This window comes from Rhinoderma darwinii, chromosome 2 (genome assembly GCF_050947455.1).
Source record: "Rhinoderma darwinii isolate aRhiDar2 chromosome 2, aRhiDar2.hap1, whole genome shotgun sequence".
NCBI classification, from domain to species: Eukaryota; Metazoa; Chordata; class Amphibia; order Anura; family Rhinodermatidae; genus Rhinoderma; species Rhinoderma darwinii.
Window position 1 is genome coordinate 337,809,617 of NC_134688.1, and position 246,039 is coordinate 338,055,655.

The following is a 246,039-nucleotide window of genomic DNA, read 5'->3' on the forward strand; positions in this document are numbered from 1 at the left end:
GTTCTGAAGAGAAGAGGATGTTACTTCTCTTCAGAGCGCCCAGCTAGTGAAAGTATTAAAAACGCCCCGATGTACGCACATAATACACGCCCACTTGGACTTTTACTTTTAAACACACCCACTTGGACTTTTGCAAGCCTCATTTGCATAACTACAAAAATGGTCATATCTTGGCCAAAAATGCTCGTTTTTTAAAAATAAAAACGTTACTGTAATCTACATTGCAGCGCCTATCTGCTGCAATAGCAGATAGGGGTTGCAAAATCTGGTGACAGAGCCTCTTTAAGTCCTGATAATGGAGAATCCAGTGCAACAGGCAAAACTTTGAATGTAGTTTTGAATAATCATTGATACACTTTTAGCACACACTGCCATCTTGTAATACTGTGTGTACGGGTCCTTCTGTATGAACCAAAAGCTATACCCCGGCAGTGAGGAGTTTGTAGATGTTTGAAATGAATGTGACCAACTCCTGTTTGATTCAATGGAGGTTTATGAATGTCGATTGTGTTGAAGAATTTGCTCTTGCAATTGTTGATTGGCAGCATTTTGTCTGTTCTTGATGTTCAATACAGTGAGGGATCAGAGGAAAGGGGATCCTACTTCTAGAATGTCTGGAGGAACAACTTTTGATATCGTATTGGTAAGACAGTCTAGGAGATAGACTGGTATGAGATATCTGTCGGCAGACGTGGCCAGTTTGCCTGGAGGTGGGGGATTTACCGGAGATCATCCTACTGCTCTCCGACCATGGGGTCAGGAGGAAGTGAGACAAAAATACGGGACCGCCTTGGGGCACGGGTCCCAGCCATCATTATAGTAGAATGAGCAAAAGGAGCTGGGGCTTTAATTGTAAAGTATCTGAAGGCAAAATAGCACACTGTAAAAAAAATTGTTGAAGCAGCCGTAAGATGGATGTTTGCATGTGATAAATAGAATGGTTTGTGGAAAGTTGAGAAAGTTAAAAGGACAAAGTAAGTGATTACTGGTGGTTACAAGTAAGTTGATGTGAGAAACAACAATTTGAATACAGGTGTAAATGTTCATAGGAAGAGTGAAGAAAACGGAGCAGCCATGTATATTGCAGTGACTAACGTGGGTCAGAACGGGGGGAGTGTATTGTGAAAAGGTGCGATGTGACATCTGTGTGATGTGTGTAATGTAACATGTGTGAAGTTTGAAACTAGTGGCCATAATAAGGGCATGGCCACACGTGGCGGAATTCCTCCGCAACTGTCCGCATCAATGCCGCACCTAATCCGGGTTGCGGATTACGGCTGCGGATCTGCCCAAAATGTGCAGAAAATTGATGCGGACTAGCTGCTGCGGACTGCGGGAAAAGTGCTTCCCTTCTCCCTATCAGTGCAGGATAGAGAGAAGGGACAGCACTTTCCCTAGTGAAAGTAAACGAATTTCATACTTACCGGCCGTTGTCTTGGTGACGCGTCCCTCTTTCGGCATCCAGCTCGACCTCCCTGGATGACGCGCCAGTCCATGTGACCGCTGCAGCCTGTGCTTGGCCTGTGATTGGCTGCAGCCGTCACTTAGACTGAAACGTCATCCTGGGAGGCCGGACTGGAGACAGAAGCAGGGAGTTCTCGGTAAGTATGAACTTATATTTTTTTACAGGTTGCTGTATATTGGGATCGGTAGTCACTGTCCCGGGTGCAGAAACAGTTACTGCCGATCGCTTAACTCTTTCAGCACCCTGGACAGTGACTATTTACAGACGTCTCCTAGCAACGCTCCCGTCATTACGGGAGCCCCATTGACTTCCTCAGTCTGGCTGTAGACCTAGAAATACATAGGTCCAGCCAGAATGAAGAAATGTCAAGTTAAAAAAGCAAGACGCATCCGCAGCACACATAACATGTGCATGACAGCTGCGGACTTCATTGCGGAAATTAGAATCTCCATTGAAGTCAATGGAGAAATTCCGCCATGAGTCCGTCACTGCTCCGCAACAGACAGAGCATGCTGCGGACACCAAATTCCGTTCCGCAGCCTATGCTCCGCAGCGGAATTTTACGCATCGTCTAAACGAACGCTGCTAAATTAAAGTGGAAGTCAATGGACAAACGGCTCCGCTGCGGATTAACGCTGCGGAGTGTCCGCAGCGGAATTTAAGTGAAATTCCGCCACGTGTGAACCCAGCCTAAAGCAGATCTATATTGTATGTTCTTATTTTTAACAGCAGTAATGTCTAAAAAAATTAAAATAAAATTCTTAGTGTTTTGTGTATGGGGTTAAAATCAGTTCCTCTCTGTGTAAAGGAATGTTTCTTATCTTTGCGCATGCGCTGTTGTCTGTAACTACACCAAGCGAGAAAAATATTACAGCCGGCTGGATTTGGCTGCAAAAAGATAAAAGTTACGCTGCATATTTATGTGTTATGATGTGATAAGATTTAATGTTGGAATGTTTTGATGTTAATTCAAATGAATTAAAATACAGATATTGTGAGACACAGGGTTTTGAACGTGTATGTACCCCCACTGTTCCCTATTCTTATATATAGTTAATTGGTTTGCAGTAATTAATATTACCAGATATATTATTTTCTGTTTTATTGAATAACTAATTACAATTGTTTTGTTTTTGTTTTCACACATGAGGCACGTGCTATAGTGCTGCCTAAATGTTATTTTTGAAAATGTGAGATGTTTTACAGGTAAATGGTTGCAAGTCATTTTAAAGATAACATTTATTTTTGTCAGGAGAAAGTCATTTTTGTTCCAGGCTGTTGTGTATTACAGGGGGCCAAACTAGTGCCCCCCAGATAGAGTGTCCGACTTTATTATGTTGAGATATGTAGTTTGAACCCTGCTACATTACTTTCGCAGAGTCCAAATAGGAGGGAATGGTGAAGGGACTGATCAGGTAGTTTTGTTTTGTGTTTTATTTTGTTTTGAATTAATGAATTTGGTTCTAGGAGGTCTATAAAATGTGTATGAGACCCCAATGAGTAATCCAAATTAAATGTGTATGACAGTAACCTACATTTAGAGGTATTTCTGTATAGATAGTTCCAGATCCTTCCAGAACGGTAAATATGGCACTGGGTATGCTGTGCTGTAGTCTCCACCCAATATGAGGTATTGTGTAAGAGACCATCCCCCTCCAGCAAATTTACACAGGAGGCTGAGGTGACGTCACTCACAGATGAGTCTTTACAGATTTAGATGGGGGAGAAGGCAAAGCAAAAAAAAAATTGTCTGAACATTGTTCATTTTATGCCAGATTTCAGTAACATATTTTGTTTGTTTTTGTATTAATCAGGTATTTACAGGACCTGGTGGGTGGGATTTACAAGTGTCCTGGATCATCAGATGAATGTGAAAAAATAAAACTCCATCCTTTTGAAATGTTCTATCTATATGTGACATGGGTTTCCAATATAAATTTGTAATGTAGAGATACTTGATCATATACCGAATATACAAGACAGGATACGAGGTACAAGGTAAATCATCCAGAAACCACTCTCACCTTCTTGTTTATCTCAAGGAGCAGAATTGGAGGTGCTCGCTGAGACTTGTAACCTGGCAAAAGGTAAGACGGCCGACATTTACATTGACTCTAGGTACGCTTTTTGCATCGCCCACAATTATGGGCCCATTGGTAGTAGGAACTTTATTGGATCATCGGGTAAGCCAATTGAGAGAGCAAGAGATGACAGACCTGACAACAAGAGTATGTGCTGCCAGGTATCGGTAAATTGGCTTGTCCCTGGATACAATAATGCCACCACTAGGTTTGTAGCAGCCTGCATGATGTGCGCACAGCATGACATAGGTAAAACAGAAAAGGTACCTATGAAAAGTGAAGCCCAGCCAGATTACCCGTTACAGCGACTGCAGAACATACAATTACCCGAGGTAGAAATGTATGAAAAGGTGCTCGTATGTGTAGACCTGTTCTCAGGGTGGTCTGAAGGCCGGCCAGTACCTTCCCCACTGCAGAAGTTGTGTGTAGTGACAGGGAATCATCTTTATCTCAAGTATTGAACTGGTGTTTGTACAATAAGATATCAGCAGTTCTCCAGATGTTATCCCAAAGTTAGTTTGTTTAATAACTGTATTCAAGAAGTGTTGTGAGAATATTAAATACAGAGGTTAAGTTTTATGTAAAGTTCTAGACCAGCCTTAGCATTGGACTATTGGAGGCGTGTGTCAGATAAAAGGTACAGAAGCGGAATATTCCCATTTGAAAACATTTTTATTTATTTTATTTTGTCTGTTGTTGTTGTGAAAGGAAAATTTTAGAGCAGAAAATTCTGTGCAGTATATATACACAGTATATATATATATATATATATATATATATATATATATATATAAAGAATAAAAATTAGTTTGCATGTATCACTTCTAGTTACTGCTCAATGTGAACATTTAATGTAAAGATGTTATTTGTTAATGTTTTTCTTCAATTGAATTATATGATTAAGATCAATTAATAATTATACAATGAAAAAGATTGTTCTCCACAGGAAGTCTCCAACTGGGAGCGGAAGGCGTGAGAACCAGATTCTAACAGAATGTGGACGGATAAAGGAAGGTAATCCGGTAGCACCCAAGGCACTCTTGATGGCACTTGCATTGATGGTGTGACATTACATATGCCCCAAGACTGCAAGGATCGATGTGGTAAGATCTAATTGGTATGTCCCAGGCTTTACAGCTGTTGCTGCTAAATTCTGTTAGAGCTGTTTGATTTGCCTACAGAACAGTCCTGGCAGACTGGTGCCAACCTTATCATACCCACCTCCCACAAAGAGAACAGACCTTGAGAGGCCTTCCCAGGCAATACAAGTCAGAAAAATTGGTTTGCGACATTTGTCAGATAAACATGTGGAATCTGTGTATATTTTTGTGAGTTGGAGCTGTTCCAGGCAATCAGCTCAGATCAAGGTACAAATCCTGCTGAAAAGTGTAACATCAAGTGCAAATACAATGTACCCAGTAACTACACATTTTCTAGGTGCCCTGTCCATTGTAACAGAGAAGTTTTTCTTATATAAAGGTGTGTTTGATTTAGTTTAAGGGCCTGACATTGTTATTGTATGTACTTAAAACAACTTTTATATTACGTAGATGATGTCACCAGATTAGCATTTATTTTAACAATTGATAAGGTTTGGGGGTCCCCAGCAAGTCCCAGTAAACATGAACTAAAAGACTTTTAAATGATGAACTCCATCACTGAGATGCGGCAGGCGCAGCCGGAGCCAGTACAACGCGTTTGTCATGAAGTGACGGCAGTGTCACAATTCTAAGCAGCCGCCCAGACAAGTAACTTACCAGAAAAAGAGGACAGATGCGGAAGGTTTGTGGTAGTCACAATAAAACTCCACTAATCCGTCTACGTGGGAACTCACCCCAGGCTCACAGTACAGCCCGGTGATGTATACTAAAAGAGACAGTGTCTGACAGATGAGAAGGACCAAGCCAAGTCCTGATGACATCAGCAAAGGTCAAAGTAAAGCAAAGACAACTGAGTGAACCCGTTAGCAGCATGCAAGTGTTTTAATAAGTAAGTGACCGGGAGGGGGTAATAATAAATCCCCCACTGGACACCACCGTACAGTCTGACACCATAAATTGCGTGGGTTACCCTGAGGGTGACAGTCAGTGAAGAGCAGAAGATAGAAGAGGATAGCCTTTTGAACCGGAAACGAACCATGTACAGTACTTGTCAATGTACTGGTGGGACCCCATACCCAAACTGGACATTGGTGATGGCATCATATTAGTTGTGGCCCTATTGATATATTGTTTGCGTTTTATAATCATAATATATAATTTCTGTAATTTAATATGAGAAAATGGGGGGTTTGTGTAGGATGGTTTATTTGCTTATATTCTCTGTATGAAATATTATGAATTATCAAGCAGGATACCGAATTACTAAGATATGTATTATGTAAAAGTGATTATAATAATGTTTAAATGATTTAGTTTCGTGCAGCAGCCATCTTGTCTGGAGTTCCCATCTTGGTTCTTTTGTAGTGAATAAGAAAGACATTGTTCCTTTAACGCAAGTAATGTTGATTTCGTAGGTTTTATCTTTGACCTTGTCTCCCATACGAAGCTTGCAGAGAAGGCACAGGGAGTGAGATGGGAGGGTGGCAAATATGCTTGTGGGAGTTCCTCCCCCATCTTACAGGAACATTCTTGCCAAGAGAGATAAGGCCACCTGCAAACCTGATGTGTGAAGAATTATAATGACGTATCTGCAATGTATCGTATGTCTGTAATTGGCTGAATAAGAATTATTGTCACATTGCCTCTGATTGGTAAACCTCAAGTCTATACCCCATTTGAATTATATTATTATAGTGGAGTTTGGTAATAAACCTCCAGAGGAGCATTTTGAGCATATCAGCTGCGTCTGTTTGTTCTTTTCTTCTCTTTCGATATATATCTGTATGAAATATCCTGATTAGGATGCTGGATAAAGTTCCTGGCGTGAGTGTCTATTGGAACACTCATCTAAATTTCAGTCTAATATATTTTGAGCCATTGACTTCCACAACATATTAATCCCATCCTCTATATCATTAATAAATAAGTTGAATAATAGTGGTTCCAGCACTGAACCCTGGGGTACACCACTTATTACCGGGGACCATTCAGAGTAGGAATCATCAACCACAACTCTCTGGATACGGTCTTTAAGCCAATTCTCAATCCAATTACAAACTATATTTTCTAAACCTATAGTCCTTAATTTACGTATTAGACGTCTCTGAGGGACAGTGTCAAATGCCTTTGCAAAGTCCAAAAACACTATATCCACAGCGGCCCTTCTGTCTAGGCTTCTACTCACCTTTTCATAAAGACAAATCTGGTTGATTTGACAACTTCTGTCTTTTTTGTCACATACTCCTGTATATAGTCCCTCAATAACCCCTCAAACATTTTTCCCACGATTGATGTTAAGCTTACTGGTCTATAATTACCCGGGGTATACCTAGAGCCCTTTTTAAAAATAGTCACCACATTTGCCCTGCGCCAGTCCCTAGAGGCACTATAAGGGCTTATTCAGACGAACGTATAATACGCCTCGCACAGACCTATGTTAGTCAATGGGGCCATTCAGACAGTCCGTGATTTTCACGCAGCGTGTGTCCGCTGCGTAAAACTCACGACATGTCCTATATTTGCCCGTTTTTCGCGCATCACACACCCATTGAAGTCAATGGGTGCGTGAAAATCACGGGCAGCACAAAGAAGCACTTCCGTGTGACGAGCGTGATTCGCGCAACAGCAGTGCTTTTCTGTTTACAAACATACAGAGTGTCATAATGATGGCGGCTGCGCGAAAATCACGCAGCCACGCATCATATGCTGCTGATACACGAAGCTGTTATGTACATTTTGCGCACGCAAAACACACACGCTCGTGTGAATCCGGCCTAACAGTCACTAGAGAATCACTGCATATCATGAAGAGGGGGACAGAAATAACTGAACTATATTACGATATATATATATATATACACCCAGTTCTGGGTGTATGTGCAGCGTAGGTTCCCACCTTACAGAGGTCGCCTTGTCGTGGCAGGTGGGCTAACACTTTTTGATCAAAATGTGCACTAAGAGCCTCCCTATTTGTAGGTAGATTTAGCTTTAGTGCATATTTATTTATATTTAGTGGTTTAGGTGGCATTAGTGTTGCAGGGTGCTGTCGCCATTTTTTATATCTGCTGTATATCTGTTGTCACAGGTGTTCTTGCACCTGCATATTTTGTATCATTTAGTTGGAATGTGCTGTTCAATTTTTGTTGTGTTTATGGTATCCATATATGTGGGGTTAGTGACTGCCTCCACTTGTTGTTCTTGCACTCCTCCCACTCTGCCCTGGGTGATTTTAATCAGTTCAATGCTGGTTCCTACCATCCCCAGGTATATATGTAGGCTTAGTCCCAGTTCTGGGTGTATGTGCAGCGTAGGTTCCCACCTTACAGAGGTCGCCTTGTCGTGGCAGGTGGGCTAACACTTTTTGATCAAAATGTGCACTAAGAACCTCCCTATTTGTAGGTAGATTTAGCTTTAGTGCATATTTATTTATATTTAGTGGTTTAGGTGGCATTAGTGTTGCAGGGTGCTGTCGCCATTTTTTTACATCTGCTATATACATATATATATATATATATATATATATATATATATATATATATATATGTTATATATTGCAGTATAGCTGCAAAAGCACACGAAAAAAAATTCCACTAAAAAAGGCTTCAAATTACTACTTCAAACTGCCGTTTTTTTTTTAAATGCGTTTCACAATGCAACAAAAGAACCCCTGTATGATCCCAGCCGCCTATAAGGAAACCTGGTGATATAAAGACAAAACTCAGGACACCAACATGGGTTAGCCGTGTGTGTCTGATATGAGGAATATTGTTGGGAGGTCAGTATGGGTGTGGTATTTGAGGTAAAGAATGTGAAGGATCCTGAACAGAATTTGAGCTATAACGACTAACTAGAAGTTACTTTTTGGGAATCGCAAGTTCTGGGCTCCACAAATCCCATGACATCAAATACATTTTTATTGTGATCGAGTGGACTTCACTTGGGTAATTTTTACCATGCGTTGCCATCTAGTGATTAATTTTGGATACTACATCCATAATTGAAATCATACAGATGTAGCCGTCTTTACCATAACTTCTAACGCATTAACTAAACAGTGGCTAGATCTTTTTCAATGACTTTTCAATGGCTTTTGTTGTGTGATATCACGCTGCAGCAAGTTATCAGAATCAAGTTAAAGATGGCTACATCCGTAGTTTATTCTTATACAATTTATGATATTTTTTTTACCATGTCAAAGAGGTGTACTGAATAGTATTTAGTATATATTATAAATGTATGCTACTAGTATATGATTGTTGGACTTGTCACCACTTGTTTTTTTTGTGGGCATCCTTTTAATAAATAGTCTAATGTTTTATACTTACTGTATCTGCTGTTAAAATTTTTGAGCTCATTTAGGCTGTTTATATGTCTCAGTGAAAAGCGTTCTATCCAATAAACTGCGGCAAAACAACGCTATTTTGCCACGATTTCAGCAAAACTGTGGCAAAATAGAGCACGATTTCCAGACAAAAATGTATTTTGACCACAATGTGCGCACCCAGCCTTAGTGTATATTCACATCTGGCAGTCTGTTGACTGTCTCATTCTCTTGAATGGGTCTTAGGCATCATTTACACAAGCGTAATATACGCGCGTGCGACGTGCGTGCTTTTCACGTGTGTCGTACGCACCTATATTAGGCTATGGGGCAGTGCAGACAGTGTGTGAGTTTTGCGCAGTGCGAGTGTGTTGCGTAAAACTCACGACGTCCTTTCTTTGTGCACTGTTCGCGCATCACGCACCCATTGAAGTCAATGGGTGCGTGAAAACCACGCAGGTCGCACGGAAGCACTTCCGTGCGAATTGCGTGGTTCGCGCAACAGCTGTCAAACTCTGAATGTAAACAGAAAAGCACCACGTGCTTTTCTGTTTACAAACATTCAAACGGAGTGTCATAATGATGGCGGCTGCGTGAAAATCACGCAGCCGTGCATCATACACTGATGACACACGCAGCTGTTAAGTGCCTTTTGTGTACGCAAAACGCCGTGTTTTTTGCGTGCGCAAAACGCACACGCTCGTGTAAATCAGGCCTTATAGAAACCTATGCGCATGCTGCAGAAACAACCCCATTCAGATGCATGGAATGGATTTTTCGCATGTAAACATATCCTTAGTGCTCTGTATGCAGGTTTTACCATAACTTAAATGAGTTAGAAAAAAAAATGAGCCAGTAGTGGGATAAGCTCTCCATAAAAGAAAATACACAGCTGAGTAAATGAGAGTTTATTATGTTATATCTAGTATAAGAAATAGTCACAGAAATGTCAGCAATGAATCTGCGATGTGTGAAAATATCCCTTGTGCTCTGTACGCAGGCTTTACATTGATATATAATATACGCTTATCATCAGGCAAGTTTACATAATACTGCATAGCTAATGACTACATCAAGGCATCTTAAGGACAGAGTAGCACAGAATGTATTTCTTAGTCTTCTTGGTTTTTTTGTTTTCTGGGTTGAAAACCAACGTCAAGTTGCCTCTTCTTAATTTCAATGTCCAGCTTCAAGTTCTCTATCTGAAGGTAAAGGTACTGCACCTGCAGGTACTTCATCCATTCATCTGGAGCTGAAGTACATTTCCGAGCTTCTTCTTGCAATTCCCAAATTTGATCACACACAAGTTCTATGAAAAAGGAATCTGATTAATTCAATGTTTATTCATGGTTTTCTTAATAGCATAAAAACATTTCATTCAGGGCTTATTTAGACGAACTTGATATACGTCCGTGCAACGCGCGTGATCTTCACGCGCCTCGCACGGACCGATGTTAGTCTATGGGGCCGTGCAGACTGTCTGTGGGTTTCATGCAGCGTGAGTCCGCTGCGTAAAACTCACGACATGTCCGATATTTGTGCGTTGTTCGCGCATCACGCACCCATTGAAGCCAATGGGTGCGTGAAAATCACGCGCAGCACACGGAAGCACTTCCGTGGGACGCGCGTGATTCGCGCAACTGCAGTAAAAACTATGAATGAAAACAGAAAAGCACCACGTGCTTTTCTGTTTACAAACACACAAACAGAGTGTCATAATGACGGCGGCTGCACGAAAATCACGCAGCCACGCATCATATGCTGCTGACACACGCAGCTGTTAAGTACCTTTTTCGTGCGCAAAACGCACACGCTCGTGTAAATCCAGCCTTTAATGAGATTTTAATCTTTAAATTCTTTGCTAAATTAATATTTAAGAATTTTATTTATCATTTCAAAGTGAATCCTCACCCTTAGGCCTTATTCACACGAACGTGTTATACGTCCGTACTACGCGAGTGATTTTCACGCGCGTCGCACGGACCTATGTTAATGAATGGGGCCGTTCAGACTCAGTGAATTTCCCGCAGCGTATGTGCGCTGCGTGAAACTCATGACGTCCTATATTTGCCCGTGTTTCGCGCTGCATGCACACATTAAAGTCAATGGGTGCGTGCAAATCGCGCTCGGCACATGGAAGCACTTTCGTGGGACGCGCGTGATTCGCGTAACAGCAGTATAATAAACTAATGAAAACAGAAAAGCACCACGTGCTTTTCTGTTTGTAAACATAAAATCAGAGTGTCATCATGATGCCGGCTGCGAAAATCACGCGTTTTTTGCGCGAGGAAAACGGACACGTCCGTTTGAATAAGGCCTTAGGGTTGCCCGTTTATGCAGCGGCTCTGTGCTATACCAAAAAAATGCAGAAATTTGTGGTAAAACCATGTGTGGGCAACTTTAACCCCTTAATGACCGCCGATTAGCCTTTTCACGGCGGTCATTAATGGGCTTCATTCTACAGCGCTGCTATTCTACGGCGCTGCTGTAGAATAAAGTAAACAGAGCAGGGAGCTGTCAAATCGCCCTGCTCTCAGCTGCCAGAGGCAGCTGAGGGCTGGGGGCGTCCCTGCTCTGCCGGGTGAGATCGATATAAGTATCAATCTCACCCGTTTAACCCTTCAGATGCGGTTCACAATAGCGTGCACTGCATCTGAGTGGTTTTGGAGAGAGGGAGGGAGCTCCCTCTCATCCCACCGACACCCGGCGATAAAATCGCCGAGTGTCTGTGTCTTCTATGGCAGCCGGGGGTCTAATAAAGGCCCCCAGGTCTGCCTGGAGCGAATGCCTGCTAGATCATGCCGCAGGCATGACCTAGCAGATGCCTGTCCGTTTTAAACGGACAGGCAGTAATACACTGCAATACAGAAGTATTGCAGTGTATTATAATAGCGATCGGAGGATAGTGAAGTCCCCTAGTGGGACTAGTATAAAAGTAAAAATTTTTTAATAAAGTTAATTTTAAAAAAAAGTGAAAAAAAAATAAATGAAAAACCCACTTTTTCTTGTTACAAAATGCTTTACTATTAAAAAAACTACAATAAAGCTAAAAAATTACACATATTTGGTATCGCCGCGTCCGTAACGACCCCGACTATAAAGCTGTTACATTATTTAACCCGCACTGTGAACGCCGTAAAAAATAAAATAAAAAACAATGGAAAAATTGCTGTTTTCTGTTAATCCTGACTTAAAAAAAATGTGATAAAAAGTGATCAAAAAGTCACATCTACTCTCAAATGGTACCAATAAAAACTGCAAGTCGTCCCGCAAAAAACAAGACCTTATACAGCTATGCCGACGCAAAAATAAAAAAGTTATAGCTCTTCGAATGTGACGATGGAAAAATGGAAAAAATGGCTTGGACATTAGGGCCCAGAATGCAAGCAGGGGGAAGGGGTTAAATATCAAATCGTGCAAGAACCTTGAATACAAATTTGGGTAGGCACACTTATTTTTTATTTTTATTGTACTATAGCCGTAGTTATTTTTAACTACGGCTAAAGTTATGCCTCTTGAAATATGCCCTGTTCACACAGAGCTTTTTGACGAGTTTTTTGGCGTGGAAACCGCTCCGCATTGATTTCAATGGGAGGCGGACAAGTTTTTTTACAGCGAGCGGAAAAACTACGTTGTGGCAAAAAGAAGCGACATGACCTATCTTGAGCCGGTTTCCGCCTCCAAAACCCCATTTCAATCAGTCAGAAATGGGAAAAAAACGCCTTGACGAGTGTTTTGACGAGTTTTTGTCAAACCACTGTGCAAAAAACGTCTGGAGCAGTTTTTGCAGGAGGAATTTTCCTCCTGCAAAAAACTCTGTTTGAACACAGCCTTAGGCCTCATGCACACGAACGTATTTTTTCCATCCCGTAAATACTGGCGTAAATACAGGTCCGGTGTCACACGTATTCGACCCGTTTTGCACCAGTATTTACGGGCACGTTTTCGATGCAAAATTGCACTGCACTAATCGGCGCCCCTTCTCTCTATCAGTGCAGGATAGAGAGAAGGGGCAGCCCTTTCCGAGGTAAAAGTAAAAGAAATTCATACTTACCCGGCCGTTGCCTTGGTGACGCGTCCCTCTCTTGACATCCAGCCCGACATCCCTGGTTGACGCGGCAGTCCATGTGACCGCTGCAGCATGTGATTGGCCTGTGATTGGCTGCAGCGGTCACATGGGCTGAAACGTTATCCAGGGATGTCGGGCCGGATGTCGATAGGGACGCGTCACCAAGGCAATGGCCGGGAGACCGGACTGGAGGAAGAAGCAGGAAGTTCTCGGTAAGTATGAACGTCTTTTTTTTTTTTTACAGGTTGCTCTATATTGTGATCGGAATTCACTGTCCAGGGTGCTGAAAGAGTTTCTGCCGATCAGTTAACTCTTTCAGCACCCTGGAGAGTGACTATTTACTGACGTCGCCTAGCAACGCTGCCGTAATGACGGGTGCACACATGTAGCCACCCATCATTACGGGAGCTCCATAGACTTCTATGGGCTGCCCGTGCCGTTATTACGGCCTGAAATAGGACATGTTCTATCTTTTTCAACGACACGGGCACCTTCCCGTAAGAAAACGGGAGGGGAAACCCGTGGCCAATAGAAGTCTATGAGCCCGTTATAACGGGAGTTTTTACGGTCGTGTGCATGAGGCGGACCGTTTTTACGGTCGTGCGCAAAAAAACGTGGCATTTTGCGCGCGCAAAAGGTACTTAACAGCTCCCTGTGTCAGCCCCGTATGATGCACGGCTGCGTGATTTTCGCGCAGCCGCCATCATTATGACACTCCGTTTGCATGTTTGTAAACAGAAAAGCACGTAACTGTCTGCACGGCCCCATAGACTAATATAGGTCCGTGCGACGTGCGTGAAAATCACGCGCGTTGCACGGATGTATATCCGTTCGTCTGAATAAGCCCTTAGGACGTTTTTGGAGCCGTTTTCCATAGACTCTATTGAAAAATGTTCCAAAAACGGCCATAAAAAACACTGCGAAAAACGCTGCGAAAATAGCGAGTGGCACAAAAAACATCTGAAAATCAGGAGCTGTTTTCTCTTGAAAACAGCTCCGTATTTTGGGACTTTTTGACTCTGTGTGTGAACATACCCTGAGGGTATGTTCACACGCAGTGTTTTAAGACGTAATTCGGGCCTTTTACGCCTCGAATTTCGCCTGAAAAAACGGCTCCATTACGCCTGCAAACATTGCTTTCAATGGGTTTTACGATGTTCTGTTCCCACGAGGTGTAATTTTATGCGTCACTGTCAAAATACGCCCGCGAAAAAGAAGTGCATGTCACTTCATGGGACGTTTCTGGAGCCGTTTTTCATTGAAAGACAGCTACAATAACGGCCGTAAAATACGGAGCGAAAAACGCGAGTAGTTACAAAAACGTCTGAAAATCAGGAGCTGTTTTCCCTTGAAAACAGCTCCGTATTTTCAGACGTTTTTGCTCACTGCGTGTGAACATACCCAAAGGCTATGTTCACACGATTAAAAAAAATACGTCTGAAAATACGGAGCTGTTTTCAAGGGAAAACAGCTCCTGATTTTCAGAAGTTTTTTGAGCAACTCACGTTTTTCGTGGCGTTTTCGCTGCATTTTTTACGGACATTTTTGGAGCTGTTTTCAATAGAGTCTATGAGAAAACGGCTCCAAAAACGTCCCAAGCGGTGTCCTGCACTTCTTTTGACGAGCCGTAATTTTCCGCGCCGTATTTTGACAGCGACGCGTAAAATGACAGCTCGTCTGCACAAAACATCGTAAGACCCATTGCTGTTTGCCGACGTATAGGAGCCGTCTTTTGAGGCGTAATTCGAGGCGTAAAACGCCTCCATTACGTCTGAAAAGAGGTCATGTGCTCATACCCTTATGGTTTATTCAGACGAACGGGATATACGTCCGTGCAATGTGCGTGATTTTCACGCGCGTCGCACGGACCTATATTAGTCTATGGGGCCGTGCAGACAGTTGCGTGATTTTTACGCAGCGTGAGTCCGCTGCAAAAATCTCACGACATGTCCGTTCTTTGGGCGTATTTCGCGCATCACGAAAGTCAATGGGTGCGTGAAAATCAGTTCCGTGGGACGCGCGTGATTCGCGCAACAGCTGTAAAACTATGAAAGAAAACAGAAAAGCACCACGTGCTTTTCTGTTTACAAACATCCAAACGGAGTGTCATAATGATGGCGGCTGCGCGAAAATCACGCAGTCGCGCATCATATGGTGATGACACTGAGCTGTTAAGTGCCTTTTGCGCACGCAAAACGCCACAATTTTTTCGTCCGCAAAACGCACACGCTTGTGTGAATCCGGCCTTAGGGCGGATTTACATGAAAGCGATATACGTCCATGCCACTCGCGTGTTTTTCACGCGTGTCGCACAGACCTGTGCAAGTCTATGGGGCAGTGCAGACTGTCCGTGATTTTTGCGCAGCATAAGTCGATGTGTAAAACTCACGACAGTTCCTATGTTTCTGCGTTTTTCGCGCATCACGCACCCATTGAAGTCAAACATCTGCCCATTCATTTGAATGGGTTTGCCGACGTACTGTGCCGACGACCTGTATTTTACGCGTCGTCGTTTGACAGCTGTCAAAAGACGACGCGTAAAATTACCGCCTCGTCAAAAGAAGTGCAGGACACTTCTTGGGACGTTTTTGGAGCTGTTTTCTCATAGACTCTATTGAAAACAGCTCCAAAAACGGCGCGAAAACAGTGCGAAAAACATGAGTTGGTCCCTTGAAAACAGCTCCGTATTTTCAGACGTTTTTGGCTCAGCGTGTGAACATACCCTTAGAGTACATTACACTACGTGTGTAGTGTAATGTATTCCAGCAGCGATCAGAGCTGCAAGTCTCAATGTCCCCTAGTGGGACAAGTAAAAAAAGTTAAAAAAAGTAATAAAAATGTTTTAAAAAAAGTGTAAAAATAAAAGTTATAAGTTCTATAAACACAAAATGCTTTTTTTCCTATAATAAGACTTTTATTATAGAAAAAAAATGAACACATATTTGGTATCACCGCGTTTGTAACGACCCCAGCTATAAAACTGTAATGTTATTTTTCCCGCACGGTGAACACCGCAAAAAAAAAAATCATTAAAAACGAAGACAGAATCGCAATTTTTTTGGTCACCACCGCTCCCTAAATAAAGAATAAAAATTGATCAAAAAGTCGCATGTTCCCAAAAATAGTACCAATAAAAACTTCAATCCGTCCCGCAAAAAACAAGCCCGTACACAGCTTTTTTGACTAAAAAATAAAAAAATTATGGCTCTCAGAATATCGTGACACAGAGAAGTAATTTTATTGTGCAAACGCAAAAAAAAAGGACCAAGCCTATATACATCTGGTATCGCCGTAATCGTATCAACCCGCAGAATAAAGTAAAAATGTCATTTATAGCGTACGGTGAGCGCCGCAAAGAGAAAACCTAAAAAACGGCGTCAGAATTCCTATTTTGCAAAAAAATTGAATAAAAAGTGATCAAAAAAAAAATCGCATGTACCCCAAAATTATACCAATAAAAACTACAGATTGCCCCGCAACAATTGAGCCCTCACACGGCTCCGATGGTGAAAAAATAAAAAAGTTCTGGCTCTCAGAATATGGCGATGCAAAATGTGCAGTGCGTCCCAAAAGCGGATAAGATCGGGCGCCATTTATCAGTGCGACACCGGCCACATATTTATGAATTATTATTTATTTACCCCATTATTATACCCTCTTATTATACCCTGATGTACTCCGCACAGATTACACATACCCCCACATTATAAACTGAAATACTAGTAAAACCCCAAACAGAACAGTTACCAAGCAAAATCTGCGTTCCAAAAGCAAAATGGCGCTCACTCCCTTCTGAGCCCTGCAGCGTGCCCAAGCAGCAGTTTGCGCCCCCACACATATGGCATCGCCAGACCCAAGAGAACCCACTTAACGTTTTATGAGGTATTTGTGTTCTGTGGCACAAACTGGGCACAACATATTATGCACTAAAATGGCATATCAGTGGAAGATTGCAATTTTCACTTTGAACCATCCGCTGTGCATTAAACCCTTTGCGCACGATGACTTAATTGCCCGTCATGGTGCGGCGGTTGATGTATGGAGCCGGCTCACGTGCTGAACCCACTCCATACGCTGCGGGTGTCAGCTGTGTATTACAGCTGACACCCGGGACTAACGGACAGGTACAGTGATCGCTCTGTTACAGAAGCCTGTAAGAATAACAATATACTGCAATACATTAGTATTGCAGTGTATTGGACCAGTGATCCAATGATCGCTGGATCAAGTCCCCTAAGGGGATTGATTGATTAATAAAATGTGTAGAAGAATTCTAGTTATTAGTAGTGAGAATTTTTTTTTTTAAAGTAAAAAAAAAACACCTTTTCCCATTTTTCTTCTAAAGTAATGTAAAAAAATGAACAAAATTGGTATCGCTACGTCCGTAAAAGTCCGAACTATTACAATATACCATTATTTAATTTGCACAGTGAACACCTTAAAAAAATGTAATAATTGAAACCGCCAAAATCGCTATTTTGTTTTTTTTTTTGTCCCCTTGGCTCTAAAAAAAAAATGTAATACAACTTTTTAATCACTTTTTATGTACCAAAAAATGGTACCAATAAAAACTGCAGCTCCTCCCGCAAGAAATAAGCCCTCACACCGCTCTATTGATGGAAAAATAAAAAAGTTATGGCTCTTGGAAGGCAAGGAGTGAAAATCTAAAATAAGAAAGCAAAAAATGGATCAGTCCTGAAAGGGTTAATTCATTTCTAATGAAAAAACGTATGACCACATGTGGGGTATTTACGTACTCGGGAGAAATTGCTTTATAAAAAATGCTTGTTTTTTTCCTCCTTTATCCCTTGTGAAAATGAGAAAATGCAACATTTTAGTGGAAAAAATTTTGACATTAATTTTCACGCCCTAATTCCAATAAACTCTGCAAAAGACCCGTGGGGTGTAAATGCTCACTATACTCTAAATACTAAAAATAGGGTAACTTTTGGTGGGTTTCCACTGTTTTGGTCCCTCCAGTGCATTGCAAATGCGACATTGCACCGAAAACCATTCCAGCAAAATCAGAAATCCAAATGGCGCACCTTCCCTTCTGAGCCCTGCTGTGGGTCCAAACAGCAGTTTATTACCACATATGGGGTATTGTCGTAATCGGGAGACATTGCTTTTTCAAATGTTGGGGTGCATTTTCTTCGTTATTCCTTGTAAATATTAAAAATTTCTATGTTGTTTCAGAAAAAAAGTACATTTTAATTTTTACAGACTAATTCCAATATATTTAGCGAAAAACCTGTGTTGTCAAAATGCTAACTATACCCCTAGATAAATACCTTAAGGGGTCTAGTTTTCGAAATGGGGTCGTTTATGGGGAGTTTCTATCGTTCTGGCAGCTCAAAGCTTCTCCAAATGTCCAGTGGGGCCTAAAACATTTTCAAGCAAAATATGAGTCCTGAAAGCATCCGGGTGCTCCCTTCCTTTGGGGCCCTGCCGTATGTCCAAACAACGCATTAGGGCCACAATGTGGGTATTTTTGAAAACAGGAGAAAGAGGGTGATAGATTTTGGGTGCGTTTCTTCATTTTCATGTTCGCTTTACAAAGAAATCGGTCTTCAAACTAATACTTTTATGAGAAAAGTTAAATAAAAATTTTTTCCACCTGTTATGCATTAAATCTAGCAAAAAACTGTTGGGTCAAAATACTTACTATACCCCTAAATAAATACCTTATGGGGTCTAGTTTTCTAAATGGGGTCGTTTATGGAGAGTTTGTATCATTCTGGCAGCTCAAAGCCTCTCCAAATGTACAGTGGGGCCTAAAACATTTTCAAGCAAAATTTGAGTCCTGAAAGCCTCCGGGTGCTCCCCTCCTTTTGGGCCCTGCCGTGTGTCCAGACAGCGCATTAGGGCCACAATGTGGGTATTTTTGAAAACAGGAGAAACAGGGTGTTAGATTTTGTGGTGTGTTTCTTCATTCTCATGGTCGCTGTACAAAGAAATCGATCTTCAAACTAATACTTTTATGAAAAAAGTGAATTTTTTTATTTTTTTACCTACTATGTATTAAATTTAGCAAAAAACTGTGGAGTCAAAATACTTAATATACCCCTAGATAAATACCTTAAGGGGTCTAGTTTTCTAAATGGGTTCATTTGTGGGGGTCTCCATCACTCTGAGACCTATGAGCCTCTGAAAATCTGGCTTGGTGCAGGAAAACAAAATGTACTTCAAAATTTGTAAAATTATTATTCAATTTGTAAGTCCTCTAAATTGCTGAAAATTTATTTTATTTTTTCAAAAGTGCTGCCAAAATAAAGAGTAAAGAGATGGAAATATATATTTAATTAAAAAAATTGTAGTTTGTGTGTACATATGTGACATATTGCAGTTAAAAATAGGGAAAATGGTAATTTTTACAAAATTTCTTCAATTTTTTAATTTTTTAATTAATTTCCGCAAATTGTATCAGTCTACTTTTACCACTAAAATAAAGTACAACATGTGACGAAAAAACAAGGTTAAAATTACTTAGATATTCAAAACTTTCACAGAGTTATTCTCTGATAAAGTCAGACATACCAGATTTGACAAATCCGGCTTGGTCATTAAGGTACAAACAGGCCCGGTCATTAAGGGGTTAACCAGGATTCGTGGAAAGCCTGTTCCAAGGGCCTGGTTGTTGGAGCTGGTAGAGAAAGAAAGGAAGGCCCCACTCCACTAAGTCAGTTCAGGTTTTGGGCTGTCTTACGAGCCTCATCAGGTGCAAGCTGTGATGACTTCTTAAGAAAGGTGTGATCTGCTCACCACATAGGACTTACAGCCTGGGGAAGATGATTCAAGCCTGGGGGAGAAGCTAACACTCGCTGGTGGTAAAAGACAAACTATATGGACATAGGGTGGTTTGTGGTGCAGGCAGCATGCCTTCACCCTTGCTGTAAGGCTGGGTTCACACGAGCATGTTACGTCCATAATGGACGGATCGTATTTCGGCCGCATGTCCCGGACCGAACACACTGCAGGGAGCCGGGCTCCTAGCGTCATAGTTTTGTACGATGCTAGGAGTCCCTGCCTCTCCGTGGAACTACTGTCCCGTACTGAAAACATGAATACAGTACGGGACAGTTGTCCTGCAGCGAGGCAGGGACTCCTTGCATTGTACATAACTATGATGCTAGGAGCCCAGCTCCCTGCAGTGTGTTCGGTCCAGGACTTGCGGACGAAATACGTTCTGTCCAATACGGACGTAACATGCTCGTGTGAACCCAGCCTTAGAGATACTGCGTGTCAAGTTAAAGCCGAACAGGTATAGACTTTTGTTTACATTTTTCATGTGGGTATTTGCACCATTTCTTAACCCCTTACTGCCACAGCCAGTTTTAGCCTTTCTGACCGAGCCCCATCTTTCAAATCTGATGTGTAACTATTTGTGGAAATAACTTTGTAATGGTTTTACTTCCCTGAGCGATTCAGAGGTTGTTTTGCAGTGACATCTTGCACTTAATTTAAGTGGTAAATTTTTTAAAATGTTTTTTTATTTTTTAGGACTTAAGAAGGCTTCTTATAAATTTAGCAACAATTTTGCAGATTTTCAAGCAAGTTTCCCAAAAAATAAAATGTAAATAATTATATATATATTAACAGAAACGCATCTTCAAATGTATTACCGTGATTCTACAGTTTTTAGAAATATCCCATAAGTGGCCCTAGTGTGCTACATGACAGGTTTCAGAAATGAATAGAGACGCTCTGGCTTTTTCATTAGCATGTTTTCCAGGCAGCATTATAGGTTAACAGAGGCCTTAAGGTGCCGAAACAAACGCCCCCAAAAAGGCGGATTTTGGAAACCACACCCCCCTCAAGGAATTAATCTTGTGGTATAGTAAGCATTTCTACACCACAGGTGTTTCATAGAATTTATTAGAATTGGGCCGTGAAAAAGTTAAATTATTTTTTTCCCAATAATATGTAGTTTTAGCTCATAATTCACAAGGAATATGGGGGAAATAGGACCCCACAAACTGTAAAGCAATTTCTCCCGAGTACGGCAATAACCCATATGTGATCATAAATTGCTGTTTGGGCACACAGCAGTGCTCAGAAGGGAAAAGGCGCCATTATGCTTTTGGAGCGCAGATTTTGCTGGAATGAATTGCGGATGCCATGTTGCATTTGCAAAGCCCCAGAGGTGCCAGTACAGTGGAAACCCCCCTGAAGTGACCCCATTTTGGAAACTATACCCTTCAAGGAATTAATCTAGAGGTGTAATGAGCATTTCGATGCCACAGGTGTGTCAAACATTTGGAAACAGTGGAAACCTCCCCCTGAAGTGACCCTATTTTGAAAATTATACCCCTCAAGTTATTCATCTAGTGCAGCGGTCTCAAACACGCGGCCTGCGGGCCCTGAAGGTTGTCATCTGCGGCCCACGGGACACAGAACAGCTAGTATCGGCTCTGCTCCGGTACTCTGAAATCCCTGACATCGCTGTTCATATATGGACAGTTTTTTGTCAGGGTCTTCCCCAGAGCGGAGTCCCGGGCAGAGCGCTAGCATAGGCTCTGCTCCGTGACTCTGTGGAATCCCCTGACATCGCTGTCCATGAATGGACACACAATGTCTTGGGCTTACCCAAAGCCTGAGTCGCGGGCAGAGCGCTAGTATAGGTTCTGCTCCGGGACTCTGTAGAATCTCCTGACATCGCTCTCCATATATGGACAGTTTTGTCAGGGTCTTCCCCCAGAGCAGAGTCTACGGCAAAGCGCTAGTATCGGCTCTGCTCCGGGACTCTGTAGAATCTCCTGACATGGACGGACACGTGATGTCTGGGGCTTCCCCAGAGCCAGAGTCCCGGGCGGAGCCGCTAGTGTCGGCTCTGCTCCGGTACTCTGAAATCCCTGATATGGCTGTCCATATATGGACGTTGTTTATGTGATCGACAGGCTAGTAAACTGAATTGGAGAATTCATCCATTTTGGCTGTCCCTGATTGGGCCCAATGACCGCATTCCTGACCAGTTAACCCAATTTTTTGACATTCATGGTGAGGAGACGGACAATTTGCTCAAGTGGGACACGTTTAAGGCATATTTGAGGGGGTGTCTGATGTCCACTATTTCTTTCATTAAAAAAACGTCACGGGCGGAGGAAGATAGATTGGCAATGACTTGCAAAGACCTGGAAAGGGCGTCTATTGATGAGCCTTCTGAGGCGAATAGATTACACTGGCAACAGGCAGGTAGATTATATCTGCTACATCTTAGGGTATGTGCACACACACTAATTACGTCCGTAATTGACGGACGTATTTCGGCCGCAAGTAGTGGACCGAACTCAGTGCAGGGAGCCGGGCTCCTAGCATCATACATATGTACGATGCTAGGAGTCCCTGCCTCTCCGTGGAACTACTGTCCCGTACTGAAAACATGATTACAGTACGGGACAGTTCTCCTGCAGAGAGGCAGGGACTCCTAGCATCGTATATAAGTATGATGCTAGGAGCCCGGCTCCCTGCACTGTGTTCGGTCCGGGACTTGCGGCCGAAATACGTCCGTCAATTACGGACGTAAATAGTGTGTGTGCACATACCCTTAAAGAGAAGGGGGATAGGCAGTTGTTTTTTCTCAGGCAAAATGCCTTTGAATTGGGTAACCAGTCTGGTAGATTATTGTCGCATATAGTGCATTCTAATCAGTCATCTCCTGCCATTCTGGATGAGGGACGTCAAAAACTTAGTGATGCTGAACAAATTGGTGATAGGTTCTGCCGATTTCATATTGACTTATATACATCCCAGTGTGAGTACTCACATGAGTCATTGATTGAATATTTGGAAGGGCTTACCTTCCCGCAATTATCGGTGGAACATAGAGACCGCTTGGATGAGGCTGTTACTCTGGAAGAATTACAGAAGGCTGTGAAGGATTTAGCTAGTGGGAAATCGCCTGGGCCTGATGGGATTCCTTTGGAGGTATATTCCAGATATTTGGAGATCATTGGTCCCGAATTGCTTCAGATGTATGCGGCAGCCATTGAATTGGGAGTCTTGCCCACTTCTTTGTACGAGGCTACTATTATAATTTTGCTGAAACCTGACAAAAATCCCATGGAGTGTGGATCATATAGACCTATCTCTTTACTCAATTTAGACTATAAGATTCTGACTAAAATATTGGCAAATCTACTTAATCCTATTATCACCTCGTTAATACATGAGGATCAATCTGGCTTTATTCCTGGGAGATCCACTTCTGGGAATATTCGCAGGGTCCCGGCGGTTTCACAGGTAGGGGGAAATTTAAATAAACAATGGTCGTTGGCATCTCGATGCAGCCAAGGCCTTTGACTCCGTGGAGTGGAGATATGTGCAAGCGGTATTGTCTAAATTTGGATTTGGATCTGGATTTTCCAAATGGATATCCATTTTATATAAACACCCCAGGGCAAATCTATTGGTTAATGGTATGGGTACTGCCTTTTTTGATCTAAGTCGGGGCACTAGACAGGGCTGTCCGTTATCCCCTCTCCTCTTTGCTTTAGCCATAGAACCCCTTGCCATTCACATCCGCGAGGATCATATATTTCAAGGAGTGCTAATTGGTAATAGAGAAAGCAGAATAGGCCTGTATGCGGATGATTTAGTTCTCTACGTGTCCGAGGTTCATGATACTCTTCCACGGGCTATTGATATTGTGAACCGTTTTGGCCGCCATTCTGGTCTTCTGATCAACTGGGCTAAGTCGGCTCTGATGCCTTTATGGGAGGTGGACTGGCCAGATGTGTATTATAATTTTCTAGCTTTAAATATCTAGGCATATATATCACAAAACTTCCTGCGGAGTCTCATGATAAGAATATATACCCCTTGGAGAGTTTTTTTCTTTGAGAAATTTAGAGCATGGAAAACTTTGCCGTTGTCATTGGCGGGACGGGTAAACTTGGTGAAGATGATCCTTTTACCAAAAGGTTTATATTTAATGCAACACGCAAATGGTCCTATCCCGAGATCCTTTTTTGATAGGCTGCACTCTTTGATGGCTAGTTTTATTTGGGGGAAACTTGCTCTGGCCAAGCTACAGCGTCTGAAGGTCAGGGGTGGACTGGCACTGCCTGATTTTTACGTTTACTTTTTGAGTGGTCAACTGCGATATTTGAAGGAATGGATTGATCAGGGCATGGAGTCATTCCCCGACTATGCTTTGGGTCAGGTGCTGGGAGTATCTGTCCTATGGCCTGTGCTGGAGAACCCCACTCTGTTCAGAGGGAAACTGCTTCTATTTCACAGACTAGCACATCAGGTGTGGAAGGCAGCAAAGCTGAGGTGTGGTTTTGGGGATCTGGAGGAGGGGATACCGATGTGGGGAAACCCCATGTTCCCGCACTTACACATGTTGGAGGGGTCAGAGTTTTGGAAGTCCAAGGGAGTTGTGCATTGGGGACATTTATAAAGACAATGTGTTATCATTCATGCAGATGATGGAGGGCTATAATTTACATCGTACCCAGTTCTTCAAGTACTTACAACTACGACATGCGTTGACCTCGCAATTTAGGACGCAGTCCCGGTATCTTTTGAAGTTCCCATTGATTGGAGTTCTGAAGACACAGGGACCCAAGGGTATTATTTCGGCAATATATACTCACCTCCTGAATGCAAAAACTGAGTCGAGTACACTCCATGTGCAATCGGCATGGCAGACAGTTATCCCAGATCTGTCCGAGGAAGATTGGTCAGAGGCCCTGGAATCTCATTTATCGGTATCTCCTTCCGTCAATAATAGACTGACCCAATTGTATATAATACACCAGTGTTATATCACACCAACTAGACTGTAGCGGATGGGTAGGATGCCTCATACAGAATGCCATAGATGTCACTCTTCAGGGGCAAACTTCATACATCTTATATGGGGCTGCCAGTGTATTAGCTCCTTCTGGGATGGGGTACTCGAGGTTCTGAATGGTATTGTATCGGTGCCTATACCCAAGACACCGGAAATTTGTTTGTTGGGACTGTTGCGGGAGGAGGGTTGGCCATTTCACAATCGTGTATTTATTAGGGAAACTTTGTTCCTGGCTAGGAAAGCTATAGCCTGGAGATGGATGGCGGACAGGCCCCCCACGCTTACACAATGGAAATCTCTGGTTAATCAAGTCATCCCGTTTGAGAAAGTGGTTTATAGAAATAGGAAATGTGACCATAAGTTTGGGAAGATTTGGGACAGGTGGCTATCCTCATCTGCGACATTGGACCCGGGAAATAATATGCACGCTCTCTCACACAGACTGTCGAGGGAGGGAGGGGAGTGAGATGTATATATGGATTTAAATTGACTGATGTCATCTGAATAACCTGCCAATGTATGGGTTGGATATAATGCCTGAAATGTATTCTGTGTAGGTCGAAAATGTCCTGACTAACATGTAATCATTTTAAATTCGTTGATGTATGATATGACATAACATTGTAAATTTATTGCAAGCTTGAAGTTCAATAAAACGAGTTTCAAAAAATAAATAAATACTTGTTTGTAAAAGTTTTTGTGTCATCATGTTCTAAGAGCCATAACTTTCTTTTTCTGTAGACCGAGCTGTGCGAGGGCTTGTTTTTCGTGAGACGAGTTGTAGTTTTTATTGGTTCATGCAACTTTTTTATAACTATATATTCCCTTGTTTGGTGGGCGCAGTGATCAAAACACAACAATGCTGGAATTTTTTTCTACAGCGTTCATCAAGCGTGATGAATGAAGTGATCGTTTTATAGTACAGGTAGTTATAGATGCAGCGATACCAATTGTGTATAGTTTTAATACATTTTATAACAAAAAAATATATAAAAATCCAATAACGTTGAGAGAAAAGGTGATTTTTATTTTATTTTTCTAATGTAAATATTATTTTTTTGTCTTACTTGGAGATCTGAAAGTCTGATCACTGGTAGAATACACTGCACTACTTATGGCAGGGCTTTATAGGCTTCCACACGTGGCAGACCAGGAGACACTTGTTAGGCCTCCGGTTGCCATAGCAACCCATCGGCACCACTGATCACTCCTCGGAGGCGATGGAGTACAAACCACTTAGATGCCGCGGACACTGTTGACTGCGCATTCTAAAGGATTAAACTGCCGGAGACCTGAACTAGCTCTGATCCCAGGCCATTACAAAAGAGTGTCAGCTATATTATACAGCTGACAATTGCTGTTGATGGTGCGGGTTCAACTTCTGATTCCACACCATCTGGGTTCTGTACAGCGTTTTGCATGAACCCTTTTCCAACTATGGCATACAGTTACATCAATGTCGGGCAGGGGTTCAAGTTTAATAAAATTAGCTGAGGTCCGTTAAAATAGATACTTTTCTTTCATGGACTGAATTTCCTGATGTGCCTGCTGCTGTGAGCCAGTCTACTCCTAGAGAAGGTGGTCCCATAAACTAATCCTGTTATAATGGCAAAAAGATTAGGCAAGGGGGTGAGGAATTGACTTAAGGGTCATGAAAAGGGAATGATGGGGGAAACACCATACTCTTCTGTACTGGTTGCAAAATGCGGCACCATAATCTAACAGATGACTATCTTAAATGCCACTCATAATTCTCATTAATGCATAATAATAAAAACCTGAAAAATGGCCACCACAACAAAATAGGAAAATGCTTTTATCTCTAGAAAGAATAAATAAAGCTAAATTCTAATTTATCACTATATGCTAGATAGCACTTCAAATACATGAATCTATAAAATGCCTTATTTTTAACTACACTTTTTCTAGGCGTCAGTCTCATGAATTCAGTAATATTTTAAAAACCGTTATCTGTTTACTCAATACACGTCTTTGTTGGTACTTTACCTTTGCATACTGGGGCTTTAGCACTCCAAGTACCATCTGCTTGACATTCTCTGTAATTTCTTTTTGATATCATCGAATATCTTAAATATGAGTAACAAGAGAAAAAGTGATCTTGATGACCTTTAATTTACTTAAAAACCATTTTTATATGTAGAGTAGATGCTGAAGAAAGTTCAGGCTTAAAGCGTGGCTAATTTTTCAGGTGATTTTTCAGAATAAGCTGTCTTATGTGTGTACATCAGGAATAAGACTATTTCTGGCCATTATGTGACTTGTAGCCTGCACTATTTAGCAGTTCTACCCCCTGCAGGCTCTATCCCTAATTCTAAGTTTTTTTCTCAGTCTCCGCCCACTAGCTCAAACAGCTATCATGTCTTCTATACACTGTACACATAGAGGAGAATCCTGCTCTCCAATCTTTATCTATAGTGTGTGTGTGTGTGTGTGTGTGTGTATGTATATATATATATATATATCTCTGCAGCATGGAGGAGATATTACAGCAGTACAGACCAGTGTAGCTGAGAATCCAGCACTGGAGTGACATATAAATCTTACCAACAGCCTGAGCCTGTGTCTCACACTCTGCTCCTGCTCCCTCCTCCCCTCTACATAGACTTGTATGCAGCGTGTCTGTTGATGACTCACTCTCTTCCTCCCCTCTCCATAGACTTGTATACTAGGCAGTGAAGTGATACACTCCCACCTACTGCAGCCCCTCAATGCTGTTCTGTAACGAGGGACAGATTTTGTTTGACAACGGGGTGGATAGCCAATTACAGGAAGGGAGACACCTAGTGGCAGTAACTTCACACAGAATTTGCATGGATAAAACAACATAATTTTAACAGTAAGTAAATTGCAAAGATTAGCATAAGTAGTTTGAAAAGTTAGTGTCCATTTAACATTATTGTAGCAATTTCATAACAGAACACTCTCGGTAAAACTAAGCCTCATTTATCTAAACTGTGTAAAAACTGGCCTTGTTGCTCATAGCAACCAATCACAAGTCAGTTTTAATTTTTTTCAAGAGCAGTTTGAAGAGGAAATCTACCCAAAAGTGGAATGTTTATCTCATAGATGCTTTCAGAATAAGATAGTATTGAAGTCTATGAGCTGGACCTGTGCGGATTTCCAAAATTACACTGGTTTCACCCCCATTCAGTGCTAGTCACCAGAAATCTGACACAATCTTCTAAACAAAGACATTATCAAAGAAAATTAAACTTTACACAAAAAATTGATTTTCTCCCCTAATCTTTTTTTTTTTTTTTTTCTCCTCACTATCTTGTCAGGCCATTTTTTTATTCTGACATAAGATCCCAAATGTTATCCTTAGTGCATGGCCTTATGGGTCTGTGCATGAACACTAAAGTAACAATCCCTGTGTTCCTTTAAAGGAGTATTCCTGACGTAAACATTTAGGGCATATCCAACGGGATATGCCCTAAATGTCTGATAGATGCGGGTCCCAGCTATGGAACCCAATCATCTCCAGAGCACAGCCACAGGGCGGAGAATGAATCCATTATGGAGATAGGTGGGACCTGCATCTATCATCACTTATGGTATAACCCGTGGATAGACCATAAATGTTTAAGTTGGGAATAACCCCTTGAAAAGTTTGTGTTTTCCATAGTCCTTTTTTAGTTTTGGTGTTTTTGATGTGAAATGACAAATCTAAACATGTTGCAAATACTGTGCTTATCAAGAACCTGTGAGACCTTGAGAAAAATACAGTGGTCCCATGTTACAATATTAATTTGTTTTGGGATGACCATCGTAACCTGAAAATATTGTAACTTGATACCATAACTCTATGGGAAACTAGTAATGGTTCTGAAGCCGTAAATGTCAACCAAAAATAAGAAAAAGATTAATAAAATATAGTACAACATACAGAAATCTGAACGAGCTGCTGGAAGTTGGGGAGTCACATTCGATGTGGAGGAAAGAATCATCTTCAGGGTCCTGTTCAGTCCTCAGTGTACAGTAATCTATAGCTTATTGTCCTTATTGCCAAATCTGTAATCGGGCCCCCCACTTACCATGTGCTGTTATAATACTGGTGTTGTCTTTGTGGCAGAAGGCATTTTGGGTGACTGCTACCTCTGCACCCTAAATTTACGCCCCTGGAGTCACACTTACCTGGTGTCCAAATTAGCATTGTGTCCTGCACACGTAGTGAGCAGTAAAGTTCATGTTGTACGGGTAGAGAACAGTACAATGGCCATTGTACTGTACTCAGGGGTGTAGCTAAAGGCTCATTGGCACCAGTGAAAAATTCCTTCTCCTAGCCGATGGCCCGCAGCTTTTAGCTGCATCACTAAATCTCCTAAGTGACCCAACGATGCAGCACTAGCAGCCAGGGGCATCGCTAACGTCTTAAAATGTCAGGGGCAATAGCCCCAATACATATGTCCCACCCCCCAAATAAATGTGTGATATATATATATATATATATATATATATATATATATATATATATATTCAGCATATCTATAGCACTATAACCCCTATAGCTATGGATAGTATTAGATACAGTGGCTCAGCAGACTTTATTACACATGATAGGATTAGATATAGGGCCCAGCTCACTGACATTATGGCTTCAGCGCTGGACCCAGGAAAGGTAAGTATAATAATTGTTTTACTTTTTTTATGTTACAAAACATTTATTTATTTTTTACAGGTACGGTTGTTGGACTATTTCAATGACGGCGTTTTTTTATTATTAAAATGGTTAACGAGGATTGCGCGAGGGTTTTTTATTTCAATAAAATATTTTTTTTAAACTTCATTACTACCACCTTAGTAATGGACGCTGTCAATCAGCCAGTGGAAAGGCTATCACTAACCCCCATTATTATCCTGTACCCACCGCCACTAGGGGTACCAGGAGGAGCCGGGTACAATCCAATACCAGACCATTTGTAGTGATGGATGGTACTAGGGCTGCCGCAGGCTGGTGTTATTAGATTGGGAACGGTCAAACTGTGATCCCTCCCAACCTGGTAATGCTAGCCTGTGCTGCTATGTTGTATCTGGCTGGTTATGAAAAATGGGAGGACCCCACATAGTTTTTTCCAATTATGTATTTTAAAAAAAACAAAAAACTGGGTACCACGTGATGTAAACTAACCAATGACAGCTTAGAGCTGTCAATGCTTAATTTACTGCGGCTTGTTAGGGTATGTGCACACACAAAATAAAAAGCTTCTGAAAATACGGAGCTGTTTTCAAGGGAAAACAGCTCCTGATTGTCAGACTTTTTTAAGCCACTCGCGTTTTTCGCAGTTTTTTTTACGGCTGTTTTTGGAGCGGTTTTTCTATGAAAAACGGCCGCATAAAAAACGCCCCGTCGGAACAGAACGCCGTTTTTCCCATTGAATACAATGGGCAGATGTTTGGAGGCGTTCTGCTTCTGATTTCTCAGCTGTTTTTTTGGGACGTTTACGGCCCGAAAAACGGCTGAAAACACTGCGTGTGAACATACCCTAAGGGGCGCAGGATCAACCTGAGATGTGCCAGAATGTGCCACTACAAAAACCTAGTGCGGGGACTCCTTCAGAAACAAAGGAGTCCCTACGCTAGGAGTTATTAGCGGTCATTCACCTACTTTCCAAAGTAGGTAAATGATCACTAGAAACCAGGTAAGGCCCTGTTCACATTTGCGTTAGAGGGGCAGAACGACAAATATGCAGGAAGGGCAGGAGACAACCGGCACCCAACAGAACTTATTGACTTTAATGGGTTCTGTCAGGGTGTCCGTGGTTTTACTGGAAACCATACAGCAGCATGCTGCGCTATTTCCGGTATTTTTGTTAGAATCTGCGACGGAGGCCCCTAGCAGAGCCTCTAACACAGATGTGAATTAGGCCTGGGTGACGGATGCAACTGTATGGCATCCATCACAGTTATACGTTAAATTTACACCTTGGGCAGCTCCTGACCTCACTGGGCATATATGGACAGTGAAGTCGTCAGCAGTGCTGGAGTCTACATGCAGAGCCCTAGTGCCTAGTGGCAAATATGGGCATGGATACAGGGCCCAGCAGACAGTATCACACCATATGTGACCTTGTCTGCTGGGTCCTGTATCTAAGCCTACCACACGGCAGGCTTAGATACAGGGCCCATGTTTGATACTGTCTGTTGGACCCTGTATCTAAGCCTACCACAAGGTAGGCTTAGATACAGGGCCCAGCAGAAAGGATCACACCGTGTGTCATCTTGTCTGCTAGGCCCTGTAGCTAAGCCTACCATGTGGTAGGCTTAGCTACAGGGCCCCAGCTGACAATCTTACACTTATCCTCCCCTTCGGCTCCAGGCGCAGTGGAGGTCCTGACACCATTCAGCGGCACGACGTTGTGCACGGTGCACAAGGCATCATGACGCGGAGAGACATCAGGACCTCCGCTGCATTTTGGAACGAGGAGAGTAAGTATACTGTTACTATAGTAACCGTTTATTACATAGACCCCAGTTACTGTATACATTTTTGATGGATGTGTTGCGGGGGCCCCCTGGCTTCGGAGCCTGGTCGCAATTGCTGCGACTCCTATAACTACTCAATTGACTGTACTGTATTGTAGCTCAGAGAGGCGATACCAGACAGCCAATCTGCATTTACGTACTGTAAAACACACTGATTGTCGGTACTTGCCCCAAATGTGTTGCGCTAATTCACAGGCGTTTTTCCAGTGATGACCATGCTGTTTGGCTGGATCTTCCTGCTAATCTCATGCGCCACAGAACAGCACATGAATGTGATATCATGTTAAAGGACATCGCTTAATACTGTAACTTAAGGGACCACTGTAAAGATATGCAAGGTTTCTATTTAGTAATTTCGACTCTATTCAAATTTACAGATGTTTATTGTTTTGCCTAATGTGTTTGATGTTCCATTCTTCTACAAGTATTAATAATTCTAGATTGCAGGTTCCTGATACAAAATCTTGAATTTAATTCTGACATGAACAGTTTAAAGAGGCTCTGTCACCAGATTTTGCAACCCCTATCTGCTATTGCAGCAGATCGGCGCTGCAATGGAGATTACAGTAACGTTTTTATTTTTAAAAAACGAGAATTTTTGGCCAAGTTATGACCATTTTTGTATTTATGCAAATGAGGCTTGCAAAAGTACAACTGGGCGTGTTGAAAAGTAAAAGTCCAAGTGGGCGTGTATTATGTTCGTACATCGGGGCGTTTTTACTTCTTTTACTAACTGGGCGTTCTGACAAGAAGTATCATCCACTTCTCTTCAGAACGCCCAGCTTCTGGCAGTGCAGACACACAGCGTGTTCTCGAGAGATCACGCTGTGACGTCACTCACAGGTCCTGCATCGTGTCAGACGAGCGAGTACACATCGGCACCAGAGGCTACAGTTGATTCTGCAGCAGCATCAGCGTTTGCAGGTAAGTAGCTACATCGACTTACCTGCAAACGCCGATGCTGCTGCAGAATCATCTGTAGCCTCTGGTGCCGATGTGTCCTCGCTCGTCTGACACGATGCAGGACCTGTGAGTGACGTCACAGCGTGATTTCTCGAGAACACGCTGTGTGTCTGCACTGCCAGAAGCTGGGCGTTCTGAAGAGAAGTGGATGATACTTCTTGTCAGAACGCCCAGTTAGTAAAAGTAGTAAACACGCCCCGATGTACGCACATAATACACGCCCACTTGGACTTTTACTTTTCAACACGCCCAGTTGTACTTTTGCAAGCCTCATTTGCATAAATACAAAAATGGTCATAACTTGGCCAAAAATGCTCGTTTTTAAAAAATAAAACCGTTACTGTAATCTACATTGCAGCGCCTATCTGCTGCAATAGCAGATAGGGGTTGCAAAATCTGGTGACAGAGCCTCTTTAAAGTTAATTTATTATAAAATCAATGAAAAATTATGATGAAACAATGCCATAAACTTACCCTGGAAAACAAGTGTAGTTGATTCTTGAACCAAATAAGAAATTTTCCGATTGTATCTGTCCATGATCTATATCTCCTGGGTCACCACATGATATGCCTGCATTAATAAAAATAAATATTTATGCTTTGACATAACTTTTTCAGAACACAGAGATGTCACAAAGAAGCAGGAGACATATAATAATATATGGAAAAGTTTGGATTCTGGAGTTTCCTGATTTATATTATAATCTATGCACCTGAAAACGAAAAAGTTTACGTTTCTAGTGGCATCTGACGCTCTATTTTGTTTTTTCCTACTCTGAAATCTAAATATATGAAATGCAGATTAGAGAATACAAAGGTTGCTAGTCTCTACATGTAACTTCCTTCCTCTTTCGCTTGTATGTGAAGTGCACTGAACAAGCCCACTGCATATTGTGTTTTCAGGGTATTTATCAATTTATCTTATAGATATGTACGTACACTCGTGGCAGTTTTGCTGCAGAAATTTCTGAAAAAGGTCATCAGCAGATTTTTCATTCGCAACAATTTCTGCAACAAATATGCGGCTTGTGGACACATCTTTAAGGCTCATACACATAGTAGAGACCGAAATATTGCTCTCAAGTACAGAGACACTTACAGGCTCTGCTGGGTGACTATTCATTGCAATGAGTGAAATCCACTGCTAAATTCTGTACCAAACAACAAAATCCACATACCGAACACATGCAGATATTGGTTCAGATTTTCAGGTCAGTTCCACGGTATAATCTTTATGCGGTGTGTGTATCAAGCCTAAGGGGAGATACAGACGGACGTTGCGTTTTTGCGCGCGCAAACAACGCTGCGTTTTGCGCGCACAAAAAACATTTGACAGCTGCGTGTGTCTTCCGTGTCTGATGCGCGGCTGCGTGATTTTCGCGCAGCCGGCATCATAGAGATGAGGCTAGTCGACGCCCGTCACTGTCCAAGGTGCTGAAAAAGCTAACTCTTTCAGCACCCTCGACAGTGAATGCCGAACACAACATCGAAAAACCTGTTGAAAAAAAAGAAAATGTTCGTACTTACCGAGAACTTCCCGGCCGTTGCCTTGGTGACGCGTCCTTGGTGACGCGTCCTTGGTGACGCGCCTCTCGACATCGGGCCCCACCTCCCTGGATGACGCGCCAGTCCATGTGACCGCTGCAGCCTGTGTTTGGCCTGTGATTGGCTGGAGCTGTCACTTGGACTGAATTGTCATCCCGGGAGGTCAGACTGGAGGAAGATGCCGGGAGTTATCGGTAAGTCAGAACTTCGTTTTTTTTTCTACAGGTTCATGTATATTGGGATCGGAAGTCACTGTCCATGGTGCTGAAACAGTTTAACTCTTTCAGCACCATGGACAGTGACTATCTCCTGACGTCGAGTACCGATAATTTTTTTGCCGGGTTCGGCCAAAACGAGTTCGGCCGAACCCGGTGAAGTTCGGTTCGCTTGTCCGGCTTCGCTCATCGCAAAGACACTCCGTTTGGATGTTCGGAAACAGAAAAGCACGTGGTGCTTTTCTGTTTACATTCATCCTTTTGACAGCTTGTGCGCTGTTTCAGTCGGTTCGCACGGAAGTGCTTCCGTGCAACCTGCGTGGTTTTCACGCACCCATTGACTTCAATGGGTGCGTGATGCGCGAAATACGCAGAGTTATTGAACCTGTCGCGCTTTTTGCGCAGCAGACAAACGCTGCGCAAAAAGCACGGACTGTCTGTACTGCCCCATAGACTTGTATTGGTCCATGCGTGCCGCGTGAAAACCACGCGGCCCGCACGGACCGAATACACGCTCGTGTGAATCCCCCCTAAGGGTGTATTCACAAAGTGCAGTTGTATCATGTTTTTTTTTGTTCTTTTGTACAGACTTCCTGCAGTTAGTATTTTAGCTGCAGAACTGCGGTTTTGCTGTGCAGAGACACAACCGCACTATGTGAATACACTCTAAGGCTATGTTCACACAGGGCGGATACGCTGCGTAAAAGCATGCAGCGTGTCCAGGGAATTCCGGGCGAAAATCCACACCAAACTGTGGTGCAGTTTTTCGCCCGGAATGTCTGCTGCAGAAAATTGCAGCATTTAGCCGGCCTGCTAGAAGGCCAGCCTCCTGGGATGAGTTTTCATCCCAGGAGACTGCTGCAGGCTGTGATTGGCTGCAGCGGCAGTCCCATTTGGGATGAAACGTCATCCAGGCCTGACTCCTGGGATGATCTTTTTTCCCATGTGACCGCCTCTACAGCCTGTGATTGGCTGCAGCAGTCTCCTGGGATGAAACGTCATCCAAAGAGGCCGGTGTGGAGGAAGAAATAAAGACTTCTGGGTAAGTATAAGATATTTTTTTTCTGTGTTGTGTTTTTTTCTTAGGAGGAATCGCAGCGATTCCACCACAAAAAAACGCAACATCTGCTATTTGTTGCATAATTTACCTCCCTATTGAATTCAATGGGGAAAACCCGCAACAAAACAGCAGCGTTTACGTAAATACAATTGACATGATGCAGATCAAAAAACTGCACCACATGTCAATTTCTGAGCGTTTTTTCCGCTCAGTATTTACGCAGCATGTGGATGAGATTTGTTCTATGTCATCCACTTTGCTGCTACTGTATTATGCTGCGGATTTTCCTCGACTAATTCTGTTGCAGAAAATCTGCAGTATTTACGCAACGTGTGAACTGACACCCAGGGTTCTACAAGTGTCATTTTTCAGGACCAAAGTGAGTGCTAAGTGAGTATTCATCAAGGTGACACATCTTCTGCCAACTCTCATAAATTTGCTTGATTAATACGGATGCCAGAGTCACAAATGTTATGAAAGTGCTGATTTGCTATATTATGTCCATTGTTTAAGATTTTAACAAGGGGTTGCATGGGATTAGAAAAAAGGGTCTGCTTTTTTTTCCCAGAAACCATGCCACTTTGGGATTATGGGAAATATGTGGAGGAAAAAGATCTAAGATTGAATAGGATATTCTTTTCATATTTTAATTTGAGTAGACCATTCATTAAGTAGAAATGTGATGACAAATGGAGCAAACCACTAACTAGTATGAGCGTGAGATAATGTGAATAAAGACATAATGCATTATACATTGTCATGAAGTAAAATAAAATAGCCTTACGAGTGCAAAATAACTCGTGCTGTGACCATTTGAGGTCAGTAAGACATGTTATTTTATTACTCTTGCCGGTGACTGGAACAAAACCTGGGTGACATTTGTACTGCACACTTTTGCCACTGTTAAAAAACTTCTGGTGGGCAAACTCTTCCTCTACCACCGCATAGTCAAGTCCAGGAGGAAACGTGCAGACAGCTGTAAAAGACGTTTCAGAATTTAGTTCATTATTGGATTTAAGATTCAGCAGCTTTACCTTGTACAATCACATTTAGTAAACTTAGGCTCTGTTCACATACCGTTTATGAACTACATTCGGTGCATGCATTCACCAATTTATAATCACCCAGCATGTGCCAAAAGGGTGTCCTTTTGGACTACACAGAGCCGATATGCGTCGGCAAACCGATTATTTTCTGTATAGAATACCGTATTACACTATGCTATTCTTTAGAGGCTATACATGGCTCATATAGAGTTTAAAGGTATTTAGAAAAAAGGGTCTGCTTTTTACCAGTAACCATGGGCTGTGTCTACTATTGTAGCTCATTCCCATTTAAGTGAATAGAGCTGAGCTGCAGTAGTATACACAGCCCTTGGACGTGGGAGGCACTATTTCTGGTTAAAAAAAAAATATCTAATCCTGGAAAATTCCAGTAACCCCTAAGGGCCAATCAAATTTTGACCCTAAAGGGGTAGTCCCAGAATCAACTATTATGATCCATCCACACCCAAGCGCTGTACTTGGATATTTTTGCTTTCCCACATTTTCTCCCACTTTTTTTTAAATTACTTTGCATTTGAGGCCTTGTTTTTTGCAGGACGAGATGGCTATCATTTGCAATATAAAAAAGTTTAAGTAAAATTTATATAACTTTTTTTATTATAAAAAAAAATATCAGATCTTCACCTTAATATATAAAAACTTTATTGCAATGGCTGTTAGGATTAAGGGGATATCTATTATGAATACACTTTTTGCTTCACCTGTACAACCCTTGTGGGCTTTGCAAAAATTGAGAAAGCTGCAGTAAAATAGTGTGCGGTTTTTCAAGCAACAATTACTGCAGCTCAGCCGCATCGTGTACGGGCTCCTTAAATTATTTTTATTTTATAAACATTTCTATATTTCAAATTTTTATATATTTTTTTTATTGTATTGAACCCTTTCCCACACATTGGCGTACATGTTACATAAACATTGGCGTACATGTATATCATAAACATTGGTAAATTCTCACATTGTGAAATAAAAATGTATAAAACATGATCTCCTAATATCTTTTAGGTAGATAAACACAATAATACATGATATAGGATGTTTTTCTAATATATAGGTAAGTAAAGTTAAATGTCCAACCTTTACACTCCGGTGCACCAGATGACCATTTTCCTTCTTCTGTACAGGATACAGAAGCTTTTCCAACAAGTTGTAATGTATTACACTTGTATATCACAGATTCATTGTAAATATAGTCCTCTTTCTTAAGGCTATATGATCCATCTTTAAGATCCTCAGGTGGTAAACATTTCTGGACTGAGAAACAAAGAAAATTCACTTGAGTACAACATTTTTTAAATAAAACATATTCCAAATGGAAGGAGGACGTCTAGCATATGTAATATAATGTAAAAGTATACTTATTTGGACATTGAATTCATTCCATATTAAATTTAAGTCTTAATGCACTCAAAACCTGGATATGGACTGGAGCTAAACTTAATATTTCACAACTTTTAATGATAGAGGCTCGACCCCTTGATACATTTTTTTAAAAATATTGTTAATATGACAAAAACATTGGAAAAGTATAAAGGCGCAGTTATGACTTGAGCTGAATACTTGAGTTAATCTGAAAGGTTACTGTCTGACAGCCCTACTGAAAAGACGGTGGTTGTTAGTGTACCCCTAGAAACCAAACTGTCAGACATGACTCCGCTTTTGGCTGGATTTGCACTGTACTCCAAACAATGAAGAGTATAATAAACTTTGCAGCTGGATCACTATGCCATTCCCTACCACATATAAGATATTAGGCCACATTCACATGCCAGAGCCATGTGCGGCTCCAGGATACACAGTATGCTGCCACATGGTGCCTCTGTGTGGTGCTATATTACGAAGATATTCTCCCCTAGAAGCAAAATCCTACAGGAAATATGTCTATGGTTGCTGGTTTGTGACTCTGTACAACTGGGAAATTGTACAGAGCCATATTACGGTCGTTTGCAGGAACTGTCAACTTGATTTTTCTAACAAAGATTTAGGGGGAGAACCACTTTAAAAGGGTTCTCTGGGCATTTTATATTGATGACCTATCCTTAGGTCAGCTGACTAAAGGGGCTGCAGCGACAGTTGGACCCCACACCGATGTGACATTGATGACCTATGCTAAGGATAGGCCATCAATATATAATGCCTGGAGAGACCTATCAGCATCGTCAAGGAGCTGAGATCTTGGGAGCACTTTCCCGGAAATCCTTACACTGGAGAGCTGTTCATTTGACTACAGTGGATAGGAAATCACTAATGACTATAGTTTTTCTCCCTGTGAATATAGGTTTCTGTATATATATATATATACACACCGTAATTTTGTTATACATGAAACCGGTTTCTTTTTCAAGTGGTGTGTAGAGCTGTTACTGAGATGTCAGGATTGACTATCCTTGATTTTAAAATGCATGTACTGAATCTGTTAAGTATGCTAAGAGTAAGAACAGTTTTGTTCGAAATGCGTAAGCTGTAACACGCTTTCCATGTGTCCTCCTTGGATTTTTTTTAAGATGATCAAATAAAGCTCTTTTTATATTTTATGGATGTGCTGAGGAATTTCCTTTTTTCCTACGTTGCAAGGCCTTCTATACCTTGTCTTGAATATTGCCAATAACTATAGAGATAAGTCGTGTACCCTCCCGAAAATACTATATCTATATAGATGTGTGCCCCTAAGCTTTTCAAATTTATTAGAACACTTCAGTCTTTAATATCATATTTTATATGGGGGAGAGAAATGTAAAGTTAGAATTTACCCTTTCACCCCTGGAGACACATTCCATTCACTTGAGAGGAAGCCTGATGATATAAAATTGACACACCTCTACACATACCCAGTCAGGTTTCCTGTCCTCCAGATGGTATGGTCTTGTTGGAAAAGCACTTCTCTCCAGATTGCAGACCCCCTAACAGGTTCTTACCAGGTCTCCCTTTGGCTACCCTGAAGGTGTAAGACTCTTCAGGAGCAACATTAAGCCTACCCTAACTCCCTTCACTCCCCGCCACCACTTCCCTCTAAGTAGGTGTTTTTGATCCTGCCGCTGGTGGGGTCTCCTCTGGATGGAGAGCGGTTCTATCTGGGTCATGCTCAATTACCAGGCAAGCTGGTATGGAAGGCCCGGTGTTAGGCAGCTTCCAGCGCACTCAGTGACCACTACCGATTGGTGTGGTGTGCCAATTCCGGCGGGGTGACGCGCTTACGTCCCAGGAAGTGGTGTTCCGTTAGCCCCAATAGGGAGAAGGGGCTTACAGCGTGCATTGAGCAGAGTGCCTCCCCAGCCAATCCAAGACCTAAAGAAAATGGAGCTCCTTCCTCTGCTAGTGTCCCATGATGGAAACGCCAGGAGAAGCAGCAGGAAGAACTGACCACTCGGACGCCGCAAGATCTTCCAGTCCGGTACTTTAAAGATGGCAGTGCGATCCTCTACATATGGCAGGACAAAATATTTTGCTAATCTTGTCCTTTTTCTGTACACTATGTTTTTGCGTCAGCGAGGGTACTAGAAAGAAATTCTATAAATCCCGTAATAAAGAATATGCTGTATGTAACAAAAAGTTAGCAGCTTCTTACAATAAAAGACTATGCCAATCTTGCCTAGACAAGGTTATTGCTAAGGAATCTACAATCTTTGGATCTAGAATTAAGGATATTGTAAGGGCTGACGTTAGGAATTCCATTAAGTCCTTAATGAAGAAGTGAGAGCTATCTTTTACCTCTACTGTTCGGATGAATATAACAGTTTCTTCTACCGTAGATAATTTTCTGCTAGAGGAAGATGGAGAGCTAGGCTCTTTGGATGATTCCTCTAAAGAGCGACTGAGCGGGAAATCTATTCTTGGCTGAGGATGTGGATCAGCTACTTAAAACAGTGAGAGCCACAAGGAATATTGATGACCCCAATTCGTCCAGGATATAATGTTTGAAGGTTTAGGTCCAAGAAGACAGAGAAGTTTTCCATCCATAAAAATGTGGCAAGCCTCAGTAGACGGGAATGGCAGAACCCTGTCAGAAAGCTTAGTAACCCCAAGATCCTATAAAGGAAATATCCTTTTGAGGAGGAGGTCTGGAAGGATTGGGATAGTATTTCTCGACTAGGCGCTCCAGTAGCCATAATATTGGGGAAAAATGCTCTACCATTTGAGGATCTAGGTTCCCTTTCTGACCCCATTGATAGGAAGGCAGATTATTATTTAAAAAGAACATGGGAAGCATCTATGGGGGCCTTGAAGCCAGGTATTGCTCCAACGTGTGTGGCAAGATCCTTAAAAATCTGGATTTCTCAGTTAGAACTAGAAATTATAGATAAAACCTCCTGAGAACAGATTTTTTTTCCTCCTTCCCAGTTCTGTCCAAAGACTTCTTGGCTGACACCACAGTGGACTCTGTCCACCTCTCTGCTAGATTACTAAAAGGACTATCTGGTTGAAATCTTGGAAGGGGGACATATGCTCAAAGGGGAAGCTGTGCTCCATTCCTTGTTCTGTGGATTTTTTTCTAGATGATCTTTTAGAAAAGGCCACAGATAGGAGAAAGGGGTTCCCTACTCAGAGAAAACAAGAAGGTTTAATAGAAAATTTAAACAAAATGGAACAGAAATAAAGGCCTCAAAATACCCTAGGAATAAAAGGATTCCCTTTCAGGCCCCAGAATTACCCCAAAAATAAAGGTCATCTATCCTTTTTTTTTTAAATCAAAATTGGAAAGAGATCTCTGCAAATCAGTAGATCTTGGGATTATACAATCGGGATATTATCTAGAATTCAAGTCCCTTCCTCCAGAAAGGTTCCTTCTTACGAAGGTTCAAAGAGATCCAGAGAAACAACTAGTTTTAGAGTCAGAAATTGTTTCCCTTATGAGAAAGAAGGCCCTCATTCCATTTCCAAGTCTGGAGATAAGGAAAAGTTTCTATACTCCCCTACTTTTGGTAAGGAAACCAGTGGGGAAATTCAGGGTTAATATAAATCTACAGGAGATAGTCTACAAAAAATTTCAGATGGAAAGTATTCCATCAACTGCGTTCTCTTCAAAGACTGTGTGATGGCATTCATAGACCTGGAGGATGCCTATTATCACGTTCCAATTTGCAGGTCTCATTAGAAATACCTACGAGTCGCAGTGATTATCAACAGCTCCTTAATCCACCTACAGTACAGAGCTCTCCCCTTCGACATTTCTCAAGCTCCAAGGGTATTTAGCAAATTAATCGCAGAGATTACTTCCTACATCAGGAAGAGGGAAATTCTTCTGATTCCTTACTTATATGATTTTCTGATAGTGGCAGACTCAGCTCAGACTCTGACATGGCAGATAGAAATAATTTGTTCTGTCCTAATAAGACTGGGGTGGAACATAAATTTAAAAAAGTCAAATCTGATACCTTCCAGCAAGTGTATTTTTTTGAAGATTCTTCTACACTCTTCGAGACAGATGTCCTTCCTTTCTTCGGGGAAGGTTCAGCCTCTGCTGGACAGGATGTCAGAACCCTTTCTGAACCATACAACATCTTTCAGGAGAGCTTATCGGTCCTGGTCCATCTGACATCGTGTATCCCAGCAGTGATGTGTGCTCAGTTCAGATCCAGGGCTCTTCAACCTGATATTCTGAAAAAGCGGCACAGGAGCAAATTCTCCTTGGATCTTCCCCGGCACCTTTCATCTATAGCCAGGCTGTCTCTCAAATAGTGGATGAACAGAGAAAATCTCAAGAAAGGGGTTTCATCTTTAACCACGCATACAGTCAGCATAGCTATGGATGCAAGCCCCTGGGTTTGTGGAGCCCACTGCGACTCCTTCAGGGTCAGTGGCATATCAAACCTCTCTGAAGTCCTTCAACATCAAGGAGCTAGCTGCAGTATTCAGGCTCTGAACAACGCTGTGCTTACAGTTTCAAGGTAAGAATATAAGAATTTATTCCGACAACATGACAGCAGTGGCGTATATAAACCATCAGGGGTACAAGATTGAACGCTCTGATGGATTTGTCCTTACAAATATTTACTCTGACAGACCTCCACTTATTATCTCTTTCAGCAGTCCACCTAAGGGGAAAGAACAATCAGGTAGCAGACTTCTTAAACAGGAATTGGTTACTCCAGTCAGAGTGGTCTCTAAACTCATATTTCAGATAATAGAATACAGATGGGGAGCTCTCTCAATAGATCTATTTTCTACCAGAGAAAACGGGAAAGTCAGGAGATTCTTTTCCCTAGACCCCACAGACTACCCAGTGGTCGCACTCTCCCAATATTGGAGTCAGGAACAGCATTAAGGGTATTAAAGAAGATCAGGGAGGACTGTGCCTCAGTCATTCTAATTTCTCCCTTCTGGTCGAAGAGACCCTGGTTCACATGGTTGAGGAGAATGTCCTCAGATCAGCAATGGATTCTCCTGACCAGATCATATCTCCTGTTACAGGGCTCGTAATGCACCCAAATATATCAAAGCTTCATCTAATAGCTTGGAAACCGAAAGGATAATTCATAGAAAGAGAGAGGGTTATTTGAGTCAATCATTTCTACATTACTAGCCAGCAGGAAGAAAGTTACATCAAATATTTACTTAAAGAGACTCTGTCACCACATTATAAGTGCCCCTTCTCCTACATAAGGAGATCGGCGCTGTAATGTAGGTGACAGTAATGCTTTTTATTTAAAAAAAAACAATCTTTTTTCACAAAGTTAGGAGCGATTTAAGTTTATGCTAATGAGCTTTCTTAATGCCCAAGTGGGCGTACTTTTACTTTCGACCAAGTGGGCGTTGTACAGAGGAGTGCATGACGCTGACCAATCGGCATCATGCACTCCTCTCCATTAATTTACACTGCACTAGCGATATAGATATATCGCTATGTGCAGCCTCATACACAAACCCTAACATTACTACAGTGTCCTAATAATGAAATCCAGCCTGGACGTCATGTGTACTCAGAATCCTGACATTTCTGAATCTTTTCTGTGAGATTCCAGCAACGGATACGAAATCTCGCGAGATCTCGGAGCTAAACGCGATTTGGTTTCACTTGCCGGAATCTCACAAAAAAAGATTCAGAAGTGTCAGGATTCTGAGTACACATGACGTCCAGGCTGGATGGTCATGTGTATTCATTATCAGGACACTGTAGTAATGTTAGGGCTTGTGTATGTAGCTGCACATAGTGATATATCTATATCGCTAGTGCAGTGTAAATGAATGGAGAGGAGTGCATGATGCCGATTGGTCAGCGTCATGCACTCCTCTGTACAACGCCCACTTGGTCGAAAGTAAAAATACGCCCACTTGGGCATTAAGAAAGTTCATTAGCATAAACTTAAATCGCTCCTAACTTTGTGAAAAAAGATCGTTTTTTTAAATAAAAAGCATTACTGTCACCTACATTACAGCGCCCATCTCCTTATATAGGAGATAGGGCACTTATAATGTGGTGACAGAGTCTCTTTAAGGAGGCTCTGTCACCAGATTATAAGTGCAATATCCCCTACCTAATCTGGTCGTCGCTGTAATGTACGTAACAGCAGTGGTTTTTATTTTGAAAAACAATCATTTTTGAGCAAGTTATGAACAATTTTAGATTTATGCTAATTAGTTTATTAATGCCCAACTGGGTGTTTTTTTAACTTTTGACCAAGTGGGTGTCGTAAAGAGAAGTGTATGACACTTCTCTTTACAACGCCCACTTGGTCAAAAGGTTAAAAAACGCCCAGTTAAGAAACGAACTAACACAAATATAAAATTGCTCATAACTTGCTAAAAAATTATAGTTTTTCAAAATAAAAACCACTGCTGTTATCTACATTACAGCGCCGATAAGAAAAGGTAGGGGATAGGGCACTTATAATTTGGTGACAGAGCCTCCTTAAGGGTTTTGAGAAGATTTATCAATTTTGCAGGTATAGATCTAGATCCAAACCAGATATTCCCTTAATTTTAGATTTTCTCCACAGGCGGAACTGTTCAAGAATCTTAAACCAAACACCTTTTTAAAAGTCCAAAACTCAGCCCTGAGTTCCTTGTTTGCTTTTAGACTGACTGAACACCCCTGGGTCAGGAGGTTCCTGATAGCTTCTTCTAGGCTCAAACTGCAGTTTAGGACTTCAGTCCCTCTGTGGGATCTAAATACTGTCCTCACTACTATGACAATTTCACCATTTGAACCCCTAGTCTCTGTACCTTTTTAAAACACACACTCAAAATGACATTTCTAGCAGCCACTACTATGGCCCGTAGAGTGGGTGAATTACCCTCTCTGCCTTACCTCCATACACTCTGCTGTTAGAAGACAGAGTTATCATGGGAATATACTCCACATTCTATGGAATTGTGCGAAGGTAAAAGGGTTTTGGGAAATGTATTTGATTTGATCTCACGATTGGGCAATATGCGGTGTCCCCCACAGCTGAGATGGCCCTGTTAAACTTGAAAATGCAAACACTACATAAGAAAATTAGATGGCTGGTGGGCCGAATTTTTGGAAGTGGCAGGAAGTACTATTATTGTACATTGGAAATCTAACCACATTCCTCAGATTGCCGTAGTTAAATCCAGACTTAACACTATGCTTCATAATGAGGCCTGCTTGGGGGAACAACTATGTGATAAACAGCCATTTAAGCAAGACTAAAATGCGCTGTTCCTGGCCGTTGAACTAGTTAAATGCCGTGGTCAATAGCGACCGTTGCATTTATAGGGGTTTTCCCATGAAGGACATTTATGACATCTCACAAATATCAGATAGATGGTGTCTCACCTCTGGGACCCGCACCTATCTCTATAAGGTGCCCCTTAATCTCAGTTGTAGCTTTTTGTGCTCACCCAGCCACTTAACAATTACATGGTCGAGTTACAGAAACAGCGTAGCTCAGCGAGCTACACTGTTTCCGTAAATCCCATAGAACTGAATAATAATTACGGAAACAGAATAGCTCGCATGCTACGCTGCTTCTGTAACTGCCATTCACTACTATGGGAGTTACGAAAACAGCGTAGCTCAGCGAGCTACGCTGTTTCCGTAACTCGACCATGTAATCATTAAGTGGCCGGGAGATCACAAAAAGCTTGAACGGGGTTTAGGGGGCCAGTTCTAGAGATAGGTGCACATTCCAGAGGTGGAACCCGCATCTGACATTTATGACATATCCACAGTTATCCTTCATGGGATAACCCGAGGGGCACGACCCCTCCGACAGCCCAACGCCCCCCGGCAAGGTGATTGGGGGGTGCCGATGGTTGCCATGGCAGCCCGGGGGCCTAATGAAGGCCCCAGATCTGCCTTCTGGCATAGTAAAAGTAGCAAAATATGAAATAATTTTTTCCTATTTTCTGTTTAAAACCTGGGTGCGTCTTATAGTCAGGTGCGTCTTATAGTCTGAAAAATACGGTAAGCTATTAGTGGCATACATATGCCTACGATTTTCTTTCCGTACATCTCATGTTCTATTTGCTAACTGTAGTATGCACCACTTTATTTTTATAAGCAAATGGAGTAGACATTGGGCGATGATCCTGAATTGGAGTATAACTATGCTTTGTTTTCACTTTTGTTATTGTTGTATTACATGTTGTTATAGACGAATACAGATATTTAAAAAAAAAAATAATACAAAATAAATAAATGGAATGATCATTTAAAATCTGCATTTTGTGTTTACTAGTTATTTGTTATTTCTTTATGTTTCTATTAAAATTAGTTGGATTATCTGAAACATTTAAATGTGACAAATTAACAAAAATAGAAGAAATCGGGTGAGGGGCAATAACTTTTTCACAGCACTGTACATTTATGTCATAGTCGGTGAGTGTGTGTGTGTGTGGGGGGGGGGAGTATGGAGCGGGCTCACAGGCTGAGCCTACTCTATATGTCGCAGTTGTCAGCCGTCCATACAGCTGACACCCTCTCTAACAGTATAATATAACCAAAAAACTCTGATCCCAGCCATTTAACCACTTAAATGGTGTGGTTAATAGCGACAGCTGAATCTAAGCTGTTATACAGAAAGAGGGACCCCCTCTGTTACTCCAATCCGCCCACCCACCACATGATGCGATCGCAGGGTTTCAACTGTTGTTCTGGTAGCCTGGGGGCCTAATAAAGGCTCCCCATGTCTACCATCTTTGTGTTCCTCTAATAAGCCATGTAAATGTAAAAATAGTTAAATAAAGTTTTTTGGGAATATATATATATATATATATATATATATATATATATATATATATATGTATATATATATATATATAAACAAAGTAAAGCTCCAAAAAAAATCTTTTCCCATTTCTCGACTGCGCTATTGATTCCATCAAAACAACGGAGCCCTGTCACAACGGTGAAAAGCGGAAAACATTAAAAAGTTTCCGTCACCTTTGAGATCAATGGTGATGCAAACGGAAGCTATGGTTTCCATTTGCCTTTCCGTTGAGGGGTTCCCCCGACGGAAAGTTCAGACGGAACCCCTCAACGGAAAGCAACGCTGATGTGAACACAGCCTTAACTAATATTTTACCTTCGCAAACAGGCAAGCTACCATTCCATCTTGTATTTGATCCACATTTCACAGATTGACTTGGGGAAACCATTTTGTATCTAAAATGATATGGACAAATGAAATTTTGTTATAGTCCTTATTGTATAGATTCTTCTGTTCAAAGCTATTACAATGCTTCCTTTAAGGAACTTTACTTTTATAATATTGTTTTTACATCCTTGATCTAACTTCAAGAGTACATATTCACTTTGAACACAATTTTTTTTTAAATTAAAGTTAAATTCTTTGATTTAATTTTTTTTATATATATTTATTGCGGTCAAAGTTTGTTTTCTAATACAGTGCTCCAAGTCCCCTACATAGACATTCTGCCAAAACTAAGGTTGAGTTTAGGAGCTTACTGCATACAGACAGTTACGTTGCCGAGGCTACTCCTAGGGAAGCTCTGGTGATGTAGCCGTAAGGCAGGTAAGCAGTCCGGACTCCGGCTGCCTTTAAGATAAAGGGGATAGTCGGCTGCCTACTTGAGCACTGTGGCGCTTTGAGGGGCAGCACAAGCGACATCATAAAGGGACTATTCCCCCTCTATCATGTCCCCTGGGCTGCCCCTAAAAAGCACCGCTTTGCACAAGCATGATATAAGTATGCAGCCCTTCCGCTCGAGGGTCGCATGGGGAAGCTACTGCACTGGAGCTCCTCTGGGGTAGTCCCAGCTACGTAACTGTCCATTATATGGACAGTTACGTCAATGGGGCTACCCCAGGAACACTGCAGTAAGGTAGCTTCCCCGGATGGCAGATAAGAAGTAGGGGACTCAGGGTAGTTGAGGATAGTCAACAGCCTGCTTGAGCACGGCAGCGACTTGAGTGGTAGCTACAGCGCTGGAGCTTCTCTGGGGAAGCCCCAGTGACGTAGCTGTCCATAAATGGACAGTTACGTTACTAGAACTACCTCAGGGAAGCTCCAGTGACATAGATTCCTCAAGCAGAGATAAGCAGCCGAAAACTAGGGCAGTTTTGAAGATCTTGAAGAGGGGATAGTGGTTTCTGCCTAACTGCACTGGAGGGGCAGCACAGGGGACAGAACAGAGGGAAGGCGGGTGCTGGGATTTTGACACTGCTCCCCAGGATCCCGTCACCCTACTCTTCCCTGCTGCTGCCCCAACCACAGCCACATTGTTCCTCCCTCTGTTCTGTCAGAGCAGTGTCAGGTGATGGGATCCTGGGGAGTGCAGAGAGGGGTGTCAAGCGAGCTTCCTGACGTATACGTTTTACAGAGGCATCACCCGTGAAACGTATACTTTTTTTTTTACTAGATGCCTCAGGACAGAATAGCACAGTCGGCTATGCTAACCTATCCAGCAAAAAAATGGTATGCCCAATGTATACCGCCCGACGGAACCCAAAAGGACACTCTTTTGTCCTCTATCCGTATAATGCTAGCCTATGGGTACGTTTCATGTAAGTGCCGGGAGCTTTCCCAACACGTATGGAAATTGCACAGGGAAAATGCAGCATGAAAAACAAACCTTAAAAGGGCTACTTTAATTTAAAAGTGTATATACAAAATCACAATACTGTACATTAAAAAATTACCATAAGTTAGAAGGCATCAAGGAGTTTTGCAGCTATATTCTATTATACCGGTCATGGAAGTCTGAGGTGAGTACCAATATTTTTAATAATATATTGAGAGGAGGTATACTATTTCTTATAGTAAACACCCGAACTGAAGCAGAACCTCTTTGGTCAAGCATTAAGAATCTTAGTTGTGATCAGTTAGTTGTCAGTATTTGCTTATATTTTTAATTGCCCTGATAGTAACTCTTTTTCTTCTGCATAATCTCCATGTCTCTTCCTAAGTTTTCTCATTGATTGTTATAAGGGTCTTGCTTCCCCTTTTCAAACATATTCTGCAGTAGTAGGGCACCAAGTCCTATACCTTATAATATAACCATAATTTGCTGCATAACCTTGACCAGAGGAATGGGGAGCATTATATGATGAACATGGAAAATCTATAATGTTTTATTAGGAAACATTCACACGCAGCAGATCGGAAACCAAACATTCTGCAACTGTCACATTGATCTGATTGGGGTTTTCAGAAATCCATGCAAATGTTGCAGATTACCCTATTTAGTTGTATGGAAGGAATTTTCAGTCGCAGAAGTTTATGCTACAATTCTTCCACATGTGAACATACCATACGGATGTCTTCAATCATTATCAGCTTATAGAAAAAAAAAATATTTGTACACAAATTTCAGTCACGGTCATCGTAAGGTTGGTGCAGGAAAGCATTCATCTATGTTTCCATTTTGCTTGTTTTGTCCTGGATGCATTTATCAACCCGAAAATATTGTAAAATACCTGGTTATTCAACTCACCCCTTTTCACATTTATAAATTGCCTCAGATTCAAATAAAAAGTTGTTTGCTTCAAATACTGCGTTCGCTACTTTTGCAGGACGTCCACAAGATGTCCCTGTAAGTGACAAAAAGTTTGTTAGTCACTATACGTACATAAAAATACTTGTCTATGTAAACATTTGCAACGTAAAGCATCTTAAAACATAAGGCAGAATCAAAAGTTTCCAAACTGTAGCGTAATTCGAGAAAGTAAGCATTTGGAGAGTGACCGTTTCATTACAGTATGGCTATAAATCCTGTCTATTATGCCCGATGCCTGAAAATTAATAAATTCATAATTACCGATAGCCATGGCGATGCGTCCGTCTACCGTTCTGCAGTTCGGCCTCCTGGGATGACGTTTCATCCCATGTGACCGCGGCAGCTTGTGATTGGCTGCAGCAGTCACATGGGATGAAACTTCAACCCAGTAAAAATTTTAAAAAAAATTATACTTACCCAGAATTACTTACCGTAAGTAATTCTGGGTAAATATAAAAACAAAAATTTTTTTGCAGAGAAATCGCAGCTTTACTACAGCAAAAAATGCAACAGCTCCTATCTGTTGCGGATTTTACCTTCCCAATGAATTGAATGGGGAAAACCCGCAACAAAAAAGCAGCGATTACGCAAATACAATTGATATGCTGCGGATTAAAAAACTGCCCGCAGGTGAATTTCTGAGCGTATTTTGCGCTTATCATTTACGCAGCGTGTTTGATGAGATTTGTTCAGATCTCATCCACTCTGCTGCTATTGTATTAAGCTGCGGATTTCCCGCGACTAAATCCGTTGCAAAAAATCTGCAGTATTTACGCTACGTGTCAACCCGGCCCAACTTTTAATTACATTTTTACCACGGTTTACCATGCAAAAATAAAAACTTGCATATTTGTACTTACGATTACAGAACTCTGTATGTATTTTTGACCATGCTAAGTTTCCCAAACAAGTTATAGTATTTGAGTGGACCATGTTATTCTGAATATATCCAGGTCTGCAGGCGTATTGTACTACATTGCCAACAAAGAAGGTTGTTATGTGTTTAAATCTGAAATCCAGTTGAGCATAATGGAGGTCAGGTGGGTCATCACAAATGCCTGGAGAAAAAATGGCAGATTTTCTTATAAAATCTATTCAAAGCAAATCACTTCTTGAGACTGCATTACTTAAAGGGAATGTGTTGCCAGAAAAACATGTTTTGTTTTTTTTAATTAAACATTTAGTGTGTAGGTGATTAAACATTGTTCTAATTTTTTTTATTTTTTTCACGAGTCAGGAAATATTATAAATTAATTCTAATTTATAATATTTCCCATTGCTGGTCACTAGATGGAGCTATTCCCAAAATTGCAGCATTGCAAAATTGGGTAAAAAGCCCTCGCTCTAGTGAGCTCTCAGCATCCCCCCCCTCCTTTATCCTGGCTAGTGCCGGGATAAACGAGGGGTTTGAACGGTCTAACCTCCTACACTGTGTGTCACCATTTTTTGAGCTAACACACAGTGTAGTAGGTTTACATACAGTAGTAAACGTACACAAACACGAACATACATAGAAATCTCTTACCTGCTCCTGCCGCCGCGGCTCCCTCCGGCCCGTCCGCTCCGTCTGCTGCCGCTGGTCCAAGTGCACAAGTCCGGAAGCCGCGACCGGAAGTAGTAATCTTACTGTCCGGCCGCGACTTCCGGTCCACAGGAAAATGGCGCCGGACGGCGCGCATTTCAAATTGGACTGTGTGGGAGCGGCGCATGCGCAGTTCCCACACAGACGGCGTACATGTTAGTGGATGGAACGGGCCCCGTTCGCAGTCCCTATGGGACTGTGGCTGCCGTATTCCATGTCTGTATGTGTCGTTAATCGACACATACAGAAATGGAAAAAAAAATGGCAGCCCCCATAGGGAAGAAAAAGTGTAAAAATAAGAAAAAGTAAAACACAAACACACAAATAAATATAAAAGTTTTTAATAAAGCACTAACATCTTTAACATATTAAAAAAAAAATTGTGATGACACTGTTCCTTTAAACCTTACACCGTCCATAAGGCAACAAGCTTTTTTTTTTCTTGTGTTTTTACATATCCACATTCTGTGAGCCATAACTTTTTATATGTACTGTATATATGTATATTTTATAGGTTTTACTTCTTTTGCACAATAAGAGCAATTGTTTTTGCGTTGCCACATTGAACACATTTTTTTGTTTTTACTTTGAACAGTATTTTTTTGTATATAGAAATTCATTAAGGCCCCATGCACATGACCGTATTTTCATCTATCCTGAAATACTGTCCGTAAATACGGACCCGTATATATGGAAGGGTGTCCATACATACGGTCCGTATTGCATCCGTATTCCATCCGTATATACGGATCTGTAAAAAAAAAAAGAGGGATAATGCAAATGATGTCATCGGCACATTGTATAACGCTTCCGTAAATACGGACGGTATATGGATGCACAGCCGTATACTGTCCATATTTATGGAAGATCCCATAGACTTCTATGGGAGAGTTCTTGCCGTAATTACTGACAAGAATAGGACAGGTTCTATCATTTTTTCAGCACGGACACCCATTGGTAAAAATAGTTAAAGGTGTCCGTGGCAAATAGAAATGAATGGGTCCGTAATTTCTGCCCGTAATTACTGATGAAGAATACGGTCGTGTGCATGGGGCCTAAATAAGAATGCCCAGTGAAAAACAATTGCTTCTTTAATTTTATTGAAAACCTTCAACTTAGTAATGCCGCCAAGAAAACAAGATTTGGTATTATAGCAACAATAACTTTTTACTCACTACTGCAATAATTAATACACAAGACCTAGAGAGATTGGGGCACCTCCACAAAAAAATGCTCCAAGTCAACATTTTGTGTATATACTGTATATTACATACACATTACACACACAAACACACGCGCACAAACACATATTGTCACAGGGCCTACAGAGGATGGTGTGGATCCATTTTTTTGCCAACATATTTGGCGTGGGACTAAGCTGGGGAGCGTATTTTAAGGGATAAATAGGTTTTCACCCTTTAACTTACGTAGCTGCTAATATTCCCAGGTCGCTATCCCCAGAGTAGTCTCCAATGGCAATGGCTAAGATAGACAAGCGAGGTACAATAACAGCAGGTAAGATGCAGGGTGCGGTTTTAGCGACGTTTACTCAGTATTAGCAAAGCCAGAGGTCAGGGCAGGCAGCAATCGTCACAATAAACTTGTAAAAGGTCAAAAGCAAATAGCAGGCATGCAAGGTCAAATTCAGGCAGGGTTGGTATCAGATAATCCAACTAAAAGTCACATGAAAGTACAACCAGCAAACGCAAAGAGAAATGGGGGAGGGTACGCTAAGTACTCAGGATAGCTGGGTGAATTTGTCGCCTGCTGGCCCTTTGAGTGTCAGCGCGCGCACACTAGTAGCGGACAGCGGAGCCAGAGTCGGTTTTAGGAAAACCTTGGCACTGGGCAAAATGACAAGAGAGTCCCCCAAATTTTAATGTACCAAGAACATAGTTACATTGAGTCAATTCGGTAAATGAAAACAGATATACATTTGGTATCACTATAACCGTATTGACCCACAGAATAAAGTAAAAATGTCATTTTAATGGCTCAGTGAACGCCGTAAAAACAAATGCCCCCCCCCAAAAAAAAATTTGAGGAATCGCTGTTTTTTTCACATTCCACTCCACAAAGAATTTTTTTACAGTTTCCCAGTACTTTATATGGTACAATAAATGTTGCCATGAAAATCTACTTGTCCAGCAAAAAACAAGCCCTCATACGGCTATATCGCTGGACAACAAAAACAGCTATAGCTTTTGGAGTGTGGGGAGGAAATGACAAAAGTCAAAATCTGAAAAATGGCTGCGGAAGGAAGTGATTAATCATGTCCCCTATTCACACTTACTGGTCTACAGAACACCAACCTCTTATCTTCCAATACTTTACTCTGGCTCCATAGTATTATTGCAGCAATATATAGTCAGACCACAGATAATATATGTCACAACAACAACAATGTTTTTAAAAAAAATTCAGACCCCGGACCAGACAACTGCTGCAGGCCATATAGTACTTAAAGGGGTTGGGATCTGACATCCGGACCCCACACCGATCAGCTCTTCCGGCTACCTCCAGGCACCGGATGTTACACACTGTACACAAAGTTCGGAGCCTGAAGCAGGTGGCTCTGTACACTGCATAGCGGGCGTGTTGCAGAACTGCAAATCTGCTCCTATTCACTTAAATACTGCAGCTCGGCCCCTATTCTGTGACTGGAGCCATCTGCCATGCCTGTAGGCCGCCAGAGCAGCTGATCGGTGTTGGGTCCGGGTGTCGGACCCCCACGATCATATACTGATGACCTTTCCTGTGGATAGGTCATCAGTTGTCCGTGCCCGGACAACCCCTTTTAAAGGCTATGTACACCTTTTGAAAGAGATTTATTTATTTTATTAAAAGGCCAATCAGTGTGTTTTTATGAAAAATAATTTTTACTTTTTGAGATACAGCTGCTTTGTATCCTGTATACAGAGCAGCTGTATCGTGAACTAAGACCTGAATTCGTCAGGTCCACGGGACTGACAAGTTCCGTGTCAGCAGGTCCTACGTGACTCGATCACATCAACATGCAGGACCCGCTGACGCTGAACCAGTAAGGTCTTCACGCACGATACCGCTGCTCAATATACAGGATACAAAGCAGCTGCATCTCAAAAAGTACAATTAATTAAAAATAAAGAATTTTTAATAAAAACTAATTAAAAAGTTGCACAAAAGACTGGCCTTTTAATAATAATATTTTTTTTTTTTTACTTTTAATGGTTTACATAGCATTAGGCCTCGTTCACATCAATGTCGGGTTCCATTAGACCTTTCTGTTGGAGGAACCCATGAATGGAATGGCAAACGAAAACCATAGCTTCCATTTGTATTACCATTGATTTTAATGCTAATACTTCCATTTCAAATAACACTATGGTTTTCCGGGGAAAACTGACACCTTACGAAACCATTTGCAACAGAAGCATTACCATTGAAATTAATGGTAATGCAAACGGAAGCTATGATTTTCGTTTGGGTTTCCGTTAATAGGTTTCTCCGACAGAAAGTTCAAATGGAATTCATGAACGGACGCCGATGTGAACGAGGCCTTTAAGAGTATATATGCAGCTCCCATATACAGTCTTTAGCACTATATGGCCTGGTTCATGGTATTATTGTAAAAACATGTATTTAGAAAGTGTATGAATGCACCATACTGCCATAGATTATCGCTAGGGTCTGATTTATTTATTTTATGGTCTAAGTGACTTAAATCTAGGGTTTGTTTCTGAGGAGGTATATATGTGTATATGATATGTGTATGATATACACTATTATATTTACCGTCTCCTTGCTTAGAATCAAACCCCAGAAGTCCCATAGACCATAAAATAAATAAATCAGACCCTAGCGATAATATTCTATGGCAGTGTGCTGCTGCCTACGTATAATTGTGTACCTCCTTCACTCCAGGCTGCTACACACCAACTGGGAGCCAGTTTACTGTGTTCTGACGCTGCACAGCATACACTAAGTCATGATGCTGACAGCGCCAGGAAGACACAGCATGCCGCAGTGCATACGTAGCATAAGATAATGGACTCCTATGCGGCTGAGGAGCAGTAGAGAGTCTTCAACATGGAGTAAGCAGGAGTAGCGCCGGTATTATCAGTGATAATATCGGCAGGGCGGCGCTCCTCCGTGCTGATTCAATGGTAAAGACTCTCTACCCGACTGCTACTGCTTTTCAGCTACCCGCCTGCTTGCTTTCACGGACGGGCAGCTGACTAGCAATGCTGAAGGTGGGGGGCCCCTTTAGGGATAAGGGCCCTGGACAATTGCCCAGTTTGCATCCTCCTAACGCGCGCCCTGAGGGGAGCTGAAGGGGAGCGGCGGCAGGGAAGACTGCCAGCAGTATGGAGGGGAGGAGAGATGCTCTGCCAGCTGGGGAATGTACAATTATAAGCATTTCATACTTTTTTTATAACTTTTATTGACAAATACATCAAGTTTAGGCAAGGACTCAATATTTAAAGTGTTGACCCTTCTTTTTCAAAACTTCTACAATTCGCCCTGGCATGCTAAATTTCAGCTTCTGGGCCAAATCCTGACTGATGGCAACCAGGGCCAGACTGGGACTAAAATTTATCCGCGTCACTTGAAAGCGCACAGCCCCACTTGCTGTGGGTTAATGTGAAATATGTTTGTGCACTTGTAGTTTATGAGACAGTATGGGGAGTGCAGCATGACTATATATATATATATATATATATATATATATATATATATATATATATCTATCATATAGGCTCATATCATATGGCTGTGCCTGGTATTACATCTCAGTCCCGTTCACTTGAGTTGGTCTGAGCTGCTCGGAGATGCAATAACGGGAAAAAAAAAACGCTACTAAAAGTACAGTCTGTGCATGGTATACAATGAAGAGGACGCAGTGCTGATTTAGCCCTCTGTCCCCACAATACTGTAGAAAGTAAGTTCTTAGCAAAGTGGCAAGGCCTCTATGAAGTTGTGGAAAAGGTTGGTGAAGTAATCTCTAAAGTACAACAACCAGCAGAAGAAAGTCTTTTCAAGTGTATCATGTAAATTTGATCAAGTTCTGGAAAAACAGGGAATCCTAGGTGGCCTCAAATACTGTCGGTTGGAATTTGCCACAATCAATCCCGCGGTAAAAATAGATAAGTTTCACCGTCACCACATCGAAAAGCCAAAGAATTCCTGCAGGAAAACAACCTAAGTTTTCTGACCTACTAGGCCGTACACACCTTTATTAAACACCATATAGAAACTGAGCCCAGAACCAAAGTAAGTCTTAAGACATACCGAATTCCAGAGGCACGAAGGGAGGCATAGTAGTCATCTGAGGTTCAACCTATGCTTGACCTGGGTGTAATCGAAGAGTCTAAAAGTGAATGGGCAAGCTCAACTGTCCTGATTCCAAAACCCAATTTTTGTAATGACTTTAGAAAGCTAAATGAGATTTAAAAATGTGATACTTATCCCTTGCCCAGGCTGGATGAATTAAGTGAAAGGTTGGGTAATGCAAACTTTATAACAATGCTTGATCTTACAGAGGGTTACTGGCAAATCCTGTTAACATTTGGGGCGAAAGATAAAGACAACCTTTTCAACCCCCGGTGGGTTGTACGAGTATGCAGTGATGCCATTTGGATTGCAAAGAGCCCCTGCTTCTCTTCAGGGGTCGATGGACCTGATGTTGCGGTCATATCGGGACTATTCAGCTGCCTACCTGGACGATGTGGGAATATAGAACTTGGATTAGAAAAGTCATCTCTGTAAAGTTCAGACTGTACTGGATTCCATAAGTCATGCAGGCCTGACAAATCCTGAGAAATGCACATTGGGGTTAGAGAAAATCAGATAACTTGGGTGCATTATTGGCAGAGTGTTTATCATGCCACGGGTTAACAAAGTTGAGGCAGTACAGAACTGGCCTAGGGCCCTGACTAAGAAACAGGTCAGGGTTTTTCTATGCATCACTGGCTACAATTGTAAGTTTGTGCCAAATTTTTACTCAATTGCAGCTCCATTAACTGACTTGCCAGATGTTGGTTAGTCCGTAAATGTGATGTGGACTCCAGAGAAAGACAAGGCTTTCAAAGATTAAAGTCTGATTTATGCCAACAGTTAGTACTCATTACCGATGATTTTAGGAAGGGGTTTCTCGTCGAGATGGATGCTTCTAATGCAGGTTTGGGCGCGGTACTGTCACAAGTGGTGAATGGGGAGGAACACCTGGTCATTTACTTGACCAGGAAGTTGACTCCTGCTAAAAGAAATTATGCAAATAGGGAGTGTGAATGCTTGGAACTCAAGTGGGCACTTGAATCACTAAGGCCTCATGCACACTACCGTATTTTTTCCCACCCGTAAATACTGGCGTAAATACGGGTCCGGTGTCACACGTATTCCACCCGTTTTGCACCAGTATTTACGAACCCGTGCCCGTAAATATGGGTCCGGTGTATTCCACCCGTATTTATGAGCACGTTTTTGGCGGCAAAATAGCACTGCACTAATCGGCAGCCCCTTCTCTCTATCAGTGCAGGATAGAGAGAAGGGACAGCCTTTTCTGTAATAAAAGTTAAAGAAATTCATACTTACCCGGCCGTTGTCTTGGTGACGCGTCCCTCTCTTCACATCCAGGCCGACATCCCTGGATGACGCGGCAGTCCATGTGACCGCTGCAGCCTGTGATTGACCTGTGATTGGCTGCAGCGGTCACATGGCCTGAAACGTCATCCAGGACGTCGGGCCGGATGTCGAGAGGGACGCGTCACCAAGGCAACGGGCGGGAGACCGGACTGGAGGAAGCAGGAAGTTGTCGGTAAGTATGAAAGTCTTTTATTTTTATTTTTTACAGGTTTATACTGATCGGTAGTCACTGTCCAGGGTGCTGAAAGAGTTACTGCCGATCAGTTAACTCTTTCAGCTCCCTGGACAGTGACTATTTACTGACGTCGCTTAGCAACGCTGCCGTAATGACGGGTGCACACATGTAGCCACCCGTCATTACGAGAGCTCCATAGACTTCTATGGACTGTCCGTGCCGTTATTACGGCCTGAAATAGGACATGTTCTATCTTTTTCAACGGCACGGGCACCTTCCCGTGAGAAAACGGGAAGGCACCCGTCGCCAATAGAAGTCTATGAGCCCGTTATTACGGGTCGTAATTACGACCCGTAATAACGGGAGTTTTTACGGTCGTGTGCATGAGAGTTTAGACTGCTATCAGATCATGCCCCAATTGCATAGATGAAGCAAAACAAGAAGAAAAATTTAATGGTGACTAGATTTAATGGTTCTTGTCGCTACAATTTTTTTTTAAACTAGAAGCTAATGCTTGAGATTGCACTGCTTGATCGCAGTAAGTGCCCAGCCCTGCAGTGGGAAGAAGAGGGGGCAGATATGTAGGCTTGTGGATGGGAAAGTACTGCAGGGGGTGTATTTCTCACCTGGCTGGTTGGGTGAGACAAGGAATCCTGGAACATTGGGTTACTCAGCAAAACTTAGTTTGTTGAGGATTTTTGTTAAGTGTGTTTTCCGGCATGGATTTCTATGGAAACGCAGATAGGATTGGTAAAGGGACTTGCTATTCCCTCCCCGCTCCAGAACAGATGTGCTCACTGGGCTATTTAGGGCTGCACTGAATGTAGTCCAGACCCTGGGAATCCGCTCGTGAATAGTGTGGAAATCTTGATCCAAGGAACACTGTACTAAAGATTTATCATAGGTTAAGAAACTTTTGTTTAGATAGTGCCAAGCCGGGCAAGGTGTTTGTTTTATTTATATGCTGCAAGTCTTATTTGCTGGATAGGCACTTGTTTGTTTTTGAAATGCAACGAAGTCAAGCTTGGACTTTAAGGCTGGATTCACACGAGCACATTAACGTCCGTAATGGACGGAACGTATTTCGGCCGCAAGTCCCGGACCGAACACACTGCAGGGAGCCGGGCTCCTAGCATCATAGTTATGTACGATGCTAGGAGTCCCTGCCTCTCTCCGTGGAACTACTGTCCCGTACTGAAAACATGATTACAGTACGGGACAGCTGTCCGGCAGCGAGGCAGGGACTCCTAGCATCGTACATAGGTATGATGCTATAGGAGCCCGGCTCCCTGCAGTGTGTTCGGTCCGGGACTTGCGGCCGAAATACGTTCCGTCCATTACGGACGTAATATGCTCATGTGAATCCAGCCTAAAACTTAAACAGAATCAACCTTTTCATTGCCATACGCACAGATCTCAACTAAATTGAATGCTTCAAGTATTGTGTTTTGTCCTTTAGAACGAACCCTCTGAAGAAAACTACTGAAGAACACCTCAAAGAATGATACTAAGTACAAAATAATAAGAGTCAATATGTTTGATTTGAATTAATAAACTGTTCGTAATCAGCAATCCAATAGTTGTTCCACCGGACTCCACCATAAACATGCCACCAAGCGGTGGGCTCAACTGATTTTTATTTAATGTGTATGGACACATTTAGGGTTCTTGCACATTTCTATATAATGGCACTGTAAAGGAGATTAATATTTAGAAAAAAGAACAGGATCCCGTCCTGTGCCATCAGGAAAACCTTTTGCAAAGAAAATTTTCCTAAAGCAGATATTTACTAATTTGTCTCACCTCTGCATTCTGGTGCATTAACGTTCCATCTTCCATCATGGAGACAGGTAATTGAAGCTTGACCAGCAAGCTGAAATCCTTCATTACAGTCATATGTAATAGTATCGTTGTGAAGGTACGCTTCCATTTGGGGACTATACCACCCATTTTTTATATTTCCAGGGGTAGGACATCTGTAAACTGGAATATATCAGAAATTGAATCTAAAATAAACACATTTCTTTTTAGATTGAATAAAGTCTCTGTTTATTTTTAACTGTGGCATTGAGAAATGTGGCATTGACTCAGGGAAAGCAAACGTGTGGGTGAGTTCACATTGTATTTGACGACAGCAAATATACTGTACAGAACCTATTCAGACGTATACTATAATGTCCTTATAAACTTCCTTGGGCCAGATGTATCACAAAAGAGTGTTGTTTTGGCATAACTTTACTTGATATAAGCATGGCCGGCCTTAGCCATGTGCGACACGTGCGGTCGCACAGGGCGCCAGCCGCCATGCTGTAAGGGGGGCGCCAGTGGGTACGAGCAGAAGAGAGGAGAAATGTTCCTCCCTCTGCACTGCTGCGTGAAGTGAGCGCTGATTGGAGGAGAAGCAGGTGCTTCTGTCTGCTCCACCAATCGGCACAGCCTGTACTGCAGTGTCACACACACACACTCAGCACCTCACGCAGCTCTTTCCTGCTGTGCTGCTGCCCCAGTGAAGACTCCTCCACGGAGCTCCAGAGTCAGGTAAGAGCAGAGGCTTTAGCTTAATCTATGTTTATTTATGTGCTGTGTGAGGGAGGGGGAGAGAGGGGGCTGTATTTGATGTGTAACAGGATGTTTTTTTTTTAAAAGATCGATTTTGTGGGGGAGGGAAGACTAGGTTAGAGGTACTTTGAGTGTGTATTTTTTACAGATCGATTTTGAGGGTGAGGGGACATTACCCTAAATGCTATAGGAGTGTGGGGGGATTCTTTATAAATGTATTTTGTGGGGAGGGGGACTTCTGTATAGTTTATTTTGTGGTATAGGAGCTTATTATGAATCATGGGGGAGGGGAACTTAGCGTTATGTATGGGGAGAAAGGATTATTTAGGGTACGGCCACACGGAGCGGCCCTCACACTGTCGCAACGCGGCCAACAACCGCGCTGGCACTATGTAGGAGCGGCTGTCCAATACCTCGTTAAGGGGTATTCCGGTTACACTCGCGTGCGCACTGCCGCTCCATTCATTCTCTATGGGAGCGCCGGAGATAGCCGTGTGCAGTGTTCTGCTTTTTCCGGCGCTCCCATAGAGAATGAATAGGAGGTAAGTTGTTGTAATTTGCAAAATCGTGCGGCCATAAAGGGTGTATTAATTCATGGCCGCACATTAACGCGGGTAAACCGTCCCTTTATCTGCAAAATCGTGCGGCCATTGATTAATACACCCTTTATGGCCGCACGATTTTGCAAATGACAACAACTTATCCCTTATTTATTCTCTATGGGAGCGCTGGAAAAAGCAGAACACTGCACTCGCCTATCTCCGGCGCTCCCATAGAGAATGAATGGAGCGGCAGTGCGCATGAGCGTGTAACCGGAATACGTGCGGCCACTAACAGGCTGTTTGACAGCCGCACTGAACATGGTGCCGGCGTGGTTGTTAGCTGCGTTGCGACCGTGTCAGGGCCGCTCTGTGTGGCCTTACTCTTAGGCTGGATTCACACGAGCGTGTGCCTTTTGCGCACGCAAAAAACGCGGCGTTTTGCCTGCGCAAAATGCATTTGCACAGCTGCGTGTGTCAGCCCGTATGATGCGCGTCTGCGTGCTTTTTGCGCAGCCGCAACCATTATGACACTCCATTTGGATGTTTGTAAACAGAAAAGCACGTGGTGCTTTTCTGTTTTCATTCATCCTTTTCACTGCTGTTGCGCGAATCACGCTGTTCGCACGTTAGTGCTTCCATGTGGCATGCGTGGTTTTCACGCACCCATTGACTTCAATGGGTGCGTGATGCGCAAAAAACCCTCAAAGAACGGACATGTCGTGACTTTTACGCAGCGGACTCACGCAGCGTAAAAATCACACACATGTCTGCACGGCCCCATAGACTAATATAGGTCCGTGCCACGCGTGTGAAAATCACGCACGTTGCACGGACGTATATCCCGTTTGTCTAAATAAGCACTTAGAGATAATATATGTGGGGAGAGCAACTGGATTATAAGGGTAGGAACACACAGGGCGGATACGTAAAACGACACAGTGTATACGTCCTGAGAACCGCAGGGAATTTCACCTGAAAAACGGCACCAAATTTTGGTGTCGTTTTTTGGGCGGAAAGACTGCAGAAATAAATTTAAAAAAAAGCTAATACTCCCAGCCGTAGTCCCTCTCTCTGAGCGTAGCCCGGCCTCCTGCGATGACGCTGTAGTCCATGTGACCGCTGCAGCCTTTGATTGGCTGCAGCTGTCACATGGGATGAATTGTCATCCCTGGAGGCCGGGCTACGCTCAGAACAGAATACACATCGCTATGACTACGGCCGGGTGTATTACCTTTTTTTTTCTCATTAGAGATTAACGATAAGCAAAGTTTTTATCATTGATCTTCCCCTTTGTTAACACTGACCAAATATCATTATAATTGGTCAGAAACTGGCGAATCATGATGATAATTGGCTAAACTAAACAGGCCTTTAATGGGGGTATATTCAGGCTTAGTGCCTAGGGCAGCGTGAGTTGTAAATACGGCCCTGCTAAAGACGCAGATACTATTGAACACTATAGCAGGCTGGTGGCACGGTCTACTAGGCTGGTGGTTCCCAACATGAGGTTCCCATGAGAACCCTCCAGGGGTGCCGCGACACTCCTCTGGACAACTGCCAGGACGTGCTTTCTCTCCTCCTCCTCATAGCGCAAAGTGGATGTGAGGAGGAGGAGGAGATTTTTTTGCAGAACCCTGTAGATAGCACCCCCCCCCCCCCCCGACTAAATGGACAGAGACGTCAGGGGCTTCTCCTGGAGTGGAATCCCCGGTCACGGCGTCGGCAACGCTGAGGACAGGGATTCCACTTCAGGAGTTAGTTGCCCCTGATGTCACTGTTCACATATGGACAGAGACATCAAGCACTCCTTGACGGAATCCCCAGCCACAGGGAGCTACAGTGGCGCTATCTACAGGAAGGGAGTGCTACCTACACGGGGGCTGTGTGGCACTACCTACAAGGGGGTGTGTGGCACTACAAGGGATCTGTGTGGCACTACCTACAAGGGGGCTGTGCGGCAAGGGGGGGATTTGTGGCACTACTTACTAGGGATGCACAATGCATCGAAACTTCGATACTGTGCATCCCCAAATGGTTCGAGCCACACAGCTAAGTATAGTAATACATGATGAATGAGAGCGGGGCTGCGGCTGTGTAATACAGCCATTGCCCGGCTCCTGAGTCCTGACAAGAGCGCGCCGCGAGGATGATGCGATGCGGCCAGCGCTGCACTAATGAGCGGCGGCACTGAAGACAGAACATGGCGGCCGCACTGCAAAACACCCCCATGTTCTGTCTTCGGTGTCTGCGCTGCCGCTCATTAGTGCAGCGCCAGCCGCATTACCTCATGCTGATCGCGCACGCACTTCTGTCAGGAGCGGGGCAATGACTGTATTACACAGCCGCAGCCCCGCTCTATGGAGATCCGAGAAACCGCTCATCTCCGCTGCTATTCTCCTGAATGCTGCGATCAAAGCTGACTGCAGCATTCAGGGGAAAGTGAGGAGGGGGGATTACCCTTGGATCGCGTCACAGGGAATTCCTGTGACGCGATTGAGGGCCATACCATATATGGGCAGACAGCTCAGGGTCCATTGAAGGACCCCAGGGCCGTCTTACCATATTTCCTGTTGTTAGGGCATACTTAGGTATGTCCTAACAACTGCCTGTGTGCTATACAAACACCGGCTAATGTACTGGCACATATCTGATATATGCGAGTATATTAAAGTTTAAAAATAAAGTAAAAACATAAAGTAATGTTAAATGTAAAAAAACACACATACACCTTTTTTACAATAAGCATTAAAATAAGTCTCAATACATAAAATATACACATTCAGTATTGACGCGGCTGTAATAATCTGCACAACTATTTTTTTGCGTCATTTATGATGTGTACTCTGTAAAAAAACAATAAAAAAAACAATAAAAAAAAACTACTTTCACTTATTAATGTGAGGCACGAGGTGTGATGAATTTAACCTCCATGTGCCTCAAATTAATAGTAATTAACCCCATCATGTACCTCACACATTAACCCATTATGACTGAGAAACATGATGGGGTTAATTACTATTAATGTGAGGCACATGGAGGTTAAAGAGGCTCTGTCACCAGATTTTGCAACCCCTATCTGCTATTGCAGCAGATAGGCGCTGCAATGTAGATTACAGTAACGTTTTTATTTTTAAAAAACGAGCATTTTTGGCCAAGTTATGACCATTTTTGTAGTTATGCAAATGAGGCTTGCAAAAGTCCAAGTGGGTGTGTTTAAAAGTACAAGTCCAAGTGGGCGTGTATTATGTGCGTACATCGGGGCGTTTTTAATACTTTTACTAGCTGGGCGCTCTGACGAGAAGTATCATCCACTTCTCTTCAGAACGCCCAGCTTCTGGCAGTGCAGATCTGTGACGTCACTTCCCCAGGTCCTGCATCGTGTCGGACACATCGGCACCAGAGGCTTCAGTTGATTCTGCAGCAGCAGCGGCGTTAGCAGGTAAGTCGATGTAGCTACTTACCTGCAAACGCTGATGCTGCTGCAGAATCAACTGTAGCCTCTGGTGCCGATGTGTCCTCGCTCGTCTGACACGATGCAGGACCTGTGAGTGACGTCACAGCGTGATCAGGCAGAAGCTGGGCGTTCTGAAGAGAAGTGGATGATACTTCTCATCAGAACGCCCAGCTAGTAAAAGTATTAAAAACGCCCCGATGTACGCACATAATACACGCCCACTTGGACTTTTACTTTTAAACACACCCACTTGGACTTTTGCAAGCCTCATTTGCATAACTACAAAAATGGTCATAACTTGGCCAAAAATGCTCGTTTTTTAAAAATAAAAACGTTACTGTAATCTACATTGCAGCGCCTATCTGCTGCAATAGCAGATAGGGGTTGCAAAATCTGGTGACAGAGCCTCTTTAAATTCATCATCACACCTCGCGCCCCACATCAGAAAATGGAAGAACTTTTTTTTATTACCGTTGGCAAAGTATCGTTTTGGTATCGAAATTGCAATACTACACAAAGTATCGGTATCGAAGTCCAAATTCAGGTATCGTGACATCCCTACTACCTACAAAGGGGCTGTGTTGCACGACCTACAGGGGGCTGTGTGGCACTACCTACAGGGGGCTGTGTGGCACGACCTACAAGAGGGCTGTGTGGCACTACCTACAGGGGGCTGTGTGGCACGAACTAAAAGAGGGCTGTGTGGCACGACCTACAAGGGGGCTGTGTGGCACGACCTACAAGGGGGCTGTGTGGCACGACCTACAAGGGGGCTGTGTGGCACGACCTACAAGGGGGCTGTGTGGCACGACCTACAAGGGGGCTGTGTGGCACTACCTACAATGGGCTGTGTGGTACTATCTACAGAGGGCATCTGTGAGTGGCGGGCTGATGGTCATTTTACTGTGAGTGGGGGCTGATGGTAGTTTTACTGTGAGTGGGGGGCTGATGGTCATTTTACTGTGAGTGGGGGCTGATGGTAGTTTTACTGTGAGTGGGGGGCTGATGGTAGTTTTACTGTGAGTGGGGGGCTGATGGTAGTTTTACTGTGAGTGGTGGGGCTGATGGTCATTTTACTGTGAGTGGGGGGCTGATGGTCATTTTACTGTGAGTAGGGGGCTAATGGTCGTTTTACTGTGAGTGGGGGGCTAATGGTCGTTTTACTGTGAGTGGACGGGCTGATGGTCATTTTAGGGTATGTTCACACGGCAGCGTCCATTACGGCTGAAATTACGGAGCTGTTTTCAGGAGAAAACTGCTCCGGAATTTCAGACGTAATGGCATGTGCAGGCGCTTTTCGCTGCGTGCATTACGGATGTAATTGGAGCTGTTTTTCCATGGAGTCAAGGGAAAACGGCTCCAATTACGTCTCAAGAAGTGACAGGCTTTTCTTTGACGCGGGCGTCTCTTTTACGCGCCGTCTTTTGACAGCGGCGCGTAAATAAAATGACCGTCGGCACAGAATATCGTAAGACCCATTCAAATGAATGGGCAGATGTTTGCCGACGCTTTTGAGCCGCATTTTCGGACGTAATTCGGGGCTAAAACGCCCGAATTACGTCCGTAAATAGTGTGTGTGAACCCAGCCTTACTGTGAATGGGGGGCTGATGGTAATTTTACTGTGAGTCCCCCACAGGTGGTTTCCACCTCTGACCTCCAATTGAAATTAATAGTAGGAAGAAAATAGCTGTGGCGCTCGTTTGGAGCTTTTTTTGCTGCGTCTTTTGCATTCGCTTCAACGGCTTAAAAGAAAACGCTAAAAAAAACCCATCAAATAACGCTGTCAATTCAAAAGCAGATTTTTTCTGCCTTACAAAAAACGCTGTGTGAACATACCCTAAGAATGTAGTGCTTATTTTTAGCTATTTTCTGTCTTTCTCTAAACAATTTTTGGTAGGGGGGCCCTGAGGATTTTTTTTTTTCCAGGGGTGGCTCAAGTCCGAAAAGGTTGGGAAACTCTGTAGCAGGCTACAGCTGCGCCTGCAGCCTATGAGGCGCAGGGACAGGATCCCTGCGCAGTAGGCGTGATGACATCTCTGGATCAAGCCGGCCTACGCAAGGATCCTGTCAGGTGGAGGTGGGGGGCAGAATGGCACTGTCTACAAGGGGGAGGTGGGGGCTGTATGTCACTTTCTACAATGGGGAGGTGGGTGCTGTATGACACTGTCTACAAGGGGACGGTGGGGGGCACTGTGTACAAGAGGGAGGTGGGGCTGTATGACACTACAAGGGGCAGATGGGGGGCTGTATGGCACTACAAGGGGCAGATGGGGGCTGTATGGCACTGTCTACAAGGAGGAGGTGGGGGATTATGGCACTGTCTACAGGGAGGCTGTACGGCACAATCTACAGGGGGCACTTTCTACTAGGGGGGCTGTGGGTGCATTATACTCTGTGGAGGACATCATTCTGTGTAGGGGCACTACAGGGGGCAATATAATGTGTGTGCCACTTAGGGGGCATAACACTGTGAGGGCACAATTAGAGGACAAAATACTGTGTCCTTGAAGGCGTTATAATATATTACATTATTAAATATTATTATTATACTGTGTGTGGGGCACTAAAGGGGCATTACACTGTGTGGGGCACTAAAGGGGCATTACACTGTGTGGGGGCACTATATAGGGCATTATACTGTGGGGAGGAATTATGCTTTTTTATGGGGATAATTTCGCACAGGGCGCCATCTACCCTAAGGCCGGCCCTGGATATAAGTCTGGATACCCCTTTTTTTAGCGGAATTAAAAAGTAATATTCTTTGCCTTACAGTACAACCAGATAAAAAATGTCCACCTTTTAATACAACTTCAATTATTTAAAATTTGAATAGGTCCTAAATTCTGTGTGGATTAATTTTTTTAATACATCTTTATAGCAGTCGGAGTTCTGTTTTTCAGATACACAGCTTCAAATCCACTGCATAGGAACTTACTTTAATACAAACATTGAACTCCATTATAACATGGTATGCAGTAAGCTCCTAAGCTCCCTCTAGTGGCAGCTACCAGAAGTAAAAATGTGATTACTTAGCTATCTGTCTATGCAGTAGATTTGAAGCTGTGAACCTGAAAAACAGAGCTCTGACTGGTATTAAGTTACATAAAAAAAATTAATCAGTACAGAATATTGAACCTAAAAACTACATAGTGTAAAAAGGTTGACATTCACTTTAAGCTATACATTTTTTTTACAATAGAAGTTAATGGCAGATCTATTCAACTGTTTAGATATTTAATCGAGAGGTGTACACCAATAAGAATATAGCAAGCACTATGGAAAACCAGTTCAGGGGTCCATTACGTGAGTCTATCAGTACAAACCAACTTATTATTATTAGTACATCTAATTAAATAGGTCTCCATCGCAGATTCCTTTAACATTTTCTAGCAAGATTGGTACAAAAGACCAGATGTTTAGAGAGTAGCGCCTGAATGTGGATATCAGGAGAGTGCTCCTTTTATTGATTTCTTTGTAAATAGATCTATCAGAATGGTGACATATTCTAATGAATGGAACTTAGGCCCCTTTGACAGCACGTTTAAGAGATCTACTCCCTTCTTTTTTTTTTTATTGAAAAGGAGGACTACATTTTGACACGTGGTAGTGGGTAAACATTATCTAATGTTTCCTTAGGTAATTTCCCCTTCTCTCTTGTTTTCTGATACAGCCTCGGTTAAAAAAATTTTGGGAAAAAAGAAAGACGTAGCGGAGTGGATCTCCAAAATGTGATATGAAAAGGGCCCAAAAATATTGTCATTCATTTTTTTTTTATTTAGGGTCATATGGGGTTAAATTATATAATGATATTTCTAGCATTATTTTAGGATTTAGGATTAGTTTACAGGCCAGCAGAATCAACATAAAGAAAATATTTGTAATTGGGGCCTTTGAGTATGTAGCATCATTTCTATGGGTCCTCTGCTTATCAAGAACCTGTGTACACACAATGTCCGTTACATTAGTACTTAAGCAGGGCCGTATTTGCCACTAGGCACTGGGGGTGTAGTGCCTAGGGCATCGAGCAGGGGGGGGGATGCGGCTGCAGAATCATGTTTTTTTCTAATTGAACTTGTGACCTGACTGGCCAGCGATCAGATCAGGTCACTCACAGGGCAGGGGGAGGGGGTGCACTTTTTCCAGCGCTCCTCAGACTGTAAGACACGCCCTCTGTTATTGGATTGGCCAGAGCAGTTGTGGCCAATCCGAGAACAGTGGGCGTGTCTTAGAATCATAGTCTAAGAAGCGCTGTGGGGAACGGACAGTAGATCAGGAAGGCGCCGAACAAGGTCCAGGGCAGGTATGTATAAATCATGTATTGTCTAATGCAGTGGTTCTCAACCGGGATGCCGCAACACCCTGGGGTGCCATGGGAACCCTCCAGTGGTGCCGCGACACTCCACTGAACCACTGCCACGGCCATGCTCTCTTTCCTCCTCTAAGTGCATGCGAGGAGGAGATTTTTTGCAGCCACATAGTAGCGCCCCCCCCTTCCTGTACATAACACCACTGTAGCTCACTGAAGGAGACAAAATCTTCCTGTGGCCAGGGATTCAGCTCCTGGTCGTAGCGCTTGATGTCTTTGTCCATATATGGAGGGTGACATCCCCATCCACAGCGTTGCCGGCGCAGTGGCCGGTGATTCGGCTCTAGAAGATGCTCCTGGCGTCACTGTGCAATGGACCAAGACGTCAGGGGCTTCTCCTGGAGTGGACTCTCCAGTTACAGCGTCTGCAATGCTGTGAATGGAGATTCCACTTCAGGAGTTGCCCCATAGCTCACTGTCCATAGATGGGCAGAGACCTTAAGCACTACGACCAGGAGCGGAATCCCCGGCCAGAGGAGGGATTCTACTCCTTCAGGGAGCTAAAGTAGTGCTATATACAGGAAGACACCGTTTTTATTTTCAATAAATTGGTTAATGAGGCTTGTGTGTGGGTTGGTTTATTTCAAATATATATTTCTGTGTTTTTTGTTTAAATTTATTACTACTGCCTTAGTAATGGCGGCTGTCTGATAGACAGCGTCCATTTCTAAGGCGGGGCTTAGTGTTAGCCGGTGAAAGGGCTAACACTAACTCCCTATTATTACCCCGGTACCCACTGCCACCAGGGGTGCCGGAAAGAGCTGAATGCAATCCAGTATCCGACCATCTGAAGTAATGGTCAGGCACTGGGCCGGCCGCAGGCTGGTATTATTAGGCTGGGAACGCCCAAAAACAGTGGGCCTTTCCACCCTGGTAATGCTAGGCTGTGGCTGCTTTATTGTATCTGGCTGGTTATGAAAAGCAGAGGGGACCCTACATAGTTTTAAAAAAGATAAAATAAATAATTGAAAAAAAAACCATTTGTGACACTAATAACTAAAAAAGCAAGATCATTATAAGGGTATGCTCATACAGAGTTTTATGCAGGCAGAAAAATGTGCCTAAAAACAGTAGCAGCAGAGTGAAAAAAAAATCTCATCCACACGCTGCATAAAAAACCCACCGAAAAACCATTCATAAATTGACCTGCGGTGCGTTTGTTTAATCCGCAAGAATGTCAATTTATGCTGTGGGATCGCTGGTTTTCTGTTGCAGGTTTTCTCCATTGAATTCATTAGTGACATTGGAGAGGTAAAACCTGCAACAATTAGCACATGTTGCGATATTTGCGGCGGAAAAGCTGCCTTATCGGGGGCGTCAGCGCTAAAAGTGCCCAGGGCAGCACCAACTTCAAATACGGCCCTGTACTTAAAGAGGCTCTGTCACCAGATTTTGCAACCCCTATCTCCTATTGCAGCAGATCGGCGCTGTAATGTACATAAGAGTAACGTTTTTGTTTTTTTAAAACGAGCATTTTTGGCCAAGTTATGACCATTTTTATATTTATGTAAATGAGGCTTTCTAAAGTACAACTGGGCGTGTTTAAAGTAAAAGTACAACTGGGCGTGTATTGTGTTCGTTACATCGGGGCGTTTTTACTACTTTTACTAGCTGGGCGTTGTGTATAGAAGTATCATCCACTTATCTTCACAACGCCCAGCTTCTGGCAGTGCAGACACACAGCGTGTTCTCGAGAGATCACGCTGTGACGTCACTCACTTCCTGCCCCAGGTCCTGCATCGTGTCGGACCAGCGAGGACACATCGGCACCAGAGGCTACATTTGATTCTGCAGCAGCATCGGCGTTTGCAGGTAAGTAGCTACATCGACTTACCTGCAAACGCTGATGCTGCTGCAGAATCAACTGTAGCCTCTGGTGCCGATGTGTCTTCGCTCGTCCGACACGATGCAGGACCTGGGGCAGGAAGTGAGTGACGTCACAGCGTGATCTCTCGAGAACACGCTGTGTCTTTGCACTGCCAGAAGCTGGGCGTTCTGAAGAGAAGTGGCTGATACTTCTATACACAACGCCCAGCTAGTAAAAGAAGTAAAAACGCCCCGATGTAACGAAAACAATACACGCCCAGTTGTACTTTTACTTTAAACACGCCCAGTTGTACTTTAGAAAGCCTCATTTACATAAATATAAAAATGGTCATAACTTGGTCAAAAATGCTCGTTTTAAATAAAACAAAAAACTTTACTCTTATCTCCATTGCAGCGCCGATCTGCTGCAATAGGAGATAGGGGTTGCAAAATCTGGTGACAGAGCCTCTTTAAGTACTGATCTCATTTATGCTGTGTTTAATTTTAACTTTTTCGCACATTCACCTTTAGTACTAAACTAAAGAATAATTACACATCAGTACTTACTTTTACAGAACTCATTAGATGTTTTTGACCATGTGAAGTTTCCCAAACAAGTTATAGTATTTGTAAAGCTGTAATCCCGATAAAATCCAGGTCTGCAGATGTATTGAACAGTTGTGCCAGCAAGGAATGTTACCATGGCTTGAAATTGAAATGCCAATTGAGCAAAATCCAGGCCAGGTGGAGCATTACAAATGCCTGTTGTCAAAATAGCTAATTATTAGTACACATAAAATAAATTTACTTCTGGAGACTGCATTAATCAAATCATACATGGTCCACAACTCCAGGGCAAACAATCCCCCCCCCCCCCCAACACACACAATTATTATTACCATTATCATTATTGCAAGTACAACAATACCCAGTTCAGTAATGGGTCATTACCAGCATATGCTGTTTTTTCCCCAGTAATCCAGTGGCACATACTGTATCTATGCTGTGATAACACAGTGGTAGTCCGTGCTCTGTTCTAGTAGTTTATTTTGTGGTAGTTAAGCCGAAAAGAAGAATACCAGAAATATAAAGGTCATTACATTAAATCATAAACTCAGACATTTCCACGTCTTGCAATAAACCGATAAGTCTTCCCTGAGTGCTCATAATAAAGACCGATAATCAATATACCAAAAAAATAAAAATTTCTTTATTTAGACACAAACAGTTGCACAAATCATTTTTAAAAGCACCCATAAAAACACATAGTACATGAATTTGTACAAGAACAGGACAGTGTATTAACGTAATACTGGGCATACATGGTGGTGAAATAAATCCAAGTCACTAAATACCATATGTTACCTGTCACATATACATCCAATATAACAACAAATTACATACGTAAAGCCAAGGTAACCAAATATCTATGTCTTTACCATGTCATTCAAAAACAGAAGCCCACCCACCATAAGCCATAGTAGCTGCCTATGCACTGTCCAGCACCCCAATTATTTTGTGGTAGTAACTATGCGAATTTGCAAGGGATCAATTGTAAGACTGCAGTTATGTAGTTATACTGGTTCCTGCATGTTAATATCACTAAGCTGGCAAGAGCTAACTTACTCAAGTCTCAATACTTCATATATGTAGTGTATACAGCTTTTATACATGCACGATTAATGGCAGTACATTTAGGAATGTTGAGTAGAGGGGCACAGGTTTTGCACTGGGGCCCACGAGTTTGAGGTTATATTTCTGGTGAGCCAAAAGAACAGTGGAAAGTCTCTGTTAATCCAGGCCCTTGAAGTTAAGTTGTATAATGCTCAGTGCTTGATGGCCCAGTAATGCAATGTCTAGTTTAGGGAATCTTAGAGTTTTTTTTTTTAATGTTTTAAACATAGGGTTTGACGGGCTTCAAATATAAAAACATTTGCAATATACTGACCTTACAAATTCTTTTTCCACACTGCAGCAATTTGCTGGTACCTGGTCTTAAATATTTAGAAATAAATATGATGACACAATGTCTATTTGATGCAAAATGGTAAGATAAATATTTTTACACATTTTATAATTTTTATATTATAAGCCCATAGGAACCTATTCTTAAGACATAGAAAAGATTTTTGTGCCTCAAACACAGTAGTTAAATGTCCATCCAACTTTGATAGGATCTACAGAAAACTTTAATGCTCCATGCACACGGCCGTGCCCGTAATCACGGCCCGCGATTAAGGGCCGCTCGCATTTACGGGCAGTGTTCCCATACAAAGTATGGGAGCACGGCCCGTAAAACACGAAAAAGTGGACATGCTCCATAATTCCCGGCACACTTCTACGGCACGGACACCCATCCGTAGTGATATGGAAAGGTGTCCGAGGCCAAGTTCTTCGTAATGGTGTACTATCTCTTTAAGGTCTGCCTAATAGTAACTGCAGTTGAAAAAATACCGTAACAGTAATTTGCAATAAAAATGTGATGAATACTTGCAGAATACAATGTTAACTCTTTATAAACTTGTCCCAGTTATTCAGAAGAAGGAAACTGAATCACCTATCAGAATGCCACTAATATAGAAGAGTCTCCTGGTCTCCTCTTTTATTTATCCCTTCTGTCTGTTCTGTAAATGCAAGTGGAGCGATACCTCAAGCTGCTGGAGTCTGCTGGGAGAGAGCGTGCACGTAAACCCGCAACCTCTAATCCGTAACCACTCTGGTCGACAGAGTCTATGGATTCTCTAAGGTATTCGCCAGAGCTGACCGCAAGGTGAGATGAACTTTGCTGCTTAGAACCCAAGTTAACTTAACAGAGTGTAGTTTTGGAAAAGAGGTGCAATGCAGGCAAACTTGAGCTGGAAACCAGACAGCTGGTAGGTTAACTGAAAGTCCAGAAACTGAGTAGAGGTAATCAGACAAGCCACGATCAAAACAAGTCGGAAGAGGATTATCAGAATTGGTAGCCAGAGGGTTAACAAGAGACAAGCCGAGGTCAGTATACACGAGGTCCAGAAATCAGAAATGCAGGAGCAGTCAGAAGCTTGATCAGCAACCTGGAAATAGGAAGATTCACAAGCAAAGACAGGTGGGAAGAGACAGGTATAAAATATGTTGGAGAAACAACTCAAGCATGCCGAGTCCGTTTAAATAAACACAAATCCACTATTAGAACCAAAAGATTGGATTTACCAGTGTCATCACATTTTGTTTCAGCAGGACATGTGGTCAACGATCTAAAATTTTGGATCGTTGACCACATACCTATACACCGGAGGGGTGGAGATCGAGTCTTGAGACTTAAACGTAGGGAGCTTGAATAGATCTTCAAGTTAAACTCCCTATCTCCACAAGGTTTGAACATCGATTTCAAGGTTGGTGCGGCCATGAGGTGTTGACAACACTTCTCCGACTGCTATATTTTCATCTCACGGTACCTTGTTTGATCCATAAGTGTCATTTTTCTTTGTATGTATCAGCTGAACACATTTTTGAGTATATGTTGTATTGCGAAATTATATTTATTCGTAGTATATATTATTTTTATCTTTTATTGTCTTTTCAATATCATTTGCAGATATATCTTGCGGATTGGACCATCTCCCTGAGTATTCGGAAACCTACATACACCTATTCGTGCCACATATATGTATTCCGTTTATCTTATATGTCTATTTTTGCCTTTTAGTGCCAGTGATATATACCGCTTTATTGCTAAAGATTATGCTGTCTTCGTCTTTGTTACACTTGAGAACAATTTGAAAGATGAAGCATTTCAAAATATTGATTGTTATTTTTTGGAAATGTATTTGACTGAGAATATTTCGCCCAGGGGTCTGAGAATACTTTTTTATACCCCTTACCAAAATGATCCACAATTTAGCCTTAATTGGCTAGATCATGCAAAAAGCTGCTCCATGGGTTTTTTGAAATTATTGCTGGCCAAAAGACAGGCCAGTTGTAATTTATTGACTTCGAATATAAACTCAACTCAAGGTTTTTTCTGAACATCCAGATTTTATTAAACTGGAGTTATCTACTAAAAATCGACTAAATGCATTTGAAAAGGATTTAATTATCAGAAAAAGCAAAAAATTGAAAAGGGACAGACAGGATTACCAACTCAATAGATCAGGGGACTGGAGGGTTAGCAAGTCTGGTCAGATCACACAAACACCTTCAGATACCTTAACAAACAAGGTCCATTTTAGTTATGCTGACCCCCATGACAAGTCAGTTACTCAGATTAAAAATAGTACTTTTTATAAAAATAGAGGCCCTACAACTAGAGTGACCAAAACCACACCCATGTCTCTTTCAGTCAAAACTACTAATAGGTTGCCAGCATTGACCCCTACTCTGATTGTTAATCAGGTCATTCCATTTCCTAAACATATACCCACCCTTACTAGTCTCCCTATGGGTTCCATACCAGTGCATGCATTCAAATCTACAGATCTTTTAGCTCATCTTAAACTGCTCAATCTAGCACCTGACACTCCTCCATCGTCACCTATGCAATCTCCTCTTTTTAATGATTCTATTGATTTTTTAGCCCCAACTTATATCCCTCCTACTTTATTAGAATTATCCCTACATGACACACAGTCAATCACTGACAGTCCGGATAAATCATTTTTACAGCCCACCCACATTCTAAATGAACAGTCGCAATTCATGGATAACACTTTATCCACGGTCTCTTTTTTAGGGCTCCCCCCACACATCACGGTACCTCCAGTCACTCCCATTTCACATTCACAGGAAATTCTTCTACCATATCTCAAAAGTCCCAAGTCTCAGGCAATAACATCTTTTTTTCAAAAAATCCAAAAAATTTCAACATAAAGAAAGCTAGAAATAGATTTAGAGGATGTAGAGGTGGGAAAAACAGACATATCAAATCTATCCAAACTTCCAAAGAAACACAGACCAAAACATTAAAACTATTCAATCTTTCCAACTATATTCTCAAGGACAATGAAAATTCACTTCTATCCAAGGGGTTGTCCTTTTGCCCCACTTCTAAGCCTGATGGTTTTAATTTATTTATGGATTTGAATAGATTCATTAGAAAATTGACTTTACTCAGACATTTTTCATTGACACCTAACGCAGCCATCTTGACAGGTCCTCCTAGTGACAACTCCCCTATAGGTGTACCACCACCTGTCCAGGTGGATGTACGTTCCAAATCATCTTTCTATCCCTTACACCACAGAGGTCCTTATTTGGATACATTTTCTACTTTGGTTGGTAATGATCTAAAATCTTTGGAAAAACCTAATATGACAAATGACAATCTTTCTTCTTGCGAAAGAAGGGCAATGAAATCCTTACAGAATAACCATCAGATCGTGATACGTTCAGCCGACAAAGGAGGGGGTATCGTCATTCAGGATCGTTCAGTATACATAAAAGAAGCATATAGAATTTTATCAGATACAACTTTCTATGAGAAACTGGTGAATAACACCATACCATCTGATCTCATTGAATACAATCATCTTATTGGGTCAGCATTCACTAAGGGTCTTTTATCAAAAAAAGAGAAACAGTTCTTATCGGTTTCATTTCCTAATACAACTTTTTTATACCACTTACCGAAAATACACAAATCTGTTTCTTCCCCACCTGGTCGGCCTATCATTTCAGGTATAGGTTCCCTCACGAGTAATTTGTCCCACTTTATAGACTTACACCTCCAGCCATTCGTCCTAGAATTACCCTCCTTCTTGAAGGATTCCTCACAGCTCATCAGAGATCTTAATAATTTTAATGGTAGTTACAATTTCAGTAAAGTGAGTTTTCTCACAGCAGACGTATCTGCATTATATTTGAACATTCCTCATACTTTAGGTATTGAAGCCATGTCCCACTTTTTATCTTCGGAAATTCGTATACCAATTGAACAAAACAACTTCTTATTACAATGTATTGATTTTATCTTACAACACAATACTTTTATGTTCGAAAATAAATATTACCGTCAAATAAAGGGATGCGCAATGGGTTCTAGGTTTGCCCCATCCTATGCAAATCTTTTTATGGGCATGTTTGAGGAAAATTATATCTGGTGTGAGCATCCATTTAGGGAAAATATACTTTTATATAAGCGTTTTATTGACGATTTGTTTTTTGTTTGGAGAGGGGATGAGGCCTCAGCCACTGCTTTTATTGAATTTTTAAACACAAACACTTTTGGTCTTAATTTTACCTATACATATTCGGGAGAAAAAATTTATTTTTTAGATTTAACTAACTGCAAAAATGGTGACACATTCACAACCAAAACACATTTCAAATCAGTGGATGTAAATAGCTATTTGGATTTCACCAGTGCCCATTACCCTCCGTGGCTCCGGAACGTCCCATTCGGGCAATTCCGGAGAATTAGGAAAAATTGCTCGAATTCAATTGATTTTAAAAAGGAATGTTTGATTTTAAGCAAAAGATTCAGAGAGAAGCACTTTCCGACTAGCCTAATTGAAGGAGCACAATTAAAAGCGACAAAAATGACTCAAGAAGAGTGTGTAAAAGTAGCGGAAATAGATCAAGCTGATCATTTTGATTATAAATACAATTTTATTACAACTTTCAATGCTGGGAGTAAATTTATCAGGTCAATCCTTGGCAAACATTGGCATATCCTCTGTAACGATCCAGTCCTAAAGGGGTTACTTCCCCCTTTACCTAAGGTTACATTCAGAAGATCAAGAACCCTTAAAAATCTATTAGCCCCAAGTAAATTGCACAACAAGGGCATTCCTAGTTTTTCGGCACTTCAACCACCATTATTAGGCTCATTTCGTTGCGGGCAACCTAGGTGTATGTGCTGTTCCAGCATCACACACAAGATGACTAATTTCACGTCTACAGTCACATCAGAATCTTTTGACATCAAGAGTTTTTTAACTTGTGTCAGTGAATATGTAATCTACCTCTTGCAATGTACCTGCAAGCTACAATATATAGGACGTACCACCCAAACCCTACGGAAAAGGATTAATAACCATAGGTCAAATGTCAGCAGAGGTTTCGCCAAACAAAGTGTATCCCGACATTGCTTATATAAGCATAATTGCAACTTTGACTGTATAAGCATCACTCCCATTGAGCAAATACCTGCAGATTACACCAATAGATTCTTATGCTTAAAACAGCGTGAGAACTATTGGATATACAAATTGTGTACACTTCACCCTAAAGGCTTGAACGATATTAGTGAATCCTCCTTAGATTAGATCATCATCCAATTATTCAATATTTGGTTCATTTATAAAATTTATAGCGTTTTTAATATCATTCGCCCGTTTTGCCGATTCTTTTGAAAGGTCTGGCTACCCTTCGCATTTTCCATGTGTTTATGATTATTTATTTATTGATTTATCAATACATTGGTTCATATAGTATTATAGTGTTATGGTATAAATTATTCCATCAATTTAACATATTCCCTAGGTACCTATCCTTAGAAAACTATCGTTGCCCAGACTACAAAGACGCCACTTGTTTAGCCGGCCTGGCGTTTCGCTTGTATTTTGTTTTCTTATGAATGAATTCTTGATTTTTTTATCCAGAATAGTCTGACTAAATTATTGAAAGCAATTTTCGTTTTTTATTGATTGAGCAATATTTGGTTCATGCATATATTTTATAGCATTTTTTATATAGTTCTCCCGCTTTGCAGTTTTTTCTATTTTTGATTGCTAATTAGATTTTTCTTTAATAAGAATAAACAGTGGATGCATTATTATCTATATTCCCCATTTTACCCTTAGTTATAAATTACTAGATCAGTACGTTTTGACTGCATGATTTCAGCGATATTGTGTTTTTAATACGGCTCACACTCCAAACACCAATTGAAATTGACTGTTTAGTAGTATCTGTTGTCTTTTTACACAATTGTCTCCTATATTTTAAATCCATTTTAAATTGATCACATATGTCTCTTTTATCAAATTTATATATATTGTATTTATCAAATTTGGTTGTCTTTTTAGCGGGATTTCGTCCGTTTCTCTTTGTAGGAGTTCCCCGTGTCCCCTCCCTGTCTCCTTTCTGTGATTGGTTGATATTTTATTACCTACTTGTATATATATATGATGTTTCTGTTATGTGTTCATGGCCTGATGAAGACGCAATTTCTGCGTCGAAACGCGTAGCCTATCATCAACACTTCAATAAAAACCCACATTGGTTTAGCAGCGCCTTTTATTGGTCCTTTTTTCCTCTTTCCTATCTTTGTTTGTCCTTGGGGGGCAGTGGCGTAACTACCGCCGTAGCAGCAGTAGCGGCTGCTACGGGGCCCGCGGCATGAGGGGGCCCGTGTCGCCCGTCGGCACGGGCCCCCACCATGGCCGGAGGCTCCGCTAGCAGCCGCTATGGCTGCTACAGCGCGACACCACTGAACAGTACGGCAGAGCAGGGAGGTATCTCCCCGCTCTGCCATTAAGCAAAAGACATGTATCCCCTATCCACAGGACAGGGGATACATGTGTGATCGCTGGCAGCGATAGGGAGAACGGGGGACTGAAAGTCCCCTGAAGTTCTCCATCACAAACCTCGGACTTCCGGGGTCTGTGTCGGCAGCTCCGTAGAAATGAATGGAGCGCCGGTCCCGCTTGTGCGCATGCGTGACCAGCGCTCCATTCATTTCTACAGAGCTGCGCAGACGCCGGAAGTCAGAGGTTAGTCATGGAGAACTTGGGGGGACTTTCAGTACCCCGTTCTCCCTATCGCTGCCAGCGATCACACATGTCTCCCCTATCCTGTGGATAGGGGATACATGTCTTTAATTAGGACACACTGTAGGTCGCATTTTTTTGGGAGGGGGGACGCTGTATGGCGTTCTCTACAGGGGGGGAACGCTGTATGGCGTTCCCTACAGGGGGGGGACCCTGTATGGCGTTCCCTACAGGGGGGGGACGCTGTATGGCGTTCCCTACAGGGGGGACGACGCTGTATGGCGTTCACCACAGGGGGGGGACACGCTGTATGGCGTTCCCTACAGGGGGGGACACACGCTGTATGGCGTTCCCTACAGGGGGACGGACGCTGTATGGCGTTCCCTACAGGGGGGGGATGCTGTATGGCGTTCCCTACAGGGGGGGACGCTGTATGGCGTTCCTTACAGGGGGACGGACGCTGTATGGCATTCCCTACAGGGGGGGACGCTGTATGGCGTTCCCTACAGGGGGGACGATGCTGTATGGCGTTCACCACAGGGGACACACACGCTGTATGGCGTTCCCTACATGGGGGGACACGCTGTATGGCGTTCCCTACAAGGGGGGGGGACACGCTGTATGGCGTTCCCTACAGGGGGACGGACGCTGTATGGTGTTCCCTACAGGGGGGGGACGATGTATGGCGTTCCCTACAGGGGGGGACGCTGTATGGCGTTCCTTACAGGGGGACGGACACTGTATGGCGTTCCCTACAGGGGGACGGGACGCTGTATGGCGTTCCCTACAGGGGGGGACGCTGTATGGCGTTCCCTACAGGGGGCGGATGCTGTATGGCGTTCCCTACAGGGGGGGGCTGTATGGCGTTCCCTACAGGGGGGGCTGTATGGCGTTCCCTACAGGGGGGGCTGTATGGCGTTCCCTACAGACCTCCCCTGTAGGGAACGCCATACAGACTCCCTGTAGGTAACGCTAGACAGCCCCCTCTGTAGGGAACGCCATACAGCCCCCCTGTAGATAACGCAATACAGTCCCCCCTCTTGATAACGCCATACAGCCCCCCTGTAGATAGCGCCATACAGTCCCCCTGTAGATAGTGCCATACAGTTCCCCCTGTAGATAGCGCCATACAGCCCCCCTGTAGATAGCGCCATACAGCCCCCCTGTAGATAGTGCCATACAGTTCCCCCTGTAGATAGCGCCATACAGCCCCCCTGTAGATAGTGCCATATACCCCCCTGTAGGGAACGCCATACAGTCCTCCCGTAGATAACGCCATACAGCCCCCCCGTAGATAACGCCATACAGCCCCCCGTAGATAACGCCATACAGCCCCCCGTAGATAACGCCATACAGCCACCCTCTAGATAACGCCATACAGCCCCCCTCTAGATAACGCCATACAGTCCCCCCTCTAGATAACGTCATACAGCCCCCCTGTAGATAGCGCCATACAGTTCCCCCTGTAGATAGCGGCATACAGTCCCCCTGTAGATAGCGCCATACAGCCCCCCTGTAGAAAGCGCCATACAGCCCCCCTGTAGATAGTGCCATACAGTTCCCCCTGTAGATAGCGCCATACAGTCCCCCTGTAGATAGCGCCATACAGCCCCCCTGTAGATAGCGCCATACAGCCCCCCTGTAGATAGTGCCATATACCCCCTGTAGGGAACGCCATACAGTCCTCCCGTAGATAACGCCATACAGCCCCCCCATAGATAACGCCATACAGGCCCCCGTAGATAACGCCATACAGCCCCCCGTAGATAACGCCATACAGCCCCCCTGTAGATAGCGCCATACAGCCCCCCTGTAGATAGCGCCAAACAGCCCCCCTGTAGATAGCGCCATACAGCCCCCCTGTAGATAGCGCCATACAGCCCCCCCTGTAGATAGTGCCATATACCCCACTGTAGGGAACGCCATTCAGTCCCCCTGTAGATAACGCCATACAGCCCCCCGTAGATAACGCCATACAGCCCCCCGTAGATAACGCCATACAGCCCCCTCTGTAGATAGCGCCATACAGCCCCCTCTGTAGATATCTACAAAGGGGGCTGTATGGCGTTATCTACAGCTGGGCTGTATGGCGTTATCAAAAGGGGGGGTTTGTTAAAAAGGCACTATCTACAAGGGGGGTGGGTTGTGTGACACCCAGGGGAGGGGGGGCCCCAGTCAAAAGTTTGCTATGGGGCCCAGTCTTTCCTAGTTACGCCCCTGTTGGGGGGGTATACATACACTGTGATGGTGTCTAATTTTGATATATTAAATTCATGCTAGTGTCCGGACTCTCTATACCTGCTTCAATTTAATGTATTGGATTTCAGGGACATACCATTGTTTCCCTTTTGTTCTTATAGATATCCCATCATTTTATCTTTGTATGGCATGTATGGCCTCGGCAGTCCCCTGTTCTGATGCGGCTTGACGGCCAATCACGGTTTAACAGCTTGCCAGCACTAATTCTAGCCCTTTGCCATCTTTCAAGATGGCCACCGTGCGAGTTTTCGAGTAACTGAGCATGCGCGAGAATTACAATGCGTAATCTCGTGGGATTTCGGCACATATCGTCAGATGTGACTTACTTCCGCATATACACGTGGGATATACCCAGCTGTTGTATTGGGATACCGTAAACACACCAGGAACAGGTCCCTCCGCCCTCTGCAAATGATAGTAGGTAATCTATTTTTTAACATGTACACCTGGGTGACATTTATTATTCATTGATTGTTTACACTTGGACTGTTTTTTATCGCATCAGTCCCTTATTAAACTATATACACAAACACATGTAATTATCACCCCTATCCATGTTTGTATTTTAAAATTGCTTTATATGTTAGTATTTGCATATTTATTTAACACTTTTTACTTGATTACAGTCTTATTGCTTAATGACTCTGTGAGTCCTTAAAGAGGCTCTGTCACCAGATTCTCAAATCCCTATCTCCTATTGCATGTGATCGGCGCTGCAATATAGATAACAGCAACATTTTGTTTTTTTTTAAAAACGTTCATTTTTGGCCAAGTTATGAGCTATTTTATATATATGCAAATGAGCTTTGAAATGGACAACTGGGCGTTTTTTTTTCGTCATGTCCAACTGGGCGTGTATTGTGTTTTTAACTGGGCGTGTTTATGTGTATGACGCTGACCAATCAGTGACCAGTCAGCGTGATACACTCCTCAACATCTGCACGCTCCTCTCCTGAAATATTCTGTGCTGCTGTGAACTCTGCTCTTACCATTACGTAGCTCTCAGTCTGTTACCTCTCCTCCACTCCTGTCCTCAATAACACCTTCACATGATTGGCAAGTCACCACCCCTCACAAGATCCTACTGCACGGCTGACAGCCGTGAGCTTTATAGCTAACAGCACGGTTGTGTTGGAAGCGCGCCCTGCTGTGTCTCACTTAGCAGCTGGGTGTGTTCCCCTCATCTAGCTGCTACGTTCTATCCTGATCGCCGGTGAATTCTCCGTGCGGTCTTCGCAGTGCTGCTACCCCGTTTACCTACGGGGTCAGGATCCTGTTTTTTTTAAATGCTGCTGGGGAACCTGCTCGATCCACTATATAAGGCTGCGCCTCCATCCTCTTCTGCCCCAGTCACTTATTCCCAAGCACTGTAAACTTTCAGATTGGTTGAGCATTTCATTGAATTCAGTCTTCTACTGCTTGTCTGTATGTTCATTACCCTGCACATAAACCAATCACGTTCTCCCAATATTCACAGCGCAACCAATCTGAAAGTTTACAGTGCTTTGGAATAAGTGACTGGGGCAGAAGAGGATGGAGGCGCAGCCTTATATAGTGGATCGAGCGGGTTCCCTAGCAGCATTTAAAAAAAACAGGATCCTGACTTGTCCACAGAGTTTAAGGCAGCACAGAGTATTTCAGGAGCCGCGTTCTGCTCCCGTAGGTAAACGGGGTAGCAGTACTGCGAAGACCGCACGGAGAATTCACCGGCGGTCAGGATAGAACGTAGCAGCTAGATGAGGGGAACACACCCAGCTGCTAAGTGAGACACAGCAGGGCGCGCTTCTAACACAACCGTGCTGTTAGCTATAAAGCTGATGGCTGTCAGCCGTGCAGTAGGCTCTTGTGCGGGGTGGTGACTTGCCAATCATGTGAAGGTGTTATTGAGGACAGCAGTGGAGGAGAGGTAACAGACTGAGAGCTACGTAATGGTAAGAGCAGAGTTCACAGCAGCACAGAATATTTCAGGAGAGGAGCGTGCAGATGTTGAGGAGTGTTGACTTGACACTGATTGGTCAGCGTCATACACATAAACACGCCCAGTTAAAAACACAATACACGCTCAGTTGGACATAACGAAAAAAAAAAACGCCCAGTTGTCCATTTCAAAGCTCATTTGCATATATATAAAATAGCTCATAAATTGGCCAAAAATGAACGTTTTTTTTAAAAAAAACGTTACTGTTCTCTACATTGCAGCGCCGATCACATGCAATAGGAGATAGGGATTTGAGAATCTGGTGACAGAGCCTCTTTAAATACTTGGTTTTTGTATGTGTTTTACTATGCTTGAGAAAGATCCTGAGGGATTGAAATGTTGCATGGGTGATTAAAGGTTTTCACAATTTTGGAAGTGCTGCCTCCTTGTCCATTTTTCTGTCAGGTATAAATACACGCCCACAGCAGATTGGCAGAAGGACAGAGAAGAGAGATAGGCTCAAAGCAAATGAAGAACCACCCAGAAGCTAGACATGTTGTCATAGCAATCTTAAGAGAACAGGAGTTTTCCCAACAATGTCCCCATTCTAACAATAGGTGGTACCCAAGCAGTCGGACGTCCTCCAGTCTAACATTTATCACCTATCCTGTATCCTTTAAATGACCTTTGTTTAAATGTAAACTTCCTAAACCTTATTTCTGAACTTCCAGCTCTATAACGGAAATTGACATGCTTGCCTTACCTCTGCATCCTGGTGACTGATAATTCCATCTTCCATCATGGAGACAGGTAATTGAAGCTTGACCAACAAGCTGAAATCCTTCATTACAGTCATATGTAATAGTATCGTTGTAAATGTATTCTTCCATTTCGGGACCATACCACCCATTTTTTACATATTCTGGGGTAGCGCAAGTTTGAGCTGGAAAAAAAATCAAATGTATGTATACTTTTTAGGCCCAATATAGTTATATAGGACAATTTGTGATATTACAAGCCTAGCTTTTACTTGTAAATTTATGTTTGATTAACCATGTGGAAAAAAAGTCACTTGTGATTTTTAAGCCTGTATGGACCAGATATCACTTACTCAATAATTTAGTTTCAAAAGGCATTTATTGGTATAAAAAATAAAGTAGGAAGCATACAAACAAATTTTTTTTACCAATCCCCGCACAGGGGAATAGAATGGAGATGAGCTATTATTAAAAAGGGGCAATGGTAGGGAGGAAAGGGGGTAGGAGCAATATACAGGAATATTCAAACAATAAAACAAAAACAAGAGCCATGATATCAATATCCACAAGTAGTCACTTGATTACAGAAATAAAAAAGCATCCTTGTATCCATATTGTACAATACACCTATATATAAAGGTATTAAAACAAAATATTTACAAAGTAATGGTATATTGGAAGTCAGGTGCATGAGAGGAGGAGAGCCATGGGTCCTAGACCGTATGATAGAGTTCAAATGAGTCAGTTCTTATAGCCTCTTACTTCTCATATATAGCTATACGATTAATTCTTCTAAAAACAGCAGAAAAATGTAAACCTACAGCATGCCAATGTGAAGCTATGTATATGCGAGCCGCTAGTAATATATATTGGGCAAGCTTAAATTTGGAGTTGGGCATCCGGGGAGGGACAGCCCCCAATAAACATGTAGGTAATAGTTTCGGGACCCTAAACTGACATATGTCGGAGATTAAAGTACAGACTTCTGTCCATAAGGTTGAGACTTGTGGGCAGGACCACCATGTATGATACATAGTACCCTCGGGAGCACAACCTCTAAAACAACCAGCAGAGACCGTAGAATAAATGGCGTAGAGGTGCGCTGGAACATAATATGCTCTATGCAGAAGTTTTGTCGATGTCTCAACCAGGGAGACCTGCCAACTACCCTTGCTTATCGTGACACAGCACTGTCTCCATTGTGCGGTAGAGAGTCTTGTGCTCATGTACTCCTCCCATTTCAGCATATACGGAAGTTAAGCATCAGGAGATGGTGTATTAAGAACACTACAACATAGACAATAAACCTATTCGAAATTGGAGTATTGCAGACCTGAGGGAAACCGCGGAGAGTGACGGGATTGAAGACCTTGTTTAATCCTAACCAGGCGCCAAAAGGAGTAGGGAATGGTATGAGAAGAGAGAGAGATTCTTCAGAGTAGTTGGCAGGGGTGAAGCCATTCACATCAGTGCTCCCAAAGAATATGGAGCAAACTGGGCTAGTTCTAAAGAGACCCAAAGTGGTGCCCTACCTCGTGGAAGATGGGTTAACAATAATTGGGCCACTGTGTCTACTTGTAGTATTTAAACAGATTGGAGACTGAGAGACCACCAGATCTCTTATGGAGAAACATAATATGTGTCGATATTCTGGGGCATTTATTGTTCCATATGAATTTAAAGATGTCCTTTTGCAGGGCCTGCAGATCCCCTTTCGGGAGAGGGATGGAAAGGGTTCTAAATAGATAAAGCAGTCTGGGAAGAGTTACCATTTTTATCGTATTAATTCTACCCAGGAAAGTGGCAATTTTGCCCATTTAACTAGGTTCGCCCAAATGGCCTTAAACAATGGAGGGTATCAAGGGAGGGAGTTAGGGATATATCTAAAGTAGGGGAGGCCATATTTTTGCATGTGAAAACCAAAATGAGCTCCAAGATTTTTTGCAAAGGAGGTGGAACGTTACAGAAAAGGGCCTCTGACTTGGATTAATTTATTCGGAGACCTGAGACCACAGAGAAGGAGTCAAGGACTGCCAACAAATTTGGAAGGGAAGTCCATGGCTTGGTAAGAGAGAGGATCAAGTCATCAGCAAAGAGACTTAGCTTATGTTCCTGGTCCTCAACATGTAGACCAGATATATCCTCTGAGCATATCGGCTAAGGGCTCCATAGCCAGTGCGAACAATGTGGGTGGGAGGGGGCAGACCTGCTTAGTGCCTCTCCGAATATGTATAGGGGAAAAGTTGGTAGTCGGTAACTTAACCCCTTCCCCCTGCTGGCATTCTGGGCCCTAATGTCCAAGCCATTTTTTAGATTTTTCCATTGTCACATTCGAAGAGCTGTAACTTTTTTATTTTTGCGTCGGCATAGCTGTATAAGGCCTTGTTTTTTGCGGGACGACTTGCAGTTTTTATTGGTACCATTTGAGAGTAGATGCGACTTTTTGATCACTTTTTATCACATTTTTTTTAAGTCAGGATTAACAGAAAACAGCAATTTTTCCATTGTTTTTTATTTTATTTTTTACGGCGTTCACAGTGCGGGTTAAATAATGTAACAGCTTTATAGTCGGGGTCGTTACGGACGCGGCGATACCAAATATGTGTAACTTTTTTGCTTTATTGTAGTTTTTTTTAATAGTAAAGCATTTTGTAAGGGGAAAAGCTGGGTTTTTAATTTTTTTTTTTTCACTTTTTTTTTAAATTAACTTTATTAAACTTTTTTTACTTTTTTACTAGTCCCACTAGGGGACTTCACTATCCTCCGATCGCTATTATAATACACTGCAATACTTTTGTATTGCAGTGTATTACTGCCTGTCCGTTTAAAACGGACAGGCATCTGCTAGGTCATGCCTGCGGCATGATCTAGCAGGCATTCGCTGCAGGCAGACCTGGGGGTCTTTATTAGACCCCCGGCTGCCATAGAAGACACAGACACTCGGCGATTTTATCGCCGGGTGTCAGTGAGATGAGAGGGAGCTCCCTCCCTCTCTCCAAAACCATTCAGATGCGGTGCTCGCTATTGTGCACCGCATCTGAAGGGTTAAACGGGTGAGATCGATACTAATATCGATCTCACCCGGCAGAGCAGGGACGCCCCGAGCCCTCAGCTGCTTCTGGCAGCTGAGAGCAGGGAGATTTCACGGCTCCCTGCTCTGTTTACTTTATTCTACAGCAGCGACGTAGTTTGGCGGCGCTCTAGAATAAAGCCCACTAATGACCGCCGTAAAAAGACGTATCGGCGGTCATTAAGGGGTTAAAGAGGCTCTGTCACCACATTATAAGTGCCCTATCTCCTACATAATCTGATTGGCGCTGTAATGTAGATAATAGCAGTGGTTTTTATTTTGAAAAATGATCATTTTTGAGCAAGTTATGAGCTAGTTTAGATTTATGCTAATGAGTTTCTCAATGGACAACTGGGCGTGTTTTTACTTTTTACCAACTGGGCGTTGTACAGAGGAGTGTATGAGGCTAACCAATCAGTGACTAATCAGTGTCATACACTTATTGTTCCAGCCCAGCTTCTTTCACTGCACAATCACACTGTGCTGTGGATCATGCTGGGCTGGAACAATGAGAAGTGTAGGACACTGATTAGTCACTGATTGGTTAGCCTCATACACTCCTCTGTACAATGCCCAGTTGGTAAAAAGTAAAAACAGAATCAGAATCAAGTTAAAGTTTGCTACATTTGTACCCATGCTTTCCAAGACTTTAAAGAGGTATTCCCAAGAAATGCCTCCTGAATATCCAGAGAGAGAAGGACCATTTGGGAGCTAGTGGTATTACTGAATGAATGATGTGAAGTATTTTCCTAACATTATCACGGGCTATTTGTTCCGGGATAAAATCCACTTGGTCTTTATGAACTAGTTGAGAGAGAAACCTATTCAACCGCCGAGCAAGAATCAAAGTAAATATTTTGGTGTCTATGTTGAGAAGGGAGATCAGCCTATAGTTACCTGGTATCAAGGGATCCTTTTTAGGTTTTGGGATAACTGCTATCATAGCGGAGAGGAATTCAGTAGGCATGGGCTGGCCTCTCATTAAATCATTGCAATAGTTCAAGATATGGGGAGCTAACTGTTGAGAACATTTTTTTGTAGTATAGAGTTGTGAACCCATCTGGTTCCGGGGCTTTTCCTAATCAAAATTGTTATTGTGAATTCAATTTCCTTAATAGTAATCTCAGTGTTTAGGGCATCAAGGTCATTTTGGGACAATTGGGGAAGATTAACAGCAGCAAGAAAGTCCCTCACCGCGGTCTTAGAGCTGGGATTAGCATATAGAGATTGGTAAAAAGAGGTAAAAGCGGCATGGATACGATCTGGATTAGAGGTCGTATGACCCGGGCGTGACTATATACGGAAAACCTGGATAAGTCTTTGTCGAGCCTTGTGTTGCTGAGCCATAAGTTTATCAGGTTTATTAGCCCATTTGTAGTATTTTGATTGCGTCCAGCGAAGGGCCTTTTCCGTCCTGTGGGTTAATAACATTTCATTCTGAAGTTTGGTATCTTTAATAGCACAAATAAGATAAAAGGAGGGACACCTTTGGTTGGCAGTCACTAAGCGGGCAAGTTTGGCTTCAAGGGCAGTCTGAGCCTGGGAGCGTTCTTTTTTACACTTAGAAGCTAATGCTATTGTCCTACCCCTTATAAATAATTTATGAACAAGCCATACAGTATGATAATTAACATCAGGAGTAACATTATCTATAAAGAATTGATAGAGTTCGGTCTGTATCTGTGACTGAACAGAAGGATTGGACAACATTAAGTCTCCATTAGAAGGGCATGGTCCCCCTGTTTGAGAAATCAAATTCAGCAAGGACTATGTCATGATCAGACCAGGCAGATATCACATGTCTAGAATAAGCCAGGAAGGGGAGGGAATTAGTGGAAGAGAAAATCATATCTATGCGAGTATATAGGCGATGGGCTGGTGAAAAATAAGTATAACCCCTCCTCTACCAGTTATGTTCTCTCCATGTATCAGCAATAGATAGAGAGCTCATAACTTTAGTGAGCAGAGCAGAGTGATTATTTGGGCGTTGGTAGGGGGTAGTCGAGGAGCGATCCAGTGTGGTATTCAATACAATGTTAAAATCCCCACTCCAAATCAAATGTTGGTACTGTAGTGTGAGTAAAACATCATGTAGGCATTAAAAAAACAAAATAGGGTCATCCTTTGGAGCATATGAATTAACAACACATATTGTAGTATCATACAGTAGACAGATTAAGGTCACAAACCATCCTTTCGGATCAAGTCTAGCTTCAGTTACTTGAAAAGGAAAGGTATTCCTAATAAAAGTGACCACTCCCCGAGACTTCGATGGGAAGGTGGAGGAATAAAAACTGGTATACCTGGCATGAAAATATTTGGGGTGGGAAGTGGGCGTGAAGTGGGATTCCGGTAAACAAATAATATCACGGTTATACTTAACCCCTTAATGACCAGCCTATTTTAAACCTTGATGACCAAGCTATTTTTGAAGTTTTTCCATCGTCACATTCCAAGAGTTATAACTTTTTTATTTTTGCGTCAACATAGCTGTATAAGGACTTGTTTTTTGCGAGACAAGTTGTATTTTTTAATACCACCATTCTGGGGTACATATCATTTAATGATTAACTTTTATTAACTTTTTTTGGGGCGTAAAAAAAAAAAACCCCAGCAATTTCACCACTTTTTTTTTGCGTCTTTAATTTAAACCATTTACCGCGTGGAATAAATAACTTAATAACTTTATTCAGCAGGTCGTTTGATTGCGATGATACCAAATTTATATCGTTTTCTTATGTTTTACTACTTTTACACAGTAAAAACACTTTTTTCCCCCCAAATTATGTGTTTTTGTGTGTCCATATTTGAAGAGCCATAATTTTTGTATTTTTCTGGAGATGCAGCTGTTTTTTTTTTGCGGGACGACTTGTAGTTTATATCAGTACCATTTTGGAGTACATGCGACTTTTTGATCACTTTTTATTACATTTTTTTTAAGGCAGGATGAACAGAAAACAGCAATTCTGGCATTATTTTTTTATTTTATTTTTTACAGCGTTTGCCGAGCGGGTTGAATAACATAATAGCTTTATAGTTGGGGTCGTTACTGACACTGCGATACCAAATATGTGTACGTTTTTAATGTGTTTTTTTTTTCTTAATGAAACATTTTGTAAGGGGAAAATGTGTGTTTTTCATTTTTTTTTCACTTATTTATTAATTACTTTATTAAACTTTTTTTTTACCTTTTAACTAGTCCCACTGGGGGACTTCACTATCGTCTGATTGCTTTTATAATACACTGCAATACTTTGGCATAGCAGTGTTATACTGCCTTTTCATTTTTAAAGTGGCGTTGACTAGCAGGCATACACTAGAGGCAGACCTGGGGGCCTTTATTAGGCCCCCGGCTGCCATAAAAGACACCGACACCCTGTGATCTCATAGCAGGGTGCCAGTGGAGTGAGAGAGGGAACTCCCTCCCTCTCTTCAAAACCACTTAGATGCAGCGATCACTTTTAAGAGCCGCATCTAAGGGGTTAAAAGGGTGGATTTTCCGCCCTCTCGAGTAGCGATGCCCTAAGTTCTTAGCTACCTCCGGTAGCTGAGAATAAGGAGTTTTAACTGCTCCCAGCGGCGCAGCTTTATTCTGATGCAGCATAGTCAAAATGCGTATCCATCAGAATAAAGCCCGTTAGTGGCCGCCGTGAAAAGGCTTATTGGCGGTCACTAACGGGTTAATGTATGAAAGGAATACTTTCCTCCTCTTCTTCCAATTTAAGTTCTAACACCTCCAATTCAGCAGCATGGGAGTCTATGTCCCGGCGGTACGAGTCTACGTCGGCCGCTATGTCATCCGCTCTGGTCTCCATGTCGGAGACTCTTTGTCCTACCTCACGTAGTTGGTGGGAAAATTCTGCCACAGCTTGTGATAGCTCAGTTCAGAACAGTTGTGCAATATTCCGGAATAAATAGTCTGTGTCAGTGTGGGTCGCTGCTGCTGGAGGCGAGGGGGCCGGGGATGACCCCACTAGAGAAGGGCTCTCACTGGTAGAAGCCACAGCCTGGTCGGCCATGATGGATTGCCTCGTGGCGTGGAAGATCTCCGGTATTGTTTGGGAAGGTGCTAGAGTCCCCTTAGCTTAAATCTGTTTGTCCGGGTCATAGTGAGCCTTACTGAACGGTTTGGCTGCAGTGGAGCTGTTGAAAACAGCGTTGAGAAGGCTTTATCTGTGCCGCCGGAGCGGAGCTCACAGCAGGTACGTCCTGTCTCTTGAGTTTCCAGCATGCGCCCCCTTACTCAATGATTTAAAGCTCATTAATGGCCATAGTAAGAGTTAGGTTACACAAAACAAACATCATTGTAAAATAATTGGCTTGCAGTGTCTTATGCCCACTAACATTTTTAAAATATTAAAGAGGACCTATTGGTCCTTACAAAAACACAAAAAGAAACAGAATAAAACTCTTCAACGCTTGTCAATATCTGAGTGTTTATGCAGCGTGTGGATGAGATTTGTTCTATCTAATCCACTTTGCTGCTACTGCATTATGCTGCGGGTTTTCCGCAACAAATTACGTTGCGGAAAATCCGCAGTATTTACGGAACGTGTGAACTGACCCTAAACCCCGAAACACCTCCGCTGGTCCTTGGTCCTTGGTTAAAAAAAGGTTGGGGACCGCTGTGCTAGAGGACGACACCAACTGCTTGTAAAGTGTTAATCTGCAAGAGGAGACAGCTTCTCGTGAAAGGTTAAAGGGGCTATCCAAGCTTATGAAAAATATAGAAAAGTACCTATATGTGTCTGAATGCTTACCAGATGTAATCACCATAGATGCTGGCAGGGGTGGGATGCGGTTGGTTCACCCCGGTTCTCCTGAACCAGTTGTTAAAATTACAGCCGGTTCGAAGACGCGGGAATTCGGAACTGGTCCACTGCAATCAATTGTAACTGTGTCCTTAGGACGCGGATACAATTGATTTGGCTAGCGCTGCCCTGGTGAGGCAGAGGATGCCTTGCCATACGGCGCTGTCGCGATTATACAGATTGCGCGATGACATCATCACACCGCTGCGTCTTTCCACTGTATGAGGCCTGGCATCTTTGGAGGACGGTGCAGGAACGGGGACAGGTAAGCATATAAAAAAAAAAAATATTTTACAGTGTTGAGATCCTATGTACAGGGGACTATATAGGGGGCCCTATCTACATGGGCCTATATAGGGGGGCCTATCTACATAGGACTATATAGGGGGCCCTATCTACAGGGGACTATGTAGGGGCCATATCTACAGCGGATTCTACAGGGGGCCCTATCTACAGGGGGCCCTATCAACAGGGGATCCTACAGGGGGCACTATCTACAGGGAACCATATAGGGGGCCCCTATCTACAGGGGACCATATAGGGGGCCTATCTACAGGGGGCTATATAGGGGGCCCTATCTACAGGGGACTATAGAGAGGGCCCTATCTACAGGGCATTCTACAGGGGGCCCTATCTACAGGGGATCCTACAGGGGGGCCTATCTACAGGGGACTATACAGGGGGCTCTATCTACAGGGGACTGTATAGGGGACTCTATCTAAAGGGGACTATATAGGGAGCCCTATACACAGGGAACTATATAGGAGCCTTATCTACAGGGGGCACTATCTACAGGGGACTCCGTAGGGGGCTCTATATACAGGGGCCCTCTCTACAGGGGATGATACAGGGGGCACTATCTACAGGGCGCTATATAATGGGCCCTATCTACAGGGGACTATATAGGGGGACCTATCTACAGGGGACTACTGGACTACTACTTGTTCATTACCATTACCATTGTTCAGGCTACAATGGGAGCTGTAGTTTTATGCTATACAAACTTATATGGCAGGGGTTAAACTGAATTTGCAAATGATCGCTATACTGAGCTGTATTTGTGCTTGTGTTGTATATATGTACTGAGCTTGATTTTGGTACTGTATATATGTACTGAGCTTGATTTTGGTGCTGTATTTAAGTACTGAGCTTGGAGTTATATACATCATAACAACCAAGCTCAATACATATATACAGCACCAAAGAGAAGCTCACTACATACAGTGAAGGAAATAAGTATTTGATCCCTTGCTGATTTTGTAAGTTTGCCCACTGTCAAAGACATGAACAGTTTAGAATTTTTAGGCTAGGTTAATTTTACCAGTGAGAGATAGATTATATTAAAAAAAACAAAAAAAAACAAAACTGAAAATCACATAGTCAAAATTATATATATGTATTTGCATTGTGCACAGAGAAATAAGTATTTGATCCCCTACCAACCATTAAGAGTTCAGCCTCCTCCAGACCAGTTACACGCTCCAAATTAACTTGGTGCCTGCATTAAAGACAGCTGTCTTAAATGGTCACCTGTATAAAAGACTCCTGTCCACAGACTCAATTAATCAGTCTGACTCTAACCTCTACAACATGGGCAAGACCAAAGAGCTTTCTAAGGATGTCAGGGACAAGATCATAGACTGCACAAGGCTGGAATGGGCTACAAAACCATAAGTAAGACGCTGGGTGAGAAGGAGACAACTGTTGGTGCAATAGTAAGAAAATGGAAGACATACAAAATGACTGTCAATCGACATCGATCTGGGGCTCCATGCAAAATCTCACCTCGTGGGGTATCCTTGATCCTGAGGAAGGTGAGAGCTCAGCCGAAAACTACACAGGGGGAACTTGTTAATGATCTCAAGGCAGCTGGGCCACAGTCACCAAGAAAACCATTCGTAACACATTACGCCGTAATGGATTAAAATCCTGCAGTGCCCGCAAGGTCCCCCTGCTCATGAAGGCACATGTACAGGCACGTCTGAAGTTTGCAAATGAACATCTGGATGATTCTGAGAGTGATTGGGAGAAGGTGCTGTGGTCAAATGAGACTAAAATTTAGCTTTTTGGCATTAATTCAACTCGCCGTGTTTGGAGGAAGAGAAATGCTGCCTATGACCCAAAGAACACCGTCCCCACTGTCAAGCATGGAGGTGGAAACATTAGGTTTTGGGGGTGTTTCTCTGCTAAGGGCACAGGACATTAAAAATGGCTCGTGGCTGGGTCTTCCAGCACGACAATGACCCGAAACATACAGCCAAGGCAACAAAGGAGTGGCTCAAAAAGAAGCACATTAAGGTCATGGAGTGGCCTAGCCAGTCTCCAGATCTTAATCCCATCGAAAACTTATGGAGGGAGCTGAAGATCCGAGTTGCCAAGTGACAGCCTCGAAATCTTAATGATTTACAGATGATCTGCAAAGAGGAGTGGGCCAAAATTCCATCTAACATGTGTGCAAACCTCATCATCAACTACAAAAAACGTCTGACTGCTGTGCTTGCCAACAAGGGTTTTGCCACCAAGTATTAAGTCTTGTTTGCCAAAGGGATCAAATACTTATTTCTCTGTGCACAATGCAAATAAATATATATAATTTTGACAATGTGATTTTCAGTTTTTTTTTAATATAATCTATCTCTCACTGGTAAAATTAACCTAGCCTAAAAATTCTAGACTGTTCATGTCTTTGACAGTGGGCAAACCTACAAAATCAGCAAGGGATCAAATACTTATTTCCTTCACTGTATATACAGCACCAAATAGAAGCTCAGTACATATATGCAACTCTAGAACCAAGCTCAGCATATAAACACAGCACCAGAACCAAGCTCAGTACATAAATACAGCACCAGAACAAAGTTCAGTACATAAATAAAGCACCAAAACCAAACTTAGTACATACATCATAACAACCAAACTCAAAACATATATACATGTTTTGACCTTGGTTTTGGTGCTGTATTTATATGCTGAGCTTGGTTCTGGAGTTGCATTAATGTACTGAGCTTCTCTTTGGTGCTGTATATATGTATTGAGCTTCGTTCTGGTGCTGTATATATGTACTGAGCTTAGTTCTGATGCTGTATATATGTAATGACCTTGGTTCTGGTGCTGTATTTATGTACTGAGCTTTGTTCTGGTGCTGTATTTATGCACTTAGCTTGGTTCTGGTATGGTATGTATGTAGTGAGTCTAGCTCTGGCGCTGTATTTAAGTACTGAGCTTTGTTCTGGCACTATATATATGTACTCAGCTTTGTTCTGGTGCTATATTTAAGCACTGTGCTTTGTTCTGGCACTGTATATATGTACTGAGCTTGGTTTTGGAGCTTTATTTATGTACTGAGCTTGGTACTGGTGTTGTATTTATGTACTGAGCTTTGTTGTGGTGTTGTATTTATGTACTGAGCTTGGTTCTGGCACCGTATCTGTGCATTAACCGGGAGATTTGTCGTGGCTTACTGCGGACGCCGCACTGTCCTCAATCCCTCTCACAATGCACAGCCTAACTAAATGGGCTGAGCACGCTTAGGATATTGAATGTGCGCATATAGGTCTATACGTAATGGGTGAGTTTAATATAATGATTGTGGGTAGGTAGGTATGTACGCTTATGTAATTATATACATAGTGAGGAAATCCACTTAAACATCCTGGACAGGGAATTTCTTTATTTAGTCCACTCCAATGGACCACTTCTAGGGTGTATATGGAATATTGTAATTGTTTTATTTGATTATTACAATAATTTACCATGGCATGATGCACCGCGAAACACCGTGACCCCCCCCCCCCCCGGCGTGTATGTCTTTGTCGGCAAAACAGAGAACCTGTTGTTAAAAATTTGAATCCTACACCTGGATGCTGGCAGGGCTTGCTGTGGGTGGAATTACCACGTAAAAAACTAGAGTTCCTGTGATTCCTCCCCTCTCTTGCGCATATTACCTCTAATTACAGCTGCCTGTTTTCCCCTCTGTTGCAAGGTGTAATGCAGTGCTAATTACTCACTGTCTGCAACTGAGTCACTGTTCTGCTGCCTTCTAGAGAAAGGGAGAAAGTTGGAGAGCAGGGAGCCATGAAGATAGGAGGCATCATCTAGTATTACAGGGAGGGGAGGGAGGGGAGATAATCACGTGTTCAGAATAGAACATGTCACACAACCAGGAGAAAAACACCAGAGGCATGGTCATGTGAGTGCATTTGAGGCTGGCTTACAGTGGTATTTCAGCTACAGACTGTACATTAGTAAGTGACTAGTCTTATTGCAGTTGAACCATATGCACATGATCATAATCAGTTTGAAGAGGATGAGACAGTTGCTTGTGAAGGATTCATCTGAGACTCTCACTACATACACACAGAACCAGTAGCAGTCATACATTGAATAGGAAAGTGGAAGAGAAGCTGTGACAGGATTTACCTTACTTGTACTTCTGCTGCTACTAGTGAGAGACTCTTCAGATTACCCAGACTCCATTTACTTTAAGGTAGCATCAGAGATCTTCACTATGTACATGTTTTCCCCCTCAAAGTGGACTTCTAGGCTCAGAAGCAGGATGTGGACAATTCACTGCTGCATGTGGAGAGATGACGTCAACTAAAGTCGTCTCAGCTCTTAAAGGACCAGAGCCTTTATCACTAAATTATAGAGGCTTTTCTTTCATTTTCCTAACTATATATATTAGGGAATGGTTTTATATTTTGGTTTCCTATAACTGCATTAGGTTTCTCAGGAAGTGAAAGGTTCTTTTTAAGTTTGGCTAGGCGATAAAGCTCATCTTTATGCTGCCCATACACTTATGATAAAAGACAACTATCTCCACAGATTCCACCATAAATATTCACACTTGAATCGGCAAAGTGTACATGTTTGTACACTTTGCCGATTCGCGCATGCGCTGCTTTACCCGTGACGTCCGGGAGCTAAGCATGCGCGATGGTGCCTCATGACTGGGATGTTGTTCCTGCATGACTATGGGTCACGGGCATGCGCCGTAGACAGGGTTTCTTATTGGTCTGGAAACTATCACCTGACACTGCACATTTGGCATTTAAACCTGGCACATGTACACCTTAATAAAGCTACTTAGGCGAAACGCGCGTTGGGGCGCTTTCTAGGCACACCTTCACCACACCAATGAGTAAGGTATTGATTGTATATCTTTATTCTTAGATCTCTTCCTACCTTTCAGGAGTATTAATTGCTCCCTATATACCCTTATAGTCACAGGTGTTTTCACCTTATACCTCTTTTCTATTTGTATTTACCTCTATCCCTTTCTGAATGCAATTACCATTTTGCATTGTTACAAACCCTTTTTGGGACAACACACTGGTTTTACTTGTATGCTGTGCATCTATAATATGTATCCATTGTACTAATATCACATCTGTGATTGCATATCTATGTCTTCAGCAGGTGGTGTTGTTTTAATACTATTTTTGTGTAGCCTACATACAGTTATTTGTGTTTGGATCTCCTGCATATTTTAACTTTTTACCATTTTCTTTCTACTAATAAAATTTAGATTTTCTACAATTAAATAGAGCATGACTCCTTATCCTCTTGTTTATATGTACATGTTTATTGTATATAGAGAAAAGGAGAAGCCGCAACCAGACATTCTGGTGACCAGTGGCGTAACTACCGCCGTAGCAGCCGTACGGGGCCCGCGGCATGAGGGGGCCCGTGTCGCCCGCCGGCACGGGCCCCCACCATGGCCGCAGGCTCCGCTAGCAGCTGCTATGGCTGCTACAGCGGGACGCCACTGAACACTACGGCAGAGCAGGGAGGTATCTCCCCGCTCTGCCATTAAACAAAAGACATGTATCCCCTATCCACAGGATAGGGGATACATGTGTGATCGCTGGCAGCGATAGGGAGAACGGGGGACTGAAAGTCCCCTGAAGTTCTCCATCACAAACCTCGGACTTCCGGGGTCTGTGTCGGCAGCTCCGTAGAAATGAATGGAGCTTGTGCGCATGCGTGACCAGCACTCCTTTCATTTTTATTGAGCTGCCGACACAGACGCCGGAAGTCAGAGGTTAGTCATGGAGAACGTCAGGGGACTTTCAGTCCCCCGTTCTCCCTATCGCTGCCAGCGATCACACATGTATCCCCTATCCTGTGGATAGGGGATGCATGTTATTTGTAGGACACACTGTAGGTCGCATTTTTTTGGGGGGGGCAGTATGGCGTTCCCTACAGGGGGGGCGCTGTATGGTGTTCCCTGCAGGGGGGCGATGTATAGCGTTCCCTGCAGGGGGGGCGCTGTGTGACGTTCCCTGCAGGGGGGGGCACTGTATGGCGTTCCCTGCAGGGGGGGGCGCTGTATTGCGTACCCTGCAGGGGGGGCCGCTGTATGGCGGTCCCTGCAGGGGGGGGGCGCTGTATGGCATTCCCTGCAGGGGGGGCACTGTATGGAGTTCCCTGCAGGGGGGGGCGCTGTATGGCGTTCCCTAAAGGGGGGCGCTGTATGGCGTTCCCTGCGGGGGGGTCGCTGTATGGCGTTCCCTGCAGGGGGAGGCGCTGTATGGCGTTCCCTACAGGGGGGGCGCTGTATGGCGTTCCCTGCAGGTGGGGGGCACTGTATGGCGTTCTCTGCAGGGGGGCGCTGTATGGCATTCCCTGCAGGGGGGGCGCTGTATGGCGTTCCCTACAGGGGGGGGGGCTGTATGGCGTTCCCTACAGGGGGGGCTGTATGGCGTTCCCTACAGGGGGGGCTGTATGGCGTTCTCTACAGGGGGGCTATATGGCGTTAGCGCCATACAGCCCCCTCTGTAGATAACGCCATACAGTCCCCCTGTAGATAACGCCATACAGTCCCCCTGTAGATAACGCCGTACAGTCCCCCTGTAGATAACGCCATACAGTCCCCCCTGTAGATAACGCCACACAGTCCCCCCTGTAAATAACGCCACACAGTCCCCCCTGTAGATAACGCCACACAGTCCCCCCTGTAGATAACGCCACACAGTCCCCCCTGTAAATAACGCCACACAGTCCCCCCTGTAGATAACGCCACACAGTCCCCCCTGTAGATAGCGCCACACAGTCCCCCTGTAGATAACGCCACACAGTCCCCCTCTGTAGATAACGCCACACAGTCCCCCTCTGTAGATAACGCCACACAGTCCCCCCTGTAGATAACGCCACACAGTCCCCCCGTAGATAACACCACACAGTCCCCCTGTAGATAACGCCATACAGTCCCCCTCTGTAGATAACGCCATACAGTCCCCCTCTGTAGATAACGCCATACAGTCCCCCTCTGTAGATAACGCCATACAGTCCCCCTCTGTAGATAACGCCATACAGTCCCCCTCTGTAGATAACGCCACACAGTCCTCCTCTAAAGATAACGCCACACTCTGTAGATAACGCCATACAGTCCCCCTGTAGATAACGCCATACAGTCCCCCTGTAGATAACGCCGTACAGTCCCCCTGTAGATAACGCCATACAGTCCCCCCTGTAGATAACGCCACACAGCCCCACTGTAGATAACGCCACACAATCCCCCCTGTAGATAACGCCACACAGTCCCCCCTGTAAATAACGCCACACAGTCCCCCCTGTAGATAACGCCACACAGTCCCCCCTGTAGATAACGCCACACAGTCCCCCCTGTAAATAACGCCACACAGTCCCCCCTGTAGATAACGCCACACAGTCCCCCCTGTAGATAACGCCACACAGTCCCCCTGTAGATAACGCCACACAGTCCCCCTCTGTAGATAACGACACACAGTCCCCCTCTGTAGATAACGCCATACAGTCCCCCTCTGTAGATAACGCCATACAGTCCCCCTCTGTAGATAACGCCACACAGTCCTCCTCTAAAGATAACGCCACACAGTCCCCCCTGTAGATAACGCCACACAGTCCCCCTGTAGATAACGCCATACAGTCCCCCTCTGTAGATAACGCCATACAGTCCCCCTCTGTAGATAATGCCATACAGTCTACAGGGGGGGCTGTATGGCATTATCTACAGGGGGGGGGAGCAGTAAAAAAGGCACTATCTACAAGGGGGGGGGGGGGGTTGTGTGACACCCAGGGGAGGTGGGGCCCCAGTCAAAAGTTTGCTATGGGGCCCAGTCTTTCCTAGTTACGCCCCTGCTGCTGACGACTAACTTCTCTGGGAATTTGCTCTTTCTTTTGAAACCTTAAAATGCATGCTTTCTTCCACCCATAAATTCAGTGTGCCACACAAAAAAAGTCAATGTCCCTTATCCTATTTCCAAATCTGAGCTAAAAGGCACTGTAAGGGTAATGGACAAGTGGCTTAGGGAAGGTGGTCTATCTTTGTTTCAGCATCTGTCTAGGCTGCCACCCAAATATCCCACAGAGCTTGAAGTCTAAATTTGGCTACTCCAGAAGTGGGAGCCGGGTTGCAGGGCATGAAGAACCTATTGGTCACACACACCCCTAGACACCCAGGAGGGACACCAAAAAGTTACTGCACCCTAGAAAATCCTTGTGACAAACACAAAAACACAGTAAACATAAAATGTAATTAATAAAGATGTGTGCTGTGTCATACTGGCTCGGACATCTGAAGGGAATTATAAAAGTTTCTCAAATAATTAATGTAAAGAGCTCCATTATAAGAGACACAGGCAAGGTCATGGCAGCATGGAGCTCTCTCCCTCTCCTTATACGATATAAAGTGAGATTTATGAACAATAAATTCTAGACCCTCATTCCTGCAAAGTAATTTTATACAGTTGAATAGTGTGAGGTCACTTCATGGAAGCAGGAACTAAAGTTACTTAGACATTCCAATTCTTTTTAAGACTATTGTTTGCATGTGTGTCACACACACCGGTACAGTATAAGTTTTGATTATTAAATTATATTAGTCCTTCCAAGTCCTTCTACTGCACTATTGTTGTTCATATTCAAATCTTTTTGGCATCAGTTATTAACCCCTTAAGGACGCAGCCTAGTTTTGGCCTTAAAGGGAATGTGTTGCCAGAAAAACATGTTTTTTTTTTAAAAATTAAACATTTAGTGTGTGGGTGATTAAACATGGTTCAAATTTTTTTTATTTTTTTCACGAGTCAGGAAATAGTCAGGAAATATTATAAATTAATTCTAATTTATAATACTACCCATTTTTGGTAACTAGATGGAGCTATTCCCAAAATTGCAGCATTGCAACAATGGGTTAAAAGCCCTCGCTCTAGTGAGCTCTCAGCATCCCCCCCTCCTTTATCCTGGCTAGTGCCGGGATAAACGAGGGGTTTGAACGGTGTAACCTCCTACGCTGTGTGTCGCCATTTTTTGAGCTAACACACAGCGTAGTAGGTTTACATACAGTAGTAAACACACACAAACAAGAACATACATTGAAATCTCTTACCTGCTCCTGCCGCCGCGGCTCCCTCCGGCCCGTCCGCTCCGTTTGCTGCCGCTGGTCCAAGTGCACAAATCCGGAAGCCGCGACCGGAAGTAGTAATATTACTGTCCGGCCGCGACTTCCGGTCCACAGGAAAATGGCGCAGGACGGCGCCAATTTCGAATTGGACTGTGTGGGAGCGGCGCATGCGCAGTTCCCACACAGACGCCGTACACTGAAGTCAATGGGACGGGAGCCGTTCGCAGTCCCTATGGGACTGTGGCTGCCGTATTCCATGTCTGTATGTGTCGTTAATCGACACAGACAGAAATGGAACAAAAAATGGCAGCCCCCATAGGGAAGAAAAAGTGTAAAAATAAGAAAAAGTAAAACACAAACACACAAATGAATATAAACGTTTTTAATAAAGCACTAACATCTTTAACATATAAAAAAATAATTTGTGATGACACTGTTCCTTTAAGGCTCAGAGCCCATTTTTCAAATCTGACATATTTCACTTTATGTGGTAATAACGTCGGAATGCTTAAACCTACCCAAGCGATTCTGAGATTGTTTTCTAGAGACACATTGGGCTTCATGTTCGTGGTAAAATTTGGTCGATATATTCAGTGTTTATTGGTGAAAAATTCCAAAATTTAGAGAAAATGTTGAAAAAATTGCATTTTTCAGAATTGAAATGCATCTGCTTGTAAAACAGATGGTTATACCACCCAAAATAGTTACTAGTTCACATTTCCCATATGTCTACTTTAGATTGGCATCGTTTTTTGAACATTATTTTATTTTTCTTGGACGTTACAAGGCTTAGAACCTAAACAGCAATTTCTCATATTTTTAAGAAAATTTCAAAAGCCTTTTTTTTAAGGTACCTCTTGAGTTCTGAAGTGGCTTTGTGGGGCCTATGTATTAGAAACCCTGATAAAACACCCCATTTTAAAAACTAGACCCCTCAAAGTATTCAAAACAGCATTTAGAAAGTTTTTTTTAACCCTTCAGGCATTTCACAGGAATTAAAGCAAAGTGGAGGTGAAATTTGCAAATTTAATTTTTCTTGCTGAATTTCAATTTTATTCATATTTTTTCTGTAACACAGAAGGTTTTACCAGAGAAACACTACTAAATATGTATTGTCCAGATTCTGCAGTTTTTAGAAATGTCCCACATGTGGCCCTACTGCACTCGTGGACTAAAACACCAGCCCTAGAAGCAAAGAAGCACCTAGTGCATTTTAAGTCCTCTTTTTTTATTAGAATATATTTTAGGCAGCATGCCAGGTTTGAAGAGGTGTTGAGGTGCCAAAACAGTAGGAATCCCCCAATAGTGACCCAATTTTGGAAACTACACCCCTCAAGGAATTCATTTATGGTTGTTGTTACCATTTTGACCGCACAGTTTTTTCACAGCACGTATTTGAATTGGGCTGTGAAATGAAAAAAATGTCATTTTTTCCAATAAAATGTCATTTGTGATCAAAATTTCTTATTTTCACAGGGAAAAAAATACCCCATTTTGTTGCCCAATTTGTCCTTAGTGTGGCAATACCCCATTTGTGGTGATAAACTGCCGTTTGGGCCCATGGGAGGGCTCAGAAGGAAAGGAGCACTATATGTTTGTTGGAGTCCAGATTTTGCTGGATTGGTTTTCGGGTGCCATGTCGCATTTGCAGAGCCTCAGAGGTATCAAAGCAATGGAAACCCACCAAAAGTGACCCCATTTTGGAAACTACACCCCTCAAGGAATTCATTTATGGTTGTTGTTAGCATTTTGACCACACAGTTTTTTCACAGCACCTATTTCAATTGGGCTGTGACATTAAAAAAATGACATTTTTTCCAATAAGATGTAATTTTTTATCAAAATGTCTTATTTTCACAGGGAACAAAATACTCAATTTTGTTGCCCAATTTCTCCTGAGTGCAGCAATACCCTATTTGTGGCAATAAACTGCCGTTTGGGCCCATGGGAGGCCTCAGAAGGGAAGTAGCGCTGTGTGTTCTTTGGAGTACAGATTTTGCTGGTTTGGTTTTCGGGTGCCATGTCGCATTTGCAGAGCCCCAGAGGTATCAAAGCAACGGAAACCCATCAGAAGTGACCACATTTTGGAAACTATACCCCTCAAGGAATTCATTTATGGGTAATGTGACCTTTTAGACCCCATAGTTTCTTCACAGAACTTATTTGAATTGGGCTGGGAATGAAAACAAAATTATTTTTTTCAAATAATATATAGTTTTGGCTGAAAATTTCTTATTTTCACAAGAAACAAAATACCCCATTCTGTTGCCCAATTTGTTCTGAGTGCCGCAATACCCCATTTGTTGTGATAAACTGCCGTTTGGGCCCATGGGAGGGCTCAGAAGGAAAGGACCACCATTTGGCCTACTGGGGATTTTCTAGTGCGAAGTCATGTATGCAGAAGCACCTGAGGTACCAGTACAGTTGAAACCCGCAAGAAGTGACCCCATTTTAATAACTACACCCTTAAGGCATTCATCTAGAGGTGTAGTGAGCATTTTGACCAGAGACCTACACCCCATAAACTGTAATGTGGGTTCTCCCGGGTATGGCAATACCCTACATGTGGCTGTTATCAGCTGCCTGGACACACAGCAGGGCTCAGAGGGGAAAGACGAGGGGGGATAAGCTGTGCATCAGGGTAAGTAAAATTGGGGTAAATTATAAACCAAGGGATGTATGATAAATTTTAAAACTGACTTTCATACAGAGCTCGGGTTATTCGGGACACGTGTCACATTGATATATTGTGTCATCCCTTATAGCAGACTTTGCACCTCTTTTGACTTTTTCCCTTCTTGCCAGTTTGGGGAACTTCTCCTGGAAAGTGTTGCCACCTTGGTACGATGCGTGTGGCCCCGCTTCCAGAAGTACTAGGTGCCCCGCCTTCTTGGTCCCTAAAGATTAGTTTCTTGATAATCACCTCTTGAAATTCCAGGAAAGTTCCCGTCTGGCCTGCACATCGACGTAGCACGTACGCATTGTACAATGCCATCTGTATGATGTGCCCGGCCAGCTTCTTATACCACACCGCATGGCGCTGTAGGGCTTCAGGATTTGATCTTACAAGTCCATCCCTCCCATGTACCTATTGTAGTCCAGGATGCAGTCTGGTTTGGGGGTGGCCTTTCCTTCATATAGCCTAAACCTGTAGGTATACCCTGAGGCCCTCTCGCACAGCTTATACATCTTCACGCCATACCTTGCCCTCTTACCCGGCAGGTACTCGCGGAATTGAACCCTCCCTTTAAAATGTACCAGGGACTCATCAATAGAAATACACTTCTCGGGGGTGAATGCTTGGGAAAACCGGGCACTGGAACGGTCTAATAGGGGTCTCCGTTTATACAAACTGTCAAAACTGGGGTCAGCTCGGGGTGGGCACGGCTCATTATCAGTATAATGTAAGAAGCGAAGTATTGCCTCATTTATTTATTTTTTTAGGTTCCAGTTCAGTTCTGAAGTTGCTTTGAGGGGCCCATATATTAGAAACCCCTATCAAATACGCCATTTTAGAAACTAGACCCCTCTAAGTATTCATAACAGCATTTAGAAAGTTTATGAACCCTTTAGGTGTTTCACAGAAATTTAGAGCAAAGTAGAGGTGAAATTTACATATTTTTTTTTGTCAGAAAATCCTCTTTATACCATTTTTTTATAACACAAAAGGATTTATCAGAGAAACACAACTTAATACGTATTGCCCAGATTCTGCCGTTTTGAGAAATATCCCACATGTGGCCCTAGTGCGGTAATGGACTGAAGCACTGGCCTCCGAAGCAAAGGAGCACCTAGTGGATTTTGAAGCCTCTTTTTTATTAGGCACCATGTCCGGTTTGAAGAGGTCTTGTGGTGCCAAAACATCGGGAACCCTCCAAAAGTGACCCCAATTTGGAAACTACACCCCTTGAGGAATGCATTGTAGTTTTCTTGGGGTGCATGCGGCTTTTTGATCAGTTTTTATTCTATTTTTAGGTGGCGTGGTGACTAATAAACAGCAATTCTACCGTGCGCTATAAATGACATATTCACTTTATTCTGCGGGGCGATACGATTACGGCGATACCAGATGTTTATAGTTTTTTTTATGTCTTATGGCGTTTGCACAATAAAATACGTTTTGTAAACAATCATTTACTTTTTGTGTTACCTTATTCTAAGAGCCATAACGTTTTTATTTTTCAATCAATAAAGCCGTGCGAGGACTTATTTTTTGCGTAACGAACTGTAGTTTCGATCAGTACCATTTTTCGGTAAATGCGACTTTTTGATCTCTTTTTATTCCATTTTTTGGGAGGTGAAGTGACCAAACAATTGTGATTGTGTTTCTGTTTATTATTATTTTCCTTTACGGCGTTCACCGTGCGGGATAAATAACGAAATAATTTTGTAGTTCAGGCCGTTACGGACGCAGCGATACCAATTATGTATAGTTTATTTGTTTGTTTATATATTTTTATTAATAATAAAGGACTGATAAGGGAAAAAGGGGGATTTTTACTTTTAATACTTTTAAAACTTTTATTTTCTTATTTTTACACAACTTCTTTTAACTTTTTTTTTACTGTATTACTTTGTCCCACTAGGGGACTTGAGGGCAGGAGGCCCTGATCGCAATTCTAATACACTGCACTACATGCGTAGTGCAGTGTATTAGAACTGTCAGCTACTCACTGACAGCAAGCATAGTGGGTCCTGACGTTGTCAGGACCCACTAGGCTTCCGTCTATGGCATAGCCGGACGCCATTGTTTGGTGTCCGGTTGCCATAGTCACCATGGCAGCTTAATCCCTAAAAAGCTGCGATCTCTATAGAACGCGGCTTTTAAGGGGTTAATCAGCGGGGACACAGCGATCGGTCCCCGCTGTAGGAGCTGTGACAGCTGCTGATCAAGACAGCAGCTGTCACAGCTCCTGTATGTGTCTGGAGGACGGCCGAAACGGCCGTTACTCCCGAGACGTACTATTCCGTCATGGAGCGCGAACGATACAGCTGCCATGACGTAATAGTACGTCCAGGAGCGGGAAGGGGTTAATAAATAAATCATTTGTTAAAATTAGTAAATCACTAGCTTTTTATATATCCCTTTTCCTTAAAATGATTGTCCACCCTTGAACACTATTTTGTTTTTTTAATCTTAATAGGTCAAAAATTCAGAGCTGACCAATTATTTTTATATATCTTCATAAGCATTAGAGGTCCATTTTTCTAATATAGGGTTCCATATACCATTCATAGACATAATAATAACATTCTGGCTACCTGGAGCCACCAATAGTGGGCGCTTATGAACTTACTGCATACATGTTGCTAAACTCCCTTAGCGAAAACTGTCAAACGAAAAAAGGAGAAAAAAAACCAGGATAAAACAGGCGACACCAATGGGTTAAAAAGAGCGGAGGGATCATAAGGTCATAAAAGAGCATTTATTCCACGTACAATGTGTTTCAAAGTCGTTCTGACCTTTTCATCAGGTACATACTGGTGTTATCACAATACCAGAATTTAAACAGTAACCCAACCCATATTCCTGGCGAAATAACGAAAGTGACATGATGATGTCACAGAGAAAACGAATCAAACTAAAAAGACTAAAATTCAACATAGGTTGCATTTGTAACTGTAGGCGAAACCTATTCCAACAAGACTATTCTTAAAAGATAAAAAAATATATATTATATCTAAAATTGGGTTAACCAATTATACACCTGGTTAGCGAATTTTCCTCCCACACAGGTGACAAGTATAATATTGAAAATGTAAAATTTGAAATAAGATCACATCCATTGTTTTAACAGGAAAGTGGGTTGGATTTTTGTTTAAATTCTGGTATTGTGATAACACCTGTTTGTACCTGATGAAAAGGTGAGAACGTCTTTGAAATGCGTTGTACAAGGAATAAATGCTCTTTTATAATATTATGATCCCTCCACTCTTTTTTAACCCTCTGGTGGTGCCCGTTTTATCCTGCTTTTTTCGTTGGATTTTTCAATTTGGTCTCAGACACGCGGTCTGCAGGTGGAGCAGCAACCATGCTAATTGGAGGACTGGCGTTACACAAAACGTGCATCCCAGAGTTGTGCCTGCTCATTGCACGACTCGATTTGGTAAATGCGGCTCCGTCCGTTTAGAGGATCATTGTTATCCATTGTTTTATACACTTTGCACTATGGTGCGCTTTCCATTTTATTTGTTCCAGCCAGAACTGTATCACTTAATTCAGACCTCTAACACTTATAAAATATATATATATATATCAGAATGTTGAACCAAAAAACAACAGTGTTTTAAAAGATGGGCATATTCTTTAAAGGGCCTGTCTGGTTACAGCACATTAATGTTATTTTTTGTATAATTAAAGTTATATACGATTTTCCAATATACTTTTTGTTATTTCTACTAAACAGTTTTCAAGATCACGGCTTGCAGTCATTCAGTAGAAACTTTCATTATTTACTTCCAGTGGATAAGATTATGTCCATAATCATGGGATGAACACACAGGTGCTGGGATCGTTGGAATACACAGCTCTAAAAAAACACATACTGTCACGAGCTGTGCACCTGTGTGTCCATCACATGACCATGGACGTAATTGTATCAACTGGAAGTAAATAATGAATGTACCTACTGAATAACAACAAGGATAGATCTTAAAAACCCTGAGGAATTAATACAGAAAGTATATTGAAAAATGATATAACTTTTAATTATACATAAAATAACATTAATTTGCTGAAACCGGACAACCCCTTTGTGCACGATATTAAAAGATAATGATTTAGAACTGTACCTTCACATTCAGGAATAGGCAAACTCCAAGATCGATCTGACAGACAGGTTCTGAAGTTGAAGCGTTTCATTTTGTACCTAAAAATAATAATAAAGAAACACTCTCCATTTGTAAAGTATTGTTAGAAACAGTTACATTTACTGATGAAAGGCTAAGCTGTTCCCGCGTGATCACCTGCTGGAGGACGGCTGTGATTCCAATATGAGGACGAGGTTATAACTACACTTAACATGGAAGAGAGTAGATTTATCACAAATTCCAAATAAGAGAATAGAGATTAACAGCATAAATCGTTATTAGTAAAGGCCCAAAATAAAAATCTTTTTTAAAATCCTAAATATGTAATGGGTGGTCAGCAAACAATATGTCAGGAAGGAAAGATTCTTCTTTTATCACCTCTTTGTTTTCAAGGGAGAATTATTGCTGATTTGAAGAATATGCTTTTCTTATATTATCAAAAACTGTATGAAACTCAACAGAAATTCACTGGGGGGGTGGTGGGGGGGGGTTGGATAAGACGTTTTCTGGAGGGGGTTGATCTTCCCTGTCTGTCAAGAGAAATTGCCACATTGCTTGAGACCCCAGTCACTTTGGAGAAAATAAGGTCGGTCATTAAAGGTAGAAAGTCTAGAAGGTCTAAAGTCTCTGGGGGTAGATGGACTACCAGCCGAGGTATATAAGTAGTATTTAGATACATTATGTCCTTACCATTCTGCAGGTTTTTAACAACGCATTTGTGAATGGCATTCTACCTGAATCAAAGTATAAGACATCAATTGTAGTTATTTTAAAACAAGGTAAAAATGCTGCTAAAGTTGAGTCTTATAAAATTACTTTGATTAATGTGGATATTAAATTCCTGGCTACACAGATTTTCTAAGGTTAATTTGGAAATTATTATTCAAAAATACCAGGTCTACAACTATGAATTCTTCTAGATTTCTGAACCTTTAAGGGGGCCAGCGGACACTCGATGGGTCAAGAGCATTCGGTTGTATCAAATGGGGTTTCCTCAATCGGGTCTTCGTGAAGTATTGTTTTGGACCAAGCCTTAGGAGGTGGATAGTGCTATTCTACAATAAACCCAGACCCTATGTATCTGTTAGCCTTCATTGACATCTGCATTCTTAATGAAGGCATGGATGCATAAAGACACATTCTACTCCCTTTGAGTTTTTATGTAGCTTTAGTGAAGTCTATTTTGCTCTCAAGCTGCCATATATATCATGCTTATTAGTCCTATTTTTTATTAAATTCCTAAAAATTTAATTCTATAAATTATATCTTTGGGGAAATAATCTGGAATGGAAAGAAAGCCCAGATCAGTATTAAAAAATTACAAGGAGATGTAAGTGACAGGGTTTTGCAGTCCCCGATCCACGTCTGATCCAAGTTAGTTAATTAAAAGGTTGGGGTATTAAAAAAACGACAAATAAAAATATTCAAATGATACAATTTATGACATCAGAAGAGGACATGCTAGCTGCGTTGGAGGCAAATCGGATGTTGGATTCCAATCAACCATCATGCGTTATGATATAGAAAAATCTGGAACTGGTTAGGGGCGGTCATACCACCTGTGCAGCCAGTTCAGCTGCACAGGGGCCCATGGGAGAGTGGAGCCAAGCCAGAGAGCTGCATCTATATTAACCCCTTAAGGACATGGACTAGTTTGCACATTCAGGGCGCAGCCTCAATTTTAAAATCTGACATGTTTCACTTAATGTGGTAATAACTTTGGAATGCTTTTACCTATCCAAGCGATTCTGAGACTGTTTTCTCATGACACATTATACTTTAAGTTAGTGGTAAAATTTTATTGATACATTCGGTATTTTATTATGAAAAAACACCACAATTTAGTGAAAAACTGCAAAAATTTGCATTTTTCTATATTTAAATGTATCTGCTTGTAAAACCGATAGTAATACCACTCAAAATAAATGCTAATTAACATTTCCCACATGTCTTTTTTAGATTGGCATCGATTTTTGTACATCCTTTTATTTTTCTAGGATGTTACAAGGCTTAGAACTTTAGCAGCAATTTCTCACATTTTCAAGAAAATTTCAAAAGGCTATTTTTTCATGGACCAATTCAGTTCTGAAGTGGTTTTGAGATCCCTATATATTACAAATCCCATATAAATCACCCCCATTTGAAAAACTGCACACCTCAAAGTATTCAAAACAGCATTTAGAAAGTTTCTTAACCCTAAGGCGTTTCACAAGAATTAAAGCAAAGTAGTCGAAATTTACATTTTTTTTTGCAGAAATTCATTTTTAATTCCTTTTTTCTGTAACACAAAAGGCTTTACAAGAGAAGCGAAACTCAATATTTATGTCACAAATTCTGCAGTTTTTAGAAATATCCCACTTGTGGCCCTAGTGTGCCAATGGACAGAAGCACAGGTCTCAGAAGCAAAGAAGCACCTAGTGGGTTTTGGGACCTTCTTTTTATGAGATAATGTTTTAGGCACCATGTCACAGGTTTGAAGAAGTCTTGGGGTGCCAAAACAAAAGATACACCCCAAAAATACCCCATTTTGGAAACTACACCCCACTAGGAATTAATCTAGGGATGTAGTGAGCATTTTGAACCCACAGGTGTTTCATAGATTTTATTAGAATTGAGCAGTGAAAATAAAAATATTTTTTTTCCAATAAGACGTAGATTTAGGTAAAATGTTTTCATTTTCTCAACAAATAAAATGAGAAAAAACACGCCAACATTTGTAAAGCAATTTCTCCTGAGTACGGCAATACCCCATATGTGGTCAAAAACTGCTGATTGGGCACACAGTAGGGCTTCTGGCATAGTTTATTTTTATTTTTTATATAGCGTTTACCACGCGTCATAAATTACGTTAACTTTTTTCTGCGGGTCAGTACGATTTCAAATTTATAGCACTTTTTGTGTTTTACAACTTTTTGCACAATAAAATTACTTTTGTAAAAAGAATGTATTTTTTCTGTCGCCATGTTGTGAGAGCCATAACTTTTTATTTTTTTCATCAATGTATGAGGGCTTGTTTTTTTTTGCGAGACTAGCTATTCTTGTAGGCAATGCTTTTTAGGTTTTGTTTTACGGCGTTCACTGCGCGGGATACAGAACATAATATTTTTCCGTTAGTTAGTATAGTTCAGGTCGTTACAGACGCGGCGATACCAAACATGTATGGTTTATTTATTTTCTTCAATAATAAATTACTTGATAAGGGAAAAAGGGCAATTGTGCTTTATTTTATTACTTCAAACTTATTTTAATTTTTACAACTTTTATTTAAACCTTTTTTTTTTTTTACACTTTTTTTAGTCCCACCAGGGGATTTGAAGGTCCAACTGTTTGATTGCTGTTACAATACATTTCACTAACTTTGTAGTGCAATGTATTAGAAGTTCTAATTTAGAACTGTCAGTTGTTTACGGACAGCAAGCCGATGAGGCTCTGCCTCCGGAGTAGCAGTCGGCATAGTAGCAGTCGGCATCGCATGGCAGGGCTGCAAATTTGCTACAAACCACTAAGATGCAGCATATAGCGGACTCCCACTGCTGATGCCGGCTCAGCTTCTGAGTCGGAAGCTGAGCCAGCGCCATCTTGCTATTAGTACCGGAAGCCTTTTAGGCCATGCCTCCTGAGCAGGGCATAAGAGGCTTCCATTGAGGGCAGACCGGGAGGCCAGTATTAGGCCACCGGTTGCCATTGCAAACACCGGCAACCCAGCGATCACTTTGCTGGGATGCCGATGGCTAAAAACCCCTCAGATGCTGCTATCTTTATTGAACGCAGCATCTGAGGGGTTAATTGGCCGGATCAGAGGCCAGGTCCAGTCCTGGCCGTTACGTTAGGGTTTCAGCTGTAATATACAGCTGCCACCCGGCGGTGATGGTGTGGGCTCAGCTCCTGAGCCCGCTCTATAACCGTGAAGTAGTGGTACTGCGCTTTGCGGGTACCCCAGCCCGACAGTTCCGTATATATATATGGAGGATTTCGGGAAAGGGTTAAAATGCTTTTTAAAAAAAAAAAAAAAAAAAAGTAATTCCTGTTTGTCACAAAGTAACGTTAAGGTGGACATGGCTGCTGACAGCATGTCAAAATAATTGCAATCATCAGGTTGTCTGCTTTCAGGAAATATATAGGATTTGGGGTGCACCCCCTTCTTAAGGTGTATAATCTGTACTTCACCTATTTTCAAATAGTTCACGTGTGGGAAGCGACATGTAATAAAGAATGTTTTGAGATTGGTTCAGAGGAATAATTTATAAAATTGTATAAAAGGGGGAAAAGAAAAGGGGTTACTTTGGTGTATAATGAGCTAAGTAGGTTTATGAAGAGAGATCGCCCAGTAGGGGTGGATTTATATGAAAAATTGGAGAAAAATTTGGGGAAGGATTACACAGTCACATGGATGGAGGTGATCAAAGGGCTTAATAGTGTGTCACTAAATTATTCACATTGATTCTCCCAATTTATGTTGGTACACTGCCTGTACTTCACTCCTAAACATCTGTATAGCATGGGATGTAGAGTGAATGACCCTTGTCCTAGTTGTAATATAGATCAGGCTGATCTCATTCTTGTGATGTGGTGATGCACAGAACTGCATCAATACTGTATATCTGTAATTGAAACTATTAAATCTATCTTAGATATGGCCTTGGAGAACTCTGAAGTCTTAATGTTTTTGGGAGATCCCTCACAAGTATTGGGGCTGAAGCAGGGGGATGATTGTGATCTTGTGATTCAGTTGTTATTTTTGGCAAGATTACAGCTCTTGAGGAAGTGGTTTGTAAAAAATCCTCCGGCAGTGATCGAATGGCAAAAGGAAGTATTTAGAGTGCTGCTTCATGAAAGATCATACCATGTCTCAAAAGGGAGGTATACATCTTTTTGTAATAGCTGGAGACGTTGGATTGACCAACTGGATACCAGGGACAAAGTTATTGCCCTAAAGCCTCAGGTTTGATATTTGTATTTTTTTTTCTCTCCTTATCTTCTTTGGCACCAGGAAAGGGATGGGCGGGGGGGGTATTGTATTTTTTTTATGATTGAATCATGTTAATGAAAAATAAAAGAATTAAATAAAAAATATAATTTTATTTTTTGTTTTGTTTTAAAAAGGTGTATAATCCCTGTATTTTATAAATTACTTTAAAAAAAGAATCTTAAGACCAGATTTTTGGTTTCTTCAATTCTAGTGTTTTTATGAAGATGTGCAAGTAGACATAGGCATAAATGGTATGTTTGAACTTATATTGAAATTTTATTTTTGGGATGCGTTGTGAATCAAATTCAATTTGAATACATTTTTTATGAAAAATTGCATAAAGACACAATATTGCCTGAGGTTATAAAGTTCTGAGCAGCATTTTGATCATGTGTCAGGGGTCTATTTTCTAAAAAAAATATAGGTATGGTGGGTTAGTAGGATTTTTTTTTTGTAATTTAGGTTGTATTTGTACATGTCAAAAGTGTGAAAATTGGCCTGGCTTTCAGGGGTGCAGAATGACCAAAACCCCCTCGAAGCAAAAAGGTTAAAAGTCCAGGAGACGTTGACAGAACATATCAGGTGAAGCGGGACAATGAAGAGCATAAGAGACCTTAGTATCTACAGCGTTTGCAGCATTTGTTGCAATTTAAAGGAGCACTCCACTTATTTTTTTTTTATTGCACCCTCCATTTGCACATTGGTGTTTCAGTGGGTTGCTATGTGCAAAAATACTTACCCATCCCCGCATCTTGTCTTTTTCGCGACCAGCGCCGCTCACGTGATCTTCCCTCTGACTTGACTGGAGTCGCTGTGCTTTTGAATAAACCAGAACTCGGGCTCTCAATGCCAGAACGAGGCTCCATAGGAATGCATAGGGATCCTTACTTCCGGTTTTCTGAAAAGCAGCTTTTCCAGACCAGGTCAGAATGAAGATCACGCGAGCGGCGCTGGACCCGAAAAACGAGAAGATGCGAGGATCGGTAAGTATGTATACACACAACACCCCACTGAAACACCAATGTGCAAATGGAGGGTGCAACAAAAAAAATTAAGTGGAGTGCTTCTTTAAGGATTTTTTTGAATTACAGGAAAATATTTTTGTTCAGGTTTACAATAAACCTTGGCAAAAACCATGGCAGAAAATGCAGCAGAAATATACATGATGTAACATATATACAGTTTAGGCATGAAGGCAGACAAGACCAAACTGGGTATCCAAACAGATATCGGGAGAAGAACTTTATTTTATGTTATTTCACTTTTTCACATATTTTGTGTTGATTGGTAGCACTCCGTACTCTTTACAACGCTCAGGCAAAACGGTATTGTACTTTCCTCCTTCACAAGCACCGTTTGGAATAATCAGTAGAAAGGGGGGGGGGGGGGGTTAAAGTGTTTTTCCAATTTTATTTAATTTTTTTGTATTCATTGTATAGTAAAAGTTTGAAGTTTGGAAACATTCTAATATACTTTGTGTAGTAATTTTTCCCCATTTCAAGATTTCTGCTTGCTCTCAGTGAATGTAACCATTCACGTTTACATTCAGGGGCTGGAAACCAGTCCTGATCATTAATCAAAAAACATTAATGTAAAATAATTGATTTTACTCACCCAGTTTCACAAGCATACGTTATACGACTCCCAAACGAGTACAACCCAGAAATAATTCTTCCATGAGGCACAATTTCTGGTTCTACACAAGTTATTACTGAGTAAGAGAAAACAGATTAAAAAAAACTGAACCTAAACCATTTGATTTTACAGTGCAGACATTTATGTAGCAGTATGACATTTCCATACACAAAATAAAACACTGTACCTGGGGTATCTATAAGGGCAGGGAATAAGAGGGAGAGTGGAATAAATCGCTGCCATACCCCTGTGACATCGGCTTATGTCACACGGCTGAATTTCATACAATGTGTATGGTCTGATTAAAGGGGTTTTCCGGTATCGATTTAAAATTTTTATTTTAAGATATTTCTGTTATGTCTGGTTTAACAATGCTGCCCAGCTTGATTTTTCTATTCATTTTACTCATTGTAAGGGGATGTTCACACGCAGCAGCAAAATACGTCTGAAATTACGGAGCTGTTTTCGCCTGAAACCAGCTCCTGATTTTCAGACTTTTTTAACAACTCGCGTTTTCCACAGCGTATTTTACAGACGTTATTGGAGCGAGTCAATGAAAAACAGCTCTAAAAACGTCCCAAGAAGTGACATGCACTTCTTTGACGCGGGCGTCTTTTTACACGCCGTCATTTGACAGCGACGCGTAAAATTACACCTCGTGGGAACAGAACATCGTAAAAAAATGTTTGTAGGCATAATGGAGCCGTTTTTCTCAGGCGTAAATCGAGGCATAAAACGCCCGAATTACATCTGAAAACAGTGCGTGTGAACATACTCTTAGTGCGCTGTGGCTGATCTGTGTTTACATCAGGTACTACCGCTACTCACCCGTTTCCTGTACTCTCATAGCTTACAAATCCCACAATGCCTGGCGCAAAGGGGGAATTCAGCATAGGCTGGGGGACCATAAGCCACGCAGGAGCTGTGAGAGTGGAGGATTGAGCCTGCATGGTAAACACGGTTTGTGTATCAACCACGCATGCCCAGCGACGGAGGAGGTAGGGCATCCGGTCTACCCCTTCCCACAGTGTACAGTGACGTCAGGAATGACGTGTCAGTACACTGAGCCCACCGGAAAAGGGAGGTGATGGCTCAGGTACGGGGCAGCGGCAGAAGTGCAGATTTACTGTGGACGACGCATCACGCATGCGAGATACGGCATTAGGAACAACTATGGAAACGCAAGTATATTACAAACTGCATTGATTTTAGATGTTTAGTTAACTAGGAATTAGTTAATTGGTCCTGGAAAACCCCTTTAAAGTATTCCTCCAATTGTGATCTTCTGCCTGACCCGACATCGGAAATGAAGAGACACTACTGCATGCTGGGCGGCAATGTTGCCTTGGTTACCGTATTACTCCCGGAGTGTGCACAAGGGCTTTTAATTAGCATTAAAGGGTATGTAAACCTTTCAGCTGAATTTTATTTATTTTTTAAATAAAACAATGTTTTAGATGTCTCTGATCCAGCTAATAACCATCACATTTAAGTTCATGAATTTAGATTTGATTGATAACAGGTTGATCCTGCGTGTCAGAGACACACAAGAACCGCTCCAGCCGAGCCGTCAGTCCTGCTGACCCGACAGATTCGGCTATGACTGCAAGATACAGCTTCTATGCATACAGGATACAAAGAAGCTGTATCTCAAAAAGTAAAAACATTTTTTTTAAATAAAAACCTATTGCTTAAAATCATATAATACAGTACACTTTTATTTTTTAAAAAATTTAATTTAATTTCAAAGGTTTTCATAGCCTTTAAAGAGGCTCTGTCACCAGCTTATAACTGCCCTACTACCTAATCTAATAGGCACTTTAATGTAGATAAGTAATGTGTTGTTTTTTTTGTTTTTTTTTTAAACTTTTATTTTTAAGTTATGAGCATTTTAAGTGTTATGCAAATTTGTTCTTAATGCCCAAGTGGGCGTTTTTTTATTTTTCACCAAGTGGGCATTGTAAAGAGAAGAGTATGACGCTGACCAATCAACATCATATACTTCTCTTAACTACCCCAACTTGGTCAAGTGTAAAAAAAACGCCAACTTGGGCATTAAGAACAAATTTGCATAACACTTAAAATGCTCATAAGTTTGTCAAAAAGAAACATTTTTTTTTTTTAAAACAACACATTACCATTGGGTAGAAGATAGGGCAGTTATAAACTGGTGACAGAGCCTTTAAGAATCTAATTTTTTTTTTCAGTGTAAAAGAAATAAATGCCATACATAAAATATCAGAATGTGTGTGTTCTTATTATAGGACAGGTTACAAGACTTCTGCTGCTGATCCTTAAATAATCAGTTTGTCCATTGTTTCTTGCACAGTTTTTGCTTAGGTACACAACAAGATTAGGGTATTAGTTGTATCCTGAAATTTACAGCAGTTTTTCCCCACTTCAGGTTCCATCTCTAACACTATAAGGACGTGGTGGGAAGAGTGCCCAGCTCTGAACTACTCCTATTACCCGACGTAAAGCACTTTTGTGCCATTTGCAGAAAACTGGTGTAGAAAAGTTGATCAATTCCCCCCGTAGTGTTTTCTGCAGCCACCACTAGGGATAGCTCAGTGCTTAGAAATTTTTACAGCTTTCATTGAGTCCAATGGTACCCGTCTAAATTCATATGCACGGAGCTCCCCCTAGTGTTGGCTGCAAGCAAGTTTTAGCATGTTTTATGTAAAAGAAAGGAAGGGATTTAGGGCGGTGTTTGGAAGATTTATCAATGTATACCAGTTGTCTGTGGTGTTCAGCCTGAGCACTATAAATATGAAGCACATGTTCCACTTTTTTTTTTTAACATAAAGATCGTGTAAAGTTTGGCGAGGCTTCAGAGTCTTGTGGAGAGCGACATGTTTATTTTCTGCATATAAAAGTGTTGCTAAAGGTATGACCAGAATTTTTAGCTTAAAGGCTATGTACACATTTGAGGGCATTTTTATTTTTTAATATATAGACTAGTGTTTAGTGTAACTTTGAAATTAGTCTTTATGAAAAAAAAAAACTTTACTTTTTGAGATACAGCTGTTCTGTAGTCTATATACAGAGCAGCTGTATAGTTCGCTTTGCACTGAATCCATCAGTTCTGTGGACCTGACAGGTTCAGTGTCGGCGGGTCCTGAGTGTCTCTCACATGCAGGATCCACCTGTAAACGATCACATCTAAGTTCATAACTTAGATGTGATTGATTATAGGACCTGCCAACACTGAACCCGTCAAGTCTGCGGGACTGACGTATTCAGTGAAAAGCGAGCCATACAGCTGTTCTTTATAGAGAATACTGAACAGCTGTATCTCCAAAAGTAAACACACTGACTAATCTATTTATTAAAAAAAAAAAAAAAATGCCGTCAAAGGTGTACATAGCCTTTGAGGAATTCCTTGAGGAATTAATCTGGGGGTATAGTTGCCATTTTAACCTCACAGTTTTTTTTGGTGGATTGATTAGAATTGGGACGTGAAAATGAAAAAATTAAATTTTGTCCAATAAAATGTAGTTTTAGCTCAAAATTTTTAATTTCCACAAGGAAAAAAGGTATAATAAGGTCCAAACATTTGTAAAGCAATTTCTCCAGAGTAATGCAATACCCCATATGTGGTTATGAACTGCTGATTTGGCACACAACAGGGCTTAGAAGAGAAGGAGCACCATTTGGCTTTTGGAATGCAAATTTTGCTGGATTGTTTTTTTGGGCGCCATGTTGCATTTGCAGAGCCCCTGAGGTACCAGTACAGTGGAAACCCCTGAGATGTAACTCCATTTGGAAAAATATACCCCTTGAGGAATTAATCTAGGGGTATAGTTAGCATTTTGACCCCACAGGTTTTTTGCTGAATTGATTAGAATTGGACCATGAAAATTAAAAATTTAATTTGTTTCCAATAAGATGTTGTTTTTAGCTCCACATTTTTCATTTTCATAAGAAATAAAGGAAAAAAAAATCACGCCAACATTTCAAAAGAAATTTCTCATAAGTACGGCAACACCCCATACGTGATCATAAACTGCTGTTTGGGCACACGATAGGGCTCAGTAGGGAGAGAGCGCCATTTGGCGTTTAGAACGCAGATTTTGCTTGATTGGTTTCAGGATGCCATGTCGCATTTGCAAAGCTCCTTATGTACTTTTTTTATTTGTGGTTCATGGAGCTGTATAAGGGTTTTTTTGTTTTTTTTTTGCGGGACAAGCTGTCATTTTTCATAGTACCATTTTGGGACATATGTGACTTCTTGATCACTATTTATTATATTTTTTGGAAGTGAGATGACCAAAAAACAGCAATTCTGGAATTGTGTATTATTCTTTTTGTTTTTTTCGGGGGTTCACCTTTGCGCCAAATTACATGTCGACTTTATTTTGCGGGTCGATAAGATTACGGTGATAACAAATTTATATAGTTTTTATATATTACAGCCTTTGCACAATAAAATACTTTTTTTTTTAAATCAAGCTGTTTTTTGGGCTTGTTTTTTGCGGGATGGGAAGTAGTTTTTATTGGTACCATTAAGATGGCGCGAACGCTATTGACTGCAGCATCTTGAACGTTAATCAGTCAGGTTTTCTTTTATGGACTTTTATATATACTGCAACAAATAAATCTTTGGATTTTATTCGGATATTTGCTTGGTACTGGATTTGTGTTTTCTTCTGAACCAAAGGGCACTACAATATAATGAGACAGTACACATTGAGATTTATCTCACTTTTCCTGATTTCTGTCATCTCACCTCAGGGCTGGATTGAATTGTCAGTTAACAACTTTAGGTTGAACCACATACCGACGACTGTATATATGTCAGGAAGGGGTTCCCGCAAACCATTATGCTGCGAGGCGGAGCCCTCGTCATAACCAGCAGGTGTCATCTGTATATTACAGCTGACACTCTGCGGTAACAGCCAAGATTTGAGTTTGCTTCAATCCGATCAGCCTGACTTAAAGGGAACCGGTCAGGTTGTTTATGCTGCCCAGGCTGATTTCAGCGGTCTGTCACTTCGTCTGTAGAGTACTTTTTATGTACTCACATAGTGAACGTTTGCAGCCCGATGCAGAGCACTGTGGGCAAGGAGTCGGCGTACATGCAAAAGCGCCGTACGGCAAACTTCCTGGCTACCACGCTCCGCATCGTGCTGCAACGTTCACTGTGTAAGTATACAGAAAGCAATCCACAGAAAGACAAAAGTGACAGACCGCTGAAATCTACGTTTCTGTCACTACTTTATGCCACCCTCGGCCACTTGATAGGTTCCCTTTATGGGCTTTGGACAGCTTTGGTCTAATGGATTAGCAGAACTTTCTCTATAAAATGCTGCCTTTAAATAGAGAAGAATTTTCTGGTGATAGATCTGTTTAAGCTTCATTTACATAACATTTTATAAACCTTTGCATACATAGTAATAGATAAATGTATACATACGTTTACAGAACTTCAGAGGAGAGGACCATTTTTGCAACTTTAAACACGTGACTGTATTCACTGCACCAGGAACAGGTTCATAGCCTAGTTTACATTTGTACTCCAATGTAGTGCCTTCAAGGAGATTTATATTAGCAGTAGGATCCACCAGTTCCGCAAATGTGAAGTGAGGAGCAGAACGGCAAATACCTTAAAAAGAGGTCATGACTAACATGTAAATACTCGACAATCAATAATAATCAGCATTTCCAAACTAGAATATATCCAATAACACTGATGGCTGGCGGCTACATGCATATCTGCCATCTACCATTTAATGTGTATTTGTATAATATACTTTTAAAGTTTTGAGTACTTACCAAGGCACTTTGGCAGCTCAGGTTCCCATTTACTATTTTGATTACATGTCACTGTATCAGATCCAATCAGTTTGTGGTGTGGCCAGCACCTAAATCTCACAATATAATTCAGATTGTATGGGCCTGTAACTCCTGACGTTTTTAAAGCATTGTCCACATTTGGATTAGGACACACAACAACTGAGAATAAATAGAAAAAATATACGGTAAATATTTTTTAAAATACTTTTGCTTATAGAAGCACTCCCATGAAAATGTTTATTGCTTTGTCCGTTTGTAATCGGCATCTTGCACATGTATATGCCATTTTATTTGCTCACCAAGCGTCTAGTTTTCAAAACACAGGCTCCATTTGGCTCCCCCGTGCGGTCGCGTGATCTCTAATCTGGCTGGCCGAGTCACACAGCGTCTCATGTGTGGACCGGAAACCAGTTTCTCTATGTAAATCTATGAGACTCAGAATGTGAATCTCATAGCCGTACAAAGAAAAACTGGCTTCCCCTGTGTCTTGAAGACTAGAAGCTCAGTGAGCAAATAAATAGCATATACATGTACAAGATGCCCATTACAAACGGGCAAAGCAATAAAACTTTTCATCGGAGTGCTTCTTTAAAAGGGGTTATCTAGCACCAGAAAATGTTATTCCACTCACAAAATATCATAACATTGAGTGACTTGGGGCTTATTCAAACAAGCAAGTCCATTTTGCGTCCGCAAAAAAACAGACCGTATTTCACACATTTCCGTTCTGTGTAGTATCATGGTGCTTTCCGTATGGCATTAGTGTTTCTGTTTTGTTTTTTTCTCATCATTTCTTTAGCAACTGGTGCGAGAAAAACACGGACAGCAGACAGATATCGTCCGTGTGCTGTCCGTGTTTTTCATGCACCCATTGACTTCAATGGGCAACATGGTCCGCAAAAACTGACCAAAATAGGACATGCAGTGAGTTTCATTCAACGGACACGCTCTGCATGAAACCATGGACGTGTGAATAGCCCCATTGAATTGCATAGGTCCGTGTGATGTCCTTTTTTTTTAACGGACAACACATAAACGTAAAATGCCGACACAGGCCCACGTGTCCGAGAGTGCTCTCTTTCTCCCTTGTATCAGCGCATTATCAAATCATGTGACCGCATGGGGTCTAGAAGTGGGACGATGTAGAAAAAGCCAGACCCATATTTCCAGAGACACTGTTTCGGCGTCTCATTTCCCAGCAATAGTGTTACACTGGAGTGCGGTGAGTAATGCGAAAATATGTTTATATGCAGGCAGAGTGCATTTAGCAATGTATTAGTTTGATTAAATGCATTTGTGTTTTTTTTTTGTTTTTTTTAATCTTTTATGACCTCGGGATAACCCCTTCCATACATGCCAATATAGTTTTAATTTTCACAGGATAGTCACTTGAACCAGATTGCAAAAGGACCAGGGTTTATGGTAAATATCATTAGAATGGGCATAAATGGGGCTAAAAATGTCCTGCAGTTTGGGATGCAAATATTTGTAAATATGTTCTAGTCTAACATTTATTTATAAAGCAATTGTTCCTAATGGTTTTAATAGACAACATGATATTGTTCTTTTTCGCAGTATGTGATGGTTCTCATTTTAAAACTAATATGTGAATAATAAAAATAGAAGCCTGTGGCAGGGATAATTCTCTCAATTTTCACTTTACAGGGCGGTCCAGGAGCATTTGTAAGGATACCCAATTTAATATTGTCACTCAGGTAAAAAGAAACACAGTTTATGAATATCTGTATACCAACCAGGCTAAGTTACCAACCAAGTGTGAACAGCCTTTCTACCAACCATAAGCGGGGCTGTATTTAGAGTTATTGCTGCCCTAGGAACTTTTAGTGGTGAATCCCCCCATAACTCCCGAACCTACGGAAACAGCATAGCTTTCTGACGTTGTGGCTCCAGCGCTGGACCCGGGAAAGACTAGTATAATTGCTTTGTTTTTTATGTCACTATATTTTTTTGGGTGTTTGTTTTTCTACAGGTTCGGTTATTGGACTACTGATTCGAGGACTACTTCGATGATGTTTTTTTTTTATTCTCAACAAAATGGTTAACGAGGGTTGTGTATTTGTTTTTTATTTCAATAGAATATTTTTTCTATGTCTCTGTTTTTTTTTAAACTTTATTAATACTGCCTTAGTAATGGCCACTGTCTGATTGACAGATTGCCAAGGCGTGGCTTAGTGCTAGCTGGTGAAAAGGCTAACACTAACCCCCCATTATTACCACGATATCCACCGCCATCCATGGTACCGGGAAGAGTCTGGTACGATCCAGTGCGGGGGAAGGATCCAGGGTGGGAAAGGCCACGGTTTTTGGGTTTTCCCAGTCTAGTAATACCAGCCAGCGGTGCCCCAGTACCCGCCCGTCATTACATATATTTGGGTACTGGATCGTACCCAGCTCTTCCCAGTAACCCTGGTGGCAGTGGGTATCTGGGTAATAATGGAGGTTAGTGTTAGCCTTTTCACTGGCTAACACTAAGCCCCGTCTTAGTAATGGACGCTGTTAATTAGACAGCAGCCATTACTAAAGCAGTAGTAATACAGTTAATAGAAACATACACACATACACACATACAGAAACTATTCTATAGGAATAACAAAAAAAACAACCCTCGTTAACCATTTTTTGACACAAAAGTATTTAACATTGCATATTGTTTCTGGCTAACACTGTATTACACTATTTTTTGCAGTTGTGATAAAATTTAACCGCGGCCAATCTACCCGATTCTGGCCGCAGTGCTTGATATTCAGGGTCTCCCAGATGGCTCCCACCATGATGATGTGGCTCCCCATTTTGCTCAGGCCCTATGGTTCTTTCCAGACTATCCCAGTTCATGGCTCAGTCTTTGAAGTGTTTGCCTTCCCAAATTGCAAATGAGCTCAGGGGTCCTCCTTCCTGCCCTTTGCATAGTACTCTGTCTACTTCTCACAGTAGATCCCATAAGCAGGTAGGGCTGCCTTGGATAGGCCTCATTCCTTGTCGAACTCTTTCCAGGGAGATCCTGTTGCAGTCTTCAATGATGATGTTGCCTCCAATGTGGATCAGTCTCTTTCCTCCCATGTGTCTTCGGACTCAGATTTAGTCAAAACAGGAATTGTATTTGTCAGATGCTATGCAGGAGTTGAATGCATGCTATAAGAGACACCTTGCATGCAACGGACATATACGCTTCTCAGGAGGAAGCAGCCTTACAGCGCCAGCACAAAATGTTTTCCAAACCATAGCATATTGAGAAGTTATTAATCAAGTAGTAGAAATATCTGGACAGACATCTTGTTGTTTCTAAGTGCACAAATGCCTTATTTCCTTTTCAGGAAAATTCGGTCTCATTGTGGTTTTTGTCTCCTTCTATGCATCTGCTTGTTGATTTATCAAGGAGCACTACTATTCCTCTGGCTGAGGCGGCTTCTCTCAGTGACCCTCCTTACAACAAGATTGTTTTTCTGGCTGCAGGTCTCGCTCTGCGTCCGGCTTTTGCACCGCCTGGGTGAACATGGCAGCATTTTAGCGGGAGCGCCACAGCAGGACTTAACTGAATTCACTTCTCAGGTTATCCATGCTTAAAAGTTTTTTTTTAAGGCAGCTCATTTCAATGCCGGTGCTTCTGTTAATTTTATTGCCATCCGATGCTCGGTTTGGTTGAAATCTTGATCAAGCTTCCTAGAGGGCCATGATTGGCTTTCCCTTCATAAGTGGCAGACTTTTTGGTAAACAACGGGATGAGATCATTTCTGAGGCTACAGGCTACCTCACAGTGCGTGGCCTATTCTCTACGATCGTACCATTTTTGCTCCTTTCCCAACGTTTCTTAGCTGAGATAATTTTTTTTCAGACCAGACAGGAAGACGGTAAAAACGAACAACTCCAGACGGCTATCTTTCAAGCCTAGACCAGCTTGGCAGCTGCTGCCCAGGTCCCAGAGGCCCCCCTGCAACAAGACACCTTCAGCACGAAGGTGTCTCCACACTCACAGTGAATATCTGAGTGGGGAGACAACTTCTTTTCATTCAGGAAACCTGGCTCGCTTATGTGACAAAACCTGGGTTCCAGAGTATTGAATGCTTCCTCTTGGAAGATTCTCTCTTTTTACTCCTCCTTGCGCTCCTGATCGAGCTTTTGCTTTTTTCCAGTCTGTTCATTCCCTTCTCTGCAGAAGGTTATTGTTCCAGTTCCTCAGCTGTAATGATTTTGAGGGTCCTAGACTTGAAGAAGTTGAACCGCTTCATTCGCGTTCGACATTTTCACGTGGAATTCTTAAGGTCGCCATTGCATTACTGGAACAAGGAAAATTATTTTTTCTTATCGACATTTGAGATGCATATCTCCATATCCCCATCGTAAGGACCCACTAATGTATCCTTTTTTTTCGCAGTGGGTTCTATACATTTCCAATTTGTCGTTCTCCCTTTGGACTTGCCAAAAGTGTATTCACCAAGGTCCTGGTGACTCCCATGGCATTTCCATGCTCCAGGGAAGTAGCTGTCATCCATTACCTGGATGATATCTTGGTGAAGGCAGCCTCCAGAGAGGACACCCTTCACAGCATCCAGATCTCTGTGGACTCTTTGAGAAGATTCAGATGGATCATCAACGTGGAAAAATCCTTATTGGTCCTAACTCATAGCATGGTGTTTTTAGGAATGATACTCAAAACCAGGATATCCAGAATCTTTCTTCTGGTGGACAAGGTAGCCTTAATTTGATCTGAGGTGACTCTTCTTTGCCAGCACACTCTTTATCTATCCATTTTTGCATGGAAGTATTGGGCGGAATGGTGTCAACCTTTAAGGCCGTAAAATATGCACAATTTCACTCCAGGTCCCTCCAGAGGGCAATCCTTTTACTTGGGACAAGATTCAGAAGTCATTGGACAGGTTGATTCTCCTGTACTCTCGGGTCCATCAGGAGTTGCAATGTTGGGAGATCTCACCGACCATCTCGATGGGTCAGTCTTTTCCATCTCCAGGGATAGCAGTCTGTCTTGGTGGGGTTCAGTTTTCAGTCCTCACACAGTTCAGGGAACTTCTTCACAGGAAGAAATGTTCTTGCAGATCAACCTGTCGGAATTGAGGGCAATTCTCCCTCTCCCGTTGGACTCTTTTTCCACAGTGTCGGCTGGTCAGGATCCAGACTGACAACACCGCGGTTGCTTACCTGAACCACCGTGGTGGCACCAGATGTCAGGTGACCTATGTTGGTATTCGCTCAGATCATACTGTGGGCAGAGCAACATATTCCAGCACGGTTAGCCATCCACATACCAGGAGTAGTCATTGGTCCGCAGATTTTTTTTTTCAGCCAAGAAAGACTAGATCCGGGAGAGAATTCTCGCTTTACCTAAGGGTATTTTATCAACTGTGCCAGAAGTGGAGCTACCCGGATGTAGATCTATTTGTGTCCAGTCTCAACCACGATGTTCCAACCTATGCGGCCAGGGCATGGGATCCCAGGACCAGTACAGTCGACGGGCTGGTCACTCCACTTCCATCCACTTACACCCTTGCTGAGAATGCTAAAAGGAAAGGCATTCCCATGATTCCGGTTACTCTAGACTGCCCCCTGATGGGCCTGGTACACAGATCTAATCGACCTTCTCATGGACATGCCATGGCGTCTTCCGCTTATTCACAACCTTCTTTCTCAATGTCCACTATTTCTCCCCACTTTACCTCAGATGCATTTGAAGGCGTGGCTGTTGAAGTCGAGTTAACATATGAAGTCTGAACTCTACCCTGGTTTAATCTCCACCAGATCTCCTCCACTCACAATATTAGCATTGCTGAGAGAGCCTGCATGCAGACACGACCTTCTGTTAACTTCACAGGGTAGAAAATTGTGACAGAATCTCTTAAAGCCTTAAAATTGAAATTATAATAGTCATCTATCAATGTGTGATTTGTGAGGGGCCTAAGGATAGACCATCAATTTATATCTTGGTGAATTTCAATGACTGATTTAAAGTTTATCATTGCACCAGGATCTGGATGAAATGCCATATGCATTTTACTGATTAAACCAGCAATACCAGGGGGTAGTGGGTGAAATATCATTTCTATTTAACCTAAAATTGTCTTCTTAGTCGGCTCTGTAGCTTCAGTATTCAGTTTTTGAGTGTTCCCACACCGTATGCAAATGAGCATAAAAGAGTCATATCTTTGTTTGAAAAGAGTCAAATCTTTGTTTGAAAAGAGTCATATCTTCATTCCTCAAGTCTTTCCGAGTTTACCCCGCCTCTTTACTTTTAAATGACAGCTCCTCGCCTTCCCCCAGCAGATAAAATCCCGCACTTGTGCATTGATGTCCTCTTCTGGGTGAGCGTACAACGGGACACCGAATTATTACGATAAAAGGCGCAACATGTTTACAGACCGTTATTTACAGTCCGAGGAGGAGTTTAGGAGACGGGATAACGGCAATGAAATTTTGATAGCAGCGGCCAGTAAGGGATAAGTAAAGTTCAATAGGTGAAATGCTGGTGACGGATTCCCTTTAAGTCAGTTATCCCACATATTATAATCTATTTCTAAGTATTTTCTAAAATAAAAATAATTGTAAAAACATGTCTAACCTTTGCACTCTGGGGCGTTAGAACTCCACTTTCCTTCCTCTGTACATGCAATATTCTGTTCACCTATAAGCGCTAGATTTCCATTGCACTTATATGAAACAGAATCAAGATAGGTATAGTCTTCTTTTTCTGGATAATAACGTCCATTTTCTATAACAGGTGGAGAGGCACAGGACAGTACTAAAATAGATACAGTAAAAGAAAAATGTGGATTACAACTCTTGATCCAGAAAAAGGCTCACACACTATGTAGCTGAGAGCCTCTTTATGGCACCATATTACAAAGATATAATACCCTAGCCTAGAATCAATGCTTGTAGCGTATACCTATCTAACACAAAGTCCGATGGCTTAGTCCACAATTTTTTTTCTGTCGGAATCCACAGAATCAGATTAAAAAGCCTGTAAACTGAGGTACAGTAGTAAAATTCAATGGGTCGTGTACAAATCAGAAGTTGTATGGAGCTGTAATATGCCTGTGTGCATAAGCCCTTAGACTTTGCAGCGGTTTTTGCCATGAACTTTTGTGAAAATTACAGGAATTTTCCTGACATTTTTCAAAAAACCACTGCAAAATTAGATTGTGTGAACACAGCCCAAAAGAGGAGATCATAAGTGTGGTAACAGACTTTAACCCATTGGCGCATAATCACGTACATGCACGGCACAGAATGCAGCCATTAGCGCATTCCGCCGTGCATGTATGTGAAGGAGATCGTGCGGGCACAGAAGCTGTGCCCGTATGATCGCTGCTGGAACCCAGCTGTGACTGACAGCCGGGCTCCTGCTGCAATGGCTAGGATTGGAGAAACCTCCAATCCTGGCCGTTTAACACCTTAAATGCTGCGATTTATAGCGACTGCAACATTTAATTTGTTTGACAAAGGAAGGGAGCTCCCTCTGTCACCGATCGGTGGCCCGCGAATTCAATCGCCGAACGCTGATGGGTTGCCATGGCAGCCGGGGCCTAACAAACGCCCCCAGGCCTGCGCTGGCTGCATGCCTATTAGGCCGTGCCAGAGGCATGGCCTAATAGATTGCTTGTCAGATTCACACTGACAGGCAATAATGCTTTGGTATACTAAGTATAGCAAAGCATTATATAAGCGATCAAAAGATCGCATGGTAAAGTCCCCTAGTGGTACTAATAAAAAAAAAAAGAATTAATAGTTAAATAAAGTTAATTTAAAAAAAAAAAAAAGATTACAGTAAAAATTTTCATAAAACCACTTTTTTTTCCATAAAAAGTGGTTTCATTTACTAGAAGTGCAAAAAAAAACACACACATATATGGTATCGCCGCGATCGTAACGACCCAAGTAATAAAGTTAACTCATTAATTAAACTGCCGAGTGAACGCTACGGCTCTTGAAATGCGGAAATGGAAAAACAAATAATTTTTGTTTAAAAGTGTTTTAGTTGTGCAAAAGTAGTAAAACATAAAAAAACAATACATATTTGGTATCGCCGTAATCGTACTGACCCATAGAGTAAAGTTAACATGTTATTTACACCCCATAGTAAACTACGTAAATTTGAAATGTGAAAAACCATGCTGCAATAGCGGTTTTTATTTCAATTCCTTCCCTAAAAAAATTAATAAAAGATAAACAATATAATATATTCACACAAAACTTGTGAAATTGAAAAACACAACTTGTCCCGCAAAAAACAAGCCTGCATATGGCTATATCGACATAAAAAAAAAAAAGTTATGACCCTTGGAAGGCGGGGAGAAAAAAACTAAAAAGAATGCTTGGTGCTTGAGGCCGAAATAGACCTGGTCCTGAAGGGGTTAAGGGAAGCAGACATAAAGAGGACATGTTAAAGAGATTTTTTGAGATTCGGGTGAATTTCCACTGTAATCTGTGCCTGTATTAGGATGATAAATCCCATTTCAAATATATTTGCCATTTTGAAAAACCCTCCTTCCAACACGATGGCCCCTGCTTTCGCTGCTTGATGTACCGCACCCTTTTCTATGCATCAGTTTTCTAAAATTGTCCTAACTTTTCTCTTTTAATACCAAATGTTGATTACCTTTTTGTTTATTGATTACCTGTGCATTCAGGGAGAACATTACTCCATTGTCCATTTGCCTGACAATCTCTGTAATTCCTTTTTGATGTCATTATATATCTGGGGGAAAAAAGAACAGTAAACAGATTTAGTCTCCATGTGTCCTGCAGGCCATGATCGCAGTTACTAAGCAATGACCAGGACATAATAATAAGTACTAAAATTATCATTCAAAGAGTTTCAGATGCTTTGTTTACTTTGTTTTTTTTCTAGAATACCAGGAACACGTTGGCCATAGGAAAGGAGACCATGTGTGTGTTGCAAAGCTTTCATTATTTGGTTCAACCCAAGACTCCTACCTCTAAAAAGCGATCAAAATTTGGTTCCCCCTAGGTAAAGCTGTAAAACTGTGTAACTAACTTAACCTGGACATAAACATAAGACAATAGTAATATTTCACCAATCTTAATAAACTCTAACAATAATGGGAAGACTGCGAGATGCGCCCAATTTATTATACAGCATGCACCATTGTGATAAATTTGGCGCATCTTCTGCCTACCTGGTCTACTTTAAAGCTTTTTTAAGATTAAGACAGTAATAATATATCTGCCCACGTTCTAGAATTCCTCTCTACTGCACAACATGTTATTAAGTGCTGACATGTTCTTACGTTACCACATCCTATATAGTGCCTGTTCACATCTGCATTTGGGTTTCATTTGTCCTGCTCAGTCAAAGGAGTAAAACAACAAAAATACCATAAGTGCCGGTTCCGTTGACTGACTCAGTCAACAGAACCGGCACTTATGGTATTTTTGTTGTTTTACTCCTTTGACTGGGACAATCGGCGCACGCCAGGACCCAGTGACTTTAATGGGATCCGTTGGGTCTTCGTTGAGGTGACCATGGTTTTACCAGAAATGATAGCGCAGCATGCTGCACTATTGTTTCCGGCATTTTTGGCTAGATCTGTGACAGAGGCCCCTAACGGAGTCTTCAATGCAGATGTGAATAGACCCTTAGTTGTTGGGCCATCATAGAAAAACAAATAGAAGGGAAGAGTTTTAAAGCTGAATGTAAAACTTAGCTACTAATTGCTAAATGTAAAACTCACCCGATATTACAAACATATGAGACTCTGGAGCCAAAGTCAAAGTTCTCAGCCTGCATCTGACCATGATGCACATCTCCAGGGTTACCACAGGATTTACCTGTATGAAATAAAGCATTTGCCAATTAAATTGTACCCAGTGTCAAAGTAGTTTTCTGAAGAAAACTGCCGTATTCTTTTATTACATTAAGGCCCCCTGCGTATAAGACAGAAAATGCTGTAGATTTTTACGGAATATCCAAAGCAGTTTACAGTACAAGCCATGTGGATGAGATTTGATCAAATCTCATCCACCTGCTGCTGAATATTTTCTACACAGAAATCAGAGCATACTGTAGTTTTACAAATCCACAGCATGCTCATTCAGTTACAGATGTTCACGACGGATTTCACCCTTTTCAATGTAGAAGGGGTTAAAGCCGCTGCGAATCCGCAGTAAAGTCCGCCGCAAAATCTGCATCTAACACATGCAGATTTTGTTGCGGATTTGCTTTGGAAAAATTTGCAACAAATCCACTACCTGTGCGGGTACCCTTAGTGCCAGATAGATAAAGGGAGGGGAATTATGTAGGAAGGATTCTACTTTGCTCTATTGTTTTGTTTTGTCTACTCCTCGTTTTGGCTTCAAAAACTGCAATTAAAAAATTGCATCAAAACGGCACCTGTGAAAGCACCTTCATTAAGAGACAAAACATCTCTTTGTTTTCTGAATAACATAATAAAACCCAATTAATTAAAAAGCAGCATCAATTATAAAAATGCATAGGTTTTTCAAAACTAGCATCTGCATGCATTTAAAAATTGCACCAAAACTCCACGTGTTCTGGCTTCGGGTTCTATTCTTTACATCATTTTGTTTTTAGGTCCACGATTCTGTGCTGGTTAATGTCATAAAATACGTTTAAAGAGGTTGAAGCTCTGTTATTTCTCATACAGAACTCCAAATCTCCTGCTTCCCCTACTCCAAATTTCCTGCTTCAATTACTCCAAATCTCCTGCTTCCCTTCGCACAGATGTAGAATTAACTGGTTCTGGAGCGGCTGCCATATATTTACAGCCCCTGGTCCTCAAATTTAGATGGTGCCCCCCCAGACCTTGATTCAAATCCCCCTAGCCATTCGATGTCACTACCAGCCTGCTCCAACTCTCGTATGCCTTATAATAACCGAGTATACGCAGTGCAGTGAAATGTACTCCCCGGACATGTGCAGTGCAGTGATGAAGCCGGGCAGAGTACACCTCGCTGAACTGCTCATGCCCGGGGATTACAAGGCAACGATGAATTTGTTAGTTGGAGGAGTCTGGTAGTGACTTCGCACGGCCAGGGGTTTGTCAATCAAGCGTGGAAGTAGCGAGTTTAGAGACCAAACTGAATGACTCTTTAGGATAGTGCCGCCGACCCCATAACTCTTCAAAGAGTAATTAGCATACTGCACACAACTTTTAAAAGTTGACTTTATAGATATTTCTGCATCTGAAAAAACATACAAGGGCATATTTGGAAACCTTGTCAGGTCATGTATTGTGGCATGCTGGCAGTTTAGGGACTAAAACGACCTGACAGGTACCCTTTGAATACAATATTAAATGCAACAATTCCAGATGCCTGTCAATTTTTGTCCTTTATAAATATATCCTACATAAATACAGCACCAGAATCAAGCTCAGTAGATAAATACTGCACTAGGACCAAGCAACGTACATAAATATCGCACCAGAACCAAACTCACTATATATATATATATATATATATATATATACAGCTCCAGAATCAAGCTTAATACATAAATACAGCTCCAGAATTAAGCTCAGTACATATATACCGCAGCAGAACCAAGCTCAATACATAAATACAGCTCCAGAACCAAGCACAATACATATATACAGCACCAGAACTGACCTCAGTACATAAATACAGCACCAGACCCAAACTCCGCACAAACACTCCCGAACATTGAAATTGCAACACCAAGAAGATGGCGACTCGCTTTGCAATTGCCGACCAATGACACCCCAGATGTGCTCGATGGGAGACAAGTTCAGAGATGCTGCAGGCCATAGTAGCACGTTTAGGCAAGGCAGGCTGCTCACAGCAGCATTAGCAACAAGCGGCCTGGCATTGTCCTGTTGAAAAACAGCTTCTGGGACACTTTGGAGAAATGGCCGTACCACTGGTTCCACAACCAAATCAATGTTGGTGTTCCTAAAATGAAAACTACAGGACCGGTGTGACATCCGCAGGACCGATGTGACGTTCCCTTGTGAAGGTCTAAACTCTTCAGAGATGTTCCCTTCATCGCTGAAGAGTATAGACCTTCATTGCCATCTTGCTGTGCACCATGATAGCCTTTGAGAACAGTGTAGCCATTTTAAACCCTTGATGCCCCTACAAAATACATCATCCTCAGTAAATCCTATTTGGAAATCCCCAGGGCTGCTGTAACCATGGCTCCTCCAGGTCCCATCCGACACAATTGCAGATCCCTGAAACTATGCCACTGGAAATGAGAAAGTGAGTCGGCAACATTGTCAAACTCTCGAGGGACATGCCCTAAAAATTATATTATTTTGGAGGCATTGCAAATCCAGGTTTCTTAACAAAGCCAGGACTGGCAGTGAACCAGGCGTCAAACTGCTGATTGCCATCGCCATGCTCCCATTGTCGGACCAGCACCTAATCCTCCTTTTAGCCATACTTTTTGCCCAGAACTCGATAGAAACTACTATCGGAAAAAGCGCTAATAAAGTCAGGTTCTTCGTGTAACTGTGAGCGTGCCAAAACGGAGTCCACAGCTCAGCAGACCTCGAGTAACAAAAGACAGTGCCGTAACCTAAAGAACCTGCAGCATCAGTAAACAGCTGCAGATCCAGGTTATTGATGTCACCATCAACAGCCTATGGGGAAAAACTCTGCCCATGGGCAAGGTTCTGCACGCAAAGACCAACAAACCTAAAATTTATTGCAAATGTTGTAAAGTAACCTTTTTCATATAAAGAAATTCAATGATCAAAGCCAATAACTTAGCTAATTTATCATCCGGTAATGAAATATTTTAATTAAATCAATTTCAATCCCTAGGAAAGAAAAAGAAAAAAAAGAAGAGTACAAGACACCAAAATTATGCATCAGGGCACGAAAATTATTCAACATAGACTGGCAAACAGAGTACTCGGCCGGTCACTAGAAACACAAAATTGTCTAAATAGTGTATCATGGATGAGCTGCTGGATTCCATCTTAACAGTTCTTAACAGACAAGGAGCCCTGGAAGTGATGATATGGCCCCCACAGAGCCCTGATCTCCACATCATCGAGTCTGTCTGGGATCACATAAAGAGGCAGAAGGATTTAAGGAAGCCTACATCCAGAGAAGATCTGTGGTTAGTTCTATAAGATGTTTTGAACAACCTCCCTGTCGAGTTCCTTCAAATGCTATCTGCCCGTCTTCCACAACTGCCTAAAACTTTTGCACAGTACTGTATATATATATATATATATATATATATATACATACACAGTATATATATATATTATAGAGCTTTTTCAGCATAATAAAGATAGTCTCAGAATAATAATAGTTTAGAAACAAGGAGAAACCTCCAGCGTCTTCAGATAGCGTCAGTCGGATCCCCGCGACGGCCCGCGGTATGTGGTAGTAGAGAAGAGAAGAGATTAATCCAGCGCTGATATTGGTTTAAAAGGGAAAAACACGTCCCATGTTTATTGTAGAAAAAATTAAAATTGGAAAGGAGACGCAGTCCCAAGGCAAAGGTAGGAGATGTGTGGGTAGATACCCAAAGCCTACGCGTTTCGAACGCGGTCTGCGTTCTTAGTCATGGCAGGAAGGTGTTGAACGTGTGTCTGGGACTCCACTATATGCACAGGAAATCAGCTGTTGAAATTAGTATGCAAATGCCAGTGATTAGCTCCGAGTGAGACAGAGAAAAAAAGTCAATCAATGAATAACGAATAACGGAGTGGCAATGCGGGGAATAAATAAAAGAATTTATTTGAGTTTGTATATTTTGAACGATGTAGTTATTTTAACTAAATAAGTAAATAAATAAATATGTGTGCAATATTATAATAAACAAATTCAAATTAAATATTAAGTTTTGGCATATAGTGGAGGAAACCGGGACACACGATCAAAGAAATAAATTTGTATTTTATTTACTCGAAAATATACAAAGTACAACAAAATATGAAGTCAAAAATTAAAAACATTAAACAGATAGTTAAATGTTGTTAAAAGAGAAGCAATTGAAAAAGATATAACCATATATCATAATGTCAAATATTTGAAAAGCTGCATATGACAGAATCACGATATATGCCTAAAGAATAAACAATTAATGTATACACGGGAGAAGGTATTTGAGACACTATACATGAATAATTATAACATATATTAGCATGTCCTTTGGACTATTTGGTGTAAAGCATTAGTGTATAGATGAATTAATTTTTTAGAGGTATCCTTTATACACAATTATGCTTGGAGAATGTAAATTTAAATTGGTTGTGAACCATATAGGATATAGATTTCAAAAAGGGAGCTATAATATGAGTATGTGCCACATAATGGGACACGAAATCAATGAAATACAGCAAGCAGGTGCACTTGTAAACTATATAGAGATGGGGGAACTCTTATTTGAATATATAAGATAGAATTTATATGTTGTTCTTGAGGTGTAATTTATCGCAAAATGCATATATAATATAGAGCGTAGCAACGTATAATAAGTCAAGAACATAAGGCATGGATCTGCTAATATATCATGATATTAAGTATTTGTCTAGCATGAGATGCATGTAAAATGTAGATCATTGAAAAGATAATATATCGGGTATGAGAACTCAAGGCCAAACGCAGCAATGCTGCTATAAATCGCATAGTGTGAAAAGGGTTCTTGATATTCCTACGAGAATAATAGTTGTTATTAGCCACACAAAATTGTGGCTGCGTGTCACTATAATTTAATTGATTTATTTGAAGCTTACATATATTGTGTGAGAATGCTGCGATGCTGCTGTAAATCGCATAATGTAAAGAGAATTCTCGATATTCCTAAGAGAGTAATAGTTGTTATAATAATAGTTAGTATATAATATCTTCAGTAATCAATTTCCGATGTCCAACTTATTGTATAACTAATTTCTTCTAGATGATATATTTCAGAGATATATATTATATTTTCTTCTCAGAAATTTATTCATATAATAACACATTAAAGATACATATTCTATTAACTTCTCTTCAGAAACAGGCTTTAGTGATATAACACTTCATAGACATATATCCTATTACTTCTCTTCAGAATCAGGTTTTGGTGGCATAACTGTCCACACCTTATATATATTAATCTTGTGAAAGACCGAGCAGATTGACTTCGGCTTCAAGACATCAGTTGATTCTTCTGTTTCTTGTTTTAAAATGTTTCCTCTATCATCAGTTGTAAAGGTGCAAGCGTGGAGCATGTTGCGATTTATATAGTACTTTCATCCCTCTATGATTGTACTTCATACACAGGTAAATTAGGATATTTCCTACAAATTACCATGTAAGGAACTTGTTCCCAAAGGAGTTTTAACTTTCATGATCTTGGTCCTTTTTTGTGTCTTAGCAGTACCTTGTTATATGGAAAGAATTCTGTAGGACCAAACAAGTCTCTTCTTCTTGTGAAATATGTATATTGTAAAGGATCTGCCAGGCACAGCGGGGTTAACTCCCAGAACTAATCAGTCAGCACCTGAGAATACATCCCTGAGACTGACTCCTGCTTCCACCATTCAGGCTGGCAGGCTTAGGAGTGGGAGAGCCTATCGTAACCTGGCCAGACTCAGCTAGCTCCCGCCCTCGGTCTATTTAAGCCTGCACTTCCTGTCCCTCGGTGCTTGTTATTGCTTTTGTTTCATTCCTTGTGGTTCCTGGCCCAGCTACAGCTCCTGCTATTTTTGATCCTGCTCCATACCGACCCTGGCTTACCGACTACTCTTCTGCTTTTCGTTTTGTACCTCGCACACTCCTGGCTTGACTCGGCTCGTTCACCACTCTGGTTGCTCACGGTGTTGCCGTGGGCAACGGCCCCTTTTCCTTGCTTGTGTTCCTTGTATGTTTGTCGTGCACTTACTGAGCGCAGGGACCGCCGCCCAGTTGTACCCCGTCGCCTAGGGCGGGTCGTTGCAAGTAGGCAGGGACAGAGTGGCGGGTAGATTAGGGCTCACTTGTCCGTCTCCCTACCCCCTGCCATTACATATATTTTGTATATCTATAATCTTGTGCGGTTTTGAGTCTCTTATGATGCTCTAGTATTCACGGAGTGGGGATATACTCGTTATTCTCCCCAGGATGATCCATCAATAAAGAAAGTGGAAGGCCGCCCAAATAATAGTTGGAAAGGCTTACATCCCGTACTACTATGAATCGTATGTTTAATTATCCAGACAACATTTGCAATATATTCCAGTCAGTATGCTTGACACTCCTTGGTCAAAGTTTTTATCATGTTCAGCAATGTCCTTTTGCATACACTGTTACCCTGTGGATGATACAGGGTTGTTCTTGACTTTCTGATCCCATGAGAGAAACACAATTCTTGTATCAACTGTGACTCATTCATCTAGAATAGTTTAGCAGTGGTTTAAGCGGTTTGATCTTTAGTTGGGATGACTGTTGGATACTTTGTAAATTTATTCACACGGACTGAAGCATATTTATACCTGGAGTATAATTCTTGTACCGTGATAAAGTCTATTGTCAACAATTCAAACGGTTCTACGTTGACTATAGTTAGAGGTGGCAAATATTGTTCTCGAACTTTATGTATTGCACATTTAACACAGTTGTGACATACTACTTGTATGTCCTGCAACAATCTTGGACTGTAGAAATGTTCTGATTCTTGCTTCGGTCCCCTCTGCACAAAAAACATAATAGATGATAGGTTGGCAATTAAGGGACGGCAATGGGGCTAGTATCAGGGAGGGAATCTCCACACCTTCCGACTGTGCATCTTCTTCTCCCTTTAGAATTTCATATGGATGAAGTGACAACGTATATGCGTTAGGACTCTTACGTGCGGCAATATTTTGAATCAGTATTTGGAAGCCCAAACCAGGAGTGGAACCTACAAAGAGAAATAGTATCATAGAAAAATGTGTATGTCTTCCGTGTTATGGATCCACTTCTGGATTTATCTTCCAAATACTGACTACGAAATACTGACCAGAATGCTGTTGTGTGTGATAGAGTAATTTTGTTAATTCATCTTTTTGGGTTGATTTGGTAGGCAACGGCTATCGGGCCTAGTCCTCGTACAAAGTCCTAATTATCAAGAGCTCTTGAGAGAATCAGAGAACACACAGTCACAAGTGTATGTACAGTATGTAAATCAAGCTGGTTCTGCTTTATTGTCACTGCATTCAGGGTTTATAAAGCCTAGAGCAAAGTGGTAAATGGTATATACGTTATATGGTTACATCTGCTCTCTCATCCAATCACAAGAGTACAACTCATCGTTAACATACAGACAAAGGCAGGCTCTCTGCTAAGGGCGTGGGTACTTGTTTACTGATTAATCTATGCCACATAAACAGGATTTTATATTCACCTGCATGGGTGTGGCTCTAGGTAAAGAGAAATGCAACCATTTACAAGAAACATAAATATTATTCTTGATGAACACAAAATGGCGGTTTGTCCTGCTCTTTCATGTGAAAGTGGCTCTACTGTGATTTTTTTTTTTCCTAGTTTATATTTTATAACATCAAAACGAGCCAAATTGGATGTTCACCTTTGCTCAATTGCCCCGAGTTTGGCAATATTAAGATGAGCAAGAGGATTATTGTCAGTGTATAAGTCAGACAAAGAAAAAACAGCTTTCATTGCACCAATAGGCATTTTTGAGTTTAACGGGATGTCGTTTGGATTAAACAATGATCCGAGTACATTTCGAAGACTCATGGTAAAGTGTCTCGGAGATGTTTATTTTGAATCTACTAAGCTTTATCTTAACAACATTATTGTGTTCTCAAACCGCTTTGAAGAACATCTGGAAAATTTAGACACTGTATTAAAAAGATTTAAAAAAATTTGTATTAAAACTAAAACCTAACGTGTAAAATTGCTAAAAAGGAGATACAATATCTGGGCCACATAGTGAGTGCCGATGGAGTCTCCCCTGATCCTGTAAAGATAAAAGCTATTACAGAGTCAGTACCACAGATCGTAACTAATGTGCAATCATTTTTAGGGTTAGTGAGCTATTATTGTTGATATGTACAATATTTTGCAAAAACTGCTGTGCCTCTTAATAAACTACTAATAGGAAAAGCAAATACTGCAATAGGAAAAGCTAGTCCATCGATATCAAATCAATGGGGAGAGAAAAAACATATTGCCTTTCAGAAACTAAAGAAAAGGCTAGATGAGGCGCCCATCCTAGCCTATGCAGATTATAGGAAAGTAGAGAAAAAGATCCAGACTTGTATGGCTGTTAAAATAGGAAACTTCTTCCAAGTTTTATTCCAAAAGTAATTAAAATTAACACGAGTGCTTCCAAAATGCAATCGGTGGTTGGTGGAATAGGCGGTGCCTACGCGTTTCAGACGCTGACTACGTCCTTAGTCATGGCTTATTGTGATGCTTTGACCTGCAGTCCTGGGGTTTATATCCGGTCATTCATACGGATTTAATTGCGGTCCAGCCGGGAGAATGCTCTGGAACGCATATTAGTTTCTGTACAGTGAGATCGTGACATGAGGAGAAAGACAAGAACTAACACCAATTGATCAGGTGAGTTATTTATAATAACGTCTGTCATTATTTATATAATTATGTCGGTAATTTAAGATGTACTTATTCGTATTTTAACCTTGGTCTTGAAAAAAAGTCGGAATGACAGTCTAACCAGTTTGTAGGGTCTATGCAGTAGAGTGTAGATGGAATGAACATGAATGTGTGTATGTAACGTGCTAACGTTTAAAAATTGTTATTGCAGAGGATACAATTAAGGAAATGATGCTAATTATTTAATTTGGAATGTAAAGAAGTACGGACATCAGTTTACATATATTAATGTTAGGACGTAAGGTACTGGGGTATATAATTTTTGTTATTTTTCAATTCATGTATTATGATGCGAATTTGAAAAATAGATGGAGTATACATTTCTTTCCATCGCTTTGTATGACTTTTGGATTATTAAATGGAAATATTTGTTATAAATGTGGAGACTTATTAATACAACTTGTCAATGATTATGGCTATATAGTGAAAAAGAGGAGTTGAACATAATTAGTAGTGGAACATTAGTTCTTTTTTTAAATTAAGGCCCTTCGGTACCCTTATTTGTAATCTATAAATCCAGTATGCTTCTCTTGTGTGTGTTTTATGCTTAATATCACCTCCTCTCTTGGGAGTATGGATTTTTTTCTATAGCGTAACAGGTAAAATTATTTGTTGATCTATTATGTTGATAGATGAAATGTTTGGCAGCATTTGAGATGTTTACAATATTTGGGTTACGAATGTAACTTAAATGTTCCAAGATTCTTGTCTTAAGTTTCCGATTTGTACATCCTATGTATTTAAGTTTGCATTGGGTGCATTCAATAGTATATATAACTGATTCTGAGTTGCAATTAATATAATTGTTTATTGTGAAAGTGTTGGTGTTGTTTGAATCACAGAAACCTTTTTTTGGGGTCGCATTTGAGCAAACTTTACATGGATTATTACCACATTTAAAAAAAAACTTTTGTTCCAGCCATGTGGTTTTAGTCTCTTTAGAACTGAAAAAAGAAGGGGAAAGGGAGTTGCCAAGAGAGGGGGCTTTCCGTGCCACGATTCTGCATCCCTCTCTAAGGATGTCCTCTAAGATTTCATCTTCCATCAACATGGGTAGATGATTTGTGATAATCCTCTTTATATCGTTGAATTGACTGCTTTGCTGAAGGACTAAAGTAGGTTTGTTGGATTCTGATGTTGGACATGGATTTTCTTTGAATAGTAAGACGTCCCTAGTTTTTTTGGAGATTATATTGTTTGCTCTGGTCAATGACCAGTCTGGATATCCTCTATGATGTAGCCTGTTACGGATATGCTGTGTTCTAATTCATATTGTGTATCCAAGCTACAATTCCATTTGGCTCTACACATCTCCCCGACTGGAATCGAAATGATAGTCTGTTTGGCATGGTTGCTGTTGGCATGCAGTATGGTATTGCCAGTGAATGGTTTTCGGAAGGTTTTTGTTTGTATTGGTAGTCCTCCTATTCCTTCAAGTTCTAGGTCCAAAAATACAATACTGTTTTTATCCCATGAGTAGGTGAATCTAAGATTTGATGTATTGGAATTGAGTAAGTTAACAAAATCGGGTATGGCAGACACAACCCCTTCCCAGATGAACAGGTGGTCATCTTTATATCTGCCATACCAATGAATACTGGCTTCAAAAGGATTATACGTTGAAAAAATTGATTCCTCCAACCATGCCATCACCAGGTTAGCCAGGGAGGGGGAATATTTGGCTCCCATGGATACACCCCTAAGTTGTAGGTAAAAGTTGTTGTCGAACTGAAAATAGTTGTAAGACTGTAATGACAGGGGTAAGGAAACAGACAAGTGAGCCCTAATCTACCCGCCACTCAGTCCCTGCCTACTTGCAACGACCCGCCCTAGGCGACGGGGTACAACTGGGCGACGGTCCCTACGCTCAATAAGTGCACGACAGACAAACAGACAAGGGTACACAGAAGCAAGGGAAAAGGGGCAGTTGCCCACGGCAACACCGTGAGCAACAAGAGTGGTGAACGAGCCGAGTCAAACCAGGAGTGTACGAGGTACCAAAACACAGAGCAGGAGAGTAGTGAACAAGCCGAGTCAAACCAGGAGTGTACGAGGTACCAAACGCAGAGCAGGAGAGTAGTCAGTAAGCCAGGGTCAATATGAAGCAGGGTCAAATAGTTCAAGAAGCTGCAGCAGGGCCAGGAAACCAAACGAGAAGAATCACAAGCAAGGAGGAACAGGAAAGGCAGGTATAAATAGACAGAGGGCGGGAGCTAGCTCCGTCTGGCCAGGCTGTGATAGGCTCTCCCACTCCTAAGCCTGCCATCCTAAGTGGTGGAAGATGGAGTCAGTCTCACAGACATAGAAGCAGGTGCAGACTGATTACCTATGGGCGTAGATACAGAAGCTGTGCCTGGCAGATCCTTAACAGAGACATTAGGAACATTAATACTTCTAGAATGAATGTCTGCAGTTCGACGGTGTAAGTACTGTGAGTAGTCAAGTGGTGTTTAAGGGCCATGTAAGCTATGTGATGAGGAATGCTTGTATATAAAGATACAACATCACAGGTTATCCATGTATAATTATCAGACCATGTTTTATTATAAAAAGCACGGAGAACATCACATGTGTCTTTTAAAAAACCTGAGGTATTTTGGGCTATAGGTTGTAAGAGAGAGTCTAGCCACTTTGATGTTTTTTCCAAAAGTGATCCTATTCCGGATACTATAGGTCGCATGGGGGGGGGGGGAGTCATATTTTTATGAGTTTTAGGGAGGGCATGCATAATGGGTGTACAAATCGGAAACGTAAGACAAGAATCTTGGAACATTTAAGTTACCCAAATATTGTAAACATCTCAAATGCACGGAAAGCCCCCTCTCTTGGCAACTCCCTTTCCCCTTCTTTTTTCAGTTCTAAAGAGACTAAAACCACATGGCTGGAACAAAAGTTTTTTTTTAAATGTGGTAATAATCCATGTAAAGTTTGCTCATACGCGACCCCAAAAAAAGGTTTCTGTGATTCAAACAACACCAACACTTTCACAATAAACAATTATATTAATTGCAACTCAGAATCAGTTATATATACTATTGAATGCACCCAATGCAAACTTAAATACATAGGATGTACAAATCGGAAACTTAAGACAAGAATCTTGGAACATTTAAGTTACATTCGTAACCCAAATATTGTAAACATCTCAAATGCTGCCAAACATTTCATCTATCAACATAATAGATCAACAAATAATTTTACCTGTTACGCTATAGAAAAAAATCCATACTCCCAAGAGAGGAGGTGATATTAAGCATAAAACACACACAAGAGAAGCATACTGGATTTATAGATTACAAATAAGGGTACCGAAGGGCCTTAATTTTAAAAAAGAACTAATGTTCCACTACTAATTATGTTCTACTCCTCTTTTTCGCTGTATAGCCATAATCATTGACAAGTTGTATTAATAAGTCTCCACATTTATAACAAATATTTCCATTTAATAATCCAAAAGTCATACAAAGCGATGGAAAGAAATGTATACTCCATCTATTTTTCAAATTCGCATCATAATACATGAAATGAAAAATAACAAAAATTATATACCCCAGTACCTTACGTCCTAACATTAATATATGTAAACTGATGTCCGTACTTCTTTACATTCCAAATTAAATAATTAGCATCATTTCCTTAATTGTATCCTCTGCAATAACAATTTTTAAACGTTAGCACGTTACATACACACATTCATGTTCATTCCATCTACACTCTACTGCATAGACCCTACAAACTGGTTAGACTGTCATTCCGACTTTTTTTCAAGACCAAGGTTAAAATACGAATAAGTACATCTTAAATTACCGACATAATTATATAAATAATGACAGACGTTAATATAAATAACTCACCTCATCAATTGGTGTTAGTTCTTGTCTTTCTCCTCATGTCACGATCTCACTGTACAGAAACTAATATGCGTTCCAGAGCGTTCTCCCGGCTGGACCGCAATTAAATCCGTGTGAATGACCGGATATAAACCCCAGGACTGCAGGTCAAAGCATCACAATAAGCCATGACTAAGGACGCAGTCAGCGTCTGAAACGCGTAGGCACCGCCTATTCCACTAACCACCTATTGCATTTTGGAAGCACTCGTGTTAATTTTAATTACTTTTGGAATAAAACTTGGAAGAAGTTTCCTATTTTAACAGCCATACAAGTCTCAGTGCTGGATCTTTTTCTCCACTTTCCTGTCTATTCCATTCGTGTACCGGCACGAGGACCCGAGCGCTATCAACAATACGTACTTAAGATAAGGTAAGCTGGAGGATCCCTCCTATTTTTTCGTTCTACTATGCAGATTATACTTTGCCTTTTCAATTATATACGGATTCTAGTTTGCAAGGTCTAGGAGCTATATTGTCGCAAATACAAAATGGACAAGAACGTGTCATTGTTTATGGGAGCCAAAGCCTAAGACCCATGAAGCGAAATCCCACATATTACAGTTCTTTTAGGTTAGAGTTACTTGCAGTCATTTGGGCAGTCACAGAACGATTCGCTGGTGCAAAGGTTTATATGCTGATATGCTGTGTTTGGTTTTCTCCAAATGTGGCGCTGGGCATTATGGCCAAACATCTCCACTTTGATCTCATCTGTCCAATGCATATTGCTCCAGATGTCTTGCCGTTTTCTCCAATGCAACATTGAAAATTTAAAGAGGCTCTGTCACCACATTATAAGTGCCCTATCTCCTACATAAGAAGATCGGCGCCTTAATGTAGGTGACAGCAGTGCTTTTTATTTAGAAAAACGATCTATTTTTACGTTATTAGCGATTTTAGCTTTATGCTAATTAGTTTCATAATGCCCAACTGGGCATGTTTCTACTTTAGACCAAGTGGGCGTTGTACAGAGGAGTGTATGGCGCTGACCAATCCACGTCATACACTTCTCTCTATTCATTTAATCAGCGCATAGGGATCCTGCTAGATCAGCATGGGCTGTCTTATACTAACACATTAACGTTACTGAAGTGTTTAGACAGTGAATAGACATTCCTTCCAGCCAGGACGGGATGTCTATTCACAATCCCGACACTTCGCTAACGTTTCTGTGGTACTTACCGCAGTATTCCAGAATTTCATAAATTTGATTTTCCGGGACATGCTGTACCACTTAGTTGTCATTTATCTGAATGACAACTTGATCTTTCCTCGTTCACATACTGATCGCCGCAAAAACGTTTGCCAAGTCCTAACCCGACTGAGACACAATTATTGTTATTGTAAACTGGAGAGGTGTCTCTTCGAACAATCCTCAGGTTTAGTTTCTAGGAATATAGGCTGTCCGGCACCGGACTAAAGATGAATTCAGCCAAGGGCCAGGTTATTCAAGCCCGGCCGCAACCTACTGGGCTAAAGGCCGTTCAAAGGTTCATGGGGTTCACCAACTATTACCGGCGGTTCATTGTGGAGTTCTCCTCCTTGATAGCCCCGATTACCTCCCTCACTCGTAAATTGGCCGATCCCAAACAGTGGACTCCAGAGGCCAACCAATCCTTCAATCAGTTGAAAGCAGAGTTCCCATCCGCTCCAATCCTTAACCAGCCTGACATGTCTCTTCCCTTCTTCCTGGAAGTGGTTCCCTTCTCCTTTGCTGTGGGAGCTCTTATGTCCCAATGGCAAGTCTCAGGAAGATCGCTCCCCTGCGAGTTCTTTTCCAGAAGGTACTCTCCCATGGGGAAGAACTATGGAATCGGGGACATAGTACTCCTAGTCATAACGTTTGCTTTCGAGGAATGGAGGCACCTACTGGAAGGAGACTCACATCCTGTTATGATTTATACCGATCGTAAGAATCTCCTGTACCTACACTCTACTCGACATCTGAACCCCCGTCAAGCCAGATGGTCATTGTTTTTCTCACGGTTCAATCTACTCATCACTTATCGCCCGGGTTCCAAGAACGTCAGGAGAGATGCACTCTCCCGCTTCTTTGATAACTCAGACCGGGAGGTTCATTGTGAGCTGGAGCTCATAATTGACCTCAAAAAGATTGTCCTGGCAGCCACACCAAGGGTCTGCCAACTCCTCCTCCGGGTAAAGCCGTTGTGACTTCTAAGTTTCGGCATAACTTCTCTCTTTGGCCCACAGTTCCTGATTCTCCGGTCACACAGGAGTCAAGAAGACATTCGGGCTACTATCCAGAGATTACTGATGACCCACTCTCTCCCAGGATGACTTCGTGTCAGCCTGTCAGACGTGCGCCCAGCACAAAATCTTACCCAGGCACCCTATTGGTTTACTTCTTCCGCTCCAGTATGGGAAAAACCATGGACCCACATCTCAATGGACTTTGTTACCGATCTCCCACCTTCTAAAGGGTACAATACTATCTGGGTCGTGGTGGACCGATTCTCCAAAATGGCTCATTTCACCCCTTTGAAAGGCTTAGGCTGGGTTCACATGACCTATTTTCAGACGTAAACGAGGCGTATTATGCCTCGTTTTACGTCTGAAAATAGGGCTGCAATACGTCGGCAAACATCTGCCCATTCATTTGAAGGGGTTTGCCGACGTACTGTGCAGACAACCTGTAATTTACGCGTCGTCGTTTGACAGCTGTCAAACGACGACGCGTAAATGGACTGCCTCGGCAAAGAAGTGCAGGGCACTTCTTTGCCACGTAATTTGAGCTGTTCTTCATTGAACTCAATGAAGCACAGCTCAAGATTTACGAGCGTCTCAGACGGCTCGCAAAATGCGAGGAGGAGCATTTACGTGTGAAACGAGGCAGCTGTTAACAGTCTGTCTTTTCACACGTAAATGCCTCTCATCGTGTGAACATACCCTTACCCTCAACGGCTGTCCTGGTTTGTATTTTTATCGGACGCATTTTCCATCTTCATGGTTGCCCTCAAGAGATAGTGTCCGACCAAGGGACTCAATTCACGGCACGGTTCTGTCAAGCTCCCTGTAAAATGATGGTAGTTAAGCTTAACTTCTCCACAGACTCCCACCCACAGTCCAATGGACAGACAGAGAGGGAAAACCAAAATCTTGAGAAATTTATGAGACTAACTATCTCTGGCTCAAGACAACTGGGTAGACCTCCTACCGTGGGCAGAATTCACATATATCAATCTGTTCCACGAATCGTCATCTGAGTCCCCATTCTTCATCAACTATGTGAAGCACCCATGCCTTCCCACTCTTCCAGTTTTTCCCATCTCTGATGTCCCAGCTGCGGATTCCTGCATCCAAGAATTCTTGGTCGGCTGGTCTTCGGTAAAGACCAATCTTCAGAAAGCATCTGCCAGGTACAAATCCCAGGTGCATAAAAGGAGACGTACTGTTCCTAGATTGGGACAGGGGACAGAGTCTGGTTGTCCACTAGTTTTATTCGACTCAAAGTGCCAAGTATGACATTTGCCCAACGCTACATCAGGCCTAATACTATATCGCAAGTAATAAACCCAGTAGCCTACCGCTTGTCTCTGCCTCCGTTCCTACGCATCCCAAATGTCTTTCATGCCTCTCTGCTGAAGCCTGTGGTCCTCAACAGATTCTCGTTCTTTCTCGAGCACCTCCCATTTGCCTCTCTGTGGATCAGCATGAGGAATATGGAGTGGACCAAATCTTGGAATCCAAGGGGACCTTGCTCTTTCTCATTAAGTGGAAAGACTATGGTCCTGAGGAGCGCTGTTGAATCAAACAATCGGACCTGCCTGTCCCTCAACTTTTGAAGTAATTTCATAAGAAGTTTCTCCACAAACCGGTTTTGGGGTGTCCGGAGTCCAACCCTAAGAAGGAGGATACTGTCACAAAATGCAAAGTCCGTATTTACCTGGGCAGACTGTTTCAGCGACGGGGCAGGAGCTCCCTCTAGTGTGTGGAATGAGAGAATACATGCAGGAGCTCCCACTAGTGGCTGGAATGCAAAATTACAATCTGGAACTCCCTCTATTGGCTAGTACATGGCATTACCTACAATTCTGGTAAACTCCCACCTAACTATAAGACAGCTCATATAAGACTCTCCCTGAGCACCAACTGGTACCAGAGTATCAGGTCATTTCTACCTAGCTCCTGCACTGTACCATACCTTATCTGGCTCCCTGTGTAACAACTTCTGCTTGTATCCCTGACCTCTGCATCTAGTCCTGTGACCCTGACCTCAGCATTTCCGTCCACGCTACTGTATCCTGATCCTGTACTGCATCCATGGTAACACGGATTCAAGGCTGCTTCTTTTAAAGGGACGCAATCTGCAGATTCTCCGTATTCAAATCCAAATGGCCTTGCGGTGGTCCCTGGTGAAAGTCGGGGAATCTGTTAGTATCGGCGCCTCAGTGCTTTTAAGCGCTACTAGAAGCTGGTGAAACAGAATCTCATATGCCCTGTCAAGTTTGTGACAATAGATCTAATATCTCCCAACTTTCAAGTATTGCCAAGACTGACAACCGTTGCGGCGCGAGTAGTACACAGCAGCAACATTTTTCACAGTTAAGCCACGCCTCTAATGCCACCCATACACACCAAGTTCAGCCCACACAGTATCATACTCCCACAGTGCCTCCACACAGTATAATGTCCCATTAGAACCCCCTACACGGTATAATACCCCTATAGCTGCCCCCACAGAGTATAATGCCCCCATAGCTGCCCCCATACAGTATATTGCACCCATAGATGCGCCCATACAGTATAATGCCCACACAGATGCCCCCATACAGTATAATGCCCCATTGCTGCCCTCTACTGTATAATGTCCCCATACAATATAATGCCCACACAGATGCCCCCATACAGTATAATACCTGCTTAGCAGGTGCCCCATACAGTATAATGCCCCCTTAGCAGGTGCCACCATACAGTATAGTGCCCCATAGTAGCTAATAAAACAAAATATAAAATAAATGCTTACCCAGTCCCGTTCCCATGATGAATGGAGGAGATCCCTCCTCCTCTTCTTTGTGCTATGAGTGGCTCGGCGCAAACAGGTGCGATGACAACACTACAGCGGGACACCGCCTGGAATCCGCCATGGTCTCGTTGAATACGGAACGGATGGGAGGTATGATATCTCTATAGCTGTGTGAATGGAAAATTGAGCTTTGGCCCCTATAAAACTATGTTATGGCATTAATCATATAAATTTGCACCTAAAAAGAAATAGTGTTCAGAGTTCAACTTATACTTTAAACAAATCTTAGTGACCCACCTTAATCCCTTAGCGTCATTCACTATATGAATTGTTGTAGAAAATTTCCAGTTTATCCTGTCTGTGGGTACATATCCTAAGCTTCTTTTTTTAACCCCTCATGTATTTGTACCTCTAAAAGCTGCAGGTGCTCCATTTCACCCATAATAAAAGTGGCCGTATTCCTTCTAGCATTGATCAAAAAGCTCTGACATTTGCATCATCATTGTCTGGAACTGTGTGTAGTTTTTAGCAAACAGAATAACTTACGTTTACAAAATATTGTATTTGGTAGAGACCAAGTGGTATCAGCCATGCATGTTGCAACTGGGATTCTGGAAGAAAGACGAACATAACCAAGTCGGCAATTGTATGGAATCTTTGTACCCGTAGGAAATATAGTTCTTTCCAAATATTCTTCTTTAGGTTGTCCATATTCAATTCGTGGGGGTGGACCACAGAAATTTGCTAAAGTGATATGAATTATGAATGAATTAGTAATATGCTATGCCCTTGAACTCTGGTCTTTGCTCCTAAATTACAGAAAATTAATTTGATATTGACTGCGGTAGTGGTCTGCCCAGAACCAGATCACCATCTTGCAACCGAATTGTGAGTTTTAGCAAGCATAAATTGTTTTGGGCAATAGTTGCTGATTAAGTAACGGATTTAATATCTGTGACTGTCTCTTTGCACTAATGCTGCATAGACCTCAATGTACTGAACTAAAAATGGGTACAATCTCCTCCCTTATCATGGGACAAATAAGTGCAGCATATTTTTCCCTTTACTATCTTTATTTACAGCCACTAAAGTTCCCCCATAACAGTGCCAGATAGTATGCCCCAATATTAGTGACCTCTCCACAAGTCCCAGTCACAGTATCCCCCATAACAGGGCCAGTTGCCTAATCAACATTTATTCTAACATTCATATCCTCAGCACAAATTCACATCTGATCAGATTCGAGCCTGATATGTAAATCAGTGCATAGCGAAATGTTACTGTTTGCCAGCCTTAGTGGTATTAGACTTTTTCTGTATTCTTAATAGAGCTTGTCCAGTCCCAAAAAATTGATTGCTTATCCTCAGCATAGGCCATCAATATGTGACCGGTCGGGTTCTGTCTACTGGCACCACCGCTGATCAGCTGTTTTGAAGAAGCCGCGGGGCTCGTATGAGCGCTGCTTTCCCTTCATTTCTTCTAATTCTCACACTGTGAATTGCCGACACACTTGTAGCGGCGGTTCACAGTATTAGGCCTAATAACATGAGCGTGTCTGATTTGCATCTGTAAAAACTAGGCCTTTTATCATCGGTATGACTGCCCATGTTGCGTCAGGGTGCTTTTCTGTGGCATCCGTTTTTCTCGTCGGTGTTTCCCCTCTGCAAGCACTTCCTAATTTTACTATTTTTTTCTCAGGATTTCCTTAACTAATGCAACTAAACACGGACAGCGCATGGAAGTTGTCCATGTGCTGTCTGTGTTATTCACGCTCCCATAGATTTCAATGGGCGAGACTGATCCACAAAAATAGACGAGAATAAGATATGCTGTGATTTATACGCAACGGACAGATGCTTCGAGGAAAAACATGGAGGTGTGAGTAGTTCCATTGAATTGCATTGGTCAGTGTGCTGTAAGTTATTTAAACGGACAGCACACGAACGTGAAATACGCTCGTGTGAATAAGGCCTTCCATTTTTCTCTCATTCACTTGAATGTGGGAAGGCTGTAATACTGTGAACCGCCGATACAAGCGTGTCTCTGATTTACAGTGTGAGCAGTAAAAGAAATTAAGGGGAAGCAGCTGATCGGCGGGGGTGTCGGGAATCGGACCCCGACCGATCACATATTGATGTGAAGAGTATAATGCTCCCTGCCTGGGTTAAAAAAAATAATTAAATTAGAGTAAAGCTCAGTGGTAGTAATTGCTTACCCATAAGTGCTGTGTATGGCTGCTGGGCGTCCTCCCCGACGCGTATATTTCAGCCTTCCTCTGGGGATTGGTGCTATGCTGGACTTGTGTTACTTAAACATGAGTCCCTACCAACAGGGAATATATTGCAGCTGTGTATGTATTGTATAAGCTCCATGTTGACAGGTAGATGGCATTAGGGGGAGGTAGGTAGAAGGATATACCTATAGTCTTCATTGTTACTATTACCCTCTGCCCTCTGTAGATGTGATCCATGGACACAGATCCTATCAAAATATATTTTCTACTCTTTCAACTTATAGTACATTCAAATAGTAGAGTGGCATGGTTATATGGTCCCTGTTGCTGTAATCCATTAAAAAAACTTTTTGGGGTTTAGATGACTCTGTTCTCTATTAGTGTGTGTACCCATTCACATTGACATGTTTGGCTTTAACTGGATCTGGTCAGTAACTGTGCAACTTACTCTCTCTGTACAGTTTATTGTATGTATTTTTTAAGTGATATAATAAAATTGAGTGATTTAATACAATTGTATTTTTATACACCTCTTAACCAACGTGTTGTATCTCTATGTAGCTTCAGTAGTAAAAATGAAATCCCTTTGTAGATTATTCTACATAGACATTCTCAAAAGGCCTAGACAAAGTTGTTGCTAGCCTTCAGAAATTGTAATTATTTTGTAGTGATACTTTTAGCAGAATATTAGTAACACAGGTGTGTGTAATCTTGCAATGATTCTGCCATTAAGGCTGAGTTCACACTGCACATTTGTTGCGTTTTTAACATGCGTTGTTTTTTTTTTGGTAGATAAACTCCCATGTCTCTCCATGGGAGTTCATTAACTAAAACAAAAAGAAGCATGTTAAATTCCGCAACAAAAACGCACGGTGTGAATCCAGACGTAAAGGCAACCTGTCACGGAAAAAATGTAGTCTAATCTGCGAGCAGCCTGTTAAAGAGTAGGAAGAACTGAGAAGTTTTATATATAGTTTGGTGGGAAAACTATAACTTGTTATTTATTCATTGAAACCTCGACCTATTCTGGGCTTAGGAATCCAGTGGGTGGTCCTACTCCGTGATCGACAGTTATCTGTGTGTACACTTATACAGGGCAGGTTGTCAATCATGGACTGAAGGCCCACAAGACTCCTAAGCCTAGAATCAGCAGAGGTTTAAATTAATAAATTACAAATTATACTTAAAATGTCCCCACAAAACTATATATCAATCAGCGATTAAAAGTATATATCAATCTGTTTAGCTACTCCTGTTCTACAACACGCTGCCAGCAAATTAGACCGCATCTTCAACATGACAGAGTCCCTTTAAGGGTATATTCAGATCCTGGAGTCAGATCCTGCGTGGCGGTAATTTTAGTAATTAACCCTGATTTGACTGCACCGTCTGAATATAACTTAGAGGCTCTGTCACCAGATTTTGCAACCCCTATCTGCTATTGCAGCAGATAGGCGCTGCAATGTAGATTACAGTAACGTTTTTATTTTTAAAAAACGAGCATTTTTGGCCAAGTTATGACCATTTTCGTATTTATGCAAATGAGGCTTGCAAAAGTACAACTGGGCGTGTATTATGTGTGTTACATCTGGGCGTGTTTACTTCTTTTACTAGCTGGGCGTTCTGATGAGAAGTATCATCCACTTCTCTTCAGAACGCCCAGCTTCTGGCAGTGCAGATCTGTGACGTCACTCACAGGTCCTGCATCGTGTCGGCACCAGAGGCTACAGTTGATTCTGCAGCAGCATCAGCATTTGTAGGTAAGTAGCTACATCGACTTACCTGCAAACGCCGATGCTGCTGCAGAATCATCTGTAGCCTCTGGTGCCGATGTGTCCTCGCTCGTCTGACACGATGCAGGACCTGTGAGTGACGACACAGCGTGATCTATGGAGAACACGGCTGTGTCTGCACTGCCAGAAGCTGGGCGTTATGAAGGGAAGTGGATGATACTTCTATACACAACGCCCCTTGTCCTGCATTTAAAGAAAAGAATTTGTCTTTTATATGCTACTATCATATAACATTAAAGTTGGACTTGCTAAGGTGAATATAGATCTAATGACATAGATATATTACATGTACTGTGTGAATCAGTGTTAGCTGTCAATCATTAAACATTGTATCAGTTTTGTATGTACTGATATTTCCAATGTTTTCTGTTTGTAAATAGACAAGTATTAGTTATACATTGTGTCTATTCATTTTGTACTGAAATCAGACAGATACTTTATCTATTTGTTTTTGCTTTGTACTGATGTTGTTAGATCATATTCTCAGGGTAAATTGCAACAGTCATTGCTGAGATTTGGTTTTTATTTTTTATATATTATTTATTTATTGTCTCTTATATAATTATTTGTGTATCGACGTGCTAAGTTATGACCAGGCCGCTTGTATATATCATCGTGTTAATCTAAGCGCTGTATATTCAGTTAGGATTGCGCTTGTGAGTATAGATCTATGTCATTAGATCTATACTCACCTTAGCAAGTCCAACTTTAATGTTATATGATAGTAGCATATAAAAGACAAATTCTTTTCTTTAAATGCAGGACAAGGGGTCTTCTGCACTACTGAATAATTGACCTACATTGAGAATTATAGAAATATTAAAATATTTTAATATAAATACAATTAATAAAATTTATTATTTTAAATTTATAATAGGAACCACAATTCTTTTCCTCTCTCCCTATTTCCAAAGTAAAATAAATAACAATAATTGGTGGTGTACACCTTGTGGTTCCCCATAACTCACTTTGTATATATAAATAAGTGAGGGTATCCGCAAAATCTTTATTCTATACACAACGCCCAGCTAGTAAAAGTAGTAAACACGCCCCGATGTACGCACATAATACACGCCCACTTGTACTTTTACTTTTCAACACGCCCAGTTGTACTTTTGCAAGCCTCATTTGCATAAATACGAAAATGGTCATAACTTGGCCAAAAATGCTCGTTTTTTAAAAATAAAAACGTTACTGTAATCTACATTGCAGCGCCTATATGCTGCAATAGCAGATAGGGGTTGCAAAATCTGGTGACAGAGCCTCTTTAAGGCAGAGTTTTCACAGGTGCCAAATTCTTTAAAAAATTAATTTCATCCACGTGAAATGGGTTATTTCTGGAGCACATGCATGAATTTCTGCAAGCCCCATTTAGATCAATAGGACAGTTGCAGAAATCTTACAATTTATTTTGTGGTCCATTCTTGCCACAACTTCATAAATTTTTTTGCTGTGATTAGGCAAATTGGGAGAAAAAAAATCAATAAAAAAAATAAAAAAAAACAATCGACAAAACCAGGAAAATGAAAGTTGCATATATGCACTCGGCTGTTGTGTGTCAGTGTGTTAGAATAGGTTGGAAAGAAGATAATAGCCAAGCTGCACAAATAATCAAGAAATAACTAACGACAACTTAGAGAACCAAGCTGATTGTCTAGCTCAAAGTGCAACGGTTTTAGGTGACATAATTTGTCACTCTCTTAGTGAAAATGGGAACCACGCTCACACAGGAAGGCATTTATGTCATAGCTGCAGTACTCCCCTCCCCCACAGAGGTGACAGCAACAGTGCCCCAATTGAAGTAATAGCCACATTGCCCACCTATAACAGTGACAGCTAAACGGACTCCCATAGCAGTAACAACCACTATGCCCCACAATGCTGTGTCATCCATTGTACCCCCAATAACTATAGCAGCCACAGTGCCCCCATTTCAGTGAAATCCAAAGTTCCCTCATAGAACTGAGAGGCTACAGTGCCCCCATTAGTTCTTTCAGCCACAGTCTCTTCTGTTGGTACCATCAGGAAGTAAACAAGCAACAAAACCGGGAATAAGGAAGTACACAAGCAACAAAACCAGGAAAAAAAATTACATGTCGTACTCAGCCGTTGTGTGTCACTGTGTTAAAAGAGGTTAGAAAGAAGATACAGTAATAGTCTTGCAAGGACAATATAAAACTAAAAGATCATTGCGACCTAAGAGTTTGATATCCCTGTGAAGAGTGTTGCTAATATTATCAAGAAATTTTAGGCCAGTTGGACAACTACCAACAGCCTAGATGTGGCGGAAAGAACAAAATGTACCCAAGCTAATGAAAAAGGCTACACAAACAGGGAAATATCTGAGGATAACTTCCAAGAAAAGCCAAGCTACTTTTTTCCAGCTCAAGGTGCAACACTTTTAAGTCACATCCTGTAATTTGTCACTATCTGGATGAAAATGGGAACTATGTTGAACACAGCCTTTTATGACAGTCACAGTGACCTTCAACAGAAGTTCCAGCTACAGTGCCCCAGAACAGTGGCAGCCACAATACTCTCATAACAGTGATAGCCTCTGTGCCTACCCCCCATAGTAGTAACAAGCATGATGCCCCTAAAATTGATAGTCACATTGCCCCATAACATAGACAGCCTTAGTTACCCGCATAGCGGTGACAGACAAAGTACCCCTCCATAACAGTCACAGTCATTGTTCCCCTAATAACAATGACAGTCACAGTGCCCCCATTAGGGTCACCAGAGAACCGCCAATTAGTACAATCACCCACAGTGCCTTCATTAGTGCTATCAGCCAATCTTTTCCATTTGTACCATCAGCAACAGTGTCCCCCGTTTATGCCACCAACCAAAGTGCTTCCCATTAATACTTACCATTACCCACTGACTAAGAAAGTCTAGAAGGAGAAAGAAGCATGTGAGCGAGGTCTGGTGTGTCATATGCATCCCCCAGCTCCTTCAGTGTAGGGAAGGGAGGATAGCGTTGCAGTCATATAATGGCACTTCGTTCTCTGCATCATAAAGTTTGACGTTTCTGCATTATCGGGACATTGACAAGCATGACGGTTGTGCACTCCTGGTTAAAGGAGTTGTATGAGATTGGAAAGTTTGCTTTTCTTTCCAGAAATAGCACCACCTTTGCACATGAGCTGTGTCTGGTAGTACAGGTCAGCCTCATGCATGGAAAACAGTGGAGTTGTTCCTGGAAAATGAGCAGACCCTTTTTTCCAATCTCATACAACCCCTTTAAGTTTCCCAATACTTTTATCCATGTCCCTATCATTTGTTTTATTATTTGAAATAAAGCAAAAAGCAAAGTAAAGATGTGAAATATGGAATGGTAGATATGAAAATACTCAATTTCAATGAGGTTGAGAGAAAATGTTTTTTTTGTTAAAGTGAGATAGTACCAATAAGGTGCAATTACAGTGATGTGAAAAAGTCAGAAAACCCCATGTAATGTTTTTGTTTTTGTTGTTATATCAATTGATATCAGTAAACGTTTGGGGTTTAAACAAGATAGGTTCCTCCAAGATCCCCTCTAGTGATATTCTTATTATTTGCACATGATCTTGCACCCAGTTCTAATTTTAGGTGTTAAAAATACTGAGTAGGGTGCAACAAGGCAAAACAGCAGAAAAACATGATGACACCACAACTTCTACAGTGGTCTCCTATCAATGATGTTGATGGTGTACACCATGAGCAGATTTACTATTCAAAATGCACCAAAATTCTGGCTCAAATGGAACCAGAATTCTGGTGCACATGCCTTGCGCCACATTTTTTAATAATTTCAGACACTTTTTGTGCCACACATAACAAGAGGAGGAAAAGGTGGCATGGTGTAGTGGAAACGGGTGTCACCTAAAATGCACCGAAATGCTCCAAAATTGTGCCATAATTTTATGCAAAAAAAAAACTAGTGTAAACTCGGCCAACCAAGAAGTTGTACACGGAAGTGTCTAGCAAGATGCACCAAATTTATCAAATTTTTCTTACAGTGTGGGTCACTTTGATCAATTTGACACATCTTCTGACTACCTGGTCATTTTATGCTGTCTAAATATTAGGCAGCATTAGTGAGTCTGCCCCATGTACTCTGTTCCTCAGATATCTATACAGTATTTAGCTATGTATACAGATGCAGCCATCTATATCTTGACTCTTAACGCATTAAATACATAATGGCAAGAAACTTTATCTTGACTTTTTCAATGACTTTTCAATCACTTTTGTTGTATGATATCACGCTGCAGGAAGCTATCGGAGTCAAAATAAAACTTGGCTACATCTGTAATTTTTGCTAGTTGCTTCAGTGCCAAGATATTCCCCATAAAACAAAAACTTTTGTTTCACTTTTCCCTATTGTTCCCTGTCCTATTCCCCATAGGCCATTGTTGAGGAATCTGACATCCAGAGGAAAGAGCAGCAGCCAAATGACCTAATTCACCCTGGACCGGTCAGTGACCCCCCTCTTCCTACATTCTGCCACAGCGTTGTGTCTAAACAGCACAACCACACATGGCAAGTGTGGGTCCTTTCTCCGTGTATGGACATGTTACCCTATTAAGTGAATGTCTTTTTGTTTTTTCTAATTTCATTCAACATATTCCTCAGCACTCGACTCAATGGAATCACACCTTCATTTCTTTATTGCACACACTAGGGCCAATAACCTATCAATACGTTTTTAAAATGTTGGAGAAAACTAGAGTACAGAGAAAAAAATCCATGAAAGCATGAAGAAAACATTTAAAGACTATGTAATCTTTTGAAGGAGTAACGCGGGACTGACAGATTCAGGTAATAGCGAAGGATTCAGCTGGTCTGTATAGAGGACACAGAACAGCTGTATCTCAAAAAGTAAAACACATTTTTAATAAAAACGAATTATAAAGTTACACCAAAAACACTGACTAACCTAAATAAAAGAAAAAAAAATTGCCCTGCAAAGGTTTACATAGCCTTTAAAGGGGTTTTCCAGACAATTAAAATTGATGGCCTTTTCTCAGTGTAGGCCATCAATAGCTGATGGGTCGGTGTCCGACTCCCAAAACCCCCTGCCGATCTGCTTTGAAGGGGCCGCTGTGCTTGTATGAGCGCTGTTTCCCCTTCATTTCTTCTTGCTCACTGTGAATCTTCTACACACATTAAACGGCGATTCACATTATGGCAGCCTTTTCTCCCATTGAAGTTAAATGCGTTCTAAAAGATTCACTGTGAGCAAGAAGAAATGTAGGGGAAGCAGGGCTCGTACGATCGCTGTGGCCCCTTCAAAACAGCTGATCGGCGGGTGTCCCGGAAGTCGGACCCCGACCAATCAGCTATTGATAGCCTACCCTGAGAATAGGCCATCAATTTTAATTGTCTGGAAAACCCCTTTAAGCACCAGTCTGCTGTCCCTGTAGTGCAAACATTACATCCCTTTCCTTTTTCTAAAAACACACAACTTGCCATTTGATATTGGTAAAAACAATTGTTTTGATCAAAACATCCCAGAGGTAAACTTACGATTACAAAATGTATGAGGATAAGACCATGTTCCATTATTCAAACATGTTACAGTTGCTTTGGTTCCTGCTGCATGTAAATAGCCAGTTTGACATTTGTAACTGATAGTGGCACCTATAGGAAAGACAGTTTGTTCCAAGAAATCCTCACTGAGCTTTGCAAAGGGAACATATGGCGGAGAACTGCAAAAACCTGTCAAATACAGAAAAACTTTTAAAACTTCTAAAATTGATAAACCTGTATAAATTCTCACACTATAACTTAACCCCTTTGAGGACCCAGACAGTGTTTGCCTTTAGGACCCAAATCATTTTCCTATTTATGCCATCCCACATTCTGATCTTCATAACATTTTTATTCTCTGAAATGGAAAATAAAATACGGAAAGAAATGACCCCAACATTTGTTACACAATTTAGAGTACGGAAATACTAAATATGTGGTCATAAACTGCTGTTTGGGCACACGGCAGGGCTCAGAAGGGAAGGTGCACCATTTGGCTTTTGAAATACAGATTTTGCTGGATTTGTTTCTGGGCCCCATGTCACATTTGCAGAGGTACCTGAGGTACCTGCTGGACACTGCTGAGAAGTAACACCATTTTGAAAACTACAATACTTGAGGAATTCTTCTAGGGATATAGTGAGAATATTGACCCCACAAGTTTTTGCTGAATTTATTAGAGTTGGGACGTGACGATGAAAAATAAAAACATTTCCAATGAAATGCAGTTTTAGTTCAAAATGTTTCATTTTCCCAGGGAATGAAGGAGAAAAAGCACCCAACATTTGTAAAGCAATTTCTCATGAGTATGGCAACACTTCATATATGGTCATAAACTGCTGTTTTGGCACATGGCAGGGCTCAGAAGGGAAGGAGCGCCACTTAGCTTTTAGAGCGCAGATTTTGCTAAATTGGTATCTGTGTGCCATGTCGCATTAGCAGAGCCCCTGATGGACCAAAGCAGTGGAAACCCCCCAAAAACTGACCCAATTTTTGAAAATACACCCCTCACCTAGGGATGAAGTGATCATGTTAATTCAAAGGTGTTTTGGAGAACTTAGTGCCAGCAGAGTTCCCCCTATAAATAATAAGGCCAGCAAAGTATCACACAAACAATGTCAGGAGAGTGCACCCCTATAAAAAATAGTGGCAGCAGAGTGTTCCACATTAACAATGCCAGAACACTCCACACACTCCCACTCCAAAAACCTACTGATCGGTTAATTTGCCATTTAGATTGTGAGCCCAAATGGGGACAGGGGCCAATGTGAGTAATGACAGTTGGCACTATCTAAATTAATAAATAAATAATTAAAAAGGAATTCCAGCATAATGCATAGTATTTATTGCAAATAGATTCAGAACCCCGTTTTTCTGTATTAGATAATATTTTTTTTATAAGTTTCTGTTTTTGTGATTCAACACTCCAAATCCCTTCCTTCCCTTCACATAGCTGCCACAAGGGGTTGCTCAATGCACACATATTTGTACAGCTTCCATTTGAAGGGACACTCATCAGAAAGAAGCATTTTGTTTTAACTCAATATTCATGAAAACTATTTATTTGGCTGTTTTTGCTTTTTTTTAAAAAAAATATTCAGCAGTACCTTGCTATTTAACATTAAATAGAAAATATTTTCTCTTTCTCTAGCAGTGATAATAAAGAAATACAACTTCTGAATGGTAGGGCAGACTATTGTCCGAAAACCTCATTATAATAGTAGGTGGGGGATTGTAATGACAGAATGACAGCTCTACTGTTCACTTGATAGGCCAAGACAAACATCTTCTAAACAGACAGGGGCAATGACCAAAGCAAAAATGAAGGAGAAAAAGTAGAAAATCGGTGTCTAAGGCTGCGGGGACCAACATAGCGGTGTCCACATGCTACTAAAAACCTGGCGCACCGGCGGGTATTACTGGCCAAATCGTGCAGCCATTGGCCACAAGTGAGCTGGGTTTTGGCAGCGTGCAGACGCCACTACATGGGATCATACCCTAAGGGTACTTCTACAGGTGAAACAAGTTGAAAAAACTTGTGTTTCACCTCTTGGAGCCATGTAGCAAAAACAAAAAAAAAACAAATAGCAAAACCACAAAAAAATTATGCAAAAAAGCACACAATTTTGCCAAGTGGTAATGTCAGTGTTAATATTAGTGTTTTGTATGTCATGTAGTGTTAAGTTTATAAGATGAAGCAGTGTTTAGTGTGTCAGATGTAGTAGTGCAGAGTCTGTGTCCTGTCATATGTACTAGTATTGAGTCTATCAGATGCAGCAAAGCGGAGTGCGTGTCCTATCAGATGTAATAGTGATACAGCAGTGTTGTAGAAGCAGTAGCAGTAAACTCTTTTTGGCTACACCCTCTTCTGTTCTGGTTGTCTCCCTGTTCCAATGCAACAGGGAGAGCTCATACAGGATCTGATGTAATAACAGGAAACAGAGCCCCCCAAGTAGCGCTATTTAGAAGGCATTGGAGCTGGCTTTCATGCTTTGTAATGGCTTCGATTGCACTGCGGGGATGGAGAAGGGTGTCAATCATTGTGTTAATCTAATGCACTGAACCTCAGGGGGCTCCTGTATATAGAACAGAGCCCCCCCCCAGGTGCAGTGCATTAGTTTAGTGTAATGTAAGAACAAGTATACATAGGCAAGATAGGGTGACCTAATTGTGTCACCACCCCTAACCCCTATCTGGTGGAACTGCTGGCCGGCCAACGAGTGTAAAGTAATCCTCTCAGTCATGCTAACAATGCACACAGAGAGAAAGTCAAACACGCTAGGAAAAAAAGTAGAATACATGACAAGTTTTAAAGAAAATTATATCTAAAAAACGAACTACCCATTTAAAAAAATGAATTACATATAATAGCCACATAAAGTCGCTTTTAGTCAATAGGAGCAATAAAATATACGTGAAGCTCCCCCTAGGGACCTCCCTGCTCTGCTATAAATATGGGAGATCTCCCCTATTTTGGGAGACTCCTTGACAATCTGGTAAATTGGGCAAATATAAGTAATGTCTGTATTAACAGGTAAAGTATAGATCCAAATTAAAGGGGTTGTACCCCCTCAATAAGACAGTCTGGAGAGCCACTGAAAAGAGTAGCTACACCTCTGGAGGACTGGATGTGATCATTAATTACATAGTGGTTGGTTCCCTGCAGGGAAAATATATGGCCAGACGTATTTGCTGCCTTCTGCCATATCAGCTAATCACTGGCGGTTTCTGCACCAGGACATGCGTTGAAGGTTGTTCATCAGTGGGAGGGTTAGTTTCAGTAAGAGATTGCAGTACCTGTAGAACCAATGTTGGCATCAAACTGCTGTGTCCGTTCTGCACAATCTGTATCACCTGTAATTAAAAAATAAAATGTTTCCAGAAATATAAGAAAATTCGACTACTTTAAACAATGAAATAATTCTATAGTATTTTTTCTAAACACTTTATAGAACAATGTAGTATTTGCTCATTGGTTTTCTATTCTGCATTAACATAAAATATAATCTAATATTCATATAATTTCTGAATTCATTAGTATAGTATATTCTACCATTCAGATCACTTTTAACTTAAAGCATAAAACCAATTCGAACCAATTTCTAACATGTCATAGAGACATGTCAGTAATTGTAATAGGGGGGTCCATAATCTTTGACACCCATTACTATAATAAAGGGACAATGGTGCTGGGCAGGGTGTTGTGCCTTTTTGGCTTCTCTAGGCTTCACTTAGGAGAAACAAAGACAGGCCATAGACTGTAATTTATTCTAATGGCCCATCTTCAACTTGGAGGTTGAAGATGGGCCGTACAGTCATGTGCCTGGGACCTGACAATTGTATGATACAAAATACACTGTAGGTTCACCTTAAACAATCAATTATCACCTCTTACATGGTCTTTTAAAGTTTTTTTTCCCCCAAAAATCAACAGTTAGATCTCTAAAATACTACCAATCTATAGTACGGTGGTCCTGAGTGCCACACGTGACCACAGTGAGGAAGAGTTTGTATGGAGTGGCGGTAATCGCTAACTCTGACTCTCCATATAACTTTATGGTCTTTTTGGAAACAGACGACCGCTCTCACTCAGCTGTTTCTGTAACATTCATAGAGTTTGTTAGGAGCAGTTCACGGTTTATAATTTATGTTCATACCTTTGCATGGTGCTACAGCCTCCTGCGATGTACTAAGTGTACTGCTTTCCATATCCATGAAATCTGTAGCAGCTTGGGCTTTATGGACGATAAGAAATATGGCAGACATGTTAGATTGTGGGGTAATGCCGTAGTCGGAAGAAATTGCTTTACAAATGTTGGGGTGGATTTTTTTTCCTTTTATCCTTTGTGGAAATTAAATAAATCTACGTTTTATTTGAAAAAAATTAGATTTTCATTTTCTTGTCTGAATTCAGCAAAAATCCTGTGGGGTCAAAAATGTTCACTATACTGCTAGATAAATTCTTTGAGGGTTGTAAGTTCCTAAATGGGTTCAATTTTGGGGGGTTTCCACTGTTTTAATTAATCAGGGGCTTTGCAAATGTGACATGGCACCGAAAACCATTCCTGCAAAATTTGAGCTCCAAAAGCCAAATAGAACTCCTTCCCTTTTGAGCCCTGCTGTGGGTCTAAACAGAAGTTTCTGATCACATATAGGGTATTACCGCACTCGTGAGAAATTGCTTTACAAATGTTAGGGTGCTTTTTCTCCTTTGTACTTTATGAAAAAAAATCAGTGCTAAACCTTAATTTTATGAGAAAAAAATTACATTTATTTTTCATGTCCTACTTCCAATGAATTTAGCAAAAAATCGATGGGATCAAAGTGCTCACTACACCCATAGATGAATTCATTAGGGGCTGAAGTTTCCAAAATGGTGTCTTTTTGGGAGTGTTTTCAAAATTTTGTCACCACAAGACCTCTTCAAACCGGACATGTAGCCTAAAATATAATCTAATAAAAACGATGCCCCAAAATCCACAAGGTGCTCCTTCATTTCTGAGGCCTGTGTTTGAATCCATCAGCACACTTGAGGCACATGTGGGTTATTTCTAAAAATGGCAAAATCTGGGCAATATATATTGAGTTGTGTTTCTCTGGTAAAAAAAACCAAAACATTTGTGTTACAGAAAAAAATGGATTAATGTTGAATTTCTGCAGAAAAAAAATTAATTTGTAAACTTTACCTGTACTTTGCTTTAATTTCAGTGAAATGCCTAAAGGGTTAAGAAACTTTCTAACTGCTGTTTTAAATACTTTGAGGGGTACAGTTTTTAAAATGGGGTAATTTATGGGGAGTTTCTCATATATAGGGTCCTCAAAGCCACTTCAGTACTGAATAGGTTCCTAAAACAATAGGTTTTGGAAATTTTCTTGAAAATATGAAAAAATTGCGGCTGAAGTTATAAAGCTTGTAAAATAAAAGGATGTTCAAAAAATTATGCAAACATAAAGTAGACATATGGGAAATGTTAATTAGTAACTATTTTGTGTGGTATAACTATCTGACCTATAAGAAGATACATTTAAATTTAGAAAAATGCTAACTTTTGAAAATTTTCTCAAACTTTTGGTGTTTTTCCCACAAATAAACACTGAATGTATCGACCAAATTTTACCACTAAGATAAAGTACAATGTGTCACCAGAAAACAATCTCAGAAACGCTTTGATAAATAAAAGAATTCCAAAGTTATTACCACATAAAGTGACACATTTGAAAAAATAGTCTGTGTCCACAAGGCCAAAACAGGCTGTGTCCTTAAGGGAATAAGTAAAAAATATTTTGCACCTTTAAAGCGGTAGGCATGTTATACAAATCAAAAGGTATAAAACCCCAAAAAAACTATTTTAATTCATCAAAAAAAGCAGCACTAGACAAGAAGAAAATATATGGGTGCACGCCTCCTAGGTCACAGTCCAATGTCCCTTCAATGCAATAAATAGAGGATGAGGCAGCACAACCAATTAAAAAGTGATCCTCTTTAAATCCACATGAAACGTTTCAGCTTAGTGTGAGCCTTTCTTGCACCAGGACATGCATTGAACGTTGTTCATTAGGGGAGGGGGAGGGTCAAAGGGAAGGTGTCATGATTTTTTATTTTTTTTTATCATATTGCTTTTAATATAATCATTTCCAAAATGTTATTTAAATTGTGTTCTCATGTTTTACTTTTTAATGTATTCTTACTTTTACTTCTCTATGGGGGCTGCCATTTTTTTTTCATCTCTGTATGTGTCGATTAACGACACATACAGAGATGCTATACGGCACATACAACCCCATAGAGAATGCGAACGGGAGCCGTTCCATTCTCAGTTGCACGCGCGGTCTGTGTGGGAACGGCGCATGCGTCGCTCCCACACAGGCCAAAATGAAGCTCGTTCGTAGAGCGAAATCCAGCGCCATTTTCATGTGGACCGGAAGCCGCTGCCGGACAGTAAGATGACAACCTCCGGCCGGGGCTTCCGGCCATATGTTCAACGAAGCGAAGGCGCAAGGAAGAGAAGCGTAGACCAGCGGAGGCGGCGGCAGGAGCAGATCATTTATGCTAGTTTATGATGTGTGTATTATGTTCGCGTGATACTGTCTGCTGATCCCTGTATCTATTCCTCCTAGCACTGTGCAGTCGCTCAGAAAATGGCGGCATACAGTGTAGGAGGTTTGAAAACATTGAAACCCTTCCTACTTCTGGCACTAGCCAGAAGAAGGAAGGGGGGATTGTGTGAGGACACTAGAGGAGAGTGTGTCCACCCCAAATTTGCAGCATAAATCAATGAGGTTACTTTACCACAGTGACCATGCTGCCATTTTGGGAACTGCTCCCTCTAGTGGCCAGCACATGGAAATGTTATAAATAAGAATCTAATTAATATTTCCTGACTTGTGAAAAAATTAAAAAAATTAAAACAATGTGTAATCACTTAAATACTAATTGTTTAACTGAAAATAAAAAATTCTAGCGATACATTCCCTTTAATTTCAGTAAGAGATTGCAGTACCTGTAAAACCAATGTCGGTTGTATCAAACTGCTGTGTCTGTTCTTCACAACCTATATCACCTGTAATGAAAAAATAAAATTTGACTGCTTTAAACAATGAAACAATTCTACAGCATTTTTTTCAAACACTTTATAGAACAATGTAGTATTTGCATATTAGTTTTCTATTCTGCATTAACATAAAATATAATCTAATATTCATATAATTTCTGAATTTATTAGTATAGTATTTTAGGATAAAAACAAACATTTTCTGTAACACCTCATTCATTGTTGATCAAGAGGAAGACAAATACAACCCCTATGTGGTAGTTTCCAATATTCCTCATTTATAAAAAAAGATTAAAAAAATCCCAGGATTGAATCCCAATCTTAAACAATCTTCGATCATTCAGATCACTTTTAACTTAAAGCATAAAACCAATGCACCTTGAACAATCAATTATTCCCTCTTACATGCTCTCTTGAAGGTGTTTTCCAAAATCAACAGATAGGGTAGGTTCACACACTAGACTAAAAACCTCTGAAAATACGGAGCTGTTTTCAAGGGATTTTCGCAGCATTTTTTTTACGCCCGTTTTTGGAGCTTTTTTCAATGGAGTCAATGAAAAATGCCTCCAAAAATGTCCCAAGAAGTGTCCTGCACTTCTTTTGACGAGCCGTCATTTTACGCGCCGTATTTTGACAGCGACGCGTAAATTAAAGGCTCGTGGGAACAGAAAATCGTAAGTCCCATTGAAAGCAATGAGCAGATGTTTGTAGGCATATTAGGGGAGTTTTCTCAGGCATAATTCGAGGCGTAAAACGCCCGTATTACGTCTGAAAACACTGCGTGTGAACATACCCTTAAAGGTAATATATGTTAGATCTCTTGAACACTACCGATCGCTAGTATGGGGGTCCCGAGTGCCACAGTGCGACCACAGTGAGGAAGAGTTTGTATGGAGTGGCGGGTTAGCTATTATTCTTACTCTCCATATAACTTTATGGTCTTTTCAGAAACAGGCGAGCACTCTCACTCAGCTGTAAATTAAAGAGTTTGTATGGAACAGTTTACTTTAGGAACTTTTAATAATTTATCTTCATACCTTTGCATGGTGTAGTATCCTCCTGCGGGGGACCAAGTGTACTGCTATCTATATCCATATCCATGAAATCTCGAGCAGCTTGGGCTTTATGAATGATAAGAATTATGGCAGACATGTTAGATTGTGTTCCATTTTAACAATTCTGATCTTAAAAATAATAATAATAAGAAAATAAAACAAAATAATAACATGCAAAATATAGACGCTCTTGAGCTGTAGCAAATTTAATGTCATTAACCCTTTCATGACCAAGGGTCACTGATGCCCGTGTCCAGGTCAAATAATATCTTTGAATATTCTAACTATTTTTACTTTTACTTTTTTACAAGACTTATGAGGTTTTAATTTTGTAGATTAATTTAATTAATTCCATGTTTCCGCTGCAAATTGTTGGTGCAGATTCAGGGCAATTACGAATCTGCAGCAACATTTGCATATTTGACAGGTAATTCAGACGTTGCAGATATCACAGCGGACTTGCCACAGATTTCATTTTTTGCATTGCAAAGGCAAAAATCCGCAGTGAAATTTCGCTTCTTCTCAACATAATGAGTATGCTGCGGAGGGAAAATTCTGTACCGCAGCCCAAATTCCGCACTGTTAGTTCAGAAATTGCGGAAAATACTTTTCCAAAAAATGTCTAGAAACAAATGTAAGAAACGGCTGCTGCAGAATTCCACTGCGGACTGCCCGCAGCGGAATTCAACAGCAATTCCACCACTTCTGAAAACCAGGAGCGGTTTTCCTTTGAAATCAGCTCCGTATTTTAAGATGTTTTTATATTTTGTGTGTACACATACTCTTAAAACCCAACTTTTACTAGCTTATCTGCCCAGATAGTAGCACACTGGCTCCGTTATCTCTCGGCTTCTGCCAGACGGAGGGAGAAGGAGGGGGAGGTGCAGACACACACGGGGAGAAAGATAAGTACAGACTGATTCATTGTGAGAAGATCTGCACTTTTAACTTTAGTTTCTTAAAAAAAAACACGTTTCTTTTATGAAACTAAGTCAAAGAGGTGCGACACTTGTAAAGAGAGCCAACACATAGATTAGTGCAGAGCTGCTCACGCTGAAGCAGCTCTGCACTCATTAAAGAGGCTCTGTCTCCAGATTACAAGTGCCCTATCTCATAATCTGATCGGCAATATAATGTAGATAACAACCGTGTTTTTTTATTTTGAAAAACGATCATTTTTGACCAAGTTATAAACAATTTTAGATTTATGCTAATTAGTTTCTTAATGACCATCTTGGCATGTTTTTACTTTTGACCAATTGGGCGTTGTACAGAGGAGTGTTTGACGCTGACCAATCAGTGACCAGTCAGCGTCATACACTTCTCATTGTTCCAGCCCAGCTTCTTTCACTGCACAATCACACTGTAACAATGGGCTGGAACAATGAGAAGTGTATGACGCTGATTGGTCACTGATTGGTCAGCGTCATTCACTCCTCTGTACAATGCCCAGTTGGTAAAAAGTAAAACACGCCCAGTTGGTCATTAAGAAACTAATTAGCATAAATCTAAAATTGCTCATAACTTGCTCAAAAATGATCGTTTTTCAAAATAAAAACCACTACATTACAGTACTTACATTATCTACATTACAGCACTTATAATCTGATGACAGAGCCTCTTTAAACCCCTTCCAGGCTGTCGACGTCTATACACGTGCTAACTGCACGGGGCATCGGCAGTTTGAACGTATATAGCCGTATGGCAGTCATGAAGGGGTTAAGTTGTCTTTCGTTCTAAAAAAAATGCCTGCTCATGAATATTAGGGGCTCCGACCTTTTCTAAAGAACATTTTCTGAAAAACAGCTCAATGGCTCACTAAAAAAATTAATAGACTGCGTTTAACTAAATCTTATAGCATTTATTGTAACAGATTATTCACGATTTTTTGAAATTATAATAAAAAATTAAAAAAATTGTGAATAATCCGTATTAAATTCTTGATGGGTATAGTCAAAGTGGTATTTCCACCTTCAGCATTAATAGCTGTGCTTGGCTTTTTCTGTCAACCTCGAAGACTTTAGATGCTTGGCCTCCGCTCAATTCAAACTCCTTCTAGCCACTGTCTTGCAGCTGGGGGATCGGGTTCCCCCCATTCTGGTGATGGATAGGTGATAATGCTAAAGGCTGGAATACCCTCTAATGTAGCTATTACTTACCATGACTTCTAGTTGTGAAGTTTGCCAGAAATAACAAGAAGAGGAGTGTAGAACAGCTACTGATTCTGATTCCCAGTAACTGCATCATTGAGAGACCTAAAAGAACATGTTAAATATCAACTTTGGAAAGTGCAGTATGTGAAAATTTCAACACACTTTTTATTTTTGTAAACTCTTTATTTATTTTTGTTTTAAGGAAGAGGGTGGGGGGGGGGGTGGAAGGAGGGATATAGGCTCATGGAACAAAATTGGGGGGGGGGGGTGGGGGGGGTGTAGCCAGGTAAATTTCAATGACTTCAAAAACAACTCCTGGTGTCTGCTGACAATTTGAAACAAGCTACAGTGCGTTACTTAGATAAAATAAAGGAAAAATAACAGGAAGCTGGCGGTTAAATGACTCTTATATAGGTTGGTATATAACGTTTATCTATCAAAGATCTTCTGCAGGACATACAGTAGCTATTTATTATTAGTCAGCTGGTAAATGAGAATTAAATAAAGTAAGTCCCAGCCTGTTGTGTTGGAAATCTGCAACCCAAATTTCCAAATCTTGAAATATGTGTCATATTTTTGAGCAATGTCCACCTGGTTCTCTCATATGAATTGAGGTTCTCTCAACCACTCTGGAATCTTGAGAAACTCTTTCTCCCTATGATATCTACCAATTAAGACCTTACCTACATTAAGAAGATGAGGAATCACAGAGAATTGGGTAATTCGGGTATGGTTACCATCCAGGTTTAGTAATGCTGGTTGAGGAGTGAGATTGAATGTTTCAACAAGATACTTATGTCTTGTATTTTGTTCCAGAATGGTTAAATACGAGGGCAGTTAAACAAGATATCTAGTAGATTACATAGTAAAAAGAAGGGATCTCAACAGCCACAGAGCTCTGTACAATTGTACGGTGCCAACCAGGCAAATAAGTAATAAGAAAGAATGGGGATAGGGTACAAATCCTGGTATAAAGAGGCACTCGGCTCAATTGGACTGTTAAATACAAATTTATTAATTTTGACTAAAATGTATAATCTTGCATAAAAGGCAAACAAACAAACAGACATCACAAGCCCGGCCGGTTAAGTATAAAAATGATTCACCAAATATGACAAACAGTTTTGCTCACAATGCAAAAAAAGTTGTTTGCCTCATGCGACTGCATATATATCGTAATGAGCGCTGTAGTGCAATACAAATAGGATAGGAATCATAGCATAATAGCGTAAATGGAAGTTAGTACCACAGACTAACTACAATCGACTGAAAATGGAGTACTAGTTTGAATAATAAGATAATCCTGCACATAGACATAATAAATAGTGTAAATACATATAAGCTGCACAAATGAACATTGCAAATTATGACAGCCAAGAAAAAAATGACCCATCAGGTAAGCATGTAGTATGATATACTTATCCAGAGGGTTAGATGTGCAGCAGCCAGGTAGGAAATCCCAGATAGTGGAGATAAATGTATCGTTCCTCTTATAGTTGGGAATCACAGTTCAGGAAAGTTCCTTCCTAGTATCAAGGGTTAATGACAGCAGAGCAGCCACACTTCCACTATGTTCGTCGGTTAGGGGATTCCCAGACGGCAGAAAGGTCCCACACTGATGCGGTAGTGGAGTTTCCGGAGCTGGTCATGTGCACTTGATACTGGCACTGGCAGCTACCGGGATATGTCGTTCCTATACCTTGGCTTCTGGTATCGTCCGCACAGGTCTCTGGCGGGTACGTGCAGCTGTGATCAGTAAATGCATTTCTCCAGCTAAGTCCAAACTACATGCCAAGCATGTGTTTCAAGCTCCGGACCAAAACATCAGGTTCCGGCGTGTGACGTCACACAACATGCTGACGCGTTTCGTCACTTATGTGACTTTCTCAGAGCGTATGAAGAGGCATCAACGTGGGTCCTCTATTTCAGGGGAATACAAGCCAATAGCAAGGGTCGGTCTGTCGAACCGTTTGTTTACCCCAGTGCTTCCAAATCGGACTGAGGTAGATAATTACTACGTAATACGATACAGTTTACAGTACAAATAATAATTTAATTTAGAATTCTTAAAACGTTTCTTGGGATTTTTTATTTTCTACTCCGCTGGCTATACCCATAACTGAGATAGTAAGGGAAAATGGGAAAGGAAATAGGGAGGGGAGGGAAAAATTTGGAGGGGGGAAGAGAGGGGGAGAGTTATGGGAAGGGGGGGTTGCGAGCCGTGTCCCAAAAGCCAAACCACGCACTGGACACAGTCACATGGGTGGGGTCTCGGGGCCCAGGTCGCACAGAAAGGCATGCTCTGTGGACTCATCCATAGAAACTCAGAAGGGGCCAGTAAAACAGTTAGAAGATAGAAAAAGGGAGGAAACCTCCAGCTCACCGGTTTTGCGTCTCAGATTGAACACCTCACTCGGATCCCCGCGACGGCCCGTGGTAGGAATTGCAGGAAAAGAGAGAGAAGTGATCCAGCGCTGTGTAGGTTTAAAAGGGATGTCCTGTTCCCACTTTTATTGAAGACAAATAGTGTTCTTTTGCCATGAATAAGAACACTGCACGTGTTCGAAACGCGTAGGCTCGGGCACCTGCCCGCATCACTCACCACCTTGAGACTGCGTCTCTGTTCTATTTTGAATACTATTTGTCTTCAATAAAAGTGGCTACAGAACATCCCTTTTAAACCTACACAGCGCTGGATCACTTCTCTCTCTTTTCATGCCAGTTAAACACTATCACACCCGTCATTCCTAAAGGCATCTGAAGGCAGGGATGCAAACCAGGTCCCAGGAGTCGGATCGCGCACTGGATACAGTCACGCGTGTCGAGTCCCAAGACCCGGGCCGCATCAGAGGAACATAGAGAGCTTAAGTTCATTGTTTAGCCCAGGTGGGCCAGGGATTTTAATTTGTAAATCCACATGCTCTCCTTTTGAAGTAGAGAGCCATCCTGGTTGCCTCCCCTATTATTCTTTGGAAGTTGGAATATTGCCATAAATTTAGGCTGTCAGGGGACTGTTTGTGACATTCCTTAAAGTGCATTGCTAGGGGGCTACTTTCATCCCCATTTTTTAGGTCTCTTATGTGTTCAGAGATTCTAAGTTGAACTTCCCTTATGGTTTTCCCCACATAAAATTTGTTGCGGGGGCAAAAAATCAAGTAAAACACCATCGATGAACGGCAGTTGAGGAAGCTTCTAATATTGAACTTATGACTCTTAGATGAATCATAGAACACATCGCTCTTCCTAACAAATTTGCACTGTGAACACGTTCCACATTTAAACATCCCTTTTAGATTATGTGTAGACCAATTACTACTTGTGACTCTTTTAAATTTGGACCTTACGAGAAGGTCTCGAAGATTTGGGGCTCTTCTAAATGTCATACTCGGATAATCACTAACCATTTCCTTGATCTCCTCACATAATGTGAGGTGTGGCCAATTCTTTATCATTATTTCTCTTATGCCTTCCCAATGTTGTCCAAATCTGGAAATAAATCTCACTTTGTTCTCCCGTTTCACGGATGATGGCAGTGGTCTTGCTACTCTCTTAGCCCTTTCTCTTTGTTCAGTATGATACAAGAGGGATTCCCTGTTGGTATGCAATGCTCTATTATACCCACGTTTAATTTATTTTGAAGAGTATCCCCGTTGTTTAAAACGTATCATTAGTTCCCTGGCCTCCTTCTTAAAGGCGTCCAAATTAGAACAGTTCCTGCGCAATCGCAGAAACTGACCCACTGGTATGCCCCGTATAAGGGATTTGGGATGATGGCTCTGTGCCAGCAATAAAGTGTTGCCAGCTGTTGGCTTCCTAAATGTGCTTGTATCCAAGCTGTCTTAATTTTTCCTTATCATAAGGTCCAAAAAGCTGATCTCATGGCAGCTCGATGTATATGGAAAATGTATATTGTGGTTATTGATATTCAGTGAGTCAACAAACATTTCTAGATCCTCCTTTGTGCCAGTCCATACCATAAAGACATCGTCGATATAGCGAAGCCAAAGAGAGACATATTTGTTAAATGACTCACAGGGATAGACACTCACCATCTCCCAGTGTCTTAAGTGGAGACATGTGTATGACAGAGCACACGACGATCCCATGGCGGTACCAGTTACTTGTAAATAATATTTGTTGTCGAAACTAAAGCAATCATGAGTTAGGACAAATTCTAATATATCTATAATAAATTTGTTCTAATGAGAAAATTCAGACCTATATCGATCAAGATAATATTTCCTGAACTGTGATTCCCAACTATAAGAGGAACGATACATTTATCTCCACTATCTGGGATTTCCTACCAGGCTGCTGCATATCTAACCCTCTGGATAAATATATCATACTACATGCTTACCTGATGGGTAATTTTTTTCTTGGCTGTCATAATTTGCAATCTTCATTTGTGCAGCTTATATTTATTTACACGATTTATTATGTCTATGTGCAGGAGCTGTCTAAGATTATCTTATTATTCAAACCAGTACTCCATTTCCAGTCCATTGTAGTTAGTCTGTGCTATGATTCCTATCCTATTTGTATTGCACTACAATGCTCATTACGATATATATGCAGTCGCATGAGGCGAACAACTTTTTCTGCATTGTGAGTAAAATTGTTTGTCATATTTGGTGAATCATTTTTATACTTACCCGGCCAGGCTTGTGATGTCTGTTTGTTTGCCATGTATGCAAGATTATAAATTTTTGTCAAAATTCATAAATTTGTATGTAACAGTCCAATTGAGCCAAGTGCCTCTTTATACCAGAATTTGTTCCCTATCCCCATTCTTTCTTATTATCTAGTAGATTACCTTCATCTCTATCACAACACCATCATAGCGAAGAACCTTTACAATGAATCTTATTCAACAATTGTGGTGTTTGATACCATCTAGATACTATGTTATAATTAAAGTGGTTTTCCGGAACAAATTAACTAGTTTCAAGTTAACTAAATGTAAATTGAATGCACTTTAGTTTCCATAGTTGATCCGAACGCAGTATTTCCCAGACGGTCAAGTGATGCATCGTACATAGAAAATCGGAACTTCCACTGCTGTCCCGTACATTAGCTATTGTTTTCCTCTTCGAGCGCTCTGAATGTACGGGTACGTCATTCTTGACATCACTGTACAGTGAAGGAGGGGGAAGACCGGACTTGCCTCCTCCGTCTCTGAGCATGCGTGGATGGTACGCAGCGTTCACTATGCATGCTCAAATCTCAGCTCTTAGAGCGCCTGCTACAGGATTACAGGAAACAGGTGGGACAAGAAGTGGCCAATGTAAACAAAGAGGAGAGCTCCCACTGCAATCGGACTGTGAGTAAATTAAATGAAAAAAATAGCTGGGCAGCAGTGGAACACTGAACATAACAGGGATGTACCATTAAAAGAATAAAAAACAATATATATATATATATATATATACATATATATATATATACAGGGTGGGCCATTTATATGGATACACTTAAATAAAACGGGAATGGTTGGTGATATTAACTTCCTGTTTGTGGCACATTAGTATATGGGAGGGGGGAAACTTTTCAAGCTGGGTGTTGACCATGGCGGCCATTTTGAAGTCGGCCATTTTGTATCCAACTTTAGTTTTTTCAATGGGAAGAGGGTCATGTGACACATCAAACTTATCGAGAATTTCACAAGAAAAACAATGGTGTGCTTGGTTTTAACGTTACTTTATTCTTTCATTAGTTATTTACAAGCTTCTCTTTGTTTCCAGCCATTGACATGTCGCAGACGTTAACACGTGAGGCGCGGATAGAAATTGTGTTGATGTCTGGTGAACGCAGTACCCGGGTCATTGCAGCAGATTTCAATGCAAGACACCCTACGAAACCACCCATCTCCCATGCTACAGTTTGCAAACTGCTTGCCAAGTTTCGTGAAACTGGTTCAATGTTGGATTTGCCCAAATGTGGACGCATGAAAACTGTCACTAATGAAGAAACATCAGTGGCTGTCCTAGCTTCATTCAGCAAGAGCCCACAGCGTAGCACTCGCCGCATGTCACTGGAGAGTGGCATCAGTCGAACATCCCTTCGGCGGATATTAGCTACTCACAAATGGCACCCTACCAAACTCCAGCTGCTGCAGCATCTCAACAAGGATGACCCAGATCGGAGCACTGAATTTGCAGAATGGGCAAAACAAAAATTGGAACAGGACCCTCAGTTTACACAGAACATTTTGTTCAGTGATGAGGCAAACTTTTATGTGAATGGTGAAGTTAACAAACAAAACCACCGCTATTGGTCTGACACTAACCCACATTGGATAGATCCCTCCAAGACTGTTGGAACACAAAAATTGATGGTATGGTGTGGTATATGGGGTACAAAGATAGCGGGGCCATTCTTCATCAATGGAAACCTCAAGGCCACGGGATATCTGAAATTGCTACATGATGATGTGTTTCCCTCTTTATGCACTGAAGCTTACACGTTCCCTGAGTTTTTCCAGCAAGATGGTACACCACCACATTATGGGTGTCAGGTCCGAGCATTCCTAGATGAACAGTTTCCTGGAAAGTGGATTAGTCGTCGTGGGCCAGTTGAATGGCCCCCTAGGTCTCCCGATCTGACCCCCTTAGACTTTTATCTTTGGGGTCATCTGAAGGCAATTGTCTATGCTGTGAAGATACGAGATGTGCAGCAACTGAAACTACGGATAATGAGGAAGCCTGTGCTAGCATTTCTTCTGCGGTGTTGCTATCAGTGTGTAAAGAGTGGAACAAGAGGGTTGCATTGACAATCCAACACAATGGGCAGCACTTTGAACACATTTTATAAGTGGTCAGAAACGTGTAAATAACTCATGAAAGAATAAAGTAACGTTAAAACCAAATATGAAATTCTCGATAAGTTTGATGTGTCACATGACCCTCTTCCCATTGAAAAAACTAAAGTTGGATACAAAATGGCCAACTTCAAAATGGCCGCCATGGTCAACACCCAGCTTGAAAAGTTTCCCCCCTCCCATATACTAATGTGCCACAAACAGGAAGTTAATATCACCAACCATTCCCATTTTATTTAGGTGTATCCATATAAATGGCCCACCCTGTATATATATATATATATATATATATATATATATATATATTTATTTTTATTATTTTTTTTTTTAAAACCACTTTAAGTTCCAGTATTCTAGTCAAGATTTAGAAAGAGTGTAAGTTTTACAGGATGTCCAATTTTTGTTCTTGTAAATATGTGGACAAATCTGTTTCCCTACTTATCTAAAAAGGATGGTTGGTCTCAACTGGAAATAAGGAATTTGCATAGTATTAATGTTGGCTATATATAGCTATATCAAGTAAAATGTTCTACTTGCACTCCGGATATTTCTGGCCGGAAAAGTTGTATTGTATCAGTTATAATCAGTATATTCCTTTCAGAAAATAGGGGATATGGACAGTTTTTGACTGTTTAAAGAGTTGTCCTTATTTAATAGATAAGCAATAAGCATTTTTAAGGATATTATCGACTAATATCTTGTTCTTGAGTACTTTAAACCTGTTGGGATTAATGAGATTAGGTGTGCATTTACTACTGTGACGTGGGCAGAAGTTGTGGAGTCCCCAGGCAGAGCATCAGCTGTTGCTCTGCTCGGGGACTCCAGCGATAGGAAACCCATGAATTGAGCAAACATGGACGTCGGAGCAGTGCTGGAGTCCCGAGCAAAGCGCTAGCTGATGCTCTGCTCGGAACTAAAGCAATAGGCAATGTGACAGCCTCTTGCGATCATGTTCACGAACAGCACATGAAGCAAGAGCTGAGTCACGTGGGGCCTTGTCTGAGCATCATCATTATTAGAAAAGCTCCAGCACTTCCTGAATAATTAATGAGGTTTGAACAGCACCATCTAGTACAGAATTTTTAATTAAAGTATATTAGTAAGTTACTTAGTTTCACATAAATATATTATTGCTCTGCAATTTTTGGTCCCCGGATAACTCCTTTAAGCTTAGATTTCCATACTATGAAGCGTTGTATACAAACTACATCCCTATACGTTTTGAAATCAGGTAGACCTATCCCACCCCCCAATTACTTAGGGTGTTGAATTTGACCCTAAAACCTGTTAATTACCATATGAATTTGGTAATTATTTACATGAGCTTATTGGAAAATGTTTTAGTAAATCCATAGGTATTGTATAGAAAATGTAATATTTTTGGTAATACTATTATTTTTCTTAAGTTGTTCCTTACGGTTCATGAGGTTTAAAGAAATGACCGGTTATTTATGTCACCTTCCTTTTTTTTGAGTATGGGAACAAAGTTTAGTTTATACAAGTTCTGAGGTAGTTATTTTGATGCTCCACGAGCTAGTGTTTTTTAAAGGTAGATTTTTGGTTCAATGAGTATCATTCTGTCTTGGGAATATTCATATTTAAGTGTTTAGATTTGGAGAAGTTAACCTTGAAATTTGAAATTGAACTAAACAATTTGATGGTGTCAACTACGGCTTTTAGTGAATTATGTGGATTTGAGAGAATAAATAACATATAGTTTGCATATGCAGCTGTTTTGTGTTTAGTTTATTTCTCTTTTAGATCTTCTATGTGTTTGTTTTCTCTTATCATGTGAGAAAATACTTCCATTATCAAGAACTAATCAGGGCGGAGAGGGGGAAATCCCAGTCTCATGACATACCTTATTTGAAATGTTGGGCATAATTCTCCATTTACTTTCATTCTGGCAGAGGGACTTTTATACAGTGCCCTTATTGTTCCCGCAATCTAGACCGGGAAGCCAAATTTGTATAGAGTAAGCTCTAGAAAGGCTTTCTCTGCTTCAGTTGTCAGAAGGACTATTGGAATATTTTATTTTCTAGCAAAGTGAATTATAGATGGGATCCTAATGGTCTTTTAATTCCCTACCCGGCGTGAAGCCAACATGTTATTGATTCACCAGGAAAGATGAATTAACATTTTAAATTCTTTTGGCTGTAAAATTTGATATTATTTATTAATGATTTTGGTGTGTTGTTATTGCATTGTGTATCATCTTTCCCTTCTTTATGTATAATTGTTATATAAGCTTTTTTAGACTCTTAGGCCGGATTCACACGCACGTGTGTGTTTGCGCACGCAAAAAATGAGCCGTTTTGCGCATGCAAAAGGCACTGACAGCTGCGTGTGTCAGCCCCGTATGATGCGCGGCTGCGTGCTTTTCGCACAGCCGCCATCATTATGACACTCCGTTTGGATGTTTGTAAACAGAAAAGCACGTGGTGCTTTTCTGTTTTCATTCATCCTTTTCACAGCTGTTGCGCGAATCACGCTTGTCCCACGGAAGTGCTTCCGTGTGGCATGCGTGATTTTCATACACCCATTGACTTCAATGGGTGCGTGATGCGCGAAATACGCCCAAAGAACGGACATGTCGTGACTTTTGCGCTGCGGACTCAGGCAGCATAAAAATCACGCACATATCTGCACGGCCCCATAGACTAATATAGGTCCTTGCGACGCGCTTGAAAATCACGCGCGTTGCACGTACGTATATCCCGTTCGTCTGAATAAGCCCTTAAAGTGATATTGGAGTTAATGTTATTGAAGAAATCTGTAATATGGGGTAGGAGGGTTTACTTTACATTTCTTGTAATATAGTAATATTTAATTGAAAACCGGCCTGGGGCTATTTCCATTGAAGCATCTGAGATTTTTTTCCTTGGAAGAAGGATTTGTCAAACATTTGCCGTTGTGAAGTAGTGATGTGTGGTAGGGAGATGGAGTCGAATAACTTTGCAATTTATTTAGATTTGCTAATTGGGTCATGGTTACCTTAATCTACATTAAATAGGTCTGAATAAAATGTATTAACCGGTTCCGGACCAGTCTATTTAGAGCCTTCATGACAAGACACCTTTTAGCCATGTTTTAGCACTCGTTCGTTAAATGGCTATAACTTTTTTATTTGTTGGGCTAGTGAAGTTTCCTTTTTTTTCATAAACAATGCAGGCTTATTTTTGTTTATAATTTCTATACACATCCTTTTTGCTATTTTAGAATTTCCAGGCTTCTATTTTATAAATTTATAAAATTAGCTTTTTTACATTTGAACTATTTTTTCTGTTGATAATATCGTTTTACCGCAAAACAGACCTTTTATTTGTGATCAGCATTGTCTACTATAAATGTTGACATATTACATGTCTATTTTAAGGTAAATGGGTCAGGGCTAGTGTTACGACAATGATTGGGGGAACGTTTTTTTTGGGTGGGTATTTTATGTGTATTTATTATTTTGTTTAGTTGCACTTTATTTTACTTTTATTTTTTTATTATGGTCTGTCCCTCAAAGGTCAGAGAAAACCTTTGCGGGACTCTATTTTTTTTTTCTTTTACACCTTATTTTCCCACTGTAACTGTGGCTGCACAGGGGAAATCAGCCCTCTTATAGTGACTATTGTCTATTGACTAGTTAGACACAGCAGCAGCCTGTCACTAACGGCATCATGGCAATCACTTGACCAGTCTCATGGTCACCAGGACCAATAGAAGCAGCCTCTATTCTATACACACCGCTCATTGAGCACTGTGTAGAAGCAATTAGAGAAGACAGAAGCAGTGAAAGCTGCTTCTATCTTCTCTTCAGGGTTCCCGGCAGTCACTGACCAGCTAAAACCCAGCTAAAACCTGTGCCGTATATCTGCTATGGCGCGGGTTTTAACCCCTTCAGGACTGAGCCTGTTTTGGCCTTGAGGACGAAGCCGATTTTTGCAAATCTGACATGTCTCACTTAATGTGGTAATAACTTTGAAATGCTTTTACTTATCCAAGTGATTCTGAGATTGTTTTCTCGTGACATATTGTACTTTATATTAGTGAAAAAATTTGGTCGATAACTTCAATACTTATTTGTGAAAAATACCAAAATTTAGAGAAAATTTGCAAAAATTAGCATTTTTCTAAATTTAAATGTATCTGCTTGTAAAACATAGTTACATAGTTACATAGTTACATAGTTAGTACGGCTGAAAAAAGACACATGTCCATCAAGTTCAACCAAGGGACGGGAAAAGGGAAGGAAAAATTTCTACACATAGGAGCTAATATTTTTTTGTTCTAGGAAATTATCTAACCCTTTTTTAAAGCCATCTACTGTCCCTGCTGTGACCAGCTCCTGCGGTAGGCTATTCCATAGATTCACAGTTCTCATGGTAAAGAAGGCTTGTCGCCTCTGCAGGTTGAACCTTTGTTTCTCCAGACGGAGGGAGTGCCCCCTTGTTTTTTGAGGGGGTTTTACAAGGAACAGGATTTCACCATATTTTTTGTATGTGCCATTAATATATTTATATAAGTTAATCATGTCCCCCCTTAGTCGTCTTTTTTCAAGGCTAAATAGGTTTAATTCTTTCAATCTTTCCTCATAACTTAAACTCTCCATGCCCCTAATTAGCTTCGTTGCTCTTCTTTGTATTTTTTCCAACTCCAGGGCATCCTTTCTATGAACTGGAGCCCAGAAATGAACTGCATATTCTAGATGAGGCCTCACTAATGCTTTGTAAAGTGGCAATATTACATCCCTGTCCCGTGAGTCCATGCCTCTTTTAATACATGACAATATCCTGCTGGCCTTTGAAGCAGCTGATTGACACTGCATGCTGTTATTGAGTTTATGATTTACAAGTACACCCAGATCCTTCTCAACAAGTGAATCCGCCAGTGTAGCTCCCCCTAGGACATATGATGCATGCAGGTTGTTGGTACCCAGATGCATAACTTTACATTTATCTACATTAAACTTCATCTGCCAAGTGGACGCCCAAACACTTAGTTTGTTTAAATCTGCCTGCAATTTATGAACATCTTCCATAGACTGAACTATATTACATAGCTTGGTGTCATCTGCAAAAATAGAAATAGTGCTATTAATCCCATCTTCTATATTATTAATAAATAAGTTGAATAATAGTGGTCCCAGCACTGAACCCAGGGGTACACCACTTATTACCGGGGACCATTCAGAGTAGGAATCATTGACCACAACTCTCTGGATACGGTCCTTGAACCAATTCTCAATCCAATTACAAACTATATTTTCTAAACCTATAGTCCTTAATTTACCCATTAAGCGTCTATGGGGGACAGTGTCAAATGCCTTTGCAAAGTCCAAAAACACTAAATCCACAGCGGCCCCTCTGTCTAGACTTCTGCTCACCTCTTCATAAAAACAGATTAGGTTAGTTTGACAACTTCTGTCCTTGGTAAAACCGTGCTGGCTGTCACTTATAATGCTATTTATTGTCACATAATCCTGTATATAGTCCCTCAAACATTTTCCCCACGATGGATGTTAAGCTCACTGGTCTATAATTACCCCGGGAAGACCTAGAGCCCTTTTTGAAAATCGGCACCACATTTGCGCTGCGCCAGTCCCTTGGCACTATACCAGTCACTAAAGATTCTCTGAATATTATGAAAAGGGGGACAGAAATAACTGAACTAAGCTCTTTAAGAACTCTAGGGTGTAACCCATCTGGTCCCGGGGCCATGTGCACATTTATTTTATTTAATTTAGCTTGGACCATATCTACATTCATCCAATTCAGTATATCAACTGATATATTAACAGCACTGGCACAAGCTACATCAGCTGCTCTTTCTTCTGTTGTATATACAGAGCTAAAGAACCCATTTAGTAACTCTGCCTTCTCTTGATCCCCTGTGATCAACTCCCCATTACCACTATCTAGGGGTCCTACATGTTCAGACCATGGCTTTTTAGCATTTTTTGGGAGTTGTTTTACTATCCTTGGCCACCTGCCTTTCATTTAGTATTTTTGCTAATTTTATTACCTTTTTACAGATTTTATTAAGATCTTTATATTTTACAAAGGCTGCAGATGTACCCTCAGATTTGTATTTTTTAAATGCCCTTTTTTTGTTGTGTATTGCCCCTTTCACAGAAGGTGTAAGCCATGTGGGGTTTAATTTGAGTCGTTTATACTTGTTACCTATAGGAATAAATTTTGCACTATAATAACTCAAAGTAGATTTGAAAATCTCCCATTTATCATTTGTTCCATTATTTGACATTAGTTCTTCCCAGTCCATATCCTGAATTGCAGCCCTCATCCTGGGGAAATTGGCTTTCTTAAAATTAAATGCTTTTGCCCTCCCAGCCTGCGTTTGTTTTTTACAGTATAGATAAAATGTAACTATATTATGATCACTGTTACCGAGGTTTTCACGAACATTGACATTCCCAACAAGATCTGCATTAGATCTGCACAGATAGTAATACCACACAAAATAGTTACTATTTCACATATCCCATATGTCTACTTTATGTTTGCATCGTTTTTTGAACGTCCTTTTATTTTTCTGTGATGTTACAAGGCTTAGAACTTTTGCAGCAATTTCTCATGTTTTCAAGAAAATTTCAAAAGGCAATTTTTTCAGGGACCAGTTCAGTTCTGAAGTGGCTTTGAGGGCCTTATACAGGGTGGGCCATTTATATGGATACACCTAAATAAAATGGGAATGGTTGGTGATATTAACTTCCTGTTTGTGGCACATTAGTAATATGGAGGGGGGAAACTTTTCAAGCTGGGTGTTGACCATGGTGGCCATTTTGAAGTCGGCCATTTTGTATCCAACTTTAGTTTTTTCAATGGGAAGAGGGTCATGTGACACATCACACTTATCGAGAATTTCACAAGAAAAACAATGGTGTGCTTGGTTTTAACATTACTTTATTCTTTCATGAGTTATTTACAAGTTTCTGACCACTTATAAAATGTGTTCAAAGTGCTGCCCATTGTGTTGGATTGTCAATGCAACCCTCTTCTCCCACTCTTCACACACTGTTAGCAACACCGCAGAAGAAATGCTAGCACAGGCTTCCAGTATCCGTAGTTTCAGTTGCTGCACATCTCGTATCTTCACAGCATAGACAATTGCCTTCAGATGACTCCAAAGATAAAAGTCTAAGGGGGTCAGATCGGGAGGCATTTCTTCTGCGGTGTTGCTATCAGTGTGTGAAGACTGGGAGAAGAGGGTTGCATTGACAATCCAACAATGGGCAGCACTTTGAACACATTTTATAAGTGGTCAGAAACTTGTAAATAACTCATGAAACAATAAAGTAACGTTAAAACCAAGCACACCATTGTTTTTCTTGTGAAATTCTCGATAAGTTTGATGTGTCACATGACCCTCTTCCCATTGAAAAAACTAAAGTTGGATACAAAATGGCCGACTTCAAAATGGCCGCCATGGTCAACACCCAGCTTGAAAAGTTTCCCCCCTCCCATATACTAATGTGCCACAAACAGGAATTTAATATCACCAACCATTCCCATTTTATTTAGGTGTATCCATATAAATGGCCCACCCTGTATATTAGAAAGTCCCCATAAATCCCCCCGTTTTTAAAACTGCACCCCTCAAAGTTTCTTAATCCTTTAGGCGTTTCACAGGAATTAAAGCAATGTGGAGGTAAAATTTACAAATGTCATTTTTTTGGGCAAAATTGTAATACATTTTTTTCTGTAGCACAGAAGGTTTTACCCGAGAAATGCAATTCAATATTTATTGCCCAGATTCTGCAGTTTTTAGAAATATTCCACATGTGGTCCTAGTGTGGTAATGGACTGAAGCACAGATCTCAGACGCAAAGGAGCACCTAGAGGATTTTGGGGCCTCTTTTTTTTTAGACTATATTTTAGGCACCATGTCAGGTTTGAAGAGGTCTTGTGGTGCCAAAACAGTGGAAACCCCCCAAAAGTGACCCCATTTTGGAAACTACACCCTCAAGGAATTTATCTAGGAGTATAGTTAGCATTTTGACCCCACCGTTTATTTGCTGAATTCATTGGAATTAGATGAAAAAGATGAAAATCTACTTTTTTCAGAAAAAACTTAGACATTTTTAATTTTTACTAGGAATAAAAGGAATAAAAACACCCCAACATTTGAAAAGCAATTTCTCCCGAGTATGGCTATACCCTACATGTGGTTATAAATGTTTTGTATTAGAAATTAAGTAACCTTTCCAGACTGATCCATTTTTTTATTTTTATTTTTCGTTTTTACCTCCCCACATTCCAAGAGCCATGAATTTTTTTAATTTTTCCATCAATAGAGTGGTGTGAGGGCTTATTTTTTGCGGGAAGAGTTGTAGTTTCTATTGACACCATTTAAAATACCATTTAATATACTGGGAAACAGAAAATAAAATTCATTGCAGGCTGAAATTGGAAAAACCTGCAATTCATCCATGGATTTTTGGGTTTTATTTTTATGGCTTTCAGCATGCAGTGAAAACGGCAAATTAATTTTTTTCTGCAAATCAATACGATTATGGTGATACCAAATTTATATTGTTTTTTTTATATTTTGCTACTTTTACAAAGTAACAACTGTTTAAGAAAAAAAAAATGTTGTTTTACCATGCCTTCGAGAGGCATAACTTTTTTTATTTTTTGGTCAGTTGAGTAGTGTCGGGGGCTTATTTTTTTTGTGGGATGAGCTGTATTTTTTATTGGTACCATTGTTTGGTACACACAACTTTTTTTTTTTTTAACAAATGTTTTTATTGTGATTTTCACCATAAACAATTATTTTATAATGAAACAGAAACATCAAAGCGACAAGGACATTGTGATAATAACAACGATTGATACTATAGCAGAAGATGCAGCTAATCCTGTGCATAAAAATATGAAGTATATGGGCGTCCACCATGTCAGTAAGTAGGTAAGGAACAATGCCCCTAATAAAATAACAGCAAATCAAAAATAAATCAGCACTTTGCTCAAGTGCAAACAAAAGTTCCTAGGTGGAACTTAGAGCCAGCCATGCTCCCCACATTCCCCAAAACACCGCCACCCAGCAAATATTGTATACCCTATTCCCTTGAGGTAGGTACAGGCATAAATGCCCCAGAGTGTATTAATGGGGAACCTGCGGTCCCGCCTAACAGGTTCCAAACACGTAGGTCCGGGTTTCACATATATTGTGATTATGACATCGGTGGTGATCCCATCAATACCCTTTACTGGTACCACACAGTGCTCTGGAAATTGGTCTTGATAGCCTCCCTAACTCGTTGTGAAAGAACAGAGATAAAACTACCCCAAGTGTCAAAAAAAGATTCTATGAGCGCCGTCTTACGTATTGAGGTTTCCGTCCAATCCATCCTGAACAAAAATGTGAATTTATCCAAAAACAAATGGAACGGCGGCGCTTGTTTTTGCAACCGAGTGCGCAAAATAGATTTTACACCCGCAGCCGCTACCATATGCAATAATTTACCTGCTCCCCATGTACACTACCGTTCAAAAGTTTGGGGTCACCCAGACAATTTTGTGTTTTCCATGAAAACTCACACTTATATTTATCAAATGAGTTGCAAAATGACTAGAAAATATAGTCAAGACATTGACAAGGTTAGAAATAATTATTTTTATTTGAAATAATAATTTTCTCCTTCAAACTTTGCTTTCGTCAAAGAATGCTCCATTTGCAGCAATTACAGCATTGCAGACCTTTGGAATTCTAGCTGTTAATTTGCTGAGGTAATCGGGAGAAATTTCACCCCATACTTCCAGAAGACCCTCCCACAAGTTGGATTGGCTTGATGGGCACTTCTTGCGTACCATATGGTCAAGCTGCTCCCACAACAACTCTATGGGGTTGAGATCTGGTGACTGCGCTAGCCACTCCATTACAGATAGAATACCAGCTGCCTGCTTCTTCACTAAATAGTTCCTGCATAATTGGAGGTGTGCATTGTCCTGTTGTAGGATGAAATTGGCTCCAATCAAGCGCTGTCCACAGGGTATGGCATGGCGTTGCAAAATGGAGTGATAGCCTTCCTTATTCAAAATCCCTTTTACCTTGTACAAATCTCCCACTTTACGAGCACCAAAGCAACCCCAGACCATCACATTACCTCCACCATGCTTGACAGATGGCGTCAGGCACTCTTCCAGCATCTTTTCAGTCGTTGTGTGTCTCACAAATGTTCTTCTGTGTGATCCAAACACCTCAAACTTCGATTCGTCTGTCCATAACACTTTTTTCCAATCTTCCTCTGTCCAATGTCTGTGTGCTTTTGCCCATATTAATCTTTTCCTTTTATTAGCCAGTCTCAGATATGGCTTTTTCTTTGCCAGTCTGCCCTGAAGGCCAGCATCCCGGAGTCGCCTCTTCACTGTAGACGTTGACACTGGCGTTTTGCGGGTACTATTTAATGAAGCTGCCAGTTGAGGACCTGTGAGGCGTCTATTTCTCAAACTAGAGACTCTAATGTATTTGTCTTGTTGCTCAGTTGTGCAGCGGGGCCTCCCACTTCTCTTTCTACTCTTAGAGTTAGAGCCTGTGTGTGCTGTCCTCTGAAGGGAGTAGTACACACCGTTGTAGGAAATCTTCAGTTTCTTGGCAATTTCTCGCATGGAATATCCTTCATTTCTAAGAACAAGAATAGACTGTCGAGTTTCACATGAAAGCTCTATTTTTCTAGCCATTTTGAGAGTTTAATCGAACCCACAAATGTAATGCTCCAGATTCTCAACTAGCTCAAAGGAAGGTCAGTTTTATAGCTCCTCTAAACAGCAAAACAGTTTACAGCGGTGCTAACCTAATTGCACAAGGGTTTTCAAGTGTTTTCTAATCATCCATTAGCCTTCTAACACAGTTAGCAAACACAATGTACCATTAGAACACTGGAGTGATGGTTGCTGGAAATGGGCCTCTATACACCTATGTAGATATTGCATTAAAGACCAGACGTTTGCAGCTAGAATAGTCATTTAGCACATTAACAATGTATAGAGTGTATTTCTGATTAATTTAATGTTATCTTCATTGAAAAAAACTGTGCTTTTCTTTCAAAAATAAGGAAATTTCTAAGTGACCCTAAACTTTTGAACGGTAGTGTATCGTTATAACATCCTTTGTCCAGATATCCAAAAATAGCCCACAAGGCATCATTAGGAACGAAGTTAGTCAGGTGTGTTAACGTAAAAGTTCTTATTCTATCCCAAAATTGTTGTATCACCGGGCATGTCCACAGGCAGTGATATAGATTTGCGTCAGCTTTGCCACATTTAAAACAATTAGAGTTATTATATATACCCATCAGATAACCCCGTGAAGGAGTAAGGTATGCTCTGTGACATATCAATATTCTCATTTCCAAATACCTGGCAGATGGTAAATATTTATAGGCATGCTCTAACACTAACAGTATATTCCCATAAGTTAGAGTGGAGTCATTTAATACCCATATGGAGAGGGAAACTTCATTATCTATAAGTGTGTGTAGAGCTTGATATTTGCGAGATATCGCTCCCCTAATACTCAGGAGTGTGTTGAATTTTGCATGTACAGCGGGGTTCCAATCCCTATCAGTCAGTTTATGTAGCAGAGTGTTAATATAACTTCTCGCCTGAAAATACATGAAGTGAGGGAACAGTTCATCCGGATATTTTTGCAGAAGTTCTGTTCTCGTGTACATCCTCTTTTCCGCAACATTCAGCAGACAATGTACCTGTCCTGAACCAGTTACAAAATATCGCATGGGACCCACCATCCTGAAAGCCAGGATTCTTGACTAAGGTCAGATAAGGGGAGATCAATGGAAAAACTCCCAAGATGTGTCTGATTTTATTCCACCCCTTCCATGTAGATAGCAAGAGAGGGTTATCTTTCATTTCTTCCGACAGCATATGATGCTGTAAATGAAGCATGGTGGGTAGTGCACAGTCCGGGAGAAGCTTTTGCTCCAATCCTGTATCTGAAAAGTGTGATGTATTATTTATCCAATCCCTTATTACCCGAAGTAAAGATGCTAAGTTATATATTCGGATGTTAGGGAATGCTATCCCTCCATTGAGTTTGGGTTGTTGTAAAAACGTGTATGCTATCCTCGGTCTCCCACCCCCCCCCCCCCCCATATAAAAGTGCGATATAAGAAATTTATGCATTTTTCATCTCCAGGAGTGAGATAAATTGGGAGTGTATGAAATAAATATAAAAGTCTGGGCAATTCTGTCATTTTTAGTAAGTATGCACTCCCCAGGTATGAAAGGGCCAAGGATCCCCAAATCTTCAGTGTAACCTCCAACTTTTGTATATATGGGCGTTAAGTTTATATAGATCCGATGGATTTTTCGTCATCTGTACCCCCAAGTATTTCAGCGAGTTAGGTTGCCATCAAAAAGGGTATGCAGAAGACCACAAAGGCTTTGACGGTCCCTTAAGCAAAAGTTTCTGAGTTTTATCGATGTTGAGCGTATAACCCGAAAGGCGTCCAAATGTAGTCAGGTCCCCCATTATCTGAGGTAGGGCTTGTATAGGGTCAGAGATCATCAACAGTATGTCATCCGCAAATGCTACAATTTTGAGTTCGGCCCCGTCTTTTTTTATGCCCTGAAATGCTGGGGAGGTTTGTAAATGTCTCAACAAAGGATCTATTGATAAATTGAAAAGTAGGGGTGAGAGTGGCCATCCCTGACGTGCCCCCCGGAATATATCTAAATGAGGTGTATTATGTCCGTTAACCATAATTGTGGTCCTAGTGTCAGTTTGTAGTAGCGAAATGTAGTTCAGAAAAATAGCACCGAATTTGCGCTGCATTAGGGCCTCGGTCAGGAAAGGCTATGCTATTTTATCGAACGCTTTCTCTGCGTCTAAACTCATAAGCATAGATACCGGACTCTGTGGGCTCCGAGCCATCACTGTGGCTGCCACTGCCGTGCGGACATTTTTTATGCATTGCCTTCCCTGAGTGAATCCTGTCTGTGCCGGACTGAGTATATGTGGTAGGATAAGCTGTAATCTATTGGCTAGGATTTTAGACAAAAATTTATAATCAGCGTTTAGCAATAATATGGGTCTGTATGACTGAGGGTTTACCGGATCTTTGTTGGGTTTTGGCAAGAGAATAGTCCTGGAGTCCGTGAAATAATCTGATAAAGTCGACTGTGTGTAAGCGGAATTATAAACGTTAGTTAAGATCAGAATTATTTCTGGCGACAGCAGTTTATAAAATTCATCCGAGAAGCCATCTGGTCCTAGTGTTTTACCATTCATAGAGGCCCCGACCAAGTCACGGACTTCCTCCTCTTCTACAACAGAGTCTAGCATATTATGCTGTTCCTCTGTTAATGTGGGCATTTGTAAAGTATTGAGGAAAGATTTGATTATTATGGGGTCCGCCGGGGCAGCTCGGAACAGGTCTTCAAAATAATCATAGAATATGTGCGCTATTTTGTCCGGGTCCGAGGTCAAGCACTCCGTGAGAGGATCACGCAGTGTCAGGATTGGTCTGTAAGGTTTTTCCTTTTCTATATTGGCTAGTAAGGAACCTGCCTTGTTTCCCCATCTATAGAATCTGTTCTGTGTGTGTTTCACCATTGTGCATTCGTTTGTACAAAAGTGTCTAGAAGGTGTTTAGCTGTTAAGTATATTTGCTGAGCACGGGTGTCCGGGTCCTGAGCATATTTAAATTGAGCCGACGATAGAGATGTATGTAGTGTGTTGAATTGGTCACGTTGTACCTTCTTCCTATGTGCCATGTAGCTCGTTATGTGACCTCGCATTACGAATTTCGCCGTTGCCCAAAACTATGTTATCATCCATGTAATTATTCCATTGTATCCTCAAATAGGATTTAAAGTCCCCTGAATTGAGCAGGTATTGTAATGCCGGGGTAGGGAGACAGACAGGTGAGCCCTAATCTACCCGCCACTCTGTCCCTGTCTACTTGCAACGGCCCATCCTAGGCGACGGCGTACAACTGGGCGACGGTCCCTACGCTCAATAAGTGCACCACAGACAAACAGACAAGGGTACACAGAAGCTAGGGAAATGTGGCAGTTGCCCACGGCAGCACCGTGAGCAACGAGAGTAGTGAACGAGCCGTGTCAAAGCAGGAGTGTACGAGGTACCAAACGCAGAGCAGGAGAGTAGTGAACGAGTCGAGTCAAGCCAGGAGTGTACGAGGTACCAAACGCAGAGCAGGAGAGTAGTCAGTAAGCCAGGGTCAAAATGAAGCAGAGGACAAATAGTTCACGCAGCAGCAGCAGAGCCAGGAAACAGGCAGAATCACAGGCACTGGAGGAGCAGGAAGTGAAGGTATAAATAGACAGAGGGCAGGAGCTAGCTCCGTCTGGCCAGGCTGTGATAGGCTCTCCCACTCCTAAGCCTCCCAGCCTGACTGTTAGAAGATGGAGTCACTCCCTCAGACTTAGGAGCAGGTGCAGACTGATTACCCACGTGCTTCGACACAGAAGCTGTGTCTGGCAGATCCTTTACAGTACACCCCCTTTTAAGAGGGACCCCCTTTCTAGGTGGACCTGGCTTATTGGGGAAGCAAAGATGGAACCTCCTGAGCAATACCCCAGCATGAACATCCCAGGCGGGTACCCAAGTCCTCTCCTCAGGCCCGTATCCTCTCCAATGGACCAGGTACTGGAGGGAGCCTTGGAGCATCCTGCTGTCCACAATCTTGGCCACCTCGAATTCTACCCCTTCAGGGGTGAGAACAGGGACCGGAGGTTTCCTCGAAGGAGCCAAGGACGGGGAGCAGCGTTTCAGGAGGGAGGCATGAAACACGTCGTGTACTCGAAAAGACGGGGGTAACTCCAGTCGGAAGGAGACAGGGTTAAGGACTTCAATGACCTTGTACGGCCCTATATATCGGGGAGCAAATTTTTGGGACGGGACTTTAAGGCGCAAATTTTTAGAAGATAGCCATACCAGATCCCCGACCACAAACAAGGGGTTAGCAGAACGTCTTCTATCAGCCTGAGTCTTTTGTATGCTCTGGGACGCCTCTAGGTTCTTCTGAACCTGGGCCCAGACTGTGCACAGTTCCCGATGAACGACATCTAACTCGGGATTGTTGGCACTACCAGGTGAAACGGAGGAGAACCGTGGATTAAACCCGAAATTACAGAAAAAGGGGGAGACCCCTGACGAGTTACTGACCCGGTTATTAAGGGAAAATTCGGCGAGGGGAATGAAGGAGACCCAATTATATTGACAGTCAGAGATAAAACACCTTAAATATTGTTCTAGAGACTGATTAGTCCTCTCGGTTTGGCCATTAGTTTCAGGATGGAAGGCCGAGGAGAAGGACAGATCAATCTCCAACTTTTTACAGAAGGCTCTCCAAAATAATGAAACAAATTGTACCCCTCTGTCAGAAACAATATTGACAGGAACCCCATGGAGACGCAGGATGTGTTTGACAAACAAGGTAGCTAACGTCTTAGCATTAGGTCGTTTCTTGAGGGGCACAAAGTGGCACATCTTACTGAAACGGTCCACTACAACCCACACCACCGACTTGCCTTGAGATGGAGGCAAATCGGTGATAAAATCCATGGAGATATGGGTCCAAGGTCTCTGGGGAATGGGCAAAGAACATAGTAAGCCCGCTGGTCGGGACCTGGGAGTCTTGGACCTGGCACAAATTTCACAAGCGGCGACGTAGGCCTTAACGTCTTTAAGCAACCCAGGCCAACAATAGTTTCTGGCAATGAGATGCTTGGTACCCAGGATGCCTTGATGGCCAGATAGTGCAGAGTCATGATTTTCCCTGAGTACCCTTAGCCGGAATTGCAGGGGAACAAACAGCTTGTTCTCAGGAAGGTTCCCGGGAGCTGAACCTTGATCAGCCGCAATTTCGGAGACTAAGTCAGAATCAACAGAGGAAATTATTATACCTGGGGGCAAAACACAAGCAGGATATTCCTCCGAATGAGGGCTGGCCATGAAGCTACGCGACAGTGCATCAGCCTTAATATTTTTAGACCCAGCCCTATAGGTGACCAAAAAGTTGAATCTAGTAAAAAAATAACGCCCATCGAACTTGTCTCGGGTTTAGCCTCCTGGCAGATTCTAGGAAAACCAGATTCTTGTGGTCGGTAAGGACCATTACCTGGTGCCTAGCCCCCTCCAGGAAGTGGCGCCACTCTTCAAATGCCCATTTAATGGCTAAGAGTTCACGGTTGCCAATATCATAGTTACTCTCAGTGGGCGAGAACTTCCTGGAGAGGTAGGCACAGGGACGAATATGGGTGAGGGACCTGGTACCCTGGGACAAGACAGCCCCCACTCCCACCTCGGAGGCGTCAACCTCCATGATGAATGGCTCCATTTGGTTAGGCTGAATCAGCACTGGGGCCGAGATAAAGCACTTCTTAAGGACCTCAAAAGCCTGGACCGCCTCTGGAGGCCAGTGGAGGAGATCAGCACCTTTGCGAGTAAGATCCGTAAGAGGCTTAGCGATGACCGAGAAGTTAGCAATAAATCTCCTGCTATAATTAGCAAACCCCAGGAAGCACTGTAACGCCTTCAGGGAGGCAGGTTGAACCCATTCAGCCACAGCCTGAACCTTGGCAGGGTCCATGCGGAATTCATGAGGAGTGAGGATTTGACCCAAAAATTGTATCTCCTGCACCCCAAACACACATTTTTCGGTTTTAGCAGACCGTTTGTTTTCCCGAAGGGCCTGGAGCACCTTCCTGACATGCTCAATGTGGGAGGACCAGTCCTTGGAAAACACCAGTATGTCATCAAGGTACACTACAAGAAATACCCCCAGGTAGTCTCTTAAAATCTCATTTATAAAATTCTGGAAGACCGCGGGAGCATTACACAACCCAAAGGGCATGACGAGGTATTCGAAATGACCTTCGGGCGTGTTAAACGCAGTCTTCCACTCATCCCCCTCTTTGATGCGGATAAGGTTATAAGCCCCCCGTAAATCAAACTTAGAGAACCATTGGGCCCCCTGAACCTGATTGAAGAGATCAGGAATCAAAGGAAGGGGATACTGGTTCCTTACAGTGACCTTATTCAAGTTTCGGTAGTCAATGCACGGCCTAAGACCACCATCCTTCTTCCATACGAAGAAGAAGCCAGCACCTACCGGAGAAGTAGAGGGGCGAATGTAACCCTTGGACAGGCATTCCTGGATATACTCTCTCATGGCCTCACGTTCGGGACAAGAGAGATTAAATATCCTACCCTTAGGGAGCTTAGCTCCTGGTACCAAATCGATTGCGCAATCGTATTCTCTATGAGGAGGTAACACTTCGGAGGCCTTTTTAGAAAAAACATCAGCGAAGTCCTGAATAAACTCAGGTGGAGTATTCACCTCCTCAGGGAGAGAAATTAAATTAACAGAAAAACATGACGTCATGCATTCATTACCCCATTTGCTAAGATTCCCAGTATTCCAGTTAAATGTGGGATTATGCATCTGCAACCAGGGAAGGCCTAAAACCAAATCGGACGATAATCCCTGCATCACCAGTACAGAGCACTGCTCCAAATGCATGGAGCCAACAAGGAGTTCAAAAACAGGGGTATGCTGCGTAAAATAACCATTAGCAAGAGGAGTGGAGTCGATACCCACTACCGGGACAGGTTTAGGCAAGTCAATCAATGGCATAGCTAGAGACATAGCAAATTCCACAGACATAATATTAGCAGAAGACCCTGAATCCACGAAGGCACTGCCGGTAGCAGACCTACCCTCAAAAGAGACCTGAAAGGGAAGCAAGATCTTATTAGGTTTCATATTTATGGGAAATACCTGTGCGCCCAAGTGACCTCCCCGATGATCACTTAGGCACGGAAGTTTTCCGGCTGCTTATTCTTACGCCTAGGACAGTTGTTCACTTGATGCTTGTCATCCCCACAGTAAAAGCTGAGACCATTCTTCCTGCGGAACACTCTACGTTGTTGGGGAGACACGGAGGCCCCGATTTGCATAGGTTCATCCGAGTCTTCCGTGGAAGAACGAAGCAACGGAACCTCGGGAGCCATCATGGGGGAGTCAGAGGAGAAGGCACAAAAACGTTCCAGTCGTCGTTCCATGAGACGTCGGTCAAGACGTACTGCTAAAGCCATAACCTGATCTAGGAAGTCAGAAGAGGGATAGCTAACTAACAGGTCTTTCAGGTTGTTCGACAGACCCAATCTAAACTGGCACCTTAAGGCAGGGTCATTCCACCGAGAAGCTACACACCACTTCCTAAAGTCAGAACAGTACTCCTCAACAGGTCTCTTACCCTGACGTAAGGTCACCAGCTGACTCTCGGCAAAGGCAGTCTTATCAGTCTCGTCATATATGAGCCCGAGAGCAGAAAAGAAAAGATCAACAGAGGAAAGTTCAGGGGCGTCAGGAGCCAAGGAGAAGGCCCATGCTTGGGGCCCGTCCTGGAGCCGGGACATAATTATACCCACTCGCTGGCTCTCAGAACCTGAGGAGTGGGGCTTTAAGCGGAAATAGAGCCTACAACTCTCCCGAAAGGAGAAAAAAGTCTTCCGGTCCCCTGAGAACCGGTCAGGCAACTTGAGGTGGGGTTCAAGAGGTGAGGTGGGGGGCACTACGAGGGTAGCATCATGCTGGTTGCCCCTCTGAGCCAGGGTTTGGACCTGTAGGGAGAGGCCCTGCATTTGCTGAGCCAGGGTCTCAAGGGGGTCCATAGTTGTGTCAGGGACCAGGGTAGAAAAGGTATATGGGCCTGTGATTATGTAATGACGGGGTAGGGAGACAGACAGGTGAGCCCTAATCTACCCGCCACTCAGTCCCTGCCTACTTGCAACGGCCCGTCCTAGGCGACGGCGTACAACTTGGCGACGGTCCCTACGCTCAATAAGTGCACGTCAGACAAACAGACAAGGGTACACAGAAGCTAGGGAAATGGGGCAGTTGCCCACGGCAGCACTGTGAGCAATGAGAGTAGTGAACGAGCCGAGTCAAACCAGGAGTGTACGAGGTACCAAAGACAGAGCAGGAGAGTAGTCAGTAAGCCATGGTCAAAATGAAGCAGAGGACAAATAGTTCAAGCAGCAGCAGCAGAGCCAGGAAACAGGCAGAATCACAGGCACTGGAGGAGCAGGAAGTGAAGGTATAAATAGACAGAGGGTGGGAGCTAGCTCCATCTGGCCAGGCTGTGATAGGCTCTCCCACTCCTAAGCCTCCCAGCCTGACTGGTAGAAGATGGAGTCACTCTCTCAGACTTAGGAGCAGGTGCAGACTGATTACCCACGGGCGTCGACACAGAAGCTGTGTCTGGCAGATCCTTTACAGGTATGCTGGGAATCTCCAAGATGCAGTTTTCGGTCGTGGGGTGACTATCTGGAGTGTCATATGTATAGGTGCATGGTCCGAAATTGTGATTGGGTTAATACAGGAAGCGAGATGGTGTGTAAAAAGCGAGGTGGATATTAGGAAATAATCGATACGAGAAAATGTGTCATGTGCCGCAGAATGGCACGTGTATTCCCGAGAGTCTAAGTTTGTGATCATCCATTGATCGCATAATCCCAATTGTTCCTTAAAGTGGACCAGGGAGGCAGCAGTAGAGTTCAGTTGTGATCCTCGAGTATTTCCATCCAACTGAGTGTCCTGTGCCCCATTAAAATCTCCCCCAATAATAATGTTTTGTGTGTTATGTTGTAACAAGATCTGCAGCATATCAGTGTAGAAAACATGCTGATCCTGGTTTGGTGCATACAGGTTAACCAAGAGGTAGGATATGTTATCTATTTGAACCCGGAGTATAAGGCACCGACCCTGATGGTCAGTGATAGTGTTTTCCACCACATGGGTCATTCCTTTCCGTATTAGTATGGCTACCCCCTAGAGGAAGAGCTATGGGAAGCTGTATAACATGTCTCCAGCCAGGGGGCCTTTAATGTACCCGAGTGGTCTTGTCTCCAGTGTGTTTCTTGGAGGAAAATTACATCAGGGGATGAACGTTTATTATGTGTAAGAACCTTTTTCCGTTTTATGGGAGTGTTAAGTGCCGCTACGTTTCATGAATAAAATTTTATGCCCGAAGGAGTGTGGTATGTATCTGCGTTTGTACTCATCTGTGCGGTGTCAACCAGGGCATCACTGTAAAGTCATTCATTATGGTGCTGTCCCATTCGGATCCAGCGAACCGCCGGAACAGCTGAACCCCAAGTGGCATTAGTACATAGTACATCAGCAATTTAACAAGTTGAAAGGGCTATGGTAAAGTGGGGACCGTCTCTCCCCTAAGTGTGGATTGTCAATCTCTGCCTTCTTCCATGTGAAAATGTCGCTTGGCAGCCAAAGGATCGTCGAATATTAGTGATCTTGTTCCATCTTTTATTCTCAGCTTAGCCGGATATAGTAGTTGAAATTTCGTGTTGTTCTCCGCTAGCATTTTACAGATGGGCACAAAAGTCCTTCTTTTTTGCGATACTGCAGCAGAGAAATCTTGGAACATTAAGATTCGGTTACCCTGAATCCGCAACTCCCTTTGCTGTCTATACGCCCTCAGAATTCTTTCACCGACCAATTTAGATATTTTGCGATAACCTGACGCGGTCTGCTATTACTATTGCCATTGCCCCTGTTGGCATCCGGAGGGCCAATGCGATGCACTTTCTCAATTGTCAGTGGGTCACTCAATGTCTCCAGTTTCAGAGCCGCTGGCAGTTCCTTGGTCAGATAGTCCAGAAGGTATTCCCCTCCTACACTCTCTGGGATGCCAACGAAGCGCAGATTGTTTTGGCGATGTCGGTTTTCCAAGTCCTCCACCTTGTCGCGGAGTGCCGCCTCCAGTGTTTGGCTGCGTTGTAGAGAGGTTTCAAGGTGGGCAATAGTTTGTTGCGTCCCTTGTACCCGAGTTTCTAATTCCACTATCCTCTGCGCAGAATTTATTGAGGTATGGAGCACTTCGAGACGTTTGTCAAACAATGGGATTAATAGTTGCGATACCTTATCAGCCACCAAAGCTGCTTGAAGATCGTACCTGTTAGAAGGTCCCGAAGGACTAGAACTCGGAGATAAGTTTGGAGGTGTGACGTCATCTCCTGAAAAAAGATCCGCCGTGTTGGATACCTCCTCATGTTGAACCTTACTCTTTGTAATGGATGTTTTGGAAGTGGCCTTGTCGTGTTTGGCCTGCAGCTTTTGTTTATTCATTTTTAGTGGCGTGGTGACTGCCGTTTCTGATCGTTGATCAGTTCGCAGCTGTCTACCAGACTATGTTGCAGTAAGAAATTTGTGCATAGCAAGGTCCCAACGGACCGTGTCAAATGCAAGGGAGAGGCGAAGTTAGAAATACAAAATAGGTTACATCAAGAGAGCACAGTCCCCATCCACACACCTCTATCACCTCATTTTAGAAATAGGCATCCTCTATTTGTGACCATCCAGTTAGAGAAAATAACGGAGGAGGGCGGATTACCCAATATCTGGGTCGCAAAAGGGAGTGCAACGGACCAATCGGCAATTCTTACCGGAGGTATCACAGTATCCTGTGCATATAAGAGTATTTTCAATATAAACAATGAAGGAATGTCAGTCCGCGCATAATAGTATAGGGCACTCTAATGTCAAGAGGTTCCAGGTTACATGGATGTGATGCAATTCACAAATCAGCCACTAGATGGTGTGCACTGTGCTGTGCCTGTAGTATTTGGTGAGTTGTAACTAAGGATTTCCAGCTCACACGCAGGGAACAATTTTGCAGGAGCTTCTAGTGCCTTAACCTACACAGACAAGGTAAGTTCTATAAGAGCAAATCACATCCATTTGATGTCAGGCAATAAGGCAAACAGGGTAGCAGTGCAGAGTACTTATCTGTATCCAGGCAGTGATTCAGTGTCCGTTACGAGCGAGGGGACTCTCACTTTCTGCAGGCAGTATCTTGTCCGGTTGGTCCTGTAGAAGACTGTAGGCCGACATCTGAGGGCAAGCACCGCTGATCCTGTTTGTATACTGAGGGGAGCCTTGCTGCTAAGGGATCCCCACCTCTCACGGCTCTATCTCCGGCTGTCTTCTGCTTCACCTCCCACCTAGCATGTCAGGGAAGGAGGCCTGAGGTCTCGTGGCCTAGCGCTCAAGATGGCGGGTGGCGGCTCCTCCGCCTCCCAAAGCGGTCTCACGTCCACCTGTTGGGCTGACTTCGGCGGTCAATACAGTGCTCCCGAGGCAGAGTAACGCTGTCACCGGGGTATCTTGCCGTCTCCGGTCATGAAAAACCCGGGATGCCTGGTCTGGAGACTGGATTCTGCAGCTGGGTGCAGGAGCTGAGTTAAAACGTGGCCATCCTGGATGTCCCGCACACCAGAAGTCACACACAACTTTTTGAGCACTATTTATTAAGACATTTTTGAGAGCTAATGGGACCAAAAAAACTGCGATTTTGGCATTTTAAATTCTTTCTTTTTTACGGCGTTCACTGTGCGACTTAAATAATGGCATATTGTTATAGTTCGGACTTTTACGGATGCAGCAATACCAATTTTTATTTTTTTTTTATGTTTTACATTGCTTTTGAGAAAAAATTTGAAAAGTTGTTTTTTTGGACTTTAAATATTTTATTTTTTTTCACTAATAATAACTTTATATACTTTTTTTTTCTTTTTCCCCATTTTATTAGTCCCACTAGGGGACTTGAACTAGCGATCATTAGATCGCTGGTACAATACACTGCAATACTAACGTGCTGCAGTATATTGTCATCTTTATAGGCTCCTTAAACAGCGCGATTGTTGTTCCTGTCCGTGTCAGCTGTAGTACAGAGTTGACACCCACAGCGTATGGCACGAGCTAAGTGCATGAGCCCGCTCTATATATCACCCTCCCCCACACCACCACATGCTATTAAGTCGTGGTGCACGAAGGGGGTTAATGCGCAGCAATTTTCCACTGATATGCTATTTTAGTGCACAATATGTTGTGCCCAGTTTGTGCCACTGAAGACAAATACCTCGTAAAATGTTAATCGGGTTCTCCCTGGTATCGCGATGCCATATCTGTAGCCGTAAACTGCTGTTTGGGTACGCTGTAGGGTTCAGAAGGGATGGGGCGCCATTTGGCTTTTGGAGCGCAGATTTTGCTTGGCAGTAGTTCTGTTTAGGGTTTTGCTGGTATTTCAGTTTATGATGTGGGGGCATATGTAAGCTATGCGGAGACCAGCAGGGCATAATAAGAGGGTATAATAACGGAGTAAATAAATAATATTTCAGAGATATGTGGCCGGTGTCACACTGATAAATGGTGCCAAATCTTATCCGCTTTTGGAGCACTGCACATTTTGCATCGCCCTATTCTCAGAGCCAGAACTTTTCTATTTTTTTTCCACCGGAGCTGTGTGAGGGCTTATTTGTTGCAGGACAGTCTCTAGTTTTCATTGGTACCCTTTTAGGGTACATGCCATTTTAGAAATCACTTTTTGTTCAATTTTTTGGCAAGCAAGGTGACCCAAAACCATCAATTCTGACAATGTTTTTTATTCTTTTTTTTATTTTTTACAGCGTTCACCCTGGGCTATGAATGACAGTTTTACTTTATTCTGCGGGTCGATACAATTACAGCGATACCAAATGTATATCGTTTTTTTATGTTTTGCAGCGTTTGCACAATAAAATCTCTTTTTTTTTATAAAATAATGAATTTTCTGTGTCACCATATTCTGAGAGCCATAACTTTTTTATTTTTTAGTCAAAAAAGCTGCATAAGGACTTTTTTTTTTTGTGGGACGGGTTGTAGTTTTTATTGGTACTATTTTGGGGTACGTGGAACTTTTTGATCACTTTTCAATCTATATTTTGGGAGGGGTGGTGACCAAGAAAAATAGTGATTCTGGCATTGTTTTTTACTTTGTTTTTTGGCATTGTTTCTTGTGGTCTTCACAGTGGGGGAAAATTAATATCATAGTTTTATAGTTTGAGTCGTTACGAACGCGGTGATACCAAATATGTGTACTTTTTTTAACGTTTTCATTTTTGTCCTATACTAAAAGACTCATTATAGGAAACAAGGCAGTTCTTGTTTATATAACTTTTAACTTTTATTTTTACACTTTTGTAAAACATTTTTACCTTTTTTTTTTAAACTTTTTTCTTTGTCCCACTAGAGGACTTGAAGACTTGCAGCTCTGATCACTGCTAGAATACATTACACTACCTACGTAGTGTAATGTATTCTAACTGTCATTGTGACCTCCAGCTGGTCTACATAGGCTTCCGTACATGGCAGCCCGGAGGTCATCGTCTGGCCTCCGGTTGCCATGACAACCATCGGCAGCCCCCCGAAATTGCATGTGGGGGCTGCCGATCTCTTAACCGGCGGGCCGCTGATCCGCAATGGGGAGAGCAGGGCAGGCACCCTACACAGTTAACCGCTGCTGCGGTGTAGCGCCGCGCAGCGGTTAACTGTTAATGTGCGGACGGAACTTCACACCCAGGTGCGCGAAGATACTGCTCACCTGGACTTTATTGTACGCCAAGGTGCGCGAAAAGGTGAAAGACCCCAACCGCTGGCCGTTTATATACAGCCGGCGGTCGGGAACCAGTTAAACACTTTATTTATGTCTTTTGTTTAATATTTAATGTTGTTTTTATATTTTAATAAGTGTTGCTAACTCCAGACTTATACACAGCAACATAATGTTTCGAAATTTAGTAATTCTTTAAAGGATTAGTTCATCCACAGAATATGCCATAAATGTCTGATGGATGCTGGTTCCAACTCTGGGACCTGCACCTATATCAAGAACAGGGGTCGCCCGATCCCCGTTTCTCCAGGTGCGGCGGCCGTTGGCCGCAGATTCCTGGCAAGGACTGTGGATATGTCATAAATGTCTAAAATGAGAATACCCCTCTATGTTTCCTTCTTAGCTTATTTAATTCTCTCTTGGTTTTCAGTGCTTGTGAGATTTCTTATTACGGCCTTGTGAGCCTTCAATGTATTTGAATCAAATGAACCATTTTCTATATTGTCTTTGAAATAATTTTTTATGTGTGTGCATTGAAGGTCCTACTTTTTATTCAATAAGCCTTTGTTTAGTTTTCTAGTATATGGCTTCCTGTTTCTGTGTGAGAGTTTTAGCAATTAAATGTGCAACAAATATGTAATCGATTCTAGACTCCTTTTTAAATACCGCTGAAAAAAAGGAGTAATCTTTATCAGTAGGATGTGACACTCACCATGTGTCAATAATAAGTTGTATATCTGCAATGGATTTCTTAATGAATTTCAGTTTCGTGTAGAATATCACAGAGACACTATTAAAGAGGCTCTGTCACCAGATTTTGCAACCCCTATCTGCTATTGCAGCAGATAGGCGCTGCAATGTAGATTACAGTAACGTTTTTATTTTTAAAAAACAAGCATTTTTGGCCAAGTTATGACCATTTTTGTAGTTATGCAAATGAGGCTTGCAAAAGTCCAAGTGGGTGTGTTTAAAAGTAAAAGTCCAAGTGGGCGTGTATTATGTGCGTACATCGGGGCGTTTTTAATACTTTCACTAGCTGGGCGCTCTGAAGAGAAGTAACATCCTCTTCTCTTCAGAACGCCCAGCTTCTGACAGTGCAGATCTGTGACGTCACTCACAGGTCCTGCATCGTGACGGCCACATCGGCACCAGAGGCTACAGTTGATTCTGCAGCAGCATCAGCGTTTGCAGGTAAGATCGACTTATGAACATAGCCTTAGAGGTAACCATAGTCAGATTAAGGGGCATTGAACTCACCACTCAATATTGTAAAACCTTTTGTGAATATAGTTTACTCTTATGCCTTATTCACATGACAGGGTCCCGCCCGAGCCCGAGTGTCGGCCGATAACATCGGCCGTTTTTCCCGTCCGGTTTGCATTAGTTTTGCATCTGTTCCGGGCCGGGCATATCTGGACAGTGACATCAGGGGCAACTCCTGAAGAGGAATCCCCATGTGTTCGGGGATTCCGCTTCAGGAGTTTCCCCTGATGTTACTGCCCAGATATGGACAGAGACATCAAGCGCTCTGTCCAGGAGCGGAATCCCCGAAAACACGGGGATTCCGCTCATTGAGGGAGCTAAAGTGGGGCTAGCACATACCAGATCAGGGAGATACCTGCCTGCTCTGCTATAGTGGCGTCGCTACAATAGTTCCAGCTGCAGCAGCTGCTAGCGGCGCCATCGGCCATGGAAGGTGTCGCTGGGCCAGGGAGCTTTTAAAACAAGCAGGGGAAGGGAGCCAGCGCAGTGCTCCCTTCCACCTGCTGTACACCCCGGCCCTGCCACACAGTGTATCTCCAGCGTACAGCCATTCGTCCGAATGGCATCAACTCCTCCTCCTCACATGCACTCTGCGCTGTGAGGAGGGAGCGAGCGACGGAATACATGGCCATCACTCGGGACACATTCCGGTGATGGCCGTGTATTACCCGGCCACATAGACTTCTATGGGAGCCGGGCGGCCGGGTAAACGGCCAAAAATAGGACATGTCACATTTTTTGACGGCCAGGTTTACCGGGCCGTCCAAAAAATCGGTCGTGTGAATAGCACCATTAGGGGTCTATTGTTCCTACAGCAGCCGGGAAACCCTGTCGTGTGAATAAGGGCTTATAGTATTTGTGTGATAAGTTTCTCCTAGATAATATTATATATGTTTGCAAAGATAAATGATTTGTCATATACCAATCCCTTGAGAGAAATCAACCTTCTTTATTTGTTATCTATTATAAACGGTAGCTTTTTGTTAATTATTATAGTGACCTATTTATTTATTTTAATTGGAGAGGAAGAATTGTACCAAACTGGGAAGACCCTGCTTTTAGGTATTGGTATAGAGAATTTTTAAAATGTGTCTCCTGAATATGGGCCACATCTTCTTTTTCTCTTTCTAGGTATTGTAGAATCGAAACCCTTTTTTGAGCAACGTCGGGGGCGTCGCTAGCACTGGACCTCCAAAGCCCAAGCCCTGGATCTTTGGCCCGATGCCCCAGATCCCCGGGCGACTGCCGCTGCAGAGGTCGCGATTGCGACCGGGCCACGGCCCCCGCACCGCGTCTAAAGAGATTTACTATAGTAACCTGGGGCCTATTTCATAAAACACATGGGCCCTTGTTACTATAGTAATACCACTATACTTACCCTCCTTCCCGAGTGCAGCGGAAGTCCTGACGTCTTCCCGCGTCATGATGTCACGACGCTGTGTGCCGCGCATGATGTCACGACGCTGGTTGGTGTAGAGACATCCGCTGCACCGAAGAGCTGGATAAGTGTAACATCATTATTGTCTGCTGGGGTCCTGCATCTAAGCCTGCCTTGTGGTAGGCTTAGATACAGTTTCCAAACAGACAGCCTCACACATGAGTTTAGATACAGGGCCCATGTGTGATACTGTCTGTCGGACCAAGTATCTAAGCTAACCACAAGGCTAATTACTGTATGAGATTACTGTCTGCTGGGGCCCTGTATCTAAGCCTAACATGTTGTAGGCTTAGATACAGGGTCCAACAGAAAGTATCACACATTGGCCCTGTATCTAAGCCTACCACATAGTAGGTTTAGATACATGGCCATGTATGGTACTGGCCAATGGGCCCTGTATCTAAGCCTACCACATTGTAGGCTTAGATACAGGGCCCCAGCAGACAGTAATCATACTGTATAAAATTACTGTCTGCTGGGGTTCTGTATCTAAGCCTGCCTTGTGGTAGGCTTAGATGCATGGTCTAACAGGCAGTATTACACATGGGCCCTGTATCTAAGCCTACCACCTGTGTTACTAATGGTTTTTTTTGTGTGTTTTTTTTACAGGTTCGACTACGTCGGATTCAGGGAATACTTCAATGATGGCTTTTTTTAAATTTTCATAAAATGGTTAATGAGGGTTGTGTGGGGGGTTTTATTTCAATAAAATATAATCTTTCTTTGTATTTTGTTTTAAACTTCATTACTACCGCCTTAGTAATGGCTGATTGACAGCGTCCGTTACTAAGCCGGGGCTTTGTGTTAGCCGATGCAGAGGCTAACACTAACCCCCCAATATTACCGCAGTACCAAGTACCACCAGGGGTACCGAGAAGAGCTGAGTACGATCCAGTACCCGACCATCTGTAGTGATGGACAGGCACTGGGGCGGCCGCAGGCTGGTATTATTAGGCTGGGAAAGGCCAAAAACAGTCATAACACCCTGGTAATGCTAGCCTGCTGCTGCTGTGTTGTATCTGGCTGGTTATCAAAAATGGGGGGGACCCCCATGTCATTTTTTTTTTTTAATGGAATAAACCGTGCGTCCCCACCCCCATTTTTCATAACTAGCCAGATACAACATAGCAGCAGCAGGCTAGCATTACCAGGGTGGGAAGGGCCACTGTTTTTGGCCTTTCCCAGCCTAAGGCCTAATTCACACGAGCGTATTTCAAGTCCGTGTTACACGCTTGAAAATAACGCACGTCACACGGACCTAGGCAAGTCAATGGGGACATTCAGTGTTTTTCACTCAGCGTGTATCCGCTGCGTGAAACTCACTGCATGTCCTATACTTGTGCGTTTTATGCACATCACGCACCCATTGAAGTCAATGGGTGCGTGAAAATCACAGACAGCACACGGACGCACATCCGTGTGCTGTGAGTGATTCACGCAACAGTTGCTAAAGAAATGATGAGAAAAAAAGAAAACCACCTCCTTCAGTTTATTTTGCTGACGTAAAAAACGTGTGACATACGGATGACATATGGGCGTAAATAATGCAGACACGAATCATGCACTGATGTCACACGGAACTGCAATGCAGGAAATAGGCTGCGTTTTTTTACGCGTGCAAAACAGACCTGTTTGTGTGAATAAGGCCAAATAGTAGCAACCTGCGGCCGCCCCAGTAACCCAACCTACACGCAGACACATTTTTGTTTGGGGGGGTGAGCATAGGTTAGATGTAGATACAGGGCCCCAGCAGTACGTATCCTTGTACTATCATGTGTGATACTGTCTGCTGGACCATTTATCTAAGCCTATCATGTGTGATACGGTCTGCTGGGGCATGTATCTAAGCCTATCATGTATGATACTGTCTGCTGAGACAAGGTGGGTATGTGGGACTACCTACAGGGGGCTGCATGGCGCTGTCTACAAGAGGGATGTATGGCAGGGGGACTGTGTGTGGTACCATACAGGGGTCTTGTGACACTATGTACAGGGGGCATTGTGTGGGGAATGCTCTACAGGTGTATTTGATTAGAGCCCCCGAGACATAACTTTGCTTGGGTCCCCAGAAATGTTAAATTTGCCCCTGAGGTTTGGTACAAGGATACTTACTGATGGGCCCTGTATCTAAGGTTACATTCACACGAGCGTAACAGATTTACGTGCGTAAAAAAACTTGCGTAAATCTGTCCGTGTGCATTGCATTTTGCATCAGTGTGCTTTGCGTGTGGCATATGTTTTTCACGCACCTGAAAGCACTTTTCATTTTTTTTCAGTGTAATTTATGCGTGAAACACGAACAGCACATGGATGTTGTCAGTGTGGTGTCCGTGGATTTCATGCACCCATTGACATTGAATGCACCAATATATGACATGTAGTGAGTTTTATGCAACGGACACTCGCAGTGTGAGAACTCACGCATGTGTGAATAGCCCCATTGAAATCAATGGGTCCGTGTGCTGTGCGTTGTTTCACCGCACAGCACATGGAAGAGATTCACGCTCGTCTGAATGAGCCATAAGTCTATTATGTGTGATACTGTCTACTGGGGCCATGTATCTAAGTCTATCATGTGTGATACTGTCTGCTGAGGCAATGCATTCAATTCTATCCAGTGGTGTATCTATAGGAGCCTTAGTCTTATACATATGCGATCTCCGATATGTATGTAAACATTTATTTATTTTTCGGGGGGGGGGGGGTATATATGTCTCGGGGCATGTGCCCCTGATCTTTTAAGACCCTAGCAACGCCCCTGAGCAACGTTTTGTCATTATATGACACAAGTCAGCCATTGTTTAGCCATGTTAGAAATGTATAGAAAATAGAAATAAAGACAATAGTAGATTGAGAATAGAAAAAGCAAAACAATAATAGATTTGAAAAGGTATAAGATTAGAAAATGATGCTGCTGGACAGGGGAAGATGTCACTAATATCACTCCTGACCAGAATAATTTACATAAATTTAGCAGGTCGAGTCATGCAAAAAAGGAATCAAGTTTAATATGAAAGCTTGACAGTAACTGTATACTGTATAGTTCAACAAATTCAGCATAGTCCTCCCAGCGAGATCGTGAAGACAAAATGTTATTTGAACAAAAACTGGTAAAATCATAAATATCTTTATGTCCAAAGACGATTTCTTTGATGTAAGGAATACATGTGCATCTGCACAACAAGAATACATTTGTTCATACTTTGACGATAGGTAGTGGGGTACATAGGCGCTCCTTCCCATGGTGTTTTTACTGTGTCTGTCTAGATCCTTCTAGACTTTTTAGATTTCCTGAGTGGGGTTTCCTCCCATTTGTCAGAATTCGAAGGGGCGTTGGGTTTATTTGAACATCTATTAGAATCCAGTCTAGAATCTGAATATGGCTAAGGTCTAATTTATTTAGAACGAAAGGTAGGTTATCTCGTGTTTTGTTGATTAGGGTCTTATTTGGCAGGTTGATTGCAAGATTAAATGCAAACATCCATATATATAGGAATTCCTTCCTCTCTGAGTGCCCTTGTAAGAACTTGGAGTCTAGGGTCAGTCGTGAGAGGTCTTGGTATATTTGAATATAATTGGCGTCATAATCCAATTTTTAGGCATATCTAGCTTTCTGGATGATCACTTTATTTTGAGTCTTTGAAGACAGCAGAGGATGTCTTTTGGTTTTTCTGAGCCTTGATTTTGAACTGTGCACTCCGTGGGCTCTTTCTAATGCCTAATCACACGAGCGTATTTCACGTCCGTGTTACGCGCTTGAAAATAACGCACGGACCTAGGCAAGTCAATGGGGCCATTCAGACATTCAGTGTTTTTTTACGCAGCGTGTGTCCGATGCGTGACAGTCACTGCATGTCCTATACTTGTGCGTTTTTTGCGCATCACGCACCCATTGAAGTCAATGGGTGCGTGAAAATCACAGACAGCACACGGACGCACATACACGGACGCGGACGCGTAAAAAAAAATTCTGGTGAAAACACTTTTTTTTTTGCATTTTTCTGTGTTACTAAACGTTTGACAAACTTCTGACATGTCATAGGGACATGTTAGAGTTTGGATTGGTGGGGGTCCGAGCACTGAGACCCCCACCAATTGCTGAAACGAAGCAGCAGAAGCGCTCGTGTGAGCGCTCAGCCACTTCGTGTCTGTTCGGCTTTTTCCAGAAATAAATGTATTGGAGTACGGACTTAATAGAAAGTCTATGAGCCCGTACTCCAATTCATCGGCTTTCCGGAAAAAGCCGAACAGACACCAAGTGGCTGAGTGCTCACACGAGCGCTTCTGGAGCTTCGTTTGAGCGATTGGTGGGGGCCTCAGTGCTCGGACCCCCACCAATCAAAGCTTATAACATGTCACTATGACATGTCAGAAGTTTGTCAAACGTTTAGTTACACTTTAAAAAAAAAAAGTTAAATTAACTGCTACACACATTTCCCCCAAAATTAGTTCTTAAGGGAAGGAACACACTAGGTGGGTAGGCTCTGTAAAACTACGGAATTCCATCCAAATTGTGGTGCAGTTTTTTTGGGCAGCATGTCCGCTGCAGAGATCCTGCAGCAATAAAAAAAAAAAGTTTATACTTACCCCGGTCATAGTCATGGCGATGCATCCCTCTCCTCGACGTGTAGCCCAACTTCCTGGGATGACGCAGTAGTCCATGTGACCGCTGCAGTCTTTGATTGGCTGCAGCAGTCACATGAGATGAAACGTCAACCCAGGAGGCTGGGCTGCGCTTAGAATAGAGGATCGCGTCACTAGGACTATGGCAGGGGATAAGTATAAACTTTTTTATTAAATTTGAAACTCGAAACACATGGCTCTTTGTTGCGAGTTTTACCTCCCCATGGAATTCAATGGGGAAAACCCGCAACAGAAAAGCAGCAATTCCGAAGCATAAATTGACATGCTGCTGCTTAAAAACCCGCACCGCAGGTCTAGTTTTCGGACGATGTTTCTCACTGTGTGCCCGGGAATTCCTCTCCTCCTGACATTACTGTCCATATATGGACAGTGATTCCGTGATGATGGCAGCGTCAGCACCTGGTGGTCGACTGGGCCCCTCCAAGGGTAGTGGGCCCTGGCACTTGCCCGGATTTGCCGGGTGCTGACGCCAGCCCTGGTTCCTACCCTAAAAAGTCTACTTGTCCTTTTCAAAAATTATGGCCAACCGAATGCAAACTATTTTACTGGTCTTTAAAGAGACTCTGTCACCACATTGTCAGTGGCCTATCTTCTACATAATGTGATAAGTAATGTAGGTAACAGCAGTGTTTTTTTTATTTAGAAAAACTATCTATTTTCACCAAGTTATGACCTATTTTAGTTTTATGCTAATGACTTTCTTAATGCCCAAATGGGCGTGTTTTTACTTTTGACCAAGTGGGCGTTGTGGAGAGAAATGTATGACGCTGAGCAATCAACGTCATACACTTCTCTCCATTCATGTAATCAGCACATAGTGATCCTGCATTGTTCACTATGTTCAGTCACATACTCACACATTAACGTTACTGAAGTGCCTTGACAGTACATAGACATTGCCTCCAGCCAGGACGCGATGTCTATTCCCAATCCCGACACTTCGGTGACGTTTGTGTGGGACTTAATGAGAGCAAGTGTCTCGCTGTAAGCTGTCATTTAGCTTATTTACTTGCTGTTCTGTAAGTCCCACACAAATGTTACCGAAGTGTCGGGATGGTGAATAGACATCACGGCCTTGCAGGAAGCGATGTCTATTCACTGTCAAGACACTTCAGTAAAGTTAATGTGTGAGTAAGTGACTGCACATCATGATCTAGCAAGTACTCTATGTGTTGAGTAAATGAATGGAGAGAAGTGTATGATGCTGATTGGTCAGCGTCATACCCTTTTCTCTACAACGGCCACTTGGTGAAAAAGTAAAAACACCCAGTTGGGCATTAAGAAAGTCATTAGCATAAATCTAAAATAATTCATAACACCGTCAAAATTGATCATTTTTCTAAATAAAAAACACTGCTGTAATCTACATAACAGCGCCGATCACATTACGTTGAAGATACGGCACTTATAATGTGGTGACAGAACCTCTTTAAGCTCAGTCCACATTACATTTGTGAACACATTTGTAGTATACGCCGACTAATACGTTTATTTTTGTTTACTACGTATACGTTTTTATACGTTTGTGCCTTACTTATAGTATCGTATATGTTTTTTGTTCTTGAGCCATACCAATATAGATTTGTAAAGTTAAAATATCAAAGTAGATGTAGGGAACAGCTGCAGTGTTTTCTGGAGCCAGTAATCAGGGGCTGGGCAGTGGGGGCAATGTATTGTCTCATAATCTGGGTAATTTCCCATCTATGGTGAAAAAACGTCTATGTTTTATGTATGCATAAATACGTCATCCATTGACTTCAATACAAATAGAAATGTATACGTGTGGTATACGTTTTGGAAAAGGACTGAAAAGCTTAGTAGACTACGCTACTCAGGACTTTGAAAAAAAAGGATAGAATGTAAGCACACAAATGATGCACAAACTACACTAATAGGGCGTCCGTCATATTCATAGAAATCAATGTACATGCTGTGGCACTTGTTTTGGCACTGTTTTTTCATGTCAAAACGTGCAGTTCAGGTATATGGTAAAAACTAAATGTGAACTGAGCCTTAACAAACTGCAGCATAATACACAGTATAAACACAATTACAATACATACTAGTTATTTCTAGTCAAACATATTAGAGCATTTAATGTTTCTTTCAATTTACTTTTTATAAACTTACTGTGTGCTCTGGAGTTGTCAGGTCACATGTATAACGGTTACCTCTTTTCTCAAACGCTACTTTGCTTTCTGTTCACTTTAAAATGTTCCACCACACTTTATCGCCTTGTTGTTCTTTTTTGGATATAAAGTAAACATTAAAACAGTAAAAAATTAAAGGTCTGGAAACTACTTTAAAAGGTAAAAAATTGTAGAAGAAAAAAAAACAAGACCAAGCAACAGTGTGCTTGGTGAAAAATGACCTCTGCCTGGCACTGCAATATTTATACATCGAGGTGAGTAAGTAACCGTAAGAGCAGTAGTTTGTTACAGTAAAATCATATGTAAACAAGTTCATGTTGAAACCCCTATTGATCTGGAGTCCTATTCAAACAAATAGGACTTCCTTCTAATTTCATCTGAAACCGACACAAAATGTTGTGTTAAAGGCGTTCTACACTATAACAAAAATTGTATCCCAAACGTTGGATCTAGAATGATGTTACATTTCTGATTTTCATACTATCCTGATATTTTGCTTGCTGTGTTGATGGGCCTGTAACTAGGACTTCCTCCCCCACTAGCGTCCTCCCATAGCACATTCGTTAGGAACGCAAGAGGCAAAATTGGGGCAAGGTGTATATTGGAAATTTGTACCCTGTTCCAATTCCATCCTTTGGTCTAAATTTTACTAGGTATAGACCAACTTTAAAGCAGATCTCCAGTTTTTGCTATAACATTTTTTGTGGATAAAGATAAAAAAAACAATAACAATTTTAAGATAAGCAGAGACATAACACATAGGAAAGAGAAGGGAAGAATGAACAATTCTTGCACTCCCGATCTCACACTTGGTGCCCGAAAGTATGAAAATTCAGTTGAATAGGTTTCATAAAAAAAAAATTCAGTTTATTAATTCAGTGGTTTTATTTGGGCACCTTATGGCATATATATGCAACAGAAAATAAATAATTAAGAGAGGTGAGGTGGCATCAACAAAATGTAGTAAGGTACATCACTTTCACTGCATATCACTTCATATGTTGAGGACAGGAGCTTCTTCAGGGTGCACACAGTGTACAGAAAAAATAAAATGCAGACACCCTCAGCTGCTATCCAAAGGAGTAGCTTGTCCTAGCAGAGGTAGAGAGCAGTACCAGGGGCGCAGCGCCCCCTCCTCCTGCACTATAATTGTACCTGTGTCGCAAGGACACAGGTACAATTAGAAACAATGAATGACCGGGCACGTTCCATGCCCGGCCATTCAGCGCCTCTCCACGAATGAAGCGACTGGTACCTTTTGTACCAGTGACGCTTCCGTCGATGAAAGGCGCTGACTGACTGGCAGGGAAAGTCATCCTCCCCAGCCAATCAGCGCCTTTCATAGACGCTGTGTTCAACCCCCTGGAGACCTGCGCAGAAGAGAGCAGGTCTCCATGGCTGCCGGACGGCGTGGGAGCGGGAATAAGGTGAGTTTGAATATTTTTTTATTTTTTTTAAAATGTAATAGAAGTGTGGCTGTATCTGCGGGGGAGAGGGGGGACTTCGTCTACGGGGGGTGTCTATCTACTGGGGAACTATACAGGGCTGGGCTATATATAGGGGGAATATATCTACAGGGGGGCTATATCTACAGGGGGGCTATATCTACAGAGGGGGAATATATCTACAGGGGGCTATATCTACAGAGGGGGGGCTATATACAGGGGTGGGCTATATACAGGGAGAATATATCTAAAGGGGGGCTATATTTACAGGGCTGGGCTATATACTGGGCGACTATATCTACAGGGGGGCTATATCTACAGAGGGGGGGCTATATACAGGGGTGGGCTATATACAGGGGGAATATATCTACAGGGGGGCTATATTTACAGGGCTGGGCTATATATTGGGCGACTATATCTACAGGGGGGCTATATCTACAGAGGGGGGGCTGTATACAGGGGTGGGCTATATACAGGGGGAATATATCTACAGGGGGAATATATCTACAGGGCTGGGCTATATACTGGGCGACTATATCTACAGGGGGGCTATATACTGGAGTGGGCTGTCTATAGAGCACCATATACAGGGGTGGGCTATAGCTACAGGGGGGGCTATATAGTATATAGCCCTCTATAGATATAGCCCACCCCTGTATATGGTGCTCCATAGATAGCCCACCCCAGTTTATAGCCCCCCTGTAGATATAGTCGCCCTGTATATAGCCCAGCCCTGTAGATATAGCCCCCTGTAGATATAGCCCCCCTGTAGATATATTCCCCCTGTATATAGCCCCCCTCTGTAGATATAGCCCCCCTGTGTATAGCCCACCCCTGTAGATATAGCCCCCCTGTGTATAGCCCCCCTGTTTAAAGCCCACCCCTGTAGATATAGCAGCCCTGTGTATAGCCCAGCCCTGTAGATATGGTCCCCCTGTAGATATGGTCCCCCTGTAGATATGGCCCCCCTGTAGATATAGTCCCCCTGTAGATATAGTCCCCCTGTACATATAGCCCACCCCTGTATATAGTCCCCCTGTAGATATAGCCCACCCCTGTATATAGTATCCCACAAATAGCTCCCCCTATAGTGCTCCACAGAAAGCCCACCCCTGTATATAGCCCCCTTGTACATATAGTCCACCCCTGTATATAGTGCTCCACAGATAGCCCACCATTGTATGTAGTATATACAGGGGTGGGCTATCTGTGGAGCACTATATACAGGGGTGGACTATCTAGTGGAGCACTATATACAGGGGTGGACTATATGTGGAGCACTATATACAGGGGTGGACTATATCTACAGGGGGGCTACATACATGGTTGGGCTATCTGTAGAGCTCTATATACAGGGGTGGGCTATATCTACAGGGGGCTATATACAGGGGTGGGCTATCTGTAGAGCACTATAGGGGGAGTTATTTTTGGGACACTATATACAGGGGTGGTCTATATGGGGGCACTTACTACAGGGGCTCTATGGCAGGCACTATCTACAGGGGTGTGTGTAGGATACGGTGTATGGTGCTATTATAATTAGAGGTGCAGTGTATGGCGCTATTATATCTAGGGGTGTAGTGTGTGGTATAATGATAACTTTATATTTATTTATAGGTGCAGAAATGTTGGAAAAGTGAGACGCTGAAGACATCTGAGCGGCAAACTGCAGAAATGGTCTGTGACCGGGAGAATTCATCATAGAGGTCTGGACCGGAGGGAGAAGAAAAGAACTAGAATCTGAGACGTCACCGGTGAGTCACTTAATGTAAATGTTTATTCTGCCTCTAATCAGTAATGTAGTCACTGTATGATCTGCAGCGAGATGATTATGATAGGATTTATTTTTTGTGAAACAGCAACTCCCAGCATATCCTTACCATTGTCTGGGCCATGCTGGGAGCTGTAGTTTTACGCCGTACACACCTATATGGAAGGGGTTGCACTAAATTGAGCTGTATTTGTGCTGGTGCTGTATATATGTACTGAGCTTGGTTCTGGTGTTGTGTATAGAACCATATTGCTTGTAAAATGTACAAATGTTTTTATGCTCGCGTTACATAAAAAGAAATGACACGTCGATTGGTAGAGAAAATAAACACGGCGAGGGGGAAGGAGATGTCGGGAAAGAGGTTGGGGGGGGGGCGCCAAACTGAATCTTTGCCCCGGGTGCTGGAGAACCTAGCTACGCCTCTGAGCAGTACAGTACATATAACACTATACTATATAGGCAATACCGGAAGAACAATGGTTGTATACTCTTTAGTAATATAGCATCTGCTGATTTTGGATCTATTTTCTCCTAATGTTACACACTGTTTCACAGACATCACAGATCGGCATTGTAACTTAGATGTATAAGTTTAATGTGGCCATTTTGATTTAAGGAATCAATGAATTCGACTGGAAATACATTTTTTAATATGATATAATAGTGGTTAATATTTGTTCAAAAAACATATATGTATATATAAAAATATTTTTTTCATTAAGATTGTATTATGAATGCTCAATAAATGTAAAACTTCCAAACTACGGTAAAAGTCTTCGCTATCATTTAACAAAAAAAAAACACTTCCCCAGAAAATTACACAATAATTGCATCAGAACTTTGATCATTTAGACTTTTTGAAGAAAATTCTGATGTCTGTGCATTTTATTTAAACGTCTCAGCATTTTATACTAAGGGAGTGTCTTGTTTCTTATTAGAGAACTGTATTCCTTAACATTTTAATGACACAGCTAGTTTTGGCCTACATGAACCGAAAATTACCCAGCTACATGTGCCCAGAGGTTTATATAGGGCATAGTTTACTCGACATTAGTAGAATTGCTCTGCTGTGAAATAAATGCTATCTGATCAAATTTACTGAAGTTTTTTTTAGTAAAATACCGTAGATGAATATTGAATATGGTTGAAAGTAGGGGTGGGATTAAATTTTTTAACAGGTTCCCTGTTTTGTGGACAAAGACATAGGGGTCGGGGCGGGGTCGCGGTGTATCGCGCCATGGAAAGTTATTCTAATCATAAAATAAAACAATTACAATATTTCAACCACACCCTAAATTAAAGTGGACTCTAAATAAAGAAATCCCCTGTCCAGAATGTTTTAGTTTATTTCCACACTATGTATATAATTACATAAGAATACATATCTACACTTATTATATTAAACTCACCCATTACATATAGACCTATGTGCACACATTCAATATCCTAAGCATGCTCAGCCAATTTAGTTAGGCTGTGGACTGTGAGAACAGTGTGGCGTGCGCAGTAAGTCGAGACAACTCTCCCGGCTAATGCACAGATACGGTGCAAGGAGCAAGCTCTGTACAATATACAGCACCAGAACCAAGCCAAGTACATAAATACAACACCAGAACCAAGTTCATACATATATACAGCACCAGAACAAAGCTCAGTGTATATGTAAAGGATCTGCCAGACACAGCTTCTGTGTCGACGCCTGTGGTTACTCAGTCTGCACCTGTTCCTAAATCTGATAGAGTGACTCCTTCCACCACTCAGGCTGGGAGGCTGAGGAGTGGGAGAGCCTATCACAGCCTGGCCAGACGGAGCTAGCTCCCGCCCTCTGTCTATTTATACCTTAATTTCCTGCTTCTCCTTTGCCTGTGATTCTGCTTGTTTCCTGGCTCTGCTGCTGCTGCTTGTACTATTTGTCCTCTGCTTCATATTGACCCTGGCTTTACTGACTACTCTCTTGCTCTGCGTTTGGTACCTCGTACACTCCTGGTTTGACTCGGCTCGTTCACTACTCTGTTGCTCACGTTGTTGCCGTGGGCATCTGCCCCTTTACCCTTAGCTTCTTTGTACCCTTGTCTGTCTCTCTGTCTTGCACATAGTGAGAGTAGGGACCGTCGCCCAGTTGTACGCCGTCGCCTAGGACGGGCCGTTGCAAGTAGGCAGGGACTGAGTGGCGGGTAAATTAGGGCTCACCTGTCTGTCTCCCTACCCAGTCATTACAGTGTGTGTATATATATATATATATATATATATACATACACACAGCACCAGAACAAAGCTCAGTACATATATACAGCACCAGAAACAAGCCAAGTACATATATACTCACCAGAACCAAGCTCAGTACATATATACAGCACCTGACTAAAAGCTCAGTACATATATACACCCCCAAATAAAGTTCAGTACATATATACAATACCAGAACCAAGCTCAGTACATATATACACACACAACACCAGAACCAAGCTCAGTACATATATACACACAACACCAGAACAAAGCTCATACATATATACAGTATCAGAACCAAGCTCAGTACATATATAATCACCAGAACCAAGCTCAGTACATAAATACAGCACCAAAACCAAGCTCAGTACTGTATTTATGTAATGAGCTGGGTTTTGGATTCATGTGCAGAGTTTTGTTCTGGTGCTGTATATATGTAGTGAGCTTAGTTCTGGTGCTGTATGTATGTACTGAGTTTGGATCTGGTGCTGTATATATGTAGTGAGCTTTGTTCTGGTGCTGTATTTACGTATTGAGCTTGGTTATGATGTATATAACTCCAGAACCAAGCTCAGTACATATATACAGCACCAGAACAAAGCTCAGTGTATATGTAAAGGATCTGCCAGACACAGCTTCTGTGTCGACGCCCGTGGTTACTCAGTCTGCACCTGTTCCTAAATCTGATAGAGTGACTCCTTTTTCCACCACTCAGGCTGGGAGGCTGAGGAGTGGGAGAGCCTATCACAGCCTGGCCAGACGGAGCTAGCTCCCGCCCTCTGTCTATTTATACCTTCATTTCCTGCTTCTCCTTTGCCTGTGATTCTGCTTGTTTCCTGGCTCTGCTGCTGCTGCTTGTACTATTTGTCCTCTGCTTCATATTGACCCTGGCTTTACTGACTACTCTCTTGCTCTGCGTTTGGTACCTCGTAGACTCCTGGTTTGACTCGGCTCGTTCACTACTCTGTTGCTCACGTTGTTGCCGTGGGCATCTGCCCCTTTACCCTTAGCTTCTTTGTACCCTTGTCTGTCTCTCTGTCTTGCACATAGTGAGAGTAGGGACCGTCGCCCAGTTGTACGCCGTCGCCTAGGACGGGCCGTTGCAAGTAGGCAGGGACTGAGTGGTGGGTAAATTAGGGCTCACCTGTCTGTCTCCCTACCCAGTCATTACAGTGTATATATATATATATATATATATATATATATATATATACATACACACAGCACCAGAACAAAGCTCAGTACATATATACAGCACCAGAAACAAGCCAAGTACATATATACTCACCAGAACCAAGCTCAGTACATATATACAGCACCTGACTAAAAGCTCAGTACATATATACACCCCCAAATAAAGTTCAGTAAATATATACAATACCAGAACCAAGCTCAGTACATATATACACACACAACACCAGAACCAAGCTCAGTACATATATACAACACCAGAACAAAGCTCATACATATATACAGTATCAGAACCAAGCTCAGTACATATATAATCACCAGAACCAAGCTCAGTACATAAATACAGCACCAAAACCAAGCTCAGTACTGTATTTATGTAATGAGCTGGGTTTTGGATTCATGTGCAGAGTTTTGTTCTGGTGCTGTATATATGTAGTGAGCTTAGTTCTGGTGCTGTATGTATGTACTGAGTTTGCATCTGGTGCTGTATATATGTAGTGAGCTTTGTTCTGGTGCTGCATTTATGTATTGAGCTTGGTTATGATGTATATAACTCCAGAACCAAGCTCAGTACATATATACAACACCAGTACCAAGCTCAGTACATAAATACAGCACAAGCACAAATACAGCTCAGTACAGAGATCATTTGCTAATTCAGTTTAACCCCTGCCATATAAGTATGGCATAAAACTACAGCTCCAAGTATAGCCAGAATGATGGTAAGGATATGCTGGGAGTTGTTGTTTCACAAAAAATAGAATGATACACCCATCATATCGCTGCAGATCATACAATGACTACAGTACTTATCAAGCAAAATGGAAGGTTTTGAAGCAGCACAAATCCCGAGTCTGGTGCGGTGCACGCTGTCAAGCCGGGCAAACCCACTCCGGCATGTTGTAGAATTCGAAGTAAAATAGTCGAACAACAGCACACGTCTCCAGATGATCAAAGTGGTTTTATTGTCAAAACATCCACGACAGACAGGCAACGTTTCGACCCATAGTGAGTGTGGGGTCTTTGTCAAGCCTAACATTACATCTAAAAACATCATACTAAATAGGTGAATTCGAATGATCACATGGTACATTGCAGCCAGTGAGAATCGTGATCCCGGTCTCCCAGGTGAATCATACATTAGTCTTGATGACAACCAACAACTTGTTACATAATACAAAAAGTGTATAAATCCGACATACAATACATCTTCAATCCATAGTAAGTATTTAAGCCATCAATTATTAATCTTGGAGTAGAAAACGAAGAAGGGAAGTCCACCACACTCCAGGTTCCAGCTCCGATCTCAGAACGCCACCGCGCATGCTCCACAATCAGTGCATCGCAACGGCATAATCAAAACAGAAGTATTACAAAAACATCTCTTACACGCAGGTGCCTATAGAGGGAATGATGTCCTCACTCTCACATTGTGTGGTTCAGAAGTACCAGTCCACACAATGTGATAGCAATCGCATTGGAAAACGCTTATAGAATGTAATCTCATGTTGTCAAGGACGCCATCACTGCGTGACGATAAGTCACGTGTGTCCAGGCGTCTACTACAAATGAGAAATGGAAAAGGTAAATTTAACCTGTAGTTTACCAATTATGAGGGTCAAAAAGTGGTAAGATCTTGAAGTCATCAGTTGTGTTAAATCGCCTGTATGAATTAGATCACCAAAAGTGGACAAAAAATAATTATAGGGAATGCTCGTAACATACATCCGATGGAATACATCGAATATTAGTACTGCATAATACACTAGACTTCTAGTAAATTATCGATCATCACTTATAATGTCCCCCTTGAGACCTCTATGTTCTCCATGATGAATGCACAAACACTCGCGATAAACAAGAGAAGAAAAAAATGTATAGTCCACGTCCTGGTCGTATGCCCGCTGGTGTGTGGTGAACGAACCTCCAAGCAGAGTAATCCCCAACTGTAAAAGATATGCAAAAAAAATTTTTATTAAACATTTTTTTCTTTAATATCCAAGATATTTTTATAGAAAGCTTTTCTAATTATTTAAAAAAAGGGGGAAGGAAGATGAACATATCTCGATGGTCACCCATAAAGTGTACAATATTAATAAAAAATGTTAAAAACAGCAATGAAGTTTCAGAGTCCAGGTGTTATCTTATATTCTAGATTCAAATCTCTTGGGTGTAAAGAATCAAGTTCAAAGATCCAACGTAATTCCTTCCTTTTCAGTAATTTCTGTCTATCCCCTCCCCTTCTCAGTGTTGGGACACAATCTATTATCCTGAATCTTAATTGATTCAACTGGTGGTTTTTCTCAATAAAATGTCTCGGTATTGGTAATTCAATCATTTTCTTCCTGATTGTGCTCTTATGTTTATTAATTCTTAATTTGATGGGCATAGTCGTTTCTCCTATGTAAATTAATGAGCAGGGGCATGTGATCATGTACACGACAAAATCTGAATTACATGTGAACCTATGTCTGATGTTAAATGTCTTCCCAGTATAGGGGTGCTGGAATTTGTTCCCCTTCAGGATGTTGTTACAATTGCAGCAACTTAAACACGGCAAATTTCCATTTTTAGGGGGGCAGAGCAATAATTGTGTGTTCTTCTTTCTACTGCCCACATCAGATTTAACCAATGTGTCTCTAATATTTTTGGTCCTCCGATAGGACATGATAGGTGGTACACTCAATGTGTCGATCTCACTATGTCCCTTCGATACTATTGACCAATTTTTTTGCAAATGGGTCACATCCGCTGCTGGTGGAGATTCATTGATGACATTTTTGTCATCTGGGAGGGGGATAGATTGTGTTTAGATCAATTCTTGTTGGAGTTAAATAGCCATATTCCAGCACTGCAGTTCACTATGGTGTGCTCTGACCAGGAATTTCAGTTCTTGGATACATTGGTACAACTGAAAGATGGAGTATTCTCCACAGATTTATTTGTGAAAACCACAGACAGAAACAATCTCCTCTTATATAACAGTAACCACCCTAGACACATGATAGAGTCTCTTCCATGGAGTCAACTGTTACGAGTTGATAGAATTGTATCAGATACAACACAGAAACAAATTAGGTTGACACAGATGTGTAATAAATTTAAAAAGAGAGGTTACCCTAGAAAGCTTGTACAAAAACATAGAGATAGACTAGACACTGGTATCTTAGAATCCAAAACCAAGACTAAACAGGTTGAACGCATACCGTTTATTTCAACCTTTGGCAACCTGAGTGGCCATATTGGCAATATTTTGCGAAAAAATTGGTCGATAGTATCGAAGGGACATAGTGAGATCGACACATTGAGTGTACCACCTATCATGTCCTATCGGAGGACCAAAAATATTAGAGACACATTGGTTAAATCTGATGTGGGCAGTAGAAAGAAGAACACACAATTATTGCTCTGCCCCCCTAAAAATGGAAATTTGCCGTACTTAAGTTGCTGCAATTGTAACAACATCCTGAAGGGGAACAAATTCCAGCACCCCTATACTGGGAAGACTTTTAACATGAGACATAGGTTCACATGTAATTCAGATTTTGTCGTGTACATGATCACATGCCCCTGCTCATTAATTTACATAGGAGAAACGACTATGCCCATCAAATTAAGAATTAATAAACATAAGAGCACAATCAGGAAGAAAATGATTGAATTACCAATACCGAGACATTTTATTGAGAAAAACCACCAGTTGAATCAATTAAGATTCAGGATAATAGATTGTGTCCCAACACTGAGAAGGGGAGGGGATAGACAGAAATTACTGAAAAGGAAGGAATTACGTTGGATCTTTGAACTTGATTCTTTACACCCAAGAGGTTTGAATCTAGAATATAAGATAACACCTGGACTCTGAAACTTCATTGCTGTTTTTAACATTTTTTATTAATATTGTACACTTTATGGGTGACCATCGAGATATGTTCATCTTCCTTCCCCCTTTTTTTAAATAATTAGAAAAGCTTTCTATAAAAATATCTTGGATATTAAAGAATTTTTTTTTTAATAAAACATTTTTTTGCATATCTTTTACAGTTGGGGATTACTCTGCTTGGAGGTTCGTTCACCACACACCAGCGGGCATACGACCAGGACTATAAAAAAAAATTTTCTCTTGTTTATCGCGAGTGTTTGTGCATTCATCATGGAGAACATAGAGGTCTCAAGGGGGATATTATAAGTGATGATCGATAATTTACTAGAAGTCTAGTGTATTATGCAGTACTAATATTCGATGTATTCCATCGGATGTATGTTACGAGCATTCCCTATAATAATTTTTTGTCCACTTTTGGTGATCTAATTCATACAGGCGATTTAACACAACTGATGACTTCAAGATCTTACCACTTTTTGACCCTCATAATTGGTTAACTACAGGTTAAATTTACCTTTTCCATTTCTTATTTGTAGTAGACGCCTGGACACACGTGACTTATCGTCACGCAGTGATGGCGTCCTTGACAACATGAGATTACATTCTATAAGCGTTTTCCAATGCGATTGCTATCACATTGTGTGGACTGGTACTTCTGAACCACACAATGTGAGAGTGAGGACATCATTCCCTCTATAGGCACCTGCGTGTAAGAGATGTTTTTGTAATACTTCTGTTTTGATTATGCCGTTGCGATGCACTGATTGTGGAGCATGCGCGGTGGCGTTCTGAGATCGGAGCTGGAACCTGGAGTGTGGTGGACTTCCCTTCTTCGTTTTCTACTCCAAGATTAATAATTGATGGCTTAAATACTTACTATGGATTGAAGATGTATTGTATGTCGGATTTATACACTTTTTGTATTATGTAACAAGTTGTTGGTTGTCATCAAGACTAATGTATGATTCACCTGGGAGACCGGGATCACGATTCTCACTGGCTGCAATGTACCATGTGATCATTCGAATTCACCTATTTAGTATGATGTTTTTAGATGTAATGTTAGGCTTGACAAAGACCCCACACTCACTATGGGTCGAAACGTTGCCTGTCTGTCGTGGATGTTTTGACAATAAAACCACTTTGATCATCTGGAGACGTGTGCTGTTGTTCGACTATTTTACTTGGAATTCTACAGTACATATCAGTTACAGGGAGAATAAACATTTAGTGACTCACCGGTGACGACTTCTCAGATTGGAGTTGTTCTTTTTATCTTTTCTTTAGTTCTCTATGATGACTTCTCCTGGCCACGACCCATTTCTGCAGAGTTTGTCACTCAGATGTCTTCAGCTCCTCACTGTTCCAACATTTCCGCACCTGTAAACGAAAATAAAATTCTCAGGGTGCCGCACTCTATGCTCCTAAATATAATAGCACCATACACTGTGCCCTCAAAATTAATAGTGCTACACCCTGTGCTGAATATAATAGTGCTATACACTGTGCTCCTGAATATAACAGTACTATACACTGTGGTCATGAATAGGATTGTGTCAAACACTGTAAAGTAATGCACCACACACAGTGCCCCTTGTAGATAGTGCCCCTCGTTTGCTCCTGTCACACAGAGATATGGATGGGGACGAGCGGTCGTTACTCCGATCGCTCCTCCCCATACATTATCATCATGTCGGCAGCGCGTCTCTCTGTTTACACAGGGAGATGCACTGCCGACAACGATAATATTTAACTTTTTCTTAAAACGATACGACCAGCAGATGATCGAGCTGCTGATCGCTAACCTTTTTACACAGGGCAATTATCGGCAATGAGCGTTCTATGAACGCTGGTCTGCACGATAGTCGCCCAGTGTAAAACCACCTATAGTGCCTCTCATACAGCCCCCTGTAGATTGTGCCTCTCAGAGCCCTCTGTGGATTGGGTTCCCCATAGTGCCCTCTGTAGATAGTAGAATTCCGAGTAGACATGGCCCCCTGTGGCGTTGTTATTATTATTGTTGCCTGTAGAAACTGCCCCCCTGTGGCGTCGCCTGTAGATAGTGCCCCTTGTGGAAATCCCTGTAGATAGTGCCCCCTGAGGCATTCCCTGTAGATAGGGCCCCCTATATAGTCCTCCCCTGTTGTTAGTGCCCCCTATATTGTCCTCCCCTTTAGTTAGTGCCCCCTAAATAGTCCTGCCCTGTAATTATTGTCCCCTATATAATCCTTCCCTGTAGATATTGTCACCTATATGGTCCTCCCCTGTATTTATTGTCACCTATATAGTCCTCCCTTGTAGTTAGTCCCCTATATAGTCCTCCCCGGTAGTTATTGTCCCCTATATAATCCTCCCTTGTAGTTATTGTCCCCTATATAGTCCCCCCTGTAGTTATTGTCCCCTATATAGTCCTCCACTGTAGTTATTGTCCCCTATATAGTCATCCTCTGTAGTTATTGTCCCCTATATAATCATCCCCTGTAGATATTGTCACCTATATAGTCATCCCCTGTAGTTATTGTCCCCTATATAGTCTCCCCTGTAGTTATTGTCCCCTATATAGTCCTCCACTGTAGCTATTGTCCCCTATAGTTAAGGCCCCCAACACTGCCCACAGTAAAAGAAAAAAAAAAACATATGTCCCGTTGCCACGCCATCCTCTAGCGACGCCAGTCTTCCTCCAGCAGAATGACGCAGCGGCGCAATGATGTCATGGCGCCGATTTCATCATCACTGAAGCACCAAATGGCGAGGCATCATGTGCCTCGCCAGGGCAGCACTAGTCAACTCAATTGTATTCGCGTCCTAGGGACGCAAATACAAAGGAGTTGTGGGGACCGGTTTCGGTTTCTCGCTTCACCCTCCTTCTGCGAACCAGCTGTAATTTTAACAACCGGTCAGGGAGAACTGGGGCAAACCGCCTGGATCCCACCCCTGGTGGAAAGAAAAATGGCACATGTCCATATAGTGCAACCTATCGTCCTGCAGTGTTGATCCAGAGAATGATAAAATAAAGACCCTTTCAATGCCAGTTTCACTCAACGTTATATAAAAAGTACAAATTAATATTTTTTTTATTCCATCAAAAACTTCACCAAACCATGCTGTCTGTACACAGAAATGTATGTTTCTTAAATCTCAGATAAATGAAACATTCTTGTCCACTCAACTCGGCATTATTCTCTAGAAACCCTCATGAGGAAGCATTTTCACTCTAATTCCGTGGTATTATCTTTTACTGGCACAGTCCTTCATATTTGTATAAACATATTTGTCATTTTACCCATTCCCTTTCCCACATCCCGATGTGATTGTACGTGATGGTTTTCTAACTAGTTCAGGCTGACAACGTTTATTCACAGTTGTAACTCTCTCCTCCAACACAATGCAACTGGGGTCCAAACCCTTAGGGCGGATTTACACAAACGCGATATACGTCAGTGCCACCCGCGTGTTTTTCACGCGTGTCGCACGGACCTATATTAGTCTATGGGCCAGTGCAGACTGTCAGTGATTTTTGCGCAGCGTGAGTCCGCTTCGTAAAACTTTTTGACAGGTCCTATATTTCTGCATTATTCGCGCATCACGCACCCATTGAAGTCAATGGGTGCGGGAAAATCACGCGCACCACACGGAAGCACTTCCGTGGGACGCGCGTTATTCGCGCAACAGCAGTCAAAAATATGTTTGGAAAGAGAAAAGCACCACGTGCTTTTCTGTTTACAAACATCCAAACGGAGTGTCATAATGATGGCGGCTGCGAGAAAATCACGCAGCCGCACATCCTATCTGATGACACACGGAGCTGTTAAATGCCTTTTGCGCATGCAAAACACCGCGTTTTTTTGCGTGCGCAAAAACGCACACGCTCGTGTAAATCCGCCCTCAGGCTGAATTCATACATACCGTTGTGCTGCGTTTTTCTGCATTTTTTGCAGCGTTATTAGTGCAGCCAAATGTTACATTAAAAAGTCTATAGTAAAATATCAAATGCACTACACACAACTGTGTTTAGGTTTGTGGTGTTTTTGTGGCAATTTTGTGGTCAGTAGCTTTTTATTCCAAATGCATCATACTCTTTATATGGCAATTTTCTATTCATTTTTCTTATAGGTTTCTCCATAGGACTTAAAAAATGGCAGAAAAAAAGCATGCACAAAATGACCCCAAATTAATAATTCCACCAAAAACGCCTTTAAAAATCACATGTTACATTTTAATAATGCTAGCGTTTCTAGAAGTGTTTTAATTGCCAGAAAATCCTGTGTGTGAAGGAGGCCTTAAGGGTGTAAGTCAAAAACTGATCATGGTTTTGCCACGTGCACTTATTTCTCCTGTAAAAACCAATGAACCAAAAAAAATAAAAAAAAGCCTTAAAAAATGCGGCAATACAATGGGTTTTCTTTACCCTGTGGGCTTAAAGGCGTATTGCCATCTTATAAAGTGATTGCATATCGCTAGGATATGCCATTACTATTTGATCATGGTGTTGGACCCCTGGGACCCCCACCAATGAAGGGGCCGCAGCGCTGTTTTAGCAATGTGGTCCCCTTTAATGTTTTTCCATGCACAGCTGCGCACACTCGGGGGTTTCAAGTTGCCCAGAAACCCCATGGTCACCAAACCTTACATACTATATTACTCAGTCCTTAGGATGCAGATATAATTGACAGCACTGGTGAGGCATGGGAACTATCAGTTGCCTTCACTGCCATTCGGCACTTTTCTTTTGATGTAGGCAGCGCAATGATATCATTGCGGCGCCTACATTGTTTTGCTGGAGCAGGCCTGGTCTGAAGAAACCAGGCCTGCATCGCAGGAGAAAAGGATGGCGCGAGAACGGGGACAGGTGAGTGCCTGCTAAGCATGCGGCACTACCTACTGAGGACAATGTGGCACCTTCTACAGGGGTTAGTTTGTGGCACTATCTATGAGGGCAGTGTGTGGCACTATCTATGTGGACAGTGTGTGGAACGATCTATGTGGACAGTGTGTGGAACGATCTATGTGGACAGTGTGTGGAACGATCTATGTGGACAGTGTGTGGAACGATCTATGTGGACAGTGTGTGGAACGATCTATGTGGACAGTGTGTGGAACGATCTATGTGGACAGTGTGTGGAACGATCTATGTGGACAGTGTGTGGAACGATCTATGTGGACAGTGTGTGGAACGATCTATGTGGACAGTGTGTGGAAGGATCTACAGAGGGCAATGTATGGCACTATCTACAGGGGACACTGACACTATCTACATGGGCCACAATGGCACTATCTACATGGACACTGTGTATGACACCATCTAAATTGGCCACTGTGGCACCATCTACATGGGCACCATGGCACTATCTACAGGGGATGCTATGGCACTATCTACGTGGGCAGTGTGTGGCACTATCTACAGGGGGCAGTGTGTGCTACTATCTACAGTAGACAGTGTGTGCCACTATCTACAGGGGACACTGACACTATCTACTCTGGGACTGTGACACTACTTACATGGGCACTGTCTGTGGCACTATCTATATGGGACACTGTGGCTCTATCTATAGGGGGCAATGTATGGCACTATCTACAGAGGGCAATGTGGCATTAGCTACAGGGGAGGTGAGGGGCACTATCTACGCTGGTTTTTACGCTACCAGTGGTGGTCAGCACATATCTACTAATCAAGCCCTATTTTTATTAAACATTGTAATATAAAGGGCTAGGCTGGTGGATAAGTGCAGACCAAGTTTGGTCAGGAGTAGTGGAAAGGGAAAAGATGTGGTCTAGAAATGAATTAATAAATAACTTTTATTGATCTGCATTAAAATTATTAAAAGTCCATTGGTGCAAACTGGTATGTGTGAGTGACCCCCAAACTCACATACCCTTGGCCTGGAATGATATAGTTGGTAATGTGTTGAGTGATTTCACTGTCACTATTGCTCTTTTGTAGTCCACAAATCACTGAGCTGTAAATATTGAATGAAGCTGCAGATGGAGTGGAGCGGAGTCGATGTATTAAATTGTAGCAATGTGTCAGTTAGGGAAACTAGGTTGTGCTAGATTGTGGGCTAATATTGTCTTTGCTGCGCTGTTGTAACAACAGGCAGCAAAGTGGATTCCAAATGGGCCCTGCAATAATTGAGTGAGCAGATAAGGTCTCTGCCACGTGCACACCTTGCGTTATTGCCGCGTTATTGGTGAGCAGTTGTTGTGACAAACGCACCCTCACACCAGTGTGCTGCTCTTAGAGCAGCAGCGTGGGGAGCGGCTGTATTGTGTGCTGCTGCCGCCCTCAGTTGTGAGCCCAGAGGCGGCGGATTGCAGCGGTCGACTCTGCTGTGGGAGCGGTTATGATTAGGTCCAGTGACCGCGCTCAGCTGTCATCTGAGCAGCGGTCTGCAGAGATAACCCAGTGTATGGGCTGGATTGATGAGCGGAGCGGTGAGGGCTCGATTGCCGAGACCCCACAGCCTCCCCGCAGCGGACCTGCGGTCTGTACCCGTGGGTGAATAAATTATCACCCCGGGAGGATCGCACTGTGAAACACCAACCGTCAGGATGGGACGTGGCGATAGGCAGGAAAATGCCCCAGCTGTTCAGTATTACACAGCGGGACACGCTGCAGGCAAAGTAGTGCTGCAGCACTTGAGCAGCTGGCAGCTGTCAGCCGCAATGTGTATCGTGGTCTGACCTGAGCTGATTGGAGACAGCTCGGGCCAAGTGTTTGCACCGAAGGATTGTGGATTATACACCCGACGCGCGTTTCGCCAGCATTCTGGCTTCTTCCAGGGGTGGGAGGCCGCCATTGTAACGCCCTATAAATAGGGTCCTAATTGACTGACAGCCTCAAGAACCAATCAGAAACCTAGGTCTCGGCTGGTATAGTATTGGTGGAGTTCTCAATAGAAATTTTGTGAGAACATGCAATAGTTATTGGTAGGACACCATACAACTATCAAAATACGAACTCAAACAAAGTAAAGTAAGATAAACGGCATATAGGTCCTGCGGATGTGAAAATGGTGGTAATCGGGGGACAGGAAGATTGGGAGAAATAATGGAAAGAATATACGTTGGAAAAGTATATATATATAAGATGGAAAAAGTGTAATATAAGAAATATATATATATATATGATGTAAACCACTATCCTCCGTGTCAAAGGAAGCAACCAAAGCCAAAGTTTTCATTAAGTCCAAATGGACTCACTGTTTTCATATTAAAGATCCATTCACTTTCCTTTTTCAGAAGTGCCTGATCTAGGTTGCCCCTTCTGATGCCCAGATGTATTTGGCACAGGGCCCAGCCTTTCAGGGCTGTCCAATTGGAATTGTGTACGTCCCCGAAGTGTCTGGCTATTGGGGTTGGATTAAATGGTTTATTCTTGATCCTGCAATCATTCTCATTTTTCTCAAAGTTGATTATAGAGTTAATGTGCTCACGGATCCGTATCCGCAGTTCTCTCTTGGTTTTTCCAATGTATTTGAGACCGCATGGGCATTCAAGGCAATAGATCACACCAGGGGTGGAGCATCTTATGTGGTCTGAGATCCGATGGAGGGTACCAAAGGCATCCACAAATTCTCTCGTGTCCACTAATACCCGACAGGCTCTGCACATTTTGCACGGATAGAAACCAGGATTAAGTACTGAATTGTTCTTGTTTTTTCTCGAAAAGTGGCTCTGTACCAAAATATTTGAAATGGTTTTGCATTTCCTGTATCCCAGAGAGACTTTGCTGGCAAGAAGATTCTTGAGTACTGGGTCACTAAGTAAAATGTTCCAATGACGGTTCAGAATGTGTGTCATTTCATCCCAACTTTCATTAAAGTCAGTGACAAATCGTGGTTGGGATCGTTCTGTGTTAACCCTTAATTTTGGGGTCAACAGGGTTTCACGATCAGTCCTCAGCGCCCAGTTGTAGGCTTTCTTGATGTTCCTTTTACTATAGTTCCTACATGACAGCCTGTTCTTCAATTCTGTTGCCCGAGTCTTAAATAGCTGGAAGGTGGAACAGTTCCGTCTAAGCCGCAGGAATTCTCCCTTTGGAATGCCTCTAATAGTGTTAACAGAATGTGCACTTGTTGCATCCAAAAGGCTATTGGTGGCTGTTTTCTTGCAATAAAGGTCTGTCTGAATTATGCCACGCTCGTTGGTAAATAGCCTCTCATCCAGGAAAGGGATTGACTGTTGGTCATATGTGAGAGTCAATTTGAGGTTAAAGTTGTTGGTGTTCAGGACCTCAATGAACTCTTCAAGTTCCCTAGATGAACCATTCCAGATGAGCAGTATGTCATCTATAAATATGCGCCAGATATTGATCCTGGAAGTGAATTTGTCCATTTCGGGACAAAAAACGTGACATTCTTCCCACCAGCCCAAATACAGGTTGGCAAAGGTGGGTGCCACCGCTGCTCCCATTGCCGTTCCTCGTAGCTGCAGGTAAAACCTGCCATCAAAGAGGAAATAGTTGTGCTTCAGAATAAATGTAAGTGCACGTAGGACAAAGTTTTTCCGAGATGGATTATAGCCCTCCTTTCTCTGCAGGATGAATTCCACCGCTGTGCAGCCCACCTTATGGTCTATACTCGTGTAAAGGGACTCCACATCGCAAGTAGTGAGCCATTCGTCCTCCTCCAGGGAACTACCATTCAGGTCTTTGAGTACCTGCATGGTATCTCTGGTGTGGGAGGGTAATTGATATACCAATTCGCGTAGTTCTTCGTCTAACCAGTGATTACATTTTTCAGTCAGGTTACCCACACCAGAGACAATCGGCCTCCCTGGAGGGTTAGTGGAGTTTTTGTGCACCTTTGGGAGGAGATAGAACGTTGCAATCCTAGGGTACTGTACCCTCATAAAGTCCCTCTCTTTAGCAGTTATGGCCCCCTCCGCAAAACCATCTTGGATCATGTCGTTGTATTCCTTGAGAAATTGTTCAGTTGGGTCACCCCATAGTGGACGGTAACAGGCTTTATCCAATAGTTGCTTTTTAGCTTCCAGTAAGTATTTATCTTTGGACCAGATAACGACATTGCCCCCCTTATCCGAATTCTTGAAAACAACATCATCCCATTTGCGCATTTCATAGAGTGCCCGTTCCTCGTCCGGGCTGAGATTGTGAGGTAACCATTGGTTAGATAATGACAATAGGTCCTGGGATACTAAGTCAACAAAGACTTTGATTGCCGGGCAACCGTCCAAGGAGGGCATAGTAGAAGTTTTAGACTTTATTTTAGATTTTTTATGAGGAGTGGTTAAAGAGCCAAAATCACCCTCCTGTTGCTGAGTGGAGTTTTCGGACAAAAGTTCCTCCAAGTCTCCCAGTGTGTTAATTTCTACTTCTGATAGACATTCTAGGCTGGCGGTGTTTAAATGTTCCCTATTCATAGTTTTGGTTTGTCTGTTATACATCTTTTGATAGAAACAATTTTCGCCCAAAGAGGTGAAGATCTTTGATTACAGTGAATTTATTAAACTTAGTTGTCAGGCAGAAATTAAAACCTTTTTTAAGGACTGATATTTGGGAACCAGTGAGGACATGCCCAGAGAGGTTGATGACTCTCAGGCATTCCTCACTAAGATTTACACTACTATGGTTCACTTTTTGTAGGGTCTCTGAGACTCCTTCCTCCATTGTTGTGAGCCCCTGAAACCCCACCTCCCTCTGTCCCGTAAAAAAGGGACTTCGGTGGTGGTGTTATCAATTTTTCTAGGATTTCTGTTCCTACTAGGTTGTCTGCCCTGAATTGGCTGTGGATCTGTGTCCGAGTCCGATACATCTGTCCCATCTCTACCTGTGTCGGAAAACTCGTGTGGGTCCACTGACTCATTGTGAGTCTGTATATTGGTTGGTCTGCCACTTTGGAACCTCTGGGATCTCTTCTTACCCCAGTCGTAAATATCTCCTCTAGAGAAGTCTCGTTTGTCTCATGAAAATTTCTTCCTTTTCCGATTCTTAATTTTAACTTCAACTGAATCTATATAATCTAATGTTTTTTTGAAAACCTCTGCAAATTGTGTTGAGCCCTCATACTTCTCCAAACTGGGTGCAAGCACTTCAAGGTCTTTCTCAACCAAATTTAGAATGTGAGTTTCGTCTTCAATTAGTATGCCCATAAGTGTATTAGAACACACTGTCGGGGCTAATTCCCATTTATCTTTGAGTCCTGGTTTGGACAGTTCATAAGAGGGAAAGAGTGGGATGCGCAAACCTCTAGAGATAAGGCCCTGTTCTAGATATTGTTCCAGTGTTGTTTTGGTCCAGGTGGATTGTACCGGCCTGATCTGAAGGTTTTTGAACTTTTTGATGAGATCATCCATGTGTAACTCTATTGCCTGGGCCTCCTGAGTGTAAGCTCGACTGTCTGAAGATACTGCCAACATCCTCCTTTTGGCGTAACTGTCTCTGTTTGAGTTGATCTGTAATGCTCGTCTGAGCCATGGTGTCCTATAAAATTAGTGAGTGGATAGGGTGATCGGAAAGTGTCCAAGCAGGACACGGTAGTATGCAGCGATTGGTGAAGATCACCTGTCTCACCGGGGGAAAGATAGGTCAGGGGGACCACATTGGTGTACACCACCGTATTGAACTAAGTTTGGTCCGGAGTAGGGGAAAGGGAAAAGATGTGGTCTAGAAATGAATTAATAAATAACTTTTATTGATCCGGACGAGGAACGGGCACTCCATGAAATGCGCAAATGGGATGATGTTGTTTTCAAGAATTTGGATAAGGGGGGCAATGTCGTTATCTGGTCCAAAGATAAATACTTACTGGAAGCTAAAAAGCAACTATTGGATAAAGCCTGTTACCGTCCACTATGGGGTGACCCAACTGAACAATTTCTCAAGGAATACAACAACATGATACAAGATGGTTTTGAGGAGGGGGCCATAACTGCTAAAGAGAGGGACTTTATGAGGGTACAGTACCCTAGGATTGCAACGTTCTATCTCCTCCCAAAGGTGCACAAAAACTCCACTAACCCTCCAGGGAGGCCGATTGTCTCTGGTGTGGGTAACCTGACTGAAAAATGTAATCACTGGTTAGACGAAGAACTACGCGAATTGGTATATCAATTACCCTCCCACACCAGAGATACCATGCAGGTACTCAAAGACCTGAATGGTAGTTCCCTGGAGGAGGACGAATGGCTCACTTCTTGCGATGTGGAGTCCCTTTACACGAGTATAGACCATAAGGTAGTCTGCACAGCGGTGGAATTCTTCCTGCAGAGAAAGGAGGGCTATAATCCATCTCGGAAAAACTTTGTCCTACGTGCACTTACATTTATTCTGAAGCACAACTATTTCCTGTTTGATGGCAGGTTTTACCTGCAGCTACGAGGAACGGCAATGGGAGCAGCAGTGGCACCCACCTTTGCCAACCTGTATTTGGGCTGGTGGGAAGAATGTCACGTTTTTTTGTCCCGAAATGGACAAATTCACTTCCAGGATCAATATCTGGCACAGATTTATAGATGACATACTGCTCATCTGGAATGGTTCATCTAGGGAACTTGAAGAGTTCATTGAGGTCCTGAACACCAACAACTTTAACCTCAAATTGACTCTCACATATGACCAACAGTCAATCCCTTTCCTGGATGTGAGGCTATTTACCAACCAGCGTGGCATAATTGAGACAGACCTTTACCGCAAGAAAACAGCCACCAATAGCCTTTTGGATGCAACAAGTGCACATTCTGTTAACACTATCAGAGGCATTCCAAAGGGAGAATTCCTGCGGCTTAGACGGAACTTTTCCACCTTCCAGCTATTTAAGACTCGGGCAACAGAATTGAAGAACAGGCTGTCAGGTAGGAACTATAGTAAAAGGAACATCAAGAAAGCCTACAACTGGGCGCTGATTACTGATCGTGAAACCCTGTTGACCCCAAAATTAAGGGTTAACACAGAACGATCCCAACCACGATTTGTCACTGACTTCAATGAAAGTTGGGATGAAATGACACACATTCTGAACCGTCATTGGAACATTTTACTTAGTATCTTTTCGGACAGTCGAGCTAACACTCAGGAGACCCAGGCAATAGAGTTACACATGGATCATCTCATCAAAAAGTTCAAAAACCTTCAGATCAGGCAGGTACAATCCACCTGGACCAAAACAACACTGGAACAATATCTAGAACAGGGCCTTATCTCTAGAGGTTTGCGCACCCCACTCTTTCCCTCTTATGAACTGTCCAAACCAGGACTCAAAGATAAATGGGAATTAGCCCTGACAGTGTGTTCTAATACACTTATGGGCATACTAATTGAAGACGAAACTCACATTCTAAATTTGGTTGAGAAAGACCTTGAAGTGCTTACACCCAGTTTGGAGAAGTATGAGGGCTCAACACAATTTGCAGAGGTTTTCAAAAAAACATTAGATTATATAGATTCAGTTGAAGTTAAAATTAAGAATCGGAAAAGGAAGAAATTTTCACGAGACAAAGGAGACTTCTCTAGAGGAGATATTTACGACTGGGGTAAGAAGAGATCCCAGAGGTTCCAAAGTGGCAGACCAACCAATATACAGACTCACAATGAGTCAGTGGACCCACACGAGTTTTCCGACACAGGTACAGATGGGACAGATGTATCGGACTCAGACACAGATCCACAGCCAATTCAGGGCAGACAACACAGTAGGAACAAAAATCCTAGAAAAATTGATAACACCACCACCGAAGTCCCTTTTTTACGGGACAGAGGGAGGTGGGGTTTCAGGGGCTCCCAACAATGGAGGAAGGAGTCTCAGAGACCCTACAAAAAGTGAACCATAGTAGTGTAAATCTTAGTGAGGAATGCCTGAGAGTCATCAACCTCTGTGGGCATGTCCTCACTGGTTCCCAAATATCAGTCCTTAAAAAAGGTTTTAATTTCTGCCTGACAACTAAGTTAAATAAATTCACTGTAATCAAAGATCTTCACCTCTTTGGGCGAAAATTGTTCTATCAAAAGATGTATAACAGACAAACCAAAACTACGAATAGGGAACATTTAAACACCGCCAGCCTAGAATTTCTATCAGAAGTAGAAATTAACACACTGGGAGACTTGGAGGAACTTTTGTCCGAAAACTCCACTCAGCAACAGGAGGGTGATTTTGGCTCTCTAACCACTCCTCATAAAAAATCTAAAATAAAGTCTAAAACTTCTACTATGCCCTCCTTGGACGGTTGCCCGGCAATCAAAGTCTTTGTTGACTTAGTATCCCAGGACCTATTGTCATTATCTAACCAATGGTTACCTCACAATCTCAGCCCGGACGAGGAACGGGCACTGCATGAAATGCGCAAATGGGATGATGTTGTTTTCAAGAATTCGGATAAGGGGGGCAATGTCGTTATCTGGTCCAAAGATAAATACTTACTAGAAGCTAAAAAGCAACTATTGGATAAAGCCTGTTACCGTCCACTATGGGGTGACCCAACTGAACAATTTCTCAAGGAATACAACGACATGATCCAAGATGGTTTTGAGGAGGGGGCCATAACTGCTAAAGAGAGGGACTTTATGAGGGTACAGTACCCTAGGATTGCAACGTTCTATCTCCTCCCAAAGGTGCACAAAAACTCCACTAACCCTCCAGGGAGGCCGATTGTCCCTGGTGTGGGTAACCTGACTGAAAAATGTAATCACTGGTTAGACGAAGAACTACGCGAATTGGTATATCAATTACCCTCCCACACCAGAGATACCATGCAGGTACTCAGAGACCTGAATGGTAGTTCCCTGGAGGAGGACGAATGGCTCACTACTTTGCGATGTGGAGTCCCTTTACACGAGTATAGACCATAAGGTAGGCTGCACAGCGGTGGAATTCTTCCTGCAGAGAAAGGAGGGCTATAATCCATCTCGGAAAAACTTTGTCCTACGTGCACTTACATTTATTCTGAAGCACAACTATTTCCTGCTTGATGGCAGGTTTTACCTGCAGCTACGAGGAACGGCAATGGGAGCAGCGGTGGCACCCACCTTTGCCAACCTGTATTTGGGCTGGTGGGAAGAATGTCACGTTTTTTGTCCCGAAATGGACAAATTCACGTCCAGGATCAATATCTGGCACAGATTTATAGATGACATACTGCTCATCTGGAATGGTTCATCTAGGGAACTTGAAGAGTTCATTGAGGTCCTGAACACCAACAACTTTAACCTCAAATTGACTCTCACATATGACCAACAGTCAATCCCTTTCCTGGATGTGAGGCTATTTACCAACCAGCGTGGCATAATTGAGACAGACCTTTACCGCAAGAAAACAGCCACCAATAGCCTTTTGGATGCAACAAGTGCACATTCTGTTAACACTATCAGAGGCATTCCAAAGGGAGAATTCCTGCGGCTTAGACTGAACTTTTCCACCTTCCAGCTATTTAAGACTCGGGCAACAGAATTGAAGAACAGGCTGTCAGGTAGGAACTATAGTAAAAGGAACATCAAGAAAGCCTACAACTGGGCACTGAGGACTGATCGTGAAACCCTGTTGACCCCAAAATTAAGGGTTAACACAGAACGATCCCAACCACGATTTGTCACTGATTTCAATGAAAGTTGGGATGAAATGACACACATTCTGAACCGTCATTGGAACATTTTACTTAGTGACCCAGTACTCAAGAAGTCTCTCTGGGATACAGGAAATGCAAAACCATTTCAAATATTTTGGTACAGAGCCACTTTTCGAGAAAAAACAAGAACAATTCAGTACTTAATCCTGGTTTCTATCCGTGCAAAATGTGCAGAGCCTGTCGGGTATTAGTGGACAAGAGAGAATTTGTGGATGCCTTTGGTACCCTCCATCGGATCTCAGACCACATAAGATGCTCCACCCCTGGTGTGATCTATTGCCTTGAATGCCCATGCGGTCTCAAATACATTGGAAAAACCAAGAGAGAACTGCGGATACGGATCCGTGAGCACATTAACTCTATAATCAACTTTGAGAAAAATGAGAATGATTGCAGGATCAAGAATAAACCATTTAATCCAACCCCAATAGCCAGACACTTCGGGGACGTACACAATTCCAATTGGACAGCCCTGAAAGGCTGGGCCCTGTGCCAAATACATCTGGGCATCAGAAGGGGCAACCTAGATCAGGCACTTCTGAAAAAGGAAAGTGAATGGATCTTTAATATGAAAACAGTGAGTCCATTTGGACTTAATGAAAACTTTGGCTTTGGTTGCTTCCTTTGACACGGAGGATAGTGGTTTACATCATATATATATATATATTTCTTATATTACACTTTTTCCATCTTATATATATATACTTTTCCAACGTATATTCTTTCCATTATTTCTCCCAATCTTCCTGTCCCCCGATTACCACCATTTTCACATCCGCAGGACCTATATGCCGTTTATCTTACTTTACTTTGTTTGAGTTCGTATTTTGATAGTTGTATGGTGTCCTACCAATAACTATTGCATGTTCTCACAAAATTTCTATTGAGAACTCCACCAATACTATACCAGCCGAGACCTAGGTTTCTGATTGGTTCTTGAGGCTGTCAGTCAATTAGGACCCTATTTATAGGGCGTTACAATGGCGGCCTCCCACCCCTGGAAGAAGCCAGAATGCTGGCGAAACGCGCGTCGGGTGTATAATCCACAATCCTTCAGTGCAAACACTTGGCCCGAGCTGTCTCCAATCAGCTCAGGTCAGACCACGATACACATTGCGGCTGACAGCTGCCAGCTGCTCAAGTGCTGCAGCACTACTTTGCCTGCAGCGTGTCCCGCTGTGTAATACTGAACAGCTGGGGCATTTTCCTGCCTATCGCCACGTCCCATCCTGACGGTTGGTGTTTCACAGTGCGATCCTCCCGGGGTGATAATTTATTCACCCACGGGTACAGACCGCAGGTCCGCTGCGGGGAGGCTGTGGGGTCTCGGCAATCGAGCCCTCACCGCTCCGCTCATCAATCCAGCCCATACACTGGGTTATCTCTGCAGACCGCTGCTCAGATGACAGCTGAGCGCGGTCACTGGACCTAATCATAACCGCTCCCACAGCAGAGTCGACCGCTGCAATCCGCCGCCTCTGGGCTCACAACTGAGGGCGGCAGCAGCACACAATACAGCCGCTCCCCACGCTGCTGCTCTAAGAGCAGCACACTGGTGTGAGGGTGCGTTTGTCACAACAACTGCTCACCAATAACGCGGCAATAACGCAAGGTGTGCACGTGGCAGAGACCTTATCTGCTCACTCAATTATTGCAGGGCCCATTTGGAATCCACTTTGCTGCCTGTTGTTACAACAGCGCAGCAAAGACAATATTAGCCCACAATCTAGCACAACCTAGTTTCCCTAACTGACACATTGCTACAATTTAATACATCGACTCCGCTCCACTCCATCTGCAGCTTCATTCAATATTTACAGCTCAGTGATTTGTGGACTACAAAAGAGCAATAGTGACAGTGAAATCACTCAACACATTACCAACTATATCATTCCAGGCCAAGGGTATGTGAGTTTGGGGGTCACTCACACATACCAGTTTGCACCAATGGACTTTTAATAATTTTAATGCAGATCAATAAAAGTTATTTATTAATTCATTTCTAGACCACATCTTTTCCCTTTCCCCTATTCCTGACCAAAGTTCAATACGGTGGTGTACACCAATGTGGTCCCCCTGACCTATCTTTCCCCCGGTGAGACAGGTGATCTTCACCAATCGCTAAGTGCAGACCAATACTGTGTAAAAACCAGAGAGTAGCGGGAGGATGGAAAAAATTACTAGGCTTGAAAAGTATGAATTTAGAAACCCCCCTTTAAAAATCCTGCGTTTGCTCCTGCCAACCAACTGCTGGGCTGGGAACTGCAACATGGTCTCAGTCAAGTGAATTGGGCGGCTGCAGTTCCGTGCTTGGCCGGGAGCGCTGCTGTAAAGGAAAAACTAGAAAGGGGATGCTGCATTAAATTTGTGGTGCGGCCCCTTTGTTCTCAGGATTGGTGGGGGTCCCGGAAGTCAAACCACCGCGACCATAGTTATATCATGTCCTAGCGATATGCCATCACTTTATATGAAGGTAATACCCCTTTAACCCTGTTCAAGTGAAGAAGGGAAAACTTTCCCAGTGGGTTTAATCTCTTCCTGACATATGGAAACTCTCCATCCTGCCACAGGGTTACATTACATTTAGGTAGGAAAGTCCATTATATTTTTGAAAGTGTATGACCTCTCCACATTTTATCATGTAATTTTTAGGTCCAAAACTCTGTGTATTAATTTCTTAATATATCTTTACAGCAGTTGGATTGTTGTTTTTGTAGTTTTTTTCTTAAGGAAGCTCATGAGCTTACTGCATAGAGTGTTATTATTGAGTTCAATGTACAACAGTATGTAGTAAGTTCCTAAGCTCCCAACTCATGGTGGCTGCAAGCACCCACAATGTAATGCCTTAAATCTCCGTCTATGGAGCGCTGTATAAAAAAAAAAACCCCAGGAAAAACGATTAGTCAGAACATAATTCATATCCTATTTAGATTAATATATTAAATTAAAAATACTGGAATAACACATGTCATTTTTGTGCAGGTTTTGTTGCCCTTTTTTGAGATGAACACTGGAGTGGATCCAAAGAAAGAGAAGTTTAAGTCCCACCTTTATATTTTCTCCTGCTTTTGGATTCACTTCTCTGTTTGGCTAAAAAGAACTGTAGCAAAACTGCATGTGTGAAGGAAGCCTAAGTGTTAACATGTATTCGTAGTACCGCAGTTCAAAACGCTGTATTACCAGAACACTGCAGAAAAACCACAGTGCTATAAATTGTTATCAAAGGCATGGAAATCAGATGGATGGGGCAATTTGCATAATAAAAAGGATGTATTGTACTAACAACATAATAGTCACACAATAGCGGCATATTGTGTACCATGTGTAATTACAGTTTAGGGTGTGCCATATTTCAGAACACGGTAAACACCTATTGAGAAATACGACATAGCTACTAAACTACGCAAGGTTGGGTGTTGGGACACTTGATGCTGAACACCATTCGTTTCAATACAATTATAGCAAAAAATACTGGTGCAATTGCATGGATAATGTGACCCAATAAGTCTTAATTAAAAAATGAAAAACCATTACGCAATTAAATAAGAGAAGCTCTTTTATACTGTTTATCTATTTTTTTAACTGCTGACTAGCGATTCTTTTAATGGCTGCATAAAAGATGCGATCATTCGACACAGTTTCAGTTTACACAGGGCAATGATGCAGCATTCATAGGAAAGCTCGGTAACCTAATCAGTGGCCCATAAAAATATGTGACTAGCCAAGCACGGTTTATAGGAGGCATGTGGCTATGGTAAAAGGGGAGTATTCTGTTGGGGGAGAGGCATGTAACTGTCCTTTCACTGTATATAAAGGGCATGTGACTGTTCTGTAACCTTATATAGGAGCCATGTGGCTGGTTTGGCACAGAATATAGAGGGTATGTGCAACTGGTCAGATTCCTACTTCCATATTTTCAGTGCTGATTATAAAATTAAATGAGTTGCTAAACGTAATGCTTACACTTTTTGTTAAAAAACTTTTAAAACTTTTTTGTTAAAAAAAAAAAGATTTTTGCTGGATGATGTGACATTTTATTGAATTGGTATCATAACTAATTGTATAATTTAACGCAATTTCAGAAAGGTTAAGGATGGACACATCTGAATGTCTTAGGCTGGGTTCACACGACCTATTTTCAGACGTAAACTAGGCGTATTATGCCTCGTTTTACGTCTGAAAATAGGGCTGCAATACGTCGGCAAACATCTGCCCATTCATTTGAATGGGTTTGCCGACGTACTGTGCAGACGACCTGTAATTTACGCGTCGTCGTTTGACAGCTGTCAAACGACGACGTGTAAAATGACTGCCTCGTCAAAGAAGTGCAAGACACTTCTTTGCAACGTAATTTGAGCCGTTCTTCATTGAAGTCAATGAAGAGCAGCTCAAGATTTACGAGCGTCACAGACGCCTCGCATAATGCGAGGAGCTTTTACGTCTGAAACGAGGCAGCTGTTTTCTCCTGAAAACAGTCTGTCTTCAGACGTAAAAGCCTCTCATCGTGTGCACATACCCTGAGGGTATGTTCACACGAGGGCGTCCGTAACGGCTGAAATTACGGGTATGTTTCCGCCTGAAAACATCCCCGTAATTTCAGCCGTAACGGCATGTGCAGGCACTTGAACGCCGCGTCCATTACGGGCGTAATTGGCGCTGCTATTCATTGGAGTCAATGAAAAACGGCTCCAATGACGCCCAAAGAAGTGACAGGTCACTTCTTTGACGCGGGCGTCTATTTACGCGCCGTTATTTGCTTTCAATGGGCAGATGTTTGTCAACGCTATCGAGGTGCTGTTTTCGGACGTAATTCGGGGCAAAAACGCCCGAATTACGTCCGTAATTAGTGCGTGTGAACATACCCTTACAGTCCCAGCCATGTGAATGAGATAGAACAAATCTCACCCACACGCTGCTGAACATTTTCCAGACAAAAATCAGAGCATGCTGCGTTTTTTTTTTTTTAAATCGCAGAATGCTTTCAGTTCTGGATATTCACTGTGGATTTCAGCCTTTTTAATATAGAAGAGGTGAACTCCGCAGGTTAACTGAAGTTATGTCTTCTAATTAAAGTGTCATAAAATTTAGAGTCAGTACAGGAACAGATGAAAAAAAATTTGGAGCTCCTCATAATTTCTGTATTGCAAATAATGGTCATAGCATGTATTTTCAACAGAAAGATCTACTTACCTACAATATAAGAAATCACTGTTCAATGATTTGTATGTTTGCAGAGCTGCGTTGAATGAAGAGAGAAAGCAGAAACAGCAAAAAAAATACTGGTAAGATATGGAGACTACTCGCGGGGAGGAGTGAAGTGGGGGCGCTTTCCTTTTAGATCTAAATTTAACCCATACCCAAGAGGGAAGTTTAATATTGTTTAAATCAGCATTAAAAAAAAGTGTTAAAGGGACTGAAACAAATTAATGTTTGGGTTGCAGTCAGTGAGACCCAAATTAAGGTCGAACTTAAACTGCTTTCTTCACATGACCAGAACCAGCTGGCCCACATAATCCACATCCAGCATCCGTCTCTTCACTTCTCAGAAGTCCTGTTAGGGTATGTTCACAAGCTTAGGGTATGTTCACACGCAGTGACCAAAAACGTCTTAAAATACGGCGCTGTTTTCAGGCGAAAACAGCTCTTGATTTTAAGACGTATTTTGCAACTCTCGTTTTTCGCGGCGTATTTTAGGCTGTTATTGGAGCTCTTTTTCAATGGAGTCAATGAAAAACGCCTCCAAAAACGTCCCAAGAAGTGACATGCACTTCTTTTTTGCGGGTGACTTTTTATGTGCCGTATTTTGACAGTGACGCGTAAAATTAAGGCTCGTGGGAACAGAACACCGTAAAGTCCATTGAAAGCAATGAGCAGATGTTTGTAGGCGTATTAGGGGCGTTTATCAGGCGTAATTCGAGGCGTAAAACGCCCGAATTACGTCTGAAAACACTGCGTGTGAACATACCCTTAACAAAAAACGTCTGAAAATACGGAGCGGTTTTCAGAGAAAACAGCCTCTGATTTTCAGGTGTTTTTGAAGCTGACAATGAAGCTTCTTTTAATTTGGCGCCTCTTTTCAGGCTTCTTTTCAGGCTTCATTTGAGACGTTTTTTGAGGCGTTTTTCATAGTGTTCAATCGAAAATCAGCTCCATGCTCATGCACTTCTTTTTACGGAGCGTCCGTTCTTTAAAACAGCGGCGTAAAAAGACGCCCCATATGAACTAAATGCTATTCTTTCCATTGATTTCAATGGGCAGATGTTTGTAGGCGTTTAGTTTCCATTTTTTCAGGCGTTTTTTGAGGCGTAAATGCCCCGAAATACGCCTGAAAACACTCATACTTATGTACGATGCTAGGAGTCCCTGCCTCGCTGCAGGACAACTGTCCCGTACTGTAATCATGTTTTCAGTACGGGACAATTTGTCCTGCAGCGAGGCAGGGACTCCTAGCATCGTACATAAGTATGATGCTAGGAGCCCGGCTCCCTGCACTGTGTTCGGTCCGGTACTTGCGGCCGAAATACGTCCGTCAATTACGGACGTAATTAGTGTGTGTGCACATACCCTTAGGGTATGTTCACATGCTTAACCAAAAACGTCTGAAAATACGGAGCTGTTTTCAAGGGAAAACAGGCTCCTGATTTTCAGACGTTTTTTTTTAGCAACTCGCGTTTTCCACATCCGTTTTTGTAGCTGTTTTTCTATAGAGTCCATGAAAAACGTCCCAAGAAGTGACATGCACTTCTCTTTCGCGAGCATCTTTTTACGTACCGTTTTTGGAAAACGAGGCGTAAAATAAACGCCCCATCGGAACAGAACGCCGTATTTCCCATTGAAACCAATCAATGGGCAGATGTTTGTAGACGTTCTGCTTCCGATTTTTCAGCCGTTTTTTGGGATGTTTACGGCCCGAAAAACGGCTGAAAATAGCCCGTGTGAACATACCCTTACATGGGACTGTGATAGTGGGTTGCCGATGGCAATACTGACCCTACTGTCTATTCTGGGGTCTGAATTAATTTTGGGGTCTGGTCTGGGGTCTGAATTAATTTAGGAGTCTAAATACATCCTCAGCATTGAAATTGCAACACCAAGAAGGAAAAGTTTTGGAATTGTGGAAATCACGGGATCGATAGACTCGTTAATAAGATGCAAATGATAAAAAAATGGAAACAAAATATTCCAAATATCTTGATTTATTCAGTATCGAGTATTAGCGCCACTCACAGAAATGCACGCATTTACATGCCTTGGCATGCTATCAATGAGGTTATTAATGGTTGTCTGCTCTTAGGGGGAGCCCCTAATGTCACTTCCCATATATGGACAGAGACATCAGGTACTCCCTCAAGAAGCGGAGGCCAGAGCGTCGCCAATGCTCTGGCCGGGGATTCAGCTCGGAGCTACAGTGGCGCTATCTACAAGGTGGTGGTGGTGCTATCTACAAGGGGATGGTGGCGCTATCAACAAGGGGGGGGGGTGGCGCTATCGACAAGGGAGGGTTGTGCTATTTACACTACCAGGGTGTGTGGTGCTATCTACAGGGAGAATAGTGCTATCTACAGGGGTGTGTGGCACTATCTACATGGGCACTGTGGGCACAATGTCACTTTATATGTGGACACTGTGATACTATGTGGGCACTGTGGCACTATCTACAGTGGGCGCTGTGGAACTATCTACAGTGGGAACTATGGCACTTTATATGTGGGCACCATAGCATTATGTGGGCACTGTGGCACTACCTGACAACTGTGGCACTATGTGGGCACTGCGGCACTGCCTATGTGAGCACTGTGGTGGTTTCAGGGTGTTATTTTTTCAGTTTATATATCAGTAATAAGAAAGTCGATCCACCCATAGGGTTTAAAAAAAATAAAGATTATATTTTTGGCAAATCGCCCAGCCCTAACTAGAGGGGTCCGGCTACCGAACATTATGCCACCCCACACCATGATGCCAGGAGTAGGACCGGTGTGACAGTCCCTTGTGAAGGCCTCTTCATGGCGTTGCCCACGTAATTTCCAGACCAATCTTCGGCTATCATTGCATCCGAGACAAGAGCGGGACTCATCGCTTAAGAGAATAGACCTCCATTCTAGCATTTGAGAGTGGTGGCGTGTGGTCAATGGTACACCTATAGCTGGACGTCTGACTCATAGCCCAATGTTGTGCAAACACCTTCTGATGGTTTGTGTTGACACTGGTTGCCGCCCTAGGCTTGGGATGTGACGTCCAATTTCACTTGCAGTACAGAATGAATCACTATGCGCCATTCTTCCAATCAGACGATCCACCTGTGCAGAGGTTCGCCTAAGCCAGGGGTCGGCCGGGTAAGTGGGCCGCATATAGAAAAAATGGGAAGTTGACGGGCCGCATTACTTTCAAATTTGATACAATACAAAATTATTGTTAATCAATTAGTTATTTTAACTACTATAACACTATATTACTATAATAATAATACTACATTACTATAATAATAGCACTAGGTTTAACATTTGAGATATTTCTCCATGTGCTTATTTCAACAATCCAGCTTTCCAGTTTAAGTGTCGCTAAATGCAGTCCGGCGGCTCAGTTAGCACACATGTCAAGATTGGGCAGCCCCTTTTAGATAGTGCCGCAGTGCCCTCTGTGGATGCTGCCGCAGTGCCCTCTGTGGATGCTGCCGCAGTGCCCTCTGTGGATGCTGCCGCAGTGCCCTCTGTGGATGCTGCCGCAGTGCCCTCTGTAGATAATGCAACACACCCCTAGATAAGGCCACAGTGCCCTCTGTAGATAAGGCCACAGTGCCCTCTGTAGATAAGGCCACAGTACCCTCTGTAGATAAGGCCACAGTGCCCTCTGTACATAAGGCCACAGTGCCCTCTGTAGATAATGCAACACACCCCTAGATAATGCCAGTGTCCTCTTCAGATACTGCCACACACCCACTTGTAGATAATGCCACAGTGCCCTCTGTAGAGGCTGCCACCGTGCCCTCTGTAGAGGCTGCCACCGTGCCCTCTGTGGAGGCTGCCACCGTGCCCTCTGTGGAGGCTGCCACCGTGCCCTCTGTGGAGGCTGCCACCGTGCCCTCTGTAGAGGCTGCCACCGTGCCCTCTGTACATTCTGCCACAGTGCCCTCTGTACATTTTGCCACAGTGCTCTCTGCAGATGCTGCCACAGTGCCCTCTACAGATGCTGCCACAGTGCCCTCTGCTGATGCTGCCACAGTGATATCAGGGGCTTGCCCAGAGCTGGAGTCCCAGAGCAGAGCCGCTTCTGGCACTCTGCCTGGGATTCCAGCTCTGCTCCTGACATCACTGTCCATATATGGACAGAGATGTCAGGGGCAACCCCAGAGCTGGAGACCCAGGCAGAGCGCTAGTAGGCTCTTCCTGGGACTCCAGCTGTGCTCCTGACATCACTGGGACTCCTGCTCTGGGGAAGCCCCTGACATCATTGTCGATGTATGGACAGCGATGTCAGAGGCTCTCCAGAGTCCTGGAGCAGAGCCGATAATAGCGCTCTGCCCGGGACTCCGCTCTGGTGAAGACCCTGACACACTGTCCATATATGGGCAGATATGTCAGGGAATTCTGCAGCGTCCCGGAGCAGAGCCTATACTAGCGCTCTGCCCGGGACTCCGCTCTGGGGAAGACCCTGACACACTGTCTATATATGGACAGAAATGTCAGTGAATTCCACAGAGTCCAGGAGCAGAGCCGACACCAGCGCTCTGCTCCGCTCTGGGCAAGACCCTGACACACTGTCCATATATGGGTAGCGATGTCAGGGAATTCCACAGAGTCCAGGAGCAGAGCCGACACCAGCGCTCTGCTCCGCTCTGGGCAAGACCCTGACACACTGTCCACATATGGGCAGCGATGTCAGGGAATTCAGCAGAGTCCCGGAGCAGAGCCGACACCCGCGCTCTGCTCGGGACTCCGGCTCTGGGGAAGCCCCAGACATCGCTGTTCATATGTGGACAGCGATGTCAGGGAATTCCAGAGTCCTGGAGCAGAGCCGATAATAGCGCTCTGCCCAGGACTCCGCTCTGGTGAAGACCCTGACACACTGTCCATATATGGGCAGATATGTCAGGGAATTCCGCAGCGTCCCGGAGCAGAGCCTATACTAGCGCTCTGCCCGGGACTCCGCTCTGGGGAAGACCCTGACACACTGTCTATATATGGACAGAAATGTCAGTGAATTCCACAGAGTCCAGGAGCAGAGCCGACACCAGCGCTCTGCTCCGCTCTGGGCAAGACCCTGACACACTGTCCATATATGGGTAGCGATGTCAGGGAATTCCACAGAGTCCAGGAGCAGAGCCGACACCAGCGCTCTGCTCCGCTCTGGGCAAGACCCTGACACACTGTCCACATATGGGCAGCGATGTCAGGGAATTCCACAGAGTCCCGGAGCAGAGCCGACACCCGCGCGGGACTCCGGCTCTGGGGAAGCCCCAGACATCGCTGTTCATATGTGGACAGCGATGTCAGGGAATTCCAGAGTCTCGGAGCAGAGCCGATACTAGCGGCTCTGTGTCCCGCGGGCCGCAGATGACAGCCCCAGGGGCCGCGTGCTTGAGACCCCTGGCCGAAGCGCACCTCTTGCTGTCATTCTTGTTAGTTGTTGTTCTCCCAACCTCCGGGACATGCAAAGTTGAACAGTGCTAACATCTTGGCCTAGGCGTGTAGCGATCTGCCGGAGTGATAAACCGAGGTCTCTCAGTTCAAGGATTCTGTCCCTCTCAGTTTTCGACAAGGGGAGATAACTGGCACATCGACGAATAGGAGGCATCGCACAATCATCCCCCACCAATTGATCCGATGTTTGAGGTTTCATGTGGCTAAAAACGTTGCTTTCAATCTGGTTTTTATGCCCCTCCCACATGCCACAGATTGGAGCTGGGTGCTTAAAAATTTGATAATTTGCAGATCTAAGTGACACCTGCTATTTCATCAATTTGTATTACGTTACGGCTTGCCCTTCTTGGTGTTGCAATTTCAATGTTGAGGACTCTAAATTCACATGTCTAGTTTGGGTCTGAATAAATTTAGATGTCTGAATTAATTAATTGGTCTGGTTTGGGGGGCTGATATAAGTTTGAGGACTGGTTTTGGGGCAGCCTATTCGGCGCCTTGCTTTGCCGCACGCTGTTTGGTGTGATACAATTTTACATGGCAGCCAGCGTGACTGCCAGGCATAAGTGGAGCAGAGGTTGTTCTGGATTTTGGGAACGAGGTTCAGTAAGTATTGTAAACTGGTCGCTGTATATTGTGGCACTCTCTATATGACATTATTTATGCCACAACTTTATATGGCGCAATTAGGGGGGCACTATCTATATGGTAAAATTTTATATGAGGCACTCTCTGTATTATGGCACTATTTACTCAATGGCACTAGCTGTATGGTGCTATTTATGGTGGGGCACTGTCCAAATAACGCTATTTATTGTAGGATACTTTAAAGGGAACATTATGTGTATGGCGCTATTAATTATGGAGCTCTATCTGTAAGGTGCTATATATTAAGGGGCACTATGTGTATGGCACCATTTACTGTGAGGCAGTTTTTTGCTGCAGTACAGTATATAGGGGCACTGAGCACCACAGCAGACACATTATTAGATGTAACAGCAGCATGGCACTATTAAAGGGACAGCAGGATGGGAAGGTTGTGAAGAGTGTGGAAATGAGCAGGGAAATCGTGGAGCCAAAGATGAGTGTGTGGCAAACTCTGCAGAAGTGAGTCGCAGCTGGAAGAAGTCTTCATGGCAGTCTTGGCCCGATGGAAATGGCAATAAACAACAATCAGAGATGTCACATGTGAGTCACTAGGTTTAATTTTTTACTCTGCCTTCAACTGCGTATGATCAGTATTTCATTAATTTATAGAGTCTGCAGTGTGCTGATATTCTGCAAACCCCATGTTGTATCTGACCACTAAATGATCACTGCATTCAGTCTCAGAATGGTGGTAATATTTACCGTATTTTTCGGACTATTAGATGGCCTTTTTGTACTAAAAACTGAGCTGTAATCTTCTGGTGCGTCTAAGGCCTTATTGACACGGCCGTGTTCGGTCCGTTATATACGGACCACATGTCGGCCGCATTTCCTGGACCGAGCACAGTTCAGGGAGCCGGGCTCCTAGCATTATAGTTATGTATGACGCTAGGTGTCCCTGCTTCCCCGCGGGAATACTGCCACGTACTGAAAATAGTCTTCCCATGGGAATACTGTCATGTACTGAAATCCGTACAGGTCAGTATACCCACGGGGAGCCAGGGACACCGAACTTCATACATAACTACGATGCTAGGAGCCCGGATCCCTGAACTGTGTTCGGTCCGGGAAATGCGGCCGACGTGCGGTCCATACATCACGGACCGAACACGGCCGCGTGAATAAGGCCTAATAGTCAGTGATTCACAGGTCCTTGCAGTACAATATTAGGTATTGAATCTCTGTGTTATCTGCTCACTAAACCGTTACCTATTACACACAAAATTAAATCAAATCTGACTGTTCAGTGAGCAAATGCCACTGACATTTGCACACACAGTACAGTAAATCTATGCAGGTATTGATCTGTAATGACCTTCTAGCCTCCCCTACTCCTAGGAAT

General features: G+C 42.2%; 2 protein-coding genes across 6 annotated transcripts; one reads left to right on the top strand and one right to left on the bottom strand.

The window, feature by feature from the left end:
* Nucleotides 1-9,860: 9,860 nt before the first annotated feature.
* On the bottom strand, nucleotides 9,861-238,667 carry LOC142743191 (complement receptor type 1-like). Of its 3 annotated transcripts, XM_075853687.1 has the most exons (27): nucleotides 238,606-238,667; nucleotides 208,297-208,409; nucleotides 167,562-167,657; nucleotides 165,385-165,468; nucleotides 164,297-164,356; nucleotides 161,453-161,530; nucleotides 160,593-160,649; nucleotides 157,293-157,484; nucleotides 148,299-148,496; nucleotides 130,029-130,125; nucleotides 128,952-129,031; nucleotides 126,893-127,072; nucleotides 120,286-120,465; nucleotides 119,927-120,115; nucleotides 114,490-114,586; nucleotides 107,889-107,965; nucleotides 83,839-84,018; nucleotides 70,779-70,973; nucleotides 59,287-59,466; nucleotides 49,963-50,160; nucleotides 49,040-49,136; nucleotides 46,669-46,748; nucleotides 37,259-37,435; nucleotides 35,905-36,096; nucleotides 32,775-32,871; nucleotides 26,841-26,920; nucleotides 9,861-10,276 (listed from the first exon to the last, which is right to left on the bottom strand). In XM_075853687.1, the coding sequence occupies exons 3-27, from the start codon at nucleotides 167,647-167,649 to the stop codon at nucleotides 10,080-10,082; spliced, it is 3,330 nt and encodes a 1,109-aa protein (XP_075709802.1). In that variant the 5' UTR covers nucleotides 167,650-167,657; nucleotides 208,297-208,409; nucleotides 238,606-238,667; the 3' UTR covers nucleotides 9,861-10,079. The 3 variants fall into 3 exon arrangements, with proteins under 3 accessions (XP_075709802.1, XP_075709803.1, XP_075709804.1); XM_075853688.1 differs by lacking the exons at nucleotides 148,299-148,496; nucleotides 238,606-238,667 and having other exon boundaries at nucleotides 208,297-208,499; XM_075853689.1 differs by lacking the exons at nucleotides 59,287-59,466; nucleotides 70,779-70,973; nucleotides 238,606-238,667 and having other exon boundaries at nucleotides 208,297-208,500.
* LOC142743193 (uncharacterized) lies at nucleotides 59,941-83,889 on the top strand. Of its 3 annotated transcripts, none has more exons than XR_012881517.1 (3): nucleotides 59,941-60,021; nucleotides 72,742-72,981; nucleotides 83,807-83,889. XR_012881517.1 is itself a non-coding variant. In XM_075853691.1 (3 exons), the coding sequence occupies exon 3, from the start codon at nucleotides 75,260-75,262 to the stop codon at nucleotides 77,450-77,452; it is 2,193 nt and encodes a 730-aa protein (XP_075709806.1). In that variant the 5' UTR covers nucleotides 59,941-60,021; nucleotides 72,742-73,310; nucleotides 73,786-75,259; the 3' UTR covers nucleotides 77,453-78,417. The 3 variants fall into 3 exon arrangements, 2 of the variants coding, with proteins under 2 accessions (XP_075709806.1, XP_075709805.1); XM_075853691.1 differs by lacking the exon at nucleotides 83,807-83,889 and adding an exon at nucleotides 73,786-78,417 and having other exon boundaries at nucleotides 72,742-73,310; XM_075853690.1 differs by lacking the exon at nucleotides 83,807-83,889 and adding an exon at nucleotides 73,786-78,417.
* Nucleotides 238,668-246,039: the final 7,372 nt, after the last annotated feature.

Coding starts and splice junctions, on each gene's coding strand:
- LOC142743191 (XM_075853687.1), bottom strand. CDS start 167,649: ATGATGCAGTTACTGGGAATCAGAATCAGTAGCTGTTCTACACTCCTC. Junction 120,116..120,285: donor TGAGCTGCCAAAGTGCCTTG/GTAAGTACTCAA, acceptor CCTCTTTTTAAG/GTATTTGCCGTTCTGCTCCT. Junction 114,587..119,926: donor TCCTCTGAAGTTCTGTAAAC/GTATGTATACAT, acceptor TCTCTTACTCAG/TAATAACTTGTGTAGAACCA.
- LOC142743193 (XM_075853691.1), top strand. CDS start 75,260: ATGGATTTGAATAGATTCATTAGAAAATTGACTTTACTCAGACATTTT.